Below are 263,392 nucleotides of genomic sequence, written 5' to 3'. Positions count from 1 at the left end.
TAGAAAGATCTGAACCCCATTCATATAAAGAAAGGCTAAAGACTTCAGGAATGTTTTGTTGAGTGGAGATGTGACAGCACTACAAATTTATGAAATGATGCCACTGCATTCTAGACCAGTTGCAGTTTCTGAATAGACCTTAGGGGGAACTGTATATAAAACACATTTCAGAAGATCAACTAGATGGGAATGAGGGCATGGGTTGTTGTAACTTGGTTCTCCTGCATTGCAAGGTTACAAGTGGTGCATTACCTAGCAGAGAACCCTCCCATCAGGACTTTTGCCTATTTAATCAGGAGTCATGAATCCAGAAGGACCAATAAACCATGAACCTGCCTTTCATGGGTAATGTTGCTCATCCAGAGGTAACACTGATGTCCTATCCAGTTAAGTCACTGAGGGTGTTGAGAGCATCTCTCCGACAGCCTGGGTTTGAAATATAGTTGGGAAATGTTTGTGTAGTGATCATACTGTTTTACCCCGAAGACTTTGGATGACTTCTCCCAGTAGTTTCATACAAACTTTAGAGAGTAGGAGAGAAGATCAACTCCCTGTAGAATCTGACATTGCAGAGACCACTACGATTCTCCCCTTCCTCAGCATAGACTAAAACCATCCGGTGAGGAAAGAACAGTTTATAGTGTAAAACAGTAATAGAAACACTTTTATTTCATTTATTTTCTTTTCATGGTAGGTTTTAAATCAGTTCCCCGGAACAGAAATATCTATTTCTTGTAAATTCCGATGTACGTGTCACAGCTAAAACCAGAATATATAAAAAAGTCTTTCTATACAATGAGAACTGTAAAAAAAACTAACCCAAAGAACCTCTTCATACAATTTTTCAGATAATAATTTTTCTTTTGTGTTTTTTCAGATGCTTTGGTTGATAGAACCTTTCCATTGTTCAGATTTTGTCTTGATAACCTTTCATGATTCTACTACATAGAGTCAACCTAGTACATAGTCTCTCCTAAAGATAAGACATGTAATTTCAGAATCATACTTTAAGCATGCTTTCTCACAGTAAAGTAACATTGCTGAGAAAATGAGAACAAAAGAGTGAATTTTGCAAAATCTCCACCAAGAAACTTACAGGAAAATATATCTTTTTTGTTTTTTAATGAAAGCTCAGCTGTGTACAACTGTGAATGATCTTTGAATAATCGGCTATGAATAATATTTTAAGACATCATGAAGCCCACCAGCTACCTTCTTTGAGGGCATGACTTTAAATACTCCTGATCTTAGGTTGAGTTCCATAGCAGGAACCTTCACTCTAGGTTAGGAAAAAGTCTCATAAAGCTGTTGATGTTTTTTGGTCCTTTCTTCTCTTTGTTCATTCTTTCTATTTTTATACACTTTAAGCGTTGCCAGATTTTGTTTGGATTTTAATTGGTGCTTCTGCTATTTATCCTTTGGGACAATCCTCTTCTCCCATCTACCCCATTTCCTCGTTAGGGCACTTGTAACAATTCTCTGCTTAAGAATTGGCATAATTTGGATTTGAGACAATTATTTGGCGGATTGTTTCATTAGAGATTCTTGGCAGTTGCTGTTACTGATATCACTGCATTTAGATTTTTTTCTAATTTCTGCATACTTTTTTTTTATTTCCTTCACTGTATCACACCCAATTAAGGTCTCACCGCAAGCTGTTTTCAGCACTCACACAAATTCTCACCCAAGCCCTTTGCAGACTGCTGTTGGATGCATAGAATATTTGTTCTACAGTAGTTATAATTTTAGATCTTCTTGGAATTACTTTGGTGGGATTTTTGTTGATAACTGAAACTTTCAATCTCTGATTCTATTAAATTGCTGATTGGCACGAAAAAAAAGTCTTGGAAATGTGTAGAAACATCTAGATCATCATCAGACCAAACTAAATGAAAATTTTAATTGTAGTTAGAATGTTATTTTTATTGTTTTTTTTTCCATTGCAAGAGGTATAGGACTGAAGAACAAATAGAAAATAGTAAAAACAAAAATGGATCGTTTATAAAATGGTTACTCACTGAAATATAATTTGAGTAACAATATTTTTTACTAACTTTAGACATCATAATGTGCATTTGCAAAAATAATATCCACAAGCTTCTTTCATATGTACTTAATATATAGTACACACACATACACACACATACATCCTAAGCAATATCCCAGCTGAACAGTGATGAAATTAAGCTTGCTTGATTGTCTTAGACAAATTTCACAGGGTTCAATCCTGACACTGCTAGCGATTTAGATTACTGTCCTCCTGCCAATTATGGTTCTTCACACTCTGCGGAAATCACAGCTTCAGCACTGCATATACTTGTATTATGCATTTGCTGCACACACTACTGAAAATTACATCTGCGTACATTTGTATTTTTGTCATGCTTTTGATTTAGTGAAACATTAAAGAACGTCTCACTTCAGCAGAGCTTGTATTCAGTTTATATAAACACTTGTATGTAAAAGCAATCTGTAGAGTTTTCAGGGACTTCTAAGAAAGTCCTTCACAGATGAAGATAAGAACTAAATGCAATTAAAAAATTAAGTTGGGTGAAATGAAAAAAAAAAAGTCTCTCTTGAGATTTCTTCCCCACCTTTATTTTTTACATTTCAAGATAGTACATAATGTTTTTCCTCACAGCAACCACCCTGAGGTGGGGCTGGGCTGAGAAAAAGTGGCTGACACCAAGTCCGAAACTAGCTTTCATGCCTGAAGGAGGGCAAGAGGTCCTGGTCTCCAGATTTAAGTGCTACACCCAATTGGCTCTCATATATAATGGTTAGGTACATTAAGATGAACAGACCCCATCTTCTTAGTTCTCCCCCCTCCCCAAAGTACTTTTACTTCAAGATTCCTTCAAGTCAACTGCAAATTTGAGGTAACATTTGGCTATACAAGCAATAGCGTTCCATCACAGATTGAAATGAAAGAATAATAATACAGGTAGGCCTCAACTTAGACTACAATCGAGCCCAAAATATATGTTGCTAAGTGAGAAATTTGTTAAGTGACTTTTTTCTTGCCACATTTGTTAAGTGAATCACTGCAGTTGTTAAATTAGTAATATGGTTGTTAAGAGATCTGTTTTCCCCCTTGACTGCTTGTTGGAAGGCCACAAAAAGGGGTCACATGACCATAGGACACTGCAACCATCATAAATGTGAGTCACTTGTCAAGCTTCCAAATGTAAATCACGTGACCATGGAGATCCTGCAAGTGTCATAAATGTGAAAAATGGTCATAAGTTTTTTTTTCAGTGCCATTGTAACTTTGAACAATCACTAAATGAACTGTTGTAAGTCGAGGACTGCCTGTGTTGGCTTGTATGACAGAAATGTTTTAAATATAGAGAAACAAAGCTCGATAAAGACCTTGTGTTAATCTTGAATGGAATTAATAACTTCAGGCTGTGCTGGAGGTTTTTCTTTTCAAAGTTAAAGATGCCTTATTCAGGTACCCCAGCTGATGTTGCATGCCTCATAAACAAAGATTATTTTCAAAAAAGGACTATGACTAAATATATCTTTTTTCTCTTGCTTAGCTCTGTCAGCAATGTTTCTCCTACGTGAAACTGAAAAACAGATTACAATACTGGAAAATCCTACAGATAAATTGTCCTCTGCAGCAGAAAGTGCATCTCTGTGTGTGCACAAAAAGCTAACCTGCACCCTCTGCAGGCCATCCTTGTCCAGATCACATTAAAGTTGGTAGCTATTTATGTTGCACTTTGCTTTGTGCTCATACAACAGAATGATATACCCTGGAACCTAATTGGGAGGAAGATGAACTCCAAAACCTTTCCAACTGGATCTTCTGCTCCTAGGCTTTCTTCTGCATAGCCCCATTTAGGAGTGCTGCTCCTTTGTCGATCAAAGCAGGAACAACTAGTAGGAATTCAACCTTGTGTGTGCCCACTAGGGCAAGCATTTTCAGAGTTAGTGAATTCAGGCCTCCTCAGAATATGCTTGTATGTCTGAACAGAATGGAATTCTACATTTGGAGATTGGCAAGGTTTCCTTTGATTGTTAGGATCCAGGGGAAATGTCAGTGAAAGATGGGATTCATGCTATGCAGGGAACTTCCCAAGAACATGAGTCATGAGCAAGAAGAAATAACAGGTCTATACAGGGATCTCCTGGAGAGCCAGTCCTATTTGAAATCAACGTTTGTAGCTTGAATTTGGCTATGAAGTTTTGAGAGATCTCTAGATTTGGCTACTGTGCTGTGGAAAAGGAAAGGGCATAAACTCCATCTAGATTCTCATATGTATCTCAACTATAATTGTTCTGATTTACTGTTATTTACGTTTATATACCGCTTATCTCTTAGAATAGCAGTTCCCAACCTTTGTGGCTTAGTGGCCTGGCATGGGGGGGGGGGGGAGCAGAGAACTGGGCTGCGTGCAGGGCAGGCCCATGCACGCAGCTCAATTTGCCTGAGCAGCGGGCTGGTGTGTATGTGCACTTGACTGCAGCTCAACTTGTGCAAATTGAGCTGTGGGCCATCTCGCCGCTCACACAAGTCGAGCTGCGCATGCACCGGTCTGCTGCTCACACGGCCCGGTTCCAAACAGACCACGAACACCAGCAGATGACATGGCTCCCCAAACTTCAAGCATCTTGCAGTGTGTGCCTCTCCATTCTTCCTCCATACTCTGGGTCCTTGGTTTTCAAATGAGATGCAAAAGTTGCTCTCATCAGAAAAGAGGACTTTGGACCACTGAGCAACAGACCAGGTCTGTTTTTCTTTAGCCTAGGTAAGACGCTTCTGACGTTGTTTGTTGTTCAGGAACCACTTGACAAGAGGAATACAACATTTGAAGCCCGTCCATCTGTGTGTGGTGGCTCTTGATGCACTGACTCCAGCCTTAGTCCACTCCTTGTGAAAATCCTCAACACTTTTGAATGGCCTTTTCCTGACAACCATCTCCAGGCTGTGGTCATCCCTGCTGCTTGTGCACCGTTTTCTTCCACACCTTCCCCTTTCACATAGCTTTCTATTAATATGCTTTGATACAGCACTTTGGGAACATTCAACTTCTTTTGCAATTACCTTTTGAGCTTTCCCTCCTTATGGAGGGTGTCAATGATTGTTTTCTGCACAACTATCAGGTCAACAGTCTTTCCCATGATTGTGATTTCTACTGAACCAGACCATTTAGAGAGACCATTTAAAGGCTCATGAACCCTTTGCAAGTGTTATGGCTTTATTAGCTGATTAGAGTGGGACACTTTGAGCCTAGAATATTGCACCTTTTCGCCATATTCTAATTTTCTGAGATTGTGGGTTTGGGGTTTTAATGAACTGTAAGCCATAATCATCACAATTATGACAAATCACGGATTGAACTATCTTGCTTTGCATGTAATGAGTCTATTTCATATATTAGTTTCACTTTTTAAGTTGCATTACTGAAATAAATGAACTTTTGCACGATATTCTAATCTTTTGAGTTTCACCTGCATTATTTTATACATATAACAATTGAATTACACTCTTAAAGAAATATAAGCAGAATTACAGCTCATGGAGTATCCCCCGCCCTCGTCATTCCCTTGCTCCCTCCCCTAACTAACAGCAGTAGTTTACCTGCCTGCTGAGAAGGGGAGGGGAGGAGAGGAGGATTGGAGAGGGATTCCCTCATCTGATCAAAGCAGTAAATAAAATAGTAGTAATCCCAACATATTCCAGACTCAAAGGTGTCTCAGAGGTGTACTTCTCACATCTCAACCAGTGTCTCTGCCTCGTGCCTAATATCCTTCCAAACCACTTAAGACCAAATTTAATTTATAAACAAACAGGCAATATGTGTTTGGAATACCTCTGATTCTTTCAGGATGATATGAGAGAAGAAAACAAAAGAGAAAAGTGGCAAATTTTGTAAGCAAGTATTTCCACATCTTCAATGAAGTCTACACAAGTCCAAGCCACTTATGGGACCATCTGCTCCAAAACACCTCAACCCGGGATCTTAAATTAACAATAGATTGCCTCTGATGGAAATCACCATGGAAGTATTGACCATTATGATAAATTCGGGCTTTTTTAAATGATAAAACTCACTAGACATGGTGGGGGGGAAACCCTTTCATGAATTTTTGACGTATACACTTCCAAGTCTCTTAATGCTATTGTGTTAATTTTGTATTTTGCATCTGTCCTGCTTTTCATGTGTTTAGGATTTGTTTTGCTCTATTCTTGTAAAGGATGCGATCTGTATGTAAATATTCTAAATATAAATTCTGAATAGAATTTACACTTTTTATACTTGCGTCTGATATCAAGCCTGATGCCAGTAGCGTTTGTGTTACTCAATTCCTGTCCTGATATCAGAAATTGCCAGTTTAATTGTCTACATCCTCTTGAGCTGTTACAATTTTAGAAACATTGTACAAAGTCAAAATGGCCTCTCACCTCATATTGCCAATTTCACCAGAACAGGAGCTCAACAAAGTAGAGACTGGGCCAAATTTAACCTTATGGAGATTAGTAGATGGAATATATATTCTGAGATCACAATGAAATGGCAGAAGGGAGAAAGCAACTTCTGGTTTAGATGTGAAAACTAGGCACAAAATTAATGTTCAACATAAAGGATTTAAAATTAAGATTCTCTTTACTTTTCTGCCTTAGTGGTTTATATATTGTAAATGTTAATGTGCAGAAGAATAAGATGAAATTCTTGGAAGAACTACTATTTATTCTATTCTCATTAATTGAGCAAGTTCCCCACACTTTTTCAGAGAATAGATTCAGCAATGTCTTGGACAATTTCTCAGAATTCATAAACTGTATGAATTATAGAAATCAAGGGAAAGACTGTCTGTTATGGTAACTTTCTGTAATGGTCTAAGTTGCCTGAAATGATGTTGCTGAGAGCTGAATCAGGGCAGCCAGCCAGTAGCTAGAGAAGGGAAGGGATTTGTATCTGTTCTAAATAAGCTGAAAATCACGACTGTTATCCATGCTAACATTTTACCAATGTTCTGCATCTCTTGAAAAACAATACCTGCATTGTTACACTGAATGCTTTAATAATTCTTGTATAGAATGACATGTTGCATCCCCACCACAGGTAATATGCAGTTAGTGCTCACATGCTTAACAGCCATTCAAAGTTATGACAGAGCCTCCCCCCTCCCCCCAAGCTACTCATGAACTGATTTCAGAGCTCTAATGGCTGCAACACCTTCCCCACACAGTGACATGATTACATTTTGGGTGTTTGACAAGAGGATCACCTAAACAGCCATTTGTAACATCCCATGGTCACCTGGCTGCAATTTTCAATTTATTAATTAATTTATTTTGTTGGTTTTTAGCATTTGCTTGCAGTTTCTGGCAAAAAAAAAGCCTATTGGAAACTCCTCCCCAAGAGGAGTGGTGAATGATAAGAAGCTTTTTTTTCTCTTGCTAACAATCTGCTGATTTTGCTGTCAAAGCTGGTTTTCTGGCAGTGCTGCTTCCTGGATTTGAATGGGAGCATTTAGGAATGACCCATGATGACTTTTGGACAGCCGTGGATCACTTGGGAACTCTTGAAGATTCCAGTTCTCTTTGGGAGCAGTCAGGGAGTCATGGACATCCATCTTTCTTTTAACATTTCGGATTTTTAAAGTATGCCTGGGCTTTAACTTCACTTTTTGAACTTTATCTTTTTATCTTTAGACTGGTTGACTAAATGCTGATTTATTTCTACCTCCTGCTGGACTCTAGCTGTTCTTTTTTTTTCCTTTTCATTTATGCTGTTGCTCTAAATAATGTTTGTTTTCCCATATGAAAACATGGCATGTTCTTGGATGGTGAAGTGCTTTCATTTGATTTACATTAACATTAGATGCTCAGTATAGGGTTTTTGCATTTTTTTTAATTTGCAAAATACTTGGAGTTTATTGCTTTTTAATTTTTCTTCCAATCTTGGATAGAAATATCCAGAAAATATCTTTCCTGTATCCTTATGCTTCAGTATTCTTTGTTCTCTGGTTAAGTTTAACAGAGTAACAATGTATCAGATTACAGAGAAGTAAGAGGGGCTGAAATCTGAGAAATACCTTTTAGTAACATGCAACATTTAGCTGTAAGTTCTTAAAAAGTTTGATGAGATGATAATGGTCATAGAAAATATTCAGAAGCGTGCAGCTTTGAATAAGTTGGATTCACAAAAGGAATTTGATTTGAAAACTGTAGATCAAGAGATATGGACTGTGTAGATGGAGAAGCAACTGAACTGATTCCATACATTTCTCTGAACTTCAATTCTGCGACTGCGAAAGAAACATCAATATTTGATCCAGAACGAATTACTCTTAAAACTCTTGGGATGATTTGGGATCGATAAGAAGCTGTGGTAAACTTTCTACTAGTTGATTATAAAAGAATTTAACAGAAGGTTTTGAAATTTTAATTTTGTCCTTTTTATTATTGTTGTTCTTCCTCTTAACTATTTTGTCATTAATATAGAGCTGTGATGGCAAACCTATGGCACGTGTGCCACAGGTGGCATGCGTAGCCATTTGTCTGGGCACGGGAGCCATTGCCCTGTCAGCTGGCCAGCGTGCATGCACGCGCTGGCCTCCTGACTTCAGCCCATGGGCAAATCGGAAGTTCAGGAACGGACTTCCAATTTGCTCGTAGGGCTGTTTTTCACCCTTTGGAACCTTCAGGGAAGGCTCCGGAGGTCAAAAATTGGCCCTATGGGGAATGGTGACTTCCAGTTTGTCCATAGGGCCGATTTCCGACCTCTGGAGCCTTCAGGAGGCTTCCCTGAAGGCTCTGGAGGGCAAAAAAATGGCCCTATGGACAAACCAGAAGTCACCATTCCCGAACTTCTGGGTTCCCCATAGGTCTTTTTTTCGCACTCCGGAAGCTTCAGGGAAGCTCCTGAGGCCTCCGGAGGGCATCCGATGGGGAGGCTGTTTTCACCCTCCCCAGGCTCCTAGAAAGCCTCTGGAACCTGGGGGCGCACATGCATAGCATAATGGGTGTGGCACACTGGTGCACGGCCCCCCCTGTGCTCCTCCCCCCCTTTTGGCATGGCAGGCAAAAAAAGTTTGCCATTACTGATATGGAGTATAGATGAGAGGTCAATAATATGCAAATAGATTTACTAGTTTAAAAAATTGGGGAGGGATGTTTGGCAGTGGGTGAGAACCAGGAGTGGGTTCTGGCAGTCACTACTGCCGGTTCAATCTTGGGCTCGGTGTGCGTGCTTGATGTGCACTGGGCGCACATACACAGTGCAATAAAAATTGTTCTGCACATGCGCAGAAGCAAAAAACAAGTTGGCGGCGCCCGGAAAACTGGCTCATGGGCAAGGCAGGTCTGGGTTGCTGCCGGTTCCAATGACCCAGGCCGCCAAACCACTACTGGTTTGGCCAAACTGGTCCGAACCAGTAGGAACCCACAACTGGTGAGAACTAATATTACATTACTGTAAAGTAGGGGGGATAATATGTGTATATATGCTAGGTTTTTTCCTTTTTGATGCACTTTTTAATGGCTTGTTTGTTTTATATTTTTTCTTTTTTCTTGTTTTCGGGTGTGGTTTTTTTGAGTTTTGTACCATAAACTTTTTTTCAAATAAAATAGCAGTTTGACTAGCAGTTCGACTTATATACCGCTTCATAGGGCTTTCAGCCCTCTCTAAGCGGTTTACAGAGTCAGCATATTGCCCTCACAATCCGGGTCCTCATTTTACCCACCTCGGAAGGATGGAAGGCTGAGTCAACCTTGAGCCGGTGAGGTTTGAACCGCTGAACTGCAGATAACAGTCAGCTGAAGTGGCCTGCAGTACTGCACCCTAACCACTGCGCCACCTCGGCTCTAAATAAAAATGCCTGGATAAAATGGACTTGCTTAAGGACTGCTGTGTTCACTCAACAAATGCTGCAGAAAAGGTCATAAAATCAGATGCAGACAAATGGTGCCCTGCTTAACAATCACAACAATTTTAAGAATATAATTCGTAAAGTCCAGTGATGGTTGTAAGTTGAGGACTGCCTATAGTGATTTAAAATAGCATAGTATAGCCTTTATTGTCATTGTACATCATGTATACAACAAAATTGGTTTTAGCCTCACTGGTGCAATCCATGACAAAAAATACAAACAACATAAATAGTATAAAGAATAATCCCTATGCAAGTAATTGGGGGGGGGGGGGCAGAAAAGAAAATCTAGTCATATGTTTCCGCGTGCACATGGAGTGATTGTGGTTGTGTTTAAGAGTCTGGCAGCCCAAGGATAGAACCTATTTGTTCGGCTGGCTATGCTTTGATGTCTTCTGCCCAATGGTAGAAGTGCGAAGAGACACTGACCAGGGTGTGAATCATCTCTGAGTATTTTCCTTACTCTGCTAAAGCAGCAAGACCTGCAATGTCACCCAGTGGTGTTAGAGGTCAACCAATGGTTTCGTGTGTGGAATTGATCGCTCTCTGTAGTGCCTTCCTGTCCACAGCAATTAAACCAGCATATTATACTGTAATGCAGTATGTGAGGACATTTTCTAACGTGGACCGATAAAAAGAGGCAATCAGCTATTGTTCCACCTGATTTTTTGAGTGGTGACATTAATCCAATAAGCTAAACCAACACCAAGCTATTTATATTATATATGGCTTAGCACAATTCTATTTATTTGTTATTTGCAATTTGTGTTATTTATCTATTAACGTCCAACAACTTGAGCCAGTTTTTGTGAAGTCCCCCCTTAATTTGATCTGCAGAACAATTGTGTGTGAGAGAACATCTCAATGCAGAGGCAGCTGCACATTAAAAACCAGAGTTTCAATTGCACCACTGCAGTCACCATCCTGACTTTTGAAACCAGTTTGTGGACATCCTGACTGAAAGTTACTTAGTGAATTTCCATTTCTGAACTCGGTCCTAGTTCAGCCCTTAAATAGTACACCATAAATATGTAGTGAATAAAGCCAGCATCTCAATAATATCTATTTCCTCAAGCAAGAATTAGTTGATATAATAGAAATCTGCTAAATTACTGGCTAAAGAGCTTTCTCAGACATAATCTGGAAAACAAGATCTCTTTATGTGATAGCCTTTAAACATTAAGTGCTTAAAAACTGGACTACCTGTGGAGCCCTTCTCCCTCTGGGAACTTCTCTGATTCACAGGAAAGATGCCCCATTGCCTCCTTCTGGGTGAATCTCTGGCTCTGGAATTCATTTCCTACAAAAATTAAAAGCATGCCAAATGTTTGCAAAGATGGTTAAAAACCACCCATTTCATCAAGTTTTTTAATACTGATTTTTATTTCTCTTTTAACTGTATTAATGCTTTGCTGCAAATGGCTGTGGACTTTAAACAAACAGAAAAGTGCAACATTTATTCAATAAGGCAATAACAAATGAGTATGCCAATCATAAACCATGGTGGAATTTATATACAACCCCTGCATAAAAAGCAAACTATATTTTGGATTTGTGTGATGCATAATCCCAGGCTCACTGTCACAGAAGGTTTTGTTCATTTCAGAAAGCTGAAGATGCTGCATCTCTCAGATTAAATAGGTTTATGAAACAATACAAAAGCCTATTAAATTTGGGAGGTAAGGAATTGTGAGTTGTATTTAATTTACAAACGATGCTGTCTCAATCAGATCATCTTCTGCTGTGAGAAAGCTGTTTAGTATAAGAAAGGCAGAGATGAAAGAGACAATCACTTACACATGAGCCAGCAGTGTGCAGCAGCAACCAAAAAAGCAAATACAATCCTTGGTTGTATAAACAGAGGCATAGAATCAAAATCATGTGAAGTATTAATAATGCTTTATAAATCCTTACTGCATATAGTTGTGGTCACCACATTACAAAAAAGATGTTGAGACTTTGGAAAAAGTACAAAGAAGAGCAACTAAGATGATTAAAAGCATATGAAGAACGGATGCAATTCTTTTGTCTAGAGAAAAGAAAAGTTAGGGGTGACATGATAGCTGTATTCCAATATTTGAGGGGCTACCACAAAGAATAGTCAATGTATTTTCCAAAGCACCAGAAGGCAAAACAAGAAACAAAGAATGGAAACTAATCAAGGAGAAAAGCAACCTGGAATTAAGGAGAAAGTTCCTAGTGGGAACGATTAACCAGTGGAACAGTTTCCCTTCAGTAGTCATAGGTACTTCATCACTGGACATTGTAAAGAAAAGACTAGATACCACCTATTTGAAATGATGTAGGGTCTCCTGCTTGAGCAGTGGGTTAGACTAAAAGACCTCTAAGGTCCCTTCCTTCTCTATTCTGATTTAAGTGTGGAGTGAAAAGAAGTAAAGATTAAAAGAGGAAGAATTTATAAAGCAAGCAGCAATACAGTTTTGTAGTAGAGATCAAAAGGGAGGTTAATATAAATGTTTATATAGACATTGTTAGAAGAACGTTTTGGGTTCGAATCGAGATGGGTCATCTAAAGAAAATACAGGCAAGTTGCTTGGAGCACAAGCAGAGCTTCTTTTAACAGCATAATTTGCAGTGCAGCAATCAAATGTTGCAACAGAGGAAGTTAGCACCCACCCCTCTCCTAGAAAAATGAAATGTTTTAGGAAACATTAAAAAGGCAGAATATTATATTCCCCTGGATGAGAAAAGGAGAAACAAGTTTTAAAGACAAAGCAGCTCTCTGCCCTCACTTTGTCAATGGACCATTAAGGCCTGAGCCAGTCACAAAGATCTACCTACTTCAGGCAGAGCCATAATAGGCACCCCAAAGCCCTTTCATTACATCATCACCCAGAAACAGCTTCAAGCAAGCTTGGGACTCAAAAGACAGACAGCCTACAAAATTAGCTTAAAAACCCATCCCCTGGGAGTCTGACCACAATCAGAGTGCATTTCTTGCACAGGAACGTGGAAGCTCTGGGGCGGGGCCCAGAGAGGGCATAAAACCAGGGTACTCCCAACATCTCTTCCCTTTTTTCTTTCACCCAACATCTTCAAAGCATGTGATCCTGTCCACCATTAAAAACCCCTTTTCAAACAGCCACCATGTGTCTTTCTCCCCACTTGGAACTGAACCCAGAAGGACATTCCTTCCAACAAGAGTTACAGTTTTCAAGTAATTACTTTTATATCTTTCCACTCAGAAGTAGAGCTGTCCTTTAGGAATTATTGAAAACTTTAACTAGCTGAATGGCTAAAGTGGGACACTTAGCGGTTAGGCACCATGCTGAGCGTAAGGAGCTTTTTTACTCATTTACCCTATTAACAGCTTAATTAGCACTGCAGCTGGAAGTGGCAATCACATAGAGGAAAGGTTTTTTTTCTTTATTAAGAGACATGCTATCTGGCATTTACCTGAATGGGCTTGCAACCATGGGCCAACATCTTTGGGGGTGGTAAAGGATTTCCATGTCGTGACAGATGAAAGAGAACAAAAGAGGAATAACATCATGCTCCTTTTTAATTTTCTATTGGAAAAGATCTCTGCATCTATCTGCATTGCTGAAATGCAGTCTATGCCTTTGAAAAGCAGTCAAATACTGCTGGACAAGCAAAATTAATGGGGAAGGCAGATTCACTTAATAACTGTTACTAATGTAAAAAGAGCCGAGGTGGCGCAGTGGTTAGGGTGCAGTACTGTAGGCCACTTCAGCTGACTGTTATCTGCAGTTCAGCGGTTCAAATCTCACTGGCTCAAGGTTGACTCAGCCTTCCATCCTTCCGAGGTGGGTGAAATGAGGACCCAGACTGTGGGGGCAATGTGCTGACTCTGTAAACCGCTTAGAGAGGGCTGAAAGCCCTATGAAGCGGTATATAAGTCTAACTGCTATTGCTATTGCTAATGTAACAACACTTAATTCACTTAAGAAATGTGGCAAGATAATAAAAGTAATAAAATGGGGAAAACTCACTTAACAAATGTCTCACTTAGCAAAAGAAATTCTGGGCTCACTTTTGGTCGTAAATCAAGGATTACCTGTAGTTTTAAACCTCTGGGAGTTGTTCTTGGAATCTGGAAGTATATAAACACAAATAAATAAATAGTTCTAATGTTTGTATTTGACAGCTGGTTAAGGCTAGAAATATGGAGATCATGCATGTATAATTAAATACGTGTATATGTTTTATGTGTATATAAAAAAGCAGGACAGTATATATTGATGATTTGTAAAAAGTAAACTATATTATAGGGAGTAACTTTTTTTCCCCCTTTTAACCATAGTGGAAACCTATACATCCTGTTCTTTTGTCTTATTTTTTTTTTGCAAATACGTAGATATTGATTCTATTATCTAGTGCCTAACCCTGAATCAGGAAATGGAGAACATTTTAAAGTATTTATAGTTTATTTACTTTTTACAAGTCATCACTGTGTAGTTTCCTGCTTTTTTTTTTAACTGGACAGAAATAGAAAACTTTTGACATATGAATGTTCAAAGTTGATATGGTTAATTTTATCCAATGTCTTTAAGCAGCTTCCATTTGCATTAGCAAATACTTTCTACTTATTATGACTTAAGTTTCATTGTCCAGTTGAGGGCAGTTGGAAGATAAACTAAGTAGAACTTACTGTAAATTCTTGTAATTTCAGTGCAGAGATGTGATGTACTTTTTAAAAATATGTCCTGATGTTTCCTTCATCTCATCCTCAGTCTGCCAGAAAGTCAGATTTAGGTGATATTTCATGTTCAAGTTTTAAAGTTGAGTGCTTCCTCTTCTCCCAAAATATTTTTTAGCCATGAATATGACTAAGACACTTCCCCAAAACAGCGGTGATAAAGCTAGCAGTGGCTGCAGTCTGTGACACATGGAATGCCTACACAACCATATTTTGGACTTTAGTTTCTGAGTGGTTTCCAAGGCATATAGAACGCAGTAGTCCATTTGAGAGGGGATGTTTAGGATATTGGTGTCTGAAGGGTTTCTCCATAACCTGAGGTAAGTTCTGAGGATGCTGGCAGGCGGCCTTCAAGCAGTCATTTTTCTCCCTGGATTTTTTCTTTGATAGTGCTTTGTTTCCCAAGCTTTTTTGAAAAACCTGTTTTTCAAAACTGAACCCTTTCCAAACTTTCAACAAGTTGGATAACAGCAGATCTAGTTTTAGTTAGGGGAGAAAAGGATGGGTGGATAGATAGATTATATATACATATATATATATATATATATATATATAGATAGATAGATAGATAGATAGATAGATAGATAGATAGATAGATAGATAGATAGATAGATAGATAGACAGACAGACAGACAGACAGACAGACAGACAGACAGACAGACAGACAGACAGACAGGTGTGTAAATGAGTTTACAAACATATACAGGTATATTTATGTAAACTCATTTACACTTTAAGACTATCAATATTGAGAAGAACTATTATCACCTATACAATCAGTCCTACCTTCTTATACCATTGAGACTCTTTATATTTGGTACAAGCAGCCTGATCTTTTAAATGTTTATGCATACCTTTTTCAATTATTAAATAGCTACTGTAGTTTGAAACCATGTGTTATTGATTCAAGGGTCAATAGTATGCTTAAGTGATCGGCCTCAGAATACCTGCAACCTTCTAGCAGGGCACAATGTGAGAATCAGTAACAAATCACTTGCATGAAACACAATTAACCCAACAGGTCAAACTAGCATATTACAGTTAGCATTTCTTCAATTACCGGTAAATCCTCATAGTTTTGCAACTATTGTCCCTATAGGAATGAAAATCAGTCTCATTAATCATGTTTCCAGGTTAATCTTGTAGATCCACACAGCTGGGGGTCCAATTGAGTATAATGTAAACCCACTGGGATCTGTAAGCAGAATTAAATGTTTATCTTGTGAAAAGTCAATTCTAAAGGTATGCGCACAAGACAGTCTTCTGCATGATGTCATTCTCTCTCCAAGGAAAACTTGCTTAATTTTGAAGACTGCATTTTTGTTTTTAAATTTATTGAAGCCAGCCCTCAAACTAGAAACCGTCTTAGGTACCACTTCCATCATCCTCAGCCACAAGAATGACAGTCCAATACCTCTGGAGGAGGAGAGCACCACACTAGGTAAGACAAAACTATGCTATTCCTTGCCATCATTTTATTACAGTATACCACAGAAGTGAGTATACCCACTCACATTTTGTAAATATTTAAGTATATATTTTCATGTGACAACACTGAAGAAATGACACTTGGCTACAATGTAAAGTAGTGAGTGAACAGCTTGTATATCAGTGTAAATGTGCTGTCCCCTCTAAATAACACAACACACAGCATAATGTTCAGATTTTAACCCTAATGACAGCCACTTGGGCTCCATTTGGACATTATCACTTAGGAGTTTTTTGTTGCCAGTAGTTTAGACATTAATGGCTGTGTGTTGTGCTATTTTGAGGAGACAGCACATTTACACTGTTATACAACTGTTCACTCACTACTTTCCATTGCAGCCGAGTGTCATTTCTTCAGCCCTGTCACATGAAAAGATATACTTAAATATGTATTTACAAAATGTGAGGTGGTGTACTCACTTCTATGCTATATTGTATATTACTTGCAGGTAGCGTTTGCTATTGCTATTCCAGGGTTATCTACTATCTTAATAAAGATGAAGGATATCATCATCATCATCATCATCTTCATCATCGGTTGCTGCTGGACGATCTTCCAGAATTAGAGGATGAATATACACCGGGGACCAAATATTTCCCAGCTGTTATTCCTGCATTTAAATCTCAACTGGTGATTTCTATCCAAACGAATGCTTTTCCTAATTTGGCAACTTTAAGATAAAGTGTGGATTTCTACGTCCAGAATTCCCCTCAGCACCACGTCGGCGGGGGAACTCTGGGAGTTGAAGTCCTGGTGTCTTCCAACCGCTCTAGACTTTGAACTTCAGAGCTGCGCCTTGACTGGACCACGCCTTCCTTAGCCCCGCCCAGTCGCGCTGTAACCATGGCAGTCAAGAAACATCCCACCTCCCACCCCACCCGCTAAGGCTAAGCGGAAATGACTTTCCAGGCACTTCCCGCCAACACCGGCTGACGTGTCTGCTGAAACCGGAAGCAGCCGCCGAGGAGGCTCGGACCGTAGGGGGCCGCGGGGGTTTTGTTTTATTTCGGCTTCCTCTCCGTCCTCGTCTGGGTCGCCATGGCGGTCGCGCGGCTGTTGTTGCTCTCCGCGCTCCAGGCGGTACTTCCGCCCTTCGCCTTCGCTTTCTACCTGCCCGGCCTGGCTCCCGTTAACTTCTGCGAGAAGTCGGATAAGGTCTCGGAGTGCAAGGTCTGTGGCCGTGGAGGAGGGTCCCTTGCCTGGGAGAGGGGCGGGTCAGGACGGCGCTGGGAGGAATCGGGACGGGGGAGCTTTCCTTCCCCAAGTTTTCTGCCTCTGGGGCGGTTGCTGGGGAAAATAGGAGGACGGCTTGTCGGGTGGCTACTTTCCTTGACCATGATCCTCAAGGGCTTTGTAGTCCTGGGATTCCCCCCCCCCCAAAAAAAATCTCATATTGTCCGCTAATAAGATCTGTTGGTCTGACAGACAGACAGACAGATCAGGTCTCAGCCTACTTAGTTCTGTACCAAAGACAAATTCCTTGTGTGTCCAATCACACTTGGCCAATAAAGAATCCTATTCTATTCTTTCCTATCCTATCCTAATCCTATTCCCTATTCTTTTCCTCCTCCTCCTGCCAAAGTCGACCAAAAAGGTCTGTTGCAAAAAACAAAAGTTAAAACGCCCCCCTCGCCTTCATTGACTTCTTGAAGGGGTTGCGTTATTTTCTTTGACCAACAATACCCAAATGTGATTTGCCATTTGCTGCTTCTGGTTTGGTTGGCTGGGCTTTTGATCTCCCTGACCTTGGCCATCGACCTGGAACTTCTCTCTCCAGTGTCCTTTAGAATTCAAATAGTCAAAAGAGGAAGTTTTTTGGGGGGAAATTAAGTTTATTATCCAGATGATTGGTAAACTTTAATTATGGCTTAGAATTATGTGCATAGCTGTAGACATTTAATAAATGGTTAGAGGAACCAAGGCACATTCTGTAAACCTAACCAATATTTACATTAAATAAATTTTAAGTTCCTACCGGAGCCTTCTAGATGAATGGAAAATTTATTAGTGGGTGATTTGAGAAGAGGAAAAGCATCTTAATTAGTCCACTTTTCCTTTCTGTTCCTAGAGATTTCTTTTACATATTTTATATATCACCATACTTTTTCAAAGTATGGTTTATGGCTTAGTTCTTGGTGAATCATGTGTCTGACATCATGGCATGTGCAATAAAGTAATTAAATTGCAATTAAGTTAAAGTAAGTTAAGTTAAATTACTATAGTATGTCAGTAGGAAAGAAATGCCATTCTCAAACTGGCATTTTCCTCAGATTCCTCTTGCAATTGTACTATTTTGACAGTCCTAAATAAGTAAATATAAATCTATCCATTAATTAATTGTTCTCTCCAGAATGTAGATAAATGCAATCACTTTTGTATACAGTGGATAATCAATATAATAATTATTACAAAAATTGATTATGGCCCCTTGTTTTTTGTGCCTTTATAAAAGATCACTTAGAACTCTGGAAACAGAGGTCGGTCAGGTGCCATCTATCATCATAATCATCATATTCAGGGCCAGTATGCTAAGGAGAAGGAATAAGAAACCTAATGAATTTGTGTTTTATCTGTTTGCATAGAGCTATTTGGAATTGTCAGATACAAAAAATTAATGGATCTTTGATCTGATTGAAAAAACTATAATATATCATGTTAATTAATTACTTTTAATTATATGTGTTTTCCATGTTGTGAAGTTTATCTTATACTATCAATCCTACTAGTAATTTTGACTCTGAGTAATTTATTTGTTTATTTGCACCCTGCTTTTTTTTTTACAAACAACTCAAGGCAGCAAATCTATCCAGTACACTGTATCCCCCAACAACAATTCTGCCTGTAAATTGAGTGAGGCTGTAAGATAGTGATTGGCCAAAGTCATCCAGCTGGCTAATTTGAACTTCTATTGATAAAATATTGTTTCAGTAATGCTATATAGCATTTAAAATTATATAAGAAGATATATTTCTCTGTTGCTTAAAGGATCAATCCTACTATATTTCTTCTCATGGGCTACATGCATTGAAAGTTGCAACCTTCTGTCCCAACTTCCTGATCTGTTTTAGGAGCTGTCAGCATCCATGTACATCAGATGTAGGAAAGATAGTTTTCCTAAAGAGAGTGAGAAACTCCTATCATTAACTAGGTCTATTTGCCACTGGAAAATAGAATTCTATAAAAGCACATTTACTTTAGACTTTAGTTGTTCTAAATAAAGTACTATATTCAAAGTACTTTAATTACATTGTCTAGAGCTAAGAAAATTGATATGGGTTAATTGAATTATCTCTAATAATGTTTTCTTCCTTTTTGCAGTCTGTGATAGAACTATTTGTGAATAGACTGGATTCTGTGGAATCAGTCCTTCCTTATGAATATACTGCGTAAGTATATTAAATCCTATTCCTAATTTGGTTTATAACATCAAACTACTAGTACTTTATGAATGCTTTGCTAAGCTAAAAAAGGAATGGCTCTCCCAAATTAGCCACGGTGGTAAATTACTTTTCCCCTTTGGATTAGTTGCTTGGTGCAATATTTGGCTTGCTAAATCCTATTCTAAGCATTTGTCTTAAGGACAGTATTATATTCATTTGCTCAGTTGTAGGTGTTAATTTAATACAAATATACAAATAACAATAGCAGAGTTGGAAGGGACCTTGGAGGTCTTCTAGTCCAACCCACTGCCTAGGCAGGAAACCCTATACCGTTTCAGACAAATGGCTATCCAACATCTTAAAGACTTCCAGTGTTGGGGCAGTCACAATTTCTGGAGGCAAGTTGTTCCACTGATTAATTGTTCCAACTGTCAGGAAATTTCTCCTCAGTTCTAAGTTGCTTCTCTCCTTGATTAGTTTCCACCCATTGCTTCTTGGTCTACTATCAGGTGCCTTAGAGAATAGCTTGACTCCCTCTTCTTTGTGGCAACCCCTGAGATATTGGAACACTGCTATCATGTCTCTCCTAGTCCTTCTTTTCATTAAACTAGACATACCCAGTTCCTGCAACCGTTCTTCATATGTTTTAGTCTTTAATAATAATTTATCTCTACTATTCTAAACAAACATGGGACAACATTTTGTTCCATAGTATAGATGTGGTCATAATGTATATCTAATAAATGTTATTTTAGTTGTGATCTATTGTATTTTAGAATCTCATAATTAAAAATGTTCAAATTACTAAACAAATTAATTTTAGATATCAGTATTTATTTGATTTTCTGTACATATTAATGCACAAATACAATTATTTTGGAAAATATAATCTTTTTCCCAAGCATAAATTTTAAACATTGAAGATGGAAAAATTATGAGATCTTACACAAGAATACAGATGTTATGACACTCATAATATTTTGGATTATTTTTTACTTTTAAAAAGCTTAAAACCTTTTTCCTTTTGCCTTGGTAGTTTTTGAGCAAAAGTTGTCATAAAGTGTTACATGAGGTGCCATAGGGCTTGATAATATTGCATTGGTTGGTTGGTTGATTATGTGTCATCAGTTTGTTTGCTGTAACCTTAACACTAACCTCTTAGCAGCCACATAAATAGAACTTCTCCATGACAAACATTTCTAATCTTGTCCTTCAAGTCTTCCAATGGTGCACTTTTGACCAGTCCATCTATCAAGCTACCCACCATGTTTTTCTCTTCTACCTTTTCCAAAATTAGATCATTTTCCAGAGAACAAGGCTTTGCATAATGTGTCTGAAATATAATAACCTAAGTTTGGTGCTTCTTAAACGAAAATTTGGGTTGATTTATTCATGATATTCTCAAGAGTTTTCATCAACAGCAAAGTTCAAAAGTGTCAAAACATTCTCCTGCTTCTTTTAAACCCAAATTTTACTTTGGTAGCATATCAGAGGGAATACCATTAGTGTTTTGCTAGTGGCCCCTAATATAAAGCTTTGAGAATATTAGGTATAGCCACATTAGATTTGAAGGCTTGAATCCTCTGACATTAGATAATTGCAATGTGAGATTGAAGAGTCTAAATATTTAATAGAGAAGTTGCATTTTTATTATTTTATAACATTTTTTCTGGGCATGGAAAGGCAGTCATATTTAAGTATTTGATGTGCAAAATATATTTTAAGTGGTTGATTCATCCTTCTTTAGATCTGAAGCTACTTAAATTTTGTCCCAATTTTTAAGCTAAGAAGTTGTCTAACATTAACTTGGTCTACTGTCCTACCATTGACGGTATTTGGAAGGTAGATATAAGAAAATACCCTATACTTCCTAACTGTGCCCGTGCAACATAGGCACTATAAAATTCACTGCCCGTCTTTTACACATTTATTAAATTTCAATGGATGCACTATTGTGCACCAACGCACAAAAAGCAACTCTGGGCAGAGTCAACAATCCAATAAAATAACACACATATAAGTATAAAATCAGTATAAAATATAAAAATGCACATTAAAAGATAAATATTATAAAAACAAATATGTAAGCCCTATGCAAAGAGAGGACAGGAATAGATACCTCAGCAATGGAGCCATCTAAGCATGTCTCCAGATCCCTAGGACCTCATGCCTGATAACTTAATCAGGTCTTGAGGGGCTTCCAGTATATCAAAAGAGATGAATAAATCCCTTATTATATTATAGGATTTACAGAGAGAGTGGATCTTGCTCTATCTATCTTCAGATAGAAAAATTTCCAAGGATACTGAAACTTTCTGCATGCAGTTTCTTCCATCTGACTAGTTGGACTCTGTTTCTTTGAATGTTGCCAAGTTTTGTTATACTACACCAAAATAAAGTGGACACTGACACATTCAAAGACTAAAAGACATAAACAAATTGATGATAAAAAATCTTATTGCTATATACATAGTAATTAGACGATTTACGCTTCCTCCTTGACCATAGGCAATAGTTTTAAATTCAGAAGTTTGATGACATCAATATATTTTCTCAGATTCCAATTTTTAGCTTTTGTTACTGTATAGCTTTAAATGATATGTTTTTAGCTTTACGATATCAGTTTTGGTATTAACAAGTTAGAATAGTAATATACATTAATCATATATTTGTGTATAGGATGTCACCTAAGATAATATTCTCTGATGTGTTATTTTATTTTATTTCTTTTTTGCTTGACTGCCCCTGTTTTATTTGGGTTGTTGTCTAAAATGAAGGATTGACTTTCTGACTCGTTCCTGTCGGTGTGATATATTAAAATAAAACAGTCCCAAAATATGATTGAAATTGTTATTTTCTGAAAACTTATATAAAAATTAATTTAGAAAAGTAACTGGACCTTCAGTAAAAAATGATGCACAGAGAGCTGTTCAAATAAAATATTTTAACTCATACTGAGATGTTGGAATTTTATAAATCTGTATTCTTCCATAGATTCGATTTTTGCCAAGCAGAGGGAGGAAAACGACCTTCCGAAAACCTTGGTCAAGTATTGTTTGGTGAGAGGATTGAACCATCTCCCTACAAGGTACAATCCTCATTTGAACAAATGTAAAATTGCAAAATGGAAAGCATGAATCTCATCAAGATGAAAACTTGAGGAGAATTGTTGATTGGGAAGTACCAGTATGTAGCATTATTGGGCCAATTTTAGAGACTTGGGATGAATTTACAGCTCTAGGGCCTGCTCTGATTTATTTATTTATTTATTTTGCTTGCTGCTGCTAGAATTAACCACAGCATTCTAATTCAGGGTGATGATACGGCCTCATTTTGCATTTCTCACAGTGCAATTCCTTGATGGAGATATTGCGTTAAAACTAAAATGGCATACAGCTGCTCATATCCTACTAACTTGGTATTCTGGCAAATGGTAGGCAGACAATCTGAAAACAGCTTTCACTGGACACTTAGTCAGACTTGCTGATTTTCTCACCCTGCAGTGCTCATACTGAAAGTATGATTATCAGGTGTTGCATTGTCAAGAAATAAAAAAGGTACAGTTATGTGAAAAAATAAGTACACCCCCATGTGTACTGAACATTATAAATATTTTTTTAAAATGTGTGGACAAATCCGTTGTTTTATCTTCAATCAAACTATATGAAGCTAAAGGTGACATAATTGCACAAAACAACTATGAAAATTTTCTTTCTAATGTTTTTTTCAAAACAAAATTAATGGGTGCATCCTTTCCTTACTGGAAAAAGTAAGTACACCCTTGGTTCTAATAGTCAGTATTGCCTCCTAAGGCAAGAATAATCTCAAATAGGCATTTCTTCTACTATCTACCAGTTTTCAACTGACTGTGGAAGGAAATTCTTTTTCAGCTGTGCGAATGTTGGAGGGGTTTCTTGCATACATAGCCCATCACAAATCACCCTATAGCATCTCAATAGGATTTAAGTCACAGTTTTGATTTGGCCATTCCAGAATTCTCTGGGGTTTTTTCCCCAGCATTCCTTGGTGAATTTTCTGGTATGTTAAGGTCATTGTCATGTAGCAAGGTCTACTTTTGTTTAAGCTTTACTCTTCCAACCGCTGTTCTCATATTGACCTCAAGCAGCTTCTGGTACAATGAAGAATTCGTAATCAATTCTATGATGCTGAGCTGCCAGATCCTGATGCAGCATAGCAACCCCAAATCATAACATTTCCAACACTAGTTGGTATCTCATGGATGTTTCTTCTGGTGAAATGTTTCACTAAATGTGTCTTCTAGTACTGTAGCCAAATATCCCTATACTTGCCTTGTTTATTCAGAGCTCATTATTCTAGAAGTCCTGGTTTTGCAAACTTTAATCTTGCTCTGATGTTTTTTTCTGGATGGCAAAGATATCCTGACATACCTCTTATTTAGATTTAATTTGTGCAGCTTCTCTCTAAAGGTAGATTCATGCATTTTGACTCAATCATGGCAAGAACTACTTGTAGGTCATATGATGAAATTTTGGGTTTGTAAAGACTTGTTTCAGCACCTGCTCTGAGATTGAGTTTGCCTGACCTAGGCAAGTTGGCAGTTGAAATCTTCACCATTTATAGGCAAAACAGTGGGCTACAAAATATAAGTGATGCATTATATTTGTTATATCCCTGTTATCTATATTGTTAAAGTGAAGATCAAATATCTATATGTTGAAATATATTGAACACTTTTCAGTGTGGATATATGTCTTCAGTGTCCCCAATTCATATCTTATAGCTATAAAATATTCTCAAATATTGAGAATTTGCTCTATGAAGAGGCATAGTTTTGCCATAAACTTACCATATTTTTGGAGTATAAGATGCACCAGAGTATAAGACGCACCAAGGTTTTGAAGAGGCACATCTAAAAAAAAGCGTTCTGCACTCCTCCCAAAAATGGGCCGTTTTTCGCAAAAACGGGCCCATTTTTTTAAAAAAAGGCATGAATAGCCCTTAGGCAGCTTGTAGAGTGCTCCTGGAGGTGTGGGGGTGGGGAAAAGCGAGCAAAAAAAGGGCATGGATAGCTTTTAGGAAGCTTATAGAGTGCAATTGGGGACTGCGGAGGGGACAAAATTGAGCAAAAAAACGGCCCATTTTTTGCTCATTTTTGCCCTCCTCAGCCCCCAGGAGCTCTCTGAAAGCCTCCTACAAGCTATGGGCATTTTGGTGAAGGAGGCAGGGTTTTGGGAGGGAAAAAAATGCTGTATTCAGTGTATAAGATGAACCCAGATTTTCAGCCTCTTTTTTGAGGGAAAAAGGTGCGTCTTATACTCCAAAAAATATGGTAGTTGAATTTTTCTTTGGTACCTCTCTATGTTCTGATTTTTTAAAATTATTTTTGGACTTAGTTTCAGTTCCCCTGAAGCAGATACCTGGGTTGATTATTCGCAATGTGACTCATTTTGCTCTTCCTAAAGAAATGAGGTCTAATAGTTATTGTTTTGCCATCTTTGTTTGGTGGCCCCATTCTAGTACTTCAAATTTGTGAGAGATGTGTGGTGGGATTAGTTTTACTTACAGCTCTCTTTCCTGCAAAGTGCTCCTCAATTCTCAGCTGTTTAACAAACTTCAAAGGAAGGAGATGTCCCGGACTAACACCCTTTTCCCCATAACTATCAATTCTAGACAAAATCTCATGGCCTTGTCCACTTCATCAGGGGTGACAAGCTGGAACTCATTCCAGAAAGTCTGAGCAAGACCCTCCCTCGGCATCTCAGCTGGTTCTGTCCAAATGGAGTCCAAGTCTGTCCGAATCTGAGTGATTTTATCTGACAGAAACTGAGCAAACTCCTCTGCTTGACCCTGCAAGGCATCTCCTGTTCCTCCCCCCCCCCCCATTCAGGAGGGAACGGGTTATCCTAAACAGGGCAGCTGGGCGCGATTCTGCGGACGCAATGAGAGCAGAAAAATGCTCACATTTTGCAGCCCGTATCACCACGAGATAAGTCCTAATAAAGGCTCTTAGCAGTGTTCGGTCAGATTCAGAATTACTAGCCCACCAACGTCATTCTAGGAATCTCTTTTGGCGCTTCATCTCCCGGAGTTCCTCAGTAAACCAAGGAGCCCTCCTGGATCCACTGCCGCAGAGAGGCCGCAAAGGCGCAATCCGATCCAGGGCCCCAGTCGCCGCTGTATTCCAGGCGGCGACCAGGGACTTTGCCGGATTGTGGGCAAGAGAGTCAGGTATCTCCCCAAGCTCCTTCTGAAATCCCAACGGGTCCATCAGGTGTCTGGGGTGGAACCACTTAATCAGTTCCACCTCCCTGCGGTGGGGGAGTAGCTTCCAAAAATCAAGTCTCAACAGGTAGTGATCCGACCATGACAAGGGCGAGATGTCTATTGCCCTTAACTCGAGATCACGTCTCCACTGCCCTGAGAGAAACTCTAGGTCAAGCGTGTGTCCCGCTCTATGAGTCGGGTAAATTCTCTCCCCCCCCCAACCTGATTCTTTCTAGATATGGTGAATTGCAATTTCTATTATCTCAAGTAGCCCTTCTGATAGGAATCATAATGCAATGCATCTGTGTGCTAGAATTGCTCAGTATAGCCATCTTGATATTTACCTTCTGTTTTTCACATTGATTTTATTATCTGACTTCTGCTTTGGTCTTGATAGGACAACAGATTTCATTAAATGTCAACTGATAGTTGGTGCTTATTGGGGCCCTTCCAAAATAGAGAAGTCTCTGTATGATAGTGCTCCTCATGTTTCATCATTGTCATGTGTTTGCAATTCTATCCCTCTGTTTTTGGAGGAATCTACCCTATAGAAAAGTATAACTTGGTTGTAAAACTGTAAGCTGAATCCTACCAAATTAGAAATCTGATTTCTTTTTCCGCATAGATTCAAGAAAGGTTCATATTCTTGTTTAACAGAAACAAATCAGAGGTGGTATGCTGCTGGTTTGCACTGGTTCGGGCGAACCGATAGTGGCGGCGGCATAAGGCTCCACCCACCCACCCAGACGTCATCACAGAGCTTCTATGCGTGCTCCTACTGCTGAACCAGTAGTGAAGATAATAGGATACCATTACTGAAACAAATGGACATAGAATAGTTGGACTATAGCCTTATTTGGCTTAAACTAACAATTGCATTAGAAATATGAATTTATACAGAAGAGATAATGCCACTTTTAGCGAGTGATATCTTGATTACATTCATTGATTCAACAATAGTATGAATCCGCAGCTGTCAACTAGTCTATTTGTATAAAGTTTCTGTCTTAACTTTGCTGTAGATTTTAAGATACAATTCCTCATAACCTGAACATTTTTCATCTTTCAGTTTATCTTTAACCAAAAAGAGACTTGCAGACATGTTTGTACAAAAGAATATGATCTTAATAAACCTGAACAAAGGCAAAAATTACAATTTCTGAAAAAAAGTATGCTGTTGAACTATCAGCATCATTGGTGAGTTTACAATTTTAATGTATGTGGTTTAAATTTTAGCACAAACAAAATTATTTTATGGTAAATAGTTAAAATAGAAGCAATGTTTTTTTTAATGTTAAGTGCTGTGAATTGACACACAACTATCAATCCACAGTTAAAACCTTACTTATGGTAGCTAAAGTAAAAGACCACTGTATAAATAACTCTTATGGCACTCTAAAGAATATTTTTTATAATGTAAATGTATCAGAAATTGATGCATTTTTTTTTCCGGAACAGTCAGAAAGATTCTTCATTGTTTTTTGGCTATTTGGTTAATGCAAATAGTTGAGTTTTTTAATATATGCAATTTGATATATTGACAATCAAAATAGAAGTAAAAAATAAATAAAATTTATGTTATTTGTTCACCTGAAACTGCAAACTGCTCATTTTGGGAGCCCCCACCCCATCCCACCTAGTGTTTCCTAGTTAGGAATGTTCTCTATAGAAATTGGTCTGGAGTCCAGTTTGTTATATTTTTCAATGCAAATTTTTTGCCTTGGACCTTTATTTAAATATTGATATTTAAATATTTATTATTTAGCTTTAATGTTGTTTCCTGAAGCATTTCATGAAGTACTTTTAATTTTTTATAGGATTGTGGATAATATGCCAGTAACATGGTGTTATGAGGTTGAGGACAATCAGAAATTTTGCAATCCTGGATTTCCCATTGGTTGCTATGTTACAAAAGATGGACATGCCAGAGGTGCCTGTGTTATAAGTGTAAGTTCCTTGAAAGTTCGCCGTGAGCCATGCCAATCTGTCTACATTTTGACGCCACAATCTGCAAACATTTGAACTGTGACTAAGTTGCTTATTTTTGTTTCTGATTGAGTGAAGGCTTTATCAGGATCTTTATTAATAAGTTACTGTTTGGTTTAAACAGTTGATATTAAACGTATCAATTTAGGGATTGCCCCATGTATCTTTTAAACACATAAGTCATATAGGTTTTTATTTCACGTGTTTGGTTTTTGTTATGTAAGAAGGCATCTTGTGTGCTTTGATTTAATTCTGAGTCCTAACAGATGAGTAGAGCAGGATGAGGAAGGTATTCAAAGGATAGTTCTAATCACAGCAAGACAGTCAGTTTAGGATTATGTCAATCAGTCTGATAGTTATCTATGGCCTGCTTAGATTGCACCGTATAACTAAATATTATTGAATTAATTTTGTATTGTACACCTATCCAGAGTTAATTTATAAGTAGCTAATAACCTGGCGTTTATAGGAGGAAAATGTCTGGACCAAATGTAATTTCTAATGTTGGATTTTCCCCCTTACCAGAGGGAGCCTCCTTGTGGAGTAGTGGAAGCTGTTACCATGTCACTCCACTGCGCTGTACAATAGAAGCCGTTTTAAGGCACAACAGGCTGTACCTTAATAAAACACACACACCGAGGGGTGTTAGATGTCTTACCCCCACAGTTTTTGTTTCCAGAGAGTAAGTCATCTGTGTACCAAGTTTAGTTGAAATTTCTTGAGCCTTTCTAGAGTTATGCTGGAACACACACACACACACACACACACACACACACACACACACACACACACACCCCAATTAAATAATATGATTAGGAGAATTTGGGTTTTCAGAGGAAATAAACTTGATTTTAAAACATGAAATATTTATTCATTTTTACAATTTATTTTGACTCACTTTCAAACGCTTTATTTTGTTTAGCACCATAATTATTTCCTTGTTCTACAGAAAACAAGACTTTTAAATGTTCCTAGCAAAGGTAATACCTTGTATCAAAATAAATTCAATTAGATATTGGCAGTTAATTGTACAGATGCTCCTTGCTTAATGTCTACTCATTTAGCAACTGGTTGAAGTTACAATGGCGCTAAGCAAGCACGGTTTATGATGGATCCTCATAGTTGTTGATGTTTCAGCATCCCTACAGTCATATGATCATATTTCAGGCGCCCCTTAACTGACTTGTAATTACAGTGTCACAGTGTTCCTCAGTCATGTGATTGCCATTTGCAATTTTCATTGCTGGCTTCTGACAAACAAAGGGGAAGCTTTCATGAAATCACAAATGGCTATCACATGACTCTCTGGCCTTCACCTAATAATGACTACTGGAACTGCCAGAGCTGCTGTTGTAAGTCAGCATAGTTGTATAAAGTTACTCCTTAAACCTGCATTGCTCAGTGATGGAGTTCCCAGTCCCACTTATCTTTGGTAAGTGAGGATTACCTATAATTTGAACATTTACAATTGATTTTATTTGATAAGGGTACTTCATTTAAGATGTGTCCTAAATTTGTAAGTAATTTAACTTGATTTTTTTTTTACTCTTTAGTAACAGCTAAATGTAGTGCTAGACTTTCCTATTGATGATATATTACATATTTTATGTTCTAATTTATTTTATGCAAAAAAGCAGCCCTGAAAACTGTACTTGAACAGTTTATGAGCTGAGAGTGAAACTGTGAATTAGAAAACACCTTAAGACTGTTGGGGGCAAAATGCTAACTCTGTAAACAGCTTAGAGAAGGCTGTAAAGTACTGTGAACCGGTATATAAGTCTAAATGCTATTGCTATTACTTGACTTTATTCAATTATAATAGTAAACAATACAGTTAGTTCACATATCAGGCACAGGCTTAATACTGATAATAACTTTATGCCCTTGTGTTTCCATCTGTGAGTTGGTGTTCATCATCTGCAGCCTGGATAGCAAACTTATTAGCATGACGTATGAAGGTGGGACTGAAGTGAACAAAGCCAGAATCCTGCCCCTCTGTTAACAAGAGAGAAAATTTGTGACTGGGCCTGTTCATAGCACTTACAGCTTAGTGTTAGGAGTTGTGTTAAGCATTGGGCTTTTATTTTCCCTTCCTGTGAAGGTAGAGAGTTTCTCAGTTTTCCTTTCTGTTCAGCAGTCCTCAGGAATGATTCATTATTAAATTATTGTAAAAATGCTAAAAATACTTAAGAATGATTCTGAGCAAAAAATCCAAACATCTGAATTAGGCCCAGATTGATTTGGTAGTAGTCATCTTAAGAAAACTTCAAGTCTTGCTTTTGGTAATGGTTTAACTGGAAACAGATGTGAAGCCCATTATGATGGTGGTTGCATATAGGAGATAGCACATAATCAGGAACAGGCCTAGTTTCTTCAATTTAAAAAGAATGTCCATGTTCTAATTTACTTTTTTAAATTTTTATTTAGTCAGAATTCCATGATTCAGATACGTTCTATGTATTCAACCACGTGGATATTAAAATAGTCTATCATGTTGTGGAAAATGAAGCACCGAGGGCGAGACTTGTAGCTGCTAAACTTGAACCAAAAAGGTGAATATTGAGTTTTATGTAAGAGAAGACATAAAATGGGATGCATGATGCAAATGAAATCTTTGATAGTTAAAATAAATTAAGGAAACTTAATGCGCCATCTACAGGGATTTTGTTATAACTTGGCCAGATATTTGAAGCCAGAGGAAATGTGTACATAAACAAAAAAAAATCTAGGACTAGTATCCATTGCTTGCATTTATGCCCAAGTTTATCAGAGAGTTTGGGGTGACTTAATGGGTCTCCTTCCATTAATTTGATTACCACCACAGTTCTATGAAGTATAGATATGATTTTGAGTGATTGGCCCCAAATCTCTTGGGGAATCCATCCATCCATCCATTCATTCATTCATTTTGATTTGGCACCACCTGACTCCAGAGTGACTCTGGGCAAACCACAGTAAAATTAACAGAATCAACAACAATACAGTAAAACCTCTTTAGCTATATGAGGGCTTGAACCTGGTTTCCACCATTCAAATCAACACCTTGATTACAGTGTTACAGTAGAAATAAAATACAGTATATATTGGTGAATTCTGTGACTGCATCTTTATTATGTGAAATCCTTAAATATTGCATGATGCCTTTAAACAAATGTTCTTAGGAGTTAGTAGCCATAATGGATTGAGTAGAATCTTGCATTGTAACAGTGATTCTGCTTGAATGATGATAGTTTTGACATTGTAGTGCATCCATTCTGTCTTATTTTTATGTAACTACATTTTATGCTGTTTGAAGTTTTATTTTTCCCTGTGCAAATGTATATAAATCCATAGCTAAGACTTCCCATCTGGGTCTTTTACTTTCTATTTAGTCATGCTCTCTTCTACCTTTCTTTTAAATTTGTCTCTTCATAAGTTAGGGTTCTAATGTTATGACTACAAAATATAATAGTTTGGGCTTTGATGTTAAAACAGGGTTAAGATTGAGCATACATATTGTGATTATACCTATAATTTGCTTCTTTTTTTTTTCTTAGTTTCAGGCACACAAATGTTGACAAACCAGACTGCTCAGGACTACCTATGGATTTAAGGAACACTATTAATGATGGAATTATCAAAATTGCTTATACATATTCAATTAGTTTTGAGGTTGGTATAGATACATCTTTCCTCTTGTGGCAGGGAAATAAGATTATGAGTATGTGGTCACAACATATTTAAGTGAAATAAATGTTAACTCTGATTAAGCTGTTTATTCATCCAAGGCATCAAACAGCATGGCAAACTAATTAGCTGTGATTTGATAGTTATACTCTATTGGGGGTGCTGTATTGTTGGAAATTTTCAACAAGATATTGAACAATCATTTGCTGGGATGGCATAAAGTCTTCTGCCTTAGGCAAGGGGTTGGAGTAGAATACCTCCAAGGCAGGGGTGGCTTGCTGTTGGCATTACTGCCGGTTCAGTGCATGCACAATTTTGCTTCTTTCTGTTTCTTTCTGTCTAATTTATATAAAGGTAGTTCTCGGTTTATGACTACAATTGAGCCCAAAATGTCATTGCTAAGAGAGTCAGTTGTTAAATGAGTTTTGCTCCATTTTACAACCTTTCTTGCCATGTTGTTAGAGTGACTTACTTAAGATGTTAAATTAGTAACATGGTTGTCAAATAATCTGGCTTCACTATTGACTTTGCTTGTCAGAAGATTGCAAAAGGTGATCACGTGACCATCATAAAAAGGAACCAGTTGCCAAGCATCTGACCATGGGAATCCTGTAATGGTCATAAGTGTGAAAAACAGTCATAACTCTTTTTTTTCAGTACCGTTAAAACTTTAAACCATCACTAAAGAAATGATTGTAAATCGAGGACTACCTGTAGTTGATTTATGTGTTCACCAAACTCACAAATTATGATTCTGGATGCTAAGATTAGACTAAAATCAAAACCAACCAGCAATGTAAATTCAATGGAGAAAAAATACGAGGCATAAACCTTTTAGATGTTGTAAGCCGTGACCCGTCAAAAGCGTGGAGGACAAAATCGCGCTCGACGAAAGCGCACATGTGACGTCATCACAGCGCGATGAAAAAAATTAAAAATTGAAATAAAATTAAAATTAAAGCAAGCCGATTCACATAAAGGTAAGGGTTAGGGTTAGGTTAAGGGTTAGGGTCAGGTTTAGAGCGTTAGCGTTAGGTTTAGCGTTAGGTTAAGGGTTAGCGTTAGGTTTAGCGTTACGTTAACGGTTAGGTTTAGGGTTAGGTTAAGGGTTAGGTTTAGGTTTAGGGTTAGGTTTGGGGGGGTTAGGGTAAGGTTTTAGCTTTATTTTTACATTTTTCGATCACAGCGCGATGTTTTCGTCACGCTGTGATGACGTCAAATGCGCGCTTTCGTCGAGCGCGATTTTGTCCTCCGCGATTTTGTGGTGGAACCGTTGTAAGCAGGGTCACCCAGTGTATTGGCTCAATAGCTGGAGGAAAAGCCAGATCTTCAAGACTATATAAAAGGCCCGCAGGATTAGAAGAATCAACACCTCTGAGATATTCGGTACTGTGGCGCTTCCTAGGATTCTCCAAGGAAATGGTTTTATACAAAGGGCTCAGAGCACGCCCATCTGGTCAAATCTCATGGGATGGACAGAAATAGTAGACAATACATTGTGCCACAAAGGGCTGTATATGTGGTAACCATCACTTTGAATTGCAACTAGAAGCTTTCTAGAGGCAGGCAGCTCACAAAGTAGCGGTGTGCCTATTAACTGGCTGCACTGCTGCATTCTCAACTATTTGCAGCTTCCAATGATCTTCAAGAGCAGCTCTCTGTAGAGCACTTTATAGTAGTCAAACCAGGGAGTGACCAAGGTATGAATGACCGTCAGTAGGACTGCCTGATCCAGGATTAGTGTAAAAGATAGATTTGTATAAATAAGGGAGATCAAACTGGAAGAAGAGCCACTGAAGGGCAGTGAATGGTGAATCTGATATTCATTCATTCATTCATTTATTCATTCGTTCACTCAATCAATCTCTATGACTGCCCATCTCAGAAAATAGAACGATAACCCCATTTTGTGATAATAAAGACAATAGAATATCAATATTTTTCTGTCTTTGTGTCCTCACTCAGTACACCTTGGTATATCCACATTACACTTTGCTTTGCAAATTGTGCTGCTTCCAATGTACCGTATATACTCGAGTATAGGCCGACCCGAATATAATCCGAGGCACCTAATTTTACCACAAAAAACTGGAAAAGTTATTGACTCGAGTATAAGCCTAGGGTGGGAAATGCAGCAGCTACCGATAAATTTCAAAAATAAAAATAGATACCAATAATGCCATTGTCCATTGAATAACATATACAGCCTGCCTGTGCCCATTAAATATACAGTAGCCATTGTAAAAATTTGCTCTGCATAACAAATTATTATCACACAATACCGGTGTATTCAATGAAATACTTCACTCACCTCATGATGATGATGTCCCGCTGTGATGATGATGTCCCGCCTCCTATGACACACGGCACAGTGATTCCTATCATTGGATCACTGTACCAGAGGAGGTGGGACATCACTATGTGGCTGCTTGCCATAACAAGGAGGAGGTGGGACATCGTTGCAGAGCGGCAGGAGGGGGAGGAAGGGGAATCGTAAGATAGCCCTGCATTACATTAGAACGTGAGGAGGGGGGATGGTGCGGTGCACGCTGCGCGGCAAACTGACACAGAGGGAGGGGAAACTCAGGGGTGCTGGGCCATTCACGAGCGTCACCCAGCGGCATGGACCCGCCCCTTTTTCTCCTCCATTTCGGGCAAATTTTTCACTGACTCGAGTATAAGCCGAGGCGGCTTTTTTCAGCTCAAAAAGTGGGCTGAAAAACTAGGCTTATACTTGAGTATATACAGTACTTCTGGGACAATTTAAGATACTGGCTGTTATCTATGGCACCTTTCATGGCATCAGCTGGTCTGTTTAAAAATGTTTTTTTAATGGTTTGGGCCAGCATGAATTCAGACAAAATTTTGGGAATGACAAAGATTAAAATCTATTGGGAGGTAAAGTTGTTGAAATCCTGAAAAAATGATTTTGATTTGTTCTTTTGCAATATTTTCTATTCTCTCAAAACCCAGAAATCTATTTTTAAAATTTTAAGATGAATAATTTATTTTTTCAGGAAAATAAAGAAATCAGGTGGGCATCCAGATGGGATTACATTTTAGAATCCATGTCTCACACGCACATCCAGTGGTTTAGGTAAGGCCTACTTTAATTTTATAATTCAAACAATTTTATAGATAGATATACAAATGAACAATTATAATAGCAGTTTGCCTTGTTTTCCAGTATAATGAATTCGCTGGTGATTGTCCTTTTCCTTTCTGGAATGGTAGCTATGATTATGCTAAGAACTCTGCATAAGGACATTGCAAGATATAACCAAATGGACTCTACAGTAAGAATACAATTCTTCTGGAAAATTCCCTCCTTCCTTCCTTCCCTCCCTCTCTCCCTCCCTCCATCCATCCCTCCTTGCCTCCCTCCCTCCCTCCGTTCTTCTTCCATCTCTTCCATCTTTCAAACTTTAAAGCAGCAAGGTCTCACATTGTATATTTAGGTATTTAATTTATTTTCATAGCTGAAGGACGAATGATGACTTGATGAGGTAATCCAAGTGGGTGCAACCACATTTTCTTACAGGGATTACAAAGTGTAGTATTAAATCAGGCTAGGTTTTTTTCAGAGATGGGTGTCTGCTTTGGTATGTAAGGCTTAAACAAAAGCTTTTTGTTTTTCTGCTCCAAACACCAGGAAATTGCATTACTGTTCTCAGTTATTTATTGTTGAAATTTATTGATGTGCTTTCTGAAAGCTGCAAAAAAGGGGGGCTTTAGGGTTAACCATCCTGATAGATTAGATGACATAAAATAGCATGCTATATGTTTAATACTTTCTAATTAATAGTCCTAACATAATATGAGTGCTTTTTCCTCAGTGAGACTTTGTTTTATATACATATATTTGCAATCACACTGTTATGTGGACTATGTCCAATTAACTTTATTTTAGCTCAGCTCAGTTGTATAGAGGCAATTGCTTTGATTGTATATTAGCTCTTCTCAAATTGCATAAAAGCATTTGTTTATAGTAAACTTTAGTAATAGAATTTTGTGCAATATTTAATTTTTAAAGAAAAAATAGTAATACAGATTCTTCTATGGGCTTGATTCAGTTTCCATGGACATACATATTAATAGAGAATATATTATATGTTGTACCATCATCCCCTTCAGCTGTGAAAAAAGCATTGAAGGATGTGTCAGTTGGCAACATCTTTCTTCTCTCCCTTTTGGTTACTTTTTGTCTCAGATATAATTTTTAAAAATGAAATTAGTCATTTGAAGAACAATCTCCTTTTTTGCTATGTTTATTAAATAACATCTAAGAGTTGGTTTATGATTATGTTGCATCCACAATTTAGGGGAACTGGTTGGCCCATTTGAAAGGTTGAAGTTCAACCACCATGGAGAATGTGACCAGTTTACCAGAAGACAAACTCAAATGAAGCTAACAGTTTCCCCAGATTTCTACTTGTAAGGAATTAGAAATGAGAGTCTGGGCTCCAAAAAGCAAATCTCATATTTGTGCTTATATAAGCAGACATATTCCTAAATGAAACAAGTTTCATGACTGCTGTTTGAGTGGAAAGTCAGATACAAATGGAATGGAATATTTAACAGTAGGAATTCAACCTGGATATACTCGTAGAAGCACATCCCCTCCCAAAGACAAGCAAAAGTGTAAATCATGCATGCTGGAAATATAAACCGCTTAGAGAGGGCTGTAAACCACTGTAAAGTGGTATATAAGTCTAAGTGCAATTGCTATTGTACTTGATAGAATTGTACAAATCAGATTTCATAGGCAAATCAGGAAAAAGGAGAAAAATTATATGGAATAGGATCCATGTGTGGGCTGAGGAACATATCTGCAGATACCCTAGTAGTCTACCAATCTTGGGGATCTCAAGTTGTTTTAATTATTTATTTCATTGATTGCTATAACTGTTCATCTCAATAAGTGACTCAGGGTGGCATATAGCATTAAAAAAAATGCTGTTGTGATTCTGGAATGATGCCAAACACATGCTGAGTATCAGTGCTAAGGGAAAGCACAGTGATTTGTGTCCCAGGTTTAGCCATTTACCATGGAAACTCACATTCTTGCTTGTAGGACAAGTTGAAAACTTTTTATCTTTGCGTGTTAATAAAAAAGAATTCTGAGATTCATATATAATAGATTTCTGATGCATGCTTTTGAATGCTTGGAGAAGCTTGTATTCTCCAAAGTTGGTGGAGAGAGCAGCCATGCATGGGTTAACTCAGCGAGTAACCAATAGGACTGAGTCTACTGATTTGACGTCGTAGCCTCTGAGGAGAGTCCTCCCGCATTTTTAGACTCAGTTTGATTGGGACTGGCTGTGCTAATTGCTCTCTCCTCAACTTAATTAATTAAAATTGCTGAATTGACTATCTAAAGCAGTATTAATTGGCTTCTGACCTAAAAATTTCTATCAAAAAGCTTCCTGACCTCTAAATTACCTAGTGGAAGGCAGGATCATCGAGGACATTTCCTCTTGGAGCCAGGGCTCTTGGATAGCCCAGGGCTTCTGCTGCGAAGTGCGGCCAGGAGAGTTTTTCTTGTGAGGCTTCCCGGTTTTCTCCTGCGGCTTGAAGAAGCTCTTTTTTATTCAGCGCTGCCCGGCACTGGCCGTTGGAGGCCACTCTTAGCGCTCCTGTTCTTGCTGGCTCTCCCTCGCCACTGAACACCGCTGCCAAAGTGCTGCTGCCACCACCAAAGCGCTGCCACTAAACGTTGCCGTTAATCGCTGCTGCTAGACACCGCTGCCTCCTCCTGCAGTGCTGCTGCTGCCTACACTGCCTGTGCAGCCTCTTCTCAGGGCCTCATTGCCCTCCTTGCATCTGCAGCCTCTTCAGCCTCATGGCACCTGACCCATAGGCTTTTTAGCCTCAGTGGCCATTTTGTTTTGGCGGGAACATCTCTGGTGGCCATTTTGGTACTTCTCTTCAGATCAACAAGGTCGTGAGTACAGGCATGGCCTCTTCTCCTGCCCAAGAGCCACAGGCCCCTCCACCCACCTAGGCCCCTAATCCTTCCACCAGCTCTCCTGTGCCAAGGGCGGATAGGCGCAGGCCTTTCCTAAAGGCTCCTCCTAATGAGCCCCCTGCTAAGGACCCCAGGCCTAGTCTCAGGACCACAACTAACTCACCTTCACAGGAAGATGACACTATCCCAAAGACTCCTCCCAAGAACTCCAACTGCAAGACCAAACATTCAGAGCCCCATCCTTTCCAGGCCCAAAGGCCTGTTGAGCCTAGCCCTCCTCTTGACTTATCATTGGATTCAGAGGACGATTTCTCCCCTACAGCGTCTATTATCCAACATGAAGAGGCCAGGGCCACAGGCGACCAGGCCGGCAGTGGGGAGGAGTCGGAGGGTGACAGGAGTCTTACTCTGGACGAGGATATTGCATCTCAGAGGGATGCCTCTCCTCCATTCAGGCCTCTACCTTACACCCCTGACATAGCTACTATCATTTCAGATGCCATCGAACGGGGCATAGCAGCAGGTCTTAAACAGAGGTCTTCTACCCATTCCACTCCTCACAGGTCTTCTCCAGTTCCAGACGCAGGAATGGTGACCTCTCAGCGTCTTCATCGCATGACATGCCTGAGATCTTCAACCAACCATCAGTTTTTGGAGAGGAGGAACATCCTGCGTGAGATTTGGATCTTTCTGAGGATGATGGTCTTCCCCCAGACCCACCTACGACGCATGGGTCAGGTCCACCATCAGATTCGGCCTAACCTTGGACCTGTGATCCAGCCCTCTGAACACTTTGTCACATGTCCGATCTCCAGGGATCCTCACAAGAGGCTCCTTGTGGAACATCCTTTATCTGCTCCACATTCGGGCCATTCAGCCTGTGCCTCCGGCCAGGTGGGATGGGGGTTTTGCTCTCATCTCTTTATCGTGCCAAAGTCTTCGGGAGTCTGGAGAGCAATCCTCGATCTCAAATTTCTCAACTGATTCATAAGATACAGGAGATTCAAAATGCACTCTCTCCTATCCATTCTGGAAAGTGTGCGCAAAAACCATCTCCTCACCTCAGTGGACCTCACAGAGGCCTATCTTTATGTGCCCATCCACAAACAACACAGACGGTTCCTGAGGTTTGTCTACACAGGCAGTCATTTCCAATATTGGGCTCTCCCCTTCGGACTGTCCTCAGCTCCAAGGGTTTTCATCAAACTGCTTGCTGTCGTAGCAGCCAACCTACCAGGCAGACCTATATGGATATTGTACTATCTGGACGACATTCTTTTGCTGTCCAGTTCGCACAGTCAGGTTCTCCAGGATCTCCAGGCCACCATGCGGGTGCTTCAGGAACAGAGCTTCTCCATAAACTGAGAGAAGAGCCACCTTGTTCCCACCCCCCCAGCTGGTTCACCAGGGAGCCTTCATAGATTTCTCTCAAGGGAATGTCTTCCTGTCTCTGGAGCGTCAGGTCAGCCTCAGGGACTTAGCCAACGAAGTGAGCAGGAAACATCTGGTTCTACTGCTCCAACTGTCTCAAATGTTAGGGGAAATGGTCTCATGCTTCTCCATCGTCCCGTCTTCACAGCTGCTGCCTCCAGTGTTTTTTATTGCCGTACAGAAGACCAACAGCAGTTGTTCCCTAGTGAAAGTCAGGTTGACTCCAGACATGATCCAATCTCTCGACTGGTGGGTTTCCCTGGCCCTCTTCAGGGAACCTCCATGACTTACAGTCACTACGGACGTGAGCCTGACGGGATGGGACGCTCACCTGGAGAATCAGGTGGCTTAAGGACTCTGGTCGGAATCTGACCTTACTCACAGTATGAATTGGCTGGAGCTGAGGGCAATTCATCTGGCCCTCCTCCACTTCCATTCATCGATTTGCAACTCCCACGTGCTGATTCGAACAGACAACATGACAGCCAAGAGGGGACGAGGGCCATATCGTTCATGGAATCTGCCTTTGGCCTAGGGACTTGGGCGGAAGCCAATCTTCTATCTCTACACGCCAAATGTCAACTTGTAAAGCGTTGCCATGACTATTATCAGGTTGGCATTCGAGGATTCCATGCATACTTTAGGCCAGAGTTGGATCTCATATTTCTACAACCTACTTCCTGAATATGATCTATGACGCATGACAGAAGGGAGGAGATAGAGGGGTAAAGTTCAAACGCAATTAAGCGGAAGCCAGTTTTGGCTCCGCAGGAGTACACGCCAGAATATTGATTCTAATAAATGAATGGATTTCTTTTGAACTTTGTCTCGAGGCTCATAAATTAATTAGGTCATCTTCTGGGAACTTCACACCGAACAGATCTCAGGCACCGACAACATCTGGGCAGACTGGTTGAGCCGCACAACGATTGACCCTGCGGAATGGAGCTTGAATCATCGCATCTTGTCCACCAAGTACGGGACTCCAGTGCTGGATCTATTCGCAACGGGCTCCAACAAACAGCTGCCCAGATACTTTTCTTGTTACATGACACCAGGAGCGGAAGGGATGGACACCTTAAGGTGCAGGTGGCCTCACGGTCTCCTGTATGCCTTCCCTCCCTTCCCCCTGATATAGAAGGTGATTCGCAACATGCTGGAGGAGGAGGTGGAGCTCATCCTAATTGCCCCTCATTGGCTGTACCGACCCTGGTATGAGGACGTGGTCAATCTATCGGTGGGTCCACCGTGGCGCCTTTCCATGACCAACTCCCTTCTTCATCAGGGATCCATTCACCATCCCGACCTCCACTTGCTCTGTCTAACCGCCTGGAGGCTGAGCGAGCGGCCTTGAAAGCGGCTAACCTTTCTGACAAAGTAATCTGGACTATTCAGGCGTCTCGCTGCCCATCCACCAACAGAATTTACGAATCAACAAGGCAAACATTCTCAACATGGTGCAGTTCTCGAGATGTCGCTCTCTAGGCTTTGGTAGCCCAAGTTTTGGAGTTCTTACAGCAGGGACTTGACAGAGGGCTTTCACTTAACACCCTACAGTGGCAGGTGGTGGCTCTCTCTTCAGTTCTTTCTCTACATCGTGAGGAGCCTCTTTCCTTGCACCCTCATGTCCATTGCTTCATCAGGGGCGCGTCTAACCTCAGCCCTCCAGTCACTCATCGCTTCCCTTCGTGGGATCTTGCCAAGGTCCTTGACTTCCTCACAGAACCACCTTTTGAGCCTCTTAGATCGGCCTCATTGCAACACCTTACGCTGATAACAATCTTCCTGGTTGCTGTCACATTGGCGGGTTTCGGATTTCCATCGGTCTCAAGATCTGACTCTTCTGAATTTCTGTCACAACCCTACTCACAGGCTTGAACGCAAGTGGCACACGCTGGATGTGCGTCGTGCCCTCAAAATCTATATTACCAGGATGGCCGATTTCAGACACAGTGAGGTTCTTTTCATCTCTTTCCATCCCACCAATAAGGGGCTTAAAGCTTCGTCATCAATGGTAGGGCATTGGATCAGATCTGCCATCTCAAGGACTTACCTAACTCATCATCTCACTTCTCCAACCAACATCACGGCACATTCAACACGCAGTCCTGCTACTTCAGCAGCATGGACTACACAAGCCTCAGTAGAGGGAATCTGCAGAGCGGCCACTTGGACTACTCTGACTCCTTTTATCTGCCACTACCGGGTAGATAGATACACTTCAGAAGATGTGGCTTTCGGAAGGCGGATACTTCAACAAGTGCTTCCTTCTTCTGACTCCTAGGCCAGTCATATGCCCACCCAGGGACAAGCCTAGCTTTGGTACGTCCCATGCATGGCTGCTGTCTCCACCAACTGTGGAGAATGGGGCGTTGGTTCTTATCTGATACTCTCCTTCTCTGGGCAGGTGGCGACAGCAGCCATCCCCACCCTTTCTCTGGGCAGGCCTAGTTCTCAGAGGTGCAGTAGTATGGTGATCTGGAGAAATGAATTTCGAGAGCACAGCAGTATACTTATCTCCTTCGTCAAAGAAGCGGGAGGACTCTCCTCAGAGGCTATGATGTCAAATCAGTAGACTCAGTCCTATTGGTTACTGGCTGAGTTAACCCATGCATGGCTCCTGTCTCCACCTGTCGAGAGAAGGGGTGTATCAGGTAAGAACCAACACCCCATTTCCCATTGTTTTGGACGATTATGTGAAATGATCAGGATAATTTTATTTATAGCACTCTTTGAATAAGTTGAAATATTATTGAAACTGAATAAATAAAATATTCCATATCTGAAAAGGATAGAGTAATAGAGTATAATCAATGACAGAGTTGGGAAACCTATAATTATGTAAATCAGCCAGATCATTGTAATATACTAAACTAATTATTTCTTTTTCAGGAAGATGCTCAGGAGGAATTTGGCTGGAAATTGGTTCATGGTGACATATTTAGACCCCCACGAAAAGGAATGCTGCTTTCTGTCTTTCTGGGTTCTGGAACTCAGATTTTAATTATGACATTTGTTACATTATGTAAGTGCAGTATGAATACTATTAAAATGCAGGTTCATTTTCAAAGTCTGAATTCTTTAAGTAGGATTTCAAGAATGCTCTGTGTTCTTACTTTCTCCTGGAAAGTAAAAGTTTTCTACTATCGCCCTTCCACTAATTTTAAAAACAACTACATTTAGAACTGTAATATATATATATAATGCCATCTTTTGTCCCAAATTATTGCTTTCAACCAATCTGCAAAGCTAGCAATCTCTTTTAGTGCTAAGGATTACTAGTAACACTCCTTGTGCTCTGAAAGATCTGGCCTTGTGCAGAAGTGGGGGGTGGAATTGTAGGTGCTTCCATATATTTGCTAATGTCTAGAAACCAGCTCTTTTTGTCTCTTATTCCTGAATTTTATACAGTTCAGCTAATCATTGTGAGAATGTAAGAAAACATTGTAACCTTTTAAAATATTTAATTTGCGTGCCACCCATCTTGCCTTTTTCCTCTCGCCACTTGTCCTCCCCCTTTTTTGGGGATATGTATTCTGAGCTGTAGTCACATAAGCAATGTTTCTTAACATGGACGTCTTTAAAATTTATGGACTTCAATTCCCAGAATTCTCAGCCAGGTAATTGCCAGGGTTAAAAAAAAACATCCACTGTTTTATGGACTGATTATCTTTCTTGGAAGTTTTTAGCTGTGGGTCTGGAAAAAATACTGTTTTACAAATTACTTGTAGCCATTCTGCCCTGTAGGTGTAGTTCAGGAAATTGGACGGAGCATTTCCATTTTAATCATCTCTCAAATGTGTGTCTACTTTCAACAGTCTTTGCTTGTCTGGGATTTTTATCCCCTGCAAATCGAGGAGCATTAATGACTTGTGCCGTGGTCTTGTGGGTGCTTCTTGGAACTCCGGCAGGTTATGTTGCTGCCAGGTTCTACAAATGTAAGTTTAAAACTTTATTTAATCTGACAGCACTTAAAATCATTAGTGTAAATTATCATCACAGCAGCAGCATTTTCTTCTCTAATGTTTGCCTTCTGGCAAGATGGAGAAATGTTTAAGACTGAAGGCTGTATGCCAGTTTACATCGTTCTTCTAGCAAACTTTCAGGTTGGCTGGGTTATTTTGTAGAAATTCTCTGTCAGTTGTTCTCATTTTGATGTATTTGAAAGGAAGGGAAAGCTGTGGAAACTGACCACTCTTAGGTATGAAAATGAAGTTGTTGATGGCTTTTGAAGTTGCACTATGTTTGACATGTGATGCTTACATTGTTCTGTTGTTTTCTTTAGTATGGTGTCACTTGAAAGGAAGCGAAATACCATATTCATTTTATACTTTATGACACTTTGCTGAGTTCCTTGATCAGTGATTGTTTTTATTTTAATAGATATGCTGTGGAGGGAGTACATTGTGTCCATATGTGCTTGTAAGCCATTTTATTGAAAACAGTTTAGACTGAACTACACTATCCACAAATAAAAAATTAAAAGCCATGTAAATTATTTATTCATTCATTCATTCAATTTCTATAGTTGTCCAACTCAACCAAGTGACTTTGGGTGGCTTACAATTCTAAAATTCTAAAACAACATAAAATAAATAAATACACACAACAGCTATGATGATTAACCAGCTAATAGAAATAAAGTTTCATCATTTAAAGTAGAAATATTAAACACTGTATGTAATGTTGAAATTTTCTTCTTTCTCTTTCTTGCTATGTTATTAAGCTGGATTTTAAAATATAATTTTCTCTGGCAAGTAAATTAACCTTTTGAATTGCTAAATTTGGAGAATAGGAGAAGAAAATAATTATTTCCTTAAAGTCATAATAATTCAATTTTTGCCTAACATATTCAGATGTGTTTGAGTATACCTCCACACTACATTTAACTGGTATTCTCCTTGTTGGCTTAATTTTTGTACAGCTTTTGGGGGAGAGAAATGGAAGACAAATGTTCTCCTAACAGCTTTCCTTTGCCCTGGGTAAGCAAATTCCTATGACTAATGTTAAATTATACACTAAATAATTAAGCTCACCTTAAATGTGTAAGTCCTCAATAGCATAGACAATATATCTGCATATCATAATACACCAGAGCTGTATATAATTTTTCTTTCTTTCTTTTTTAAAGTCTTGTTAAAGTCTTGATTAATAATATCAACCTGGAGAAATACTTTGTAAGACAATCCTGCTCCTCACTGACCCTTGGTTCTACTCCTTAGGCTGCTTTTCAGATCTCAGGATAGTTGGCCTTATGTGTTGTCATACACTATACAGCTCCTGTATTCCATATTTTGGCTTAATCACAGCAAGCAGTTGTCCCCTGAAGTGCAGAGATGACAGACAGACATTTGAAGCTATTTAGCTGAAATGTCAACTCCTGCTGGAGTTCAGTTCTATTCCATTAAGAGAAGTAGACTTTCTTGACCTATTTGCCTGATCTGTTCTGCCTGTGAATGTTGCTTAACGTTACATTAGACAAACTGTAATGTGATTTCAGTAACATAGAACTTCATCAGCTTTAAAATCTTCTCTCTTTTAGCATTGTGTTTGCAGATTTCTTCATCATGAATCTCATTCTTTGGGGAGAAGGGTCCTCAGCCGCCATCCCATTTGGCACTTTGGTTGCTGTTCTGGCACTTTGGTTTTGCATATCAGTACCATTGACTTTCATTGGGGCCTACTTTGGTTTTACAAAGAATGTAAGTGGCTTCACCTGAATACATTTTGTATCTTTGAGTTGTTTGCAAAATAAGTGCTGAGCCTCATCTCTCAAGAACATGTCGTCTCTAAATGGAATGCTGTGTGTGTGTGTGTGTCTGTGTGTCTGTGTGTGTGTGTGTATTCAATTACACTGTGTAAAAATAAAAAATAAAATTTTGATCATTACCTTTAAAGATAAATTACCTTACGATGTGGTGCAGGGTTTCTTCAGGAGTGAGATTGGTGGCATAAAAAATTAATAAAATAAACAAATCTAAAGCATGATCAGATTTCTGTGACATATACTTAGATTTCACTTGACCAGGCTATTTTGAACATGACATATTTTATTACATAAATTGTGTGGGAATTCAATTTACTTTCTATTTATTGTACTTTGAATGTACAATTGTAACTAGCTTTTAAGCAGATCTTTCTCAACCTTAGCAACTTGAAAATGTATGGATTTCAACTTCCAGAATTTCCCAGCCAGTGTACTGGTTGGAGATTTCTGGAAGTTGAAGTACACATATCTTCAAGCTGTTGAGGCTGAGAAACATTACTTTGGATTGTATGAAATACAGCTGAAATTACTGAGATCCAATTCCTTCTCTCCTTTTTTAATACCTCTAAAGGCCATAGAACATCCAGTCCGTACAAATCAGATTCCTCGCCAGATTCCAGAACAATCATTTTATACAAAACCACTTCCCGGGATTGTTATGGGAGGCATTCTGCCCTTTGGATGCATCTTCATACAACTTTTTTTCATTCTTAATAGCATATGGTGAGTTTTGAATCCATTGCAATGCATAACTATTTGTTTATTTGTTTTAAGTTTGCACCTATCTCTTGCATTTTTCTGTCCTTTTGTCATGCCCTCAGAACAGTTTCCTGTTGGGCAAAGAAAAGTGTTGTGAACATGTTACTCATACAGATATGTTTGTTATATAATGATAGCTTGAAGGACTGATTCATAAAAAAAGACCCTGCAGACCCTGAGTGTTACAATACCCCTGGTTCCCAGTGGTTCCAATATTCTGATGTGATGCAAATCTAACTTATCTGAGTGTCTTTATATTTGTGTATTTTAAAATCCGTAGACAACTTTGACTTAATTTACCAATCAGTGTCATTTTAATGGACGCAGATAATTAGAGCAGTGGTAGATGATCTTCCTTAGAACCAGATAAATGATGCTTGTTCCTTGTATTTGCAGTGACATTGTAGGAATTAATATAAACTGCTTTTCTTACTAATTGCTCATCAGTTATGGTCTTAGTCAGAACCATCATCACAGGACCAAGTGCTATCAGAGCCGTGGTGGCACTGTGGTTAGAATGCAGTACTGCAGGTTACTTCTGCTGACTGCCGGCTGCCAGCAGTTCGATTCTCACTGGTTCAAGGTTGACTTATCCCTCCGAGGTCAGTAAAATGAGAACCCAGTGAAGCAGCATATCAGCCTAAGTGCTATTGCTATCGCTATTAACATTTGATGAATGTTGATATGTTTAACTATACACATACCCCAAAACCATGCAGGTTACTTTATTAAAACAGTATAGAACTTATACTAAGGCTTTAAGTTCTCTGCAGGGTGATGTTCTTCTAAACAGAAAAAGAAAGAAATTTGTGTCTTTGAGTCTTTGTCCGATAACTGCTTAGACAGGTTTTTAAAAAAAAAATGATTTGCCATTGCTTGCTTCCAGCTGAAAGAGAGAGTCTGGCCTAAAGCCACCCAGCTGGCTTTGTGCCTAGAGTAGGATTAGACCTCACGATTCCCAGTTTTTGGTCCAGTTTAACCATAAAATAGTTACAGACAATGATCATGGGAAATATTCTTCCAGTCAGAATCCCTAGACCAGTAAATTGCAAGTGAGTTTCAAAGAGTGCTTATATAATCAGGAACAATAGCAGGTGTCCATAAAATATATATAAGGCTATAACTAATATCAGTCCCCACCCTTTGTTGTATAATATCATGAGTAACAATGTTCTAATCAGTTTAAAATAATAATGGATGTGATTATAACTTTGAGCATACAGTGAAATAAGTGAACCAGTTTGACAAACAGAACTTGTTGACTCAACGTAGATGCTGGAATGTTTCACACCCATAAGAAAGAGAAAATATGAGATAAAACAAAAAGTTACTGTTAGCTGGATAAAAATATCATTTAGCATGTAAATATAATAAAGCAAAATATGATTAAAAGTCCAAGCTTTGCTAATGGACACTGGGGAAAATGGGGAAGATCCCAAGCAGAAAGAGGATGTGCACCTTCACCATAGTAACACGTGGCTACTCTTTGTGAGGCCTGTATACCTTAATAGTTAGGCTTGTGGGTTGCTAGCCACAAGGGATAAAGGAAAAACTATACTTCAACAAGATCACTTAGTCAGCATAGCCCAAAAAGAACAAAGAAAGTAAACAAAAGACACTAGAAGCAAGAATTGAATCTATATAATCAAATGTGGTGATAATATCATACAAAAAACAACAACGAAGGCAAGTCAGCTAAGGAACTCACTACAAAGCAAAGTGAAAGCTATAGCACACTAAAAAACAACCAGATCACCTGGATGAAACACCTGTTATCTCATCAGGAGAGGCCAAAAGCTGAGTCGCATTTATTAGGAAGTTCAGATCTCAAAGGCCAAGTGCTTGCTTGCTACAGTATGAATCCTGTTTAATTTAAACTTCTGTTTTCCAGGTCTCATCAGATGTATTACATGTTTGGTTTCTTGTTTCTGGTGTTCATTATTTTGGTTATTACATGTTCTGAGGCTACTATTCTACTTTGCTATTTCCATTTATGTGCAGAGGTAAGTTTTACAAATAGGTTGTCACAAGGTAATCTATGTTTTGCTGTATTAATTAAAATAACAAGATAAGAAAAGAGAATGCATTTTCTACTGCAGAGGGAGACTTTAAAGACTTACATAGGGACAGTGTTGTGGGGCTAGAAAAATTAAGAACATGAGATGGGGGAAGGAAAAAATATTGCCCAAGTACGAAGAAGTTTGTTCTTTGCAGCTGGGAATAGTATTTGCAGAATGAATGCTTAATCACTGAACTTGAATGCTATATTCCACAGATATAAAAGAATACCATATTTTTCAGAGTATAGGATGCACCGGAGTATAAGATGCACCAAGATTTTGAAGAGGCAAATTTAAAAAAAAGCTTTTGCACTCTGCAGACCTCCCAAAAACGGCCCGTTTTTTGTGAAAACAGGCCCGGGTTTTGTTTTAAAAAGGGCATGCATAGCCTTTAGGAGGCTTATAGAGTGCTCCTGGGGGCTGGGGGGGGGGAGAAATGAGCAAAAAACGGCCCACTTTTCGCTCATTTCTGCCCTCCCCAGCCACCAGGAGAATTCTGGGAGCCGCCTAAAGGTTATGCATTGCCATTTTGGTGAAGGGGGCGAGGTTTCGGGAGGCCAAAAATGCTGTATTCAGTGTATAAGACGCATCCAGATTTTCACCCTCTTTTTTGAGGGAAAAAGGTCCGTCTTTGTTCAAACACCCTAAACTAGATTTTACTATGGCTTGGTGAGATTAATACAATCTGGTTTGCACATAACACTAAAACACATATCAAGCCAGAAACAAACCACATTACATTTGATTTGTAAACCAGATTTAGATTTGTGTGTGAGCCATACCTTTTATGATCTTACTAGAACAGAAGAACAGAGAATCAGAAATTGTCTGTCATAGTTGAAACTGTTGAATAAATAACATCCAAGATACATTTTGTTTTGTTTTGCCAATTAAACCAAAAGCCCCAAGTACAGATTTGCAAATATTATATAGAAGAGGATATATTCTCAATCATGGATTACATTTTCACAGGCAGGAAAGCCTCTAAGTCTGTGTCATGAATAATCTTGCTTTCATCTCTGATCAACATTCCTTCACTGTTATATAAGTATTATAAAATGTTCACCCTTTTAACGCTACATTTAGCTATAACTGAGAACGTGTCTTTTAACAGGATAATTGGTGTCCTCTTTAAAAGTTCTAAAGAGAGGGGTGTTCAGCATAACTTGAAATGGAATGTGATGTTATAAAATAGATTTAACTGCCCCTGAGCCCTCTGCATTTTTAGAAGCCTTTCTAACGTTGACACCTGTTTCTCTCTTTGTTGTAGGACTACCACTGGCAGTGGCGCTCCTTTCTTACGAGTGGTTTTACTGCTTTTTATTTTCTAATATATGCAGTGCATTACTTCTTTTCTAAGCTTCAGATTACGGGTACAGCAAGCACCATTTTGTACTTTGGCTACACCATGATAATGGTCCTGATCTTCTTCCTTTTTACAGGTAATATTGCTCGATAAACAAAATGCCTGCAGAAACACTAAACTGGTAACTAATTTGAAACTGAGGACGTGATGAAGCCAGACACTGTATATCAAACATTTTTATTTCAGATTAAAGCCCTGTATGTAATCTAGAAATTTTGCACATGTGTGCTGTGGATCACATCTTCTGAAATCAGGCCAGGGATAAATTAGTATTTATGCTTTAAGTTTAGGTTCTCAAGATTTTTAATTTGGCTGTCAAATAGCCACTTTTCATTTTGATTCTTGTTTTACAGCCTGGGCTGCATCACACAATACATTTAATCGCAGTCAAGGCTAAAGTTGTGAAATGTTTTAAAATATAATTTTAGTTCCATAAGACAAAACCCCTAAAAACACAATAGCTTTATAATTTCTGGGTGGGAATGGTTCTGCAAATCTCCTGCAATACAGGTAGTCCTTGAATGACAACCTCCGTTGTGCCCAACATTTCTGTTGCTAAGCGAAACATTTGTTAAGTGATTTCCCCCCCCCCCCAATTTTACAACCTATCTTGCAACAGTTGTTAAGTAAATCACTGCAGCTGTTAAGTTACTAATACAGTTAAGTGAATCTGGCTTCCTCAATGACTTTGCTTAAAAGAAAGTTGTAAAAGAGGATCACATGACCCCAGGATACTGCAACCTTCATAAATGAGTCAGTTGCCAAGTGTCCAGATTTTGATCACGTGACCATCGGGCAGCTGCAAAGGTCATAAGTGTGAAAAATTGTCATAAGTCCCTTTTTTCAGTGCTGTTGTAACTTTGAATGGTCACTAAATGAATTGTTGTATGTCGAGGACTACCTGTAGTGCTAGGATCTTTTTTGTAGTCAATATGCTTTAGTGTTCATACCTCGAGTTGCTTTTGTACTGTATTGTATCTGCTCTTGTTAGTTGCTATGTGCAGGCAAGCTAGTCGGACCATTCTTGAAAGGTAAGTTAATGCCATCGCTTTGACTTGTAGATTCTTTTTGTCTTACAGTGCAGCAGACTCCCAAATTTTATTTTTAGAATTATGAATACTTGAAAGTAAGCTGATAATATGCCCTGTGTTTAAATAGAGACATACTGCTTTACAAAACCCATTCTTAAAATTTTTGTCAGGCAAATGTAATAATACTTAGAACTATAAAAGAAGGTGTGCAATTAATACATACAGCTGCTGCTGCTGCTGCTGCTACCACAACTACTATACTTACAAGTGAATAAAAAATGTTCAATTAGCGTATGAGACTAATTTGACTCTCCTAGAAGGGGGAAAAAATCTTTTTCAGGTTTTATGTTGAGTCTTTGTTAAGGGTATCCGTAAGATATGGTAAAATAAAGTCAAGATGGCAATATGGCAGTGTGATTGAAGCTTTGCCTGGTTTCTGTGGGTGAGGCACATAAAAAGGGCCCAAGTTTTGATTGCATTATGGGTTGCTTTTTGCCTCTTGCCTTTTTTGAGTACACCTGTGGAGACACCTTTGCTTTGGTACCACAAGAGACTTGGCAACAGTGAATCTTCTGCTAATTCACCATATTGAATTAAATACCAATCATATATTGGATTTTTTTGTTCCCACAACCCACCTGCATTGTTCATGAGGAAAAAAAGGTTGGTACATGAAAAAGCACATCATAAATTTCACGAGGCTAAAACGAAACATCCGAGGATATTCGGTCCTAGAGGCATTTAAGTTCCTGTCAAGTTGATATAAAAGCCAAACCAAGGACCTCCTAATTGCTGTATCCAAATGATTATATTGCTGCTTACTCATCTGTTTAAAATGGTCAGCCTCAAGAAGGGTTTTGATGGTGCCCTGCTGTCACAGCAGTAGAGCACATGCTTGGGGCATTTGCTTCTCATATGGCATTCTGGGTCATTGATCTGACACAGCAAGCAAGTTGCTGGAAGCTACGCGACAAATCCAATTCACAGCTAGGTCCACAACTGTGTCTTTGACATAGTAAATGAATCTGTTCAACATCAGTGGCTGAGCTAATATGAAAAAAAAATCAATGCGATATTCAGTTTTTGCTGAAATATTTATAACGCGTAAAAACTATTGTGAATTTTCAAACCCTCCAAACTGCCATTAAATGTACATGACACATGAGGCTATTTGGGAACAAAAGGGAATGGTGCTTGTCCTTAATCTATTATTCTGAAATTAGTAATTTACTCATTGCTTTCTGCTATATGAAGCGGGAACTTTAGAATTTCTGCATATTCTGCAAAGGAGATCTGAAATGCACAGAAATGCATATTGGCAGCTTTTAAGTATTGAGCTCTTTCAAAGAGTTGTCTGTATCCTTTAAACCAGTAGTCTACGCGAGGAACTGGTTATTTTTTCAACCATGAACAGCTATCAAATGTTGTTTCGCTCAATAGCAGCTTTCTGTTTCAAGAACTGGTCAGTGATATGCGTAGTAGAGTGGATTTAAAATCAGCCAAAACTTGTAAGTCAGGAACCAAACCATGCAAAGAATCAGCAATTCTTTTAAAAGCCAGGACAATCTCTTTGCCTCTTTATCTTTTCCACATCTCATTTTCTCTGCAGAGGTGATTTTATTTCATTAGGGTTTTTGATTGACTTAGGTTTCTGCTTCTAGGGATGAAATGGTGCTATTTTTGTATTTTATGTTTTTTTTAGGCAAGCTGACTCTTAAAAAACCACCCTTTTGAGTATTTGCTGCCTATAGCTTTTTTTTTACTATTTTCTCTTTCATATTGTTCTATTAAATGATTTTTAAAAAGAGTGGAAAAAGGATTGCTATTATGTTTAGGGCTGTAAAACTCCTGGCCGGTAGGCTGGATGCATAACGCGCTGGCCATGCCCATGCCTGGTTTAGCGAGGGGATAAAAGTCCCGATACGTCATGTGATGCCACCATAATGACTTGTTTGACACCCCTGCAGAAGAATGGAAGGCTGAGATATTAGGTTTTCTAATCTATACATGCACCACACAGAAAAATAAAAAAAGTAATTAATGCAGATTCCTAGCTAAATGGTTGTTTTTTTCCAAAGCAAAAAATCCCTGTGCTAGTCTTCCTCCAGATGTGGGGGGGAGTTTAACTTTAATGAGAGATGGTCTGCACCAGAGCAGTCTTGCTCCACAGAACTTCCTCTCAAAGGACAGAGCTCAGCCCCTATATGGCAATCAAGCTGCTTGACTACTGATATAATGTGGCTCTAAATATAAATTCCTGAAAAAGTAATCACCATGTACTGTAAGAGAGAAAGCATTAAAATAGACACACTAATGTGCAAAATTATATTTTTCGTGAACTATTTTATTAGTGTAAGATGACCAGGTATGAATATTGATGCAGTTTTGTGTTTATTTGTAGGAACAATTGGATTTTTCGCTTGCTTTTGGTTTGTGACCAAGATATACAGTGTGGTAAAAGTTGACTGAAGATACTCAATGCAGAAACTATCAACCTAATTTAAGTACATGATTTTGGAAAAGAATGTAAGCTTTATCGAAAGTACTGACTTGGTATTTTCTGAATGATACAGAATATACATTTTCTCTCATTCAAATATTTGTATTGTAATTTTGCAATCTGGTTTCACTTCGTATTAATGAAGACTGAATATAAATGTATGCATTTGTAAATATTGTTATATTGGGACTTTTAAATTCTAATGACTGGTTACAAGTGCTGCTTTGCAGGATTTAATAATTCTTCTGAAAGAATAGTTGTAAATAAAGTTTTCTAGGTTTGCTGAGTGGGATTGATTATTTTTTCAAAGTAAAGAACTTATTTCTATCATGATTCTGAAGGTTGACTCAGTGTATTGCTTATAGTTTGAATGTTTTTGTTTTGTATGAAGCCATGGCCATAAATCTATCTAACCCTCCACCCCCTAACCCCCCCCCCAACCCGGTGATTCTGTTTGGTTTTAGTGGTTTGGCTTTGAGATTGTGCCTCTCTGCCTCCTAAATTCTGCAACCTAAACAATTCATAATAAATGAGCTATGTTCAGTTGATTATTACCCATTATAAATAAATGCATAAAATCCTGTAAATAGAAATATATTGATAAGTTTTAAATATGTAGATTGGGTTATGTTTTTTGAGTAAATCATGCTACATAAATGTAATATTAATGCACTACTTGAAATGACATTTCATAACTATACTGTAGTGTCTCTCTTAACCCACTACAGAACTAAATTAAGAGACTGGATAATATGATGAAAACATCTGCATAAATAGAAACAAGATGTATTACCAATTGTGTTCCCTGCAGATTTTAATGATACATATTATACAGAATGGACTACAGTTTTGGTTTTTTTGTTTTTTTAAAAATAGAACTATTTGCTTCAATTAAAGAAGCAAATTTGTTAAATGAATTAAAATTAATCCACTTGCATATCTGAAAATTGCAGTGGAAACATGTTTACTGTGTTGAGTTGTCTAAGTTGAGCAATTTACCTGTTAATAATCTCTGCATGTTTTCTGGATGAGCACACCTGTTGCCATGTAAATTGCATGTTTCAACAGATCACCCTAAGTTTTTTTTTCTAGTATTTCTAAAGAGTATAAACTGATGTGTGAATATTAAAATCCAATAAAATATCTTTTGTTAATAATCTGAATTTTTAATTTGGTAAACTTCCATTTACACAAATGTTCAATCCAGAATACTTTATAGAAGATTTTAAAAAGCCATGCCAATATTCCTCGAATTTTTTAACAGCCAGTCTAAATATTTGCTAAATAGTTATTATTGCAGCTTGGGTCCTCTTTTAGTGAAATTATATTTGTGTAGTTCTACCAGGGCTGGATGTTGGTTTAGCTACTATAAAAGTAAAGCAGCATCCTTGATTGAGAATGCTAGCATAAAGTATCTGGCTTAAAGAATAATGTCGTCTAATACATTCAAATTTGCATGTCAGGTTTCTTTGGAAGTCAGAGAGTAATTTTAAATAGAAGACTCCTCTGGCAGAATAGACTTCTTGACTACAGGTAGTCCTTGACTTGCAATAGTTCATTCAGTGACCATTCAAAGTTACAACAGCATTGAAAAAAGTGACATGATCATTTTTCACAGTTATAACTGTTGCAGCATCCCCATGATCACATGATCAAAATACACATGCTTGACCATTGACTCACATTTATGAAGGTTGCAATGTCCCTGGTCATATGATCACCTTTTGAATTTGAAATAGGTTATTCCAGACCTGCTGAAAGCATGCAGATTTTGAAACAGGACCGATCTTGTATCTTAAAAAGCAGCACTTCTCAAGCAGGGGATATGGCTCCTTATGTACTCTAGGACATTTCAAGAGGGTAGCAGGTGAAATGTTTAATGGGCCCTAGCATGCACCAAGAAGCTGCACAAAAATATATTGCATTGCAAATACTGTTTTACCAGCCAGATAACATACCAGCTACTGTTGTGTATCTGGTAATGGAACCTGGACAGATGGGCCACATGAGAAAAACAAGTTTGTAAGAGTGGCATGGGCAAAACAACTTGAAAAACACTGTACACATAGTCCTTAACCTACAACAATTCGTTTAGTGACCATTCAAAGGTACAACAGCACTGAAATGTGACTTATAACAATTTTTCACACTTAAGACCATTGCAGTATCCCCAGTCACATGATTAACGTTCAAGTGCTTGGCAACTGGATTCATATGACAGTTGTGGTTTCCTGGAGTCCTTTTGCGACCTTCTGAGAAGGAAAGTCAGTGGTGAATCCAGATTCACTTAACAGCCGAATTACTAACTGCAGTGATTCACATTGAAAAACTGTGGCAAGAAAGATCGTAAAATTGGGAAGAATTCACTTAATATTGCAGTCGTAAGTTGAGGACTACCTGTATTGTGTCATTTGGCAAGGGAGATGGAAATGAAGGAAAACACTTGAAAACCTTATTCTAAAGGAACTTGTTTCATTTTAAAGAATTTGTACTCTTCTTGATAAAAAACAAAAAAAAATATTTGATGTAAAAAATGTACATTTTTTAGGATCTGAATTTTTCTTTCTGTTTATCACCTTTGATAGACATGTTAGTAATGTATTAAATTTATATAACTGCCCATTTCAATATCTGCCATTCACAGCAGCTTACAAAGTTAACATTAAAAACAATACAAAAAAATCAAAACCAAAATAAGTGCCATCAAAACAGTAACTTGCAATCAATTTGCAGGCTCTCCACCTACATCACCAGATCTCAAGGTAAGATAGCAAGACCATGTCTTCAAGTGCCAACAAAGCCAACATGGTTAGTGCGTCTTGGGGGGAGGGGTGATGTTACAAAAAACAGGCACTACAGCAGAAAAATGTGTGGATGTTAGGAGCAGAGTGTACTTAAGTCTGTGGCACCGTAGATTGTAGAGACCGAGGGTGGGATCTCCTGATCAACACCAACTGGAAACCGCCATAAATCAATTTAAGATAGTGCTGATATTGTAAAGGATGTGGATTTGTTTCGCTATAAACTTAATAGTATGAGCAAAAGTTGGCTTGAAACTCAACATTAAGAAAACTAAGATCATGGCATCTGGCCCTCGATTCCTGGCAAATAGATTGAGTCAAAATGGAAGTAGTGACAGATTTTATTTTCCTGGTCTTCAAGATCAATGCAGAAGGGGAATACAGCCAAGAAATTAAGATGCTTGTTCCTAGGGAGGAAAGCTATGGCAAATCTAGACAGCATACTAAAAAGCAGAGACCTCACCCTGCCAACAAAGGTGTGTATAGTCAAGACTATGGTTTTCCCAGTTGCAATGTATGGCTGTGAAAGTTGGACCATAAGGAAGGCTGAGCACCAAAGAATTGAGGCCATTGAACTATGGTGCTGGAGAAGACTCCTGCGAGTCCCTTGGACTGCAAGACAATCAAACCGGTCAGTCCTAGAGGAGATCAACCCTGACTGCTCTTTAGAAGGCCAGATCCTGAAGATGAGACTCAAAATATTTTGGCCACCTAATGAGAAGGAAGGACTCACTGGAGAAGAGCCTAACGCTGGGAAAGATTGAGGGCAAAAGAAGGGGACAACAGAGGAGGTGGCTGGATGGAGTCACTGAAATGGACTCTGGGGGATGGTAGATAGGAAGGCCTGGAGAATGTTGTCCATGGAGTCACCATGGGTCAGAGGAACAACAATAGCATGTGGGAGTAACCTTGGGAGTCTCTGTCAAGGGAATACTTAAGTGGCAGAATAGCTTAAATGCAGATATTGGCTCTAAGGCTGCAAAAGAAGGGAGGGAACAACTTTCAGACTTGAAAGGTTCTGTCAAAGTTTTACAATGACATATAATTAGCTGTTATTGTGTTTCTTATCTGGGATGGTCTGCAAGGCCAACATAAATTTTTCACACAATTTAGTGGCATCTGCTTCTGAACCATCAAGTTTAGGAATTATGTTAGCCTACAAGAATGTCATCCTTCGCTCAGTATTTAAGTTAAGATTTAACAGCTGATTTCATACTCACCCTGCAATAATGATTATGGGATAAGCCTGCTAACCTTTATGGCTAGTTTGCACACTGGAAAATTGGAGATAAATGTATTTGTATTTATTAGTTTGTCAAACATGTACAAGATAGGTATAAATATAAACATGGATATAAACAAAAGAAACAAATACAAATAGATGTATTATTAGAAACGGAGCTCCTTTTGATGTTTTTCTCCTTTTTATGTGCCGCAAGCCTTTGAATAAAAACGTTTCCGCAAATTCCGCTCAGTTCTCACTTTTTTCACGCGTCTTCCTAATGCATTTTTCGCGGTTAGTCCCGCATGTTTAAGTACTTAGGAGAGAACCTCGAGCGTTGCCGTGCATCTTTATCACGGAAAAAACTTCGTGCACCGCCATGGTTTCTATTAAAACTTGCCCGCAATTCTTATTCTCCCATGCATTCTTCTGCAATGCCCGCTGCTGCAAGTTTATTCAGAGCAAACAGGTCCCTTTTTTCTCTAGCACGGCCGTGTCACTAGCGAGTGACAAGATCAAGATCTGGCCCGCCGCAGTTCTCCAGATTTTTGGCTCGGAAGATTCACGTGCAGACGAACTTCCGCGTCACGCCTCCTGCCTTGGTTCCTCAAAGGGGCGGGGCAAACAAAAGGGAGGGAGGGATTTTCCGCGCCTGCGTGTGTCACAGGAGGCGGCAGAACTTTCCCACCAATAGGAGACGGAGAGGGCGGGTCCGGGGCGAGGCGAAAGACGGGAATGATGGCGTCTGCGGGGATGGGGCTACGGCGGCTCCTGGTGGCCGGTTCGAAAGCGAGCAGGAGGCGAGTGTGAGTGTCGTGGTGGAGGGGATTGCGCGTGCGCTTTCCGAGAACGGCACGGGAGGCGGCGGGCTTTCTTCCCCGTTGTCCTCTCCCCCACTTTCCGTTGCCACTTTTTAAAGCCAACTCCAAGGCAGCTGATTCCTGATGTTGCGGAGGTGCTCGGGATAGTTTTTGCCGCCCCTTTAAAATTGTGGCAGTGCACAACATCCTTAAGCTGGGTGGACTTCGACTCCCAGAATTCCCCAGAGCTAGCATGGGAGTCGAAGTCCATCCAACTTAAAAGGGCTGAGGCTGAGAAAGCCTCGAATGTAATAATTCCGTCTCTTCCCATCTTGACTGATTTTGCAATAGCTGAGGAGCATCCAGCCTGGTTTGTCCTTGGAGGGGAAACCCATCTGGAAGCCCGTGGCTTTAGAATTAGATTGGGAAGTCAAGACTGGGAAGAAGATAGTGGAGGATGAGTTCCACACAGCTGCCAAGAAAGCCAGTCCTTTCATGTTGCATATCCTTGAATCACCCGGAACTTTTCAACTAGTGGGGGCACTTTATCTTAAAATCATTGTGTAGAGATTATTTAAAGATGATCAACTGATCCCTCTAGTTATCTTCGGGTTGTTATTATTATGGTATAATCTTTATTGTCATTGTACTTAAATACAACAAAATTGGTTGTTTATATATATTATTTTTATTATAATAATATAGTAATATTATATTATTATTATTATATACTTTATTCATTAAACATGAAACTCAGCCAACTGAACATTCAAAAATGCATTACAAATACCATTGACTGGTGCTAATAGTTGATATGGTTTGCTGCCAGCGTCCTAGGTATCAACCAAGTACCTTCTTAAAATATAAGATGTTCCAGGTAGCGCAGTTATTTGCAGTTCCGCTGGTGTTATTGCAAGAAGCTGCAATTTGTTGATGTATCTTGTAAAATTCTTGGACATGGTACCAAGTGCCCCGATGGCAAAGGGTATCACTGTTACATGCTTCATCCATAGCTGCTGCTGCTGCTATTATTATTATTATTATTATTATTATTATTATTATTATTATTATTATCATATTTGTCAAGCATATATAAGATAACAGATATAAGTATAAACATGATTATGAATACAGGAAATGGGTATGAATAAGTGGGAACAGTAGGTATGTTGGGGCACTTATGCATGGCCCTTACAGACCTCTTAGGAATGGGGTGAGGTCAACAGTTAGACAGTCTCAGGTTAAACTTTTGGAGGTTTAGGGAAGAAACCACAGAGTCAAGTAGAGCATTCCAGGCGTTGACCACTCTGTTGCTGAAGTCATATTTTCTGCAATGGAGTTTGGAGCGGTTTACCTTAAGTTTGTAACTATTGTGTGCTCATGTATTATTGCAGTTGAAGCTGACGTAGTCATTGATAGGAAGAACGTTGTAGCAGATACTTTTGTGTACTACGCTCAGGTCAGACCGAAGGCGGCGTAGTTCTAAGTTGTCTAAGCCCAAAATTTCAAGCCTGGTGGTGTAAGGTATTCTGTTGTGAGCAGAGGAGTGAAGGACTCTTCTCATGAAATATCTCTCAACTCGCTCGATTGTATTAATGTCTAATATGCACTGTGGGTTCCAGACAGATGAGCTGTATTTGAGAATAGATCTAGCAAAGGTTTTATATGCTGTAATTTGCAATACAATATTACCGGAGAAGAAGCTTCGCAAGATTAAGTTAACAACTCTTAATACCTTTTTGGCAATTCTATTACAGTGATCTCTGGCACTTAGATTATTAAAAATGAGTACTCCCATGTCCTTGATAGAGTGAGGGTCATTCACGAGGTCATATCCGTCCAGCTTTTAATTGGTTGTCTGATTTTTTTTTGCCAATGTGTAAGACATTATTAGTATTGTCATTATTGTGCTTTGGAGTCAGTGTTGACTTCTGATAACTTCGTAGATAAGTCCCTGCAATTTTCTTGGCAAGGTTTTCTGGAAGTTGTTTGCCATTGCCCAAGGTCACACATCTGGCTTAATGCCTAAAGTGGGGCTGGAACTCTTGATCTCCCAGGCTCTAGCCTTGTACTTTAACCACTATACCACTCTGGCTCTGCAATTTTTGGGATTGTAGATCCCATAAACTTTGGAAAGCATGGTTTTAGCTTGAGGAAAGTGGGATGAAGAATGACAAGAGTTGTCCCTGCTTACTTAGAAGTGAGATACTGCGATACAGATGAGAGAAATAATAATAGTAATAAAAGTACATGCTGCCTGACTCCCAATGACTCTGGGCAGTTTACAATTGCTAAAAACATTTAAAAGCAAAGAGCAGCTGGGCATAAGTGGCAGGGAATTTGATTTCTAGGGAACAGAGAAGCAGAGAGAATTGCATTGTTACGGCAGATCCTGACAAAATCAGTGGCTTGCTCAGTGAGATAGGACTTTTGACAAACTAAGCGGTGGCATTTGCACCTCTCTGTCCTTCCTGATGTGTTAATGGGAGAAAGAGAATTATTTTTTTCTTTCACAAATGTCCTTCATTTAAATTAAGGCAGTCAGTATCCTACATGATGGGTTCTTAGCATGAGCATGCCGGTTGGGGAATTCTGGAAGTTGAAGTCCATACAGCTTAAAGTTGCCAAAGTTGAGAAACACCACAGTGGAGAGTCCAGCTGCCTTGGAATCTGCTGGTGCTGAGCTATTTTACACAGATTTGCTGATGTGACACCTGACTTCAGCCTTTTTTTTTAATGGAGACATTCTGTCTAATGTCCGTTAGGCTGATCTTTGCAATTGGAAATAAGCACTTTTGACAGACTTCATTTTGCTCTTTTGTAATTTCTGTTATAGGCAAAGATAAATGGTGGGGACAAAAAAGATTTCAATTTTACCCAGGACTCTCCTTACCTTAACTAATCAACTGACCCTGAAAAAACTTTTATATTGAGTGCCTCTTATCTGTGAGTTGCTTTTTCCGAACACTAGATGGCACCAATGTAATGAATGCTGAAATTCTGTATATTAAGACCAATTAATCAGAGTGAGAGAAAAAATTCTTGTCTTGCAATATTTTAGCAAACACAATTTTTAACAAATCTAAAATATAAATGACTAGTAATATTGTCTCTTTCAAAATGTTGCCAATTACCTTGTAATATGTAAATTGAGTAATCTCTTGTTTTTTTGTTTTAATTGGAAAATTAATTGAAAAAAATGTTCTAATTGGAAAAAAGGAATCTCAATACACCAAAAGTTATTTGAGTAAAATATTGTTTCTATAAGATTTTAGATTTTTGAACTTTTCATCTAAGTTGCTCTTATTCCAGGCCTGTGTCAACTATTTTTGAATGTTTTGCTTTTATATTGTTTGTATTGCTTTGCTTAAGCTTTTAATTAAACCATTTGCATTTGCTGAAAATGAAATTGATACTTAGTCGCTAATTGTTTCAGCATCACCCAAATGTTAGCATGAACCAAATTTGGTCTTAAGAAAATTGGTTTTAAAGAATGGACTCAATTGTCAGTTTCTTAAGTATCTTGCTTGTTAATGAATTGTGACTGGCTTGGACATAAAACCAGAAACTAGAATCAGTTTCTGCCATTTGCACTGAGTGCTAGAAGATATATTGTTGATTGTTCTGCTGTGATATCATATTGGAAAGTGGTGAGAATGGGAAGACAGTATAATGCTAAAAATATAATTACCTGAACAAGGCTGAACTTCGTGTCCTCCTGTGGCTTGCAGTGTTGGGTGTGCTAATTTAAACAGACCATTCTTAGCCCACTCATAAAGTTCTGAGGATTTTTATGGTGGATAATTTGATGTTTGAGGGTTGATGGAAAACTAGTTACGTTTTAACACTAGAAAAATCTTTTCTTAGATTGTAAAATGCTTTCCTTAAGATTGAAGATAGTGAAGTTCTTTTGTTGCAAATTGAGAATTTATTTCTGTATTTTTATTATTATTATTATTTTTATAAACAACTCAAGATGGTGAACGTATCTAATATTCCTTCTATTTTCCCCACCACCACAACAACCCTGTGAGGTCAGCTGAGCTGAGTTGGCTTTCATGCCTAAGGTGGGAGTACTAGACCATATAAATTTAATAAATAAATAAATAAATAAATAAATAAATAAATAAATAATAAATAAATAAATAAATAAATAAATAAATAAATAAATAAATAAATAAATAAATAACCTTCCTGATGCCTTAATAGCAATAGCATATACCACTTTGCAGCCCTCTCTAAGTGGCTTTACAGAGTCAGCCTCTTGCCCCTAACAGTTTGGGTCCTCATTTTACCCACCTCGGAAGGATGGAAGGCTGAGTCAACCTTGAGCCTGGTGGGATTTGAACTGCCAAATTGCAGGCAGCTGGCAGTCAGCAGAAGTAGCCTGCAGTACTGCACTCTAACCACTGCACCACCATGGCTCAACTACCAGACCAGCTACAGGTAGTAGTACTTGATTAAGGAATGCCCTTTTTAACAACCATTTAACATTACGACCATCCTGTAAAAATAGTCTTAGTGGTCCTCACATTTAAAACCTTCCCAATGTCCTGTGGTCACCTGATTGCCATTTGCAAGTTTCACAGCTGACTTCTGAAAACAAAAGTCAATGGAAAAGCTGATAGTTGCACTCCCATGTTGTCTCACTTAATGAGAGGAGTGGAACTGATGTAAATCCAGCACAGTTACATGTATTGCTTAATGATTGTTGTTTAGTGACAGATTTGCCAATCCCAATTGTGGTCATTTAGTAACGACTGTATTCTGATAAGCAGATAGCCTGCTTTTTAAGTGATTCTCATTAAGTCTGATTCCAGAATATAGTCTTTGAATAATTCCTATAATGGTTGGTGGGTGAGGGTCGTTAGAAACAAGTGATGAAGTGTGGTTATGACATCATGGAGCAAAACCTGTGATTTGTGTCAGATGTTGGGATGTAAGTACATAAGCAGACATGACATCTGTATCCCCAGGCCACTGTTTTGATATAATCAATTTGCAGCAGATGGTTTGACTGGGGTGGGTGGAAGTAAATCTGACCATTCCTCTGTCTCCCTCTGCCCCCTTCTTTACTTTCTCCAACCCGGTGCTCTTCAGTTGCATTACAGCTCTCATCATTTTCAGGAAAAGAAAAATGGTTATTTGGCAAATTCTACTGTTGAATCACTGTCTCTCTCCTCCTAAGAAGTAGGAGAATGGAGTTAAGGGAAGCTTTTCTTGAACAAAAATAGGATAAAGGTAAAGGTTCCCCTAGCACATATGTGCTAGTCATTCCCGACTCATCTCCATTTCAAAGCCAAAGAGCCAGAGCTGTCCGAAGACATCTTCGTGGTCGTGGCCAGCATGACTAAACGCCAAAGGCGCATGGAATGCTGTTACCTTCCCACCAAAGGTGGTTCCTATTTTTCTACTTGCATTTTTACATGCTTTTGAACTGCTAGATTGGTAGAAGCTGGGACAAGTAACGGGAGCTCATTCAGTTATGCGGCGCTAAGGATTCAAACCGCCAAACTGCTGACCTTTCTGATTGACAAGCTCTGTGTCTTAGCCACTGAGCCACCACATCCCTTAAAAATAGGATACCACATAGTTATATCCATGAGATTTATTTTCATAATCCTGGGAGGACTTTTTGAGTTCTTTATTTCTGCTTCATACATATATATATATATATAAACATAAACCGATTGTTATAGAAATAAGTGTCTTGCTTCTTGGTAAAATGACTGTTTACTCTGAAGTCTCTTACACAGTTAAAAAAAAAAAACAAGACAAGAAATTCAGAAGCCTGGGACAGGCCAAGCCTGCTTTATAAAATATAGGATGCCAGTTGTAGTTAAACATTTTAAGAGAGACGGTTTATCCTGAGTTTTCAGGTGACCTAATTTCCCCTGGTACTGTACATTTAGGTTTTTTTACATCTGCACCTAATTTGTAAAACAGACTTAATGAGAAACTTCAAATAGTTTAAACATCAAGGACAATGATGGCAAAGTTTTAGAGGTCCAGTAATCTGTCCATGTTGGTCATTGAAACGTGATCCCAGCTGGATATAATTAAGGACAGATGTCATTCCAAGACTTGAAAATGAGGGCTTTACAGTTGATGCTAGCAAGCTACTAGGCTGGTGGTTATTACTCTTTATTTGCTGTGCAAGAGTAGAGCTATTAATGTCACTTAATGTGGATAAAGTTTTCAAAAAATGATAAATCTGCATCTCCTCAAAATGGCTTATAAAGGGTTTAAGGTAAAGGTAAAGGTTCCCCTCGCACATATGTGCTAGTTGTTCCTGACACTAGTGGGCGGTGCTCATCTCAAAGCTGAAGAGCCAGTGCTGCCTGAAGACGTCACCGTGGTCATGTAGCTGACATGACGAAACGTCGAAGGTGCACAGAACACTGTTACCTTCCCACCAAAGGTGATTCCTATTTTTCTACTTGCATTTTACATGCTTTCAAACGGATAGGTTGACAGAAGCTGGGACAAGTAACAGGAGCTCACTCCGTTACGTGGCGCTAGGGATTGAACCGCCGAACTGCCGACCTTTCTGATCGACAAGCTCAGCGTCTTAGCCACTGATTCACAGTGAATGTTAAAAGATGATTTTATGGATTGTTGGAATGTCGAATAAAGTTACTGGAACTGAAAAAAAGGGAATGAGCAGCATATCATGAAAATACAGGTAATCCTCAACTGATAACCACATTGGAGCCCAAAATTTCTGTTGCTAAGCAAGACAGTTGTTAAGTAAGTTTACTTCCTTTTACAAACTTTCTTGCCACAGTTGTTAAGCAAATCATTGCATTTAATACGGTTTGTTAAGTGGATGGGACTTCCTCCTTGACTTTGCTTGTCAGAAGGTTGTAAATAATGATCACATGACCCCAGAATACTGCTACTGATCTGAATTTTGATCATGTGACCATGGGGATGCTGCATTGGTTGTAACTCTAAAAAACAGCCATAAATCACCTTTGCTGTTATAACTTTGAACAGTCACTAAATGAACTATTATAAGTCAAGGACTATCTGTATTTCACCGGCTTCTCTTTTTATTTGAGGGTATCCAGTTGCTGATTTTTAAGTAAAAACAAAAGCTCATTAGTAGTATTATAGGCATGTCACAAGTCATTAGCTTTGAAATATTTACATTCCTCAAAGAGTTTTGCGATTAAGAACATTGTTCCAAAGAGCTCTTCACCTAAATGAAAAGTTTCAAGGGTTGCTTGTACAGAGCAATTGAAATGATTTCATTTGTTCTTCGGGTTTTCAGTATTATGCACATATGAAAGGGTAAATATCTTTTGTGTTGAAATGCTTCCCCTGAGTTTTAAAGCAAGTAGATCTGAAAAAGGGGGGAAGCCACCTTATCTTTGTGCTGAATAGTTTAATGAGTTCTTTCCTTGAAGATGATAGGCCTGATCTGTTTTCACTTCTGGATAATTTTGTTATCTGATGTAGCTCCCATTCTAGTGACTTTGGGGCTCAGGACTTAATTTTGAGAAAATTCGTGGCAGTACTCAAGAAGTGGATAGGAAAATTCCCCATCCCTGGGAAATTTAAAGGAACAAAGTTGAACTTCCCTATTGCTTCTCCAGGGAGCTTGTTTCAGGATGATATTAAAAATATAGGTAAAGGTAAAGGTTCCTCTCACACATATGTTGTAGTCATTCCTGACTCTAGGGGACCATTTCAAAGCCGAAGAGCCAGTGCTGTCTGAAGACATCTCCATGGTCATGTGGCCGACATGACTAAACGCCGAAGGTGCACGGAATACTGTTACCACCAAAGGTGGTTCGTATATTCTACTTGCATTTTTACATGCTAGGTTGGTAGAAACTGGGGTAAGTAACAGGGGCTCACTCCGTTACGCGGCACTAGGGATTCGAACTGCTGAACTGCCGACCTTTCTGATCAACAAGCTCAGTGTCTTAGCCACGTCCCTCAATTAACAATATAGTGGGCCTCTTTATATGAGCTCTTTAGGGACATTGAGAATTTGGGTCTAGTGGTTCCAGAGGTGGGTTCCTACCAGTTCGCACCTATTCGGTAGAACCGGTTCGTCAAAGCTACCGAACCGGTTAGAAGAGGTTCCACCAGTGGACCCGGAAAGCAGGCCACACCTACAGAAGAGGTTCCAAACTTTTTTGAAACCCACCACTGAGTGGTTCCCTATTTTATCAGATGCTGAAAGGTGTTATTTGCAACCCAAGACTGCCTACCAGAAAGCAATTCAGGTTTGCAAATTTAAATTCTATCCTTGCAGGGGTCCAAACTTGTATAGCTTTTATTAGCTATAAATGATGCAGTGTGCAGCTTTTAAGGAAAACAGGAGAAACTGGGAAACATCTGCCTGCTTAAAGTAAACAGCATTTCCCTTTATTCCAGTATCTTTGATGATACAACAGTGGCTTTCATGAAAAATGCATATAAAACTCTGAGCTGCAATGTTGTGAGGTATTTCAGCATGATCTTGTTCCAGTGGAGTTAAATCATATTTCCTTGAAAGTTTTCCAGGTAATTCAACAATGGGATATATTTTGTTCACAATGAAAAGCAGGGTATAAATTAGTTGCAGTAATAAATAACCTGTAATCATGGCTTACAAACGTTTGTTTTGGAATCACAAACAGCAAGATGTTATTTCTAGAATAGTTTTCCACATTCTAATTTGGTCTTATTTCCTTCATCTTCTCAAGAAGCCATTGTAGTTTGAGAAGTACTAAAGTGGTTTTAGTAACAGATTTCTCATTCAGCAAGCAGGAATATGAACCTAATATCTAAGCCGGTAGCCATAATTCATCTGTTGGTGTATTTTTCATTGGTCTGCACACACACACACACACACACACACACACACACACACACACACACACACCCAACCAACCAACCAACCAACCAACCAGCCAGCCAGCAATAGAATTATTAGGGAGTAAAATTACATGAAACTTCCCATCTTATTCCCAATATCACATGGTCCTACAAATGGTTTGGCTTCCACAACTTTTTCAAGTACAGACAGTCTTCGATTTACTACAACGGCACTGAAAAAAGTGACTTATGGCCATTTTTCATACTTATGACCCTTGCAGCACCCCCAAGGTCGCATGATCAAAATGCAGACGCTTGGAAGCTGACTCATATTTATGACGGTTGCAGTCTTCTGAGGTCATGTGATTGTCTTTTGGGAACTTCTGACAAGCAAAGTCAATGGGGAAGCCAGATTCACTTAACAACTGTGTTACACAGTTAGTAACTTAACAACTGCAATGATACACTTAACAACCGGGGCGAGAATGGTTGTAAAATGGGGCAAAATTCCTGTTAAAAATGTCTCACTGAGCAACAGAAATTTTGGGCTCCATTATGGTCATACGTTGAGGACTCCTTCCTCAACTCAGGGCTACAATGGAGCCTGCCCGTTGTGATCAGAAGCCATGCCAGTTCTTATGTAAAACACCCATGTGACCACGGGGGATTTGGCCCACGGGGCCGTCCTGGTCTACCAAATGTGAAGAGGAAAGATTGGGCTACTGTGGCCCAGTCTACCCAGTGCAAAGAGGAAACATGCCAGCAGTTTGGGGAGTGGTGTCAAGCTGGCCATGCCCATCCAGTTGGCCATGCCCCCCATCCACGAAGTCAACCACAGCCCTGATACGTCCCTCAATGGAATTGAATTTGACATCCGCTCCTGTAGGCAAATACAATGCAAAGCATATTCCCTGTTCCTATAATTAGTTTATCAATTACTGCTTCATTCCTACAACCAGCTCTGCATGCGAAGCCCTTGGATCATTCCAAATGTTTGTCTATGTTTCCTTTTAGAGTCAAAGCGACACTCGGAGTTGCAGTACAGAAATGTTTTTATTCCAGTAGGATATGGATAGAGACTTTTCAACCTGAGCTTCTTCCCATAGCTGGCTTTTGATCTCTCGAATAAATGTAAACTTCTCCAGTTGAATTTGACTTCTGGGGATATGGTGGACAATTTATGGGTAGCCAAATGGGGTGGGAGGGGTTGTCTTTGCTTTACCATTTTCCAGAATGCTTTAAATAATAACCAAACCTCTACCCAAGGATTTGACATTTTACATTCTGAAACTACTTACTTTGCAGTAAGCCCAAAGATGGCTTGTTTGATTCTGGCCTAAAATATTTTGCAGCCTCACTTGTGTCAATCATTGTTTATCCTTTGGCATATAGCAGTGATGGCAAACCTTTTTTGGCTCGCGTGCCAAAAGCGGGAGGACCACAGGAGGGTCATGCATGGGTGTGCCCATGGGTTTCTTTTAATGTTGTACGCCGCCCTGAGTCCTTGGGAGAAGGGCGGTATATAAATCGAAAAATCTAAACCTAAATCCATAATGCTATGCGCACGAACCCAGCGCGCATGCGTGACCAGCACTTCCCCCGTTTTTGGCATGCTTTTTTCACCCTCCCCAAGCTCCAGAGGCTTATAGGAGCCGGGGGGGGCGAAAACAGCCTCCCCCACCTCCGGAGGTCCTCCAGAGGCTTCAGGAGCTTCTCTGAAGCCTCCGGAGCACAAAAAACTAGCCCTATGGGCAAACTGGAAAATCAGGAACAGACTTCCAGTTTGTTTGTAGGCCAGTTTTAGCCCTCTGAAGCCTTCAGGGGCCTTCTGAAGCCTTCGGGAGGCTTCCCTGAAGGCTCCAATCCTGAACTTCTGGTTTGCGCATAGGGGCGGTTTTTCACGCTACGGAGGCTTCAAGGAAGCCTCCAGAGGGCAAAAAAGTGGCCAAAAGAAGGCCGAAGCTAGCCGGCACACTGGAGCTGACAGGGCAATGCCTCACGGGCCCTAAAAAATGGCTCTGCGTGCCATAGGTTCGCCATCACAGGCATATAGCATCCATACTGTCAGCTTCAGTGGGTTTTTTGTTTGCTATTTGTAGTATTCTCATTCTGTAGGCATCATTAATGTAGCTGATTTTATATTTTATTCTTAGAGACACAAGAGTACATGGATCTCTTACAAAGTTTAAGGAAAACACGCACATATAATTCGGCTTGCATGTCAAATGCTTTAACATTTCTCAATAGTGCGGTACCTACTGTAGATGTTGTATTTTATATATACCAGGTCCTCATATATTGAGCAAGAGGTCTGATAATATTACACTCTAGGTCCCCAGACAAAGAAAGCAAGCAAGAAAATTAATCTTGGGAAGGATTTGAAACATACTGTTCCTGCTTTACTTCCATCTGGAATATAAAAATATTCCTTTCTTCGTAAGACTTTTGTGCAAAGACAGAAGCCTCTTTTTATGTTGAAAGTTATTAGAGTCCTTTTGATGTGCTCTGTGTGAATACACACGTATGCTCACATGAGTGTATTTTTTTATTTTAGAGAACTACCTGTTTGGTTCAGCCTGTAATAGCAAAATCTGTCTGAGCTCTTTTCTATACCCAAAACAGCAAATCTGAAGACTGGCATGGCATAATGCATGTCATTTCTGGTTTTGCTTAGAAGCGAAATCAAAGGATTTCTGAATAATGGTGTTTAAAATTAAAGTGCACGGGAGTATTTCTCTATTTTTCCTTCTTCTTACTTTTTAAAGGCAGCAAGTAAGAGCTCTCCATTCTGTTGTTTGTGTGCTGTGCTGTCGCCCAATTATCCATCTCCTTGCAGAAAACGTTTCATAAACTTGCTGCCTTTGGTGAGGCCTATGGATGCTATTCTTTCATGAGAAGCTAACAGGCCTGAACTCTCCATACAGGATTGAGACGATCATCGGCCTCTGCGGTAGGAAGGGCCGTCCAATTACCAAGTATCATTAATAGGCTTTGATGCAGAGTAGGTGGCATTAGAATGGACATAAAAGTTCTGGCTGGCCAGAGTCATTTTTCCACAGGTATGGATAAAACAAGACTGCATCGCAGTTGCATCTGCAGCTCAACCTTTTCTGTCTGTCACTGAAAGCCGAAAAGCTTGAAACGGCTGGATGCTGATCATCACTCCCTTTGTGTCCTCTGAAACCCAGCACCATTTAAATTCATTGGGAGTCTTCCTGCTCGGCAGATATTGCAAAGCTTGGCTATACAGGCTACATTTTTAATAGTCAGTGGAAATGCCAACTTACACCCCATTCACAACAAACATGAAAGTCTGGAACGTGATGCCCACCCCTAATTGGCAAGAAGTTCAATATGTTTAAGAAGCCTTTGTTTTTCCTGTTTGCTTTTGGAAAAACATGGGCCTAATCACGAGAGGCGTAAACCAGTCTGCGATTTTCTTACAGAACATTGAGCCTCTCTCCCCCCACCACCCCACCCCATACATTCACTGGTTGTTGAGCTCTTTGAGAATATTTTGTCTTTTGAAGCATCCAAAAAATATTATTGCGGTGCGAAGCAGCAGTGCAAAAGACAGATTACCATTAATTACCACAAAGCATTAATTCTGTGGGACTTAATTTAGCATTAAACTAAAGAGGGAAGTGATGTGGGTGATATGAACCATTTATGGGGGGGAAAAAGGTTGTTATTATTATATTCCTTTGAGATTAGGTAAAAATGGAAATTCAGTAGTGTGGGCCTATCAATAAACATGGCGCCACTTTGATTTTTCCAAGCCTCACTTTCTTCTCTAGCAGTCTTGAAAAGAGACAGTTTGGGATTTAGTGAAACATTTGGTATTCTGTTTGGTGTAGTGGTTAAGCCCTCAGGTTAGAAACCTGGCAACCGTGAGTGCCTTAGGCAGAAAGCCAACTGCGTGACTTTGGGCCAATCAATTTCTCTCAGCCCTAGGAAGGAGGCAATGGCAAACCTCTTCTGAGAAATCTTGCCAAGAAAACTGCAGGACTTTCCAGGGAGTCTTTGAGAATGAAGCACGATTGAATAGAAAAAATAAAAAGAAAAAATAAAGACTCTATCTTTAAATTCTTGATATAGTTTTTAAAAAATAGAGGAGGTCTATAGCAAATGACTATGGCCCTAGTTCTGGATTTTGCAAGATTGAGTATGAAATGTCGCATTGCTTTTTCATACCTACCCTTAAGCAACCTTGAATAAGCTTTCCATCTGACACATTTTAGATGTGTGGACTTAAAACTCCTATAATTCCTAGAAAGCATAAGGAAAAGATTTCTTGATTAGTATTTGCCTAAGATGCATATATTGTTCTAGTTCTTATATTGGCACATATACATTTCATCCAGACTCAATAGTCTACTGATACTTTGTGTGATTTTATTTCTTTACACACACACACACACACACTCCATAATTAACATAGTTTATGACACTTTTTCCATGCTGATTTTCTAGGCAATTGTGATTAGGTTGCACATTATGTCAGTTCTTGGATCTATATATAATTGATCTTGTCGTTTTGACTAATAAAATACTATAATAAAGTACTTTTTTCAAAGAAGCCTTTAGAAAGTCTGCTAGTAATTGCACCGGGTGCCAGATTTTAATTACTGTTGGCATTTCTGTGTGTATTGCTGGCAATGGAACCAGTCTTACTGAAAAAAGGCATAAATTTTGACATTGGCAATATGGGAGCTCAGCGTAAGAGACTGTAAGCCGGGTACTGTTCTGCTTTAATGTACCGATTAAAATATTCAGTGTTAAGTGCAAAACTGTGCTAATCTCAGGCTTCAGTTGTGTAATGATTCAGATTGTTAGAAAGCAGCATATGTAATAGCTTCAAATAAGGATTTTAAGAGGAAAAAAAATAGGATGCTACATCGTAAGAAATATGGTTGGCATCTACCAGGTTTTCCATTAAGTTCCAGGTCACAGACAAATAAAGGAAGCATGTTAAGGGAGGGGGGAAAATCCCCTTTTAAAAAATAATTAGGGAGATGTCTGTTTTGTTCACCAGATGGAAAATCAGTACTTGTGGGTGGTCTGTGCTGGATGGGGCATCTCACAATTGGCAGAAGTATGCCTTTAACTTTTAAAGTCCTGGGACAAAATGGAAAAGTAATTGACTGCTGAAAACACTCCTTTTCTGGATACATTTCAGTCTTTTTATACTTAAAGGCTGGTGGAGTTTCTGTCATTTCTCATATGAATTCCCTGACTTCCAGTTCTTTCATTCACGCCTGGCTTTTTATTTCGTGAGATTGATTAGGAAGCAGTTTGGCTCAAGTCTTTGAGATCCAAAGATTTATAATGGCTGCCCACACATTCAACTTTGGGCCTCTTTGAAGCAGCTTTACAAGCCTCCACTCTAGGTTACTTTTGCAAAGTATTTCAGAAGACATAACTTGTCTTATATTCTTATGAGGAATAAAACAATATTTCAGCAGATATATTCAATATATACATATAATTGTAAAATTATGGAAATAGACCTGTGTTAATCAAAATTTAGAATAAAGCTCGGGATTACAAAGAGTTTTAAAGCTGTGCTTGTTTAATGAAAAGCTGCTGTATATGTGAATTTTATACATTTGTAATACCTATTTTTCAGAGTATAAGACGCACCCTTTTCCCTCAAAAAAGAGGCTGAAAATCTAGATGCATCTTATACACTGAATACAACAGTTTTTTGCCTCGCTAAACCCCGCCCCTTCACCAAAATGGCCTTGCAGAGCCTTTAGGAGCTTTCAGAGTGCTCCTGGGGGCTGGGGAGAGCAGAAATGAGTGAAAAACAGGCTGTTTTAAACCTCCTAAATGCTATGCATGTTCTTTCTTTGACAAAAAAGGGCCCATTTTAGCAAAAAATGGGTCATTTTTTGCTCATTTTGGGGGTAGCCCACCCCTAGGAGTACTCTACAAGCCTCTTAAAGGCTATGTCTGCCCTTTTTTGGAAAAATTAATGGGCCTGTTTTCATAAAAAACAGGCCGTTTTTGGGAGGTCTGCAGAGTGCAAACACTTTATTTTTAATTTGCCTCTTCAAAACCTTGGTGCATCTTATACTTCTAAAAATACGGTATTGCCTTTTTCCCCATTAAAGAATGGCTAATCAAGTGAAGAGCCAATGATCTTAAATATATTTAAGGTCTGCAGGATCTAATCTAATCTGGTGAGTCACCAGGACCAGATGTTTTAGCCTTCCAAGCTTTCAGACTTGTGTTAGAGTCCATCCTCGGGGAACTTCTCTCGCACCAGAATGTTCACCATGTTTGAAGTCTCTTTTGCTTTGTCTTCTCCAGTTGGAAATTCCAATTATTTGTTCTGTAGGATTGAATTTAGAAAATAAGACAGTTAAACAACAGCTGTCTCATTCAAACTGCTTCCAGGACTAAAAAACAAAACAAAACTAATTTCTCCCACACTTCATCATATCAGTATAGAGAATATGAATAAATCAGTAATATGAAAGTAGTCCTGGGGTCAAGAATAATAATAACGAGTAAAGCAATGTTCTCAAACGTTATACCCTCTGTGTATCAAACTACAGTACAACTCCCATAAGATTTGGACATTATAAACATCTGTCTGACCGAGGATGACTGCCCTAAGGGAAATTCTTCATGGGATTGCCTTGTCCTATGAATCAGTGCTGCCATATACTGGATTGCATCGATTATACATTGTCCTGAGGCTGGGGAATCAGTGATTCTCTCTATCTTCCTAAACTATAAATCCCAGCATTTCTTTCCATTGTTGGACCTGCTTGATGTGGTAATTCATGTCAGACTTGATGATAATAAAGACAATGAAACAGGGATAAAAGATAACATTTTCTTAAACATCTAGAAACAAATAAAGTTATAACTACTGTAGAAGCCAGCACAAGTTTTGTTAAAAACCGATCATACCAAACCAATCTTACTTCATTCTTTGGTAAAGTAACTAAATTAGTAGACCAGTGAAATGCTGTGGACATAGTATTCTTAAATTTCAGTAAAGCATTCGACAAAGTAGGCCACAATCTACTTTTTGGTAAACTAGAAAAATGTGGGATAGACAGCATCACCACCTGATGGATTTGTAGCTGGCTGATAAAACATACTCAACAAGTAGTCCTTAATGGTACTACATTGAAGGAATTAAGCAGTGGGGTACCACAAGGTTCCACCTTAGGCCCAGTGCTCTTCAATATTTCATAAAAGAGTTATATAAGGTAATAGAAGGTAATAGAAACTCATCAAATTTGCAGAAGATATTAAGCTGGCAGGAATAGCCAACACCCCAGAAGACAAGCTCAGCATCCAAAATTATGTTGACAGACTTGAACAATGGGGCCCATCAAGCCAGGTTTTACACTTGGGCAGGAAAAACCAAAGGTACAAGTACAAATTAGGAAAAACCTGGCTCAAAAACTGTAAATAGAAGAGGGACCTTGGACTCCTAGTGGACGATCACTTAAATATGTATTAGCCAGCAGTGTGCTAATACAATCGCTTGGTTGAATAAACAAAGGCATAGAATCAAAATCTTAGTAAACCATACCTGGAAATCTTTCTGTTCCTGGTGTTCCGGTAAGACAGGGGATCCTACCAAGGTCACAATACCTCAGCTTCTTGAGTTTCTGCAGGATGGGTTGGACAAAGGGTTAGCACCCAATACCATCTGGAGGCAGGTGGCAGCCATATCATCTGTTTTGACATGTGGGGGTTCCCCTTCCCTCTCTCAGCTCTCTACGGTGCACCGCTTTCTTAAAGGGGCCTCCAATGTTAGACCTCCTGCAGTCCACAGGTACCCATCCTGGGATTTGACTAAGGTACTTAACGCCTGGCAGATGCCAGATCCCTATGTGCCTGTCTAGGTGACGAAGATTGGATAAGAATATCATCAAGATAAGCCTGAATTCTAATAGGCACCTCCTGTAGTGCTGCGACTAATGACGCTAACACTTTTGTAAATACTCGGGGTGCTGATGACAGTCCAAAGGGGAGGGCAGTGTATTGGAAATGCTGCCATAGATATGAAAAAAGTAGAAACTGTGGCGTGACAAAATAGGAATATGGAGGTATGTCTCCGTTAAGTCAAGTGAAGTTAAAAAAATCACTCTCTCATGGAACCCAAAATGGTATACAGAGGACAAGAAACAATGGATGGAAACTAATCAAGGAGAGAAACAACCTGGAATTGAGGAGAGACTTCCTAACAGTGAGAACAATTCACCAGTGAAGCAGCTTAACTTCAGAAGCTGTGGGTGCTTCATCACTGGAAGTTTTTAAGAACAACTTGTTTGAAATGGTATAAGGTCTGATAACTGAAAACATGAGGGTTTTTGTCATTGTCTTCTTCCTAGATGGTTCCTCCCCCCCCTTTTTTTTTTAAATTTCCCAGACTGGTCCATATCTCTGGCATTTTGAAATGATTTCCATCTAAGAACTAAGATGGGTCAAAACCCTGCTTAGTTTCCAAGATGCAATGTTTAGTTCATGTTTGTGTTGCCATAGCCATAACATGTGCATATCCCTACATTGGTGACATCTTTGACTGAAAGCCCCCTGATAAACTTAGCATTTCCTAATCTGGTGCTCTCTAGAGCAGGGGTCCCCAACCTTTTGGACCCCAGGGACCACTAAATTCATAATTTTAAATCCTGTGGACCACTAATATAATCTACCTAATGACTGGGTGGATCGGGTTGGCTAAGTGATCATGTGTCTGGGTGGGCTTGACAACTTGATGTCACTCATGTTGAGGGGCACCTCACCAGCATCTACTCACCCTATCCTCTCAGCCACTCCTCGCCTGCCTGCCGAGAAAGAGGCTCAGTAGAAGCACCTCACTTAGGACTATGAGCATAGGCTTTCCAAACAGAAGGAAGACCTGCGGGAGTGCACGGCTAGTACCGGTGCCTGGAGGCTCAGCGGGCTGAGATGTTCAGCCAGTTCCAAGCCATGATACAGTCTCATTGGAATGAGATCCTCCGGCTCTTTTCACCAGCGGCGCTTCCCTCTAGCCTTCACCAAAGCCCCATACCAGGGGGCTGAAGCAGACCTCAGGTCGGAATTTCTGCCCCCCTCTCACCCGCAAAAAAAGACCCCAAAGTGGGAGATTGTCTGCAGTAACACAAGCATTCATTGCACGTATCTGGCCCAGGTGTCATAGTTTGAGGACCCCTGATTTAGTGAAATATAAAAAACCAAATAATTTTTCTGCAGACCACCAAAATTTTCTCATGGTCCACCAGTGGTCCATGGACCACCAGTTGGTGACCACTGGTATAGAGGTATTGGATCAAGGACTCGCAGACTTTCCAGTCTTTGGTCCCTAGTTTGAAGATCTGCTTATTGCCTTAGCTGGAGAAAGCTAGCTTAACCTTTTCAATCATGAAACAGACCAAGATTTGTCTTGTAAGGTAGGTGTTAATGTATTTGTTTATGGTTGCTGTGTTTAATGTAATCATTGAAATTTGAATTTTTTAATCAAAATCAGGCTGTGCTGAAATACTTTGTCAATAAAATTAAATAATAAAAATATTTAATTTGCTATTCTGTGCCGTTCTAAAAATGTAATTGGTCTTACTACCAAATAAAAATAACCAGTAAAAAAAATACTAGGGAAACTATTTCTGTTATGTGGAAGAAAAATATTAATTAACAAAGCATTTGTAAGTGTTCTTAGAGAAGATCTATTGAAATTATTTCCACCAATCGTAAGTCATAATATTTTTGCTAGAAATAGAAAATACCTTTCAAGATCTGCCCTAATGTTTTTTAAGGAAATTATATAATAGAGAGGAAGAGAAAAGATTTGCAAATTGGTAGCTGATTCATATTTAACTTTTGATCCTTATTTATGTATTTGTGTCTACTAAAGGTTTCTTGTATTAATATATACAAAAACTTACTTCATTTTTAATGTTTTGCCAAAGCACTATGTATTAAAAAATAAAACAGCTAATATTTTATTTCTGTTTTGAACTGAAGTCTTCAAATCAAGAAAGAATATAATGTAGCATCCAGGTCAAGGAGCAATATTTCTGATTCCTTCCATCTCAACTATACTTCATTTATTAAAAATGCAATTATTTGATGGTTCCATATTCTCTCACTCTTTCCCTGTTTTCTCCCCTTTCATTCCCCCTCCCAATATCACAGATGCTTCACAGTCTGTCCTCCTTCCTTCTGGGCACAGCATACGGATTTTTTCAAAATAAAACTCAATTTTTTGATGTGTGTGTTGTACTATTAAAAGCATAATTTAGACACTCATGATGGTTCACTACCAGCAAAAGACAATGGTATGCTTGGAAGTAACCAAGACTGTGAAAATGTTATTTAACAACTTTTACAAGACACAGAACAAAAAAAAAAACATTTTGTGCTTTTTTTTTTAACAAGAAGCAACTCTGGATTTACTGTTACATTACCTTCCCCCCCCCCAAAAAAAGTAGGTATGAATGTAGTTAAATTAAAATAGAGATTAGATTTAAATGAAAATCTGTGGTCTCCATGGGAGAAGGAAAACTAGTAAAATGTAAAAACATAAGGCATAAAATGCAAGCAACAATTCTTAGAAAAAGTAGACTATAGAGGAAATGGATAAATAATTCACCAAACCTCAAAAACAGAAGAAAGTGGAATATTAAGAAACACTAAACTGATTGGTTCAGACTGATAGTGGAGCATATTTCTTGCACACACTATCTTTGTGTTACCTTGTGTACTATGTCTCTTTGTATTATATTCTATAAGCCAAGAAGTCTTCAATTAAGGGTCCTCTGTGACATCTCCACTGAAAAACTATTTAGATTTAGGAAGGATGTTAAACCATAATTTGATTTCTGAAGGTTCTAACTTGTTCCAAATATAAGAGAAATGTAAGCAAACCACATCATGTGGTTTAATATACTACATGAAAAATATTGACTCTTTTATTCTGTATTTTAAAATAGAATTTGGAGGTCTTCTAGTCCAATCTTATGACCAGAACATATCAGTCCAGAGAAATGGCTGTCCAAATTTTGTTAGAAAATCTTGAATGATATAACAGCCACAACTCCAGGCTATTTCTACTGCTTAACAGCATTTATGTTCAGGATATTCTTAATTTAAGGATGGATCTCTCTGTAATGCTTCTACCACTGGTTTTTGTCCTACATTTGGGCACCATGGAGAATAATCCACATTAACTTCTCTGTGACAAACCTTCAAATATTGTAAGACTACTACCAGGTCTTCCCTTAATGGAATAGTTTAATCATGACCAATCCCTTTTCAAGCAAATCCAATCCACAGCTTCCATTGTTTAACGATGAACATGTAGTTATAGCTAAATTCTGTTTTCTATATGTACATGAATGTAGCATGCAATCCTTTGGCTTTTGTATTCTTTAAAACTGGCAAAGTTTGTTCTAAATAGAGTAAATATTCTTTAATTTGGTATTAATAGCACTGCAACGTGTATAATTTACTTCTTTGATTCAACATTGCAAACCGAGCTCATTTTCATATAACCTAAGGCCTTTTGAAAGCACTGGTTTCTACAACTGAGTAAGATCATAAAACGACAGAAACCACAGTAATTAAATGCATGTGTAAATTGACCCTGTTTATTGGTATTAATGGGATTTACTGGGCTTAAATCCAATTCTACTGCTTTTAATGAGCTGGAAGCCAGTCATATACACACTTGTTCAGAAATAGCAAAATATCTATAGTTTTAGATGGTTAGTGCTGTTTCGCTTTCTGCAATATAGGCATTTTCATCAGTATACTTCTGTGCTCAAGAAAGTCATTTATTAACAAAAAAAAATCACCCCATGTACTTTTCAACCCTTGCCCATATGCACTGTGTAGTGCACTGTGTAGTGAATTTCTGAAGAAACGGATACTGACAGGAAATCTTGGAATATACAGTTATTGATCATGCTTATGTGTTACTTAAACTGTACCTGCCTATTCGAAGATAGCAAAGGTAGTTTTATTATATTCAGTTAGACTATCTCAAACATTAAACTGTTCCAGTCTTGTGGTTATTGTTAAGTGCAAGGACATTCATCACACAAATATTGAACACAAATAAGGTGTAATTTGCTCTTCAATGTAAAAGAGATGTAAAGTGACAGCAGTGGTTTCAATTTCTACTGTTGGGAGTACTCAAGAAACATGAATCTGATGTGGTCTTTCATTGATTTATCTGATACAGGAAGGCAAAGGTTCTATGATTATCCTTTACTGCTATGATGAAATGTTGGGAATAAGTAGGGGAAAGGTTCAGATTAAATCCTAATTAGACAGAATTCATTTCAGTTATAGAACTGTGCTACTAATGAATCAGATATAGGTGGGTTACCTCTGTTACCAGGCTCTTTCTTGATGTGGTGATGGTGAAGAGTTTCATTATCTCTTGACACAAGAGAGAAAGAAGTTGATCAGTGTCCATCCATCTGAAGAATTCCAAACATCCAGTGAGACGTTTTTAACTCATCATGTGCACTTGTTTAGGTCTAGTGCACAATTAATTCCAAGTCCACACAACCTCATCTTAATGAAAAAACAGTGGTGGGATTCATTTTTTTTTACTACTGGTTCTGTGGGCGTGGCTTTGTGGGCTTGACTTTGTGGGCGTGGCAGGGGAAAGATACTGTAAAATCCATTCCCTCCCCACTCCAGGGGAAGTTTACTGCAAAATCCCCATTTCCTCCTGATCAGCTGGGACTCTGGAGGCAGAGAATAGATGGGGCCCAGGGCCAGTCAGAGGTAGTATTTACTGGTTCTCCAAACTACTCAAAATTTCTGTTACCGGTTCTCCAGAACTGGTCAGAACCTGCTGAATACCACCTCTGATTCAAGAGTATTTGATTTTGCCAATCTTCGTTCAAGAAAACAACATGCAGGCATGCCAGATCGTGTTTAGTCTTTCTATGATTCAAACAAATGAGAAAGAGCTTTTATAAGGTCTTTTAAGGAGACTTAGTAGAAGAGATATCATCAGCCTACTCAAGTTGCGTGCTGAGGATGACTCTAAAGGATATGAGCACTTCTAGGAGGGAAAAAGGACTACCACTATCAGAATGGAAGGGTGATACGTTATCTGGCTTAATGTATCACCCTTCCGTTCTGATAGTGATCGTCCTTTTCCCCTCCTAGAAGATTCATTTTAATACTTGTACAAATATGTCTTTGGAATAATATAAACCAGGGGTGAAATGCTACCGGTTCGGACAAACCAGTATTTCCAACGATCAGCTGGGTGATGATCAGCTGTGATGGGCAATTTATATTAACTAGAATCGTTGGATTTCCTTCTTTCCAGCTAATATAAATCACGTGGTACAGCAGATTCCCCCCCCCCCGCTGCTCTACTTATCTTTGCAGACTCGGAAGGCTTCAAAATGTTCCCTTTTTTAGCGCTGTATGGGCACACCTCAGGCGTGCATGCGCAGAAAGCATGCACTTGGTAGCAGACTCACTGAGCCTGTAGCAGACTTCAGAGGATTACACCGCTGATATAAATTTGTGTAGATCCTTCAAAATAACTATGGCTGTATTATGTGAAGCTAAGATGAAATATTATCAACTTGATGAAAGGGAACTATATTATAATGTGCAAACACGTAACATATCTAGCTAATGTAAAAATGAATTGAATAGCAAAATAGGAAGCTAATACTGTTTAACCTGAATGGAATTCCACTTCTTTTTCCTTTGACAGTTATATTTAGGTTGCCATTAAGACGTCCAAACAATTCTTATAAAATGAACAAAACAACAGGAATCAACTGGAACAGTAATTAGAAGAATATCCAGCAACTCAACAATAGTGTTTTGATTTGTTTTTAAAACACGAATAAAGGTATTTGGGTCTCTTCTAACAACCTGCAAAAAAAAAAAAAACCTCTTCTAAACTCTTGATGGAGCTTCATCCTTGTAATAAGTTCTTAAGAAAGTCCATCCAAGATACACATTTGAGAAGAAATGCTGGCAGAAATTTAGAGATATTTTAGAATGGCATCATTTTTTGAGCAAAGCAGCATCTTTCTCACAAAGAAAATCCAAAGAGTTTGTTGATCATCTAGATCAGATTTGGGACATGGGTGGAACCAAAAGAGAATGCAAACAGATAGGGATATCTACAAAAAAGGGGAGGAAAAAATCAAGATGGAGGTCAAACCACATGATGAAATTCTGCCCCATTTTTAATGTGCATTGTAGTCTCAGATAAAGCCTTTTGAAAGAAATGTAATTGGTAGGTTTACAAAATTGGCAGTAATCATGATTTTATAAGTGTCCACTAGATGGCAGCCACACCTTTTCATAGAAGCTGGATTGGCAACCGAAAAATTCTGGGAAAGCTTTGATGCTTTTGATCTTTAACAACAACTATCCATTGACTTTTACTACACATCGGTTTCTTTTAAAAAAAAACCTATTTTGTCCCTTTGAATAAATGGAATGCAAAAACAACAAAACATCTTTGCGTCATCTTATTTTGAGTAAAAGTGAATATTTTGATGTGATTATTCAGTAGTTGATATAGGCAAAGAATCATTTCGTTTTTTTATATCAGTAAATTAGAAATAAACAAATAAAGAGGTGTCAGGGAAGAATAAATTTACTTTGCCATTATTTGACATGCATATTTTGCATTGAAATGTAAAATGGGAAGCTTAACCATCAGGTACATATTTGATTAATTGCTGAAGTGGTGTTACCACTTATGCATATCCGTACCAAATTGAGAAGTCTTATGTAGATTCTCTGGTGTTTGTATGGTTAAGGATAGTTCAGATATGTAAAGAATTAGAAACCCCTCTGTGATTGTTGAATATTGTGTTTCTGCAAAGGATTTTAGAGATATTTGCTTCTTCCTAGTCCAGCACCACCCAGACATCAGATAGGATTTCACAGCATGTTGTTTCATCATGTTTATTTGAGAAAGCGGTGCCAAAATAAAGCAAGCCTTAATTTATCATAAAAGGAAATGTTGTTTGTGATATCCGTATCCTTCATAGCATATTGGCTTTTACAAATGCTAAAATAAGACTGTCTCTGTACAGGCTGCGAGCAATGGGGCAAATTTCCCTACTGTTGCAATTATTGTAATTCATTTCTACTTGTATCGAATGAGTTGAACTTCTCTATTGCCCACTAACATATTCATAACCCTGCAAGAGAACTGACTTTCTCCTGGTGTTCTTGCTGTAATAAGGAAATCAAATATAATTTGATTATTGTAATTTCATAGTTTATTATGAAAGCCTGAGAATGAAATTTTGGGCTCTAGTTACTTGAGAATAAACTTGATTAATAAAAGATGGTCTTTACCTCCTCCTCTTCCTCTTGTGAAATACAAGCATATACATAAACCCAATTCAGCTCCGTGTTTCTTAGCTGTGATAGCAGCCTTCCATGCCCGATTGCAAAGGTTAACCTGTACACTGCATAAGGATAACAGATGGAAATGTTGGTGTTCTGCCATTGTGTGTATGTTGTCTCTCTCCCTCTCTGCCACACACACACACACCCGCTCATTCCAAAGGGAAAAGCGATCTTGTATTTCTGTGTTTGAACCTTTGATCTTCTTTCACATTTAAGGGGAAGAGTCCTCCTTTTCACAGGAGACACATGGCCATACATCTGTAAAAACACAGCTGTGTGTAGCAAAACAACAAACCTAGCTTTTAAAAGAAAAGACAAAGGCTTTGCTCTGCCAATTCAAAAAGTATTCATATTGGAACTTTTTTTTTAATACAGTAGATAGCGGTGTGTTGGGCTTTTGGATTTACACCAGGATTTGCTACCGCTCCCTAAAGCAGGTTTTAAAAATCATAGCATTGGCTAACATGGGGTTCAGCTGCAGTAGTGGTTTTTTTTTTTTTTTTAACTAGGTGGGCAGGTAGAACTAACTCTTCCTAAATGAGTGGAATGAAGCCAGCAAGCACAGTCAAACAGCTCTGCCAAAGGAGTCAGATTGAGTACTGTGGTTTTTATTTTTATTTTTTTAATCATCAGAGGATTTTTAGGATCTTAAGATCCTGGTAATCTCATTAGGCCTTTATGTCGGGCACACAGGGCTTTCTTATGCATGCACTTCTCCTCTCTGCTTTTGAGACATCTCCATCTTCCTTGATCTCTTTTGGCTTACTTCCCTTGGCGGGCAGTTATATTTTTCGCCATGGAATTTAGATGGAATCTGGTCAGTGCTCAGTGGCAGGGCAGATTCTTTGCACTCAGCAGATTGTGGGAGCAGATCCTTCTGTTTTCAGGTCAGGTCTTGGTGGATCAATGACTCCAGCTCAATTCAGCGCAGCTTCATATGATCACATACCTGTTGTATTTGTTTCTTAAGGCAAGATCGGTATGCCATTGCTTTGTTTCCGCAAGACACCACTCTTAATCTTCCTTTTTAAAAAGGCTGGCGTTTCATGAATAACTCATATTTTGTCCTTGATTATAATTTCGGCTTCTGTCTGTTTCCTCCTGCATTCTGGTGAGACTGTTTCCCAATACATATTGTTCCGCCTCAATCCATGGCAGTAAAGAGCCTTACAATATTATCCCTTTATATTTTTTAGAGACATAATTTTATTCTTATCTTGTATGAAACAATATTTTATTCAGTGTTATTGGTCCATCATAATTTGTCATGCCCATTGTTTGATCCATTTTGTTCTCTTATAATCAAATGATTAGTTTTTGATTTACTTTTTTTTGTTTTAATTTGCATTTTTTTTGTTTTGGTTTTATCTGTCATTACCAGATAACAAGTAAGCCCAAAAGGTATAATTCTTGAATTTAACATGCTTTTTTTTACAAAGACAGGCATAAATTTCTAAAAAAAAAAACGGTTTTTCATTGGAGCTACTTCAGACTGCTACTGTGGAAAATATTCAATTTTGAATTCCTTTTGATATTTTGTATGGTCCTTGGGAAATCTTTTGTGTTATTCTTTCCTAATCGTTAATCTTTAAAATAGAAAATAATGTTTTTACTGGCCTCACTGAGTTGCAGGTTTCCTATATTTCCTCACACAGAGTGTATGTGCATGCCCATGTGTAAGGTTTGTATATTTGTGCGTTGTACAGCCTTACAGATGGGAGTTGGCTTGACAGAAAACATTTTTGATATTGAATAAATCCAGCCAGAATTTTATAATGCGCACAAACCGCAGGGTAGGAAATGAAAAGGGAGACAGCAGAAGGCTCTTCATTGTAATCTTGCGTGCTATAGATATTTTTAATTTTCTCAGAAGAAAACAAATTGGGGAGGGGGCTGCTAGCATGTGAATTCCTCCTCCCACCACCTACTGCCTCCTATTTCTCTCCAGTAATAATGGCAGCTTCATTAGCAAGCTGGCAAAAAAAAAAGGGGGGGGGAGAAAGAGGAGAGGGGTTTTTTATTCATAATAATCCAAATAAGTAAATAAAGAAACGGAGGCAGCAGGACAACAAGTTGGTTTCTTTGCATCAAGCAGAAAGTTTCTCCTTTGAAGTGGCTTATTTCTCTCCTCACCCTCTGGGATGGAAGGGGGAAAAACAACAACCGTAAAGATCTAAAGCAACCCGAGGAATGCTGATGTGATGCCGCCTCCCCGCCCCTCCCCCCCTCCCAAGGACTGAGATGAGAAGAAGGCTGAAGGGGCTTTGGGGAGCAAGAGTGCCGTCAGGCTGCAGTCTCTGAGGATGGCCAGTAGGTGGCAGTATTGACACAGAAACTAGCCAGGGGAGAGGGTTACAAATTGCCAGCGCCAGAGCGAGAGAGAGAAAAAATGTACCCGAGCTCTAGAGTTGGTCCATTTGCGTTTTGTTCTAGGGACAGTGACCCCCTCAGCTCTTGTTGGGAGGACCATGCAAAGCTTTCAGAGCAGGGGGTCTTCTTTTAAAAAAAAAATCAGGTGGACCCTGAAATAAAGCTTCCCTTTAGAAATGTGGGGGGGGGGGAGTGAGGGATGTATGCAAAGTGTGGTCAAAAATATCCAAATGGTGGCCACTGCAGTGGGGGAATCACTGTTCTACCCATTTTAATGTATACTGCACATTTTTTTTAAAAAGGTAGAGCATTGTTTGCCCTCGTGGCCTCCATCCTGACTTTTGTGACTAGGCCCTGTGGAAAATACCGTTCATACTTCACGAAGAAGAGGGGGGGGGAGATTCACACTTTTCGCTTCGTGAGTTTCGAGAGTTAAATGTTTGGCGCTTTTTAAAAACATTCAAAAGACAGTTCTTGTGAGGGGAAAAAAGATCCTGTTTCCATATGTAACATAGTCCTATTTTAGTGGATTTTTTTTAAAGTATATTTAACTTTTGCTCTCTCTATTTCTGTGGTTCCTTACTGGCTTTGTGCTTAATCTTGTGTAGCTTTAGCTGTGTTTGTGTGTGTGTGTGTATGTGTGTGTGTGTTTGTATTGCTCCTGGAAGCACGGAGCCTGAAGATGACGAATGAGACTTTGTCGAAACGTCGCCAAGACACTTCCAATTTTACAACCAAAGACCTACATACTAACACCCGCAAAAACCTCATATATATATAAACCCAGAGTTTGTATGATCGCGCTGTAGTTTGGGAGCTTCCAAAGGGTTCTGCTTTGACTGGATTGTGTCCGTTGTCATTCTGGGATAATTAGCTGCCAAGAATTACAACCCAATCCTGTACCGTTTTTTCCCCTCAGAAAGAAGTCCCACTGAGTTCTGTGGCACTGAGTACCAAGTAAATGTTCATAAAATATGTGCCGCTTTTCTTTCTCATCCCACACTAAATGTTTATCTCTGTTCGCTTTTCCCATGAAGTGGGAATTTTGCAAGGTTTCAAATAAACCCACTGCCCCTTTCTCCCCCCTCTCACCCGCTCCCCAAAAACCTCATTGAGATGCACAGCTATGTTAAGAAGTAAGAAGACTCTTCAGTTTCACTGGATATGTTAAAAGCACAGCTTGACTTTCTCCACCGTTTGTTAATCGCATCCTGTTCTCCACTGTTTTGTTGTTTGGTGGTGAGGAATGTTAATTTATTTGAAGTGAAGAGTGCTGATGTTTCCCCCCATTTTTTTTAGAATGAAGCATGGCCCCCTTTTAAACATACCTGGTCCACCTATGGATTTTTATTGCAGCAACCTGCACGAATACAAATGATAAGCAAACAGTTATTATCACATGACAACTGAAAGATCAACTCCTTTAAATGTACGGTAGTGGAAATCTAGAGATTATAATTGGGAGCTTGTGTATGAAGCATTTTATTACTCTGCCCTTTGTCTTTTGTAGAGGAAAAAAAAGACAGAAGAATAACAAGTTCCCATAAATCACATATTCTTTATAAACCTGCTCTGAAATTAACACAGAGACGGTTGAGCATAATCAGCGTGCTTTGAATGAGAAGTGGGAGGTGATCCCTCTAGTTTGAGAATACGAGACTTCTGAAAACTAAATAATTTATAAAAGTGTACTAGCTGTACAAAATGATTTTATAAAAGAAGAATGGGAAACAGAACTTATGAGGTTGTTATGGCAACTGAACTACTTAGCCTGGGATGTGTACATCTTGAATATAACAAATCAGTACAGAGTCACTGTATTTTCTAGTTTGGGGAAAATAATTTAGAAGCCTGCCCCGCTTGGTCTTTTTATTTAAGATTACTGCATCATTAATCTGTGTTTTCTTGGAGGAAATCTATGAGGTTGCTAAGAGTCAACAACTACTTCATAGTTAATAAAAATATTATAAATAATATACATAATATGTTTTTGTAGCATCTTTCTTAAATCCAACTTTATGGAAGCAACACCTTATGCATTTTTCTGCTATCATCTGTATAATCCCAGAGGTTTTTAACCATGTAATATGTTTTATGAGGACATTCACCTATATAAAAGGCAGTGCCATCTGAAATCCATGGGATTAACAGGCACCTTTTCAGTCACACGATTATTTATTTAAAAAGTACCAATTCAGTATTTAGAAAACAGCAGCGTTCTCTAACAAAAATATTTCATTGCCCCAATCCATAAGAAATGTATTTGCAAATGGTTGAGTGCCCAAATGTCATTCAAATTCTATTTGTATCTATGTAAATGAGGTGTTTATATTCATGCAGTTTGTGTGTGTGTGTGTGTGTGTGTGTGTGTGTGTGTGTGTGTGTGAGAGAGAGAGAGAGAGAGAGAGAGAGAGAGAGAGAGAGAGAATGAGGAGGGGGGAGAGAGGGAGAGGGAGATTATTTTCTCCTATCATGAGTTTTAAAACATTTAGTACCAAAACTTTGTGATTAGAAACAGTAAGGTTTTTTTCCACACAGTGAACTCATTTTCTTGACACATAGTTGAAAGTTTTCCTACTTTATTGCACAAAATTATTTGATATTATTTAATTGGACATGAGGGTGTATTGCAGGAATTTCCGCTTTTTGATGGATTAATTGTTTTCCTAATACTTAAAAGGCTGAGATCCAAATATTTTCCTTTCTGTTGCAAAATTAACTGCAATAAATCTGTCAGACCCAATTTATTCATGGAGCATTTCCCTTTGATTAAGTCTGCACATTTGTGTGTGTCTGAAATAAGCTATGAAAGGGAAAGAAAGAAGTAGAGGAGCATAGACGGACTCAATCATATTTACATTTATTTGGGCATTGCAAAGTGATATAGGAGTCCAAAACTATATGGCTGGAAGGGTCAAAGATAGAGTAGAGATGGCTTCAGCCCACCTTGTAGCTAAAACAAAGTTCATGAGTTTACGAGGGTGAGCCTTTTGTGCTTGTGCACGTACAATTTTTATTTTTGCAGGGTCTTCTAGTAGATTGTTAATGTTTTCAAGGTCCCTAAACAAAGTCATATGTGTTAACAGTCTTATTAACAATGTTAAAATGGAATTAACAGCTTGTGGATACCCCTAGAGTACAATAGCATGTCAGCCTTCGCTGCCCCCTTATAAATTGTGTCCTGCTGTTTTTTCTTTTGTTTCTTGTCCAATCAGCAAACTCAACTCTTGTTGAAGCCTCCAGCAATTCAAGTGTGTTTTGCTCCATGCAAAGGGGTGGAGCTAATGTGGAATTGATCACGGAGTCCATCCCAACACGCAGGTTAAGAGATGACCTCCACCTTCTGAAGAGCAGCTCTCTTGTTCTGCTGGCTGTCTGACCTCTGCCTTGCCACTTGGTCAGTTTTAAAAGGCTTTTTCCTCTGTTGTAGTTTACTTTTGTAGTTCTTTCAGTGAAGGAACAAAAAGGTTTTCTTTATTCCAAGATGTGTTTTAATTTAAATTTCTATTAATCTTCATGATTTCAGAAAGCCTCCTCTCCTGATATGAGCTTGATAACTCAGCTGGAAAAAAAGAGCACTGGTTAAAGAAAGAATTGTTTTGAAAGAAAGGGTTTCCCCCTTTTCTTTAACTTTAACAAGTTGTTAAAACACACACCAATCTTGAATTGATTTTGCTGTCCCCCCCCCCCACTCATTTAAGACGGTAGAAATTCCTGCTTCCAAGGTTGTTTTGTGTTTCAGCATTTCAAGCTATATTGGGCTTCAAGATGAGGGAAAAGATGTATATGAAAGAGAACGTGTACGAGCGTGCATCTCTGTGTATGTTTTCATTTTTTTTCCTCACTTTTGTTGTTGAGATCTCGGGGGAAATGCCCCCCCCACAAAAAAAAAGAGTTTAAAATCTTATTCTGTTTTGTTAGCAAAAGCTGATGTTAGCCATTTGAGTAAGTCACTAACATTTGCAAAACATTGTACATTACAGTTGAAGATCCTTACCTTGATCTTAAAAATAAACATTGCTTGTGGAATTATGTACTTTAATGAATTTGGAGCAGCTTTGGTGCAAGATTCTGTGCAATCTTTCACTTGTCAATACAGTTCTGTGACACTTACTATAATAAAACGTATCAACCCCTTAAATGCAAAGAAACGCTAATTAGGCGCTTTCAATAAGAGATAGGCAAAAAGGAAAGGAAGAATTTGCTACCTTTAAGGAGTCTGACTTTCCCCCTACCCCTGTCTTTTAATTGAAGTGATTCTGAAATGTTGCAGAACTTTTATATGAAAGTATAAAGAGTTTTAAATCTTATTCTGTTTTGTTAGCAAAAGCTGATGTTAGCCATTTGAGTAAGTCACTAACATTTGCAAAACATTGTACATTTCAGTTGAAGATCCTTACCTTGATCTTAAAAATAAACATTGCTTGTGGAATTATGTACTTTAATGAATTTGGAGCAGCTTTGGTGCAAGATTCTGTGCAATTTTTCACTTGTCAATACAGTTCTGTGACACTTACTATAATAAAACTTATCAACCCCTTAAATGCAAAGAAACGCTAATTAGACGCTTTCAATAAGAGATAGGCAAAAAGGAAAGGAAGAATTTGCTACCTTTAAGGAGTCTGACTTTCCCCTCCCCCCCCCGTCTTTTAATTGAAGTGATTCTGAAATGTTGCAGAACTTTTATATGAAAGTTACACCTTTATCAGCTCCTGGGAATCTCTTACTGAAAAGCAACGGTGGTTAACAAAACGGTGCTAAACTAAACTTGCATGCATTTTACCCTGAATGGGCTGAGAGCACACATTCTTAAGGATCTTTTTTTCTCTCACATGAGAACATTTTTCACCCCCTAGTTTTTTTAAAATTTTAGTTGGAAGACATTGTCTTTGTTCTCTTTGCGGAAAGGTTAAGTTTTTGCAACAGCGGAACCTTTCTACAGAGACTCTTGGAAGCTGCCCCGCGGTCAGTAAATTCTCTTCCAAAGAAGACAATTTCATCATCGTTTTCTGTTTTCTATAAACCTTTATGATTTTTAGTACACAATTTTCATTTGGCTGCCTTTGAAGTGTTGCTCTAGAAATGCCTAATTTCAAAATTGTGCTCTCGGAGACCAACAAGACTTTTTTTTTTTTTTTCTGATTAAGCATCAGGAGGACTAACTCAATTTTGTGGTTTCTTATTAGACGCCTAAGTGACTTTGAATAGAAAGATAAACTAAGAATCCTCCCTCAAAAAAGTCCGCAAAATAAATATTTTTTGTTAATAATATGTATTTTTGAAGGCATCAAGTGTATATTGATATCCTGGTTATTCAAGATAAGTATACACTGATAACTGAAGTGTGAGTGTTTTATTTAACATGACTGTGTTTGGCATGTTTATTGTTTTACACTTTTGTTGTTGCTATTGTTGTATGTGCCCAGAGTCCTTTATTCTGATATGGATTCGATATAAATTTGATAAACAAATAAACTATTTATGTCTTATAAAATATAAGGGGTTCCACTGAGAAGGAAATTAGACATATTAAAAATAGTGAGAAGAAAATGACTATTGAATAACTTGTTGATATTTTAAAGAAACTAAATCATAAAATAACATCTGCTGGATCTAAGCTAGTATAATTTTTAAATAATTTTTATCATGTAAATTCAGATTGGTATAGAATGGAGATGTTTGTATGGAATTAAATATATTGCAAAAAAAAGAGGCAACAGCTTTTAAAAGCCAGTGCACAGAGATGAGATTTATTAACTTAAGTGGCTTAAATGTAGAGCTTGGGCGTGCTCTAAAAAATGCATAGCCTATGAATTAAAAGACAAACGCATCTCTATACAAAATGAGAGATTTATTTTGATGAAATCATTGCTCTGTGCATACATACACAACTATTTTTAAATGAAATATTTTTGCCTGCTTTTCTTAACGATTCATTATGTAGAATAGTAATACACGTATTGTGGAATTCAGACATTTATATGATTGTGTGGGTATTTTATGGGTATGCTTCTGAAAGTTTCTTTTTTATCCTGCTGCATAAAAGTCAAATAAGCAAATAAATATTCTATTGCAAAATAACTCTGACATTATAAAACTGTTTATTTCTGAATGGCAGTAGGCCACACATTATTTATTGTTGTTATTTATTTATTTACTGCGTTATTCCAAAAATGGGGTTGTTAGCCAGCTTAATCTTTGAGTAGAGAGCACAGCTTAACTTTTCCTATTTTCTGCTATGTACATACAAAGGAAATCTATTATTCTTTTAATGTTTGATTAATGAAACTGTTTTTATTCATAGCAGATCACATTTTCATTTGTATGATAGTCGTATACCATTGCAGGATGGTATACCCCAAAACAATCTTTAGTTTGGCACTTTTTATTTTTATTTATTTATTAATCAAATTTATATGGCTGCCCAACTCACACATAGGTAATTCCGGGCAGTTTATAGCATTAAAACTCCACAACATAAAAACCCATAAAACTCTGCACACACACACACACTCTTTTTTTTTTGCATGTTATATTTTTGCTGTTTTTCAAATATTCATTAGTCCTGGGGCTAATTCTGAAGATTTTCCCTGAAGATTTTCATAATTTGAATTTTTGGTTGCCACTTTCAACATGAAACCTGCCTTTTGGAATCACTGGCTCTCAGTGGGCTTTGACATTAATTGCATGTAGCTTGGTGGGAATTGCAAACTTCTTTTGGCAAAATGTTGAAATTTGTATCCCAGTAAACCATAACAGAATAGCAATGGATTATCTGTTGTCCTGCACTTTTCTTGCTGTTTTGTAGCATGGAAAAGCAGCTAACAGAAAAAGCTTGATATCTTTGCATTGATGAGAATGTTTTGTGGATACAGCTGAAGAGTTTCCCTTTCTGGGGGGTTCAGATCCCCTTCCCCCACCTTGGGGGGATGCAGACTTATTTGAGTTGGTTTCCGATAGGGAAGATTCTCCCTCTCCTATTCCCCCGGCCAGAGTTTCCACTATCAGGCCCACTGTGGCGGGGACCCACCCAGTGGAAGACCGGGGCTCAGGTCTCTCAGCAGAAATGAGGGAGATCATTGCAACTGCAGTCTCTCAGGGGATAGCTGAAGGTCTTCAAAGGTGCGAGGCGCAATCACAGGTTCCATAGCCAGCACCTCCCATTCCTCCGACTCCTCCAGCTCCTCAGGCCCCTCCTGCTCCGCAGCCCCCTCAGGGCCCAGAAGAGCATCCTCGCCCCCACAGGCCTTCCTCTCCACCCCCATCGGTGGCCACTGCTGAATCAATGTGGGATAATGAGGATGTTGGGGGTCATGATTTATCAGATGATGAGAACACCATACCGGATAAACCAGGCTTTGCTGGATTGTTCCAACCATCCTTATTCAAGTCTATACTGTTCAAGGCCAAGGTGTCCACTCACATGGAGGTGGTGGTGTCCCTGGATCAGGCAGCTGTGGATCCTGTGGATCCTGCAGATCACAGCAAAGGCCTGTTTGATGAGAAGGTTCCTGCCCAGGAAATTGTCCCTTCTCCCAAACTCTTTAAAGACATAGTCCAGCGCCAGTGGTTCCAACCCCGGTGGAAACGACAAACGCTTTTACTCAGTGGACCCCTCCATGGAGGAACTTCTTAAGCTCCCTTCCGTTGATCCTCCAGTTCAAGCTTTCACTTCCCCTTCAGTGCTCCCACCTGACTTTCTAGAGGCCCTCAAGGCAGAGGACCAAAGAACTGATCGGGCTTGCCACAAGGCCCATCAAGCCTCAGCTTGGCCCATTAAAGCGGCCACCTCTGCCTCATTCTTTAAAAGGGCCACAATAGCCTGGCTTCACCAGTTACTCACTAGACTCCCAGCAGGGGACGCCAGACTGCGACACTATGTAAACAAAACTGTGGCCATGGTGGAACATTCTGCAGATGCCACTCTTAATGCTGCGAAGTTCACTTCGCATGCCATGGCCTCTAGCGTCACCTCTCATAAGCTCCTATGGCTCCGCCACTGGAATGAGGACATGCGCTCAAAATGGAAGTGTGCTTCTGCCTTCTTTAAAGGGGACAAGTTATTTGGGGAGGCCCTTGACTCAGTTTTGATTGAGAACAAGGATAAGTGGAAGGTGATGCCTTTAGTTTCCTGGAAGCTGGACTGCAGGTCGACCTCCTTCTCCCGCAGGCAGACCTCCAGTCCAGCTGATCCCCCGGCTAACAATTCCTCCTTTCAGCGTTCCTACGCTTGGGATGGATCGCAATCAGTATAGGCAGCCATTTCAGGATAGGGCCCGTCAGCAGCCCTACTCTCATTGTCCCTTTCGGGGAGGGTCTGGAAACAAGCCCTGCCATCGAAACAAGTGACCACCATCCCAATCCTCCCATGACTACAACCTGGATGCGTGGGTGCTTCAAATGACTCAGATAGGCCTCACTCTGGACTTTCTCTCCCCCCCACGCCACTTTATTTGTTGCCCAACTCCCAGATTTCCCACCAAGAGGAGCCTCGTGGAGGCCGAGATCCATCACCTCAAGGAGATCAGGGCCATAGAAACAATTCCCCTGCGGCAAGAATGCAGGGGGTTCTATTCCATTCTATTTCCCTTACCCCAAAGCTCAAGGGGGTGAAGAGCGATACTAGAGCTGAAGAATTTGAACCAATATGTGGCCTACAAAAAGTTCAAAATACAGTCCCTCCAATCCATCTTGGGCTGCATTCGACAGGGGAAATTCTTAACATCAATAGATTTGAAGGAAGCGTACCTCCATTTCCCCATCAGACAGGCACACAGGCATTACCTGAATTTCTTCTACGTGGGGTCCCACTTTCAGTACAGGCTCTTCCATTTGGACTGTCATCAGCCCCAAGTATGTTTACAAAGATCCTGTCTGCTGTTGCCACCCACTTAAGAACGCAACCGATCCGCTTACAGTGCTACCTCGATGACATATTGATTCAGTCATCGGCGCCAGTGCAAGCAGCACGAGACCTGTGCATCACCATGTGGACGTTACAGAACTACGGTTTACCATCAACCTCGAAAAGAGCCACTTGGCTCCAGTCACCAGGATTCTGCACCTGGCGACCATGATAGACACCTTGCCAAGTCTTCCTGTCACCAGACAGCGTCGAAAGTCTTCGAGAACTGGTCCAACGAGTCTGCCTCTCCCCCAGCACTCGTATCGTCACCCTGTCGCAGTTGCTGGGGAAGATGATCTTGTGTCTCTCGATCGTTCCTTGGGCGAGACTTCACACAAGAGATCTACAATGGTTTCTCCTTCCAATGCAGAGAGCAAAGACCAACAATTCTCCAGTCAAGGTACGTCTTCCTGCAAAGGTCCTTTGGTCCCTCCGGTGGTGACTGTCCCCAGCCCTCCTGAAAGGGACTTGCTTCAAAGAACCACCCAGACTGATCATCACTACCGATGCCAGCCTCTTCGGCTGGGGAGTTCACCTGCACACCCTAGTGGCCCAAGGACAGTGGTCAGCTCACAACTTCTCGCACAACATCAATTAGTTGGAGCTGAGGGTGGTCAGACTAACACTTCACACGTTGCAGCACAACAACCAGCATTACCATGACCTTGTCCTCAGCCAAAAATGTGGCAACGAAGGTGCAAATAAATCGCCAAGGAGGTATCAGGTCCAAGGCCCTCATGGCAGAGGCGGAGGCAACTGGCTGATGGGTGGAACAGCACCTGCAATCCATTCAGGCAGGGCACATCTTCGGGGTGAACAACGTCCAGGCGAATTGGCTGAGCCGGGCCATCCTGGACAACTCAGAGTGGTGCCTCCATCCGTGCCTCTTCCACCAATTGTCTCAGAGATTCGGTCATCCCCTGGTCGACCTGTTTGCCACTCCGGAGAATGCTCAGCTCCTCCGGGTTTTCACCAGGTTCCAGTGACCCCAGGCGGAAGGACACTCTCTGATGCCCTTGGCTACCAGGTCTACTTTATGCTTTCCCTCCACTGGTGCTCATCCCCAGACTGATCAGGAAGATACTGGAGGAGCAGGCAGAGGTCCTTGTGGTAGCTCCATATTGGCCCCAGTGGACATGGTTTGCCGATCTGACTTGCCTTTCCATCGCACATCCCTGGAGGATACCTCAGGAGTTGATCTCTCTCAGCCAGGGAGCAGTTACGCATCCAGAGCCCCAGTGACTCAAGCTAACCATATGGCACCTGAGAGAGACCTCCTGAGGAGAGCCAAGTATTCCAACAAAGTCATCAACACCATTCAAGCCTCCAGACGACCCTCCACCACACGGATCTATGATGCCACCTGGGCCACCTTTGCTAGCTGGTGCACGAAATATCATCTTCAATCAACAGCCACTTCCCCAAACTCTGAAGTTTCTACAGGAAGGCCTTGATAGAGGGCTAGCCGCTAACACCCTACAGCACCAAGTAGCAGCTTTGTCCACCATGCTCTCACATGGCAACAATCAGCCTCTCAACAGGCACCCAGAGGTGCATAGTTTCCTGTGTGGAGCTGCAAACCTGAGTCCTAAGGTTGTGCATCGTTACCCTTCCTGGGACCTTTCCACTGTGCTCAGGGTGCTTACCTCCCCCCCCCTTTGAGCCACTATGTCATTTGTCTTTGCAACACCTGACTCTTGAAGCTGTTGCAATTACCTCAGCCCGCAGGGTCTCGGACATTGCGGCTCTGTCAGTCCATGATGATTTGTGTACCATCCACTCAGACAGAATTGTCCTCCATCTCGATCCATCATTCTTACCGAAGGTTAATTCGTATTTTCACCATGCTCAGGAAGTTGTCCTTCTAGACTTTTGTCCACACCCAAATCACCCAAGGGAGCGTTGTTGGCACTCCCTCGATGTTCGGAGGGCAGTTAAGAGGTACATCAAATGCACGGCCTCTTTCCGTCGATCAGAGGCCTTGTCGCTTTTCAACCAGCCTCCTTGGGTCGAAGGTCACCTCATCTACCATTGGGAGATGGATCAAGGCTTGCATCTCCCTTCCCTACAAACACCAGGGCAGACCCATCCCTTCTTGAGTGACTGCGCACTCCACATGTAGTGCGGCCACAATGGTGGCCTGGGCCACTCAGGCATCGGTTGAGGAGATCTGCAAAGTGGCGATGTGGGTGTCTCCATCATTATTTGTCAGACACTACAAATTGGACAAATTTGCATCCGCAGAAGCTGCCTTTGGCAGGAGTGTGTTGCAGGAAATTGTTTCAGAGACACAATAGGATTGGCTTGTTGTTTCTTTTCTTTCCGCTCTTGGACATATTTTGCTTGGGTATGTCCCTTGCTTGGACTCTCCAAGCAGCGCACAAGAAAATGATCATTGGCTTACCTGAAGGGTCTTTTTCTGTGCACTGTGGGAGAGTCCAACCCCACCCTGGGGTTACTTCACTTCCAGCAGATTTGTTCTTCTTTCATCTGTGGACGTTTGGGACAGATGGAACATTGACATTAACTTATCTTTCACAGGACCATGCCTTCATTGAAAAACGGAATGTACCAAGAGACCAGGAGGTGTGGTCAGAAATTTCAATCCAGTCCATTGGGGAGAAGGACAGACTTTAACCCTTGCTTAGACTCTTCCACAGTGCACAGAAAAGGACCATTTAGGTAAGCCAATGGTTATTCTCCAAAGCACCCGAGGTCAGGACAAGAAGCAATGGAGAGAAGCAACCTAGAACTAAAGAGAAGTTTCCTTCCAATTAATCAGTGGAACAACTTGCCTGCAGAAGTTGTCAATACTCCAACAGTGGTAGTTTTTAAGAAGAGATTGGATAACCATTTGTGTGAAATAGTATAGGGTTTCCTGCCTAAGCAGGGGGTGGACTAAAAGATCTCCAAGGTCCCTTCCAACTCTGTTATTCTAAACTCATCAGGGCAGAGAAAGGAGGATATATAACTGGAGCTAGAATTTTGAGATAGAAGTCCAAGTGTGAACATAGGAAATGAATCTTCAGTGACACTTTCAAGCCAGCCTCCCTCAGCAACCAAGAAAGAAATCACTTAACTCCATTTTGCAGAATTAAGAGTATTTTTACTGGTTATGAGTAGATAGCAGCTAAGCAAAGCAAGATCTGAGGCAAAAGTGCGCATAATCATAGATATCAATATGTGACCCAACTCCCTCCCCCTGGTAACCCCATCCCATTGTCCAATCCGCACAACCCTCAGGTGTCATGTGGGTTCCATCTTCAAAAAGCATCATCAGGTTGGTATGGCAGGCAAATTCACTATCTGCAGCATGCGCAGTAGATGGTGAGAACAAAACTCACATTGTCCCATCCCATTGTCCAATCCGCACAACCCTCAGGTGTCATGTGGGTTCCATCTTCAAAAAGCATCATCAGGTTGGTATGGCAGGCAAATTCACTATCTGCAGCATGCGCAGTAGATGGTGAGAACAAAACTCACAATCATTACAATCACTCCTGTATTTAAGACTTCCCCTCCCAAATACCATGCCTCCCCCTCCCCATTTCAATGACAGCCGAAGCAAGTAGCAAAGCAGAGGCTGACAGACACATTGCACTTCATGGTCTTATACACTCCAAGAGGTTTGGCAACGAGCTGAATGTAGTATGGTGCTCTGAAGTTGTCAAGAAAATTCTCAACAACATCCTTGAAAGCTTTCCAGGCAATTTTCTCTGGCCCTACTAACAGAGCTTTGAACTGATTGTCATTGATGAACATATCAGATCTGTGGAGTAACAAAAATGTTTTCCTTAATCTCAGGATCAGTTATTCTTGGAAACATCTGTTTCATTTAATGAAAACCTTCATCTTCCTTGTTCTTTGTTTTCAAAGAAATTTTCACCCAGCTGAGTTGTAGGTGAAACAAAGACAAAAAAATCTTTGCCAGGTCCAGGAACCAAATTCTTTTTGAGTGGCCAATTCTTTTAAATATAATATGATTCTTTTGCATGGCTCTCTCATTCACATATGTAACAACAGTACCTGGTATATCCAAGCTGCATTCCAAATCACAGAGCCATTCAAATTTCACCTGGTGTACTGGATGTGTTTCAGCATCAGTTCCATGTTTTTGTATATTTCTTTCATGTGTGCAGCATAGTCAGCAGGTACTGGCAGGTATACAATACATTACCTTTGTGTAACAAGACAGCCATGAGGCTTAACACTGATGAATCATCAAAAAAATGCCATTCTACTGGGTCATACTCACAATCCAAAGCTGTGAACAAACTATAAATGCCTGCACAGAAAATGAAGTTGTCAACCTATGCAAAGAAATTTGTTAAATCATCTTTGCAATTTCAAAAATTAGAAATATTCATATTTTGGGAAACTTAAATCCCTCACCAGGTCATTTAATTCTGACTGTGTTATCAGACGAAGTTCGCCAGATATATATAGTTCAAAATCTGGATCGTTGTCACTGTCCATGACTGCCCGGTGCCGTGCAAGTATCTTCATTTGTTTCATCTAAACTCCATTTCTCTGGTGGCTTCATTAATGGTAGATTGTCACCATATGAGCTGGTCTCATGGCTAAAAATATATCAGGGTATTTAATTGAATTTCTAGTTTTAGCAGAGAAACCAGCAACATTAATCAGAAGTAACAGTCTGTCACGTGATCATTCTGTTCTCGCCATATCATTGGAACAACAAATGGCATTGACTTCCTAGTTCCTCTGAACCAAGTGCTAAGTTCAATAACTCATCTTGCATAACAAATACGAGGAGCCCAGGCGTTGTCTTGATCACCAGTCTTACAACCAAAGTACAGCTCAAACACGTTCTTAACAAGTCCAACCATAGTAAGTCTTTGAGGCTTAAGCGTGTACTTGCACATATGTAGCAGAACATATCAGGCTGTTCCAACATTGGCAAGACATTTCTGCTGTCATCTGTCTCCCTATAGCAAGTCTATAACTGACTTACCTGCTATATAAACTACCGTACATGTACATCGGCAATGCTATGCCTTGAAACAATTGCATCAAAACATAAAGGAACTGATATTAATGAAATGAAAGGCATCTGTGCATGTATGCTGCTTTTATAGCCTTTCCAGACAGCATCCACCTAGACCCATGGTGGTGAACCTATGGCATGTGGCACGCAGAGCCATATTTGGTGGCATGCCAGCTGTCAGCTCTGCGCACATTTCCGGAGGGCCAGGGAAGGCCACTTTCGCCCTCCCCAGGCTTCAGGGAAGGGTGAAAAACAGCTCCAATGGACCAACCGGAAGTTCATTCCCAAACTTCCAGTTGGCCCATTGGGGGTGTTTTTTGCACTCCCCAGCCTCTGGAAGCTTTCCTGAAGCCTGGGGAGGGAGAAAACGGCATCCCTTGGCTCCCCGGAGGCCCTCCGGACCCGGAAACAGATCATTCCTGAATTTTGGGTTGGCCCATTGGGGCTATTTTGTGCCTTCCCCATCCTTCGGAGGCTTCCTTGAAGCCTGGGGAGGGTGAAAAAACTGCCCCATCGGGCTAACCGGAAGTTCAGAAATGAACTTTCCAGCTTCCAGAGGCCTGGGGGAGGCTGTTTTCGCCCTCCCCGGGCTTCCAGAAAGCCTCCGGAGACTGGGGAGGGGTCACACGTGCATGCAACAGGGGGGTTGTGCACGCATGCACAGTTGGATGGGGAGATTGAATGGGCGGGTGCATGCGATTGCACGTGTGCATGCAATTTTGGCATACCATAAGAAAAGGGTTCGCCATCACTGACCTAGACTAAACCTGCCTAGAAAAGTCCCAACTGTACCAGTTCCATCAACTTTTCAGCAAAAAGTCCATAAAGAGATGCTAGAACATTGTATAAAAAACAAACAAATTTATTTTCATTTTGATCAAATATACCAACTTTATATATTTTTTTCCTCTTATTGTTAATGGTCTTAATATTTTATTCAATCAAATATTGTCATATAATTTGATTTTTCATCAATTCTGTATCCTGTCACATAGGTTTCTTAAAGGCTTTAACAAATCTCTTTTGTAGATCCAACAAGAAAAATTTTCCACGTCATTCTCTCAGCTTAGCATTTATATTTTATTTTTAATTTTTAAAACTTCAGTCAATTTCTTTTGTATATCCAAAAAAGCATCCTTTTCAAATCATTCTCTTAGTCTGTCATTTCTGGTACCACATTCTACACTTTCTTTGCCTTGTCAGATTTTTTTCCTCATGTCTACCTTTCCTTCATTAATGTTTTTTGATGTGATCTATCCATAGAAATGGACTTCATTACTGACGTTGATATTGTAGTTACTCGTTTGTTTCCATTCTGCAAAGATCTCCTTTAACATTTCCAACCTCATACGATCTTTTGTCATTTTGTAAGTTCTAGTATTAATTGACGTAAACCAAGTTTGTATTTTTTTTCCTTCCGCCTAAAACCTTTCACCCCCCTTTAGTGTCCAGTTTCTTAAATTATCACTTACCTTTTTTATTACTTGCAAGAACCAGGAGAGGTGACATAAGTTTGTTTCCCATGAGAAGTTCTTAATTTTTTATAGTTAATTTCAAAATCTTGCAATAAAAATAAGATTGTAATCCATTTATAACTTTCTTGGATCAAATCTTAGTAAGCTTCTTGTTGTTTATTTCAATTTTTTAACATTCTTAAGCTTATAATAAATTTTGTTCAAAGTTGAACATAAACTCACCTGATGAAGACTTTTCAAACTGGTTGTTCTGAAGATCTCTAATAGCTTTAAGATGGTTAATGGGCAATTCCAGAAAATCATTAGAAAGTGAGATTTGCTAACTTAGTGTCTTTTAACTGTTGCGAGCAAGATGGCCTTCCTTAGATCCCATCATCTCCTGGCATTCAAACCTGCAATAAACCACTGCTAGCAGTCTCCTTGCACAGAGTAGCTATTTGGACCACATGTCACTAATCTCTCATCCTCTCCTTATCTGCAGAGATTCCAAGAAACCAAGCTACTCATTGGTTCCTTAGTCTTTGCCACCATACTCAGCTCTTCTTTCTCAGAGCAACTTCAACTCACCATACCTCTACCAGGAAAATATTTATGTCAATGTGTCTAATGTGTCTCAAATATCTCCTCAGAGCATATTCAATCTTTTTTAAATTAGCTTTTAATCTATTATAATATAAACAATCCATCATCCATCAAACAGTGTGTCATCTGGATAGAAATATTTTGTGCAATAGCAATTGAAATTTACAATCACATTCATTCTTTATCTATTCCGGTTTAACCAATACCTTAAATATCTAATACTATAACAATCCTCTTCTTAATTTATTTAACTCTATTAATTATGTTAACTCTATTGATGCATTTTTACACAGCTAATTTTACTTTTAATTCTTATATTTATTCCCTAACCATCAATAAAATGATTCCCATATAATATAATAATCAGAGCATATTCAATCTGATCAGAATATATCATTTAAATTTTTAAAAATTATTTCTGTATTTCTGTGAAAAACGTACAATATATATGGCTTTTATGGTGAGTTGGATTGTTTTCCTTCTTTATTAATTAAAGAGAAAAGGCTGTTTTCTATGTTGAAGAAAGTTCTTTGTGTTCCTGACTCTTATTCACTACTTAAATTAAAGGTTTAAACACATTTCTTGGAAAGTGTTATGGTATGTTGCAGAAATGGTGTCAAATTTTAGAGCTTTATTTAATTTCAGTTTTTTTATCATTGCCTTGTTAGTTTCATCTTTGGTTATGGGTTGATAACAACTTTTTATTGATCTGTGAATTTAGTACTTAAGTAATATGGGATTCAAATGTTTAAAAATCTTTTCTGGAACAGATGGCTCTTTAGAAATATTCTAAATTATTATTCTAATTTAAAATAATAGTTAACAAATTGCTCCATTATCTCTTTATTGGAAAAACATGTTTTGTTGTGTCCCAAATAGACATAATAATTATTTTATGCTGTTCCTTATGGAATTGATAAGCCAGCAATCTGTTAAATAAATTTCAGTTTCTAATATCTTTGATTAACTACCAATAAAGCTAGTTGATTTCATATAACTCTAATCTGTTGTTCTGTATCTGTACCAGAGGTGGATTCCTACTGGTTCACACTGGTTCAGTGGAAATGCTAGTGGAAATGGCGACTGGGCCTCCAAACTAGTAGGGACAGCATGCTCGCCACGGCCCCGAACCCGTTCCCCGGTCACTGCAACTTCTTTTTTTGACCTTTTTAAATGTTCCGCTCAAGCACAAACCTATTTATAGGCAACTACAGACACACGCAGAGCAAAATCATGCACCCACCAAAACAGGAGTAATGCCGGCAGAAACCCATCCCTGATCTGTACCTGGATTAAGTTTATGCCTTGATTCTAATTCTGTTTTAAATCAGGTAGCAATATATTTTTCTGTTTCTGCATTGATTATTTGCTATTTGATGGCAAAGAGATGAATAAGCCTCTCTTTAAGTATTTTGCTAGCATCTTGTGCTTATAGATAAAAGAAACATCAGAAATTAAATTGATTTGAAAGAAACTTTAGTTTCTAGTATTTCAGTTTAATATTCTCTTGTAATACTGAAAGTTAGCTAAGTCTCCAGGTTTTTGATCTCTAACAGGGGTTTCCAACCTTGGCAATTTTAAGATTTGTGGACCAACTCCCAGCATGGCTGGCTGAGGAATTCTGGGACTTGAAGTCCACAAGTATTAAAGTGGGAGTCATCATAAAGGATGTTCTGTTTTATCAGAACTATCCCAGATAGTTATATGGACCAGACATATTCATGTTAATATGTGGTTGGGTGTGTTATTGGGATGGTGGTTTTAAAGTATTAATGACTATTAGCATTGTTGGCATGTGATTGCCTCTGAAAGCCATCTGTTGGGAGACTTGTCAGCTTCTTTGTACAGTTGATTGGCCACTTTGAAAAGAGGCTCCTGGATTAGATGGGCCAAGGGACCAATCCAGCAGGGTGTTGCTTAATGTTCTTATCCTAAGTTGCTTAGGTCTTTATAGACCAGTGTTAGTATACTGAGTTTATCTTGAGAGTTCACTGGCAACAAATACAATGCTTTACGAATCAATCAGGGGTGGAATCCTACCAGTTTAACAACCTGTTCGCTGAGTGCCCACTTTGTGCTGGCTACGCGCACATGCACAATTTAGAGAAGACTTACCTTCCGGATTTCTGTTTGGGAAGGAAAACAGCTGAGGCATGGCAATCCACTCTGCCGCGTGACTCAGTTGAGTAGATAAAGGTAGTAAAGCACAGGGGCGGGCGGGTGGGCGGGCCCACTTGCTAGCTGATCTTCGGAGCTATCAGTTCACCCGAACCTGTTCGAACTGGTAGAATCCCACCCTTGGAATCAGTAATATACATTTTGCAGAATGAGGGAGACTGGTATAAATGAAAAAGCAGCCGTTTAAGATATCTAACAACATCTAGTTTCTATCCAAGTGTTAAAATAATTATGACAATCATGCTAAAGCAAAGCTAAAGAAAGTGAAATGAAAGAAAGAAAAATTTAAAAAACGGTTTGTGAAAATTCAGATTGGATTTATGGAAACTTGTCAATGAGGAGATGGACTTTTCCCCTCCTGTTATATAAAATGGCTAAAGTGTCTGATTGATTCATTTTTAGATAAAACAGATGGGACTCTCAGATCATGCACTGTTAAGCCTTTCTTTGGAATTGGTGCCACTGTGACCAGAAAGCCCAGATGGTGCTTAAATCTGTTGTTTTTTAACAACCCTACTTTTTTTGATTGTTATACCCAAACACATTGAGCAATTCTTAGTCGTGAATTACTGATCCAGTTCTGTCAGTTGGTACTATGGCTTATCAAAATGCACCCCAAAGAAATGAAGCACTATGAGAAGCTTGGGAACGTGAATCAAAGCCGGGGGGGGGGGGAATGCTTCACACCTAATAACACTTTCTAAGAGCTGTTTCAACTTTGCAGACTGCACTAGAACAATAGTGGCCCACATCGGAACCAGAAAGTACAGCACATGTCACAAGAACTTTATAAGATGCGATTTGTGGGAACAAGAGAGAGCAGCAGGTAACGAAGGACACGAAGTGGACTTATGTTGCAGCTAAAATATTTCAGGGGTTTTAATCTGCTGTTTTCTGTGCCAGACTGTGTTCTAATCAGTGTCATTGTGGCTTGTGAAATCAGTGCTTGCTCAGTTGATTTCTGTCTTGGAAGATCAACCCGGCCAAGCAAATAATAAAAGTGGTGCATAATTCTTATGAGAGACCACAGCAAATTGCAGGTTATGACTTGTCAAATCACAATCAACTACACTCTGACTTGAAACTATTTGTGTTTTCATGGGTTAGCCATAATTTTGTTTTTTCTTCTTCTAAATGTTCAAATTTAAATTACCGGCTTCTGGGTGGAAAATCCTATTTCCTATATTATATTAATTTTAAAACACCATGTATACTGTTGGGCATTGAAGGAACCAGAAGTTATAATAAATATTATGGTTTGTGATACCAGGCTTTGAGTGCTGTATGATGATATAAATAACTAATAGAGTCTGGGCACTATTATTTTCATTGAATATTCTCTTAGTGTGAAGTTGCACTAAAATATTTCTCCTATATCAGCCGGTTACCAGAACAACAGTTCACAATGTCAGCTATTTTTGTGGATTTTTGCTTAATTTAAAAGATGATTAAAGAGAACTTAATAAGATGCAGGTAGATGGAGCTGAAATGTCTTCTGCTTGGTTCCACAGAAGCTGCATCAAAGCTATTTTCAATTAAACTATGGCTTGTGGTCTTATGTACCGATTAACAGTTTTCTTGTTGATTCTATACAGGTAGTCCTTGACTGTCAGCCAACATTATTGTTGTTAAGTGAGACGTTTGTTAACTGAGTTTTGTCCCATTTTACAACCTTTATTGCCATAGTTGTTAAGTGAATCACCACAGCTGATTAGTAACCTGGTTGTTAAGTGAATCTGGCTTTCCCATTGAGTTTGTTTGTGAGAAGGTCGCAATGATATGACCTTGGGACACAGCAACGGTCATAAATATGAACCAGTTTTCAAGCATCTGCATTTTGATCACATGATCACGGGGATGCTGCAAAAGTCCTAACTGTGAAAAACAGTCAAGTCACATTCTTCAGTGCCATTGTAACTTTGAACAGTCACTAAATGAACTGTTGTAAGGTGAGGACTATCTGTAGCTTTATGGGAATTTTGCTCCACAGTATGGAACCTATTTCCTGGACTGAGCCTGTGTTCAGAAGGAACTTTTCTTTGCAAGGGTATTTTCCCACAGCACACCCTACGTTTCCAGTATTGGAGTAGGCCAGGGGTCGGCAGGTTTAAACATCCAAAGAGCCACAAAGGTCCGGAAGCCCCCTGTGTAATTCTGGAGCTGACCGGAAGTCTAGTTCCCATAGAGTCTCCTCCTATTACAGTGTCCTTTTTCTTCTGCCAACTGGAAGTCTGTTTCCCCCACCATAGAGTCTCCGCCTAGCGCAATGTCCTTTTTCTTTTCCCAACTGGAAGTCCGGTGCCCCCACCATAGAGTCTCCTCCTAGCACAGTGTCCTTTTTCTTTTGCCAACTGGAAGTCTGGTTCCTCCACCATAGAGTCTCCTCCTAGCGCAATGTCCTTTTTCCTCTACCTATCCTAACTGAAAGCCCTGTCAATTGTGGCGCTGACTGGAAACCCACCCCTTGCCATAGAGTCTCCTCCTGGCGTGCCATGCTCCCCCTCCCCCCGAACCGGAAGCTCCTCTCAAAATTGTGGCGCTGACCTGCAATAGGGAGCCACAACAGAATTGCTGACCCCTGGAGTAGCCCCTCATGCAGGCACTTTTTATGACTTCCTAAGAAACTCTTTGAATTGCATGGGGAAACTCAATAGTAATCTTTGGGTTTCTGTGGAAACTTTACAGATCCACCAGCAAAATTGGAGATGGTTGATTAATTAAGAGCTAGTCCCACCTCCTCCCACTGTGTATCTGGCTCATTTCTTTCCCATCTTGGGACCATGATTTTATTTTGGTTGTATTGTTATTTTACTGGGTTAGGAATATTTATTTCTGATGCTTTTATTATTTTTATGCTGTAAGCCATTCAGAGTTGCTTTGAAATGGAATGGGCAGCAAATAAATTTAATAAATGAAAGTAGCATTGAATGATACGGTTGCTTCAGTGAAGCAGCCACTGGGGCAAATACAATTTGTGTTGTTTTCCATCATATCATAAATTATGAATAGCAAATGGTGTGTTAATCAAGACTAACCTGACCTGAAAAAAAACCTGAACTTTAACATTAAAGAGAAAAACGAATATGAAGGAAGAAATAATCATTGCATACCAAAAGATCAATATGCCTATTCCAGACACGCTTTCAGTTTCAATTTACAACTCCTTACACAATCTGGAAATAGACTTTGGTCATCTTTTCCTTTCTATAATTCCACTTACATCGCCTTCCTCATTTTTTCTCCCTTCAGGATGCTGCGATCATAACTGAAAGAAAACAATTTTATCTTAAATTGATCCGTAAACTTCCCATAACATATTTCCAAGCAGGTTTTTTTGGTTATAGATACTAACGCTTGTGTATTTGCAATTTCTTCAGCAAACTGTCTTGGGGAGAGAAGATAGAAGATTTTCTTGGAGCATTGCCCAATGTAATTTCACAAAAAGATTGCAACTGTATTTGTTGGAGAGTTGTAGTTGATGTAACGGCATTGATTCATATTCTCGTTTACTTTTTCATATTCCTTTGATGAGGAGCTTTGATGAATGAACTATGGTGCTGAATCTTTGACAAATAAAAAGACCCTAAAATAGGTCACGTACCCACAACACAACCAAAAATCTGTTGTGAATGAAATTTTATAACCTTTAGTCACTCAACCTGGATATGCTCCAGACAGGTGGTCTGAAGTCAGGGGTGAGATTCAAAAATTTTAGCAACCGGTTCTCTGCCCAGTTGATGGGTGGGCATGGTCATGGTGGGCGTGGCCTACTTGGCCTCCTGCACCATGGTGCGGAGGTGTTTTCACCCTCCCCCATGCTCCGGAGGCCCTCTGGAGGCCAGAAACAGGCCTGTTTCTGGACTTCTGAGAAGCCTATTTTTTGCCTTCCCCAGGCTCCAGAAGCTTTCCTGAGCCTCCAGGAGGGCGAAAATAGCCTCCCCCTGGCTCCGGACGCCGGAAATGGGCCCGTATCTGGACTTCCGGAACTTCCAGGAGACCCCTTTTTTTTGCCTTCCAGGGCCTCCGTGCAGGCCCTGCACTTACCTGGCATCCAAAATGGGCTGCATGGAGACTCCTAGGAGGGGTGGGGTGAGGTGGCCGGGGCTAGCTAGTCCTTGCAACTACCAGTTCAGTGAACCAGATGAAAAATTAGCATCTGGTTCGCCCGAACTGGTCCAAACTTCAAACCCCTGTCTGAAGTTCTCAGAATTCTCTAAGGGCTATGATGAACTGACACCTCTATAAGGGAGATTAATCCAATACCATATAGACCAATCTACTTTTATGGTAACAGCTATAACAGAATCTCGCAAATTTGAATCTGTTCCCCTCCTCCCTCACTTTATTTTCATGTGAAGTAGAGAGAGGTCAAGTGGTTTTCTTAAATTATTTCCTTGGAATGGGCTCATTTTTGAAGGGATATTTTTAAGAAAACAAGGAAGGGAATCTTTAAGATAGTGGGCATTTATAATCTCCAAATTATGTCTGAATTCATGCCTGAAATTCTGCACAGCTTAGGATGCCTATTTTTTCCAACCTCCCCAATGTCCCGAAAACTTAAGCTATCAGTCCAGAATAATCAGTCCAAATAAGAATAATTCTTTGCTTAGTTCCTGAAGATGGAAATGATAGAACTCTTGTTCTTGCTTTTGTATTTGCAGTAAGAAAGTGGAACATTTATGAGGCATCCCTAATAAAGCATCCTAATTTTAAATCTTATATTCCAATTTCTTGCCCTTCTGGATATTAAGACGACACAACAGTGGTGAAATTCAATTTTTTTTACTACTGATTCTGTGGGCGTGGCTAGGGGGGTGGCAGGGGAAGGATGCTGCAAAATCTCCTTTCCCACCCCACTCCAGGGGAAGGATATTGCAAAATCTCCATTCCCACCCCACTCTGGGGCCAGCCAGAGGTTGTATTTGCCGGTTTTCCGAACTTCTCAAAATTTTCGCTACCGGTTCTCCAGAATCTGTCAGAATCTGCTGAATTTCACCTCTGCAACACAATAGCTTTAACTTAAACACTGTTAAACTGCAGATATATTTAACTTATAGTCTTGATATTCTGATATAGAAACAAGTTGATTTGTCACATTTTTGATTATTCTATCCTGTAACTATACGTAGGAATTACAATGGTAACAGCTATCAATGATTACCAAGCTTGGGTTTTTTTCACTTAATCAAAAGATGTGGATGTCAGAAAGTGCTCTGCAAAGTTTAGTTTTAGGAGATCTTTGACTGATATCTAGTGCACAGATGCCTTTTCCCTTTGTCAAAACTCAAAAGACTGTTCAAAGATCCTGCTCACTGCATTTTAACAAGGTATGCTGCCATCTACAAAATGGTTTTCTCCCCATATAACCACCATATAAATAGTATATTTTTGGTTCTTAAAGTCAGAAATTCTTATTTAAAAAGTTTAATTATGGGGGAAACTTCAACATATTGCTGAGAAGATTAGATTGCATCCCCAAAGGTGAGATAAAAGACATTTTAATTCTAAACTAATTCACACCAATTAAAAGATGCAAAAGAATGTTGTACCAATCAGCTGTTAATTATGCATCACTTTTACTTTCCCTGGAAGAAATAAATAAGCAACTTTTGTTCCATTTGTTTAGGATGTAAACAAGTAATTACATACTAATAATTATTGGGGCAACACCTCCCCCGCATGTTACTATAAATATCCCAGATGGAGGAATTGGGTTCAAGAGGTATTTGCTATAGAGTATGTTTCTTCCTTGAGTTCTTGTTACTCTCTTCAATCTTTTTTCCAGCAAGAAACCCCAGTTTTATCACTTCAGAAAGGATCATTCCTGAATCTTGGGATATATACTGTATGTCAGAAGTGTAACTTGGCACCTTAAAGTGCAATTTATAAAGTGACCAATACGCTAAAAGGTGCAGAAACATAAGAAACAAGAATCAATACTATGTATAGTTCATATACTTACATATAATTAGCAATTACTAACTGTAGAATTGAATAACACTTTTGTTTAAAGATAACACTCTCAGAAGAACAAAAAATAGATGTATGGATAGGAGTGTCTGGATTGTATGAAAGATGAGTGAAATGAGAATTAATTACAAAAGCTGTGAATTAAGATGACCAGGATGTTTTTTTCTGATTTGTTAATGATAAATAGTGACAAAGGTAACAAAAGATGTAAATTAACAATGAGTAATTTTAAGAAGGGGGGGGGAGATCTATACATTTTTAAGACTTCCGTATTTATATTATATTGCACATCAGATAAAAATACAAACCAGAAAAAGAAAAGCAGAGACTTTGGTTTTATTATTATTATTTAGAAGGGCAGTGTTGGCATGTGGTTAACTTTCTCAGCTAAATCAGCTGCTTATTTTTTCTAATTTCTAGACAGATTTTTCTCCCTGGCGATCTGAGAAGAACTTTGGGTGACTGTGTACATACTCTACAAGTGACTGTCTAGTCCCAGGATGGCAAACCTATGGCACACTTTCCACAGGTGGCATGCGGAGCCATTTGTCAGGGTACGCAAGCGTTGCCCTGTCAGCTGGCCAGTGCGCATGTGCACACTGGCCAGCTGAGTTCAGCCTTTTTTAAAGCCATTTTTCACCCTCCCCAGGCTCCAGAGGCTTTATAGGAGCCTGGGGAGGGCGAAAAGAGCCTCCCCACACCCGGGAGGCCTTCCAGAGGCTTCAGGAACTTCCCTGAAGCCTCCGGAGTGCAAGAAAACCAGTCCTATGGGCAAACCGGAAGTTTGGGGATGGACTTCCGGTTTGCTCTTGGGCCAGTTACTTCCGGTTTGCTCGTAGGGCCATTTTTAGTCATCTGGAGTCTTCAGGGAAGCCTCCTGAAGGTCCCTGAAGCCCACAGAGGGCTTAAACTGACCCTACGAAAAACTGGAAGTGACTTCCGGTTTGTTCATAAGGCCGTTTTTAGTCCTCTGGAGTCTTCAGGGAAGCCTTCTGAAGGTCCCTGAAGCCTCCAGAGGGCCTCCGGGGCATGGAGGGAGGCTGTTTTCACCCTCCTCATAAAGCCTCTGGAGACTTGGGAGGGTGAAAAAAAGCATGCAAAAAATGAAAGGGAGTGCCTCTCATGCGCACATGCACACTAGGGGTGTGTGTTGCCTTATGGGTGTGGCACACCTGCACACGACCCCCCTGAACTCCCTCCCTTATGGCACGCGAGCCAAAAAAGGTTTGCCATCGCTGGTCTAAGCTCTTCTTAAAAACTTCCAGTGATTAAGCACCCACAATTAACTGTTCCACTGGTTAATTGTCCTCATCAGTGGCGGGTTTCCATTTTTTAACTACTGGTTTGCTCATGCGCAGAAGCGCCTGGGCGGGTGGGTGGAGCCTCCTGCCTCCGCCACTTCCGGTTCACCCAATCCAGGCCAAACTCACCTCTGGTCCTCACTGTTAGGAAGCTTCTCTTTAATTCCAGGTGGCTTTTCTCCTTGATTCGTTTCCATCCATTGTTTCCTGTCTTGTTTTCTGGTGCTTTGGAAAATAAATTGACCCCCACTTCTTTGTGGCAGCCCCTCAAATACTGGAATACTGCTATCATGTCCCCCCAGTCCTTCTTTTCTTTAGACTAGCCAAATCCAATTCCTGCAACTGTTATTCATATATTTTAGTCTCCAGGCCTTTAATCATCTTACTTGCCTCTTCTTTGCACTTTTTCCAAAGTCTCAACATCTTTTTTATATGGATACATTATTCCAGGTGTGGCCTTACTAAGGAAGCGGTACTAATATTGATTCTATGCCTCTGTTTATACAACCAAAGATTGTAGTAGCCTTTTTGGCTGCTGCCACACACTTGCTTTTCTCCATACTAAATTTCATTTTTTGGGGAGTGGGGGGATAGGACCCATTGTTCAAGTCTGTTAAGATCTTTTTGGATCCTGAGTTGTCTTCTGGAGTGTTGGCTATTCATTTGCAAATTTGATGAGTTCTCCTTAGTTGAATAAAAAGTAATGCCTATGACAGTGATAGCTAACCTTTTTGTTGTTGGGTGCCAAAAACGCTAGCGTGCACGCATGATAGTGCATGCGTATGCCGGCACCCACATGCGCATGCACACACAAACTTCCCCCCCATGTTCCCCCCCATGCTCACCACACTGCTCGCCTCAAAGCTGGTATTTCCTCTGAGGGGCCGGGGGGTCATTTTCACCCTCCCCAGGCTCCAGGAAAGCTCCAGAGCCTGGGGAGGGCAAAAAACAATAGCAATAGCAATAGCAGTTAGACTTATATACCACTTCATAGGGCTTTCAGCCCTCTCTAAGCGGTTTACAGAGTCAGCATATCGCCCCCACAGTCTGGGTCCTCATTTCACCCACCTCGGAAGGATGGAAGGCTGAGTCAACCTTGAGCCGGTGAGATTTGAACCGCCGAACTGCAGATAGCAGTCAGCTGAAGTGGCCTGCAGTACTGCACCCTAACCACCGCGCCACCTCAGCTCAAAGGGCCTCCCGGAAGTTCGGGGCGGGCGAAAGCAGCCTCTGGAAGGCCGAAAATCAGCTGGTTGGCACATGCATGCGCGCTGGAGCTGACGGCTCGCGTGCTGGCAGATATAGCTCTGTGTGCCACCTGTTTAGCTCAAGGGAAGAGTATAAGACATTTACAAAGCTATTAACATGTAAACAAAAAAATGTCTTTTCAACCTGTACCATAATTGTTTTCTTGTTCTCTTTTCCTCCCCTATTTTATCCATTTTCTATTTGGAAAGCAATTTCAAGGGGCCGGGTCATAGTTCAACTTAAGTTATACTTTACCACTCCCTGTTCTGGACCTCGTCCATGACTAATGGAATCCCACAGAGAAGTTAGATGAAGAATACTGCTGACATATTCTTTTCAGCGGGCATTTTAATGATAAATTTAATTTGCACCTCAGTGTTTGTGCCTAACCTGCTTTACAGCCTCAGTGGAAGACAGAATTGTACTCAGTGTGCCAGTTTGAAACAGATACTGTATGTAGTGACCCAGTAAACACTGTATAGGAAGTGGACTATGATTGTTCTTTGCTTTGCCCAATATTCTTTGTCCTTTTGAAGGCTTTTTTTCCCCAGTCCATTATTCCACTCATCGTGTTACAATTCAAGTAGATTAAAACACTCACAAATAATCCATATACAGTATATCACAGAAGTGAGTACACCCCCTCACGTTTTGTAAATATTTAAGTATATCTTTTCATGTGACAACACAGAGCTGGTGGATGTTAGAGACCTTGAGCACCTCCACCTTCCATTTCAGGATGCCCCACCGATGCTCAATAGGGTTAATAGTTCTGGCGACATGCTTGGCCAGTCCATCACCTTTACCCCTCAGCTTCTTTAGCAAGGCAGTGGAGGTCGGTTTGAGATCGTTATCATGTTGGAATACTACCTCCATCCTGGAGGAGTGGAAGAGGACTCCAGCGGCAACCTGTGAAGCTCTGGTGAACTCTATGCCCAAGAGGGTTAAGGCATGCTGGGAAATAATGGTGGCCATACAAAATATTGACACTTTGGGCCCCATTTGGACATCATCACTCAGGGGTGTACCCACTTTTGTTGCCAACAGTTTAGACATTAATAGTTGTGCGTTGCGTTATTTTGAGGGGACAACACATTTACATTATTATACAAGCTGTATGCTCACTACTTTACATTGTAGCCAAGTGTCATTTCTTCAGTGTTGCCACATGAAAAGATATACGTAAATATTTACAAAACGGGAGGGTTAGGGTACTCTCTTCTGTGATACACTGTAGCTAGTTCATCTGAGACCACAATTGCATAACATAAGTCCAGCTTTGCCTGCAAAAGTTCCCAGGTCCAGTCCCTGCATTTTCAGATAGGTTATAAAAATGCATTTTTGAATGCCAGAAGCCAATGGCTATTCCTTACAACAGAGCTAAAGCATTTCTTTGTGCGGAGGGGCAGAAAACCCTTGTCCCAAACAAGAGCTAATTGGACACAGGTCCAGAATTGTTCCAGAAAAGCACTACAGCTGTTTTTAAAAATGAAAATCTCTAGGGAATTGTGTGATGAGAAGCAGAGAGAGTCTTCTCTTGTTCCAGTGTTACTATATAGCCCCCACAGTTTCAGATAAAATGGTGTTAAAACTGCTTTTCAATGCTAACAACTTAGCATGGTTTGGTGGGTACAAGAAAATAAACCAGCCTGAAGTACCAGACACTCCTACTGCTCAAGATAGAATGGCCCCAGAAGACAATTGCAGAGAGGCTGGAAGAGTGGGGTGCTTCACCCACTTCAGTCCGAAGTGATGGTGAGTTAATGCCAGGCCAGTCTCACTACACATGGAGCACCTGATTAGATTCAGTGGAATGGTTGATGGAGCATGTGAAGTTGCACCCAGGGTAAGACTACTATGGTTGTTGTCTGCTTAAAGTTAGCATTCTACTTTAATGCTCTAATGTAGGGGTGTCGAACTCGATTTCATTGAGGGCCACATCAGGGTTGTGTTTGACCTTGGAGGGTTGGGTGGGGAGGCACAAGCACAGTGGTCATGGCCATAGTGGGCATGGCTGGGGTGGGCGTAACACGGGACTCATGTCAGGGGCACCTGTAGTGGCCAAGTGCTAATGCAGGAGTTCCTTGAGACCCTTCTTCCCTCACATTATAATCTTCCTTCTTTCCTTCTTCCTTCCTTCCTTCCTAACTTCCTTCCTTCCTTCCTTCCTTCCTTCCTTCCTTCTCCCCCAAAGCTCTGTTTTCACTGGCAGATGGCTGCAGGAGGCCGTCACGGCTGAAAATGGGGAATGACTCATTTCCCGTTTTCGCTGTCAGAGGGTTGCAGGAGCCCCCCCCCCCAGCTCCATTTTCACTGGCAGAGGAACCATGGGCTGATCCTTTGATGGTTCCAGGCTGGCCCGGCGGGCAGGATCTAAGCACCCCATGGGCCTTGTGCTTGACACCCCTGCTCTAATGGCTAAATATGACTTTAAAGTCTATCAGGTCAGATTAAGGCAAGGTACTAAGGAGAGAAAAGAAAGGTGTTGTGTGGACATGTTTATGCTGTGGGTAGCGCAAGAGGGAAAAGGTAAAGAATTGCTTTACAGTGAGATGGACAGCACATACATTTAATGAATAAATAATAAAAGGCTCACTATTGCTTTAGGGTAAAAGTACTGGCTCAGTTTAAAAGGCATTGATTGGGAGCATTTTCCAACTGTGAACCAACTGCAAAGACTGAGTCTTAAACCATTTACTTAGTCAAAAGGCAAAAGGATCAATTTGGGAGGTATTCTTTGTTTATTTGATTGAGAACTTTGACAATGAGATTGTTTTCCAGGACAGAAAATGATAGCTGTATTATCATATATTTTACCTATCTTTCAGTATGTATCCTTGTTCATCACATCTTGCTGATGTGCTGAAAAAAAGTGCCTGAGGTTTTTAACCATGGAAAACTAGCTTGGCAATGTGTTCATTAGCATGCATTATAGACATTTGATCAATCATTCTTGGAAAGCAGATGCAATCATGTAGGTACATATAATCTACCCTCCTTCTTTTAGTTCTTCAACCTCTCTTGACCCTCTTATATACAAGCAGAGATTTATTCTGAAGTGTCAAAATGATGCATGGAGATTTAGCTGTGTGATGCCCATTAAAGTCAGTAGGAGCTGTGTATGTAAAGCTGAATACAACCTGCAAAACCTATTCCTGGTGTGGTAGTAAGAAGTGGTTTAATTTTCCAGATTTAACAGTAGAATGCTGTGTTTATCTATATGAATGAAGTTTGGATGTGACTATGGATTAATAATATAAAGCGCTGATATCTGTTCCTTACAGATTGTATGAAGCGCGCAATCATATTTTAAGCCATTCCTTTAGTGGAAAAAGAGAATTGATCTTAAAATTGATTAATCAAGCCTATCTATTTAAAAACATACATAAAGTAATAGAGAATCCAGACTATTTCAAGCCAGAAATAGATATACTAGATTAGCATCATAAAAGGTAAAGGTTCCCCTTGCACATACATGCTAGTCATTCCCGACTCTAGTGGGCGGTGCTCATCTTCGTTTCAAAGACGAAGAGCCAGTGCTGTCTGAAGACATCTCTGTGGTCATGTGACTGGCATGACTAAATGCCAAAGGCACATGGAATGCTGTTACCTTCCCATCAAGGTGGTCCCTATTTTTCTACTTGCATTTTTTAAACATGCTTTCGAACTGCTAGGTTGGTAGGAGCTGGGACAAGTAACGGGAGCATACTCCATTACACGGTGGCTCAGTGGCTAAGGGACGTGGTGGCTCAGTGGCTAAGACACTGAGCTTGTCAGTCAGAAAGGTGGGCAGTTCAGCGGTTCGAATCCCTAGCATCATAATACTAGATAGCATAATAGATAGCATCACTAATACATGTAAACAGACAAAGTTTTCTATGTCTCTCTGCATCTTATCCTACCATCCTTTTCCTAAATTCCTTGCCCAGACAGAATAAATCTAGCATTGGGTGTCACAATAACCCTGTGTTGCTGATCTTTTTCCTTCTCAGTTTCCTTCATTGTGGTCTCCACAGAATATGACAAATAGGAAACGTTTATAACAGTGTAAGACATGTACAAGTGGAACAGTATTTATCTTGAATGCCCTACATGGCTTGCAACTGAATATCTGAAAGCAAGCCTCTCCAGGTTGCAAGCTGTCTGCTTCTTAAGACCATGATTGGAGAATCCCATCCAATAAAGAGAAGGGGAGAAGAAAAACCATTTGTTGGCAAAGGAAGACCATACTCACTAGGTATCACAGCACATTTCTCTCGGTTCTGGATGCTGCAGTACAAGGGAAGCATCTATGTGCTGGTTGGTGCAATGGTATGAGAGAAAGACCTTGGGAGATGGCTGAAGAGATGCTGCCTAGGGAATGGTCAGATTACAGGAACTGGGTATATCTAATTTAGTGAAAAGAAGGACTAGGGGTGACATGATAGCAGTGCTCCAATATCTGAGTGGCTTCCGCAAAGAAGAGGGTGTCAACCTATTTTCCAAAGCATCTGAAGGCAAGACAACAGTGGAGGGAAACTAAGGAGAGAAGCAACCTAGATCTAAGGAGAATTTTCCTAATAGTGAGAGCAATTAGCCAGTGGAACGGCTTGCCTCCAGAAGTTGTTGGAGGCTTTTAAGATGAGACTGTACAGCCAAAGCTCTAGATGTCTCCTGCTTGAGCAGGAGGTTGGGCTAGAAGATTTCCAAAATCCTTTCTGTTATTCTGTTATCTACTTTTCTCTAAGTACCTTCGGTGCATATTTCAACTAAAAAAAGGTTCTTTCTCTGTTGTAGTATCCTGCTCATCCTTTATCATTGGTAGCTAGTGAAGCAGAGATGAAGATACCAACTGTAGAGAAAACCACACAGGATATGTGTGTATGAAAAAAAAATCAAGATGGTAGGTATGATCATGCCTACATACACACACCTCTGGCCCATGCAATCATTCCTCTGTAACTTTATGTGGAATCAGGGTTTGCAAACAGAGGTGAGAATGTTCAAAATACTGTACTGTATGTCAATTAGAAAACGGGAAGAATTTAACCCATACAAGAATATAAAATCCATCCCTTTGTTGATGGTCAAATAACAAAAGCTGTCATGTGAGGATATATTTTACAGTTTCAGCTATTTCCCACTGCATAAAAAGGCAAAGCGAGACCAATAAATAGACTGAGATAATGCATATAAAGTAGGAAGGGATAATGGATCATTTCTGCCCTCATTTTTCTGCTCTAAGTCCCCCTAATCCATTTCAGAAACAAGACAAACTGAGGAATAAATTTGTTAAGGAGGTAATCTGCTTTTAGGAGGTGGCTGCTCCTTATATTTTCCCTCCAGTGCCTCCAAAAATCCAGAAGTAATAGAAATAAAAAAAGAAGCAACCTCATACTCTGGCTGTGGATGTTTTGAAGAGCTGCGCTACGAATGACAAAGAAATTTTCTGGGTTCTGATTGGTTTTGAGGGATTAGGGGGGTGCGCGCATACGCGCGCATGCATGTGTCTGTATCTGGCTGTCTGCACGAATTTGGCTCAATTAGAACCAAATACAAAAACTGGGCAATAGGACTCATATAAGAAGAGACAACAACTGATCATGCTCACAACTTGTCTAATGTTATCCTTCGATGAAGATCAGGAGAAGGCGACAAGCAATTAGAATGACTGTTGCTTTTCTGAGGCAAGAAAGAGGATGCATCTATTTGATAGATTATTTTTCCCCTGCCTATTCCAATCTTCGTTAGATATTTTCCTAGTTTCCCAGTCAGGATGGTCTGATTGGTAAAAGCATTACGTCTTATTGGTACCACTTTAAAATCCTTTTGGGCATTTTCAATGAATTAATCTTGGACTAGTTGTCCGGTGAATCAATTTACTATATTTCCTAGCTTTTCTAATGATTATGAATGTTGCTTTCTCCTTTTCTTCAAGCTATTAATATATATTAAAAAGGTATAAAATGTTTAAAATCTTTTACTTTTATTGAAAGAAAAATAGTAAATGAAAATAATATACAGTATATAATTAATCTATTCCCAGTAAATATTCAACATGTTTCAAACATTCCCTGCTTCCCTCTGTTATCCATCATGCTCTGTGTCTACATGAAAAGGATTGTCAAAACTTTATTTAAATAAATGGACAAACAAAATGCACATTTACCTGAGTATTGATTTAACTGTATTGCTGATATGTGAAGGCATGAGATTTAACAGGAAGCTTTCTTTCCTATTTTATGAGAAAGCTTTATAATAATAATAATATAAATTGCCCTAAATCCTGATAGTTTCTGAAGAGATTAGATATCGATGTTAAAAACTGCCAGCCAACTGTATATCTGTCAACTTGTTATATCTTTCTTAAATTCCTTTCCTTATAATGCGCCACAAAATGATACCCTTTTAATACAACATTTAAAGAGAGCAGCTCAAATGATCCACCAGGCAATCTGAATTCCATCCCTTCCTCAAACTTTTTCTCCATTGGCACCAAACCATGGCACAACCATGAACATCTCTCCTTTTATTTGGTATAAAACTGTGATGGCGAACCTGTGGCACACATCTTTGAAGACCAGCTCGCCGGCGAACCCAAACAGCAGCTGGCCACCTTACGCAGGACACCATCCAGCTGCTCTCTTCGGGGTTCTGGTGCTCCAGAGCACGCACGTGCTCCAGTTTCAGCACTCAGTGCCAAAAAGGTTAATCAACACTTGTATAGAATCTCTGCACTTTTTTCAACCATTATGTTGGGTCTATGATGGCTTTGGGCCTATCACAGCCAACTTACATCACAGGGTTCTTATGAGGAAAAATAAAGTGGAGAGTGAACAGTGCCTTAAAATTATCTCATTTGGAAGGGCTTACCCAGCGTATTTTTCGGAGTATAAGACGCACCAAGATTTTGAAGAGGCAAATTTTAAAAAAAGTTTTTGCACTCTGCAGGCTTCCTACTCTGCAGACCTCCCTTCCCCCTTTGGGGGGGAGAGAAAGGTGTGTCTTATACTCCAAAAAATATGGTATTTGTTTCTTAAATTTGTATGCCACCCATCTCGCTATCCAAAGTGATTTTGAGGGCTGTAACATGCTCTAGATTAAATAACATGTTGTTAATCAAGATTTTATTCTTCATAATTAAAACATTTCACATCAAATATATGTTATATGGCATGGTAGAGTTTAAACTGAGCAGTTCATGACTTTTAGCTAGGTAAGCATTTATTTCCAATTGATTGCCAGTTGGAGATACCAAACATGATCTATAGAAGGTGAAAAGGCAATTAATGTAGTAATAAATCTGCAATCTGAATAAGTGCCATGACAACAGTTAGATTGTTCAAAACAAAAGTGATCAGCCTTCTCCTATATAATGCACAGATTCCCCCCCCCACTTATAGGGTCTTAGAATCAGCTCAAACCAAATTACTGAGAACTCTGTTGTATGTCTCCTCAGTAGCAAAGATAGCCTTCCAGCTAGTGCTTTGGCAGAGACCTGATTAAAATTATGCTGGTCGAAATATTGATTGGAAGAAGTATTGAAGCACAAGTCCTTGGCCCGGCTTTTTCTGGCTAATAAATGCAGCTCCTCTTGGAAGATGTGAATTCAAAGCTTCCAAACTCAGTCAGTGGAACAGAAGTTGCCTTCAGAGGTTGTGGCTGTTCCAGCCCTGGGGGCTTTTAAGAAAAGACTGCACAGCCATTTACCTGAAATCAGGGGTGGGTTCTGGCTGCTGCCACTGCCAGTTCATTCAGGGACGCAGCTCACACCTGCACTTGATGTGCGCAATGCATGCCATGCGTGCAATGCGTACATACGCAAAAGCAAAAAATAAAATGGTGCCGCTGTAGGTGCCACCAGTAGAGCCGGTTTGGGGGCGTGGCAGGCCGAGTTACTACCTACTTGGCCAAACCAGGCCGAACCGGTAGGAACCCACCTCTGCCTGAAATGATATGGGGTCTCTTGCCTGAGCAGGGAGTTGGACTGACTACAAGACCTCCAAGGTCCCTTCCAACTCTATTATTCTGCTAAACCACAGATAGCCTTCAATTTACAACAGTTCATTTAGTGACCGTTCAAAGTTATGATGACACTGAAGAAAGTGACATGACCATTTTTCACACCCATAGCCTTTGCAGCATCCCCATGATCATGTGATAAAAAATTCATCTGCTTTGGCACCTGATTATACTTACGATCGTTGCTGTGTCCCAGGGATCATGGGATCACCTCTTGCAACCATCTGAATAAGCAAAGTCAGTGGGGAAGCCAAATTCACTTAACAACAGTGTTACTATCATCTGCATTGATTCACTTAACAACTGTGGCAAGAAAGGTCGTAAAATGGGGCAAAACTCACTTAACAAATGTCTCATTTAAGAACAGAAATTTTGGGCTCAATTGTCATAAGTGCAATTTAATAGTGGATTCTCAACTATACTTTAATTATACTGAATGTAGAAAAGGGCAGATTTGAGATGAAACAGAGGGAGCATAATACCTAGAGAATGACAGAGATGAAACATCACATTACTGTTATATTATTAATGTTTGCAGTCCCTCCGCGACCCTCACTTGCATGGTGCTCGACACGCAGAGCTAATCTCTGAGTCAGATATTGTGTTTTTCCTATTAAAAATATGAGTCCAAGAAAATTTTCTTGAAAGTCACAATTGTTGTTAAAATATTTAATGGAACAGAATAAATAGCTACATAAAAGAGAAGGGGAAGAAAATAGAAGAATAGAAGTAAAGAATAAAATATCAGCAAATAAAGAGTTTACTATTATTGCAGAATTAAAATTCATGATTTCATCATTCATTCAGTCATTAAATATATAGAACTAAATTCATTATATCATGTTAAGAGTAGAAATCTCTATAAACTCTGAACATGATATTGATATCACCATATTTGTCATTGTCCTGAGGATAAATGTACAAATTCATGTAAATGGAAATGGAGGAAAAATGAAGAAGAAAAATTCTCATAAAATGTTATTCCAGGGCAGTTGCAATTAGAAGTCATCAGGTTTTATAAAAACCATCTACAATTACTACATGGTTTTCAAAGCATGATAAATTCTGTCTTTTCCTCTTATCCTTTTTTAATATTCACTATCAATCCCCTGCTATGAAATATATATTAGGATTATTTCCTCTTCTGGTAAGTAAAGTTGGACTTTTCTTGACTATCCTGACAAATGTTGAATATTATAAGCTGCTATTCACTTGTCATGCACAACTGCTACAGATTGTAATGCAAATGAAAGTGAATTATGAAATATAAATCTTACATGTTGTGTAGTGTCAAGCTTCTCCTGGAACTCCAGAAATTCTCATATTCACGAGACTTATTTGGATTGACCCAGCCTGAGCATGCATCGTAATCTTAAATGCTGCAACATAATAATTGGAAAATGCCTATTTTGTGACTCTGTCATCTTTAAAGTGACTTAGAGAGACTATTAGAAAAATGCACATCTATTACGGCAAAAGAGAAGGATTAAATTCGTTCCAGGGAGACTTGGAGAGAGAAAAGAGGATGAATATGCTCCTTGTAACTGACAAGTGAGAAAGAGCTGTATAGTGTAAAGTCAGATTTCGCCACTTCACTTGCTTGAGCCTTGACTAAGTGCTTCTTGAATCACAGTTCATGGGGATATAGAGCTTGTTTTTAAAATATGCGTTCAGTGCTTATTACTCAGTTGGGCATTTTGGTATTAGATACGTTGAGTTTAATGTATCACCTCAAAATTCTAATGAACTTTTGTGCAAGGCTTCTGAGCCTAGGAACAATGCAGTTGGAATTGCCCCCTAATGGTGAGGAATGGAGCCCAGATGGCCCTTTAAAGGTGATAATTAGGAAATACAGCATATTTGAACGTTAGAAGAGAAATTTGTTAAAGGCAGTCAATCTGTCTAAAGCATTCATATTTTCTTAATTGTTTGTGTGAACCTTAATTTGTTTTGAATGCAAGAGTCATATATTTTTAATATTAAAACTAAAACCCGCTGATTTTCTCTGTTCTGATTTATATTTGTTTTAATTTTGCCCCTGGTATCTTGTCTCCAGAACATGTGGGTGGAATAATAAGTATATAGATTTGGGTTTGTCTGCTGGGCCATATTTACTATCTGAGCTCAGCGTCAAAATGTTATTAAAGCCAGAATGTTTGAATGAAAATCAGTTGCGTTTCATAACTATCACTAAGACTACATTTCTGGAGTTGTTAAATGTGTTTTTGCACTAAATGTCAAGTGTGAAATTTCATGCAATATACAAATGGATAAAGTATATGCCCCATCTTATTTTTAAAATGCAAACAATTCTTTATTAAGTGGCTGAAAAGTACGGAATTGTGAAAATTTGGTAGCATTGCTTTAGCGTGTTATTGAGTCCCCTAATTTTACATAGCTGCTATGTTCCCTCCTTAAAAAATAAATCTTTGATCAGTGATTCAATTAGAAGAACAATAAATTATTATTTTTTCATCAAATTAGAATGCAGGGAATGCTGGTGTGGAAATGCATTTCCGCAAGCAGTTCTTGATTTATTTGTCGTGAGGTGTCACCAGCCTACCTGATTAGGACAGAACTGGAGAAGAGAAGGAAGATATATGATTATGGCAACCTTTAGATTTTAGGAATCAGTCTGCCCCATTGTGGACTCTGGTAAGCAGAAAGCCATGTGTCTCTCAGTACAATAGCAGAGTTGGAAGGGACCTTGGAGGTCTTCTAGTCCAACCCCCTGCCTAGGTAGGAAACCCTATACCGTTTCAGACAAATGACTATCCAACATCTTCTTAAAGACTTCCAGTGTTGGGGCATTCACTGATTAATCGTTCTAACTGTCAGGAAATTTCTCCCAAGTTGCTTCTCTCCTTGATTAGTTTCCACCCATTGTTTCTTGTTCTACACTCAGGAGCCCTGGAAAATAATTTGATTCCCTCTTCTTTGTGGCAACCCCTGAGATATTGGAATACTGCTATCATGTCTCCCCTAGTCCTTCTTTTCATTAAACTAAACATACCAGTTCCTGCAATCTTTCTTCATATGTTTTAGTCTCCAGTCCCCTAATCATCTTTGTTGCTCTTCTCTGCACTCTTTCTAGAGTCTCCACATCTTTTCTATATTGTGGCGACCAAAACTGAATGCAGTATTCCAAGTGTAGCCTTACCACACACATACCACCTTATGTGTTTTATTATTGCCATCTTCTTATAAGTTCAGCGTGACCCAGGAACTCTGCACACTCTATAGGCATACATTATATATGCCTATAAGAGGAACCTGGTTGTAATATCTATGTTGTTGGTTTGAGCTCTGAGCTTGGCGATTTGGTTGCAAATGTTTCGTCCCCATTTGAGGAGACATCTTCAGTGCGCTTTGGGTTGCCTGTCTGGATTGTGCTTGTCTGGCCTTTAAATATCTTTCTAAGCCCTGGTCTGATTTTGGGTTGTGTGATTGGCTGGCTGTAGTTGCTGAGTCATAGTCCTTGGTTTTAAGTACTGTCTATGTGATGTAAATTAGTGCTGGTGTTGTTGTTCAGATGTCTTCTGATGATGTCATGGTCTGGTTTCGGATTGATTTGATTGGCTGGGTGTGATGTGGTTTGATTTCTTGTGATCTGTCCAGTTATAATGTTGTTTGCAGGACGGCTGTTTGTTGGTCTTTAAATGCTGCCTTTGAGATTGTGGTTGACGTTGTTCTTTCGTTTGAAGTGGTTGGTAGATTGGGTCGATGTCAGTGCGTCTGTTTATTGATTTGTTGGTGGAAAACTGGGCTTCCAGAAATTCCCTTTCTCTCTTTGTCTTTGTCTGGATTACAACTGTTGTAATATCCCCCACCAAGTATATCCATATTTGTAATATCCCCCACCAATATATCCATATTTCCCTGAAAATAAGACTGGGTCTTATTTTCTTTTGGGCCCCAAAATAAGCAGTAGGGCTTATTTTGGGGGGAGGGTGTCTTATATTTGTCTGTGTACAGGAGACCCACTTCTTCTGTTTGCTTGCAGCTGGGTAAGAGGCCGTGGGGTGCACCAGTACCACCGCCATGTGGCAGAGGGGTAGAGCTGTCCCACACACCCCATACCGGCTTACTCAGTGCCCCATGCCCTGACACCTGCCTTGCCTTGCAACGGTGGGACTCCTGCAGCTACATATAGTACTCTACATGAGTACTCAAGGTGACAGATGTATGATATTAAAATGGCATATTTAAAGGTATTACCGCTAGCTGACGATTTGAAAGAAGGGTTATGAGAGTCAATTTAATTTTGCAGAATTTATAGGACAAGTCAGAATTGGGCAGTGAGTTTGTTCTGCACTGAAAAAGTTATTGCTGCCCACATTTGCAATAAAGGTTTGGGAAAAAAATAAATTATGCTAAGAGCAACACATAATCCTGTGCTGATATTATTTGATGTACTTGGATGCATTTTGGATTCTGAAACTATATTCCCAAAGGACTTCCAAAGAATTAATACCAACTTTGCTTGTAAAATTCCAAGCTCAATTTCTTGAACACAGTTGTTCTTTTGTTTAAATTGAATTTATAAAACAAAATCATAGGTTTCTGACAGTTTCCTTCTGTGTCAGGGTAGAAGGAGGGGAATAAAGCCAAACACTTGGAAATAGTTTATTGCTTCAGATTTTATTATTCTTCTGAATCTCTTCTTAGCTTCCGTCGGCATATACAGCCCATTTGCAATGGATTAAGGCTGTACGTGGTTACTTTAATACACAGATTCAGCATTGACAGATTTATTTACTTATTTAATTTATATCCCACCTTTATTTCAGTACAGTCTCAGAGCATAACTGATGCTCTCATCTCCTATTTCCTCCGCAACAGTATCCCTAAGGAGTAGACCAGATTGAGAGAAGAACTGGCCCCAAATCATCAGCTATCTTTCATACCTAACGCGACTAGAATTCCTGATCTCATGGATACTAGCCCAATACTTCAAGAACTTCTCCAAACCAAATTTCACATATCACATCCATCTGATATTCTAAAGGAGCAGTCCCTCCAACCTTTGCAGCTAGGTGGCCTGGCTAGGAGGAGAGGGAAACCGAGCCCCACAAGTGGTGGGCCAGTGCTCAGCTTGTGCGAATGATGGGCTGGCACTCATGTGCGCAGCTCAGCTTGCACAGATTGAGCTCTGTGTGTGTGCATGTGCACAAGTGCACGCTAGTCCAACACTTCCACAAGTCAAGCGGATGTGCACATGCGCTGGTTCTCACAACCCAGTTCCAAATAGGCCATGGCCCAGTAGTGGGCTCGGGGATTGGGGACCCCTGTTCTAAAGCTCATTGTATAGGAAGGGCTTAGGATTTTTGTTTATTAGTAGAAGGTTATTTCAAATCAATTTGTTTACTGCAGTAAATTGAATTTAATTCAATAATAATAAATTCAAGTGGTGCCTTTCCTTTCTATTTATTGTGACCCTCAAGGCAGCTTATAATAATAAAGCATGTATTCTATAAGGCATAGCAGAAGAAAAAAACAGTGTTAAAATAAATCCAAAGTGTCTGCAAAATAATTTCAGAAAGATAACAGGGATGCCTATCAGTCTGGAAATAATCACAAAACTATTTCTAAATCTCAGAGACCCTGGGATGGGGTGGGGTGGGGTGGGATAGGATAGGATAGGGCTGGAAGGGACCTTTGAGGTCTTCTAGTCCAACTCCCTGCTGAAGCAGGAGACCCCATGCCTTTTCAGACAAGTGGTTGTCCAATCTCTTTTTAAAAACCTCCAGTGATGAAGCACCCACAACTTTTGAAGGCAAACTTTTCTATTAGTTAATTGGTCTCACGGTTAGGAGGTTTCTCCTTAATACAGGTTACTTCTCTCTCTGATTAGTTTCTATCCATTGAAGAAGAGAAAAAAGATCTGAATTCTAATATCAATATTAACTAGATAAATGCTAAATAAAGCCAAAATTGCTTCACTGCCTATTGCAAATGGTACAGAAGGAATGACAACGCAGGCTCATTTCTTTTCCTCAACATCTGGGTCTCCCCTCCCAGGAATTCAACTCTTTGCAGTTCTGAGAGAATTTGCTCAGTATTGCAGTAGCTGGCTCTGAGATTTCCTGCTTTTATTGCATTTTTCTGACATATTATGAATGATCGTACCATGACTAATGTGGCGATGTTAAAGAAGATTGTTTTAGGAATTCTAAAGAAATCTTAAATCAGTTTTTAACATCTACTTTGGATTCAGGGACAGGAAGAGTATGCCAGCTTAACACTGGTGTCTATTTCTGTGGTTGCAATTGTGAACATTGTACTGGACTGCTAAAACTTAATATTTTAAGAACTCTACAAGCTTAAAACAGCAATTTTAAAGCCAGTTAAAATATATTTGACTGAGGCTCAGCAGTGAGTTCTAACCTCCTTTTTGCTTTGGATTTTAAAGTTGGAACCAACCTACAGTGAATTACCTTCCTTTGATGCTATAGTATAGTATTGACTGAGGGGAGGGCCAGACAGAACAAAAGTCCTAATTGCCTAAATTTACAATAGGTTCCCAGCAGCAGCTGTCACAAAAGAAATGTTAATGCAGTAAAAAAGGTAAATGGAAGGAAGCTAAATCCAACTTAGGGACAATTTAAACCCTACATTGAGTTATTTTAAACTCCTTCCTGCACATTGTAGGTACTTCATTTGTCATGCCAGGTTTTCTCTTCTCCCCCCCCCCCGGCACCCCCACTCCTCAAATTAGTCCCCACTCTTCTTGTCCTACAGTACTTTCGAATTAAAATCAGAATGGGCAAGGAAGTGCAGAGGGCACACATGGTGCCCATTATTTTGGTTCAGCTTCCTTGAAAAAAAAAAAAGCTTGATGCAACAATCAATTTCTTGTGCATGTTTCTTGCGGCTTTGAGAGGAGCATTGTTGTTATTTTCCTACAGATGAAGAATTGGAATATCTGCAAATATAACAGATGGCCATCATTTTTTCATGCTTCAGCCATGAAGCAGGGGGCTAGGTGTCATCCAATGAGCTTCCACCCAGCCATCTATCCAACCACATCAGAGTAGTTATCACTTTTATGCTTGCTCAATTTTTTTTCTCTTCCAGTTCCATGTGCAGACATAATTTCTCTTCTGTGCACAATCATCTCTCCTGTATTTTTTTTTATAACTGCAGCTCCCAAGTTTGATGTTGTAATTAGTTAAAGCATCCTATAAAATTAAAATTGTTTTTCAGGAAACATGTGAAGAACCCATTTCAAGCTGTGAGGATCTCCCTTTAATTAAACACATTTTAAGTGTTTTTTTTAATCTCTTCCATACGTACTAAATACTGTAGTATTACATTTTATGATAATCAGTGCAACTGGGAATTGCTGTTTCAGCTATGCAGACTGATTTGCACAGAGTTCTTTGATTTCATGTTTATGTTCAGGGTGGAGGGTGCATTCCATAAAAACTGCTTTTTTTTTTTTAATCTGGATCCAAATCAGAAATGGGTGTGTCTGATTAAAGTCACTTCTGGGGCTGAGCAGATTCATGATGAGAAAGAATATAGAGCCTAACAGTTAAATATGTCTCTTTTGGCAGCTGTAGTCCAGCAAAGTATGTATTTGTTACTGTTTGTTTATGTGACTATGTGAACTCATGTATGATGAATGAAGAAATGAAGGGTGTGAAATACATAGCAGCTGATTTATGCATTGTTCTTCAGTGAAGCGAGGAATAACTACTTCTAAGAAACTCAGACAACCATCTCCAAATGTAGGCTTTAATTTAACAGGGGCAGAGGTTACAAAATAAAAAAGAGCTTACACACACACACACACACACACACACACACACACACACGGGGGGAGAGGTGTGTTTGTGTGTGCATATATGTATATATTTCTCTTTTTCCTTACTGCATATATATTTATTTATTTTTCATAAAGTTTTTTATTTTTCATTTTCATAACATATAATCACATGTATACTATTACATAGCCAACATCGGATTGTATTATTAAATGTTTACATCAATTCATCTTACCATCAAGTCCCCAAAAGGAAAAAAAAAAACAGTTATTGGCTCTTCTGCTCTCCATACACTATGTTTGTGCCTTCACTTTCTTTTTCCTCTCTCATCTTCCTTTCCTTTCTTCTCTCTGTCATCCTTCCCTTCTCTAATTCTCCTTCCTCTCTCCTACTCCTCTCTCCCCTCCTTTCTTTCCTCCTCTACCCCCTTCCTACCCTCTTTCCTATCCCTCACTTCTTCCCTTACCTCTCTCCTTTTCTTCCCACTCTTCATCTCATTTGCTTGGTGTATTTCAGCTTCTGAGCAAGCTCCATTTTATGTTGATGGTATTTATAGTTCCTTTTCAACTTTTAAGGCTTCCCCAACCTAATTTTGGTCGATATGTAGACCTGGTTACAATTCCCAGCTATTCTCATCATTATCTTTATATAGTTATACATCCTTACGCATCCCCAATTTGTGATTCTGCCTTTTAAGTCTCAATAGTTTTCCATTATAAGTGTATTTCATGTTCCCTCCCCAATTTTTCCATGTCTTGGATTAGATTACCTTTAGTTGTCTATGAATGGCAAACCTCGCTGTTCAATATTCATTTCAATTCCCTTAATCTATTGTATAGAATAACAAGCGGTAAACATCTCGCTTTATTTCATCATCTTAAAAGTTCTATGTATATCCATGTTCATATATTTTAACCCATGCTTACTTCTCCTTCTATTGTTGTTTTCAGTCAATTCTCCACACAGTTTAATTATCATCTATAAAAGTGAATGGCAAACCTCTGCTTTACTACCTCCCCATGTCAGTTTCATATTTATCCATATTCCATATATTTCAGCCTTTGTTTAGTTATCTTTCCATTATTATATTCAACCAGTTAGCAACTCCATTTTATTGTCATATTTTTCACACTCTCCACATCAATATCATATTTGTCCATATTCCATATATTTCAACCTTTGCTTGATTATCTTTCCATTATTCCATTCAATTAATTAGCAACTCCATTTTATTGTCATATTTAGGGGAAAAAACCCTTATCTTAGTTTTATATTCTCCCACATAAAAATTTCTGGTTGTCTATTTTTTTCCTAGTAAGTCTTTTGTCCCACTTCTCTGTTCCTGCCCTCTCCCTTTTCTTTGCTTCGGCACATCCACTCTCCCCAACTTTCCCCAGGTCACCACCAAAAGGATGTTTTTTTATTTTTCTTGGTTGGGGCCAAGCCTCCCACTTTGATTTCCCTTATGCCACTAACAGTCTCAAACTCTTTTGTCTGCTTTTTATTCCCTTTTGTTGGAACAATTCCTCTTTTTATAGTTTTCCCCATACCACTGTAAAAACCAATGGAGTTTTTTGTCTGCCTTTTATTTCCCTCTGTTTCTGCTCCTTCATTACCTTGCCCTCCTTCTTCTTTGTATTCTTCTTTAGTTATCTGCTTCTCTGGGTTCAGAATTCTATTTTGGCTTGATTTTAATGATTTATGCATATTTTTTATAATTTCACGTAGTTCTTCAAATTCCCAGCTTTCCATGGTGTCCAGTTCCAAAGTTACAATTAGCTATACAGTTCTTATTTCAAACTTCTGGTCCACCTTAAGTCTGTCCCACTGCTGTAGGGGAGAATGATGGGAGCCATCTTGGTCTTTTGTTCTTCTTTAATAACCAGTTCCAAAAGTGCAGTTAGTTATACAAAGTCTTATTTTGAGGGTCTGGTTAATCTTAAGTTTTAGCTACTGTGGGGCCCAGAAGTGAAGCTGGGGCCATCTTAATCTTTTGCAGTAAAATAAAAAGACAAAGGAGGGAAGAAAAGAAAAGAAAAAAACCCTAGCATTTTCCAGTTCTTATCTCTGTAATAATTCTTCCCCCTGTCACCTTCTGTCTTCGATCAGCCACAGCTGCTTAAAACATATCAATTAGAACAAACTTATAAAGAGCTAGATTCGGGTATGTGTCTCTTTTGCCTCCTGCTCTTGCAACTTCTGGTTTATGGTAGTTGGTTAGTTAAAACTTCCTACACAGTCAAGGTTAGGTTATCCATTATCAGAGAAAAATAAATCAAAATATTTGGTTTCTATTTGATATCTGAAACCAAATTAGAGTTTATATTGAGTGGGTTCAGAAGAAGACATGCTTTTTTCTTGATTATTTTAGCAGGGAGGAATTCAAAGTAAAAATATTGGTTTCTGTTTAAGATCCAAAATCAAATTTAACGTTTATAATTATGTGGGATTGTCACTGCTCTGCTTTCTGTTCTTCTGTTCAAAAGCGCAGACAAAGAACTTCAGGGGGGGGCTGGTGTTGCAACCCTCCACCTTCCTTTCTTCCTTTTCTTTTAGGAAAAAAAAGAAAAGTCCCGATCTGACCATCAGTATTATTTATGTTCTCAAAATTTATTTGCCTTTTCCAGGTTTAATTTATAGTTGTGGGTTAGATAAATTCTCTTACCAGGTCTTTTATCTCTCCCGGTCTCCACCTGTTCCAAACTTATTTTGACAAAAAGGCCAGCATCTTGTCAGCCATGTTGAAGGCTATTGTCCTGACTCCGATTCATAGGCAGATCTCTAACCCACTAGAGATCTGTTGCTTCTCTCAAGGTCTGATGCGATGCTGACCTTCTTCGCCCCCACCTCCAGTGAGGGTTCTGATTCAAAGGAATCTTTGGAGATGGTTTGTCAGACAGGGTTCATGTGAGACTCTTAAGAGCCCACATCTCCCACGTCTGTCCAGCTGGAGAACATCCTGTTGAGTCACATACTGCGTATTTATGTTGAATGCCACCACACTGTTTGAGTTGGGCTGCCTTCTTAATCTTGAAATAAATAAATTAATATGATTCACTTAAGTGCTTTTAATAGCCCTATAATGGAAAAAAGTGCAAAAAAGAAATTACTGCCATTTGCTAAAGAAGAAGATGAAGCAAGCACAAAAGGAATGGAAAGGAAGGACTTGCTATGGGATTGGAAGTCAAACACTGAGGAACTAGTGGCATGCCGAAAGAAAATTGAAAATTGAAAAGAAAGAAATGGATACATAACTGGCTGTGATTGTTTTATATTATTGTATGTTCATTATATTTATATTTTCCTTTTCCTCTCAAATTCAACTCCAGCTTATTGGGGAGGGGCTCTCCTATACTTTTTACTTGTAACAACTGTGAAGTACGTTGGGCTGAGAACTTATGTATCTGTGAGGCAGGGGATCAAAACATTCAAGATAGGGAGCATTATGATTAATTCACCCCCCATTGTATATAGTCCTCAACTTATGACAGAATTTCCATTGTTAAGCAAGCAAGCAAAACAACTGGACAGCAGATACCTACATGAACAATTCAGGCAGAATGGGTACCCACAAGCGTTCATCACACGATGGCTTTGCAACATGCAAGAGAAAGGAAGGAAGAAAGAAGGTACAAAACCTACTATATGGCACATCCTGCCATACATCAAAAACTTTTGGAAGCAGTAGAACTCAGCTTCTGAGATCTGCAAGTGAGCATCACCCATTGCTCAGAGGCTACCATATGAGGACAAATCATTCAACACCAAAATCATTTGGAGGTGGAAGAAATTTCTAACGTAATCTACTGGATTCCCTGCATGAATTGTCACTATGACTATGTAGGACAGATGGGATGGAAGCTAACCACCAGACTAAGAGAACATAAGCAAGCAGTTTAATGAGGAGACCCAATCTCATTGGTAACCTCACACTGCAGTGAACAAGGATATGCATTTAATTTTGCAGGTACTATGATTGTTGGCCGAGCAGGGACAAAAATAGCCAGAGAAATAATTGAAGCCTGGGAAAGGGTTCCTTGTCAATGAACAAGAGTTTTGATTTATCACCAATTTATCAGATGCTAGGAGCTGAGGGCAGAGAGGCACAGGAAACAACAGTCAATAATTTAACAGCCAGCCATCAACACCCCTAATTAACAACTAAAAGTAATGCACAACCAGGCACTATATAAATACAATATGTAAAACAGCCTAGTGCACATATTCTGGAAATACAGAGGTTCCCTGATAATGGGCTCTAGTAGCATGATCCTGAAAGCTTGTAAAAATAAGCCTATGGTCCCAGTGACTGACTCAGATTGGATCCTGCAAAAAAAAAAAACCAAAAAACCCCACCACCACTGTTTCTGAAAGTCTTTCAACTTTAAAATATTTTTAAGGTGCTTTTAAAAGAAGTGCGTGTGGCCTATCAAATAAAGTTGAATTTTATTTTTTTTTTAGGGCAAACCAATATTGGGCATCTTATTTTCAAATCTTTTCCTAGTGTCAATCAAAAGGAAACTGCTCTGCCTGGCCTATCAGAACTCCAAGATCAGTTTTCTGATTCGCCATGGCCCATGACTCCGTCGGTCTCCATCAGCTTATACTTTACAAACCTTTGGTGGATTGCTTTTTGTACAGTCTTTCATTATGAGAACTGATGATCCAGTCTTTCATTTTGTTTTCTTTAACAGAATAGGAATAGAGTTGGAAGGGACCTTGGAGGTCTTGTAGTCCAAGCAGGAGACCCTATACTATTTCAGACAAATGCTCTTTTCTGCACTCTTTCTAGTGTATCAACATCTTTCTTATATCTTGACATTCAACTTTAACTGAACAGTGTGTCAACTTGTTAAGCATTTCCATGACTACTATCGTTGACATAGGAAAAGGGAGGGGACTTCTATGCATACCTTTGGCCAGAATCAAGTTTCATATTCCTACAGCTGGATGTGAAATGCGCATATTCATAGCCTGCTGTAGCACCTTGTTGTTGGATGTGATTTATGACACAAACAGAAGGGAGCGAATACAGGGGTAAAGTTGAAACGCAATTAAGCGGAAGTCAGTTTTGGCTCCGCAGAAGAACATGCCAGAATGTTGATCCTAATAAATGAATGGATTTCTTTTGAACTTTATCTCGAGGCTCGTAAATTAATTAGGTCATCTTTTGGAAACTTCACACAGTGATTCAAAAAAAGAATTTCTGTACTCCGACAGTTGCTAAATTTGCTTAAGAATCTTTTGGGGAGGCAATTCGTAAAAAAAAAAAATAGATACCAGTGAACAAAGAATATCAAAATATTCCTATGTTACGCTTGCTAAATCTCCGAAGGAACTGTACAAATGTAGTGAGACAGAAATTACTTTTTTTATTTATTAAATTACATTGTGAGATATATGCTATCTGACAATAGAGCACGGGTGTCAAATTCGCCGCGTCATGTTGCCATCACGTGATGTATCATGACATTTTTTCCCCTTTGCAAAGCTGGGGTGGGTGTGGCCTGCACAAATGTAATGCATCCGGTGTGCCGGCCGCCAGTTTGACACCCCTGCAATAGAGTAATACTGGGCGGCTTTTAAAGAAAATGTTGATTTCACTTCAGGAAAACTTAACTTTCTGTATACTTGGTATCTGTAACAAATCTCTTCACAAATTTAAATTATTAGAATGTAAGCTAATCAGTTGGTTATTTCCTTGGAGTCCCCTCCCACACCCTTGGCTTTCTTTTAAAAAAATAGACATTTTTTTGGCCAAGAAGCCAACACTTAAGGTAATGGTAATTATATAGCTTGAGGATTCCTATTTGAAAGGTGAATAGCATACTTATTGAAGCCTTGGCCAGCAAAGCCATTTCTTTCATTCTAAAGACCTGTTTTGAAGAGTGACAGCAGGAAACCATATTGGTTTAAAGCTGGAAACAGTAGAATAATAATCTCTCTCTCTCTCTCTGGAACCAGCCAAGATACTTCAGTATGGATGCTTTCAGATTGAGCGCTCCTACACTATCAATCAAAAACAAAGATGTTTGCCCTCCTCTAAAACATTTGAGGCAGATAATTATGGAGTCCTTGGTGCTCTCTGAGCTTGGTTGTTTTTATACAGATGTTTTATTATCTAAGTAGATAGCATCTTTGGAGGCAGAAAGGAGTAGGGTTTGCTCTCAAAGGTAACTGAAGATGTTACCTAGTTGGGTAATGAATCATCTACAATTAAATAACCAAGCTCAGAGCGCACCAAGGACTCCACAGTTCAATCCTAAACTGCAAATATTTTCTTCCATTGGCAGGTAAATTATGGACAAGCTTTCATAAAGAATCACATCATTTTAATTGAGCACTGCTCAGTGGAGGCATCTAAAGCATCAAAACGTTTCTTTAGCTTTACATCCATGTAGAAATGGTTTGCGGTAGCTCTGCACATCTATTACCCATATTTATACAACAATATGTATAATAGATGCACAGATCTATTGCCAACCATTTCTAGAAGGATGCAATGCTTTGCATATAGTTATTTTATATCTCAGAATTGCATTTTTATAATGTCACATTCTAAAGTGACTTCTAAAGACATTTTATACATTTACCTTATGGATATAAAATAAAATATGGAGACTTCTTTTACATTAGTTAAAATGGGTAATCATTATTATTCTTTGGCAACCTCAGAATGATTAGCTAAGTCTTCAGTGGCTTTGCTGTCATCATAGATGGCAGAACATATGGTAAAATTATTTATTTGATTGTGGTTCTTTTATTCGTCATATATCTAATTTGGCTCAATAAAACACACTAACAAAAAAGTAGTTTATTCAGATTGGATGAATGCATCTTTCATATTTGGGGCAGATATGCTGACAGTGCTGAATGGCCAATTTGGATTATCCTGAATCATTTCAGATTCTACGGTGTTAGAATGTAACCTATCCACAGACAACAGAATTTTTCTTTCAAGATATATTAGGTGTTCATCAGCTGCTTATATTTCATTCATGATAGGTTGTTATGTCACATTGAATGATGTTGCTAAATTGCAGTTCAACGGGCTGTGGTCTAGTTATGACAAGTCAGAGGTTAAATGATTTGGGAATAAAATGTCATTTCGCAGAAGACAAATTAATCCCCCGAGGCTTGCAGAAACTGCTAGTTTCTTTTCAGTTGTAGAGTTTACTAAGAGGAAAGGAAATAAACATGGTCTGTTCACCTTTCCATCTTAATTACAAATTTTATTATCGGCTGCACTTTAATTTTTTTTAAAAACGATTAGCTTCAGCCACAAATACAATAGCACTGGAGGTGTTGTTTCCTTCTGCAAGTGTCATTGAAAATACTGCATGGGTGGCTGAAAAGATTAATTACTGTTTGCTGTAGAGAAGACAAGTATTTTAATATGTTTTATTTACTCAGTTTGTCATCATCATAAAAATTCTGTATCCCAAGTGTGCCCCCCCCCTTTTTTTTCACCGTCTGCAAGGTTCACATTTTATAGTATATAACTGAATGTGTTAATGTGTATTCAAATCAGTGCTTTAATGTTTAGAAACCTGTCATTCACAAAATAAAACTGATGATCTTGGAAGCTATGGTTTGGAAAACCTGAATCCTTCTGACTCATTGAGACATTTTCAAGGAACCAAAAATGCCTTTAATTAAAACAGTGGTTGTGCACAGCTGTACTATTAAGGACATGAATTATGCATCAGGTATTCTTTTGCACATCATGTGCACAAATGTGTTTGTATATACATAGATATTCTTGTTAGCTACTTTAAAATATTCTGTGCTTCTGGGCACTCAAAGTATTTCAGATATGTTACGTCAATAATCTGTTATGTCATTTTCATTGGCAGGTCATTATTATCCATTGCAAGAATTTAGAAAAGGCTGAGAGCTGATGGATTATTACCGATCTCATGAACTTCATGTTTCACAACTGTAAATTATAGAGGCAAAACATATATGATAATTACTTTAACCTGACCTGTATTTATTTATTTATATATATATAATGTACTCCTATCCATGATTTTTTCCAGGGAAAGTCTTATGGTGGCAGACAGTTATTTAAGAATCATTTAATTTAATAATTTAAAAAATATTTAAGAATAAAATGAATAGAATAAATAAAGAATAAAATAAAAGGGCATATGCCAAGATATCCTGAGGAATAGGTATGAGAAGTGAAAAGAGAATATCCATCTTCTGCAGTGGCTAATTGCTCTTCAGAATCATATGAAATAATTAATTTGCTATAGATTAAAGCTTCTATATGCAGAAGTCTCCCAGGTTAAAAAAAAATGGAGGATTCCCTATTATTATAAGGCTAAGGAATCATCAGTCTTCAATTTATATCCAGCATTTTAGGATCCCAGTTGGTGTTGGTGAATCAAAAAACTATCTTTCAAGGTGGAATACAGGTAGTCCTCAATTTACGACAATAATCAAGCCTTTCCATTACTGTCAAAGGTCAAGTTTTACCTAAATGAAATGCATAATTAATTATCTTCCCATCCCTGGTTTCTCCAATGCATTCATTAAGCAAATGCACACGTCGCTAAGTAGAACTTGCGGTGACTGAGGGGTGGAGGAGACCATGGAGGCCTAGTGTAGGGACAGGCGCACCCGGAAGACCTCCCAAGGCCTCTCCCTCCCACTGAGATATCCCATGCTCTTCTTCCTACCCCTTGGGTTCCCAAAATCCCTAAACACCTCCTTTGTATCCCACCCCATCACAATCACATGCTTAGCTTTTGAGGATATCCAGAGCTCAGGACGATGGAGTAGGAAAGGCCGCTCCATTGCTGGACCGCATGGCCCAACAGAGGAGAAGAAACACTGCTGCTTTTGCTCCCCTCACAAAGCAGTTGCGTTGCGGAGGAACGGATTGCAAGGGGAGCAAAAGCAGCAGGATTCCTTCTCCTTGACTGGGTCACGTGGTCCAGCAACAGCCCAGCAAAAGAACAGCTTTCCCTACTCTGACTTCCTGAACTCTGGATATCTTTGAAAAATAAGAGAGAGAACAGAGGCCGGGGGTGGGGAGGAATGTATGGAACCTGGTGGGGTGGCAGAGTAGGCTCACTGCCTGTAGGGACCCAGTGGGGCAGGATGGAAAGGGGGGAATAGGTAGGTAGGTGTGCTGCAGCATCTCTGCGATTGTCGAAAGGGTGAATCACCATGGGGGCATTGCAGGGGTTATAAGTTTGAAATGGGTTTATGTGTAGCATTGAGGGAGTGTTGTAAAATTGAATGTTCGTTAAATGGCCTGTCATAGCAATAGTACTTAGTCTTATATACCGCTTCATAGTGCTTCACAGACCTCTCTAAGCGGTTTATAGAGTCAGCATATTGCCCCCAACAATCTGGCTCCTCATTTTACTGACCTCGGAAGGATGGAAGTCGGAGTCAATCTTGAGCTGGTGAGGCTCAAATTGCCAAACTTCTGGCAGTCAACAGAATTAGCCTGCATTACTGCATTCTACTGCATTCGAACCATTTTGTCATCACAGTCATATCTCAAGGACTACCTGTATAATCTCATTTAAAATAAGTAATAGCTGCTCCAAATGTATTACCTGAAGAGCTAATCATCAACAATTCTAATCTGTTAGGATTTAGTTTCAATTAACTACTCTTCATCTGTTCCCAGCATTCATTAGGCAACCTGATAAAATTAGTGTTGTGGCCGGCCAGTGGATCTGGCAGCAAAATCAGACAGTGAGGAGGTTGAGGAGGAACATGGGCCAGTCCTGGAGTCTGGGGAAGGCTCCGGCGAGTGCTCTGCATCAGAGGCATAGATGCGGCCTGGGCCATCTGACAGTTATCAGCTGCCTTCAGAGTCAGACATCAGTGAGGCAGATGAACAGCTGGAGCCTGTTCCTAGTGTGCACATGTGCAGAGTTGCCAGGCGAAGGGAACAGCTAAGGAACAAGGGTCGACTTGGGAGTAAGGCCATAGGTGGATGGTGAATGGCCCCTCCCATATGGAATAAAAGCGGAGCGAAAGGGGAGGGGTGTTTGCAGAAGACCATTAGTTCATTCTTGCCAAGTATTGCGGTGTCTGAAAGATATGGGCCTGGCCACTCTTCAAGCCTGATAAAGGTCGGTAATTGTGAACTATCTTGAAAGACTGTGGGAGAGAAAAGACTTTGCTGGAGAGGAATTCACTATAAATTAAATGAAAGGGGTTTATCAGGACAAGGACTCAGCTTCGTGCTTCTGGGGAAGTACTTTGCTCTTGAATCTGCTGCAAATAAAAAAGAAGTTTTGATGATGTTTCATGCCGTGCTCAGAATGATCACATTTATGAATGAAGTTCTGTAAGTTTCACATGTATATCAGAGAGGCAGAAATATTTTATGAGTATGAGAGCTATGCCATACTATGGATTTGACCTCCAAAGAACAAATCCAAGACAGAAGGATCATGCATGTTTTCTCTCAGCCTCCTCCATGTCTTCCTTAAATGCTCTCATATGCTCCAGGAAAACCTTTGGAGATCAAGGCCAAAGTACAGCACAGTAATAATCCTATAAATAAAAGCAATCTAAATCTAATCTAAATCAATTTATATCAACCTGTCAAATTTTATGTCCTTATTCCTATGTTTAACAGGTTAGATCACTTTCCTAGCCACATTAGCTAATATGGCTAAACATAACAGCAAAAAAAGAGCCTAAATGATCTATATGGGAGCCATATCCAGACTAAAGATTTCACCACATAATTTATGACATAAATAGCAAATTGTTTTGAATAGGTAACTTGTACAGGTAACACTCAGGAAAAGGACAGTATATGGCTAGAGATTGGCAGGTGCTCAGTATTCTAAAAATTGAGATTGATCCCACTTTGTATAATGTCTAATTCTGTTCAGATAAGAAAAACATAGGAAATTGGGGAAAAGTTTTATTCAATCAATATTAAAAAAATATTTATCTTTATTGGGGAATGTATATTTGACTGCTTGTCTAATATGCAAGATTTATATCCCACACATGTTGCTGTGTGGGATAACTCTAAACCCCAATTATATAACTATATGGTACAAAAATGGAATTAGATTTTTATGTGTCATTACATATTGTAATACATAACAATCATATTAAGAAAGTATGCCGTAGTATTTATTGAATTTCCAGTTCTTCACTCATTATATTTTATGATGCTGCATACCCTTTTGTGTCTCTGGAAGAATAGAAAGATAAATACAGTTCTGTTAAAAGAGTTTTTGTTTTTATTCTGTTAATTGATTCCATATGTATGAATTTGAGGATGTTTTTATTCTTTAGCCAAAATGATTTATTCAGATATAGAGGGGAAAATCTAAGGCATAATCCACTTAGTGTTTCTCTCTGAAAATTGCTCCCAGTACTCTGATTTGAGACATGGAAAGAATCTATTTTGCATATAAAAGTTTTAAGAAACCAAATTATGATGTCTTTTTAAACATCATTTTAGTAATTCTACATTAAAGCTGAAATCAGAGTAACAAATGATGTTGAACTATATATTTTTACCCCTCAGTAAAGTTTAAATCATAATCCACCAGTCACTTACTGTCTAAATCCATTAAATGGATTTGTGCGTCTCATTTTCATACAGCTGCTGCAGACATAACAGAAATAACTATTCAAGCATGCACTCGCCTTACACAATATGTACAATGCAGGAGGAAGAAGGGAGATGGAAAAACCATGGCCCTTCCTTCCGGGATGCCGTTTTTTTATTCATTATGAAGTCTGATTTTTACATAAGAAGTTGATAATGGAAAAGAGATTTATAGAAGAAATAATAACAATAACAACAACTGCAATGAAACATAATAATAAGAATTGGTAAAATAGAGAAAGTCATAGGAAATGAAGAAGATAAATACTAATACTAATAATAACAATAACAATAACAATAACAACAACTGCAATGAAACATAATAATAAGAATTGGTAAAATAGAGAAAGTCATAGGAAATGAAGAAGATAAATACTACTACTAATAATAATAATAAAAATAAAAATAACAACAACAAGAACAACAACAACAATTTTCTTGGATCTGCACGCATATTACAAAAATACGTTACAACGTCCTAGGCCCCTGGGTGGGGCCCGACTAGTAACCAATGCCAACAACTGGCCGCTGTGATACAATTGTATAACAACAACAACAACAACAACAACAACAATAAATTTGTGATTTGCAAATTGAAGTTGAGCAATTATGGAAGAAGAAATCAATCATTGTACCAATAGCAATAGGAACCCTTGGAGCAATACCCAAAGGGCTGCCTAGATGCACGGAAATTGCCTTAAAATCCTTTTTTTCTTGGATAACTATCCTAAAAATAAAATAGAACTCTATTGGCCAAGTGTGATTGGACACAAAAGGAATTTGTTTCTGGTGCATAAACTATCAGTGTACATACAAGCAACAAGTGATAAATCATAATCATAAATACAATCATCATAAATCATAAGATACAACACTCAGTAATAGTCGTAGAATACTAAATAATCAATATAAATCATAATAGGATACTAAATAAAAGCAATCAACATAAATATGAGATACAAACAACAAAGTTATAGTCATAAGAATTTAAGGAAATAGGTAATAGGAAAGATGAGAAGGATAATAGTAATAGTAATACAGCCCTACTAGATGGTTTGACATCCCAGGGCATAAGACATTGTTGTGGGAATTAGTTTAGCAGAGTGATAGTATTTGGGGTGTGTGTCTGTGTGTAACTGCCTTTGTATCTGGTTGTTTTGGTGTGCAATGCCCTGGCCTATAGAGTCATCTTGAGGGAAGAAATTGAAAGAACTTATGTTCAGGATGTGAGGGGTCTGTAGATATTTTCACAGCCCTCTTTCTGGCTCATGCAGTATACAGATCCTCAATAGAAGGAAGGCTGGTTGCAATTATTATTATTATTATTATTTGCAGTCCTAACTAACTGCTTAAGTCTGTGTCTGTCTTGTTTGTTTGCTGTGCCAAACCAGACAGTTATAGAGATGCAAATGAGAGATTCAATTATTCCTTTGTAGAATGTATCAGCAACTCTGTACTAATTACTAATTATACCAACTAATAATACTAACTCCTTACTAATAATCCCTACTCCTTAGATTTCTATGCTAAGTAATCACGTCTTGTCCCTCTGGTGTCTTTTTCTGCTTGTTTTAAGATTGAATTCTAAGGCCAGTGAGTTGCATTGGTCTAATGTTTTATAGTCACTGAAGGATCATTCTGTGGGTAAGAAGCAGGCAGTATTGGATGCTTTAAAACTTTATGATGGACCCATCAGCTTTATTAATCTGGAGTTGATGTATCAAGATTGACAAAGTATAGATGTTCTGACATGTCAGGCTTGAATTTAGCTACGGCTCCATTGCTTCACTATTCACCAGTGCTGGGGTCATAGACATTGTACTATTAGAGATTGCCACTTGGGGATGGCAGGGAATAGAATAGAAGAATAGAATAGAATAGAATAGAATAGAATAGAATAGAACAGAATCTTTTTTGTCTATTTAAATGTACACTAATAAGTATAAGTATAATCTTTATTGTCATTGTACTTAAATACAACGAAATTGGTTTTAACCTCACTGGTGCAAAATTATAGCAGAAATGAAAAAAGAAAGAAAAAGAAAAAAACTAGCATGCGCATGGAGTGATGGTGGTTGTATTTAAAAGTCTCACAGCCCAAGGATAGAAACTATCTTTAAACCTGTTTGTTCGGCTGGCTATACTTTAATGTCTTCTGCCTGATGGTAGAAGTGCAAAGAGACACTGACCAGGGTGTGAATCATCTCTGAGTATCTTCCTTACTCTGCTAAAGCAGCGAGATCTGGTGATGTCATCCAGTGGTGTCAGAGGGCAACCAATGGTTTCTTGTGCCTAATTGATCACTCTCTGTAGTGCCTTCCTGTCCGCAGCTGTTAAACCAGCATACCATACTGTAATACAATATGTGAGGACACTTTCTATGGTGGACCGATAGAAAGAGGTCATCAGCCATTGTTCTACCTGATTTTTTCACAGGACTCCAAGGAAATGAAGTCTCTGTTGGGCCTTTCCAATCACGAGAGACATGTTGTCTTTCCAGGTGAGATCTTGACTAATAAGCACTCCCAAGAATTTAAAAGAGGAAACCCTCTCCACACAGCCCCCCTCGATATACAGTGGGGCAGGTTCCTCTCTGTGCTTCCGGAAATCTAGCACCATAATCAGCAAATATTAAAATGAAATTTTGTTGCAGTTCTCAAAAGATAACCATTATGCACATACCCCACCACACATATATGACACAGAGAAACATCTCAGTCTGGTTCAAATGTATACATGTACATGGCTACGGGTTTACAAGACGGATGGCATTAAAGAACAAACCTGATACAGAATCTAGTACAGTGATGGCGAACCTTTTCAGCACTGAGTGCCCAAACCAGAACGCAGATCATTTCATTTCATTCATTTCATTTATTATATTTATATGCTGCCCTTTTCCCCCGAAGGGGACTCAGGGCAGCTAACAAATCAAATCTGAGAAGGGGGGGTACAGACAAAAAATAAAAAAACAAACATGACAATACATAATTTAAAAACACACAACAGTCATACCATTCGAGACGGGGGCAACAGCTCTTTAGCCCCAGGCCTGTCGGAACAGCCAGGTTTTAACGGCTTTGCGGAAGGCCTGGAGGGTGGTGAGGGTTCGAATCTCCACGGGGAGTTCGTTCCAAAGGGTCGGAGCAGCCACAGAGAAGGCTCTCCTCCGGGTAGTCGCCAGTCGACACTGGCCGGCAGATGGAATTCGGAGGAGGCCTAATCTGTGGGATATAATCGGTCTAGTGGAGGTAATTGGCAGCAGGCGGTCTCTCAAGTACCCAGGTCCAATACCATGAAGCATCAATACCATGATGCACCCCACAGCCCATGAAGCATCAATACCATGATGCACGCCACAGCCCAGAAACTTGAAGACCAGCTGGCTGGTGCACATGTGTGCACCAGCAAGTTGGTCTTCTGGTTTGCAGTGCATGCATGAGTGCTGGCCAGTTGGTCTTCCCATGCACTGGAGCCCCGGAAACCTGAAGACCTGGTGACCATGCATGCACCTGCTGGCTGGTCTTTGGGTTTCCGGGGCTCCAACATGTGCGAAGATCAGCTGGCTGGTGTGCATGCAAACCAGAAACCAAAGGGGCAGCTGGCGATGGCGTGCATGCCCACAGAGAGGGCTCTGCTTGCCACCTCTGGCACACGTGCCATAGGTTCGCCATCACGGAGCTAGTACTTCAGCTATAGATACTTCCCCAGAGGGGAGCAACAGAAACAGGCCATGAAGTGAGTATTTGGGGTCTCTAATAATACTGCAAGGTCTAAGCACATAGTGCCTATAAGTAGTATCCTGAATAACAGGAAGCGAGCTTCCTATAATATTCTCAGGTGTCCTTACCACTTTCGGACCTTCTATCTGAGTCACTATTGCCACCAAACCAAACAGTTTGATGCAGTTTGTTAAAATGCTCTCAATTATGTCTGTGTGAAAAGTGGCCAGGACAGAGTGGAGAGTGTTCTTCCTAGTGGCACCTATCACAAATAATCCATGTTCTTTAGTATTCCATGCCTAAACAGTGATATATTTTAGGCATCTTTTAAAGCTTCACCTTTTTGGGTGCCCTTCCTAATCACTTACTCTCTTTAGCAATTTGCCTTTAATTGATTTAAAAAACAATAATTCTGCTTTTTATTGGATTTTTTAAATTGGATAATGCAAAGGATTCTTTGCATTAAGAACAATGCATGCTTCAGTCAATCAATTAATCCATTAAGACTTTCAAGCAAGGTTATGAGTAGAAAACAACATTATATTCATCCACTCTCCATGATATGCCAAGCCCTGAAAGCTAAATTTGAGAGATCTTTGAACCTTGAGAACTGTTTGGAGAACTCATACCTTAAAATGGCACCTCTATGAGTGGCTGTTCATTTCCATGATTGTCAGATGTGTTTGCATTCCAGCAGATATGGGTAGATGTGTGGATGCTGCTGTTAGCAGCATTATAAAATTATCCATGTAGTTCAACAAGAAAATTAGCTGTGTAATATTTGTATTTAAATAACTCTGTTAAAATTCTAAGAAATCATTCTATAGTATAGCAACAGTTTATGGCTAATATTGTTTATGCTTCTATTTGGAAAAAAATATGTATCTCGCTGTGTGTGAACAAACTGACTGGAAAAGGCATGGTGATTTTTAAAATTCTTTTCTGGTGTGAAGCATCTGCCCTGATATCAATTTTTTCAGGACCAATACAAGCAAAGGTAAAGATATCCCAAGTGCATTTTGTCTTCGCTGCCATGAAGTTGCAAGAATTTTCTGAAGTGGAAAGTAAGAAATGTATTGTTGATCACACATTTAAAACTGTAAATTGCGAGAGCTGTGACAGATTAAGAGAGATGATGAACAACAATTTTTCCACATCTCTTTTCAATTTGCAATTGTTTGTCTACTCAATTGAGAAGATGCTTCTAATTAGACAAGATCATTGTTATTGTGCATCCTGCTAAATTGATTATGATATAATTCAGTAACTTTTGGTAGATTACACATAATGCACGATCCCTGGTTGTTCCACAAACTCTTCAGGAAAATTCTCACCAGCAGTTCCACTTCTCACTTAGACCGTGCTTGTGAGAAAAACTATTTTTCCAACGTGTACTGGATCTTTAAACTTTTGTCCACAAACCTCTATATTAAAGGTCAATATTAGAATATACATGGCCACCAAAGCATTCTGAAGCATTTTAGATGATATCAGATGATATCAGTGACTCTCATAAAAAGCCAAATTAATGCAAGTTGCCATATCTTATGAGCTTTCATAGTTCTTAGATGAAATTTCAAGTAATAGTTTTCTGTGTTTCACAGGCAGTCACGTTAAATCTTGAGAGTAAGTTATTCAAGTTCTCATTTGACTGCTTAATATATATTTAAAACGAGGTTTGAAAGTGGTTTAATCCTCTTCTCTGCAGTCATATTTTAATTCCAGTTTTATGTTTTGGAAACTGGTGGCAGAGAGTAACTGGTTAATAAGCTCCTCATGTTGAATATCCCTGTATAAACCACTTCTATTCTTTGAAATCTTATCACAAAAAGTAAAATTTATTCTTTAGAGGAAAGAGCCACAGGAAATATTACCTCCTTGATTGTATTCTTTAACAGGTTGTACTTTTGGATAGTTTTTCTGTTCTGCAACTGAAATGCAAGATGTTAGGGATTTCTCATGTGAGTATGATGCAAATAAGTTGGATGGAGCAGCATTGTTAAAGAGCTGACTTTCCACAAATGCTGGCCACAGATATGGTTCAGAAATTTTATATTTAAAGTGGCTAAGGATTTCATTGGGGCCTCTTGGTTTCAGCAGGCTCTTGTTCTCTCTTTGATAAACATCATATGGTGTCATTGGTTAAAGTTAGTTGGGAGAAAAGTAAGTCATTCTAGCAGGAAAGATTCAAATGCAACCTGGTGTGGTTGTGTATTTAAATATTGAACTCATTTTTTTAAACTCGCTCTTCTCGTAAATGAATTGAAACATTTTGAAGATGCCTTTTAAAAAAGCATTAAGGCATGAATTTATATAATCTTTCTCTAGTGGAAAATTAATTAAAAGAGGTTAGCAAATGGCAATGCAAACTGAAAACAAGAGCAAGCAAGTTAAAATGTAAAATCTGAAACATTGGAAAGAGAAAACTCGCCACACGATAATTCGGTGCAGAACAATTCAACTATTCAATTTAATCATTTAAAATAATTTTTAAAATATTTTATTTTTTGTCCTTTACAGTTCATATTATCTCCTTTGGAATCCTTTCTTTAATGATTCTATTCCACTATTTTTTTGATATTAGTGTAATTCTTATTCTATGGCAAGTTGGCCACGGTGAGTTGTCGTAGACCCCTGAAACATAGGCTGGTCATCTGAAGCACCTCAGTCTATAAGGGCTTTGAAAAGGAAGGGATGATGTATGAAAGTTGATAACAAAAAGTTAATTAAGTTTTATAATTAGTAAATAGTAATTTAGTAACTTTTAGATTGTTATGTTAAATAAATAATCGATAATGGCAATAAGGTACACATAAGTGTTGGTTTGATGAGAAGAAAATGGATATAAAAGTAAAGGATCTTCTGTTAACCAATATTAATTATAACTGCTAATAATGAAATGATAATGATAAGGGATACAGTTAATTAATTGTAAACAGTGACTTGGGGGGGAAGGCTTAGAAACTTTGTCAACTAATCTTTATTTAGAATGTGTTATAAAGGCTTAAGGTTATTGGATGATTTTTGTAATAACTAATGAAATGCCATCAGGTGGTTGTGTTTTTAACTATGGATTATTTTAGGCAAAAGGACACTAAAACAACTTCAGTCAAATAAGAATTATGCTATGTTGATAGTAAGATTCATTAAGAATCTTTGACATATGATATGAATAATAAGTAATGACTGTGGAAAAGATGCACGAAAGCTAATTGTAACCAATTTACACACTTTCTACAAGATGTAATATAAGATGATGGGGTTTTTTGGTGGTGGTTTAATAAAAATAAAATTTTCTTGCAAAAAAAAGAAAAGGAAGGGATGAGGCTAGAGATGCTTTCTCAGAGAGGACATTAGTTGACACTAATTGAACATCTATGCTTCTTTTGTCCATCAACCTCACAAGTAATATTAACGGGCATGAGCAACCTGTGCAGGTTCATGCAAATAATTTAAAAAGCTGATTCCAAGCCATTGACAGTTTCGAAACTCAGCACAATTTACATTTGGCCTGGAAACAGGACCAGCACCAAATAATCCAACTAAATAGGATTTCACAGGCTTCGTAATCTATCACAGTGAGGGTGAACCTTTTCGGCCCAAACCGGAACGCCACAGCCCCAGAAACTTGAAGACCAGCTAGTTGGTGCGCATGTGTACATCGGCCAGTTGGTCTTCTGGTTTGCGGTGCATGCATTTGCATCAGCCAGCTGGTCTTCACATGTGCTGGAGCCCCGGAAACCTGAAGACCTGGTGACCATGCGTGTACCGCCCAGCTAGTCTTTGGGTTTCCGGGACTGCACCATGTGCGAAGATCAGCTGGCTGGTGCACATGCGCACACCAGAAACCAAAAGGGCAGCTGGCAATGGCACGCATGCCCACAGAAGGGGCTCTGTGTGCCACCACTGGCACCCATGCCATAGGTTTGCCATCACGGAAATATCAGGTAGCTATTTTCTACATTAGCTGAAGATTCCACTTTCACTAGCATCTGAGATATCACAGCAAGCCCAAATTGTCAACCTCTATGCAGTGGCATTATTATGGAAATACTGGCATTAGTACCCATGTCATGTGTCATTATTTGCTTCTTTTGACCAGGCCACCCATACCTAAATGGTCCAAATGTCAGGCCTGTAATTATATTCCTTTTAGAATTTTGGCCTGCCACACTTTCTCTTATTTCATTATGCTGTTTCATTAGTATAGTTGATGGGAGGGGGGGAATAGACAGGAGTAGGATTGTGGAATGTATTGTTTTCATTCTTGCCTAGAAGCCAAGGTCATCCTTTGTCTCCGCACTTTTACACCTGACCAGAAGCAGCTGGGTGTGGATGCCAGCATGGAAGAAGAAGATTGGACCATGTGATGGATTGTGGGTGTGCGGACAAGATCATGAACTTTTAACTGGGTGGAATTCTGATGTCATTCCAGTATTAGGATTCCATAGCATAATGCCAAGATGTCTGATTTATTAAATTGGAACTTTAAGGAAAGTTTTGCCTTGGTTTCTGATTTAATTCTACATGATACTTGGAGCGCTGACACCAAAGTTATCCCATGAGTTCCCATGGCTAAAGATAGACGTGAAGTAGATCTACCTGATACTGATCTAGCATCTTAGCCATTACACGCACTGGCTCTCCAAGGCAGCACGGCTCCAAATACCACGTGCAGGAGAATAATGGCAAAGTCTTGATCTCCTGCTTGCAAGCACCAAAAACAACTGGTTGACCACTGTGAGAAACAGAAGTCTGAACTAAAATTGTCTTTGGCTTGACCCAGCAGGGTTCTCCTTATGTTTTCTTTATGTTTTATGCATTCCTACAGTTAAATGGTTAAGAAGTGAGAGAACCCCATTGTAAAGTAAATTTGGGATGTTGGGGCAGAGTAGAATTATTGTATAGCTATGTTATGGACGCAACAACAATGTCTAATCCCATTCATGTCTTTTTGTCTAAAAACAATTGCTTGACGATGTACCAAGAAGGGAATCTCTATTGAATCCAGTGGGATTTGCATCAATATGAATGTGCATGAAAATCATGGTTGTACCATATATCTAGGGATTGAGCAGCATGTTCAACAGAATCTTTTGGTTCCTGTAATGTTAAATTGTGCCATGCCAGTGGGGGTTTGCTTTTCTGAATGATCTGCCTAGACTCTATTGTTTTCGAAAAGAAGTAGACTAGACACCTTTTCAACATGCTAATTTATTATACGCAGATAGGAAGGAGAGCAGTTGCTAATATTTAGGAATATTTGAAGATGAACTTCTATTCCAGAGTGGGCCATTTGAAGACCAGCTGATGCTTTGGACTGTAATTCCCATCTGCTTATCTAGGATGGCCAACGATCAGAAACAATAGAATTTCAGAATGTAATCTAATTCTTGTCTATAAAATAACTACTGTATGAATGAATAAAGGAGACCAGATTGCAGAGATTCTGTGCTTTGCTTCCCCAACCTTTTCCGGCTTTGCGGACCATCAGGGGTGGGTGGGAAAGGTGGTGGTTCTGTGCGAGTGGCCAGCAAGTGCACACACATTTGCACAAGCGAATGACGCTCTTGCAAATGGAGCATGTATGTACGCATTCACCCACCACTCATACAAGTGGGAATGCGCACATATGTGCACTCACCCACTGTTTCTGTGGCTGGTTGCAAACAGCTCATGGTCCTCTAGTGGGCCTCAGCCTAGAGTTTGAGAACCCATGCCTTAGAAGACTGAGAGTGTTTTATTAAACTTTTCTAAACCATTAATTAAATTTGTTTTTTAAGATAAATATATCCAACTGGTACATTTTCTAACTTGCTAATCCAAACACAGCTCCTCAGCCAAGTATTGGGCTTACTATTTATTTGCTAATCCATGTATTTGTTCAGCAACAGGGTGTTTCTTTTCTTAAGAAGGTGGTGTGTTTCTCTGTTTGTTTGTCTGTCTGGCTCCCTCCATGCTCCAAATATGTTTAACGGTAGTAATTTACAGCAAAAGAAGCATTTTTGTGGCTGAAGGTTGACTTGGAGCTAGCTCCTGTAGGAGATCAGGTGCCTCTTAACCACGGACTTGTTGTAGTCCACAGCAAGTAACACAACCATTATTGAAATCTAAGTAGGCTGTTGATGCCTATGTAGCTATTGCTTGTTTTTAGCTCTGGGTCCCTAGAGATGGGGAGGCTTGCTCTGTATAGTATTGGGTGAAACAATCTGTCAAAAGGGGCACTGGGGGCAAGCAAAATTTATGGTTCTCAGCAAGCATAATGGCAGGGCCTTCAGAGTCAACCAATGAAGGAAGTCCAGAGTATCTTTGAAGAGATAAAGGAGTGCAAGGATAATGGAGTCCTTTAACTGCCTCACATAGTTTGAAGGACGAAGGTGGATTGATGAGTTGTTCGCATAACATTTTTGCTGGTGGTTTAATACATGACATCCTTACCAAAAGAAAAGACTGAGCCACTCAGAGGACAAGACCCCGGGCTGAAGTTTTTTCTTTCTTTCTTTCTTTCTGTTTTTAAGGAAAGCAATTCTTAGATGAGATATAGCTGCAGGCAATGGCTTTACATTTTATGTCAGCTTTCTTTTGTCAAGAATTCAGTATTGATGCTGTAACTCTCAGTTTTAATTCACACTTCCCTGCTAATCAATTACAGCGTTTATCCATTAATCAGGTATCCTGACAGGGTCAATAACTGCTCTTCACTTCGGTTGGCTGCTGCATGTTTTCAAGCTAGTAGCAACAAAGCAACGGTCAATAGTTTAGTTTAGAGCACCATTGTATTTGCAGGCGAGGCAACATCTGGATGGGTAAACAAGGTCTCACAAGCTTTCCAACAATTACCCTGTTCTCCTACTGTCTTAACAATTTTGTTTTTGCTTTGTTGCAGAAAGCCACTTGTGTGTTAGGAGAATGCCTGTTGAATCATATGTTCCCTTTTCGTTCCAAGTTAGCTATGCATATATACCTTCTCACATATGCCTGTTCAAATAGATAATTGATAGGGTTAGGGTTAGCGGTGTAGATAAGAGGAGGCAACATTTAATTGGAGAGCTACAATTTTGGTAGTTAAATTGCTCTCCATAAAGCTGGTAACAGGTTTCAATTATCCTTTTTATGACAGATGTACCAACATTTAATTGTTTCTCATCAAGTGTGGAGAGCGAAGGCACTTCTGTAGATTTTTCCATTCTTCGACATGTCACTTAGCTGTCTACACCATTCTTTGAGCTTTTTTCTCTCATCCCTTTGGCTGCAATGAGTTGTGTCATTCCCTCATGATCAGCACTTTTGTTGTCTTTGTGTTTTGCTGCACCTCAGAAGTTCATCTTTTCTTTCATCTCCTTCCCATTCATGCATGAGGGAACAGTTCTGCTCTGTTGTGGGGATGTTCCACTGGATTTCAAACAGTGGGGGTCCCTTTTATCCTCTTCTGAGTAGTACAATGGGGCTGAATGTCTGTTGCAGAATGCCCACACTAATATGCTGGGTTATTTGGTTTTTAAGAAGTCAATAAAAATGGTGCCTTTGGTTGCAATGCTTGGCTTGGTTTTCCCCCACCACCTCCCCAGTTACGTCTTTCCATCTTTGATTGTAAATCTGTTTGTTTGTTTCTGGTTATAAAATACAATCTTCCAAATTAAAACCAAGCATGGAATCAACAAACATTTAGGGGAGGGAAAAAAATATCCAACAACCCAGTTTACTGGCAGTGGAATATTTTCACACTCACTGATTTGGCAGTCTCTGATAAGGAAGTGAAAACTCTGCCAACTCTAATTAATGGAACTATTAACAGGAAGGATAACATAGGGAATGGTGGAGTCTGGAGTCAATTTTGGCAAAAACCAAACCTCTTGGAGACTTTACAAGGCTCTTCATTTAGAGAATGGAAAGAAAACAACTTTAGGGGATATATTTTCATTTTAGATTATTTCTCCAGGACTCAGTATGCTTTCCAAACATCTCTTCAAAATCCACTAGTGGAGAGGAAATGTAAGGATCCCAGTGATGTGGTGTTCAGAGACTTTGTTGTAATATGCAGGAACAATCTTCAAAATCCTTCTTAATAATGTCATAAAAGGAAAAAAAATGAACAAGTATTACTTGTGTACCTTTCTAAGACACGACCCTGAGGTCACTTACCTCTTCGTTATCCCATTTGAAAAGGGATTGGAATAGTTAAATCAAGCATTACATTAAGAGAGAGACTTTGGTGAATTCCTTCTTTTCTCCATTGTGTTGCAGATATTTTTTTGGTAAATTTGGGAGACCTTCTTCTTAGTCAGAGTTGGCGGTTTAGAGTTCTTGATGTGTCATTGTGGCTGTTCACTTTTATTAGGCCCTTTTAATTCTAGGAAAGAGAAGTGTAGGCTATAAACAGCCTTTGGTAATTGTGGACCAGTGAAGCCATTCCTTCAAGCAGGACAGTTATCTCAGAACATGTGAAGGAAGCTCTTCAACATTGGCCATGGGGATAAATGCAGCATTAAAAGTGGGAGCTAAAAAGAACAGTAAGTAGGAAATTAATTAAGAGGGGCATCCATTTCGAATGTCGCACCTGGGATTTTATTTAAACATTTTCCAGCCAAGGAGCATTGGTCTCAGATTTGTCAGGAAATTCAATAAAAATAGTAAAGGCAACCCCCCCTCCCCAACTGTTTATAATCCTTGGTTTTGTTTTAGAAATAGAATCTGGATTAAAACATAGTCCATGACTGATATTGAACTATTGCTAATGAGCTAATTTTTTAATATGTATTATGTATCAACTTTGTTTTTTTTTATTTTTAAATTGCCTGCATTTAAAATGCTTTTTTTTTAATAATAAAAAAAGGATTTGTTATTCCTAAAACTGTGAAGGTTTCTTACAAGTTTTTAAACTTCTTTAACTTTGCATGTTTTCACATCAGAAATGCACTCACTGCTTAGGAAAGTTTTTGTTTCCCCCCTCATTTTCTCCAAAGTCCTTATTTTTTGTTTTGAAATTGTATGCATTATTTGAGTACTATCAGATATACACATATATAGATGCTTTTTAAAAAGTGGGGTTTTGACCTATGAACTGTAACAGCTCCCAGGGTACCTCTATGGACATTGTATAAATCTGTCTAGTATTCAGTTTACTTACTTGATTTACCGTAACGGCTCCTAGACCTGTAATAGACCATTGTGTCAATCCAGAAGCTATACGCATGTAGTAAAATGAAAAAGAAAAAGAAAGAGATGAAAAATTAAAAAGATTTTTTTTGTATGAATACAGTTCATTCTTAGAATCGTTCTCCTTTTCTAACTGAAAAAGAACAGCATTTCCTTTTATGAAATAAATGTAATTTATAATTATATGTAAATAAATAACTAGGGATTCCAGAAAATTCTCTATCCTGGGATTCTTGATAATCTTCCACCCACTTACTAACTAGATATGAACTTGCTTATTTGCTGATCCCTAAAAGACCAGCCAACTACTGCCATTCAGGAAAGCCTATGAGATGATCCACATGATTGGTCATAGGTAGGATTTATTCAAAATCAAATGAATTAGGATTCTGATATTTGAACCAAATGAGCACAGCCAAATGCCCAGGAAGGACAGTAAAGTTAAATGTTAGGGTTGGTCAAGTTGTGAGCTCCAAATCCAATTGGGTTATACCTATAGTGTACATCTTGAGAAATATGACCAGCAAATCCTATAAGCTGTCAGCAAAAGAACTAGCAGTGCTCTGGCCAGACAGAACCATTATGTAAGCATTGAGTACAGAAAGGTAAAGATAAAGGTTCCCCTCGCACATATGTGTTATTCATTCCTGACTCTAGGGGGCAGTGCTCATCTCCATTTCAAAGGAGAAGACATCTCCGTGGTCATGTGGCGGGCATGGCTAAATTCCATAGAGGCACAGAATGCTGTTACCTTCCCACCAAAGCTGTTTCCTATTTTTCTACTTGCATTTTTACATGTTTTTGAACTGCTAGGTTGGCAGAAGCTGGGACAAGTAATGGGAACTTACTCCGTTACGTGGCGCTAGGGATACAAAACGCCAAACTGCTGACCTTTCTGATTGACAAGTTCAGCGTCTTAGCTACTGAGCCACTCCTGAGCGTCCCTTTGAGTACAGTAGGAATTCTAAAACTCAAGGCTGGGAATTAAATTGTCCCAAATCTGTGGTCTTCACCGGGTGAGAGGGTAGACCATAGGAGTTAAATTCTGGGGCTTAAATATACAGCACTGTCTCCAAGGTGGGTAAGGAGAAGGGGTTAAATGATAAAGACAACATCACAGCATTGCAGTACACTGCCCCTTGTCTCTCTGCATCATAGTGTCATGCCAGCTTTCAAAAGAGAGAGTGTGTATAGGTTTGATTTCTCTTTTCCGAAGTGGGTAGATTTTCTGCAGAGAGGTAATTTCATTTTTGCCTGCTGTAAAACTTATCTACCCATGCCAAATTTGAGAAGTTTCTACTGAATGCGAGATTGAGTTTATGAAGAGTGTAGCTCTATTAATAATTCTATATAAATTTGACAAATAATGTAGTGACATTCTCTGATATTCTTCCATTTTGTATTTTAATCCACGCACATAAGTGAATATACATTTTCTCTGCTAGGTTAGGGCCTGAAATTGGCCTTTTATATAAACTAAAAACAAAAATAAGCCAGAATTATTAACAATTTTAACAGTTTTAAAAAAAAATCAAAGTGGCAAATCCAGCTTACATTAATCATAAAAAGAGTGTGCACACAAAGCATCGTTTGCGCTTCTGCAGGACTTAGGTTGTACTTGCAAAACTATTCTCCTTGCCACCGAAGCTGCCACCACTACCATATCACAGAACCAAAAAGGTTGCAGATCCCTGGTGTACATGACTATATAGGAAGAATCCTATACTTAAAGTTAGTAAGAATGTATATCCATAATAGAATAGAATACAATAGAATGGAATGGAATGCTTTATTGGCCAAGTATGATCGGACACACAAGGAATTTGTCTCCTGTACATATGAACAGTAAGAAATAGGTCATAGGACATTATCATATTTACAATCATTAACCATAAATAACATAATTGTTAACACAAATAACATTTGATAAATCATAAGATACCAATAGGAGAAGATGAGAAAAAAATGAGAAATGAGACAGTGCTATGGGAATTAAGTGTTCAACAAAGTGATGGGCAAAGTGATGGGCATGGGGGGAAGTATCTTTGTGTCTAGCTGTTTTGGCATGCAATGCTCTATAGTGGCGCCCTGAGAGGAGAAGTTGAAATAGATTGTGTCTAGGATGTGAGGGGTCTGTAGATATTTTTTCAGCCCTCTTTTTGGTTCGTGCAGTATACAAATCTTCAGTGGAAGACAGGCGGGTTGCTATTTTTTTTTCTGCAGTCCTAACTATTAAAGTCTGTACATCTTCTGTTTGGGTTGCAGTGCCAAACCAGACAGTTATAGAGGTGCAAATGAGACTCAATAAATTCTCTGTAAAACTGTATCAGCAGGTCCTTGTGTAATCTGAGCTTTCTGAGTTGACGCAGGAAGATCATTTTTTGTTGCGCCTTTTTAATGATGGTTCTAATGCTAGGTCTCCGTTTCAAGGCCTAGAGATAGTGGAACCTAGAAACTTGAAAGTCTCTACTGTTGATATTGTGTTGCCTAACATTGTAAGCAGTGTTAGACTAGGAGAGCCTCTTGTAAAATCTATTATCTCTATAGTTTTAAGAGTGTTCAGCTTCAGATTGTTCCAGCTGCACCACAGGGCCAGTTGAACTACCTCTCATCTATATGCAGGTTCATCATCATCTTGAATGAGACTAATAACTGTTGTATCATCTGCAAATTTCAGTAGTTTAACAGAAAGATCCTTCAAGGTGCAATCATTGGTATATAGAGAGAAGAGTAATGGATAAAGCACACAGCCCTGGGGGGCTCCTGTACTAATTGAGTTGGCGTTTGATGTGATTTTCCCTAGCTAATAATAATGTAATGTCTACCATTATATCAATTAAATTACTATTACTCACAAAGTATGACAAACAATATTTGAATATTTATGGGTTTTTATATTGTGGATGTTTAAATGTTGTGAGCCACTTGGCGCCACCTATGTATGAGCGGGACAGTCACATAAATTTGTTTAATGCAAAAATAAATAAATATGAATAGAAAATTTTCTCCTAAACTATTGCTATTTATCATGCACAGTGCCTGTTTTTGTCACAGAGAGCACAGGCTGTTACCAAATAATTGAATTCATGCCTATTTTTGGAATTTAAGGATTAATCTCTAAACCTGTACAATTCACTTGTTTGCATGCCGATCTCATAACGTCACTAACAGTTAAACACACGAATGAGTTTTTCTTTAAAAAAATGTATTTATTATTTAAATCCCACCTTTCTGTTCAAAAGCAAAACTGAATGGCATGATATCTGTATAGGTACCTATGTATTTCCTGAATTCTGGGACGTTCTGTTTTAAAGTAACTGTTATTGGTTTAAATGAGGAGATAGTTACAATCACAATTCTGAAAAGCAGGTGGTTTGTCCATTCTGTGTATCATTTAGACCTGAGGTGGGATTCAGCCAGTTCTGACAGGTTCTGGAGAACCGGTAGCGGAAACTTTGAGAGTGGGGAGGGAATGGGGGATTTTGAAGTATTCTTCTCCTGCCACACCCACAGAATCAGTAATTAAATTTTTTTGAATCCCACCACTGTTTTAAACTCAGTCACATCTGGATTCAACGATGAGACTAAACCTTTGGAATGCTATTACAGATAGTCTTCTACTTACAACCTTTTGTTTAGTGACTGTTTGAAGTTACAAAGGCGCTGAAAAAAATGACTCATGACCAATTTTCACACTTACGACTGTTGCAGCATCCCCAATGATCAAATTCAGAAGCTTGGCAACGGGTTCATATTTGTGAAAGTTGCAGTTCCTGGAGTTATGTAATCAGCTTTTGTGGCCGTCTGTCAAGCAAAGTCAATGGGGAAATTAGATTCAATTAACAACTGCGTTATTAACTTAACAACTGCAGTGATTCACTTAACAACTGTGGCAACAAAGGTCGTAAAACAGGCAAAACTCACTTAACAAATATCTCAGCAGCATAAATTTTAGGCTCAGTTGTAGACGTAGTTTGAGGACTATCTGTATATCAGACATCTCTAAACATAAAGTTATTGGGTTAGGGTTAATCCTACTCAAATAAAACTTATTAGAACTAAGCCATTGTATATTATTGGGATAATATTCATTAAAGGAGAAAACACTTAGTGATATCACCCTATATACAGTATGTCTATTTAGAAATAAGTCCTTTTGAGTTGTATATAACTTTGCAGTTGCTAATCTAAACTGTCAAGGTTCAGCTGAGCCAAGATAATGGTGAGAGAAAGTAATCTGTGCCCTAATCCTTAGCGGTCATAGGGTAGCTGAAGAATTGGAACTAGGATTTTAAAGGATTAACTGAAAATAATTATCTAGGTGTAAGAAACTGCTATGTCCATTAGAGATAGAAATAGATAGCAACTCAAAGAATGTAAGAGTAGAAATCATATGCAGAACAGAATAGAAAACAATGCAATGCAATACTATACAATGCAATACAATACAATACTTTATTGGCCAAGTGTGATTGGACACACAAAGTATTTATCTCTGGTACATAAGCTCTCAGTATACATATAAACAGCAAGTAATAGGTCATAGATTATAGGTAATATAAAAATGCAAATCGAAGTACTCTTATGTATGAAACATTGGGAAAATTGACCTTAGTATTTATATAAAATAATACAGGCATTTCAGAAGTTAGTATAGCTTGTGTTTGCGTTTGGTTTATTCTCACATATTTTGCATTTATTAGCTATGTATGTAATGGCTGTATTTACATACATTGTGAGTGTGTTCTTCAATTAATACTGATGGTAGATGACATCCCTATGTAAGGAGAACTTTGCATCCATGTACTAAATTTGAAAATGTCTTCATTGAGTGTAACCATTATTTTCTGAACTTATCTTTTAAAACATTGGGAAATCCTACCAGTGACTTGAAAGAGCTGGTCTAAAAACAGTACTGAGACACTGATCACAGCAGAAGAAGAAAAGGCACTAAGCTCCAGATCCATAGAAGCAAAAGTCTACCACACTAGACAGGAGCTGAGGTGCAGACTGTATAGAGGGCCCTCAAAGACAGTTCAACACAGGATGTAAGATTCAGGCAGCATTTACTGAGTGATGCAACTAAGGAGCTTGCATTGAGTACAGAAGCATCTGAACAGTGTGTGGGCCCTCTCAAGTCCAAATGGGAAATTCCATAATAAGACTTGGAGAAGAGCTGGGCAAAGGTCCTGTGGGACTTCTAGATCTAGATGAATGGACAGGTACCAGCCAATTAAACAAAGACCACTTTTGTAGGTTTCAGATATTCACCTGAAGTTGTGAAAACTTGAAAGTGCATAAAAGATTAGGGGTACAGCCATTTCATCGGTGACTTTCATGCATTCAACAAAATACTTTGTTGTCTCAGAGTCCCAGATCACAGAAAACAATGCTCATAATACAAGCAAACAGAAGCCCAGATCCCTTCCAGACATCCGCTGAATGTGTGGAAGTTATAAAGATTGAGGCAACTTCCACCTGAGGCAACTTTGAAGTTCACACACATTAAAAAAAAGGCTTGAAAAGAACTGTAGTCAATCTCAGTCTTGAATTACCTTGGAGAGGGTTACTCAAATTGTAATATTTATTGCGGCCATGTAAAAATTGAGATTATTTTGGATGGGATTCATATTTACATCTTTGTACATGCAAAATATATGGGATATTTGGTTCCACTTCTGCATTTTTGAAAATCAATTTAGGTATATCACCATGTTTTAGAAATAAAATTAATATTTTATGAACAGTAGGCAATTGGTAATATATACTGTACAGTTGATAATATTTTCTTATTTCCTTTTATTTTGTCATGGAAGACAAGTTCTAATTATGCTTTATGATTTAGGAAAGCAGAATAGAAATGTCTCAAAATAAATAATTAATACTGCTATTTATTCCTATAGTGCTCTAACTGGCCTAACAAAACAACACTGAAGTACAGGAGGTCCTCGACTTGTGACCACAATTGAGCCCATAACTTATATTGTTAAGTGAAACATTTAAATTTTATGACCTTTCTTGCCACAGTGGTTACAATCATTACAATTGTTAGGTTAGTAACATGGTTGTTAAGTGAAATCTGGCTTCCCTATTGACTATGCTGGTCAGAAGGTCACATGATGTCATAAATATGAGCCAGTGCCATTGTAACTTTGAATGGTCACTAAATGAACTCTTGTAAGTCAAGAACTAACTGTATTGAAAAGTGTTCCTGATTAGTAAACCCACTCTAATGGTAAAAGTGAGAATAAATTAAAATGAGCATTCCATGTTTTAGATTAAAATCTAAATAGTAAAGATTTGTGTCACCTTAGATGCAAGATAACAGTGGTGGGTTTCAAAAAATTTTTGAACCTACTCTGTGGGTGTGGCCTCCTTTGTGGGAGTGGCTTGCCAGCCATGTGACCTGGTGGGAGTGGCTTGCCGGCCATGTGTTTTCTCTCTCTCTCTCTCTCTCTCTCTCTCTCTCTCTCTCTCTCTCTCTCTCTCTCTCTCCTTCCTTTTGTCTCTGTCCACTTTTCCTTTTTTTCTTTCATCTCTCTCTCACTTTTTCTTTCTTTTTTTCTTTTTTTCTTTATTTATTTCTTCCTTTCTTTCTCTTTTTCTTTCTCTGTGTGAGTCTGTGTGTGTGTGTCAGTGGTGGGTTTCAAAAAATTTTGGAACCTCTTCTGTAGGTGTGGCCTGCTTTCCGGGTCCACTGGTGGAACCTCTTCTAACCGGTTCGGTAGATTTGACGAACCGGTTCTACTGAACTGGTGCGAACTGGTAGGAACCCACCTCTGCAAGATAAGCATTTTTTTCCTAAAGAGTAGATTACATGCTTGAGTTTTGAAGTGTATTTGCTATTTGTCATTTTCTTTCATACAAAAGATCATTGCCGCCTCTACTATCTCCACAACATAAAGGGTGCCATTATATTTTTCCCCATTAATCATCATTACTATGCATGCTGACTTTGATTTCATCTAAAGGTCTTTGGGAGAAGCAGATTGCTAGATAGTGATGCCACATTCAACTGGTTTGTTGCTTCCGTAATTGCTTGTTCCTGACAATAAGTTGAGTCCCAGCACATGAGTAAAATAATGTCATAATCACAGATGAAGTGAGACCAAATCCCTCAGCTGTGAGATGCTTGGGGGTTGAGCATCTGTACCAACCGAGGAATTAGAACATAGCATTCAATCATTAACAGCAAAAAAAAAGTCTCTCATTATGGGAGGAATTTATGCTCATGCCCAAAAGTACTCAAAATTGGTTTATCAAGATTCAACATCCTTTTGTGGAAGCTAGACAAAACTTGTAGCATCAGTGCAAACAAAGTATTGAATGTCTTAACTCCTGAGAGAATTGTTTCTTCTTTTGTGGAGAACAACTTAAATAAGAACTTGTGTGTGTGTGTGTCTGTGTATACAAGTTTCAATCTTTTCATAATAGTAGCTAAGACAATAACAACTGTCCCTTTTCACAACCCATAAAAGGTACATTTAAATAGCATGTTTTATTTTCAAATTATTTTTCTGTCAATCAAGCATTAGAATGTTTTCTGCTGAAATTGCTCCAAGGACAATCCTTCTTTCTTCACTGGTATCCTCTAGTAAGAAAAAATATAGATTTTTTTGTGGGAAATAGAAGAGAGAGAGAGAGGGAGGGGGAGAGAGAGAGAGAGAAGGAGAGGGAGAGGGGAGAGAGGAAAAAGAGAATCAGAAAATAATTTCTTTCCTCACTGGTATCCTGTAGTAAGAAAAAAAAATAGATTATTTTGGGGGGAAATGTAATAGTGGTATATGTGTCGTGGTTGCCTTGGTCAACTATAAAATGTTGTGAATGAATTAGAGCAGATGATGATAAAAAAACCCTTTCCTGGAATTGATAGCCTTGAATTGTGATAAGAATTTTGAACAATTCTTCAGATATGAGTGTTATCTAACTTTCTGTCTCTTAAGCTTTTGCATAATTAAGAACTTAGGATCCTGATCAGTGGCCAGGAATCTAAGAATTGAGCATTGTGTCAGGAACACTGTTCAGTGCCGATGGACAAAAAGGAATTAATATATGTCATAAAAGTAAATAAATAGTTCTAATAAGGACAGATGCTTTCTATGATGGAAGCTCCGGTGAATTTCCTTGGCATCTCTAGATTAAAGGATTAGGCTGCAGTTTCGATTACAGTAGACAATGTTCTGCATAAAAGAGTTTCTTTGATTCCTTGGTTTAAAGCCTGATGAAAATGTGTGGCAATCCAATGATATGTGGATCTTCCACAAGTCCGTATTCGCCAGACCTTATCAGAAAGCTCTTTGGCAGCTCTTTCCCATATCAAAAACCTGAGCTGTCCATTTCAAAAGCTTCAGCCCAAAGCCCCCTGAAGCCTGTCTGTTTGTTTGCTTGAGGCCCTGGACTTTCCTGGGTTCCCTGCAGAAATCATGAATTTTGTTTCCAGGGAGTTCAGAAATACAGAAGCGGGGGGATCAGATTGGAGCTGCCCGTCACCTTCTGTTCTTTGTGCCCCTTTTCTCATTCATCTGTTAGCCATGGCCACCCTTTGCCCACGCAGGGAGTGACAGCGACTGCCTGAAATGCCTCTGCCCTGGAGAGAGAAGAGGGGACCTTTTCACAATTTCCACGGGCCAGATAGTTGCATCTTCTGTGTAATATGCTCATCTCTGTCTTCTTGACTCCCAGCCTCTGGGAAACATTGTGCAGAAGAGGAGGTTGGCTTTGCAGATCTTCCTGTCAAAAAGATGAAATAATAAACAAACAAACAAACCAATAAATAAATAAATAAAGCACCTATGGTGCTGGAAGATGCTGATGTTGAAATTCTCCCCCTAGATTAAAGTTTTTCAAAGGGGACGATAGAGGAATCCAGGAAACCGAGACCTGCTGAGAACAGCACACCTTTGGGTTTTCTTAAGTTTCACGTTTCAAATGGTTTTATTGTATTGCTCTGCTGCCCAAATGGATGTGGCTGGCGGCAATCACAGCCATATAAGTTAATGGCACCTGTGAAAGGTAGATAAGAAACTCATACTGTGTGCACACGTGTGTACTTTGTAAGCTGATACGCAAAATGGCTTCTGGGAGCAGGTTGGCCTCTTTAACTGTTTAGTTTTATTTATTTTTTAAAATAATTGTGCACAGAAACAGTATTTGTTCATCTACTCTGGATTAAAAACACAGGGAGAATTTTTAATTTGCTAATTAAGCATTTTTTTTAAAACCAGGAGGTGTTTGTCTTTATGATTATCTCTTAAACTGACCAAAGCTATGTTTAAGGTTAGTGTTAGCAGAGAGCATAAGTACAAGATCTTAGCTGGAAAATGCTTTTTAAAAAGTCTGTTAGGCTCTGTTACAGGTTTATCATTGCTAGGGATGTCTAGGATGTCTAGGAATGTGGTGGTCAATCAGAAAGGTTGGCAGTTCAGCAGTTCGAATCCCTAGCGCCACGTAACAGAGTGAGCTCCTGTTACTTGTCCCAGCTTTTGTCAACCTAGAAGTTCGAAAGCATGTAAAAATGCAAGTAGAAAAATAGGGACCACCTTTGGTGGGAAGGTAACAGCGTTCCATGCGCCTTTGGCGTTTAGTCATGCCAGCCACATGATCATGGAGACATCTTCGGACAGTGCTGGCTCTTTGGCTTTGAAATGGAAATGAGCACCACCCCCTAGAGTCGGGAACGACTTACTGTATGTGCGAGGGGAACCTTTACCTTTTACCTTACCATTGCTTAAGTCGGTGTAGATTGAATTTAAAATGCTGAATGCTGATTGCAAAATCTTATTTTCTCAGGTGCATCATCTGAGTTCAGAAAAGCTGTTAATCTACTTACAGGGTTCTTCTGAAGGATTGAAAATGGATGATAATGATGATGACCACAATGGTGACAGTGATTTAGGTTCTCAGTGCCTCACTACTACTCCACCTGGAATTTAGAGTTCTTAATGCTGCACAGCATTAAGAACTCTAAACTCTTATTAGCTGTTAATTATAGTGCAAATATTTTAGAGTTTGATTCTTTTTATTCTGTTATTATTTTAGGATAGAAATCCTAAAGGAGATAAGAAATTGGAAGTATCATTTAAGTCATGAGAAAGAAAGGGGGGGGGGTTGCCATATAAATCCAAGATAAAGCATTCCTAGCAAGTGCCATGGAACCTGTGATTAAATAGGTGTGAAGGTAAAGGTTTCCCCTGTCCATCTCTAGGTGGTGGTGTTCATCTCCATTTATGTCAGACCTGCCTCAGTTAGATCCCTAGGAAAGAAAGACCCTCGACTCCATTTAGTTGAAGTGCTAGGTTCTTTTAGTAAGGATTAATGGTGCAGCAAAAGCAAGGCTAGAGCTGAATATTCCTGTGTAGAAGTTACAGATTTCCTCTTTCTCTGGCCCTCCCCCTTGTCCAAATCAACAGTGTCCAATGGCATACAGGTGTAGTGTTTTGGGAACCACTTTGATGTCACGCATGGCTCAAAGAGATTTCACATTCTTTCCCAGGCTAAGCATCCTTGGAAGGCTGGATAACTGCAGTTTGACACCTCTGGTTCCTGTCAGTGACTTTCCCACCCCACCACCTTACATCCTTCTTCTTTCCTCCTGCTCACTCTTCTCCAAATTCCTTCTTCTCCCCCTCTTCATTTATGCCAGGATGCCAGCAAAGCATCCTGCAAAGATGGCAGAGCTGACAGTTTCTTAGCCGAGGGAACCAGCATTGTCTAAAGACATTTCCATAGTCATGTGGCCAGCATGACTATACGCTGAGGTGCAATGAACACTGTTACCTTCCTACCAAAGTGGTACCTATTTATCTACTTGCATTTGCATACTTCCAAACTCTTAGGTTGGCAGGAGCTGGGGCAAGAACGGAAGCTCATCCTGTCATGCAGGACTCATGTCTCAAAATCGGGCTGTCAGCTTTCCAGCTGACAAGCTCATCTACTTAACCGTTGAGCCATTGTCCCACCCAATTCCCCAGATATAGATAAATATAAAACCATGATTCCATGTTCTTGTATTTTAATATTTAGTCCTTCGATATAAAACTTTTGCTGTCTTGATCTGATTTCTTCCGATTCCCATGGTGAGCAAGACGACATGGCCTGACTTGGTTCAATTTGGAACCAGGCTTAGTGAAACTTAGAACATAAATTAATATATCACATTAAAGTAAGGTGACCAGATTTTCAGACTGGTAAAGAGGGACACCTTTGACCGAGGGGTGGGGGGTTGATTAAAAAATTTATATGGAGCAACAAAAATTTTCATACAACGCAAAAATAGTATTGTAATATTTTTTTTATTTCAACATAACTACAATTTACAAATATAAATTGTAACATCAAAATTTTGATCACGTGACCATGAGGATGCTGCAATGGTCGCTAAGTGTGAAAATGGTCGCTAAGTGTGAAAAATGGTCATCAGTCACTTTTTTCAATGCCATTGTAACTTTGGTCACTATACCACCTTTCTTGCCACAGTTCTTAAGTGAATAACTAACTAATAAGTTAGTAACATAAGTGAATCTAGTTTCCCCATTTGACTTTGTCAAAAGGTGATTATATGACCCCAGAACACTGAAACCATCATAAATACGAATCTGTTGCCAAACATCAAAATTTTGATCATGTGACCATGAGGATGCTGCAACGGTCGCTAAGTGTGAAAATGGTCGCTAAGTGTGAAAAATGGTAATCAGTCACTTTTTTCAATGCCATTGTAACTTTGGTCACTATACCACCTTTCTGGCCACAGTTCTTAAGTGAATAACTGCAGCTGATAAGTTAGTAACATAAGTGAATCTAGTTTCCCCATTTGACTTTGTCAAAAGGTGATTATATGACCCCAGGACACTGAAACCATCATAAATACGAATCTGTTGCCAAACATCAAAATTTTGATCGCGTGACCATGAGGATGCTGCAATGGTTGCTAAGTGTGAAAATGGTCGCTAAGTGTGAAAAATGGTCATCAATCACTTTTTTCAATGCCATTGTAACTTTGGTCATTAAGCCCATTATACCACCTTTCTTGCCACAGTTCTTAAGTGAATAACTGCAGCTGGTATTTTGTATTTTGGATAGAATCTTTTTTTAAATAGCCTAAGACAATTTAAAAAAAGAATCCACACAGAATAAATTGAAGTAAAACATTTCAAACTATTCTTTCTATGCACAATATATTTCAAAGTATTGTGCATAGAATTTTTAAACATGGTTTCACTTCAATTTTTTGTACACGAGACCTCCAACCTCCGTGCCCCTCCCCTCCGGAAAATCCAGGAAGTAACACTCGCAACCTCTCTAGCCAAGTGTTTCCTGCAGCTCTTTGGTACTTGGTCATTTTTTCTTATAAAATGAGGTAAAAGGGGCGTGGGGGTCCGTTTTGTTGCTTTAATGTTTTAATATCTTCAATGAAAGTACTGAGACAGAGAGAGGGATTAGACAGGGTGTCTTTTGTCTTGCCCCGGTTAGGATTTCTTAAGCAAATCCACTGGGCTTTCAACATGAAGCCAGAAAATCAGAACTTTTTTAAAACGGCCCAGGACACGGGACAAATTGTTATAAATCGTGATTGTCCCGCTGAAATCGGGGCATCTGGTCACCTTACATTAAAGTGTGAGTTTTTAACTATGGTTTATTAAGGAAGCCCATTTGGTTTACTTAACTTATTAAGACAAACCATGCTTTATAAACCAGAGCGGCTAGCTTCACACATGAGCATAAATTAAACTGAAATCAAACCAATTGCATCAGATCAGTTTGTTTTGATGGATTTGTACTCTAAATATGAGGTAGCTTGGATCTAATCCACACAGAACCTATTTTCCCTGATTATTTACACTTGATGCTTTGTTATTCAGTGTTTGCAAATGTTTTTCACTTATAATTTCATTTGTACATCAACCTTAAATTAATATTAAACATAAAATATTTTTTCTCATGCTGGGCATAATTTAGTTATTTAGCTGATTTTATCTTGAGCAAATTGAACATTCCAGTTTTGGATTGTTTTGAAAAAGCAATTGTCTGCCTTCAGGGTCTTTATTGAGAAAAATAAGGATAAGAATCATGGCTCAATTATGCTGCAGCAGCAATTACTCTAAAAATGAAATAAAATCATAGAAAATAAACCAAAAATGGTGATGAACCAGCAGAAAATTATTTGAAAGCACATAGTACTAAAAGCGCCTCTTAATTCAGAGTTAAAAGAACACCATTTAAAAGTCCATTTAAAGTCCATTTAAAGCAATTATAAACAACAGAACTAAAATAATACTTAATAAGTCTTCACTGGATCTAAATAAAGAACCACTATTGCTTCAGTCTTAGAAAATAGGAGCAGCTTTTTCATCCCTTTCTGAAGAGGAATTCAACAGATTAAAAAATATATCTCATTTTATCAGAAATCAGTTAATTAATGGATAAAATGTTTTTAAAACGACAAGGATGAAGTAAAAATGAAGTAAAGAAATAATAGAAATCTACCGTAAAGTTATCTTTTATTAATACCAGACAGAAATTTATACATATTTGGAATACAATTAATTCAACTGGCTCTCTATGATATTCCATATATTAAAATGCTTGTTTTAAGATAATCATGGTTACATAATTATATTCTATTTTTACTTTAAGCAATCATAACTTGCATTTACTAAATATGGACAAGTGCTTAGTATTTGCAATCAAAGTAAGGATTATAGTGATAACCTATTCAATGAATTAATGAAAAGTCAGGAGTGTTAATGCTTGTTTGATAGAATGAGCCTCTTCATCTGTAATAATAGTTCATTATTGAGCCATATTCTCTTAGAAATGTATCAATTACATTTTGATTTTTGTGTTCATACATGACTTGGGAAATATTCTCTTTTTCCTCTCTGGCATTTATTTTGAATTGATTTATACTTGTAAGATTACTCTGAACAAATGTATGTGTGATTAGATGTCCTTTTTAAATCAGAAAATTTAATATGAATTAAAATGCAATAGTGGCAATAATGCCACAAAATATTAATACGATTAGATGATGTCTTTGATGAATTAATGCAATTACTTTTCAGTGTAGGCATTCTCCTGCTTTGTTATATGCCTATTAAAGAACATGGTATCCATGAATGCAGACAGTTCAAATGCTATTCTCAGGTATCATACGATCCATCTTAGCAATTGATTGTAGATCATCCCTCTCTCCCCTCCCCCTCCTCCTTCTTTTGGCTTTTCTAACAGGCAGTTACTCAGCTACCTACCCTAGTCTCTTCCTTTGAGAGCCAAGACCTGATGTCATTCATTTGATTATTTAAATAGTAGCGTTAGTTCTTTTTACTCTTCTAGTGTGAGCTGTTCACACTGAGTATTTTCCCAAGAGCCTTGTAATTTGAATGGAGACAGCTTGAAATAGAGACACTGTCCTTAGTGCTGATTTGACTTACAGTAGGCTCAAACTAGGTTTCTCCACCACATTTTTTAGTGTGAATTTTTATACAAAGTTAAATGTAAAAAAATGGTGCTTATATGAAGGATAAAAATTTTTGTTTTCAAAGTTCTGTTTTAAAGCTCTTAGAACCATTTATGGATCTATCAAGCAATTCAAATATTGCACATTCAGCGATTTGTGATTTTTCTTAAATATCATGGTAAATATTTAATTTTAAAAAATCAATGTACAGATTGTGTTGGATGTCTAGACTGGCATGATTGTCTTTCAGCTTAATTTACTTTTGCTGCACTTACTTGAATCAACTTCTCAAAGTGTGAATTTGTAATTCATTAATTTGAACTCCAGCCATTTATGACCTTGAAATTAGCTGTTAAAAGTAATGGAACAGTATTTAAGAAAATCTCTTTCAGGTTTAGGAGTAAATTTAGAATTCTTTAGACAAGAAGAGATTCTTTTCTGCATTTTTTGTATGATAATAGTTCCTTTATTCCAAAAAGAAAAAAACCCATCATATTCTAGATAAAAAGGATGATCCACCTTGATGTTAGTTTTTGATTATTGGAAGTGACTGAACTCTTCTTTAAAACATCAGCTTCTCTACTGTTCTTGATATTTTTATATCCCTTTCATATAGATGTTTGTAAGTTCTTGTCACTTCAAACAGTAGAACACCCTCCTCTATTCTTTTGTTTTATAATAGACACTAGGAGAGCGGGCTCTTCAGACGCCCCTCTTTTCTTCTTCTTCTCTCCCTTTCTCTCTCTCTCTTTGCATTTTCCTCCTCTTGATCTATATGATACTGTAGCTGATCAGGTTTAAAACACTACAGTATTTAGGATCCCTGGAGTGCCATTTTATGTATTAGTACCAAGAATATGCCCGAGGCAAATAACCACCTGAATTTCTTTTAATTACACAATATAGCTGCATTTACTTCAGATTCTTTTTGACTAAAGCTATAAGGCAATTGTAACCATGGATGATGGGATTAAGTGCCTCTTGAAGTGACTTTAGCTCCTTGTGTGAACAAAGAGAAAGAAGAGAACACTTAGCCCCTTTATGAGTAAGAAGCTTTTTCTCCCCCTCCACCAGGGTACAAAAGAAGTACAATTAACAAACATTATCCCCAGAACTAAATTGAAATGTGCATGGGGACAAATGTATATGCAATTAGACATATATGATCTGGGCTATTTTAACCATTCGTTATTGCTAATGCTGTGAAAACCAACCGAAGGATGTAAAATGTTACACCAATAACTGGGATTGCAAGAACAATCCACATGTTTTGCAGCTGTATCAATGAACAAGGAAAATGTCATTTGGATTTTTATTTTATTCATTCATTTGTAGAGCCAGTTGTATTAGTTCAAGCTCCAGTTGTTTCTGGAGAATGTCATTCTTTTCACGAGAGAGGATATTTAATGGGATTTTGTCATTTCAAAATCATACCATCATTATCTGTAAAATCTGTCAAGCAAGAGGGAGGAATGGCACTAATGCCAAGGGTACACATTATTCAAAATCAGCAAATGTGCTTAATTTGAACAATTGATACAGGTTGTAGAAGTCATTCTGGAGAATATTTGGTATATCAGAATGCTGTCCTCCTTGGCATTAATATCGTCCTCATAGATGCAACTCTTATCACATAATTGAATGACAGGAAGCAGATCAGATAGTGGTTTGGAATTCAAGAATAAGACTTCCTGAGCACCTCCGAGACAACAGGGATGGATGGTGGGGAATGCAGATAAGAAGAAACTATTCCCTATGGCTTGGAAATTTGATGCAGTTATGGTTCTTTTGCATTATATCTAAAAGTGTGAGAACTTCAAGATGGCAGAAAAAATTAAAAGCTATATGAGATTGTGATTAGAGTTAGTCTCACATTTACAGGGGAGGAAATCATTTGCTGTATCCTATAACTGAGGACTAGGTTATCTTAAAGAGAATGAAATCATTATTTCAACCTAAATTTAAATTCAATATTTCAACCTAATTGTCTTCCTGACAAGCATATATGCTTTGTACTGTTGTTTCTTCATGTGTAAGTGGTCTCACCTTTAGAGAAGCCTACAAGCCTTGGAAAAGACTTGGCTGTTTTAATGATCTGAAGACAGGGGCTTTTGTTCAAGGACATGCACATGTAAACAGCCAGAAGTAGCTTATGAAGAGGCTGTAGAAACCCAGAAAAAGCATGACTTTTAATTGATTGAAGAGATGTGAACCTTAGCCATCTTTCATTTGAAGGATTTTCACAGCTTTAATCCTGTCCCACTTCAACTGTTCTCCCACTTGTGTGACCAAAATATAGACTATTTATCCTGAAGAGTGGGAGGAAGGATAGGACAGCATTCATTGCAGAAATGGGATTTTTAGGGAGGAGTTTAAGCAATCCCATGATTCACTTCTGCTATAATAAAATTCATAACCCTCAAAAGAATCTAATACAGTAAACAAAAACATATTTTTTAAAAAATAATATCTTTTTTCCTTTTAATTAAGCTCAACTCCTGAAGCTTTTATTAATGTGTCAATGTAGTTTTCTTGGATATATATATATATATATATATATATATATATATATATATATATATATATATATATATATATATATATATATATATATATATATATATATATATATAAAATAAAAAATTATATATTAAAAATAGGAACCCAGGGAGTGATAGCAGCTCTACCCATATATTTTTTCTTTCACCTCTAGGAATTAGCTCTGATCAACTTATTGTCCAAATTGCACATTATAATGTTCCAAGCCATTGTTACCACAGATCTTTTTATTTTCAAAATTTTTTCCAATTACATCAGACATTTTGGCTGTAGATTGAAACAGGATAAAGTATGAAGTAACTTGAAATTACTCAACAGGAGGGACATCTGTTTTATAGCTTTAGAAGGAAGATAGGCAACTTCCCAGAGCAAAAGGTATGTAGGTACTATGTCTGGGACTGAGAAAAGGGTGCTTTTGAAGGCATGGCCAAGAAGGAGTTCTCTGGTGGGAATTTCAGAGATACCTGGTTGACTATGTCAACCAGGAATAGAATGCTCAACTGACCAAGCCTTGGGTTTCATTCTTGTAAGATCATGCCAGTCTTATGAAATGTTCTTTCAAAAGTGAAATTTGAATAATGAGATTTAAGCTTTATTGCTAAATAAAGCAAGCACTCTAGCCATTTAAAAAGAAAAAAAGTTGCTTAATACTGGCAGCCAATTAACCTCGAACCCCAGTGCAATTTTAACCCCCCTTTTTTTCTTCTGCTGCTGTTAAAGACCCTCCCGCTTGTGTCAATCTTTGCTTTCTAAAGCTATATTTTCTATTGTGAATAATTGTTGGTCTTTAATATTATTATGAACTACTTTGGGATTCTGTGGGGTGAGCAGAGATATAGTCCATAAAAATCAATAACTGGAAAACTCTTTTTTACAGGACCACTTTTCTCCTACCTGTAGCTTGTCCCAGGGTTCATTATCATGGGACACCGTCTTGCAACTACATACCCCGGAGAGCTGTTCTCTATGTGCCTGCAGATGATGGAAGAAAGATACAGAAGATCCAAACTCTCAAGGTTGATTGTGCAGTGCTAGATTGTGAAGATGGTGTTGCTATAAATAGAAAGGTAACCAGCATGTTATCTGTTAAGTTTGATGAAATTAATACCCTGTTTCCCCCCGACAATAAGACCTCCCCGGATAATAAGTCCAATCGGGCTATTGAGCACATGCCCTAAAACAAGCCCTCCCCTGAAAATATTGCAACACAGTAGCAGTCATGAGGTGACCACGCTTGCTGCCTCCTGTACCTCAAAAATAATAAGACCTCCCCAAAAATAAGGCCAAGTGCTTATTTCGAGGGTCAAAAGAAAATAAGACCCTGTCATATTATACTTCATGGTGACATACTGTGTTTCCCTGAAAATAAGACCCTGTCTTATTTTCAGGGAAACACAGTATGTCACCATGAAGTATAATATGATGTAATAAAATCATGCACTGGAGCCAAGTTGGGATCCCTAAACTAGGTGTGTTTCTTCTGCCAATCTCTTCTGCAAACAAAGGATGAAAGTACCACAGCAGTTCAGTACAAATTTCACAAAGCAGCCAGCTAGTAGTTTTCCTCTCCTCTTGTATAAAAGTGAAGTATGTAACATCCTTCTCCCAGAACCTCTTCTCCCTAAGTGTTCCTTGCAACTTGGACTCAATTATTGAATGAGTAACAATGTAAAATCAAATTACCACCCAAAGTAGCGGTATTCCTTGTTTCAGTGCATTCAGTGTGATCTGCCAATGGCAGCAGATTCACTGCAAGTTGTGGGAAATTCCAAAACAAAATACAAGGGCACTGAACCTCTGTCCTTATTCCTCCTAGTATATAGTAATATTGTATGTATGTATGTATGTATGTATGTATGTATGTATGTATACATGCATGCATGTATGCATGTATTAATATATAGTAAATGGAATACACCAGCACTTTCTAGGAAATGTATGTATATATGTATTAAAATAGCCATAATACCAATATGATTGTAATTCTGAATACTTGGTATTCAGATAAAAGGCAGTGGGGGATTTTTAGACTTTGTCTTCATACTAAATGAAAAGAGACCTTTTTTTCCAATTGTCAAGTAGATCATTGTCAATGCTTTCTACTACTTGCTTTCTTCTTCCAAAAATAGACAACAGAGATTTCATTGTTCATGCTTTTAGGAATCAAACTATCACATTTATGAGAATGCTTGCTTTTTAGGACTATTTCTTCCTTTTGTTTTGATTGGGTCCCTTAAAGAAGTAAAATCGTATTTAGCAGGTCCTGCATTAGACCACATTGCTAGATAGATAGATAGATAGATAGATAGATAGATAGATAGATAGATAGATAGATAGATAGATAGATAGATAGATAGATAGCATCTTTACTATGGAATTTAGTGAATTGCTGTGTGTGTGTGTGTGTGTGTGTGTGTGTGTGTGTGTGTGTGTGTGTGTGTGTGTGTGTGTGTGTGAGTGAATGACCCTGTGACATTATAGCCCTCAGTCTGGTTATTCCAGTAAGCTATAGTAAATAGTTCCCACAATTAATAAACACAACTGCTTTTGAAATGAGGGTTATGATGAGTGGAACTCTGCAAACTGATGATGTTAAATGGCTAGAAGATAAATCAGTAATAGAGAACTGTAAAATAATCGCTGTCACTTCCTTTAGAATAGATTCCTTCCACCCATTGTCACAGGAATCTAGCATGTTGTTTATATGGAAAAATTCCCAATCTGTAGATCATCAAGAAAGGGAGGGAAATGCCCTTTCAGAAACCTAGAGGACTAAATTGCATAACCTGTGGTCCTATGACCATTTTTAGTTTTGGGTATAACCCTCAAAGACTTTCCAAAAGCACCAGCAATTGATCATGTGTACAGGACCTAACTTTTAATTGTCCTTTAGTTAATTCTACTTTGTGTCCTAGCCCAGCTGTCCCCAACCTTTCTGGCAGCAGCAGCAGGAGGGAAGGGATGGCTTCAGCCATGCCACCTAGCTCCCGCGCATGCACAAATAAAGCATCACACTCTTGCTTGCTGCTTGCACAAACCAGTTCCCAACAGGCCGTGCAGTCTGTGGCCCAGGGATTGTGGACACTTGTCCTAGCCCCATTCCTGTAGTCCCAAGCATACTACTCCAAATGTGGCCCCCCTCCAAAAAAAAACACCCCTGTTGTGCTCCCACAGTGGATAATACTAAGATAGAGGAACCAATAGTTTGATCTGATGTACAGCAGTTACAGGTATTTCTTTTGGCTTGATGTCACAGGCATATTTCAGATGCATCCTCTCCTCCGCCTTTTCTTAAAGAGAAACAAGAATTATACAATTAGGTACCAACATGATTGAACATGACACCTATATACCATGCAAGCGAATAGGTTTATTTCTTTATCGTGCAGCAATGTTATAGTGACATGAAATGTTCATTCTGGCCAGCAGCCTTGCAGTTAGTTCTTATCTCCCAGAATAATCAGGAGTTTTCAAACTACCTTTTTGTGCAACTTCAGACCTCAAGATGTTAGGTATACCTGTCAAATGACTCAGGTTCTTGCCAGTGAACAGCAATTATTAATTTCATGCAAGATAAAAAAAACTATTAAAAGCATGCAAGGTAATTCTCCCCCCTGTATTTAATTAATTCCACGTAATGCCAAATAATTCAGCCTGTGGGAACCTGCAAAACAAAACATGAGGGTGCTAAACTTCTGCCTTTATTTCCCCCATTATATTAATGTGGGGCTTTCAATAGGATTCAAATTTGATTCAAGTGGAGTGAAATTTAGGTAAGCAGGATCTCCAACAGGTGATTCTAAGATGGCAGCCATTACCCAGAAATGATGTTAGAGACATTGTCTTCACGGGTCCAGGATCTACTCCACAATCCTTGTGTACCATTTTGCCCATTTGAGCTTTTCTTTGGAATTTGGAATAGAGCCAAGGTGGCACAGTGGTTAGAGTGCAGTACTGCAGGCTACTTCAGCTGACTACTAGCTGCAGTTCAGCAGTTCAAATCTCACCTGCTCAAGGTTGACTCAGTCTTCCATCCTTCCGAGGTGGGTAAAATGAGGACCCAGATTGTTGGGGGCAATATGCTGACTCTGTAAGCCACTTAGAGAGGGCTGTAAAAGCACTATGAAGCAGTATATAAGTCTACGTACTAGTGCTAAAAGTACCGTATTTATCGGCGTATAACACGCACCGGCGTATAACACGCATCCCCCATTTTAACACAAAAATTTGAGTAAAATTTTTTTTCATTAAAAATAAATGACTTGGAAGCTCGGAACTTAATGTTGGATTAAAATTTATAACATTAGAACATGAATTATAACATTAACTCCTCTTAAAAGGCAAATATGAAATGAAAAAACACCTCTTTGAGCAAAAAGTTATTTCCATTTTCTTCCTTATATAATATTTTCTGTTTCAACATAAAGTGCCTTCCTTCCTTCCCTCCCTCCCATCCCTTTCTTTATGTTTTCTTCATGCTTTCTTTTCTTTTTCCTCTGCTCTTTTTAAATCCCCCCCCCTTCTTCTCCTCCTCTACATTTAGGTTGGATTAGTTTGTACAACGGTCATCAAACTTCTGAAGTAAAAATAAATAAATAAATCATATTTAAGAAGAAGAAGAAAAAGGAAGACGTTTTTAGTTAAGTCAAACGTTTTAATAAAAGTTTCATCTTTTAAGATTTGTCCAACACATCCAATTGTAACCTTAACAGTAAAGAATATCACCCCAGCTGCTAAAGGTTCAACCAGTCTGAGAACCATTGAAAAGACAACAGTGCAAAATCCAAAAGACACAACTTCCTCACCGCCATTGCTTTGGTACCAAATCTTTGAGGAAGGGGCTCCAGAAAGAAGGAGGAGGAGGAGGAGGAGGAGGAGGAGGAGGAGGAGGAGGAGGGAACCAAAGAGAGGCTTTTACCGAGTCTGCGCCCCACAGCCAGGACCGTCCTTGCGCCTCCAGCCGCGTTTCTTCCTGCAAAGCCCTTCTGGCGTCAAGCGGAACTCTCGGGTTGCCCGAAGGGCTTTGCAGGAAGAAACGCGGCTGGAGGCGCCAGGACGGTCCTGGCTGTGGGGCGCAGACTCGGTAAAAGCTCTCTTTGGTTCCCTCCTCCTCCCCCTCCTTCCACAGTCTGTGTGACGCTGCCGCCAGGCTGAGAGCTGCCGCTGAAACAAGTTTGGGGAGGTCCTTTTCAGGCAGCCAGTTCTAGCTGCCTGCAAAGGACTTCCCCACGTTTGCTTTGAAAGAAACCTCTGCGCGGGAGTTAGAAACCTCTGCGCGGGGGTTTCTTGCCATGTGCGCGGCCGCGCGGCCATGCACCTTAGAGGGAACAGTGGACCCGGCGTATAACACGCACTATCGGCGTATAACACGCAGGCAGGGTTTAAGCTTGCAATTTTAGTTTTAAAACTGCGTGTTATACGCCGATAAATACGGTACTATCTGAAACAGCTCATGTTGATAGATGGGAGTAAATCATGATTAAAGATAGAGTTATATTGGGTGCTTCTTCAGATACAAGTTGCCCTGAGCTATCAGAATGTGGCAGATTTGTTCACAAATTATCTGCAAGCTGTTTTATTGACATTGCCTTAATTAAAATCAAATTGGTTATTTCTGGAAAGAATGACATAAAATGTTTATGTCATTTCATGAAGGATTGGGTCACATATCTTAGTACACAGACATTCCACATTTTGTGAAATGTATTTTGTGAGTCCTTTGGTCAAAGCCTGTAATACATTTTAAGCAGGGTCCCTGTTCCCAGAGTCTCAGTCATATAGGGCAGTATATGAGGTTCAAGTGGTCAAGGTTTCTCAACCTTGACCACTTGAAGATGTATGGACTTCACCTCCCAAAAGGTGATGTTCATACCATCCTTTGGGGAGATGAAATCCACATATTTTCAAGTGACCAAGATTGGGGGCCTTTGATATAATGCCTAGGAGCTGGCCCTGTTGGAGCATATGTATTTATTGATTACAGGACCAGTAGCTAAAGCTGTATTGGGCTTTGCAAATATTTGGCCACACTTATCAAAATCATTTTCTTGTGTTATCTGATGATTTATCACAAAGCCAAATGCTTGTTTTTTTGTCACTCTATCTGGTATTTTTCTTAACTTATTGTGAGAATTTCAGCAAGGAGAGAGAATGATGAATTTTTACAAGACTTCTGTTTTATTTGTTTTCTCTTTGTTGTAACATCTAAGGAAAATATAGTTCATGATTAATCATATGTATGCCCATGGATGAATCTCAGTTCTTCAAATGATACAGAACACTGCAAAGAAAGTAATATTTTCCTAGGCATCTTACCATTATTCAAAGATTCTGTAGCCTGAGGAAAAGTCTTCAGTCAGATTTGACAGATCCAAGCATCAATCTGTTAAAGCAGAAACAAGGTGATCTGTACCATCTCTGCAGGGGCATCTCTTATCCCAGAAGACAGCTGGAGTATACAGGTTTTCATAAAGACTAGTGCATTATTAATCTATGTGTGGCTATAGACATCCTGCCACTTCTGAATGGCAATGCTAACAATAAATGTGACAATTTATGGAGTTTCCAAGATCAGAATTTTATTCTTTATTAATTCCAGAATAATCTACTTAATTCTAGGGTGTTTTGTTTTAAGGGAGGAACTCATGTTATAGATTTTGTTTTTCAATATGACCTTCTTAGAATGATTGAAAATCCATTGATGGGGACTCAGTCAAAAAGAATGTCATGAATAAAATGCCTAAGTACGTTTAACAAGCCATTCTTGTGGACAACTAACTCTTTAAATGCATTCTTCTGTTATTATGTCTTAGAGCCAGGTTAGACTTTTCATTGAAACAAAAGCATAGAAAACTCATGATGACACAAGCTTAAACACAACCACTTGCTACATATTTTATCTGAGCCAGTTACCTTTAGCAGGAGAAATAGCTTTTCGGTTTAGTCTCTTCCTTTTGGAAAGCCTGAGGAATGGCTGTCAGTCACTTCAGATTACAGATGGGAAGGTCCCAGATTCCTGCTTCCATGGGGTCAACTCCATGTTAATAGACCAATGGCTTGACTTGATGCAAGTCTCTGTATGTTGATGACCATATCCATATGCTTTTGATCATTTAAGGGTATATGATGCGATATGGTCTTCCCCAGGCTGAATAATTGTCAAGCATTAATATGTGATTCATGGACAGCAACTGGCTTTCAAATTTGGCCATCTTGCTGGACGAACATGTTCCATGTTCTTTAAGCTCCAGAGGGATGGAAATGGGCTTATATTGTTAATCATACTGAAGTTACATTAGCAGAAAATAAAGATTAAACTGTGTCTTTAAATTTAAGTTTCTTTTAATGAGTTAATGAATGCCCATAAAGGAAATGTCTCTAGGCATCTTGCACAAGATTGGAAAGTTGAGAGATGGAGAGAGAGACTATTCGGTCTGAGTGAGAGGGAATTAGTCAATCAATATTTGCATACCTGCAGATACACCTTTGATTATGTTCAATCCTAAAATCTTATTATTCTTTTCTTACATTCATGCTTATTCCCAAGATAACATGCCTTGCATTAGGACAGCAGAGGTAAGCCACTTTTTATCCTTGTAATTTTGAGGCTGGTATGATTTGAGAATTTAAAATAAAAACTTGCAGTTACAGTTTAAAAAAAATACGAACAACAAAGCTGGCAAACAATTATTTTCTCTCTCTTTTTTTCAACATAACTATGATAGTAGTAACGGAGCTTACACAGCAAAGCAGTGGAGGAAGAAGAAGCATTAAGTTTTGTCATACCTGAAATAATACATTAGTGGAACTTTCTGCAAAGCTAATTAAGTTAGAGATTTAAATTATGGTCTCTTCTTTTCAAATTGTTTTGATACTGTATGCTGTTCAAGTTATTTTGGTACCTGAAGCAGAAAACCAAGAAGCATTTTGATTTTAGTTCCTTACCTCCATCTCTCAGAAGTAAAATCGTAAAGCCAAAGTCATAACAGATTGGGACCGCCTGTAAATCTCATAAATATTTGTTATTTGTTTAATTTTTGCAGCAGCTGCTCCACGTTGCCTAATGGCAGAGCCATGGGCACAGACAAAGAGCCTGATGGAAAGAAGGGAATATTTTCTGTTTCTGCAACTTCATGATCTTGTCCTTTCTTTTAAAGCAAAGTAACTTACTTCAGCAGAGGCAAACACGTAATTCGTTATATCAAAATCCTCAATTTTGAACAATAGTAATACATTTGCTCTCTGAAAATAAGAAAAAACAAGGCTTCATTGATACCCATCATTTCACTGTGTCATAGCAGACAAAGCCACTGCTGTCTACTTGGTTATATAGTGTTGTGGTGGGTACTTAGGCATTGCAGTGATTTAGTACTTCAAAACAACAGAGCAGACAGTCATACAAAGTTATTGTATGTAATACTGTAGTGCTTTCTATGTCTCAGGTCATGCAAGTTTTAGAATAAGATGAAGATATACAAGAAAGAGATTCTATTTGGAATTCAGGGCATGCAGTAAATTGAATCTCTAATTTAATTGCAGCATGGATGTTATTTGCTTTTTTTTAAAATTTCCATGAATTCACAAACCTACACCGTAATTAAGATCACGTGAAGTAGTAATACCATTTTATAAATCCTTAGTAAGACCACACCTGGAATACTGCATCCGGTTTTGGTCTCTACATTACAAAAAAGATATTGAGATTTTGGAAAAAGTGCAAAGAAGAGCAACCAAGGTTATTAAAAGCCTGGAGACAAAAGCATATGAAGAATGGTTGCAGAAAGTGGGTATGGCTAATCTAGAGGGGATAAAAAGGACTAGGGGTGACATAATAACAGTATCCCAGTATTTGAGGGGCCACCATTAAGAATAGGAGGTCAACTTATTTTCAAAATGGATAGAAACCAATCAAGGAGAGAAGCAACCTGGTATTAAGGAGAAACTTCCTAACAGTGAGGGCAATTAACCAGTGGAACAGCTTGCCTCCAGAAATTGTAGGTGCTCCATCACTGCAGGTTTTAAAGAAAAGATTGGACAGCCACCTGTCTGAAATGGTATAGGGTCTCCTGTTTGAGCAGGGGGTTGGACTAGAAAACCTCCAAGGTCCCATCCCTATTCTAATTGATTGACCCTGTTAAATATGGCACCGCCATCCTGTTCAAGTTCAACCAACACATATACAAGCTGATTGCCAGACCACCTGACAGGCCAGGGATGTGGGGACCAAACCCATTTTTCCTATTTGACAATGTTGTCTGTTCAAGCTGAACAGCTGAGACTGCAGCCCTCCAGTTTTCATATTGTTTGTGTACTTTTAATTTATTAAATACAAATTTAATGGAGATGAAAACATACATTTCTCTCAACGCAGAGAAGTATGTTGCAGTATTAGGAGAAATACAAAATCTGCCACTGGCCCAACCCTGCCTGATTCACAGGTTACTCCAGAAGTGGGGCTCAGGATTTATTCTTTTATAAGAATGCCCCAAAACAGGGCTCCTCAACACGCCTAGAATCCACTAATACTTTTTTCATTTTTTTTTGAAGGAAATGTTTTGATGAGCTGCAACTCTAAATATGTGAAGGCTGCCAGCCATTGCTTTTGTCCAAGTATTAAGTGGGGAAATTACAGCCTAACTCTCTTCCTGTTTATTGTAAACAACGTGGCCAGCCTAGCAATGGAGTCTGATTAGTCCTTTGCACCTTTTGTGAAAGGATCAAGAGAACCCTACTGTTTTCGGTGTTTGACTCCAATTTGCATCTTTAAAGAAGCTTGACTGCATTAGGATCCAGATTTCAATTTCTTGAATGCTGGACATAGTTGGTACAATGCATCATACAATTAACCAAGATCCCCATTGTAATACATTTCTTTTAATGCAAGCGCATATTCATGTTATTTTTCTGATGCCACTTTGAAAAAGAATAGACCACCCATCCCTCTGAGAAGTTTTCTGGTTTTTTGGGGGGAAATATATCTGTGCCAGGAGAAAGCATTTTGAAAAGAGAGTGGGGTGGGATGGATAAAGGGATGCTTCTTTCTGGAAAAACTATCTATAAAAGTCATGAATCAGTGTCAGTGGAAAAGCTCATAAAAGAAATTACTGTCTATGCAACTAGATGCATGTAGTATATGTTGATGTACATTTCTATCCTAAATTACATTTATATACATTTTATATGGTAAAAAGGATAACGTGGTTCTGCATGCACAGCATGAACCTTTGTATTAACCATGTGCCAGGATTACATACAGCCTTTGGATTCATACTTGGTTTAGCATAAATTGAGCCCATCCTAAAAGTTTGGTTTGCAGGGAAGAAAGATTTCCTTTCCTCAATTTGATGTGGCTTTTATTGATCCTAGTGCAGAATGGAGATGATGTGTGCCAGAAATAACAATGCATGTTGGTTGTTCAAATTGACTTCATTTAACTTTGGTGGGGGGGAGCAGTGGGTGGGTGGGTTGGGTGCCTTCAACTCAGTGTTGACATCTTTGGACTGCCTGGACTAATCCAATTGTCTTGGCAAGGCTTTTGGGAGTGGCTTGCCATTGCCTGCTTCCCAGGGTAGAGAGACTATGACTGACCCAAAGTCACACAACTGACATGGTGCCTAAGGTGGAACTAGAACTCATGGTTCCCCAGTTTCTAACCCAGTGCCATAACCACTACACCAAAGTATCTTTCCTTTTACGAACACAGGGTATAGCTTATGCTATTCTGCTTAGGTCCTATTCTGTCTCAGTAATAGCAGTACAATGAGGAGTACGTTCTCTTTAATATTCCATGAACTGACCTCAAACTGGTGACCAAATTAACATTAATTGGAATCCTTCATGGATTTACAAACCTTTTTTTTAGCTATGAGCCATAAACGTATAGTTATAAGACTGATTGTTCCGAAGGTTTTTCAGAAATGATATCATCAAATAAATAAGAAAATATATATTAGCTTTTTAAAAATATTTTTATTGTTTTAAAGCATACATTTCCTTTCTATGTTGAGAGTGTGCTCTCTAGGTACACACACACACACACACACACACACACACAAGGCAATATATAAAAAATATGTGATAACATCAATTGTATTATAACATATATTATCTTCCATTACAGTATTGATTATATAATGATTAAAAATATTTACTCATCTGTTTTTCTTTCTCCTATAAACCATATTTCTCCTAATTCCACTCCTCTAACCTCAACACCTGTCATTTAACCATTTATAGAATAGTTCCTATGTTATGAAATAGTTCGAATTTTCTTTTCCTTTAATTTTAGGGATAACCTATCCATCTCTGCACATTTCAGATTTTTTTAATTATAATATCATCTGCAGGAGTTTCTGGGTTTTTCCAACATTGTGCATATGCGATCCTAGCTGTTGTTAAGATGTGTAGAACCAAATATGTGTTACCTTTATTATAATTTCTTGGAAGCATGCCCAACAAAAATGTTTCAGGTTTCAGATCTATTTGTTGTCTTATCATATTTTCCAGCCATGTGTATATTTTCTTCCAGTATTTTGTGGATTTGGGGCTTCCAGTATTTTTTGGCTTGGGGCTTTGCCTCCAAAGCCAAAAATACATATTATCTAGCCACTAAGCACCTAGAAAAAATATCAGCAAGTAAATACTGTGTTTTCATAAAGGGAGACACAATATATGAAATGCAAGCAAAAGAAATATTATATGCTGCTGCAGCTGCTAATTAGTATGTAAAAGGTATACCCTAATTCTGCAATTAGTATGTAACTTCCTGAGGTTACAGTGGTGTAATAATTTAAGGCAAAAAAATTATGAGATGCTTGAGTGTCTGATCGGTTCTTCCTACAGAGAGAATATGTTTCTTTTTAAACCATGCCCCAATCTGGTTCTTGTGGTTTAGCTTGAGGGACTCTATAATAAAAACACTCCCTTGAAGCCCCTTGTGGAGTTTATTATTGCTGTCATTTGGAAATAATGGATTTTTCCCCCCATAGTGATTAAATATTAGCTTAGAACACACACGAAAATCTCTTTGGGCAAGTTATGAGGTCCTGAATGTCAAAAGGTTTCCAGGGACCTATCATGGTCACTCTTCTGATACCTCTTCAAGATCCACAATACCTCCACAGCCCCACCATTTCTGGGTCTCACTTGCTTTGTGCTCTTGGTAAGAAGGGAGACACCCAGCAAAACAACCTGTCTTTTTCTTATTGGAGAAACCAGTTAGTTTATTAGTTGTATTCTTAGCTTCAGTGGTGGGTTGCAGATGGTACACCCCAGTACAGGCGTACCAGTGTCTGCTGGGAGCACCGGGTACCATTCCGGTACGGTGCTCTGTAGGGCCTACCCGCCCGCACAAGCTCCTTGCCTGTATTTGAGCTCTTCTGCGCATGCTCACGGAGCATACGGCACCTGCATGATGCTTCGCCGAGAAGCTGGAGCGTCACGGAGGTAATGACACATGCGTATGTTTGCGCATGTGTGTGCGTGTGCTGTGCGCATGCATGTGAAGGACGCCGGGGCCCGTTGCACTGTATCAGTTGCAACAGGATCCAGAACCTGCTTAAGTTATATAGGAAAAGGTGTGTATTATATATGAGTGTATAGAAAAGTACATATATGGAACTGATGGTTGTAGGAATTCAGCATTACATCAGCCCATCCCACCCAGTCAGTTAGAGAAGGTATGTTGCAAATCCTATCAGTTAAAGAACTCTGGCTGGCACAATCTAGAAGGTGGGGCTTTTCTGCTGTTAATTGTGCGCTGTGGAATATTCTTCTCTAAATATTCTTTTGAAAGACCTCACTCTCTTGGCCTTCTGAAAAGGAGTTAAAACAAGGCTCTGCAGCCTGGCATGGAAACTCCAGGGGAGCATGCAGCCATGGGCTGGATAGTCCCCTGAGAGCCTTCCCTTCGTCTTTTTTTACAGATTTTAATTTTTTGCTTCTTTTTTTAAAAATTTAATGTTTATATATACTGCTTTAAATTTTAACATTTTGTGATACACTCCCCAGAGTCTCTCTTTGAGGGAGATGGGCAGTTCAGAAATGTGAAAAATAAATAAAAATGAAATTCTGCTTTTCATAAATAGCAGTTTGCAGAAAGTTTCTGAAAAGCTGCCATCAAACAGCTGCCTGAGCAACAAGAGTTACACAAGTGTGATGAGTGGTGTAGAAATTCGGTAAAATAAATACATAATCATCTCCCATCATGTATGTCCCATCTCTACTGTTCAGAGATTCTGCCACTGCCTTGGTCATTTCATTTACCTAATTATCATCATCAGACCTATATTTCATCGGTTTATTCTAGTGAATTATAATATACCTTTCTTTTTAAAAAAATGTTAGAATATATATTCCATTAATAAAATACTCTAAACTAGGAAACACAGTGTAATAACAGTGGATCTTTTCTTAGTGGGGTCTCCTAATTTACTTCTCTATAACTACAGAAACCTTTCTCTCCTCTTTTTATCTCTGTTCCTTTCTATGAATGTTTCTTTAATTTGTTTCATTTTTCTTCTAATTAGACAATAAGTTCTCAAAGTGTTCAGTGGGAATATTTAATGGGGAAGTAATTCTTCAGTCTTGCTTCTTTTCTAGCTTTAAACTGAAAGCACTATAAAATTGGTGAATTTAGCCAATTTAAAAATTTACACAAATACACAAATTTATTGGGGTTATTCACGAATATTATTCCACACTAAAACTATAGCTCCGTGTTGGCGAACCTATGGCATGCAAGTCATTCCAGCTCAACTTCACCATGCATGTGCACATGCCTCCCGCCAGCTGGCTGGTTTTCGGGTCTCTGCTGTGCATGCGCAAGGGGCGGGGTGCATGGGGGGTCACTTGCGCATGCATGCACAGGGGAGCACAAGGGGGTCGTGTATGCATACACAGGAAGTGGGATACACACGGGGTGGTCATGCACGCATGTGGGGGGGGTGTCACACATGCATTGCATTATGGGTGCACATGTGCTTTCAGTACGGGACTACAAAAAGGTTAGCCATCACTGATATAGCTCAATTTCTTTCATTCACATCTTAAAAAGAGAAACAGATTTTATTAATCCTAAATGCTTGTCATTCCTCTCAGTCATCATGTACTGTGACATAGGACTAAATGTTATGCAAGAAGATTTAACTTTTCAGCAGATGATTTATACTAGAGAATCCCTTTCCTAGGCAAAGTACTTTTTAAGAGATAGGAATTGAGTTTTTAATCCAATTTAATATGCCTATTGTAAATTCAGTTTCACTTCTTAATTTTGAATCTTTTCTTTCGTTTCATTTCTGACTTGGATAGCTTGGCAAAGGTTTTGCAGGAAATGAGCGATATTGGATTAAATTGTGCACTTTTATTGTTTTTTTAATAATAGAAATCATCCCACTCTTACTTTAGATGTCATCCAAAAGTGTGATCAATGTCATCTGAATCCCAAACCCTACTGAAAGAGTTCCAGGTAATCAATTTATTCCAAAGTCCTCTGAGCTACTGTGCAGCCATCTTTTCTACAACTTTCCATAAAAATGGAAGATTGGAAAATAGATGGAAATTGTCCAAACTAATTGGCTTGCATGGTGGATAACAGTTGTTGTGACATCAAGTTTTTATTGATGGGACAAATAAGATAACGTGCATCATATATTTTATGTAAAGCATTCTTGAAGATAAATTTATGAACATGTCAAACAAGCCTTCCTTGTTTCAAGAAAGAAAGTAATTTCTGCAAAATTAACATATTTTATTAAAGTAGATTTCCAAAAACATTAACAAATTCATAAATAGCATGACACACCATGAACTTTGTATTCTCAAAAATTAAAAGTGTCTTAGCCAGGTTTGCAAAACAAATCATGTAATAACAGAGTTGGTTGTCTTTTGGACAAGCAGTTCATTCAAGTAGAATAATAGAAATAAATGGCTTTTCACAATAAGAGTATTCATCCATACTTTGTAATTCAACCATTTTTAAAATAAATGAATTTAAAGGAAAGCAGAAAGGTGGCAATGGTTAATCAGATTACCCAGGATGGGATGGAAAATCAAAAAATAAATTGAGAACAACTCCAGAAAGATTACAGAAGGCTGTATGAATGGATATTAAAAAGGACATGTGCAGTTGGCTATCAGCATAAAGTAATCCATAGGGCAGAACCTCCCAAACGATTACCCCAAACAATTTATCAGAACGTTTTATCTGACTTTGAGGACTAGTCATAAATTCATTTCTTCTGCACCATCATAATTTTGAACAATCACTTAATAAATAGTTGTAATGTGAGAACCACCTGTATTATAAAAACAATATTATTGGATTATCTTTCTGTCACTTTCAACAAATTACCCATGGCAATTTCATCTATTTTTGTCTTAACAGGAATACTGTCAAATATAGTTTAGTACATATTTAAGTCAATTAAATTTTGTTTTTTGGAGGGTGGAACGTATATAACTGTCTACTTGCTGATGGCAACTCTAGGTGACTTACAAAAAATGAAAATACAATGTAGAAGGAATATAAATAATAAATAATAAAATAATAACCTCCACCACCACCCTCAACGACAACACACATTCATTTCCCCCATTTAATGGGCTCCATCCAACTCTGGGTTCCCCAGAGCCACTGACAAAACCACATCTTCAGGGTCTTCCTAAAGAGTGTAAGAGTGGGAGCCAGTCTAATTTCTAGAGGAATGATGTTACAAAGGGAGGGAGCCACCATGAAGAAGGCCCTTCTTCTGGGTCCTGCCAGATGTACCTCTCTGTTGTCAGCGGGTAATGGGTTCAAGTGTCATAAAAATATGTCAACCCTACTTTTACCCAATTTAGGGTAATTTACCCAGCTTTGGGGAATGATGACATAGGGCAGGGGTGTCAAACTCATGTTGTCATGGCGGCATCACATGATGTATCAAGACTTTCCCCCCCTTCACTAAACCAGGTGTGAGCGTGGCCAGTGTGTGACGCATCCGGCCCGCGGCTGGGAGTTTGACAGCCCTAACATAGGGAATCAAAATGTCTTAATTTTACCTATGTCATGTTGAAGTTCAGGTTAGTATTGTACTGAAACAATCAACCACATGTAAATGTTGATTGAACAATAAAACTGTCAAAATGCCTCTATGTTACCTGTGAAGCAACTATTCCCAGAATATGGTTCAGATCCTGATTCATGTGCCTTAACAATACACATGCACAAGTACACAAAGAGGGGGGGGGACCCAAAACAAGGACAGGAGCAACTTTCCTATAAGGTGGTCAGCTTTTTCACTTGAAACATGACTTGAAGGAAATGATAGTACAGTGTGTAGAAATACAGAAATGTTTCCTCAGAATTATTTGATGCACCTGAACAGGAAAAATGCTTCCTCACACAATCTCTACTTAAACTATAGTATTTTCTTCCATGAAAGAGGGATGAAAGCCTCCAATTTAAATGGCTTCTCATCCTCATAGCAGATGCTGCAGTAGTAGAGTTAGTCTGACCCTAAATGCTAATTGCTGGGCTACTTAAGGTAAAATACAGCTATTGACCCATCTCTGCTCCTCAGAAACACAGCTAATGCCAGTAACAGGCCACTTACTTTGGGATTTGAAATTCATCTGCTACTAAAGACAGAGGAGGCCAAAAAAAAAAAAAGCCCAGAAATGTGGGCCTTACTATAAGCCAAATGAATGATGTGGGCAGCCATGCTAAGCTTGTGTGCAAATCCTTCAGTGATACAAGATTTCCATTCTTTATCTCCAAAATGTTTACATCAATGACTCTTTTGAAGGCACCTTCCTTGTCTTCCCTCCCTCCCTCCCCCTCTCTCTTCTGCCCTTGCTATTCATGCTGTGCTTTGAGGTGGCAATATAAAGGAGAACGCATTTGTTTGTACGGCTTGGCTTTATCTATTAATTTTCAGGAGGGAGAATTCCACTTTAATCAGAACCGATAATTTTCTCTTGGCAAGTAAAAACTGTTAATAGTTAGAAAGTTATGTTTTTAGTGAAGATGGTTAGTCAAGCACGCCTCTTCCTGCCAAAATCACCCCTTCCAATTATCAGCAATCCTCCCCTGCTTCGCACTCCCTCGGCATGAGGTTTTTTCTCTCTCAGAGAACCAGAGTCACTGCTGGCTGTTTTGTTCAGCGATTCTGTCAAAAAATATTTTCTGCATCTCTAATTTCATTAAGATACGCTTGACTGAAATAATCAAACTCACTAGGAGAGGAAGATTTATTTCGAAATTTCTTTTGGCTCGTATTGTAAGCGGTTGAACAACCCGAAAGAAAAGCATCTGAGAATTATGTCATTCTGGTTATTATGAGTATGCATGAAACGGGGCGGGGGGAGCGTCTTACTTATTGCGGAATATAATTGGTTAGTAGATGAATGTTTGTGAATGTCAGGGTGTTAGGATTTGGCTTGTTCGCTTTGACTAGGGTTTTATGGCTGCCAACTTCCAGGCTCCTAGGGTTTCTCACAGATGAAGAAAGAGAAAGAGACTTCAGGTTGCTGGAAACATGAAGAGTTTGAATTCAAAGTCAGCTGGTCTGAATAATAAAAGCCATGTATCTCATCCAAACTTTTCACAAGAATTTGCTTTACAAGTTATACCATTTATTTATTTTTTTGCCCAGCCAAGGCTTCATGGAAGCTAAATACGGATTACATTAGCATAAGGTCTTACTGATACACAAAGTATATTACATATGTTCTTCTCATGCTAAATTACTGTTGAAGGTTTGGAGAGTTGCATATAAAACTGATGTTTAAGGCATCAGGCTAGAAACTGAGAGACTCTTGAGTTTTACTCCTGCTTTGGCATGAAAAGCAATTGGAAGGTCTTGGGCTAATCTCTTTTTCTCAGCCCAATTCACCTCAGGATTGTTGTTGTGGAGAAAGAAAGAGGAGAAAAGTGTTGGATATGTTCACCTCCTTGAGATATTTGTAAAAAAAAAAAAAAAAAGGTGGGATACAAAGAAATAAATAAGAGACATGGTGGCTCAGTGGCTAAGACGCTGAGCTTGTTGATCAGAAAGGTCGGCAGTTCAGCGGTTCGAATCCCTAGCACCACATAATGGAGTGAGTTCCCGTTACTTTCCCAGCTTCTGCCAACCTAGCAGTTCGAAAGCATGTAAAAATGCAAGTAGAAAAAAATGGATTGATTATACACAAAGTAAATATGGGACTAAGAAACTCCAGATAGCTTATGCTTAACATCAGTAATAACTTAAATTGTTTAAAATTTGGGTAACAGTAAGAAGCTGAGCTCAATGTAGAGACATTTTAGACTGTGATTGTCAAAAAGTTATACCGTGTATGGGCTCTGGGAAGTCGGGGGGAGGGAAGGGAGGTGGGGTTTTAGGGGGAGGGGGGAGGGGGGAGGGGGGAAATATAATATGTGTTAAATTCTAAAGTACATTATTGCACTTGTATACTGTGGCTTTTTAATGTTAGTGTTAAAATAGAACAAGCTGAATATATTGGAAGGTAATAGAAGTAAACCGAAGGGAGGAGTTGAGCGAAAGAAGAAGGAGGGTGGAGAGGGTGAGAGAGAGGAGGAGGAGAAGGAAGGGAGGGAATGGATGAAGAGAGGGAGTGATAGAGGGGGAGGGGAAGTAGGTAGTAGAGGGGTATGTAAGAAGGAAGAATGAAAGTTGGAGGGGGTTGAAAGAGGGTGTATGGTGGGCCAAGGTGGTATATTGGGTTTGTATTGTAGGGGGCATTTTCTATATAAGTGAAGGCTGTGTTTATTACTCAATGTTACATGCTCCGGTTATGCACAGTAAACATGTGATTGTATAGAATGAAATGGAAATAAAAATATTATGTGAAAAAAAAAACACACAGACAACTTTCAAACAATAAAAACAATAACCCCTGGCAAAAAAAAAATGCAAGTAGAAAAATAGGAACCACCTTTGGCGGGAAGGTAACAGTGTTCTGTGCACTTTCGGCATTTAGTCATGCTGGCCACATGACCACGGAGAACATCTTTGGACACCATGGGCTCTTTGGGTTTGAAACGGAGATGAGCACTGCCCACTAGAGTTGGGAATGACTAGCACATATGTGTGAGGGGAACCTTTACCTTTTACCTTACAATTAAATAAATACAATCATAAAAAATAATAAAATTTTAAAAAAATGCAAAACATTTTCTTTTCTCAAAACTACAGACTAAACCTGGATTTCAATCCTAAATTTTTTTTGTAAGAGGCAATCTTATCAAACATCTATGTATCCAGCAAACAATTTCCACATGAAAGTATGAATTGCCCATAATTAAAAACAATGCTTTCAGCCCAGATCACTTCTTCTGGGAGTGGAAAGCCACTTCTGCTCACGGGAAAGCTCCCTGCAGCCTAGCAAAACTTAGCTGTGAGGGGGGAAAGTGGAATAAAATCCATGTTTTTCTAATTGTACAAATCCTTGCTTAGTTCTTTAGACAGGATGACCTAACGATTTTCTATGGGTTTTCTTTAACTGTTCATAATTAAAACTGTGCGCACACACACACACATACACACACAGAGCTTTCTCATCAGAACAGCTCAAAGCACCAGTCCATCAAACTAAATGCACCAATTTATTACTTGGCCTGGAAATAAATGGCTTATAATGTATTTTCACATCCAGTTAAGACAGTTATTGTGGTAATTCTGGATGACCTGAAATTCCCAGGTATTTTTCAGAAGCAGATTCATTACAGCTACATAATTATATTTATTTAGAGATCCCAGAGAAGAGACAGAGAAAGGTACACATAGATCACATATATACAACGCAGGGGTGGGTTCCTATACCGGTCAGTACCGGTTTGCTGCGTGCACATGCCGGCCGCACATTGCTAGTGCATACACAGTTGACTAAATATTGTTCTGTGCATGCGCAGAAACATGCTGGCAACGGCATAAGAGATTGGGGAACCACTTCAGGGGCGTGGCCAGCCTCAGTGTCTGCCAGTTCTGCGATCCAGGCCATAATTCCACTACCGGTTCAACCGAACAGGGCCAAACCGGGAGCAACCCACCTCTGATACAATGTGTTTGGAAGTGAACATCTTTCGTGGATTCTAAATATAGTATCATAAATGAATGCTGCCTCCTTTTTCAGTATTTATCATTTCCCTCATGCCCACATACAAACAGAGAATGTAGTAGGCTAAAAATACCCTGTAAATCTGTGGCAAATATGCCCAGCATTGGTAGCTGTGTAAAATGTATACTGTATACAATTACATCTCTTTATGAAGAATTGACCATATGCGTGAAAGCAGTTGGAAAGCAAGCAAGATATGTCACATAAAATTATGGAAGCACAATGAACGTCGAATTCTATCAAGAAAAGAACTAAGTTTGGTGCTGCCTTATAACTGAATTATGTAATCCTGCTAATTCATCTCCACTCCTCTACATCCCTTGTGCTATATGCAGACTAGCAAGACATCGGCACTTTTATTGATTTTGAGTAAAAATATAATCAAAAATATAAATGAAAATAGGATAGTTGAAAGGATTCACAAGTTTGTGTCTTTTATATTTCTTTTACATTATCAACAGAGTAATCTTTGGTTTGATTACTATAAAGAAAAAGAAAAAAAACATGTTATCTTGGAGGAATAATTTGCCCAGTCTTCATCATCAGCAGAGGTGATTTATACAGATGATCATCTAATAATGTAAGAAAGAAATTTGGTGGCCTGGTTTTCTGCTAAATTAGATGGAGCTCAGGTAACTTTGAGGCATACCATTTCTCCAGTCAGGGCAGCTTTGGGTCATAAAAATTACACTTAATCCAGGCCAAAGCCTATCATGAAAACATAAAGGTAAAGGTTCCCCTCGGACATATGTGCTAATCATTCCCGGCTCTAGGGAGCGGTGCTCATCTCTGTTTCAAAGCCGAAAAGCCAGTACTGTCTGAAGACGTCTCCATGGTCATGTGGCCGGCATGACTAAACACCAAAGGAGCACGGAATGCTGTTACCTTCCCACCAAAGGTGGTCCCTTTTTGCATGCTTTCGAACTGCTAGGTTGGCAGAGGCTGGGACAAGTAATGGGAGCTCACTCCGTTATGTGGTGCTAGGGATTTGAACCGCCGAACTGCTGATCTTTCTTATCAACAAGGTCAGCCTCTTAGCCACTGAGCCAATGCGTCTCTCACAAACATAAAGCATATGCTAATTCTCTTATAGCTAGCAGGAATAATAGTTTTCTACAATTCTGCAAGTCAGTCCATTTCCGATGAAAGGGAGGTTGAATAGATTTATTTTATAATGCCAAGCTTTCTCGTGTATTAAGAGCCCTTTGTGTTTTGACACCCTGTTTTTGTAAGGCAAATCTAAAATAAGGCAAAACTCTGAATGAGGCTCTGAGACGATCTCCATATGAGTTTTGCTGTCTCAAATTCCTGCAGAAGTTCCCAATGGATTTTAGTGGGGAAAACAATAGAGTGACAATGGATCATCAAAGATAGACTTTTTGAAGCTGGGTCTCGAGGATCTTTGCCAAGTCCATCTACTTTCCAGCCAAGTTGACAGGGATATACAATTTGCCTGTCAGTCCTCTTCAGTCCTGTTCTCAATCAACTGGAAGATAATGAGGCAAAGCCATTGAATCTTGCCCCTGACTCAATGGGTTATGTCTAGATTTCTCACAAGTCCTGCCAGCTAAAAGACAAGACTGACTTTAGCAATGGAAATCAAACAGTGGTAAGGTTTTTGCTGCATGACTGGGCAGTATATACAGTACGTCACAGAAGCGAGTACACCTCCTCACATTTTGTAAATATTTAAGTATATTAAGTATAATACTGAAGAAATGACACTTGGCTACAGTGTAAAGTAGTGAGAATACAGCTTGTATAACAGTGTAAAAGTACTGTCCCCGCAAACTAACACACAGCACAATCCAAATGAGTACAATCCAAGTGCACTGAAGATGTCTCCTCGAATGGGGACAAAACATTTGCAACCAATTCGCCAAGCTCAGAGCTCAAACCAGCAACATAGATGTTACAACTACTGTATTTTTCGGAGTATAAGACACACCTTTTTCAACCAAAAAGGAGGGTGAAAATCTGGATGTGTCTTATACACTGAATACAGCATTTTTAGCCTCCTGAAACCTCACCTCCTTTGCAAAAATGGCCGTGCATAGCCTTTAGGAGGCTTCTAGAGTGCTCCTGAGGGCTGGGGAGGGCAAAAATGAGCAAAAAACAGGCACCTTTTTCCTCGTTTCCCGCCCCAAGCCCCCAAGAGCATTCTATAAGCCTCCTAAAGACTATGCATGCCATTTTTTGACAAAAAACGGGCCTGTTTTTGTGAAAAACCGTGAATGGCCCCTCCCATAGAGAATAAAGAGGAGCGAAAGGGGAGGGGAGTTTGCAGGAAACAATTGGTTCAATTCATTAGGGTGAAGATCTGTTCCTGACTTCTTGCCAAGTAATTGCTGCTACAGTGTGGCGATTGGAAGATATCGGCCGGGCAACTCTCCAAGCTTGATAAAGGTCTGTAGTTGTGAAATCTCATGAAAGACTGTTTGACAGGACTTTGCTGGAGAGAAATTCCCTTTAACCTAAATAAAAGGGGTTTTATCGGGACAAGGAGTCTGCTTCATGATCTTAGGAAGGCTAGGTCAGAAAAACTGTGAAAAACTGCCATTTTAAGGAGGTCTGCAGAGTGCAAAAACTTTTTAATTTGCCTCTTCAAAATCTTGGTGCATCTTATATTCCGAAAAATACAGTAAGTTCCTCTTATAGGCATATATAATGTATGCCTGTAGAGTGTGCAGCATGGGTCAGGCTGAAATTATAAGAAGATGGCAATAACACAACACGTGGCTTTCTGCTTACCAGAGTCCACAATGGGACAGACTGATTCCTAAAATCTAAAGGTTGCCATAATCATACAGTATATGAACAGCATGTGATGTTCTAAATATTGTATAAGTTTGGTTTTCCCAACATGGATGGGTGGATTTGTTTCATCTGGTACTGCTCCTTACCCTTGCCTCTTTCTACCAACAGCATGAGTACACAGAGAGCTCATTTGATCGCCCAGAGACCCAGAGGTGGTGGGTTATGAGGTTTTGGCCATGTCATTCTCATGCTTGCATCACTTTTGGTTGAACACAAACCACCTATTGTGTTCGGGGGGGGGGGGATGTATTACTTGTTACCTGAATTTATAGTTTGAATAAAGCATTAGGATATTTTCATCTTTCAGATTTTACATTTCAGTTCTAATATGTTACAATAGAGAATTGAGAGATTTTCACTGTTGGCTTCTTCTTCAGGCATTGCAGATCAGAAATCCGATAGTTAAAGTACCATGCAGACAGAGGAAAAAGAATTTAAGATGGTGAAGAAAAGATCACCATACTGATGAAAAAAAATATATAGCATTTCTACAGACCTTTTTATCTGTCTAATTCAGCTGCAACACAAATCTTACAACCTTGTTTAAGCTGATAGCAATGCTGAGCTATGGAATTTTGTCTAAAAATTATTGTTTGATAGGGGCATCAGCATAAATCTTGTATTGGAAGCAAATACAAGTCCCTTCTTGGCAGGCTTCTCAAGAGAACAAAGGGTGAAAAGCCCAAGAGGGATTGGGACACCAATGAAGGCAACTTTAGAAATTATGTTTATTAAGAAAAACATTGCTTAGAGCAATGCCTCATTTTCTGCAGACACAAGGCAAGTAGAGATTGGATCTGTTTTCAAGGGCACAGAAGCATTCCTCCAACTTACACTTAGTAAACTAATTCCTACTGATAGTGGCCATAACATAGTTCTATTGAACCATCTAACAGTGTAAAGTGTTGTCAAGGACCAGCTGGTGGCAGACTCAGACAGTGAGGAGGTTGGGGAGGAACATGGGCCAGTCCTGGAGTCTGGGGAAGGCTCTGATGAGTGCTCTGTGTCGGAGGCAGAGATGGGCCCAGGACCGTCCGACACTTATCAGTTGCCTTCGGAGTCAGATATCAGTGGGGCAGAAGAACTGCTAGAGCCTGTCCCCGATGTGCGCATGTGCAGAGCTGCCAGGAGAAGGGAACAGCTAAGGAACAAGGGCCGACTTGGGAGTAAAGGCACAGGTGGACGGTGAATGGCCCCTCCCATAGAGAATAAAGAGGAGTGAAAGGGGAGGGGAGTTTGCAGGAGACGATTAGTTTAATGCATTAGGGTGAAGATCTGTTCCTGACTTCTTGCCAAGTAATTGCTGCTACAGTGTGGCGATTGGAAGATATCGGCCTGGCAACTCTCCAAGCCTGATAAAGGTCTGTAGTTGTGAAATCTCATGAAAGACTGTTTGACAGGACTTTGTTGGAGAGAAGTTCCCTTTAATCTAAATAAAAGAGGTTTTATCGGAACAAGGAGTCTGCTTCATGATCTTAGGAAGCCTAGGTCAGAACATAAACCTCTTCCCATAGATAGTATTCTGTTTAATCAAAAAAGCAAGATTATTCCTTTAAATGTAGAAAACAAGATAGAGATAGTCTTCAACCTATGACCATTAACATGTTTTCCCGAAAATAAGACAGGGTCTTATTTTCTTTTAACCCCAGAAATAAGCGCTTGGCCTTATTTTGGGGGAGGTCTTATTATTTTTGAGGTGCAGGAAGTAGTCACCTCATGGCTGCTATTGTCTTGCAATATTTTCGGGGAGGGCTTATTTTCAGGGGAGGGCTTATTTGAGCCCATGCGCACAAAAGCCCAATTGGGCTTATTATCCAGGGAGGTCTTATTTTCAGGGAAACAAGGTAGTTCAGTGAACATTCAAAGCTACAAAGCTGAACAAACGGTGATTATGACTAGTCTTTGGAGTTCTGGCCAGCCCAGCACCCACACAGTCACATTAACATAATCGGAGCACGTGGCAACTGTTTAGAGTTATGACTGATTGCAATGCCCTACAATCACATTGTTGCCATTTGCAACTTTGGCTGCCGGATTTCCCTGAAAATCAGTGGGGAAACCAGCAGGGAAGATTGCAAATTGCTGCGATAAGTGTCCTACCTATGTACCTCCCTCAGCCCTCTGCACTTGTGCTATGCCAAACACTCACAGATTCACCCTGACTGTGTTGCAACCTTGTGCAGCTTCTCCGACCCATGCTGCAGTCTTGTCCATCCTTCTCTAACCCTTGCTATGCCTCTCATGTATCTCCTCACACCCTTACACATCTTCCTGAACTCTACCCAAACTTCACTGTGTCACCCGGCCTCCCCCCCCACACACACACACACTCAGGCGTCCCTGCACAAAAACTCTCCCCAACTGTATAGCATCCCTGTGCAATTTCTCTGATTTGTACTGCACTCTTGTGCATCTTTCAATGATCCTTGCCATGCCTCTCATTTACCTCCTCACACCCACATTCACCTTCCCCAACCCCCACCATGCCTCTCTCGAACTTCCATGTACTCCGTCACTCTCTCCCCCACCTGGCGGTAGCCACTTATTTGCCTGCCAGTCTGAGACTTACAACTAACTTTGATTGTGGGAAGCCAGCAAGAGGTTGCCTCACCTAATGACGATGAGATTTGGTTAACTATGGCAACTGAGACAACAGGGATTAGCATTGCTAATCAATGGTCACACTTTGTGACTGCATCATTTAGCTATTACAGAGGTGTCAAACTCAAGGCCTGTGGGCTGCATCCAGCCCTTGGGGTGTTTAAATCCAGCCCACAGGGCTGGCCTGGAAATTTCAAAGGACCAGCCCGGTTTGGGCCAGCAGAGTGCTGCTGGAGGCTGGGGAGGCTGAAACCATGCAAGGATCTCGGGAGGTCTCCATGCGGTCCATTTTTGGCCAGCAAAGTGCTGTTGGAGGTCATTGAGGGCAAAAATGAGGCATGGGGGGGCACACGCTGCCCTCCCCATGTCCATTTTGGCTGGCAGGGTGCTGCAGGAGGCATCCATCCTGTCTCCCCCCTGCTCCCCATCCCCCAGACAACTACAATGCTGATCCGGCCCTCGAAGAAATCCAGTTTGACACCCCTGAGCTATGGAAATTCTGGTCTCAATTGCTGTCACAAGTCAAGGACTACCTGTATGCTGTGAAAAATTATGAAAGGATGATGATCTATGCATACAAAAAAACCAACATTCAACATTTCTTAAATTACAGAAATTAGACATTAGGTGTGAACAACAGAATGTTAATGTTACTTCTAAGCAGAAAACAGCAAAATAAAACAGTGTAATTAAAAAAAACCTGTCGGAGAGCAACAGACTTGCTACGCTTTTTGCCAATATGTTGAAATCAAGCAAGCTCCATTTGGAAAAAATATAGCACAGAAGTTAAGCAACAAACAACTTTATGGATTTTTCACCATAATAGAATTTATTAAAGGCCTCTTTAATATCAAGGCAACTATGTTAAAATTTAACCAGAAACAATGAGATTTAATCAAGAGAGTACGTAGGAAGAGCATGTGAATTCCATAATCAGTAGTAATTCAATGTTAGATTAAATCTGGAGCATCCTTGAGAAGAATTCACCAAACCTTTAATATAGATTTTGAAGAGATGCACATTGAAGATTAGTGATTGAATACATCTGTACTGTCTTACCATTGGCAGAAAAGTCTGCTACCATTGACATTTGGTGAGCATTTTAACAGTGATGATGATTCCACGATTGTTCACTTTATAGTCTGATCCTCAAATTATGAATAGAATGTGTAAACTAGTTCTAGAATAGTAATAATATTAACCATTACTTAGTACAGGACTACTAGAAAAATGAATATAGGAATCAAATTGTGTGCATGAAAAAAATGTATTAGGTGCCATTTGGAGGTCTTCTAGTCCACCCCCCTGCTCAGGCAGAAAGCCCCATACCAGGCCTGTCAAACTGGCGATCTGCAAGCCAAATGCATCATACACAGGCCACGCCCACCTCGGCTCCGCAAAGGCAAAAATGTGCCTTTAGGTTCCCTAGGAGAATGGTTGACCCTCTCTTCTTTGTGACAATCCTTTAGATATTGGAACACTGCTATCAAGTCACCCCCTAGTCCTTCTGTTCATTAAACTAGACATACCCAATTCCTGTAATAATTCTTCATATGTTTTAGCCTCCAGTCGCCTAATCGTCTTTGTTGCTCTTTCTGCCCTCTTTTTTTTTATATATCATGGCAATACAGTATTAACCGAAAGGGATCATTTCCTGAGTTAAAATAGCAATGCTACATCTTGACTTCACTGTCAACATTATGTTGCACCAAGACAATAGTAATTTCCTCTATACTTATTTCTGGTCTTTTTTGTGATGACACATAAGGAGAACAGCAAAATTTGCTTGCAAAATGTCCAAATTACAATAATATTACCCCCTCTCAAGACCATAACACTGGCAGATGGACAGAGGAAGAAGTGTATGTAGTCTCATTTTCTGCCATTATAACGCAGGCCTTTTCAGATTGTAGCAAGCAATTTGCCATCTGCAAATTGCAGTTTTTTTATTTCTGTTGAGGCACCGATTCAAGATTCATAATCTTCCAAAAATTCTTGCTGTTGTATGATCATTAAAAAGAAATAAATCTAAAATCTGCCAAATGAATGTTTCTTCCAGCCTCATCTTCAGAGTCCTTCCTGCAACTATCTGGTATCATTACTAGTCACAGAACTGTAACAGGCAAGGAGAGCCAAAAATCAGTGTTGCAACTCATTCGGTTTCTGTAATTCCATTTGCTGGTTGGGACTGCAACTCCAGAATTGTAGCCTGTAATGGTTTTGATGGTTGAGAGTTGTGGGAACTGCAGGCCAAATATTTGAACAAGCAGTGAATGTTCATATACAGACAATGAACCTCTGGAAATGGGTTTTATATTCTTTTTTAATTTAGGTTTGCAGCCAATATCACTTTTTTATTTTTATGCTTATTAATCAGGTATTGAAATTGGTTTAGAAGAGTGGAATCATAGAGGCAAGTGTCATTATTAAAACTGTTTACCTTGTATGATTCAAGCTAATGGTATAGGGAGTTGTATGGCTTAGTGTTGTAACGCTTTATGAAGGGTGTGGTGTGATTCTTAGGATTGACAGACAAAAGATAGCATAGAAATTCTTTCTTGTAAAGTAGGTCATTTTTTCCCTCTTATTTATAGCATATCAAGCATAGAAACCCATTAGTTTTTCTATGAGATTGACTCTCTATGTCGGATAATTATGCAAGTAGCATTCAGCTATATTATTTTATTTTAATTTTATTGATTACATTTATATGCTGTCCATCTCACCAATAAGATGACTCTGGGTGACTCATAAATGATAGAAAGATAAATATAGAAACACTTAAAATTTAAAAGTTACATAAGAGCTGAGACCAAAGAGACAGACATCATGGGAGTGAGGTCTTTTTCTTGTCTCAGTATCTCCAGCAAGGAGTGTTCCATTCGGGCCCCAAGCCAAACCTAGATTTTTAAGGCCTCTCCAAAGGCCAGAGGGTAGGAGCAGATGGGTCTACAACAATTTGCCATAGCCAACTCACCATGGCCAACTCGACACTGAACAACTCACTGCAGGACAAGTGTTACACTAATATCAAAGAAATAGTCAGAATCATGAAAGAAAGGATGCCAAAAGAGGAACAAAATAAAATGTGAATGACAAAAATTAAAATAATTTTCAAAATTATTTAAATAATTAAATGGAACTGTTCTGCAGCGAGTCGTCCCTTGATGAGTTCACCATGGTGAGTTGTCCGGTGGTAAGTTGGCTGTGGTGAATTGGCCATGGCAAATTGACTGTGCCAAGTTGGTCACGGTGAGTTGACCATGGTGAGTTGGCCATTGTGAGTCGGCAGAGGCAAGTGGTCCCATTCTGGGAGAAGATCTCACCTTCAACGGTAAAATGTTCTACAAAATGGGACAGCAGAAGAGACTCTTCTTCTCCTCAATCCCACCAGCTGAAATGGTAAGCACTTTCTAAAATGCTTTTAGAGAATCAACATAGTATAGTGAGTAGGATGGGACTAGTTTAAGACCACCTTAAACTGAAAACAGCAAACTTTCTGAGGCATTCCCTCTCTCTCAGTCTACCTTACCTCACAGGGCTATTGGAGGCAGGAGTGCTATGCTGGCCAACTACTTTTCCTGGAGGAAAGGGGAAACTGCATGGATGTGCCCAATGCCCATGTAGTGTCTAGGAGTTGAGCTAAACTTAAGGGCTTATTTAATAGTAATTTAAATATGCTCTTAAGTTTAGCTCAACTCCTAGAAACTGCAAAGGCACATCCATGCAGTTTTGTTGGAGGCAATATAGCAATTGTTACGCTGCTACATTTTTCTTTGGGATTGTCTGAAGAAAATCCCCATCCAAATACTAACTGGAGTCCACCTGCTTCGCTTCTGCACCAAAGTAAAATAAATAAGTAACAAAGAATACATAATAGTTTTTCAACGATGTAAATGTAGACTTAACAGCTTTAAATAAACCCGAAGAATCAATAATGCACAACAGGACACTCATTGTTCATTTATCTACTATGACTTAGTCTTGATTTCAACAGTTTTTAAAAGCTAGACCTCATACTCTGAACTGTATTTTTCACTTATTATTACTTCAAAACTTTATAATTTTGCATTGTTCAAAATATTATTAGTTCGTCATCTCAGCTTGATTGAATATTCTTAGCAGTTCACACCTTCTGTTTGTTAATTTGTTAGGATAACCTCATTTGTGTTTATGCATGCATAATGAAGTAAGCCAGCTGAATGTTTACAGCCTTGATGGCTTAGTGGCACAAATGCTGGGTTTAGAGGGGGAATATGAAAAACACTGTATTTTTATCTGTTTATTTAACCTTATGGTGTATGTGTGCTAAGGGTGACCTCTGTACAGGGTTCTAGACCAACTGGTAGGGTCAAAGACTGAGTTTCTATGTATGGGGCATATCATAGTTGGGGCTGTTTTAATTACAATTGTTGTGGGTAGCTTCAAGCTGACAGTTTGAAACAATTTAATGGGGAAAGGTCAATTATTGGCACAGTGATTATCAATTGAAGAAGGACTGAAGGCATAAATAGTGAAATGGGTGAAACAAAATTGGCAGTGAGAGAAACAGAAACTTTGCTGTTGGATTGTTCAGACAGGCTTCAGGCAGGGAACTGGCCTTGGGGAATCTTAGCTCTTGAGACACCTGTATGATTCTGAAAACCAGAAACAGTAGAAACAGCCTGAGATCGAGATAGTGACTGCTACTCATTTTTGTTTCTTTGGATGCAGAATTAACTCATTGTTCTTACAACTAGTCAAGTTTAGAGTGAGAATTGTATATTTAGGAATTTTGAGGTTCTACTTCTTGACTTCTTACCTTCCTTACTGGTTCGCAAATGTGCATGCATGTGTCCTGTCCAACCATGTGCCCGGCCTTCCGCACATGCACTGCTCAAAAAAGGTCCCTAAATAGGACGAAATAGAGCCAGGGCAGGGGGTAGTGGTAGGCCCACCCGCGATTTCTGCTAACAGTTCGGGCGAACCACTCCAAACCGGCAGAACACCATCTCTGTAACTTGACTGTATCATTTTTTTTAATGGAAAACAACTCTTTTAATGATCAACTTAATTTTGAAAGACATTGTCTCAAACAACAGCAGTATTCGCCTGCCTTTCTTGTGGGTAGTAATACTGTTTTTCTATTAAGAAAAAAGCATATTGATTGGGTAGATTACTTCCTATTTTCTGTGTTTTCCTGGCATTTATCTTTGGAGAGATAGAGCAGCAATAACGTGTCATGGCTGAGAATAAATATTGCTCAGTCATTTTTGCTAGCCTTTGGTAATTATCATCAAAATGTCTCAGCCATTTGCAGCAGTGGTGGGTTTCAAAAAAATTTAGAAGCTCTTCTATAGGGGTGGCCTGCTTTGTGGGAGTGGCTTGCCAGCTATGTAATTGGGTGGGTGTGGCCAACTTGTAAAATGTGGTGAAACTCACTTAACAATGCTCTTGCTTAGTAACCTAAATGTTGGCTCAGGAACGCTGGCATTGAAAAACGCAAGTCTTAAAGCTGTCAAGTTACAAGACCCTTGTACACCTAACCCTTTAGAAAAAAAAAACCCAGGGGTGTTCAAACTTGACAGCTTTAGAATTCCTCCTCTCGCTCTTCATCTTGATGATGTGCGAATGGGCGGGGGGAGGGAGCTGGAATCGGTTCTAAACGGCACTGTAGAGTTGTGGAACCTCTTCTATAGAAGAGGTTAGAACTGGCAGGAACCCACCCCTGATTTGCAGTACAAATCTTAGACTTTGAAGACAAAGAAGATGCATTTTTATGAATAGTTTTTATTAAAAGAAGTCATTGCAAAGATTTTTAAAATCTACAGAGGCATAGAAGAAAGAAAAAGGAGTTAAAAGAGAAAGTGAAGAATAACAAAAAAGCAAGAAAAACACAGATATCTAAAGAAACAGCTGAAGAAGATGCATTTGAACCATCCAGATGGATTTGCCACATGGAGAAGTATTTGCTTGTTTCAGCAATCTGCATTAAGTTTTTGGGGGAGAACATTAGACCAATGAGGTAGCTCATTACAAAATAAAAGTATGGACCAATAAATGTTTAAAAACTTTAGCCACCGTTCAAATACCAGTATCAATTTGAATGTTAAAATGTCAGCAGCATTCAAAAGTAAATTCAAATTTAAATTTTAAAATGGCATCCAAGCAATTAGGAAGCAACTGACAGAAGTACACTATATTGCCAAAAGTATTCGCTCACCTGCCTTTGCTCGCATATGAACTTTCTTTAAGTGACATCCCATTCCTAATCCATAGGGTTCAATATGACATCGGTCCACCCTTTGCAACTATAACAGCTTCAACTCTTCTGGGAAGGCTGTCCACAAGGTTCAGGTGTGTGTTTATGGGAATTTTTGACCATTCTTCCAGAAGCGCATTTGTGAGGTCACACACTGATGTTGGACGAGTTTATGTGGCCTACAACTTCGTGGCTGAGTTGATGTTGTTCCCAAACACTTCCATCTTCTTATAATACAGCTGACAGTTGACTGTGGAATATTTAGTAGTGAGGAAATTTCACGACTGGATTTGTTGCACAGGTGGCATCCTATCACAGTTCCATGCTGGAATTCACTGAGCTCCCGAGAGTGACCAATTCTTTCACCAATGTTTGTACAAACAGTCTGCATGCCTAGGTACTTAATTTTATACACCTGTGGCCATGGAAGTGATTGGAACACATGATTCTGATTATTTGGATGGGTGAGCGAATACTTTTGGCAATATAGTGTAGTTGCTACAGTAGATCAAGAGCTGCGATGGAGAACCCATGGCATGTATGCCAGAGGTGGCACGCAGGACCCTTTCTATGGGCACACGCGCTGTAGCCAGTTGCTCTTCCAGTTTCCGGCGGACACATGCGCGCTGGCCAGCTGGTCTTCAGGTTTCCGGTGCTCTGACATGCGTGCAAACATGCGTTCCAGTTTGGGCACTCGATGTCAAAAAGGTTTGCCATCTAGAGATTCAGCCAGAAATGGACGGTCCTTTTCACACCATTTCCATACTTCCATCTTTAAAAAAAGATGGACCTCCACGTAGATTGGCTTGCTAATTTTAAAAACATAATGGTTATTTTTCTTGTGGTAACTCTTCCTTGTGATAAAACAAGCCCAGCATTTTTATTTTATTTCCTCCACTGACACTGATGAAGAAAACTAAAAGCAATAGCAATAGCAGTTAGATTTATATACCGCTTCATAGGGCTTTCAGCCCTCTCTAAGCGGTTTACAGAGTCAGCATATTGCCCCCACAGTCTGGGTCCTCATTTTAGCCACCTCGGGAGGATGGAAGGCTGAGTCACCCTTGAGCCGGTGAGATTTGAACCGCCGAACTGCAGCTTAGCCGTCAGCTGAAGTGGCTGCAGTACTGCACTCTAACCACTGCGCCACCTCGGCTCTAAGAAGCAACATTAACTTCCAAGTTATGTGGCAATGAGAGGAGGAAAAGGTCAGAGAAGGAGAAACGGCAAAGGGCTCCTATCTACTGTAAATAAGGTAGATGAATCACAGGTAGGTGAAGACTCTACATTTTATCTCACTGCTTGGTCTGTATCTTTGCATACCATAATCCCAAGATCATCATGAGCCATTTTGGAAGCTACCTGAGAGAAGAAAAATATGACATTCATGGAGTAAAATGAAATCATTTATTTTATCAGAGCAGGAAGAACTCTTGATATATTTGTGCAGGACAAAGGTTGGGTCTTGGAAGCCAGTTGAAGGAAACTCCTGAAAGAATTCTCCCAGGGAAGTTAGCTTTCTGCACTTGATGTGGTGGGATATTTTAAAACCTGGTTCTCTAGCAAGAGAATTTCATTTTGGGAGCGTTTTTTTTTTTTTTGCAAACTGTTTAGCGTTCATGTGTCACTATCACGGTTGTGCCAGCTTGCACCTGGCATCAATATAAACAAAGCTTTGGCAAAGGATCTTTCCTTTGGGATGGAGACATCTGATTTTCAAGCTGAAAACATGTCAGTGTTGCAAGACACTCCAAATAGCCTGCTTTTTTTATTTTTTTACCAGTATAGTAAATTAACCCGCCTAGTGTCGTGTTAAATGCTTTGCAAACACCGACTGCAGGCAAGGAGGAAAATGGCAAAAACAAACAAAAACACTTCAGTAAATGGTTGGCCTGGCCTTGCCGAAATAGCAGAAGCGGAAATAGGATGTGGGAGCTGGAGAAGAATACAAAAGGCAGAACGGCACAATTGAAAGGGGGTGTCGTTGGGCTTCTGTTGGCTTTCCCAGATCCCAGAATTGAGCGAGGTGCTTAGCAGAGCAAGGCTGAATTTAATCAATTCTTCAAAGGAGGGACAGGAGATGTTCTGACAAGGGGCCCAAACCTTAACAAGCAACTGAAAATTAAATTGATGTAATAAACTGGTGCCGCGGCACATAATTAATGGTATGGCTCTTACAAATTTTATAAACCTATGAGAAGAGCAACTCAGGCAGCATGAAATGGATGGAGCTCGAGTGGAGCTTTTAGGTCACCTGGAAAATGCAGTCAGAACAGGTTGCAAATCTGTGGGATGTTGGAAGATGTTTCCTCTCTTCCAACAATCTTCTCTTACACAACTATATAAAAGGCTGCAAAGAGAGTAAACAATGTTAAAGTGTTGGAATATAAGCATTGTGTTCTTAGCATCCCTGTACTAATAGAGGTATTGATCTTAAGTTCAAAATATAGAGGGTACCTACCAGTGGTGGGTTTCAAAATTTTTAGAACCTCTTCTGTAGGTGTGGCATGCTTTGTGGGAGTGGCTTGCCGGCCTTGTGACCAGGTGGGAGTGGCTTGCCAGCCATGTGACTGGGTGGAAGTGGCTTGCCAGCCATGTGACTGGGTGGGCGTGGCCAACTTGTAAAATGTGGTGAAACCCACTTAACAACGCTCTTGCTTAGCAACCAAAATGTTGGCTCAGAAACTCTGGCATTTGAAGCATGCAAGTCTTAAAGCTGTCAAGTTACAAGACCCTTGCACCCCAACCCTTTAGAAAAAAAAACCAGGTGTGTTCAAACTTGACAGCTTTAAGACTTGTTGACTTCAACTCCCAGAATTCCTCCTCTTGCTTTTCATCTTGATGATGTGTGGACCGGCAGGGGGGAGGGAGCTGGAACCGGTTCTAAACAGCACTGTAGATTTGTGGAACCTCTTCTATAAAAGAGGTTAGAACTGGCAGGAACCCACCTCTGGTTCCTACTCTAAGATTGTTGTTGTTTTCAGATCCTGCCTTGTGCATTTGGGCTTGAAAATGGAATGAGAAATGCTTACTGAAATCTCTGTTATGAGCCTGGCCTTGCAGCTCACCAGAGGAGAGTATAAATTGACAAGATGAATATGGCTGGAGATGTTAAACATAGCTGCCCCATTCCTACTGCAATAGAAAAATACACCAATATAACAACAAAAAAACCAAAAGCCAATTAAACAAAAGAGAGAAACAACCTTACAACTTAATATACAGTACATCTTAAATATTGTGGGTATCAGCTATTATATGGCTGGTAACACCATCAGCCAGATGCCTAGACCGGGTTCAGCATTTTTACCCAGCTATTGTGTCCTTCCCAAGGACCTGGCATAGGTAATGTTGTTATTTGATTGTGGTAGACAGTGGTGGGATTCACTTACCTTCCCTACGGGTCGCAAATGTGAGTGCGATGGTTGTAATTTTTAGGACAGGTTGTAAGTTACTTTTTCCAAGGCTGTCATATCTGTGAACCATTGTTATCAGTAGAGGACAACCTGCAGCCATTCTGAGAACATGGCTTTAAAAAAGTGATATAAAAAACATGGTAACTAAATACATGGATAAACATTAGGTGTGATTATATGAAAAGTCAAAATGGGGAACCACTACCAAGGTTTGTGTAAGGTGTCAGAACTGGGGTCCTTGGTTTGTTGTTGTCCAAGCATTGAACTACGTATATTGAGTAGTGATTCTAATCTTGTCCATACAAAGCCAGATTTCTTTTGAATTTAAAAGTAATGTGTTACATTGATTAATCAATATCACTGGTTACCATTACACACTCTCTCCTCATTTAGTAGTAACAATAGTTGGTTGTTAAGCAAAATGGTTGCAAAGCAAACAGGAGAGAGGAGGGGGGAAGGAGGGAGAGTGGGAGAGATGCTAGTTGCTGTTTCATTCAGATAAAGTTCTCTCTTACAGTGTCCTGTACCTGGCCTGTTTTTTTTTCTTTCCTTTCCTTTATTTTTTTCTTTTCTTTTCTTCTTTCTTTTGTTCTCTGTAAGGGCCGAGAGATTGCTGAAGCAAACCATCTCTGCCCGAGTTGCTTTTCTCCACAACACGATGCTTCCCTAAAATGTGCTAACCACAACTTAACAAGTTCAGCTCTCTGACATTGATTAATTGATTAGAAACCTTCCATTGGCTCTTGCTGCTTCCTGAAACTGCCCAGACCTTAATTAGTTTCACACAAAAGTATTTTGTTATAAGGCATGTGAAATTTGGTTGAAAAATGCAATCATTGGTTGGAAAATCTTATTGTTACTTCCTATTACCATTTTATTTGTGAATGGTTCTTAACAGGGTTACCCAAGGATGCTTTTTTTCAAGAGGCAACTGGACTTTTTTGTTTTTGTTTGAAAACGTTTCACTTCTCATCCAAGAAGCTTCTTCAGCCCTGACTGGCTGGTGGGGAATGGAAGGATTTATATTCCTTGCATACAGCTAGTCATTTGCATTTTTTTAGAGAGTCATTGAGGCCACTTGGAGATTTATCTGTATCCTCAGGGTCACCTGAGTAGTGCAAACAAGTGTGGAGCCTTCTTGGAACTGCTGAAAGGACTGTTGTAGACTGGAGATAGATGATGTCATATCCATCCCTCTCTGTTGAGGTCTTCAATTTTGACACCAGTGGTCTCTTTGACCCTTCTTTCAAACGACGGTTATTTCTGTCCAAAACGTGGCACTCAAAAGAGTGCCCTTTGTCTTTTAAATGCAGATGGACTGCTGAATCTTGTCCTGATGGGTTTGTTCTCTTATGTTGTACCAAACGTTTATGAAGGGTTGTTTTGTTTCCCCATTCTTGGAGGATGGCTATGTCTATGTTACTATCCAATAAAAGTTTGGAAACATATTGGCTCTTGGGTCTCCTGAGCCCCTCGACATTGATTTGGAAAATTTGAATAATACACTATATTGCCAAAAGTATTCGCTCACCTGCCTTTACTCGCATATGAACTTACTGTAAGTCTGTCCACAAGGTTCAGGAGTGTGTTTATGGGAATTTTTGACCATTCTTCTAGAAGGGCATTTGTGAGGTCACACACTGATGTTGGACAAGTTTACGTGGCCTACTACTTTGTGGCTGAGTTGCTGTCGTTCCCAAACATTTCCACGTTCTTATAATACAGCTGATAGTTGACTGTGGAATATTTAGGAGCGAGGAAATTTCACGACTGGATTTGTTGCACAAGCGGCATCCTATCACAGTTCCACGCTGGAATTCACTGAGCTCCTGAGAGCGACCCATTCTTTCACCAATGTTTGTACAAACAGTCTGCATGCCTAGGTACTTGATTTTATACACCTGTAGCCATGGAAGTGATTGGAACACCTGATTCTGATTATTTGGATGGGTGAGCAAGTACTTTTGGCAATATAGTGTATTTCCAATCTCTCTTGTCATTTGCATCTAAAAAAGTCCATTTTTTGTTTTTGTTTTCGTTGACATGTATTTTGAAAGTCTACAGAGCAGTCTGGCTGCCAGCAGTTGCTAGTTCATTTAGTTCAGGCTATTGTGCTATCCAAACTCCATGCTGTAGCAGCAATTACTTGGCAAGAAATCAGGAACAGATCTTCACCCTAATTGATTGAACTAATTTTCTCCTGCAAAAAACCCTCAAAAACTGGGAATATTCAAGATATTCCCAGTTTTTTAGACAGGGTGCACCAGGAGAAGGTGAATTCGCATCATAAACTTTCTAGTAATTGTTACTTCTATTAGTTCTAGTAATTTTAATAATAGTTTTAGTAATGTTCTAATAAAGTTCTAGTAATAGAACAATCTATTAGATGATAAAGTTCTATAATAGTACTTTAGTAAAGTTCTAGCAATAGAACAACCTATTAGATTGTTAAGAACTAGTAGAAAAAGGATGGTGGTCATGAAAAAGACAAATTTCTTTTCTTTATGAAGATCTGTAAAAAAAAAAGTAGTATCAGTAATGTGCACCTGTTGGCTAATCTTATGATATCAGCAAGAAAACTTTCATCTACAAGGCAATTATGTTCTATTATAAAAAGTTTTACATCACTAAATACATATATGTACCTGTTCTTACCTAGACCTCCCAAGATCATGAAGCAGACTCCTCATCCCAATAAAACCTCTTTTATTTAGGTTAAACAGAATTCCTCTCCAGCAAAGTCCTGGCAAATAGTCTTTCATGAGATTTCACAACTATCAACCTTTATCAGGCTTGGAGAGTTGCCAGGCCAGTATCTTCCAAACTCCATGCTGTAGCAGCAATTACTTGGCAAGAAATCAGGAACAGATCTTCACCCTAATTAATTGAACTAATTTTCTCCTGCAAACTCCCCTCAAAAACTAGGAATATCTTGGATATTCCCAGTGTTTTAGATAATCTACCCAAAAAATTGGTAATTAGGTGGCTTTAAAATATCATCAACGTCATTGATGTTACCTTAACAACTCTTAGATCCTTGGTCAAGACTTGAACTGTTAAGTTTTTACCAATCCTAGACTGTGAATCGAAGATTAAATCAATCAATCAATCAGTCATCATCATCATCATTGTACAATTTATTGATATCGCTGTACCACAAGTCACAAAAGTCAAAGAAAAAACTGGAAAAAAATCATGAAATATCACATCCTGGCCATCAAAACTACATGATTATGGATGAAACATGTAACAGTGAAATCCATTGTCATCGGGGCACTTGGTACGATGTCCAAGAATTTTACAAAACACATAAAGAAATTGCAGTTTCCTGCAATAAAACCAGCAGAACTGCAAAAAACTGCGCTACTTAGAATATTGTATATTTTAAGAAGGTACTTGGTTGATACCTAGGACGCTGGCAGCAACCCGTATCAACCATTAGCACCAGTCAATGGTATTTGTGATGCATTTTTAAATGTTCAGTTGAGTGAATTTCATTTTTAATGGATAAAGTTAATAACAATATCAACAATAACAACAATAACAACAATAACAACAATAACAACAATAACAACAATAACAACAATAACAACAACAACAACAACAACAACAACAATAATAAAGTCAAGATCTTGTGGGACTTCAGAATCCAGACTGATAGGCACTTGTCCCACAACACACCTGACATAACAATAGTTGAAAAGAAAAAAGTATGGTTCATTGACATTGCAATACCTGGTGATGTGCGAATTGAAGATAAGCAGCAAGAAAAAAATCACAAAGTACCGGGACTTGCAAATTGAAGTTGAGCAACTGTGGAAAAAGAAATCGTATGTTGTCCCAATTGTAATTGGAGCCCTTAGAGCAATGCCCAAAGGGCTACCTCGCTATTTGGAAATTTTAAATTTATCAGACTTGAGCATTCTGATTCTACAAAAAATCACCCTACTTGGAACAGCTTATATCTTCTGACGTTACCTTAACAGTTCCTAGGTCCTTGGTTAGGACTTGAGCTGTTGAGCTACCAACCAGCCCCAAAGGCTGTGAATAATAATAATAATAATAATAATAATAATAATAATAATCCGAACATCTATTAATCAAAGTAAAGAACAAAAATCTACTGAAGGCCCAACAGAGGAAACAAGAATACAGAAAAGATGTGATAAAATCAAGAATGGAGAGTTGGCGGAACAAAGCACTGCATGGCCAATTTCTGGAAAAAATAAAAGATAAAGTTGACAGTGAACAAACTTGGTTATGGTTAACAACAGGTACATTAAAGAAAGAAACAGAGTCACTAATCCTGGCTGCGCAAGAACAAGCTATCCGCACAAATGCCATCAAGGCCAACATCGAAAAATCCTCTGATGATGCCAAATGCAGACTTTGCAAAGAAGCTGATGAAACTGTTGATCACATACTCAGCTGCTGTAAAAAAATCGCGCAGACTGATTATAAATTGCGGCACAATTCAGTAGCACAAATGATCCATTGGAATTTGTGCAAAAATTATAATATTAAAACAGCAACAAACTGGTGGGAACATCAGCCTGAAAAAGTCACCGAAAATCAGATGGTCAAAATCTTGTGGGATTTCTGTATACAAACCGACAAAATACTGGCACATAATACACCAGACATCACACTGGTTGAGAAAAATAAGGTCACAATCATAGACATCGCAATACCAGGTGATAGCAGGGTCGCCGAGAAGGAACATGAAAAAATCGCAAGATACCAGGACTTAAAAATCGAAATTCAACAACTATGGCACAAACCAGCAGTGATAATTCCAGTGGTAATTGGCACACTGGGTACTATACCAAAAGCACTGGAATTACATTTAAAACAGTTAAAAATTGACAAAATCACCATCAGTCAAATGCAAAAAGCCGCACTGCTTGGATCTGCACGCATATTACAAAAATACGTTACGACGTCCTAGGCCCCTGGGTGGGGCCCGACTAGTAACCAATGCCAAATCCGGCGAAACAACTGGCCGCTGTGATACAATTGTATAATAATAATCCGAAGCATCCGAAGATGTCTGGTGTATTATGCGCCAGTATTTTGTGGGATTTTTGCATACAAACGGACAAAATACTGGCGCATAATACACCAGACATCACACTGGTTGAGAAAAATAAGGTTACAATCATAGACATTGCAATACCAGGTGATAGCAGGGTCGACGAGAAGGAATATGAAAAAATCGCAAAATACCAGGGCTTAAAAATCGAAATTCAACAATTATGGCACAAACCAGCAGTGGTAATCACCGGGTGCTATTCCAAAAGCACTGGAATTACATTTAAAACAGTTAAAAATTGACAAAATCACCATCAGTCAAATGCAAAAAGCCACACTGCTTGGATCTGCACGCATATTACGAAAATACATTATGAGGTCTTAGGCCCCTGCGTGAGGCCCGACTAGTAATCAATGCCAAATCCGGCGAAACAACTGGCCACTGTGATACAATTCTGTTGTTGCGAATAATAATAATAATAATAATAATAACAACAACAACAACAACAACAACAACGCTAGGATCCAACAACAACAACAACAACGCTAGGATCCGAAAATACTTGGTTGATACTTAGGGTGCTGGGAGCAACCCGTATCAACCATTGGCGCCAGTTAATGGTATTTGTGATACATTTTTAAATGTTCAGTGGAGTGAATTTCATGTTTAATGAATAAAAGAGATAATAATAATAATAGTTGGAGTCCCACACTAGAAATCTTTTTTTAATAATAACCACCCACCTCAATCTGTTTGCTGGAAAATAGATGGATCAAGCAAGAGTCTATGAAGGAAGCTAATAATCTGAATAACCCAATCAGGGTTTTAGAAGTTAAAACCAGCATTTTATAATACTGTGATATTTTGGAGAATATCAAAGTTGGAAAACGAAAAGCATTAACATACACAGATGAAAAGTTTCCTCAATTTCAAACTGCAAGACCTTTAGTTCCCTAATGTCCCTTCCAGGTAAGAGTTGTTCTATGCTGGAGAGGGGCAGTTCTTAAAGATGAGAGGGGGAGAGAAAGAGGGAGAGAGATGCGTGTTAGAATAAGAGGTTACAAATAAGAGGTTCAGAACTGCAGTCTGTGTTGAATGTGTTTCTTGAGATTGCAAGGTTGTTCTAAAAAAATGTTGTTTTGGTTTGGATAGCTGCCCATTTTAGTAGCATAACTGGGCAGTTCACAAACAAAAAAACTTGAAGGAAGATTCAAGAATGGTGATAAAATAGTAAATCAATATGTGTGATACTTATGCAACTTTAAGATAAGCACAGTGTAAACTCAATGTATCATTACTATCCTTCAGTCACCATTAATTAAAGAATAAATGTTTTAAATTATTGGAAGTACAGGCTGCTAAATGCTATTCATATTTAATTTAATATTTAATTCGTGTCCAATTTTGTTTTCAATTATTAGAAATCAATCAGGAAATTATGTGTCAAATGCTCTGGAATCTCTTACCAGCACAAAAAATTAAGTTCCTTTGTTAAGGATTTCTTTTTAGTGGTGGCAATGATTATACAACATATTGGAAGACTTTCCTTCCATGTTGCAATGGCTACAAAGCATTGCCGAGACAGATTAATTTTGTTTGAAAAAGGACATAATTAAGGGTGTGAAGAGGCCTTTTGAATGGAAGTCACAATTGCTATGTTTTTTTTTTTCTGATTACAAACTGTGCAAATTAAATATTGCATTGTAAGACTAGAAAAACTAATTTCAAAAATAAACTCGGTATGGAGCAATGCTCAGTGGTTACAATTGGACTGCGTGCTTTTGTTGAACAGCCCAATGAAACTAAGCTAAATATGTTTCAAACTTCAACAAAGTGGCAATGAAATTTAGGATTGGCCTGTGGTTTTTCATGCAAAGACTGCATGTATACACATTTTAGAGCTTGAGTTGCTTTGTGGAAGGTAATACTTTTCTTTGGATGAAGAGGCATTTACACACAGAAGCACCCCCACTTGGAGAAATCTACAGGAGTAGATTTCACAGTGAACTGGGGTTTCTGTAAATCTTGGCTTGGGTTTTATGGGCTAAAATTAAGCATCTGTGAATCCTTTTAATCCGACTGATATGCAAGCTGAACTACAATTACAATTCCATGGTGGAGTTTCTGGGCCACTTGCATTTATGGCACTTATTTCATTTTGGAAACATATGGAGACTAAGTGCACTGAAATTTTACAGAAATTGATTTCAGCACCTCTCAAGGCTATTGAAGAGGCAATTTTTAAAAATCACCAAATAAAAAATATCTTCCCGAAGTACTAAAATTATTTTGTGGTTTTTTGTTTGTTTTTTGCTTGCTTATGGCAGTGACTTGCTTACATGTCTAAATTAGCTAAATATACAGAAAAGCATGTACAGCAGGCAGAATGTGAAAAACATCTCTGTAGGAGAATACAAATGGCTTTAGGAGATGCCAAATATAACAGTGTATTTGCATGCTTGAGGATGAGCTTGTGTGTTGTCAAGAGAGAGCAAGTCCTTACTAGGGTTACCATATGTCCATCGCTTTCCTAGAAATGCCTCCATTTCGATGCGTAAAGTTCTACCCAGCTGGATTTTTTGCCACATAACTTTAAAAAATGTATGGTTCTGAATGCCAACTGTTCCAGTTTCTTGGATTGGTGCCTCAATCCAAGCTGGTTGATGTGGTGGCTATTGCAGCAAGATAGCAGGATCACGAGAAACTTGGGGGGACTGTTTGCAGAGAAAGTACTCCCCAGCTGGGCTGGGCACGTTGCAATTGCGGTCCTTGGCCACTATACCAAGACTGTATGTATGCCTCTCTTTGCAAGTTCTCTAGCTGAGCTCTAGACTAGCAGGGCATATCAGAGTGACTGGAGTTAATCCACCTCAGGGCAGTGGCTGAACAGAAGATACTGGGGGGGGGGGGGAGAAAGAACCAAGATTAGATTCTTCAAAAGAGCCTTATAGTCCAGAAGTTGGTCCTTGCAGGTTTTGCAACCACTTGGAAACACCACAGATACTGCCAACTCTACCACCAGCAGCGTTGGCAGCAATGTTAAGATGAGTCATCTTAATTAAGCAGATTAACTTTATCAATGTATTGTAAAAATTTGGGGTTTGGAGGGATATTGTAAGAATCCCACCAAAGGAGATGCAAAAAAGAGAACACCATGGAGTCTGTTTTGCAATAGAAATAGCAGACTTATATACAGTGGTGGTATTCTCCAGTTCAGGCAAACCCGTAGTGGCGGCTGTGGGAGGCTCCGCCCACCTGCCAAGATGGTGAACATGCGCAGACGTGGCACGTGTGAGCAAAGCGAGCGAGTGAGCATGCTCACATTTGTGAACCGATAGGGAAGGTAAGTGAATCCCATTGCTGCTTATATACCACTTCATCGTGCTTGACAGCTCTCTCTAAGCAGTTTACAGAGTCAACAATCTGGGCCCTCATTTTACTGACCTTGGAAGGATGGAAGACTGTGACAACCTTGAGCCAGTGAGAATCAAACTGCTGGCAGTGGGCAGAATTAGCCTGCAATACTGCATTCTAACCACTGCGCCACCACGGCACTTAATCTTTTAACATTTTAATCTTCGATAGAAGGAATTAATTCGTACAAAAATAATCCTGGGGCTATCATACTGGTAGTATTAGGTGCCTAATATATATATATATATATATTACCTCATTGCATTCATGAAGAGGGAGATGGGAAATAAAAAGTGGCAACATATAATGTATCTAGTTGATGGATACATCGATATGGAAGCTCTTTGATTTTGCTGCAGCCCTGCTTCTGGGTATACACCAATAGGATGCCATAGTCTTTATTCCGTAATTAATTACGTTTGGAAGGACCCCAAACATTTCTTTGCCATGTTAATTATTCCCATTTGTGGAGATGGATCTTTAGGAGAAAAATATATATAACCATATTAGCTGGAGATATTTATGTGATATGTCTTTCATGTGGTTATTTAATTAAGTCATTTTTCTGGTTTCAACAACACATTAACCCATAAACTAGCCAAGCTTACAGTTTAACACAAAAAGAAAAGAAGAAGACTTATGTCGATTAGCAGCCACTCATTATTTTGACACGTATCTTGGTCTGTGCCATATGACAATTCAACACTGGTTATCCATGTCTTTTCCTGTTGCATCTGCCCTTTTAGGACTTGAAATAAATAATGAGTGTAGGCTGGGAGTGAACAGGCCATAGAGATAAATAAATGTTGTGTCCACTTGAACTACAGAAAGAATATTGGGTAGTAAAATCCCATCTCCAAAAATCCTGATAATCTTAACTATTCCCAAAATTAAAATCTTGACATTCAATGCTATATTTCAAAAAAAGCAAAATTGCCCCCGAAAATAAATCCTAATGTTATTATACCTAATATTTCTATTTCTGGCAAAGTAGTGATGGTGGGGAGGAAGGATTTTAAAAAATAAAGGCGGTATCCACAATGCATATAAAGAGGGGCGGGGTACAGAGGTGGTATTCTACCGGTTCAGACCAGATTGCCCAAACTGGTAGTGGAAATCGTGGGTGGCTCTGCCCACCAGTTCCTGGCTCTATGGCATCCTATTTAGGCCATTTTTTCTCCAAAAGCACATGCACGCAAGAATCTGCTCACACGTGAAGGTGGTGCGTGCGAGCTAAGCGTGTGCGTGCTCATATTTGCAAACCTGTGGGAGAGCTAAATGTATACTACCCCTGGCGAGGTATCAAACACACCATCGTAATCTTTTAACCCCATGGAGATGGTTACTTTATATTAGATGGTGACTTTATATTACGTTCCAGTTCCATTCAGTTTTTAGTCTCAGTTGGGTTACAGGATTTTAAAAAGGGAAAAAAATACAGATTCAGAAAAGGTTTTTTTTAAATTAATTGGACAACTATAATTTAAATATGAGAGAAATAAGTTTTAATTGGAATATGGAAGGCTTCCTTAAATCCTCCCATGTTTACAAATGTTGCATATGTAGCTTTGGATGAAATGTAGGGTTGATGTCTGTTTTCCATTTGTTAAAAAAGGAGGAGTAATCTAACAAAAGGAATGGATAATCCTGCCTTTCTATTCTTTGCTGGAAAAGTGGGGTTATTCATGCAATAAATACATCATTTATTTTATTTGGGGCAGGATCTCCAGATTCAATTTTGACTGCTTCCTTAATACGTTTTTTTTAGCTTTGGAGAATAGGAAAGAGCCATTACAAACTACATTTCAAGATGCTTTTTTTAGAACAAAAGTGGTAGCTAAATTGTTCTCATTATTTGCCTTCACCCACCTATTCCTTTTGCTTTTAAAAAAAACGCAGTAATGTGATTATTTGTCCCAGTCGCGTTCTCAGCAGGGAAATGGGAAAGAAAATGACCAGGCTGTTTAGACTTGGCATTTCTAGAGAAGGGGCATCAGTTTGTTAAATAAGTTTTGCTCTTGGCACCAAGTAATCCTGCAGGACTAATGGCCTCCTTAAGAAATATGTAGGTTGCTTTTGACAAAGAAAAGCTGAAATCCAGAGTATGGTGACTCTTGGTATAGACAAGAGACAAAAGCCTCAGCAGTGTCAGGCTGAATAAACAAACCACTACAGGGGCTAACATTAAATCATAATTGCATGTTTTATCATGTCAGTCCTGTCACAAAACAGCTAACTCTAGCTGCGACCACAGTAATTAATTTTCTACTGCCATCTGAAATATATGGAGTTACCCTTAACTATCAAGCAGAAGCTACAATCTGCTTGCCAGTATACCAGATCAGATTTTTTAACATTTCATGCACTGAAAGGTACTGTAATTAAACAGTCTTCTTGGGGTGCTGCTTTGCACAGCCATTCCAGCTCACATACCCGAACAAAGCTCCATTCTGATCTATGCCTCTTTTGTTATATTTAGCACCATTAATTTGTCCATTACTTTCTGACGTTTACTGGCATTTACCTCTGCAAAAGCCACATGTCATAGAACAATGATTTTTTCCCCCTCTTTCCCCCAACCCTATGGCAAGAGCAAGAAAAAGGGATGGAAGGGGGGGGGAGGGAGGAGTCTGCTAGCATTTGGACTACAATATGGATGGTCAACTCCCCCCTGTACTAACAAAGAATCACTATCCCCATTATTGCCGGTCCAATAAAAAAAGGAAATATTTACCAAAACAGGTTTTATCTTTGCAACCTGGTGCGTTTGGCAAATCTACCTCAAGGCTGGAAAAAAAATGAATTTTCCCCCCCCTATCTAGGGGAAATGATCAATAAAGACATGGTGTACTGTTTTTCTTTTCATTTTCCAGTTCTGAGTCCACTTTTCTGATTTCAAAGGGAAGGACGTGTCTATAGTAAGATCAGTAGTGTGACTTCTTGCTTAGGATGCTCATTCAGACATTGTGCGATCCGTGCTGTTAGTTAAGGCATTTGTTTTGGGGTGTTTATATTTGATAGTTTTACAAATAAGCCCACAAGGCTTCATCTTCAACGTCCTTTTATTCCCCAGTCTGTCTTATACTATCTGACTGTAGAATTGAGATCACTTTAATCCCTGAAAGTTTGGAACTAATATAATAACTGCTGAGCTGCTGCCACTGAGCCTGGTCCCAAGCTATACTGTACTTCACACTCGATTTATTCTCCAGATGGCAAAGTCTGTGCATCCCCGCTGTGAGGACCCACCTCGTCCATTGGAGTGTAAAAGTAGATGGATGTTGTTTTCTTTGCAGATGATTCAGAACTAGTAACTTGTGAAGATGCTGGTTACTGGCATTCATGGTTGCCAATTGAACCAAATGCATGTATATTCCTTCATTTCAATCTCTGTTTATTGTGGTGATGCTTGATTCATCAGCAGTGCATAGGTAGGCAAAATGGCTACATTTCCACTGTATAGTAACAGACATCACTGTGAAAGATAAATATTAAAAGGATATGGTTAATAGCATACGCTTGCATTTTAAATATATATTTCTGAGCATTTCGTGCTTAAAAACAGATGTGTTCATCAATGAGCTATCATACTATTATTTACAGCATACATTTTTATCTATCTGCATGCAGTCAAAATAGATTCTAAATGTTAATGTTCACTTTTGGATTATTTGTTGCTTGGGCAAGTGACAATTCAAACTCTAAAAGACATTTGACTTATACTATTGTAGTGGGAACTGAAGGAGCTTTAGAATAAAGACATGCTAAGCAGAAAAGCTTTCCTGTAGCATAGAGGGGGTGGGGAAGGAGAGCTTAATTCAGAACTAAAACTTCAGTACATATGATATATTGTTACGTGTGGCATTTCCTGACTAAAGCTACAAAGGGAAAGAGAGAAAATTATATGGTTGTACACGTAAATTTTATCAAATGCAAAAAAAAAAAAATTGTATGAACCATTACATATCATTGATTCCAAATCGCGGTAGTAGGGTCCCATGAGCTTAACATACATAAGACTGGACCTAATCAGTGCTGAGAAGATAAACTAGCCTTATACCTTCAGGGGGGAAATGGTGAGAAGAACATGATGAACAAATAGTAAATAATAAAGGGAAATAATGAGAATATTAATATATTGAATTAATAAATACCTGGAACAGTTACTATTTCAAAAGAAATCTTAAAGATAAGGTATTTGCAGGGGGCTGGGGTGATTGGGATCTGATGGACAAAAGCAGCATGGCAACTTTGAAATGTAGCTCCACATTGTACATTGCAATTCACAGCATTCTGCAGTTATCAGTCCTTGAAGAGGCTTGATGTAGCCAAGGCACAAAATGGTATAGAATAGAATAGAATTCTTTATTGGACAAGTGTGATTGGACACACAAGGAATTTCTCTTTGGTGCATATGCTCAGTGTATATAAAAAGATAATATACATTCATCAAGAATCATAAGGTACAGCACTTAATGATAGTCATAGGGTACAAATAAGCAATCAGGAAACAATCAATATCAGTCGTAAGGATACAAGCAACAAAGTTACAGTCATGCAGTCATAAGTGGGAGGAGATGGGTGATAAGAACGATGAGAAGACTAATAGCAATAGTAATGCAGCCTTAGTGAATAGTTTGACAGTGGTAAAGGAATTATTTGTTTAGCAGAATGATGGTGTTTGAGAAAAAACTGTTCTTGTGTCTAGTTATTCTGGTGTGCAGTGCCCTATAGCTTTGTTTTGAGGATAGGAGTTGAAACAATTTATATCCAGAATGCGAGGGGTCTGTAAATATTTTCACAGCCCTCTTTTTGACTCATGCAGTGTACAGGTCCTCAATGGAAGGCAGGTTGGCAGTAACTGTTTTTTCTGGATTTTTCTGTTTATTATTTATATTGTTATTTTGTGTGTGCATGCACTAATTTGCACTTTGAAAGGAGGTCCCTTAGACAGGTCTAAAACTTGTTCTTCTTCAAGCAAATTTGAAGAGAATTTATAGCATCCTGGGAGGGGGAGCAAATAGCAAAACATGAATTGTAATGCCCTGTGTGAGGCACCACAATGTAAGTAAAAAAGGACAAAGCTCGTGATATTACAATACGTATTTTATCACTTTGGTATCCTTGTTGCGAATAAGAGAAAATGTTAAACGCCTCTAGCTTTTCCACGAATCACTCCAAATCCTAAACATTTAGATCAAGAAATGAGTTGCCCTGATTTGTGTGGCATATATTTCCAAGTAAATGTGTTGATTGCTTCCTTTCCGTATTAGGCTCAACTAGTCCAGAATTCGGCAGACATTCAATTTGTAAGCAAACCTCATTCATCTCTGCGGGGTCTTTCTTGTAGCAAACAAAGGGGCTATCTTGCATGGTCAATGTAGACTCTTGTCATAGAATGTAGGTTTTTAAATAGGTTTTCATGAGTAAAACATATATTCACTGGGCCTTAATGTGGAGTTAATAGTCAAGTTATGCAGTTTCCCTCTGAAATATCTTTCACAAAAGGCCCTTGTGGTAACTGAATAAAAGCAGTTCTACTGCTATAGGATTGGTGAGCATGAATGGCCAAGATGGTTTCTTTAGACTTGATTATCTTTCACAAATGACGGTGAATGTATTTGTCCCAGGATAATGTTGTAGGAGCCAATCTGGGTGAGTCACCAGGACTAGAGGTTTGGTCTTCTGAGCGTTCGGATTCATGCTGGACTGGAGCCCGTCTTCAGGGAACTTCTCTCTAGCAGTGTGTGCTTTGCACTATTCTGTGTATTTGATTATCTTTTATTATCTTTTACTTACAAAGATTACCTTTTGAAGGAGCTCCTAGCACAGGGAGAAGCAACTAAGATTAAAAACCCTTGTAATGATTGAACACCAAGACTGGATTATGGGAAGAAATGAATGTTTTGATGTAATGCATCACACAATATTGCCAACCAAATTATTTTCAGTCTTTGCTTTATATTGTTCTTTTATATGGATGTAAATAGTTCAGCATTTATTAATGGGTTCAAGTGAATTCACGTTCAGACTCTACCACAAAAAAAAATTCACTTGGGACTTTGGGCCAGTTACACTCCTTCAGTCCCTGCCTATCTCGCTGGTTATTGTTGTGAGGGTACAATGAAGAGAAATTCTCATGCAAGTAACTCTGTGATCTTTGAGGAAAGACAGAAATCAAATACTGTATTTGAGTATAAGATAAACCTTTTTCCCTCAAAAAAGAGGGTGAAAATCTGGGTGCGTCTTATACACTGAATACAGCATTTTTGGCTTCCCGAAACCCTGACCCCTTCACCAAAATGGCCATGCATAGCCTTTAGGAGGTATCCAGAATGTCCTGGGGGCTGGGGAGGGCAGAAATGAGTGGAAAAGAGCAGTTCTTTGCTCAATTCCCCCCCCCGGCAACTCCCAAGAGCACTCTATAAGCTAAAGGCTATGCATGCCCTTTTTGGGGGGGGCAAAAAACAGGCCCATTTTCACACACAAAAAACGGAGGATTTTGGAAGGTCTGCAGAGTGCAAAAACTTTTTAAAAAATTTTTCAAAATCTTGGTGCGTTTTATACACCGGTGCGTCTTATACCCCCAAAAATAAGGTACATAAACATAAATGTTGGATTGTATGGTAGGAGAAAACAGATATTGACTAAAACTCTGTGTTTTCATATATTGTACATTGGTCTCCACAGATGGTAACGCCCAGCTGACTTTACCTGTTTATAATTAAGCAGGTTTAAGCCTGATTAGATATTTGGATGGGATTCCTCCAGATAATACCAAAACTAGAAGCTAGAAGGCTAAGCATGGTTGCCAGAAAATTAGGCAGACTGCTGTGTCACTGAAGTTGTAAGAAGATAGAAGTTACTTTTTTTTTTTCAAATTAAGGATCCAAAACATTCCACTAATTGGAATGGTAGGAATGGCAGGAACGCTTTTCTATTCCTCCTCCATTTTTAGCTGGAGCTAAAAAGAAGTTCTATATATTGTTAAATAAAGAGAAGGATACTATTCCATGGTCTTTCTCCAGCTCATTTCATGTGTTCCACTGAATGATCCATACATACTGATTATGCATGGGAAGTTAAGTCTATTAAAACTCAGTGCCCTTATTGCTGTTAATGATGAAAACTTGACATCGATGATCTAAAAATAATAAAATAGAATAAATAAATGCTGACAATGACGACAGCTTCTAGAAGTACCAAATGTGCATTCCTTGACAATTTTTGATTAAAGCCTGATAAGAAAATATAATAAAGTAACAGTGTGACTTGGTGTTGCTAAGGAATCGCATTTCCTTTAAAACGGACAATGCTAGAATGCAATGGTTCTATGAAATATCTATCCTGCACCCAACAGATGGCATGAGCATAAAATCTCTCACAGTAACACATTTTTCTGTTGAAATATAGTGAAGAACAGTAATTTCATTGCTGGTTGGTTATTTTGAGCTGTGTTATAGAAAAGGGACATATTTGAAGATTACCGACAGCAACAGACTGATGGACAAGTTCTCAGTGAGGTAGTTAATCTGTGTCCAAGCTTTATCACTTGTGATTTCTGGTGGGTGGACAGGGTTCATGCCCAGTTGACGCTTCTTTGTAAAAGTAATTATTTCTATTTAGAAGACAGGTAGTTCCGGAGCATTTAATTCCTTATGTAGTCCAATACTTCCAAGCTTAAAGCTTACCTCTGATTAACGATACAGGCAGGTACACAGAAAGATAGACAGACAGATAGGTACAAAAGAAGAACAACTCACTCGGGCTGTTTTCCACCTTTTTCTCCATTTTCTCCAAAACCCTTTCAGAGCTGAGATTTTTATTAACTGTAGGAGAATAGGGGTAGGTATACAAGATGGTAGTCCCTTTTTTTAGTTCATCACCTTTGCTATCTTGACTTTTTTTTATCCATCCCAAGAGGACAACACTTCATCAGAACATTGGAGAAGCCCATCAAATGCTTGCACTGTTTCTCTGGGAGTAGAAAATCATCTCCTATTGGCAGAGGCCGCTGGAGAAAATATTTTGCCTATGTCTGTTAAGTCCTGCAATTTGGCTTCATGTGGGAATCAATTGTGTTTATATTGCCAAGTAGAGTATCACCTCCTTGAAGCTGTGGAAATCTAGCACTAGATGGCACGAGCAGAAGGATCTTTTGCAGTGTTTATTGAAGAATGATCAAAGGCTCTTTGGGGACTCCCCTAGATCCTCTAAGCCAGGGGTCTCCAACCTGTAGTTGGGCCATAAAGCAGTTGCAACTGGGCTGCAGAAACAGCTGACGAGTGCGCAGGGGTGCGCACATCCTCACTTGCACGAGCAACAGGTGACCGTGTGTGTGTGCTCCATTTGTGGGAGCAGCAGGAGTTCGTGCATGCTGCTTGCAAAAACGGAGTTGTGTGCGCATGTGTCTGCCAGTTACTCATGTGGAACCTTCCTTCCCCACCCCCCTCCACACTCCGCTGGTCTGCAAAACTGGAAACGTTGGGGAAACTCTGCTCTAAGCGGACTACAAAATCAAATATTTCAGTTTGCAAAAATTTAAAAGAATGGCACTCTTCTCATTATTCTTTTTTGTTAAAAAATAGTTTTTTTAAAATAAAATATGTTTATATTTAATCAATGTAATATTGTTATGTTTGTGATTCTATAAATAAATAAATTTTGCATATGACAAATTTAACTAATATGCTAAATATTAATAAATGTAACCTATACAAACAAAATCCACCATAATTTTAAAAAGTGGCTAGAGGCCCTGAGAGCAGCATTTTAAGAAACAATGGTCTGTTGTCCCGTTTCTTAAAGTACAATAATTTTTTTCAGTTTAAGAAGGAAAAAAAAACACAATCTCATAATTTTGCAAGAATTCCTTATGTCCCACATTCCTCTGTGCTGGGAGAGTGAGGATACTATTCAAAGGAGACCCCAGTGGAAGTTTAAAAGAAAATCAAATCATCCCAGTTTCAGGAAACCACAAAAAGTGCTTCTAATTCACTAAGAAAGTGCCTAGAAATCTCCCCATCTGAGGCATATTGAAGTAACACTGATAAAAGGATGGTAAGTCTCATCAGATGATTGTTTGTAGAGTCATTAACCTTCTTCCTTTTTCACACTTTCTGACAAGGGGGCATTGCTTTCTTCTCTCTAAACCTACATTTGTGCCAATATTTGCACTCATAAATCACTGCATTGTAACAGCTGTTTTATACCAGTCTTGTGAATCTTATCCTGATCAGTCCTGACAACTGTAAACTACTATTTTCTCAGATTCTTTAATGCAGAGCACATTTTTAAATCTTTTCTGTCTTTGTTTCCAAGGCTGGATTGAAGTCTTGTTTCAACCTTAATATTTTCTGCTGCATTTTAAAATTGTCTTGGCCTCGATCAGTGATGGTGAACCTAGTGCCAAAATGGTTGCGTGGAACCATCATGCGTGTGTGCACACTCATTGAGGTTGTGCTCTGGAAAAGCCAAACTTCCAGGTTCTGGTGCGCATGGGTGCCTGATAATCAGCTGGCCAGTGTGCATGCACACACCAATTTTCAGTACTGCCACATGCACGAAGGAATCATGCTCTGGAAAAGCCAATCTTACAGGTTCTGGCGCACATGCGCACCCAGCAATCAACTGGGCACTCAGCACTGCCGCACATGCAAAGGACAGCTGACCATTGTGTGCGCATGCGTGCCGGAAACCCAGAAGACAAACAGGCAAGGCCGGGCATGCCGGATGACATGACTGCATGTGCCACTTTGGCCATGACTGCCAAAGGTTCAGCGTCACAGCCCTAGATACTAATAGAATGCATGAGAATTTACTGACCCTATATCTCCAATAATTAATTTTTTTTTATGCCACCCATCTCTCCAGTAAGGAGATTTGGTGCCTTATAGTGCCAGCTGGGTTAGTGAGGCAGGACAAGAATTTTGTTCACTTGGTTTCTAGCCTGATGCCTCAAGCACTACACCAAACTGGCTCTGAATAATATATTATTAGTGTATCTAACATAGTATAATATGAAACATGTTCTCTTAACTGTAAACATGATTAATCTTTTCATGATTGATAATCAGTTACTGGGATTATATGTTAGCTAATGGACCAAGTTAGTCCTCTGCCCTTGAATTACATTTCCCATCCAATACTTGGCCAAAGTTAATGAATAATGAAGATCAATCATGTATGAGCAGAGCTGCTTTTCCACTTCTGGACCCAATCGTATTTTTTTTATTAGATTAGTAATTATCATGATCCCTTTATTTAAAAAAAGTCTCTTTCAAGATGATTTTGACCTCTGGTCACTTTGTATGTATGTATGTATGTATGTATGTATGTATGTATGTATGCATGCATGCATGCATGTATGTATGTATTAGGATTAGGATTTAGGATTTTATTCAACTTGTATGCCGCCCTATTCCCAAGGGACTCAGGGCGGCTCACAAACTGGAAGGGAAGGGAACAATACATTAAAAAAAAGAAAACAAAAACAGACAACAATACAGAACCAGTTTAAAAGGTCTCAACAAACACACCAATTCGAGTGGGGATGGAACTCAGCAGCCCCAGGCCTGCTGGAACAGCCAGATCTTAACGGCTTTACGGAAAGCCTGAAGGGTGGTGAGGGTCCGAATCTCCACAGGGAGATCGTTCCAGAGGGCCACAGAAGCCACAGAGAAGGCCCTCCTCCGGGTGGTCGCCAGTCGGCATTGGCCAGCAGATGGAATTCGGAGGAGGCCTAGTCTGTGGGATCTAATCGGTCTTTGGGAGGTGATTGTATGTATGTGTATATATATATATATTTTTATGATAACACTATAGAAATAGCCATCTATTTATTTTATTTATATATTTATTAAATGTATATGGCTTCCCATCTCTTGAAAGGTGGCTCTGGGCAGTAAACAATAGCAATAGCAATAGCAGTTAGACTTATATACCGCTTCATAGGGCTTTCAGCCCTCTCTAAGCGGTTTACAGAGTCAGCATATCGCCCCCACAGTCTGGGTCCTCAACAAGCAAAACTACATATTAAAAACACACAGATACAACAAATATAAAAATCACATTTAAAGTATCATAAAAACAAAGATTCTAGTTTCTAAGATTTTTGGGAGGGGGAAGAGAGTTACTTTCGTGTATAGCTTTAGGCTAGAGGACCAGTTTGGTCTAGTGGATAAGGAACCACGAGAATGTGAGTTCTAATCTTGCTATAGGCATGAAAGTCACTCTCTCTCTCAGCTCATGATTTCAAGCTCAGGTGACAAACCAGTCGTCAATCAATTCCTGTTGCAACCAATACTCAGTTGATCTTTAAAAAGTGGAACCTGCACTTGTAAGAAAATGCTAGGAAGAAAAAAAATGTTGCCTTAGGATTCTTTAATGGGATTGTGCCATTCAAGTGCCAATCAGATCCAACCCTGTTCAACTTGTTCAAGTTAAAGTGCTCTAGGTGCTGCCATCTGCTATGACTCACAAATAGTTGATTAAACACATTGAATTGTGGCTAAGCCTAATTGTTTTTATTTGAAAAAGAATAGCACCTGAGCAGGTGTGTCCACTATGTATGGTCAAAAAGATCAAGATAGCATATACAATGCACATTTGGGGGGACGACGACAGAATTTCATCATCTTGACTTTTGATCACATTCCAAGGATACCCTTTCATATGACCTAGCCCAATCTAACTATATCATGATCTGTAATGCAGGTGAATTTCTCCATTGTTCACTTAATTAAACTTGATTTTTAAAAAGTTAGTTCTTAGTAAAACATTTGGTTTATCTTTATCTTTTTCAAAAAAAAATAGGCAGAAGCTAGAATAAAAACTGTGGAAGCCCTTGAAAACTTTGACTTTGGTCAGACGGAGAAGTGCGTTAGGATCAATTCAGTGTCTAGTGGTCTTGCAGAAGAAGATATGAAGGTCATTTTGAAATCCAAGATTCTTCCTACTAGCCTGATGCTCCCGAAGGTTGACAACGTAGACGAAATAAAATGGGTGAGTTTTATCTGCCATTATCTCAGATAAAGATTTGCGTCCAGTTTCGGAAGGGAAGAAACAGAACGATATCATGAAGCAAATATGAAATATTTCTGATGCTAGTACTTGATTTACCCATTTTGTTTTGGAATATCAAAAAGTAATTTATCTTCTCTTAAGCAGAAACTAAATCAGATTTGAGAATTGTGATAGTTGTCCTATGCCGTTTTGAGATATTAAACATAGTCGGTTTTCTTAGCAAGGGAGAATCAAATCACACAAACACATTTAAAACTCTGTTTTCAAGACTCACAGGACAAAGAGAATAGTTTGTAACCGCATATGCATTGTATGTGTATAAAAGGAGGTGGATTTGGAAATGCAATATTAATATATTATCTTTCATTTTGGACAAAGTAAAATGAAACAAAAACTGTTAAGAATCAATCCTCCTATTCATCATACTAGAAGTCCAGCAATCATGATATAGAATTTATTCTCCATGTTAGAACATTTTGGTGGATGGAGGAAGCATTTTACCAACATGTGAAAAAATTATGGTGGAGATAGAAGGAAAGGTCACTCCCAAGGGCAGCCCAAAGAACAAACAGGAAGCTTTTAACTAGTGTTTTTAATTAGGAAATATATTATTTCCTGTCCAGCCCTCTATGTCTTCCTTTTAAATTGCTGGCAGGTGTGTTTGTTTTTCATGACTGACTTTTCAGCCAATAGAAACTGGAGATTGTAAATGGTTAGTCTGTCAAATTGCATAAGAAAATGCTGAAACGGGCCTAATTATGCTATAATTGTGTTTATTATTGAAGAGGAATTTTCATTTCATTTTACCATATTATTTCTTGAGAATATTATTGAAGTCAGCCAAGCTTCATTTTACTTTGTTTTCCGAGCCTGGGGTAGGGATGAGCACAAATTAAATATAAAATCCATAAAGGAAAATAGATAAATAGATTCTGAAGTTCAATTACGTGTCCTCATCTAGTCTATATCTACTAGTATTAAGTGGCCATCGGTTCTTTATCATTCTTGCCCAGTCAGCAGGTCAGAAGAGTATTATCCAGTAATTGAGTCAACTTCTTAATCGAATATTAGTGAAAGAAAACATTCCAACATTCAGAAAATCTAATGTCCAATATGTCCAAACATACTCACAAGGAATCATTTCATTATTTTATCACATTCGGTGGCTCTTTCAGACAGCAAGATCTACATTTATAATTGTATTTAACAACTGCTATAAAGAAGATTGGAAACTAATTCCATCTTTTTTTTTCCTGCTTTTCTATTTTTCTTTAACTTTTTCTCCTTTCTTGCAATTTTAGCTTTCTCTTTGATTTCTTTTTCTGTTCATTTTCTTTCTTTACATTAGTTTGTGTGTATGTGTTTGTGTATACACACACACACATATTGTATACTGTATATATAAATATACAAAAATGTATTCGTACATATATAAAAAGTATGGTATATGTAAAAAAACCAGCAAAATCTAAAGGCCTTTTGTTGATTCAGCAAACAGCAGACTAAAGCATCTGAGAGTTGGCTATGCATATTCATATTTCTATCTATCCAAGGTTTTAGGACGATTCAATAAATATTCGCTGGGTGTGACTGGACACTCGTTTCCCCCAGACTTGCTTTTTCCTGGAAGCAGAGCCCATCTTTCCTTCCCCAACCCTTTCCCAGAGGCACTCCTCTTACTTTGCTTTTAAGATGGCCATTGCTATGGAAAGCTTTTGGCTGTTTATTTTTGTCCTTCATTTTGATTTATGCGAAGCCTAAAACCTGGCGACTGATGCACAACTAAAAGACGGGCTTACTTGTTCCCTTTTGTGTGAGAATCTCTTGCTCTCTCTTTGTCCTTCAGATGGGTACTTGTTTGACTGGCATGGCTTATTGGACTATAACAAGCCTAACTCTGGCTCTTTTGTTGTGGGACAATCTGCCCACAAATCCTGAACAGTGGGCATTCTTCCCAACACACTATCGGGTGTGCACTGGAATTGAAAGAATGGCTAAAGCCTGCGCCTTCATCCCCTCCCCAATCTTTGTTTTCTGTCTCCCCCCTTTCCTTTTTTCCAGCCCTCTCACTGAAATGAACACTTTACCAAGCCGGAAACATTTAATTGTCTCCTTTTGAAAAAAATTAATTGAAACTTCTCCACTAGTTGCCTTTTGTATTTGGTGCTAATAGTACTTAAAAGGGGGGGAAAGGAAGGAAGAAGACAAAAATAATTAAAATGGGAAAAAGAAACATACTTGGATCCAAACTTTACCTAATCTAATGGTCCCAAAATGCAAGACATAAAGATTTCAGCAGATACATAGAAGTGGCTCAGGGGAAGGGGGGAGGTTTCCATTTTTTTAACCATTTAACTTACAAAGAAGCTCCAGTGAAAAATTTAAATTTTGAATATGAACCAATTCTTGCCTGTGAAGTTATTAGGGAATAGCTTTGTTTGATTATCACACTGTTGGGTCTAGCATCAGATTGTGGCTGTGTCCATTTAATTGGAAATCAGGCCATTGGCCCTTACTTCTGAGTAGGGAGGTTGATAGGCAGATGGGCTTCCTAAGTCTTCCTTCTTGTTCCTTTTCTTGACTTTCCCCCCTTAATTCCTTACATTCTGGGGTTTACTAGGTTTTGAAAGGATCGGAAAAGCAGTGGCAGTGGTGACAATGATGACTCTGCATTTAAAAAAAAGGGGAGGGATGGAGAACATGCAGGAAAAAAATGTTTTAATTTATTTTGACCTAATGTAAAGTTACTGCAAAGTGCTTAGAACCCTTTTCAAGATGCTGTGGTTCTATTTTCCTTTTGTTTGGGGGAGGGGTGAAATTTGGGGAGGGGGAGAAGCGCTAAAAGGGGAAATAACACCTCTAATCCAGTTTCTGGTAAATAGGCTGCCAGGTTTCAAAATGAGTTTCCTTTATATTAGTCAGAATATTATGCTAAGCCTTAAGCATTAGTTTTTTATGTTGCCATAGCAGCCTTATTCCTGCAGGGTTGTGACCTGTGATGATTACAGTACAAAGCTTATAGGGACTTGAAACCCCCTTTGAAGATGAAAAGTCTTTGATGGTTTATATTTATGCAAATCTCTTAGATATGATTTACCCAACTGAGACTGAATGGAGAGATGATTAAAATTCCCTTTCCCTTTGATAGCCATTAATGGTTAAATATTCCTTAAATATAAAAATGATGCGAGATTTTTTTTCCCCTCCTGTCTTTATTGACTAAAATTTACTTAGCATACCTGTGATATGTTTATCTCCCCACACATAGCTAGATCTGGACAGACATAATAGATTTACAATATACTGAGGTAGTTTCTCCCCCACCTTCTCTTTTGAAAAGGGAAAAAGAGAAGAAGAAAAAAAGAAATCTGTACAAGAGCTTTTGTATGTTCCCAGATGATAGATTTGGGAATCAGGGGTACCCCACCGGCAGCTCAGAGCTAGCTGTGAACTGCTCTCATGGAAAAAATTGGAAAGCTTTGGTCTTCAAAGAATTAAACTTCCTTTTTAAGGCCCTTCCTAGGTAAGCTAAAAATTATGAAGAAAAGATCTCCAGGACAAAGGGTAACAGGGTCGTGATGAATAATGTGGATGCCACTTTGGAAGGCTGGAAAAAAATATACAGGCATGTCAGTGTCAGACATGAAAGAAAACAGAATGTCAGGTATATCAATTCTTCCTTGTTTTACAGATCCTGCTTTATTTGCATTTAACAAAGGCAGGGTGATGATAGGTGTTAGGCAAATATGTGTGCAGCTAAACCTGTAGTGCTGAAAACATAAGAGTAATGCTATAACAACAGACTCAAAACACAGGGGCAGAGAATTGGGGCTAGCAATCTGGACTTCGGATTGTCTGCTTGGTTGGTCTGCAATTTTGTGCAAAGAAATTACAGACCATTTTTGTAGAGGTTTTAAAAAGCCCAGGCCTTGATGTTATGTCCTCTCTGTAATGTTCCTAGTTTATGGAGAAATGTGCGTGGCACTTACAAGGCCGAACACTCACAGAGCCGATCAATTTCATTCCTTTTGTGGAAACTGCAATGGGTTTGCTCAATTTTAAGGTAAGAAAGATCTGTTTAATTTAGCATGCCTGAATACAGTCTTAGGCTTATAGATTATACGTTCCGTTAAATAAATAAATAATTAATAAATAAATAAATAAATAAATAAATAAATAAATAAATAAATAAATAAATAATAAATAAATAAATAAATAACACCACCATAAATAGAAATGGGAGAGAAGCAAACTATTACGTTTTAAAAATTATATTGCTTTCATTTTTTATAGAAATCCATTCATTACCCCTAATTATTCAGCTTTACATGACATAGATGCATCTGACATAACTGCTTTCTTCTGCACTGCTGCAATTACTTTAAGCTCGTATGAATACACTGAATAAAAGACACTCAAGTCACAAAAATAGCCCCAAATAGTTAAGAGTGTTTCTAAATATTCTAACTCTCATGATTTCTTTTCTCTCATTTGCATTTGATTTTTTAGGCATCATATTAAATATTTTAAAAGTATTTTAAAATGTAATTGAAAGAATATTAGATATTTTTTTCTTCAATATTCTTTCTTAGTTGTTGTTTTTTAATGTACATGCTCAGCTGGACCTAACAGTTAAAAAAAAACCATGAGAATTTCCAGGATGTAATATCTGCATGACATGACTATATGCACAATCTCTTTCTCTTCTTGGCCCCAGAATCCATTTTCTACCTCCTCCCCCATCTCAATGGTGATGAATGCATGCAGATAGCCTGTTTTTGGCATCCGGCCTGCAGTTTTCTATGGAAGAAAGATATTAATGCTGAAATTGAGTGCAGTCCAGTCAGGCCAAGATTTCTTGTAAAAGTTTGCTGTTACTTGAAGGAGCTGCTGGGAGGCCCTTGTGGCTAGTGTGTTAATATAAATCCCAGTTTCAGAGATTTCTTTTTCAATATAGGCTAAAGAAATACTAATTATAGATCTTAATGCAAAAAGTTTTCCTCCTCTTTTTTAATTAATATTTTGCCTTTCCTCAAATGTGAAACCCAAAGAAAAAAGACCATTAAATTCTGCCCTGAAAAATATCAATTGTGATTTCCTATGCTTAGGAGTTGTAGAGATTAAAGTAGCATTACACGTACTGATTATGTCTGCTTAATGTATTGCTTAAAATAATAAATACAAACAGCTGAACTTATTTTAGCACTGGTTGTTCACAAGATCCTTGCAAGCATTGCATTATTGCTACCAAATTATATTTCTAAATAAATAAATATTTCATTATTCAAAGCTTGCAATAATACTGGGATTGATGCATTTAGAAAATCCCTAAGGTATCATTTGCTTTTCAAATGATTTTCTATGCTACTTGTTGCATTTTATATCTCCGGTAATTATATTAATTTGAAGATATCCAAGGAGCATCAGTTGATAACATACCATATGCTGCCTATTAAATTGTGAGTAGTTGCAATCTCCATCTGCAGTGTATTAAACCAAATATGCTTTAGTTGTGTTTCTCTGCAGTGCTAAACATTTTGGAATCTTTTAAAAAGTCCCATACTGTAAACATCATGTAGTGGGTTTTATTTTTTATTGCTTTATTAAATCCAAAAGTAGTTGCCACATTGGAAAACTTTATCAGAAAAACTAATAGGGAAATAAAATACTGTATACTGCATTTTAATTTTAATTATACTCCATTTTTGCATCCAGAGTATGTATTGTTTCATTTCTGTGTGGCTATCATTTGCTGTTATTTTAAGATAAGGAATAGCCTTAGTATATTTTTTATTACAAAACTAATTTTTAAATTCCTGCTTCTTGTATTAATATTTGTGCTGCACTTAAAGGCTGTTTGTGAAGAAACTCTGAGACGAGAACCACAGGTTGGCCTTCATTTAGACGCTGTGGTATTTGGAGGCGAGGATTTTCGTGCCAGTATAGGTATTTCCTTTTTTAAAGAATATGTTAATTCAGCAGTAGTTAGGATACTGTGCTCCATTCAGTTTTATCATAAGCCTACTTAAATCAACAGTACATATATTTGACTATATCTGATTGTAATTCTATGATAAATGTTTCCATTATTTTTATAGGCCAAAGAGTACCAGAATTAACATTAACCTGTTCATTTTGTAATTTTTGCAAAAATAAAAAAATAAAAAAATAGACAATTCTGTTTACTGGGTCATAAAAAATAATGTAAGATTTTATGGGAGAAGTTAATAATGAAACCACCTCTTTATATGCAAATTTAACATTTAAAAAATATTGAAGTAATATTAGTGTGTATATGATGTAATATTTTGGTGTACGAACTATGAACTATTCTTAATATTTTAGCAATCTGTCTTTATTTGCTTGTCTATTTTATTGCACGCATCTTAACATATGTGCTTGCTGCCTGGGGATACAAGAGTTGTAGATCAAGACATATGGAGGGTACCAGATTAAAAAAAATGCCCTGGGCAAATAATTTATTTTTATTGCCTCTGTATCTTCAGATGCTGTTTATCATTTTTCAAAAAGTAAACAAGGTCAGCAGCTTTTCTTTTTACTGTTCACTTATGGCAGGTGCCTAAGTGTGGATTGTATTCCCTTATAAGAATTTGTGGATTACGTTTCCATAATGCAGGATTCCATATTTAATTGAGTATAGCTTGGGGAATTAACTCAATTTCCTAGATCCATACTGAGTTATAAACTTATCATGTTGGGTACTTTCCACACACACTAAACCACAGAGAGTCATATTCTAGTCTGACATGTGGACCCAACCTCTAATCACAATGCAGTTTAGAATCAGCTTCCAAACGAAAGGAATTCAATATATAATGATGAATAATAAAATCTTCAGCAGGTTATTTGTGAATGCTTCAAAACAGATCTCAACTATTCTACTTAAGGTATTACATATAAACATTATTCCCAAATTAAAATTTTAAATTTGAATAAATTATAAGAGAAATTAGTATACTTACATAAGTGTAATGTATTTAACCAAAAGGTTTCTTTTTACCAAAAAAGCAATTTTAGGTGCATTTAATGGCACTATTCTGGATTAAATGAGTTGAGCAACATTTAAGGATATTTTCTTAATGTTCGTGTATGCTTTATTATATCCATAACTTTGTAGTGGGCCTTTTTAACAAATAAAAATAGATGATAGCAAAATTAAATGAAAATTATTTAAAAAGAGACATAGTAAGAAATAATAGGCTTTTGTAGAAAGCAAGTGTCTATGAGTTGAATAATATTCTTTCAACCATATCTTAAAAATTGTGATCACATAACAATCTCTTATTGTCTTTTTTTGCAAATAAAAAACAAATGTATCCTTAACTAAAGCTCTGTTACAAACATTTGTAATATGAGAATTACATTTTCATCCATAATGGTCTTTTGTTTCAGGTTCAACAAGTAGTAAAGACACTCATGATATTCTTTATGCACGGCAAAAAATTATCGTCACAGCGAAGGCTTTTGGCTTGCAGGCCATTGACCTTGTCTATATAGACTTCCAGGATGATGATGGGCTGCGTCAACAATCAAAAGAGGGTGCCTCAATGGGTTTTACTGGTATGCCTTTTAGTTAATATTTCAAAAACATTAATCTTCTTCTTAATCCTAGACCAGATACGATACTGGAGTTTGCGGTACTGGAGTTTACTTCGTAACTTATCCACTTGGTGGATGGTCAAAGAAGTCTAAACACTATAAACTTTTCAGCATTTATGCTTGTAAAACAGCAGATGAAAGACTCAAGGTGGAAAAATTAAGCTCTTAAAATTCTTTCAACGTATCACACCCTGGTGTCATTCTTTTATTAGCAAAAGTACAATATAAACAATGCGTAGTCTCCTGCCCTTACCATTCAGGCGAGACATAATCTTGGCCAAAAATCTGGGCACATTCCGTTTTCCCATTCAGCGAGCCTGCAGGCATACTTTTATGCTCCAAAATTGTTCCCACCGCACTTTGAATGTCAGAGGTTTTAAAAGTCTTTAGCTGATTTGACCAAAACTTTCCCTTATATATACAAATAGCTATTATAGATTCAATTGAATAAGTGGGGGGGGGGGTGTTGAAAGCCAGCATTTTAATATATGAGAAGCCCCCACCCCCACCCCATATGCTAATTCGGCTTTGATAGCTATTTTCTTGTCAGTCTTCTCTGTGAGCTGCTGTCCTGTATTCTGACTTGTTTCCCAGTAATTGCCTGTTCACCTGATGACACCTACGGGAACTGGCAAGACTGCACAATCAAGCAAGCTTCTTACAGGCAGCCACTGTAACCTAGGCATTTCACCCATGATTGGTACACTAGATCATACAAGCACCCCTGTGAGATGCGACACATAACAAAGATTGCAGCTTCGTGATAAAAAAATCAGCTACTTAGCTCACACATGCAGCCTTTAATGTGCTTTGAAAAATAACAGCACCGACATTGCTGTGATAGGTTTCATTTGCTTTAGATAGAAGATATGCAAGTTTTAATACCAGGAGTTCTTAATCTAATAAGAGGCCAGTTTTAAATGAAAAGATCTGAATCCAAACATGATATCTTGCTGGCTTCTGGTAAAATTAAACTGAAAGAATTGCGAGGTGGCAAAAACACAGACACAAACACACACACACACACTCACACAAACTTGTTGGATTTGTTTTCCATTCTTCTAAATAAAAATTTACAAAACGAATCAAGTAATGAATTGATTAGTTGCAAAAACCATGGATGTTTCCGACTCACTTGATTATAATTTTTTTGCTAATATTATTTTATAGCAAAAAGATAAAATCTCCCTCAAGTTGAATTTGACTTCTATGTCTGTCTAGTTCTCTTGGCAACATAGAAGTGGTTTCTCATTGCCTCCTTCCAGTCTGTGCTCCAACATTCTAAGTTCTGATGGTCCCCAATAATCATAACTTCTGAATATTTTAAAATTGGTCCCAGTTAGCTAAGGATTTTACTCTTAGGGGAAAACATGTCTTTGAAAAAGTGTTTGGAAAAAGACCTTTTCACCTAGCTCAGGGATAACTAATCTGATTTTTTTTTTAAATCATAGGAGTGGCCCATCGCAATGATTTTTTTTTTCAATTTCATTTTTGTGCTACCATTAGCATTTGCTGTTACTGATGTATATCTTTTTGAGTACTTCCTATTGATATTATTAGGTTTAAATTTGGTAAGCAGCATTACAGCTTGCTTTGCTTGTTGCTGTGTTATTACACAGCAGCTATAGAATTTTCCCCATGTAGTTTAAAGCATTTCAGCTTCACCCTACAAGCCTTATTCCCTGATCGTACTTTCTTATGGCCAAATTACAGCCTTTTACCAAACAAACAGTTTTATAAAAAACAGTTCAATCATTGTTTAGAAGAAGGTTGGATCTTCTAAATAAGATCCTATCTTATTTGAGAGTCCACTCAGAAGCTTGTTAGTTGCTTTAAAGAGTTCTGCTATATCACCAGGATTGAACTCTTAAAGAATAAAATGCTCTTCCTAATTCAGTGGTACCCTGTAAATGAATAGTTGATTTACAGGCACAATGGCTTGTCAACATATCATTTTTAATCATGTGAGCATTTTCTCAAAAAAGAAAGAGCTTCATCAGTTTTAAAATTCAGCTGAAGAGAAGGTTGGGTTTGCCAACCTGGTCAAATGGAAAATGTGAAGTTAAGTATGGAGGTGAGGGCAGGAGGAAAATTCTGCAACTCATCCAGCCAAAGGATCTTTACTTTCAGAAGGAATAACGAACCATTTTTTTATTGTTGCCTATCTTTAAGAACGTGGCTGAAGCATTCAAACAAGTTCTAGGTATATACTATAGATTGAATGTCGATAATGATGAATGATTAGTGTCACTTAGAAGCCTGAATTAGGGTGCCAGAATGCTTTGAGTATGGAGAACATACAGCCAGAAAGAAAAGATCCAGTACACTACCTTTGCAAACAATTGGAAGAGATAGGCAAAACTGAATTGGGGATAAAATCCCAAAATTTTAAATTTTAAAGACAATAATAGCTATCAGAACATCTTTCCTTAAAACTGAAAAAAACTGGAAAACAGGAAGATCAACATCTAACTTTAAATATCAAGAAAGAAAGAATAAGAGAAGAATAAATACCTTGATCAAGAATACCACCAAGCAAAAAGAAAGAGGAGCACAGGAGGTACTGTTAAGAAAATCTGAGAAATCATAAGAAAATGTACAGCTGAAGTAAGAAATATTAATTACAGTAGAGATCTATTACAGCAAATGAAGGTGAAAAGGCTGTACTGAACACTTATATAAATTAAAGTACAAAATGATAATGACACAAATATGCTTCTTTGAGAAAAAGAGCACTGGAAAAGGCTCTCTGTCAACCAATATGGAAATATGCCGACATAGAAACTGGAAATAATTGGAGGTTACACTGAACTGATGAAGGAGAAATAAAAAGGGATGTACACATTTCTGACTTATTGTACTGATTCCTCACACCAAAAAAATTTAGCCTATGAACTTAGGAAAATAATACCAAATATGGAAAGAGAATAAAGCCAAATGAACTATCAGGTGTCAAAAAAGCCAGAGAGGCACAAGGTCAGAAAGTGAATACTGCATATATATATATATATACTAGATGGAAGAAATGAATACAGTAAGGAAGTAGAGCTTGCTTCATTGTACAATGCAAGGTTATAGATTGTGAAAAAAGGATATTATCCCAATTCTATTTAATTTACAATAAGTATTGTGATAATTTACAGTCATTGTGTGTGAGTATTTGGGACTCTAATATGGATTGCAAACTTGGAAATTATGTTATCTATATTAGCATCAAAACACTATCAGATAGATAGATAGATAGATAGATAGATAGATAGATAGATAGATAGATAGATAGATAGATAGATAGATAGATATATATATATATATATATATATATATATATATATATATATATATATATATATATATATATATATATGACAGTACTATTTAAGCCAAAAGCAAGCAAGACTTAGAAAAATGTATTATGAAAATAAAAAAGAGAAAGTGAAGAATCAGACTTAAGGCATAATATTGCAAGTGCTGTTAGTGTCAACCAACCTACATAATAATAAGTTCACTTGAACCTAGCAGCGAAGAAGTGAAAAAGATATCTAATTTTGTTAAAGAAAATATGATGAAGCACAAGGAGCAAAGAACCAGGCAGTTAAAGCACTGGTCTTTCCAGTGGCCCCTGGCTATGAAAGGTTGCACATTAAGAAAGAAAGAATGAAAGAAGATGCTTTCAAACTATCAACCTAGATATATTTTCTGAGGGTACCATGGAATGCAAGAAAAACTCCACATCAAATGAAAATTGACAGTTCTCTTGAAGTAGGAACAGTAAGCAGAAATTCACATACTTTGGATCTGTGATTCAAACTGATAGATAAGGAACTCAAAAAGTCAACTATACTTGGCAAGTTTGAGAAGACAACAGATAATAAAAAAGGTGGATGAATCAAAGAAATTTCAGATCTGTCCCTGGAAGAGCTACAAGTTGTAACTAAAGACAGATCAAGATATCAAGCATTTGTCCACATAAGTAACATAAATTTAAAACTTGAAAACACATAGATAACTGGGGAATTAATACCAAGGGCAGTTAGGTCCAGATGATATTAAATTTCTAATACATTCCTTTATACAATCCTTTATAATACATTCTCAGGATGGCCACTTTACCTCAACTTTATCACTGTCAGTTCAGAACCTTGAAATGATTAACCAACCAGCCATCTGTTGGAGAATCAAAATCAAATAAATTACCCTTAAGATTTGTTACCTCCTAGTATCAGTTTACTATTTTATCCCCCCCCCCAAAAAAAAATAAAAGTTATCTTTTAAAATATAATAGCATTCCTATCTGGTTCGGTATAGAATTGGGCTAAGAATTAATATACAGGTGTAGATTTGGTCAATTTCAAAATGGATTTTGTAGATTTCTAAACACTTTACCCATTCAAGATAAATATGAAATGTTAAGACAGTTACATTTCGTATTTCCATAGGTAGGTAGAAAGCAAGGTGTTGACAATAGTTGATTTCTAGAGCAAATTGAGCCTAATCTAGAATTTCATAACTCCATGCTATTTCCCGTTTGAGGTTTCTCTAAGTTATGGGCCTCATGTAAGATATATAGAACCCAAATTAATTCTGAAATGTTTCCTACACAATCTAGCAATTTTTCTTCAAATTCAAAAAGTCCTAGCTTTCAGATTTTGTTGTTTTGTTTGTTAAAACCATTTCAGGATATTTTTGAATGCAGAAGTAGATAGATGAGGATATGATTCAACTGTTTGTCCCACCAGGATAATTTCTGGAAAATATTGAAGCAGAGGTGGGATAGTTTGCTATCATCTAACTTTCTCCTCTAACATACTGTTTAAACATTGTTTCTTCCAGCTTCTTCTTTAACTTTACACTGACAACATTAAAAAAGCAGAAAACAACAAATTTGCATATTAGCATCTACTTGACAGAACTTCTGTTTAAAACTACATTTGGAGCAATATTATCAGAAAAGTGTGATAGATTTTATGGCTATCAATAATGTCAGCTAAGAATGACTTTGATAAGAAGGATCCATATGCAGGCATGTATGGGAGAAGGAGTATCAAAAAGTTAAGATGACAATTTCAACTGTATGATCAAAGCCTTGTTCCTTTATTCGAAGAATCTAAAACAAAATCTCTTATCATTGAACACAATGATGCATGAATACATCCCTCAAGGCTTTTTGCCTTCATGTAATAAAAAGTATGCATATACACACATATTTTAAAAAATAGTTGAAATTTAATATAATTTCAGAACCCATAATTTCTAATAGTTTTCATTTTTTAATATATTTCTATTAAAAGTTTTAAGAACTAGTAAGAACTACAATGAATGAAATTAGAAAGAAAAAGTGAAAAATAAAAAGGATCATAAAAGGCTAAAAGTGCAGTAAGTCAACAGGCATTTCCAGTGGATATTGTCTTTTCTCTAATGAAAGATGTTACTTTATCCATTTCAGTAAGATTTATCAATTTTACCAATCATTCCTCCATAGTGGTTAGCAGCAACCAATAGTCATCTACTGTCCTTAATAATAATCTGTATTTCTTCAGAATATAAAATGTATTATAGACCCTTTATCCATTTAAAACCTTCCTAAATCACAATCTTGTTCATTCCCAGAAGACAACTCACCAAGAGTCTTGAGAGTCTTTGATCTTCTCTGGTGTTTGGAATATCTCTCTTAGATTGTAAATTAGTAAAATGATATGTGTGTAAAGGCTGCTTAGTAGTTAAAGGCATGCTGATAATCTCTTGACTCCTAAACCATTCAACTTGCAATCTGCCACAAGAAACACAATTTCTGTGTTCTCCTTGTGAGGAGTAGCTCTACTAGGGCCCAAGTAGACAACCCTCCAAATTCTTTTTTCTTTTTGAAAGGTTTTTGCAAGCCAGAACCTGGCTCCTGGCCGCTGATTTCACAGTGTTTATTTCTGTGCTCATGGAGCCACTCATAGAGACATCTCACTTGCCATACGTCCTCATCTGGAAGTCTAATTTCTTCATTTTCTTCGATTCCAGTTAAAACGTTCTTATGAAAAACATTCATAATGAACTTTTCAGAACTACTATGATGAGGGAAATGTAATATGACTTCCAGTTTTCTTTTCATATCATTCAGTAATAAATGAAAATTTGAATTTCATACAAATATACAAGGTACAACTGATCACTGACTCATAGTACCTCTGTGTTTTGTGATTCTGCATGCCCCCTCCAAATTTATTTGACACCAAAATATTTGTGTGTTTTTTAATATTAGTTCCTACCAAATGTTATTAAATTCCTTTTTTTTACCTTAAAACATTTACTGTGCAATAGTATGAATTAAGTGTAAATCCCATGTTAGTCGTTGTCCTGGATTGCCCTAGCAATGAAATAGATATAAGATCCCAGTGTGTATAGCTTCCATTGCATTTAATCAACATTCTGAAATGCATTGTAATTTGTTAAGGCCATGCTTGATAACTGTTAATCTTTAGAGCCTATTTTAGGATCCTGGGTTTAATTCAGAATTGGCCATACTAGTAGGAAACCATTTGAGATCAATGAAATCTATGTTTTCGCGTGACTGTCTTCAGCAAATTCTGTTGGACACTTACCGATAAGTCCACAAGGTATTTGGATATACAAATAACATGCAATTTCAGCTTTTAAATTTTTTGCTGATCTTAAAAAATTGAAGGCCTTCAGCCATGCATATAATTTTAAAATTCCATCCACATCTTTATCAAAACAAAAAATGATTCAATTTATAAGATAATTTAACAATAATTTAGAGATCCCTGTTTTGAAATACAATGCGTCTTTTGAAATATATTTTATCGGGGCTTTCATCATGAAATATTTGTGCAAAATCATTCTGAGATTATAATTTAACTGTTTACGAGTATAATAGAGTGCAAATCCTGTACATCAGTATGTTGTTCATTCTTGTGACATAATTTAAAATATATTAATTTGGAATAATCAAAATTTGAGCAGGACACTAATGTTTTTAGAGCAATCATTTGTTTTACAAAGTAACCTTTGAACAGCTGAAAATAAATCTAACATGAATGTTATGGAGCAGCTGAATCTCACATTACAAATACCTCAATTATAAGTGATAACATAATTAAAATCTGAAAAAATAAGGCAAGCTGTGGTTTCTAAAGGGTATATTTAGCTTAAAACAGATATCTATATTAATAACTTCCTGAAGACATGGACAAAATTGACCCTAAATCTTTTTAAAGTGGAAGCAAATCATTAAAAATAGTTTTCTTTCCTCTTAGAATTTCTAAAAAATAAATAATAATCTGAACCCTACATATAAAATTATGGCTATATACTATGGATTAAATTAACCACTATACTATTGAAAATCAAAATGCTGAACGTATTATATATTTCTCCCTGATGAATAATTTCTCTTAAGTTGAATCCCTTATAAAGAAAAATATTACTTCTTAAAATTTAACTGTTTTGCTTGTTCAAGAAAAATATTTCAGTCATTTTTCAGTATTTCCAAGTACTGTATACTAAATTTTTTTTAAAAAAAAAATGAAACTGACATTGTAATTGTAAACAAAATTGTGAAGAAAAAAATGTAAAATGTTAATTTGTTGAGGACTTTCAGTTAAATTTTATGTACTTTTTTTCTTGACTGACCAAGCAAGAGCAAAATGGTAGTCACATTAGAAAAACATAACCCATGTTGTATCATTTCATTAAGAAAGAGAACATTTGCATGGCTCCTGTCTAATATTTGTGAAAGTCTTCATTTTGATATGGAACAAGCTATAAATAAAATCCCATAAGTCTGTTTTGATATTAACTATATAAGGAATATTTTCAATGAACTTATTTAGAATTGTAAAGCATTATTCTGTGCTTTATGCTCGGGTATAGAAGTTCATTTCAGAATTAATTTTACTTCTGGTTTGAATAAAAATTTGCTGAACAGGTTAAATTTCAAAAGGGAACTAATTTTAAGATGATGATGGTGGTGGTGATAGTTCTATTGGTAATAATAATAGTAATGGGAAACTGTTAAGCATGCATATGCATGCAGAACTAGCAATTACAACACTTTGCTAGAACATCTGCTTGTTAATGCTGACTCTATGGTTATTAATCCTGTTTGTAGGTAAGCAGGTGATCCACCCTAATCAAGTTGCCATTGTCCAGGAACAATTCTCCCCAAGTCTTGAAAAAATAAAGTGGGCACAGGAACTGATTACAGCTTTTGAAGAACATCAGCGTGTAGGAAAGGTAAAAGGTTTTCTTCAAGACTTAGAATGTGGATTCAAATGAAAATCAGCCTCAAGGGTTCCTTGGGGGATTTAGATGAACCTGTTAAAAGATACAGTAACATATATATAGAACACATTGAATAATAGTATTTTTTATCCAGGACACTGATGTTGGGAAACAGGGTTGTGTCAAAATGTATGCCATCTTGGGTTTAAATAAAAACAATCTTCCTGAGATAATTGAATATCTAATCTTTTGAATAAATAAAGATTGCACATTTATCCTCCAGTTAGTTCATTCCATTAAGGTTATACTGAGTTTTATCTTACTAAGATATTTATTAAAGTGGTAATTGAAAATCAGTGTTTCTTTCTTCACAGTGAGGGATTCTTTGCAGTGTTTCAGTCAAATTTATAGGGCATCTTACAAAATTCCCAACTATTTTCAAGAGCATTATTTAATTATACACACTTGTTTTAGTTTTTTTTTCATTGCCTGCTCTGCCCAAATAGCAGGTACCAGTTATTTTTGTAGTCACAAACTACAGAGTTCCTGACAAGGTGGAGGCACTTTTATTGCAAAGTGAAGTCAGAATACATGAAAACCTATTTTTTTTTGTCTGAAGGTTCTTTTAATATTAAAGATGGCATAGTAGCACTCATATATGATTGTTCCTAATTTAGTGCATCATTGAATCTCGTGTTGCCTGCTCTGTGGGTTTCTGCTATGTAAACATTGTGGTGATAAAGCACAATCTGTCTTCACTTTGTGCCAGTAACACTTAAATTAGGGGTCGCCTGAAGGAAAATTTTATGCTAGCTACAGCATTGTCAGCTAATTATCTTAAAGGTTATTTGCTAGAATGTAGTTTACCACTTGGGGGGGAGGAGTTGAAATTAAATGTGCTTCTTTTAGAAAGAGCCAAATCTGACATGCTTATCAAGCCAGCAAAGTTGTCCAGAAGTGCAGAAGAAAAAGTGTGATCCTTTTGGTGCAATTTACCCAATATTTGATTGCCAAAATACAATATTCTTTGTAAAGCCAAGTACACACATACACAGCCACACAGAAAACCTTAGAAGTATATATGGATTGCTGGCTGTCTCTTATAAAGCCCATTAACAATAAACTGATCTATGAAAATATACAGTGTGCAGAATAGGAATTGCATTTTTATGTCTTCTGTTCTGTCTTCTAAAGAAATACTTAGAACTGATAAGCTATTGATGTTTTATACTCTTTTGTATTGTTGAAATGTGGACATTTTCAATACCAAACTCTTCTATGGCTTAAACCACCACAATATCCTTACAGCTGGATAACTAGCATTCTCATAAATAAAACAGTATTAAGTAATTCCAAAGATATTTTAGCTACAGGTCCCTTCAAACTATTGGTATATTTAATACTGCAACTTACTTAGCATGATTTTGAAATAAATTGAGATAAATGATCTGCAATTAAGGACAGATAGTTAAAGACCCTTTTACAGAGTATTTTACCTACTTTGCAACTGCCTATAAAATGTAGTCATGGAAATTGAAACTTCACTGTGACCTGCTATTAACACTGAATATTATAAATATGGCACTGGATATTCATTCTAGGATTAAATGCTGACTTCATCAAAGAAACTGAGAGGGTTAGCACTGACTTCAGTAACAGCCTAGTGTCATTCAGTAAGTTGAAGCAAAATGCTGTTTAAGCAATGCTTCCTGAAAATCTTTAATCAAAATTGGAAAGTACAAGGCTTAAAAATCTGACTCTTGAAAAACCAGCCCATATTTGACTACTTAATTTCTCCAAAGAACTGCCTTTGACTTACGAAGATGGCACTAATATTTTCATCACAATTTTCATCACGACTTAAGGAATCTAATTTTGTAATGTTCCATTTTAACATAGATAACTAAATAACTTAAACTGAAATTGTGAGTGTTGTCCTCCACTGTATTAATATATTACTCTTGTTTTCTTTGTAAGCCACACACTAATATTAAATGCCAGCTTCTCCACTTCATTTCTTCCTTTTTTTTAATTAAGCTAAAGCTTTAAATTTCAGTGAAGCAGGAACAAAACTTTAGTTTGATAATGTTAAGCCTTGCATGAGGAGAAAAATGTGAACATGTTTATATATGTGTGTGTGCATTAATCAAAACTGAAAGCCTGGAAAAAAATGAAACACAAAGGATTAGAATGACTAGTCTGCTCTCTGATAAATTGCTAATGTTCAACCGCTGAAATTACAGCTTGTTAATTGGAAATTCTTAGCCAACTAAGTTTGATGCCACCACTGGACAATAGTTTATATTAACACGAAGCAAACAGTTCCCGTTATTTGTCATAATCTGGAGAGTACAAAAATATTTGCTTTGAGGAAATCGGAACTATGATATTTTAACTAAGGTATTCTGATTCTAACATTATGATCATTTTGAAATTTTAGACATGCACTAAAATCAAAATGTTTTTGTTTTATTAAAAAATGCTATTAAAAACATTAAAAAAGTAAATAAAGTAAGTCATTTTTATTTAAATAGTACGCTATATATCTTCATACAACTCCTTATAAAAAGCTGAACTAATCAACATTTAACTGAGATTCTTCAGTTATATCTTTTTGCTAAGTTTTCATTCATAAGAAATAAATATGTAAGTTGAATTCTTTCAGAACATATTCTGAAGGAACATATATTTATTACATTGTATGTTTCTTGAGATTTAAATAATACAATAACTCTACCTACTACAATTTTAAAAACTAAAATCATACAATTTTTGTCATTTTCTAAAACATTCTCAAAGCAATTCACAGTAAAATACAGGTATAATGTGATTAATTTTTTCCAAAGTAGCCCATTATTAGTGCCTTAAACTTCCATTTTTATTTTATAGCATTTTAAAATAATATTGACTTTTGGCGTCAGTTTTGAAATAAATTTTAATGCATTTAACTTTAAATAATTTGTTAGTAATTTAAGCAGAAAACAGAAATATTTTTACTAGCTAAGAAGAAGATAGTAGAAGTAAGAGCTTTCGTGTGTTGTACAAAGAACCACTTAGTGTACAATAATTATTACAGGCATAAAACAACTAAATACCAAAATGAAATTTTTTATTTTTCATTGTACATCTTTAATTTGTTCTGATAGCTGTTTAGTGTGATCTTGCATAATATGCTACTACTTTATTTTATAGAGACATATTAAATAATAGAATATTGTCAAGCTTCTACTGGTATCGCATCTTTTCTAACATTCCCTTTATAATTGATGATTAAACCTCTTTGGATTTCTCATTTTCATCTTGCTGCTAATAGTAGAAAGGTGCTGATTTTTAAAGTTGAAGGGATTTTGTTGTTACTGTTATCATTATTATTATACAGTATTTGACATAATAGTTGGGTACATTACTATATGCTCTGAATATAGCCGCCTGAAAATTTAAAGTTACCAGTTCTCATGATTGCAAGATTTTCTTGAAAATATCTGGACAATAGCTAGTAGAATTGCCTAAACAGAATTGTGAATATCAACCAATTCTTTAGTACTCTTGGAAATAAATTGCAATTGACCCAAAATAAATTCTGCAAATTAGTAAAATAATGCAGAATTACATTTATTAGTCATTTTTTCTTGTTAAAATAAGACTTTTAAGTGTAAAGATCTTTGGATATAAACTATTGATCAAAGGTTGATCAGAAAAACATGGATTTCAATTCCATCTCCACCAGGGATTCTTAACTTAAGGTCTGAATATATATTAACAAATAATCTACAGCACAGTACTACAGGATCAGTCACCTAATATGCAATATAATCTTAGCAGGTCCTATATAAATTTTGCTGCTACATTTTCAAAGGGTCAGAGGTTGCCCAACTGTTTACTTCAACAGCAAATTGGAGCTATTAAAAATGAAATAATTTCATTTAACTGCATAATTAAAACATAAATTTTCACATGCATATCCCTAGAGGATTGCGGTGCAGTCTGAAATAGGAAATGCATTCTTGTTTCTACAGCTGAGCTGGTGTTTATTTGAAACTCTGAGAAAGGAAAAACATAAAGGGGTTATGTGCATATGTATATTTTGCTTTCCTAAGAAGAAACAGACATTTTGAACATATGTTATATGCAACTATTTCAACATTGTTTTCTGAATCATCACAGATTTAAAGTAGCCTAATGGGGTTCTGAAAAAAAATAAAGAGGAAATATAATCAAAGGAAAACAAATACTTCTTGTCTAATAATGGAATATTTCAAAACACTTCCTCAAATTAGAGTATGTGAGCACAATAATGTGCTGTTGGTATGATAAAGCTCAATGTAGAGGCAATGTTTTTCACTAGAAAGGCAAAATATGAGGCTTCAGGAACTTGAGTGTGAAGGAAATAAAGGTAGGATGGGGAGGAGCATTAGGATTGAGAAGATCAAGATTTGGCTTCAGTTTGTAAGCTGTGACTGCCTGAACTAATTACTCCAATGCAAATAATGTTTACTACAATTGGCCTTGGGGCATGTTTGGAAAATACCTACTGCAATTGAAAGTGTTATGCAGATTATCAAATTATCAATTTTAAAGACTCTTTTTTATCCCTCAAAGAATAAGGTTTAATCCCTAGTGACTATTCACACAGTCTGCTGTGTAGTGTTTTGCTTTCAAAAATGATTTAAAATCAACAACTTCCTTACAGTTTTGAAATTTTCCAGTGATCTCCCTTCCAAGTTCTAAGCAGGTCAATGCCACTGAGAAGCCACGATCAACCAAGGTTGACTAGATGCTTCTACCTGTGGAGGTTCCTCTCTATGGAGGACACTATACTCTGATAAGTACTGATCAAGAAGAATATTTTTCACACTAACAAATATCAAGCTTTAATTGGCTTGGAGAGTACGGTATTTCCGTACAGTATTTAGCCTAATTGTTCATTCACCCTCGGTCACTAAAGTGTAATCTGAACCTGCCTCTACTAACGCAAGATAATGGTTTTCTCTCGTTACAGATGACCTATATCAACTATCCAAACTTAGCACCTCTCCAGAAATGATGGACTACAATTGCCATCACTCCCACCACTAAGCATAACAGGAATGATTACTGTGTGTAGCTCAAAGGCAGCAAATTCAGCAAGCCTTGTTTATTCATTGGCAGAAAACTTCCTAGTGAGAGATCTTTGGCATCCAAATTTAAAAATGAAGGCCACATTCATAAGTAGCATCTGATCTATCACTAAATCACCAAAGCCTTTCTCTTGAGTATTTAGGCATACCTGAGTCATCCTTCCCAGCTTATACAAAGATAGTGTGTGGAAACCAACAATCACATTTTTATATCTGATGTCATTTGATCTATTCTGCCTCCATCAAATTTTCAGGTATGAAAAGATAGGCAGAATGTTGAAAAATTCTGTTCTTCAGATCCAACTCACGGCATCACACTCCACCAGAGCATGATAGGATGCAACAACACTTTGTAGCAAGAAGGCCACAAAGCCACATCTTTCAAATCTTACCTGGTATTTCTCCACCCCCACCCCCCTTGGGATTCCAGGTATAATGGGGCTCGGCTGCCTTTTTTCCTCTCCAGAACAGGGCAGAGCAAAAGAGCTAATGTTCTGGCCATATGGTCTTCTAGGGGTATACCAAGAGGAAAAGGAAAGTTGTACCGCCTAAATACCATTTCAACTTATTGAAGTGGCGGCAGGCCCACATTTTGTTTCACTGTATTTGGCAGGGATTTTGCTACAATTAAACCAGTTACTGCTAAAGCTTTGCTGAAAATTATTCATTTTACCTCATTCAGTCTATAGGTAAGAGGCATGAAGAGAGACATTTGAATTATTGCCAATTTAATTTTACTTCCTTCACATCCTTCCTGGCTTGCTTAATTCTTTAGCAATAATATCTCCATGAACCTCCTTATCCTGCAGCTTGACCAAGATCATGGTCTTTAAGAAAGTATAATACACCTCTATGACCAAAAAAAAATATTGTTTACTCTAAAGTAATTTTAATTTATTTCAGTTGTGCTTATTTTAAGGTAAAATAGATTGAGGTCTAGCAATATCAGCATCAAAACATTTGTCATTCTTTCACATATTACACAATGCTGGCATTACATTTCCTAGAATAAATACACTCTTTCGTCTCTGGAGCTGACAATACTAAGATAAGCAACAGATTAGGATAGAATACTGCTGGAAATGTTAACTGAAATAAGCATTTTTACACGCCATGTTTTTTTTATTTAGCAAGGGTTAAATTAAGTATTTAATTTGGGATGTATGTATGTATGTTGGTCTTCTTATATTTGGGTCTTTTCCCGTGTAAGATTGAGATTGTCTTGGCAACATTTCGGCTAAGACCCACTCACCATCTTCAGGCTGGTGTTTTCGGCTTCGTGCTTATGCTGTTGCTCAAGCACGAAGGCGAAAACACCAGCCTGAAGATGGCGAGTGGGACCTCGCTGAAACGTTGCAAGACAATGTCAATCTTACACGGGGAAAAAACCCGAATACAACAAGACCAACATAGCTACACCTGTGAAAATCTACAAATTTTACATACATATATATATATATATATATATATATGTATGTATGTATGTATGTATGTATGTATGTATGTATGTTTGTGTGTGTGTGTGTGTGTGTGTGTTTGTATATAATTCCAAATTAATACTTATATTGTCTATGGTATTAGAAGTTGTGGGTGCTCCAACACTGGAGGTTTTTAAGAAGAAATAGGACAACCATTTGTCTGAAATGGTATAGGGTTTCGTGCTTGAGCAGGGAGATTCCAGCACTAGCTGGAACAAAGCTGAACTATCTTTTTGGCGACATCTTCATTTTCATATTTTAACAGAATAACAGAATAAAAAGTGTAAGGGGACCTTGGAGGTCTTCTAGTCCAAGCCTCTGCTCAGGCAGAAAACCGTATACCATTTCAGACAAATGGTTTATCCAATCTCTTCTTAAAAACTTCACAATTTCTGGCGGCAAGTTGTTCCACTGATTAATTGTTCTGTGAGGAAATTTCTTCTTAGTTCTACGTTGCTTCTTTCCTTGATTGGTTTCTATCCATTGCTTCTTGTCCTACCTTCAGCTGCTTTGGGGAATAGGTTGACCTCCTCTTCTTTGTGGCAGCCCCTCAAATATTGGAACAGTGCTATTATGTCACTCCTAGTCCTTCTTTTCATTAAACTAGACATCCCTAATTCTTGCATACGAAGAACATATGTTCTTCATATGTTTTAGCCTCCAGTCTCTTAATCATCTTTGTTGCTCTTCTCTGCATTCTTTCCAGAGTCTCAACTTCTTTTTTAGATCATGACAACCAAAACTGGATGCAGTATTCCAAGTGTGGTCTTTCCAAGGAATTGTAAAATGCTACCAATTTTCCTATTAATTAAATAAGACAAGGGGTTTTTGCCCATAGCAGCTGGATTTACAACTCCCAATTATAGCAAGCTGTAATCACGACATTCAGGAAAAAAATTCTGAAAAAAATAATAATAAAATAAATATTCTTTGGAACATCCAAGCCTCTAATTTGCCCCCATTTTGTATACGAGCCTGAAGACCTGGCTCTGCCAGTTGCCTTGGGGATGAGATGGGAGAGTTCCACAGTAAAGGTGGCTGTTGGATTGATAGCAGATTCCACCTCCCCCCTTGCTCTCTGCTCTTCACCCATCCATCTTTTTTATCATATTGATGTATTCTCTTTGTGTTCTTTTTCATTTATTTTATTATTCTATTACAATATTTTACTTCTGTTCTGTTTATCCTCTTTTCATTTCTTCCTTTTCGTTGTAAGAAACCTAGAGAAGCCCCATGACAAATCTAAGCTACAATCCTGCACAGATTCATTTAGAGTCAATGGCATTATGCTTTAGTAAATAAATATGCATAAGGAAGCTGCTTCTTACATGTTGTCCATGACCTTGGGAACTTTGAGGATGCATCAATGTGGTTTTCCTGGATGCAGACAAGGTAGAACTGCTTTGATATTTTAGTTGAGCTTTCCATGCTAGCCACCAGTCCTAGCATTGCTGGGTGTCTCCCATCCAAATACTAACCAAGATTAACACTACTTAGCTTCCAAGTCTATTCAAGGTCAGCCAGGAGCTGCTACCTGAGACAAATGGACAAAGGACTGTGGTACAAATAAAATTAATAGAAGTAGTAGAAATAAAATTCATTAATAACAAATATTTTACATGAGCTATTGAAATATTGACCTATTTGACAATGTAACACTACAGATTAATGGTTGAAACAGCATGTTGTTTCTTAGGATTTTCAGGTCATCTTAGGAAAAGTATCTAAACTCATCAGCTAAAGTACATATATATTTATCCTCATTTATATTTTATACACCAGGTTCCTCCTTTAGGTTTCCAACTAATTATTTTAGCAGTATAATTCCAAGACTGCAATCCGCTTTTGGCATTGTTACTACTATTATCTAATTTTCATTGTGCTAGGGCAAACAAATGGTTGTAACATCTCTTCCCATCTGTGCTGATGGAGTGAGGCTCTTCAGCTAAATTGACCTAATTATAAACAGTATACAAGTGAAAATTTAAGCACTTTGTATGTTTTCTTTGTATTACTAGTCCTGATTAAATATCAGGATATTTTTTCATTGCATTAGCCCTCTTCAATATAATATGAACCACTTCAAACATTGATTATATTTCTCCTCCATACAGTATGTTTGTAAGATTTTTTATTATTTGTTCTTTTTTTTTTTTTTTGAACAATCCTTAATTTTGCTACTGGCAATTGATCTCTCCCAGAACACAATACAAACCCCTTTTAGTTCTCTGATATCAATATTGGGGATGAGTTTTAATAGGTTTTATAGTAATACTGCTTACTCAAGACTCTCATTAGCAAAAAGAAAATATTCCTTGTGGATACTGGGATTATAGTGCCAAACAACTGGAACCTGGCAAAATTGTTATAAGTGCAAAATGAATTGTTGGGCCCAGTCTCCTCAATAGTACATCACTACTGTCATTCATGCAGCTCAGGTTACATCTTCCTATGTCTTTCCTAGAAGCAGAGAGGAAAAATATCTTGTTCTGAGAGAAAAAAGTTAACATTTCTCTGGTTTGAGCTTGATTCCTGATTCCAGTCATGTTACTTTTTCAGCAGCAATATATTTTTCAGAGTATAAAATGCAAAATGCACTTGCAGAGGCTTTGGGAGGCTTGTAGAGTGCTCCTGGGGGCTGAGGAGGGCAAAAATGAGCGATGGGCTGGTTTTGATCATTTTTGCCCCTCCTCCAGCCCCCAGGAGCACTCTACAAGCCTCCCAAAGCCTCTGCATGCCCTTTTTTGGGGGCAAAAAACAGCCCAGTTTTGCTAAAAATGGGCTGTTTTTTGCTCATTTCCCCCCCCCCAACCCCCAGGAGACTCTACAAGCCTACCAAAGCTCTGCATGCCCTTTTTTTGCAAAAAACTAGGCAATGCAAAGGGTTTGGGAGGCATACAGAGTGCAAAAACTTTTTTTTTTTTTAAATTACCTCTTCAAAATCATGGTGCGTCTTAGAGTCCGAAAAATACAGTAGTTGGCAATTGTCTTCAGGGCTTTTTTTTCCAAGTTCACATTCAACTTTACAGTCCTGGAATTTTTTCAGTTCCCATTCAAGTCCAAGCCTGACCTGACCCTGTTTAGCTTCTGCATTTCATCATCATCATCATCATCATTTGGTTAATCTTTGGTGAGATTCACAGCCTTTGGGGCTGATTGGTAGCTCAACAGCTCGAGTCCTAACCAAGGACCTAGGAACTGTTAAGGTAACATCGGAGGATATAAGCTGTTCCAAGTAGGGTGGTTTTTTTGTAGAGTCAGAATGTTCAAGTCCGATAAATTTAGAATTTCCAAATAGCGAGGTAGCCCTTTAGGTATTGCTCCAAGAGCTCCAATTACAATCAGGACAACACACAATTTCTTTTTCCACAGTTGCTCAACTTCAATTTGCAAGTCCCGGTACTTTGTGATTTTTTCTTGCTGCTTATCTTCAATTCGCACATCACCAGGTATTGCAATGTCAATGAACCAAACTTTTTTCTTTTCAACTATTGTTATGTCAGGTGTGTTGTAGGCCAAGTGCCTATCAGTCTGAATTCTGAAATCCCACAAGATCTTGACTAATTATTGTTGTTGTTGTTGGTATTGTACCCCTGAGCTCTTTCTAAAACAGGGAGAAGATATCTTTGATTCACCTGGGATGTAATGATTCTTGACTAACAAACAAAAGCATTATGACTAACTATAGTTTGAAATTTTATTTTCCCGAGACCTCTTTTGAGAATATTCTTTTTTTTTCTTTGCAGGGCGCCTTCACATTCCACGGCAGCATGATAGACATGCCGTTACTGAAACAGGCCCAAAATATTGTTACACTTGCTACTGCCATCAAGAAAAAATAATCCGCTAAATAAACTTTTCCCAAAGAGTGATACCAGGAGCTCTTCAAGAAAAATTACATAATACCGAGGGAAAGGACAGCGCAATGCTTCATATTTCAGTCGAATTCAGAATACATGTCCAACAACTCTGATCCATTTTTCTTACTGAATGTCAATGAGAATGCTAAGATTGGAGCCTATTTCCTATGACAAATGAGTTGTGACAGACCTGAAAGCAAAACTGTTTCCTTTGGAAAAGCGACCAATTAAAATCAATCAGGGATGTGGACAAATAGGGGCTTCATTTAATATTTGACTCAGAAAATTTTCTGTGAACAGCAGAGTTGCCAAAGGAGGAAAAAGTTCCTTATCTTTCAGGGGTATATAGAAAAGGGGCCCTTGGGAAGCATTTTTTGTTATACAGAAGAGAAAAGAGCTGCTCTTTGCTTAAAATTCTAAACAAGTAGTCTTAAGAGAGGTTTTCGGTAGTTTCAGAGACTTGACACATACAGTATTGAAGTGATCCATTTAGACATTCCTTCCTCAACTTGTGTTCCTGTTACTTTATACTGAGTTATACTGAAAGCAAACATCCCAAAGGCATATTCTCTCTGCTGAAGATAATAAAATACACTTCTGGCACTGTTCTGTGTGACTTTCAAAGGTAGAACCTCCTCCCTGACCAGATTTCCACCTTAGCTTCTTTCAGTCTGAAGATGCAGTGCTTTTAGAATATTTAATCTAAATTAACAACTGTGGCCCAATGGATTTTGCTGCTTGCAGTAGAAAGTGCAAGCTTGAAACCATTTAATATGGCTTAGTTAACTTCTCAAGAAGTTTTAAACATTTCTATGCATCAATTAGGAATGCAAACCATCTTCTGTAGCTTTTTTCAGATGTTTTAGAAAATTAAATCATTAGACATTTTACCATTTCATTGTGCAAAGACAATGACCTCTTCCCACCTAAATGAACACCTCTTATTTTTTCCCCAAGTGCAATTGGAGATTTAATTTATAAATATGTGTAGTTTGGTAAATCCCTGTAATCCAAGTGCCTATGGAGAAGGGATTTATCAAAACTGTTTTTTTTAAAAAAAATAAAAAGGCATCTCACTGTTGAATCAGACCACTACTTTTTTTTCAACATGCTCTGCACTGCTTTTAGTATCATCACAAAGGGTGACAGCAGAGGAATTAGAGATTGTAAATTTCAGAAAGCTTAATTTTTTTTCTTAACACTCAATGATAGTGCTACTTGAATCCCTGCAGATAGCCATATTACAGCATTTTCAGCCCTGCAGAAATCTGTTTTGAACATGACCTTAAAGGAAGGGGGTAGGTACCATGCCATTTATGAGCATTTTAATAAAGTCTGGTTTTAAATTATGAGAAGAAAACTGGATGTAATTCCACGGAATGATTAATCCAAAACTGCAGTTTGTGCATGTGCTTAGAAGGATTCATGGCAGAAATATAGGTCCATAGACCAAATAGATACATGATTTTTTTTCAGCCTCATATTGTCCTCATGCACTGGTGAGCCATTTCCATTCTCTTCAGAAAAGATCATTCCATCTCAACTACCAGAGATGTTTCTTAACAGAACTGAACATAGAAAGAGATTTATCTAACTGGCAATGAACCGCCTTTGGTTCAGTTCTGGGAAAGGTCTGGGAAAGATTCCTCTGGCGAAATTAAGAGAAACTATACTGTTGAAATATACAGAAATAATATACTGTTGAGATGACTTGGTATTTGGAGATGGTGTTTCTTTCTATTTGTATCAAAGACGTTCTTCATTCATCTACTCCTCTTATATTAATCTATTTAATCTACTTCACTTTCCATGGTGCCACTTAAAACCAGGGGAGACAGCTTTCTGGACTGGTGGTGGGCATCTTTAAAATGTTGAGGCCATGTTGTGAGCACTTTTATAAATGGGCTCACCTATTTGCAGTAAAGCTGCACTTATAGCCGTGTCTTATGATAAAAAGACCCATTTAACAAACCAGCCTCTCCTTCCAGCCTCCACCGGGGGCTCTCTACATCAGTTTATTGTGTTGTTTTCCCCAAAGCACAATGATGCATTTTCAAACAAATCCCTGTGTGGAAACCAATAAATATCCCCCTCCTTTTTTTTTAGAAGTCCTATAGGGCTCAGGAGCCAATCTGCAAAACATGCTAGGTGACTGCTTCTCTACAGCTTCAGCCAAGATGATGATGATGATGGATGACGATAATGATTCCCTAAAAGACTATACCATTTTTGCACAGACAAATATGTTAGAGACAGTGACTCTCTTCACATATTTACCTGTCCTAATTCACCTGAAATCATTTTTGGGTTTATGTATCAAACTGAATATTAGATTAACTATGGATCCCACCAGATGTGGTTGGGCAGGTAGCAGTGCTGCAGCGCATGCAAACACAGCTAAGGAGTTAGTAAAATAGGATACAGGGATATTCACTTGGAGGAGGGAGTAATGATTGATTTAACTACACAATTGGGAGTCCTGCCTAACTCACATAAACTTCAATCACACCATTGTAGCCATCTTGACATTTTCTAACACATAAACACCTTGTGGATGTCCCCAGTGGCATAGTAAGTCCTGCAGGATATGGCTTAGGACTCAGAAATATGCCCTGTCATTGGTTATATGATATCCTGATTAATATGACTCTGAAAAGATATCTCCTGACTCAAATTAAGGCATATTGTATCATGCCACCCATCATGTACTTTTCTACCACAGATTTTTAGCCTGTGTTCACATCTCACACTAAACCACAATTCACGAAAGAAATCCCACCTGGATGGGCTCCTGGAATATGCTACTCCATCCTCCCATTCAGCTTCTTTCAGCCCAGCTGAATTAGTACCAATCCTCCTATTTTTTTTATTTATTTTTTTTGCTTCCAATGATCAAGCCTTCCTCTTTTTTTCTGCTTTGGAATGGGTGAGCTTGGTCCCCGTTGAAATTGAAAGTAATTTTCTTTTCCTCCTGTTTTATCTGAATGATGGGCGTGTCCGCTGGTCAACTACCTTGTCTAGCAAAGTGAATAGGGAAGGATTTATTTCCGCAATGGATGGAGAGTGGTTTGACTTCCAGCTGCACACAGGCTGCTCCTTGGCATAAATTCGGTGGGGTAGGACAGGGTGGCTCGAGAAGACTCGTTTGCATGACAGTGGCCATGCAGCAGCAGCGGCTCATCTGGGCTGGGCAGCTAACGGGCTTAACCCGGCTGTTTGGGAGAGGTTAACCCAACTTGTAGGCAGGGTAAATAAACAGAACAAGCTGTCTTTGTCCTCTATTCAGACCAGCCTCTCCTCCAAAAGCACGCTGCATTGAAGGCACAGAGTTCAGCTTGTGGCTGCCAGAGGGACTCCCAAGGCAGTTGTAAGCGCCAACAATCAGCCAGTTTGTTTCTTTTCCTCATTAAATCATCGTCCTTTGTGCGGGGGCCCCGCAACTTGTGTTTCTTAAGAAATTAACAGAATGCGGAGTTGCAAACCGGGCCTCAACCTTTTCGTGACCTACAAGATGCTCTTAGACGGGCACCCCAGGAAAGCAGCACTGTTTACTTAAACGGGTAAATAGAAAACACTTGTGGGAGGTGAGAGAGACAAGGAGTCATTTAAGCCATCCTCTTAATAAAATGTAAGTGTTTGGATCCTTATACCATGGAAATGAAAGCTCTTTTTGAGCACCAGAAGTGGGGTTTAGTGACAAAGGTCAACCCTGAACTATGCAAACATTTCAGGCCAAGTGCAGAAATCTTTTCAGTAATCTAAGCCTAGATCTTTAAATTAAGGGGTGGGGATTTTGGAGGTGGGGGTGGAGCCTAAAAAGTGCCCCAAGATAATCCTCTGACTTGTTAAATCTGGATGGTACTTGCATGCAGTCTTAGACATCCCACTCACCTCCCCCAATTGCATTCCATGTGAATCCAAGTTATTCTGTTGTACAGAAATGTGTGATCTGGCTCTCAAACAACTCATCTCACTAAATTAGTCATTATTCATGATAAAAATCCTATACACCAGCTTTCCCATTATCTCCAGCCCTCATATTATCTGGACAATGGAGACTGTAGTTTAACACATGGGGAGGGGTGAAATGGAAGGTTAGAAGTCAATACTTGCATCAGACTACCCAGTTTGGAATAATGATCAAGTCCTGTTTTTGAATTCTCAAATAATTGCTAATTCAAGAATCTATTACCGTATTTTTGTTAGGTTTCTTTCTCCATGAATGTGTATAAAATAGATGCATGAATGATGTGAAAGTCCACAAAAATAAGCATCCAACTTTCAAATAAGAGATGTTGGCTTTTCTTAGAGATTCGATTCATTACTTCAAAGTTTTCCTTTTCATTTCTATTTTTTAAATAGTTTTATTTGCAGACAAAACCCTAATAGTGTTTGTTTATGCCAGGATATTTATTTCTGGAAAAAAGAGGCCAGTCTATTCAAGCGAGAGTCCAGTCTACAGCATGCGCCAAGCGACACCTTCTAACATTACCACATCTATTACTCACAGTTTACAAATCAGTGCTATAAAAAACCCAAACCAAATAAGCTCCTTATCAAGCCAACCCCCTCAGCAATAATACAATTGGTTTAATTCGCTGAGCATACTGAGGTTTTCCTATTGCTGGTTTTAGTGTGATCTCCAAACAGCAGCAGTTCATGGGGCAGGGTATTATAAAACTAAATGTACCTCCCTACTAAGAAAGCCCTGCACATGGAAAACTAGTAGACCAAACAAAGCTAGGCTAGATGCCAAGTATAACATAGAAAAATCACCTTGTCAAATCAAAATTCAGATTTCTTGCTACATTAGGTCTTAGATTAAGGGGTGAGTCCTACTAATACTTCGCTTGAGGTGATTGGAATCATCTTCCATCTATTTGGAAGTACCACTTTGGTAGGACCATACCTAGGAGATGGCACAACTTGACCCAGCTTTTGAATCAAGCTTTTTGCGGATAGGACTGTCCTTCAATGGACAGGAGCTCATCCACTAGGGTCAGATGTTCGGTCTCAGCTGGTCCTTCTCCCCTCAATCATGAGAGTAAAAGCTGTCCTCTTAAGCAGGCTTGACTCCCTGGAAGCTGCCAGCACTGAAATTCTCCTTCAAGTCCAACTCTCTCCTCCAGTTTTCTTCACAGTGAGAGGGAAGGACTTTGCCACTGCCTCTTTCCAGCAAGGTTTTAATTCCTCTGGCAAGTCTGTTATATACTTAGCTTCCAAGTTCAGACAAGTTCTACCCAGAGAGAAAAACATAAAAAAATAAAAAAGCACTGCTCCCAATTTTGGTTAGTCCAGGCAGCTGGAAGTGATCAGTCTGACAGGCCACTAGGAAGCAGTGTAATGCCCTCTTCTTTCCTTCCCATTGTGGACTGCAGGGTAAGAGACCCAAGGGATGGAAAATTAAAATGGATTTCTCTATTCCCCACTCCCGATTTATTTTCATTATTCTCCCTCGTACCCTGGGAATAAGGATTCTTGTCTTCTCTTAATCCTTGGCCTGGAGGGGTTTTTCAAGCATAATGTCTTCATTGTTTTATGGGGAACTTAATGACAATCAAGGATAGCCCTGGTTTAATTCCTAAAGCGAAGATGGTGAAATAGCCATCCTGGACTCATGGTCAAGTGGAATTTGATGAAGGGGAGGGGAGATTTGGCCTTAGTCTGGCTGTCTAGTTCTGTCTACCTTCACAGCAAGACCTGCACTTTTGGTTATGGGAAATCCTAGCTGAGGGTTTATCTCCCTTTTAAACCCGTTTAAAACATAACTAAATTCTCAGTGACAGTTAAATTTGGACTGGCCTGAATATAAAGCATTTGAATCCCACTTTTCCCCCAAGTTCTTTCTTTTAAGTAGGACATTGACTATATGTATTTCTGAGTGGGAAGATATACCAAACATGGAAGAGAACAAAATCTGTCCCAAACTTTTTACAGGCTTATTTAATATATTCCCAGGACCCATAGGGATTATATTTGAAACACACACACACACACCTTATTTCTAACAGATTTCAACTGGAAAAGTGTTAAGGATTTTTTTCCTTTAATCTGTTTGGATTTGTTAGTTAACCAGTATTTTTCATTCCAATAAGATCTTAAGATCTTTCTGTATGATTTTTTTCTTCTTCTCTAGGGGTGACCCTTTCTAAACTTAATAGGAGATGACTCAATAGGCAAGTGGCATTACATCTGTATAGCCTCCCTTGTTAAAAGGGATACAACCAATCCAGCTGGTGAAACTGAGCAGATTGCAGAACTAAACTTTTATCTTTTACTGAGGTGCACCTCAATACCTGGAGGATACCAGAGAGACTGCCGCATCTTTCTAAGCGACTCAAAATTAAACGTATTCTCCACTAAGACATTTGGCAGGTTGCTTGTCAAATAAATTAAAAGCCGATCTGTGGCAGCTGATCTCTTCCTAAAGCGGGTACTTTAATTCTCCTTAAAGTTTCTTCTCCCAACTGCCGATGGGCGCGAACGCTGCCCTCGACAGATTGAGAAGGGGGGGAGAAAAAACATTGAAGCAAACGCCCACTACCCACCTCCACCCCGCTTCCTAGCCAGGCCGCTTTCTTCCTTGCCGTGCCTGAAACAGGTGGGCTTCAAGGAACGGTGGAAGGGAAGCCCGTTCGCTCGCCGACACTGCAAGCGAAGCCACTTCCACGCAACACGCCGGATCTGAGTTTGCGAGACTTTTCAGAAGAGAAGCGCTTCAGCCCGGCTTGTTTAAGGCGACAAATCCTTGCAGACGTTGATGAAGCGGAGGGCGCCAGAGGGAAGGCCTAAAAGGCCCAAAGACTCGCCGCCTGTGTTTTCCTCGCAAATGTCTTACCGTTAAACCACGCGAACCGTGCAACAAGCCCAACTGTAGACCCCGCCAATTGGGGCAGCCACATCAGTCGTTTCGGCTCCCGAGAAAGCCGGCAAATGAGTCTCCCCCGGAGGCCCTGCCGGAAAGGCGAGAGGCGGGGTCGCCTTCCCCGGCGGTTCCCGCCGAAGTGGGGGGGGGGGAGAATTTCCCTTCGCTCGGCGGCATCTCGACTGGTCCCTCCAGGCCCGATCCCGCTGCATCGCAGAGAGGCTCGGCTGACCGCTCGGCAGGCGGGGGCAGCTGGCGCGGCCCGGTGGAAAACAAACGCCGAAGCCGTCCGGAGTGGGCCGCCTTCAGTCGGGCCGCTTGAGACCGAGGCCTTTCGGCGGGTTACTGTCCCCTCCGCCTGTCGAGGCTGCCTGGGATCCTTCCCGTGCAAAAAGGAAAAAAAAAAGGCTGGGTATGGAAACTCCTCAGCTTCACCCGGGCTTTCTCCGGGGGCAGCATTTCACCAACCAGGGACCCCTGTTGCCCTTTTCTCCCCTGGGGTCTCCAGCTGGCTTGCTGTTTCCATCAGGGAGTACAAATACCTATCCTTTTCCAAGCAGATGCTCTCCAAACAGCTGGATCTAAAACTTCCATCATTCCCACCCCAGTCCACAAATTGGGGGATGGGAACACAGTAAGGGACCACCCCATTCACTTTCTGGAGACCTCAGAGTGGCCTGGAGGTCACTTAGAGGCTCCCACCAGGAGAGTATCCTGTCTGCAGGTCCCCTGCTGTAGTCTCTCCCCTTGACTGTGGAGCTCAGTGGCGTAGATGGCACCCTCGCTCATCAGCATCTCCTCCTCCGCAGGGATGTTGTGAGGGTAAAAGAAGAGGAGACCCAGTGGGTGCTGCTCCTGGCTCTGAAGGGAAAAGGCGCCTAGAAATGCAGTATAGGTGGTCCTGAACTTGAGCACAACTGAGCCCAGAATTTCTGTTGCTAAGGGAAACATTTGTTGAGCTAATATTAGGCTAATATTGATCTAGTACAAGTAAGGAAACTTCTGGAGTTGGATGCAATTCAGAGTAATCGCATTCAGAATCCTTTTCTAAGTGTTTAAGTATACCAGGCTTTCCCCAAAACTATTTTTATTCAAGAGAACGCTAGGTTATTTTGAAAGAGACAATTTCCTCCGTGCAGAAATAGAGCTGGTCCTTGACTTATGACCACAACTGAATCCAAAATTTCCATTGCTAAGCAAGACAATTGTTAAGCGAGTTTTGCCCCCTTTTACTTTTCTTGCCGTCGTTCGTTAAGCGAATCACTGCAGTTGGTAAATTAGTAACATGGTTGTTAAGTGTAACCGATTTCCCCTTTGACTTTGCTTGTCAGACGGTCACAAAATGGGACACTGGACACTGCAACCGTCACAAATATGAGTCCGTTGCCAAGCATCTGGATTTTGATCATGTGACCTTGGAGATGCTGCGATGGTCATAAGTCTGAAAAAATGGTCCTAAGGCCCTTTTTCTCAGTGACGTAACTTTGAAGGATCACTAAATGAACGGTTATAAGTCGAGGACTACTTGTAAACTCGACAAATGCCCTTTCTCTTTCACAACCGGATCGCTTTTAAAGGCATTAGCTTCAGCGACGGGGGTGCTCAGAAAGTCGGGTTTATTTGAATTGCCGCCTCCTAGTTCGCTTCTCTCAGTAGATGAAAAATGCCTTTACCCACCGGAGGAGCGGGACGACGAAAGGCCGCGCGCGAACCGGCCTTTATTCTGCAGCGGAGATTTGAACGGGGGGCAGATCGGATAAATCTGCGCTCGCGGAAAGCGGAGCTCGTGCTTTCTCTTTTTCTGGCTCGGGGTCCAGCGAAGTCGACACCCCCTTCCCCGATTTCAGCGGAAAGCGCTCGCCTCTCCACCCGCGCCCCAACCCCCAGCACTGCCCCGCGCGGGGAACGGCGAGGACGCTCCTGGTTCTGGAAACAGAGCCGACCGCGTAGCTCAGGGGAGGAAGGGGCTTAGGGGTCGAGAGGAAAGCCCGTGGAAACAAGGAGAATGCTTCATTCCGGGTTACGATGTGCACCCGGGTCTTCCTCAGACTTCCCGCGTGACCGTGAAAGAAAGCAAAGGGGTTTGTGCGACGGTCACGGGTCCAGGGTCAAAACGGGGACAATCTGAAGCTTAACCGCGCTCGGGCTTGCTCTGGCAACTAACACCAGATTAGCCTTTGGATTTAATTTAATAAATGGATCCCACAAAACTCTATAAGACCAGCTGGGTGTATCTTAAAAGTGGATGGGTTGAACAGATTGCACCCGCACTGCGCTGAGAGCCACCAGACACTTAAGTCAGGACTAACTGGCCCCACTGATTTCACTGAGAACTAAATTCAGACCAGAAATCCCTAAATTCTCTAAGGAATGAATCCTACAGGAGGCAGTGGGTTCATTTTTGAAGAGCGATGAAGAGGATTCATCCCATCCTTTGTGTCAAGACAGAACAAGCAAGCAGTCAAAAAGCAGTAAATAAATAAAATAAATGCCAGGAAACTCTAGTCTAGCAAGTGCCAGAAAGGACCTACAGTTTAAACAGTGATCATGATATTATAGCTCTGCTTCTCTCTCTCTCTCTCTGTCTCAAGCCAGTAACACATTTAATGTTTACTGCTTTAAGGTCAAATTCAGGCCCCCTCAGGCATACAACTACAATAATAGTCTTCCAGGTTCCTGGCACATAAAAAAAAGCTGGCTTGTAACTCAGGCCATCTAGTCTCGAGTTCTGTATTGTTGAGCTAAGTGTCATTGGCTCTCAAGAGTTTCAGGCTGCAGCTTTTCACCTCCCTCCTTACACATTATCACAAAAACACCCAAATATTAACCTGTCTTTTTTTTCCAAAAGAAGGAAAACTGTACTTTGCAATGAAGTACTTAAAAGACAAAACTGTCCTACTGAAGATAATGTTCTTGCTTTGCTATTTCATTATATATTCTTTTATTTTTCAACAGGAACTTATTTTTTTCCCTAGACATTGCTGGAAGAGAACCAGATTAAGTCAATAGTAGCCACAAAAAAAATATCAGAGCATTTGGTATCTCCTTTTCTGACTTATCAAAGATAGCTGAAAATGTGCTATCAGATTCCTTCTGATCATTAGCTTTTTAAAACATAGATCTAACTGTACCTGTGTTCTTTGTTAATTTTTAAAGAGTTGATCAAAATGAGATGGAAATAGCCTGCAATTCCCCTAATGTGAGTAGTATTTAGCTAGCACTTTTAAATAAGTTATAATGGTTTATATACTTGCTTTACAAAATATTAATTTACATATTTAAAGGGTATTGAATGTGGGTATGTGGTTTGAGGTGGTACAAAGGTTATTGCAAAATACACAGCTTCAGTTTTTTTTAATCTTTCCTACGTTTTTAGACATTGTGCACAATACTTGATAGTACTTTAAACCAGTGGTGAAAACCAAAAAAAAATTACTATTGATTCTGGGGGCATGGCTTGGTGGACAAGCAGGGGAAGGATACTGCAAAATCTCCATTCCCACTCCCCTCCAGGGGAAGGATACTGCAAAATCCCCATTCCCTCCCGATCAGCTGGAACTCTGGAGGCAGAGAATAGATGGGGATGGGGCCAATCAGAGGTGGTATTTACTGGTTCTCCAAACTACTTAAAATTTCTGCTACCCGTTCTCCAGAACCTGTCAGAACCTGCTGAATTTCACTCATGCTTTAAACTTAGAGAAAGTATTGGGCTGATGAGAAAAAGTTGTATGATTTATAATATTCTCAATCTTAGCATGTTTAAGGTGTGTGCACTTCAACTCCCAGAAGTTCCCAGCCAGACATGCTTCTCTAATGCTTAATGTGAAGGACACAAGGCTCCTAATGTTATTTTAATATATTTTGACTAATATTGATCTAGTATAAGTAAGGAAAATTCTACGGTTGGATACAATTTAGAGTAATCACTTTCAGAATTCTTTTCTAAGGGTTTAGGTTTACCATGACTCAAAATACATTTGAGTAGAATTGTTACTTCTGTTCTCTGTCCTGCAGTGGGAATTAGATATAGGGATTAGAAATTTGGCTTTCCCCAAAATTAAGTATTTTTATTCCTAGGGAACACTAGGTTACTTTGAATGAGACAATTTCCTGGCTACAAAAATATAGGTAGTCCTTGACTTATGTCCACAATTGAGCCCAAAATTTCCTTTGCTAAGCAAGATACCGTAATTGCTAAGCGAGTTTTGCCCCCTTTTACAATTTTTCTTGCCACTGTTGTTAAGTGAATCACTGCAGTTGTTAAGTTAGTAACACAGTTGTTAAGTGAATCTGGCTTCTCCGTTGACTTTCCTTGTTAGAAAGTCACAAAAAGTGATCACATGACCCCAGGACACTGCAATCGTCATAAATATTTGCCAATTGCCAAGCATCTGAATTTTGATCACATGACCATGCGGATGTTGCAACAATCTTGACCGTGAGAACCAGTCATAAAGTCACTGACTTCAATGCCATTGTAACTTTGAATGGTCAGTAAATGAATGGTTGTAAGTCGAAGACTACCTATAGACATCATTAAGGTTCTATCTGCCTAATACAATGTGTAGGCTAACTTTACATGCATTCAGATGGCTGGTCTGGCAAATGTGAGGGACTGAATGTGGTCTGAAGGCTAAATTCAAGCCCTACTTGGCTGAAGGGTATCCGGGAGGGGAAGGAAAGCTCACCTCTTGACATACCATTTTCTCCATGCAGCATGATCTCTTTCTGTCTCTTTCACTGAAAAAAGGTTCTACATTCAGGATAAAGTGGGGAGCCCAAGCTTTCAAGCCTCTTGTTACCTTCAGAGATATGACTCAAAAAGTAACCCAGTGCCTTCTTCAGATTGACTCTGGCATCTTTTCCTTTTCCCAAAGATATAGTCTGTCATTTGAGAAACCTTCAGAGTGGAAAGCAAGAGTATCTGCAAAGCAGAAGGCAGAGAGCAAGACCACGGGAAAAGAACTATGGAGTATATTAGTCTTTCCAATGAGTAAGACTGAAAGAGAAGTCCTAGGCATTTGAAGGACTTCCAGTAAAAAGATCCAGTAGCAAGTGATGGGGAAGACCTCCGGTTAAGACCAGGCAGAAGCCCTGCCAATCATCTCTAAATAAATATATCTTGCTCAAATGGAACATCTGTGCTTTAATTTGTATCTACAGTATGTTTCTTTCCTCTCTACTTCTATAAGGACCTTGCTCCAGGACCTTCTGAGCTGCCCAGAATAATTAAGGAAGTGGGTTACTATACAGGTTCTAAATAAACAAGTAAATAAATATAGGGCATAACTATTATTTCATTCCCATTTCTATGACCAAGGGCAGATGAGGGTGAGGACAGAACCGAAAAGAAAAAGGAAAATTGTGCAGGGAAACATTAGCTTCCCTATTGATATGGCACGATGGAAGGAGTAGAGGGTTGTCCTCTTCTCACCAAACCATGAAGCTGGTGTGCCTTCCTGGGGGCTTATCCACTGGGCAGCCAATGCTGCCTTCATCGCACAAGTGCCAGTGGCCTCCATCTATCTGCTTGTCTCCATCTTGAGGGTAATGGTGGGTAGATCAAAGGCAGCCCCTGCCCCTGCAGAGCCAAGAACAATCCAACCACTTTTGTCTGCTGTTGCTAGGAGCCCGGAAAACTGAAAGAAAGGCTGGGAGCACGTTAATCAGACTCGTTACAGTACAACAATAATGTCTCTCTCCCGTGACACTGTCTACCCCCATCCCAAAGTCTGGTAATGCGGCCTTGGGTTGGTTAGGAGATGTTCTCCACCCTGGCCTCGAGCAGCCCTACCTTTTACCTTAGGCCCCCACACTTCCCAGTGTGGCAGTCCCCATGTACAAGATCAGACATGACATTGCTTTAGAATGTCCACCTGCACTGACTGTGGCTCATTCATTAACACAGATTCCGTTTATAAACGTATGAACAAACAGGAAATGCCTCCCCTTTCATAAGAGGTTAGCAGTCTTATTGCATGGAAGTTTGCAGGAGCGATGGGAATACATCAACAAGGAACACGGCAGGCCTATGGTCATAAATGAATGCTATTAATAGAACAAAATTATTTAGAATAAGGGTGTGATTCAATTGTCTGTCATTGAACCAACTTTGAGAAACAAAGATCAGGCACTACGATTCTGTCAAAAATCCAAATTATTAATTCATTAGGTCTTTACTGATAAATAAATATGCTTCTGTTTTAAAACATCTTATATAATATTTATTCATTTATTTTATCCTGTAAACTGCGTTATCTTGTGCCAAATTTTTAATTATATCTGCAGTTTGCTATTCAGGTCTTTTGCCTATAAATAGAAATAGTTACTGAATAAATTTCTTAATTTCAGGAGTAGTTTACATATAATACATATTGTGCCTCTACTAGAAGCAGCTATCTAAAATATGTATTTTAAATATTTAAAATGTGAAAAATTAGGTATATGTTTGGTTAGTTGCTTCCCTCTGCAATTTTGTATTTCTTTTCTTTGATATTTCTTTGGTATTAACTCTAGTATTGTTAGTAGAGGTTTCTTTAAATATATATATACAGCTTTTTTAAATAGCAGATTATGTTTTTAAGCTGCATAGTTTTTAAAAAATGTAGTAATATAGTTGTATAGTCAGACTGCCATCTAGTAAATATATAATCTTACAAATTAATTTGAAAAGAAAAGCTAATTGTATTTTTTAAAGTTTAACAAAAAAAAAGATTCTTTAAGAAAGCAAAATAATTTTTATATAGTGTTTGTCTTTTAAAGAAGGGAGTTTAAAAAGGCAATCATGATATTAAAAGGGGGGGGTTCAAATGCGTGTTGGCAGATGCTATTATAACGTTTTTAATCTCCTTCCTACATAAATCCCTGTTCAGCATTGTAACCCAAGTACTCAATTATTTTTAGACCAAAAATGGGGGTACACCAAATTACTTCTGACTGAAGTCAATGCTTCTTCTTTTTTTAGCACTGAAAAACACAAGATTTGGCCATACCCACAGCAGGTACCTGGTGTTTCCTCTTAGTTTC

At 38.7% G+C, this 263,392-nt stretch overlaps 2 protein-coding genes across 2 annotated transcripts; both read left to right on the top strand.

The window, feature by feature from the left end:
* Positions 1 to 16,978: 16,978 nt before the first annotated feature.
* Positions 16,979 to 52,505, top strand: TM9SF2 (transmembrane 9 superfamily member 2). The gene is made up of 17 exons (XM_014072951.2): positions 16,979 to 17,228; positions 19,377 to 19,444; positions 22,433 to 22,526; positions 26,754 to 26,881; positions 27,502 to 27,631; positions 30,098 to 30,222; positions 31,207 to 31,321; positions 34,354 to 34,433; positions 34,524 to 34,632; positions 41,628 to 41,760; positions 42,554 to 42,673; positions 43,660 to 43,717; positions 44,278 to 44,437; positions 45,074 to 45,225; positions 47,153 to 47,264; positions 48,592 to 48,763; positions 52,120 to 52,505. The coding sequence occupies exons 1-17, from the start codon at positions 17,097 to 17,099 to the stop codon at positions 52,185 to 52,187; spliced, it is 1,956 nt and encodes a 651-aa protein (XP_013928426.1). The 5' UTR covers positions 16,979 to 17,096; the 3' UTR covers positions 52,188 to 52,505.
* Positions 52,506 to 56,967: 4,462 nt separating this feature from the next.
* On the top strand, positions 56,968 to 250,104 carry CLYBL (citramalyl-CoA lyase). Its single transcript, XM_014072615.2, has 8 exons — positions 56,968 to 57,047; positions 168,433 to 168,622; positions 222,988 to 223,176; positions 227,159 to 227,260; positions 229,050 to 229,143; positions 230,611 to 230,778; positions 238,934 to 239,058; positions 249,388 to 250,104. The coding sequence occupies exons 1-8, from the start codon at positions 56,977 to 56,979 to the stop codon at positions 249,481 to 249,483; spliced, it is 1,035 nt and encodes a 344-aa protein (XP_013928090.2). The 5' UTR covers positions 56,968 to 56,976; the 3' UTR covers positions 249,484 to 250,104.
* Positions 250,105 to 263,392: the final 13,288 nt, after the last annotated feature.

The sequence above is a fragment of the Thamnophis sirtalis genome, unplaced genomic scaffold (genome assembly GCF_051295495.1).
Source record: "Thamnophis sirtalis isolate CommonGarterSnake01/CBP01778 unplaced genomic scaffold, rThaSir2_p1.2 scaffold_12, whole genome shotgun sequence".
Taxonomy (NCBI): domain Eukaryota; kingdom Metazoa; phylum Chordata; class Lepidosauria; order Squamata; family Natricidae; genus Thamnophis; species Thamnophis sirtalis.
The sequence above is the reverse complement of the archived record's forward strand: the minus strand, read 5'-3'. Positions and strand labels throughout refer to the sequence as shown.

Coding starts and splice junctions, on each gene's coding strand:
- TM9SF2 (XM_014072951.2), top strand. CDS start 17,097: ATGGCGGTCGCGCGGCTGTTGTTGCTCTCCGCGCTCCAGGCGGTACTT. Junction 26,882..27,501: donor TTGAACTATCAGCATCATTG/GTGAGTTTACAA, acceptor AATTTTTTATAG/GATTGTGGATAATATGCCAG. Junction 34,633..41,627: donor ATAACCAAATGGACTCTACA/GTAAGAATACAA, acceptor TTTCTTTTTCAG/GAAGATGCTCAGGAGGAATT.
- CLYBL (XM_014072615.2), top strand. CDS start 56,977: ATGATGGCGTCTGCGGGGATGGGGCTACGGCGGCTCCTGGTGGCCGGT. Junction 168,623..222,987: donor GTGTTGCTATAAATAGAAAG/GTAACCAGCATG, acceptor AAAAAAAAATAG/GCAGAAGCTAGAATAAAAAC. Junction 239,059..249,387: donor AACATCAGCGTGTAGGAAAG/GTAAAAGGTTTT, acceptor TTTTCTTTGCAG/GGCGCCTTCACATTCCACGG.